We start from the raw sequence: 257,579 nt of genomic DNA on the forward strand, positions 1-257,579 counted from the left end.
ACAGGTGCTGTCTGTATGGAGGCTGTACGTTCTCCCCGTGACCGTGTGGGTTTTCCCTGGGAACTACTTCCCTGGGAGAGGGCAGGTACGGGGTACTGATTGTGGATGATCAGCCATGATCACATTGAATGGCAGTGCTGGTTCGTGGGGCCGAATGGCCTACTCCTGCACCTATTGTCTATTGTCTATTGCTTTTTCCTTCCACACTCCAAAAACATAGGTTAATTGGCTTGGTAAATGTAAAAAATGTCCCTAGTCCGTGTAAGATAGTGTCAATGTGCGGGGATCGCTGGTCGGCACGGACCCAGTGGGCCGAAGGGCCTGTTTCCATCTCTAAAACTGCAGGTCAGTGAACTTATTTGTGGTTGGAATATTGCTAGTGAGTATTCTGGGGAATAAGATATCCATTTGGACAGCCAAGGGCTGATTAGGAACAGTCAGCATGGTTTTGTACATGGGAGGTTGTGTCTGACAAATCTGATTGAGTTTTTTGAAGACGTGACCAAAAAGGTTGATGAGGGCAGAGCTGTAGATGTTGTGTACATGGACTTCAGTAAGGCATTCGACAATGTTCCACATGGTAGGCTGCTCTGGAAGGTTAGATCGCATGGGATCCGAGGAGAGATAGCCGAATGGATAGATAAAATTGGCTCCATGGACGGAAGCAGTGGGTGATGGTGGAAGGTTGCTTCTCAGACGGGAGGCCTGAGACTAGGGGTCGGTGCTGGGCCCGTTACTGTTTGTTATCTACGTCAATGATTTGGATGAGAACATACATGGCAAGCAAGATTAGCAAATTTGCAGATGTTACAAAATTGGTTGGATCGCAGATAGTGAAAATAGCAGCAGGATTTTGTGGTTTGTTAGGTGGGCTGAGCAATGGTTGATGGAATTTAATACTTTGTAACTTTGTCAGCACCCTTTACGTGGGTATGCAAGCAAAGAATTTCACTGTGACTTGTTCACTCAGAGTGTTGTAAATCTGTGGAATTCTCTGCCTCAGAAAGCAGTGGAGGCCAATTCTCTGGATGCTTTCAAGAGAGAGCTAGATAGAGCTCTTAATGATAGCGGAGTCAGGGGATATGGGGAGAGGGCAGGAACAGGGTACTTATTGAGAATGATCACTCATGATCACATTGAATGGCGGTGCTAGCTCAAAGGGCCGAATGGCCTACTCCTGCGCCTATTGTCTATCACACAGAGAAATGTGAGGTGTTGCATTTTTGGAAGTCTAACTAAATGGGCAGGACTTGCACTGTGAACAGTAGTGCTCTGGGGAATGTTGGAGAGCACAGGGATCTAGGAGCGCAGGAACATAGCTCTTTGAAAGTGGTGTCCCAGATAGATTGGGTGGTGAAAAAGGCTTTCGGCACATTGGCCTTCATCGGTCAGAGCACTGAGTACAGTGACGTACTCCAAAGACGTACAGGTATGTAGGTTAATTGGCTGGGTAAATGTAAAAATTGTCCCTAGTGGGTGTAGGATAGTGTTAATGTATGGGGATCGCTGGGCGGCACGGACTTGGAGGGCCGAAAAGGCCTGTTTCCGGCTGTATATATATGATATGATACAGGCGTTGGGAGGTCATGCTGCAGTTATGTGAGATGTTAGTGAGGTCACATTTAGAGTATTGTGCTCGGTTTTGGACACCATGTTATATAACAGGTATAACAGGTATAACAGAGCTTTATTTGTCGTTCGGTACCGAAGTACCGAACGAAACTACATAGCAGTCATAGAAAGAAAAAAAAAAAGAACACAAGACACATGACCCCAACACAAACGTCCATCACAGTGACTCCAAACACCCCCTCACTGTGATGGAGGCAACAAAACTTCCCCTCTCTTCCCCACGCCCACGGACAGACAGCTCGTCCCCGACCGACCCGCACAGTCCCCGCACCGGGCGCTGAAACGTCTCGCGGCCGAACCGGGCGATGAAAGGCCCGCGACCAAGCCTTGCGCAGCTAAGTCCCGCAGCCGAGCCGCACCAGCGGTGAAAAGTCCCGCAGCCGAGCCGCACCGGGCGGTGTTAAGTCCCGCAGCCAAGTTGCACCGGGCGGTGTTAAGCCCCGCAGCCGAGCTGCACCGGGCGATGTAAGTCCAGCGGCCAAGCCGCACCGGGATGTAAAGTCCAGCGGCCAAGCCGCACCGGGATGTAAAGTCCAGCGGCCAAGCCGCACCGGGATGTAAAGTCCAGCGGCCAAGCCGCACCGGGATGTAAAGTCCAGCGGCCGAGCCGCACCGGGGGATGTTAGGCCCCGCAGCCGAGCCGCACCCCGCGCCGTGAGGAAGAGAAAAGTTCCCCACACCCACCCACCCACACCCACCCCCCACACACCACCACCCCCTCCCACACATACACAACCAAAAAAATATATATAAAAATCATCCCAACACCGACACTCAACAAAAAAAAGACGGACAGACTGCTAGTCAGCCGCTGCCGTTAGGCGCCGCCATCGGAACGATGTTGTCAAGCTGGAAAGGGTTCAAAGTAGATTTACGTGGATGTTGCCAGGACTTGAGGCTCTGAGCTACAGGGAGAGGTTGAGCAGGCTAGGGCTCTATTCCTTGAAGTGCAGGAGGACGAGGGGTGATCTTGCACAGGTGTGCAAAAATCATGAGAGGAATAGATCGGGTAGACGCACAGAACTGCCCAGAGATGGGGAATCTGAACCAGAGAACATAGGTTCAAGATGAGGTAGGAAAGAATTAATCAGAACCTGAGGGACAACATTTAGACACAAAGAGTGGTGGATGTAAGGAATGAGTTGCCTGAGGAGGTGGATGAGGCACGTACTATAACAACATTTAAAAGACATTTACAGCGCTTGCAACGCAAGAGACCCAGGTTCGATCCTGACTACGGGTGCTGTCTGTACGGAGTTTGTACGTTCTCCCCGTGACCTGCGTGAACCTTTCCGGATGCTCCGGTTTCCTCCCACACGCCAAAGACGTTCAGGTTTGTAGGTTAATTGGCTTGGTGTAAATGTATTTTGTCACTAGTGTGTGAAGGATGGTGTTAATGTGCGGGGATCGCTGGTCGGTGTGGACTCGGTGGGCCGATGGGCCTGTTTCCGTGCTGTATCTCTGAACTAACCAAAAACTGAACTTTTAGGCAGGTACATGGATAGGGTGGGTTTACAGGAATTGGGCCAAATGCAGGCAGGTGTGACTGGTGTAGATGGGGCAACTTGGTCAGCATGGGTAAGTTGAGCTGAAGGGTCTGTTTTTGTGCAGTATAACTATGATTCTAACTTCAGGAGTTAAACATCAAGAAAGGATTTTTTTTTTAAAATTCCATATGTACCGAAACTGAACAATGAAATTCTTACTTGCAGCAGCACAACAGTTTATAGAGTCATAGAGTCACACAGCGTGGAAACAGGCCCTTCGGCCCAACTTGCCCACACCAGCCAACATGTCCCAGCTACACTAGTCCCACCTGCCCGCATTTGGCCCGTATCCCTCCAAACCTGTCCTATCCATGTACCTGCCTAATTGTTCCTTAAACATTGCAATAGTCCCTGCGTCAACTACCTCCTCCAGCAGCTCGTTCCACACCATAAACACAGTATATGGATTGGGTGGTTAAAAAGACTTTTGGCACCTTGGCCTTCATCAGCCAGAGTTTTGAGTATAGAAGTTGGGAGGTCATGTTACAGTTGTATAAGATGTTGGTGAGGCCCCAGTTAGAGTATGGCCCAGCGGGCTGCTGTGGTAGACGCCTCCCGGTGAGAGCAGCTGAGGCCGGAGGACCCGCGGGTCGGAGGTTGGAGGTTTGTAGGTTAAATTGGCTTTGTAAAATTGCAAATTGTCCTTAGTGTATGTAGGATAGTGTTAATGTGCGGGGATCGCTGGTCGGCGCGGACTCGGTGGGGCAAAGGGCCTGTTTCTGCGCTGTATGTCTAAACTAAACTAAACACTCGGCACAGGCTTCCTTCCACCACTGCCTCCTATCAACAAGCCAATTTTGGATCCAATTAACCTTGGCTCCCAAGTGACTTAATCTTCTGAACCAGCCTAACGTGTGGGACTTTAACAAAACCCTCTGATCCATCCTGCTACTTTCTCAATCTGTCTGTCTCCATCTAGCTGAATAATTGTTTTTCATACTTGAACTCTCCTGTGACTTTCAGGGCACTCCTTTTACGTTCACCTCTCAGAGTGCAAGATAGCTGCGGCTCAAAAAATATATAGAAAGACTTAGCAAGTCTTGGGGCCTCACGGGGCCTCGGCGGCCACGGTGAAGTCTTGCCGTTCGACCCGCGGTCAGCGGTAGATTAGATTTACGAGAATGATCCCAGGACTGAATGGGTGAAAATATGATGAGCGTTTGACGGCAAGTCAATGGATATTTGGAGGCCAAGTCAATGGACATTTGGAGGCCAAGTCAATGGATATTTGGAGGCCAAGTCAATGGATATTTGGAGGCCAAGGCAATGGATATTTGGAGGCCAAGTCAATGGACATTTGGAGGCCAAGTCAATGGCTATTTGGAGGCCAAGTCAATCGATATTTGGAGGCCAAGTCAATGGATATTTGGAGGCCAAATCAATGGATATTTGGAGGCCAAGTCAATGGATATTTTTGAGGCGGGGATTGACAGATTCTTGATTAGTACGGGCTCCGGCGGTTATGGGGAGAAGGCAGGAGAATGGGGTTAGGAGGGAGAGATAGATCAGCCATGATTGAATGGCGGAGTAGACTCGATGGGTCGAATGGCCTAATTCTACTCCTATCACTTATCACCTTATGACCTTTTTCTCCAGAGTTGCTGCCTGACTGAGGTGAGAAGGAGCTTTTTCACCCAGAGAGTTGTGAATTTGTGGAATTTTCTGCCACAGAGGGCAGTGGAGGCCAAATCACTGGATGAATTTAAGAGAGAGTTAGATAGCTCTAGGGGCTAGTGGAATCAAGGGATTATGGGGAGAGGGCAGGCACGGGTTACTGATATTGGATGATCAACCATGATCACAATGAATGGCGGTGCTGGCTTGAATGGCCTCCTCCTGCACCTATTTTCTATGTTATGAGGAGAAGGCAGGAGAATGGGGTTGAGTGGGAAAGATAGATCAGCCATGATTGGATGGTGGAGTAAACTTGATGGGCCGAATGGGCAAATTCTGTTCCTAGAACTTATGAATTTATGAACGTGTGGCCAATGTTGATAATTGAAGCAGATACGATAGTTGTGTTTGAGAGGCTTTTAGATAGGCATGTGGATATGTAGGAATGGAGGGATATGGAGTATACGCGGGCATTGGTCCATCTTAATTTAATTACAGTATGAACATTGAATTCTCCAATTTTAGGTAACTAATCTACAAACAACCTCCCCCCCCCCTCCCCCCTCCTCCCCCCAAATATCCCAAATCTGTTCTGAACATAATTTGCTCTTCAACTTATGAACTTGGGGGAAACCATAAGACCACCGACTTTTCCCTTTAAATGAAACCATGGACAGGTACATGGACAGTGCAGGTTTGGAGGGATATGGACCAAGTGCAGGCAGGTGGGCCTAGTGTAGATGGGGGCATGTTGCTCAGTGTGGGCAAGTTGGACAAGAAGGGTCTGTTTCCACTGGCTGTGTGACGCAATGTGTCTATGACACCAACACAAAGGACATCTTTGCAAAATATTAGGAATGCTGAAAGTAGAAAATGTGTGATGGGCCCAGAATCAATGAGCAGCTGTGGCCAGTGAAATATGGTTCCCATTCCAGGTTAATAACGTGTCGGCAATGAGTCATTTTGACAATGAGTCATGTGAAAGTGGCTGAGTGAACTATTGTTGCAATGCATGTACCAATTCGGCAACTTGTGGCTCAGCGATCACACATTCATCTACTCTCATGGTAGCGCAGCGGGTAGAGCAGCTGCCTCACAGCGCCTGGGACCCGGGTTCGATCCTGACCGCGGGTGCTGTCTGTGTGGAGTTTGCAAGTTCTCCCTGCGACCGCGTGCGTTTCGTCCAGGTGCAGACAAAAAGCTGGAGTAACTGGAGCGGGACAGGCAGCGTCTCTGGAGAGAAGGAATGGGTGAGGTTTTGGGTTGAGACCCTTCTTGCTCCGGTTTCCTCCCATATCCCGAAAGGCCAAATGGCCTACTCCTGCACCTGTTTTCTAATGTTTTCTAAAGGCGTGCTGGTTTGTACGTTAACTGGCCCTCTGTAAATTGCCCCTGGTGTGTACGGCGTGGATGCGAAAGTGGGATATCATAGAGCTAGTGGGAACGGGTGCCTGATGGTTGGTGCAGACTCACAAGATCATGTGATAGAAGCAGGATTAGGCCATTCGCTCATTCAAGTCTACTCTGCCAATCCATCAATCATGGCTGATCTATCTTTCCCTCCCAACCCCATTCTCCTGCCTTCTCCCCATCACCCCTGACACCCGTTCTAACCAAGAATCTGTCAAACTCAGCCTTAAAAATATCCATTGACGGCCTCCACAGCCGTCGGTGGCAACGAATTCCACAGATTCACCACCTTCTGACTAAAGAAATTCCCCCTCGTCTTCTTTCTAAAGGTACGTCCTTTAATTATGAGGATATGGCGTGAATGACAGATTAGACTCGATGGGCCGAATGGCCTAACTCTGCTCCTATGACTTGCGAGCTGATGAAACCGGCGGGAGAGTTAGTAGTCAGAGCATACAACTGCCGCACGGTGGCGCGGCAGCGGTAGAGTTGCTGCCCTACAGCGCTTGCAGTGCCAGACATCCGGGTTTGATCCCGACCACGGGCGCTGTCTGTACGGCGTTTGTACGTTCTCCCCGTGACCTGTGTGGGTTTTCCCCGAGAACTTTGGTTTCTTCCCGCACTCCAAAGACGTACAGGTTTGTAGGTTAATTGGCTTGGTTATAAATGTAAAACTTGTCCCGAGTGCAGGATGGTGTTAATGTGCGGGGATCGCTGGTCGGTGCGGATTCGGTGGGCCGAAGGGCCTGTTTCTGCGCTGTATCTCTAAACTAAACTAAACTAAGATAAATGGGAAATAAAAACAGGGGAATGGAGAGAATACCTAATGCAGCAAATTGTTATGATCTTGAATGTTTTGGACCTCAGGCAATGAAGTATTTACATGGACACTGGGAGTTGAACAACCTACTCCTTGTGCTGCAAGTTTCTATGATCCGTCTGGACCTTATAGAGGTCTAATGAGGAGCGACTCTTTGTCAGAGCGAGTTTGACAATGCTACTGCAAATGACCTTGAGACATTAAAGCAGTTGTCTAATACAAAGCGTCTCAGATCCGATCATTTCCAGCATTTTATCTTTTTATTTCAATTTACAGCAGCCGCAGTTGTTTTGATTTTCTGTTATGTTCACAAGTCCATTAGTGATGGGAGCAGAATCAGGCCATTCGGCCCATCACGCCTACTCCGTCATTCAATCATGGATGGTCTATCTCTCCCTCCTAACCCCATTCTCCTGCCTTCTCCCCATAACCTATGACACCCGTACAAATCAAGAATCTATCTATCTCTGCTTAAAAAAATACCCATTGACCAGGGGACTCCAGAACCAGGGGCCACAGTTTAAGAATAAGGGGTAGGCCATTTAGAACGGAGATGAGGAAAAACCTTTTCAGTCAGAGAGTTGTAAATCTGTGGAATTCACTGCCTCAGAAGGCAGTGGAGGCCAAGTCTCTAAATGCATTCAAGAGAGAGCTAGGTAGAGCTCTGAAGGATAGCGGAGTCAGGGGGTATGGGGAGAAGGCAGGAACTGGGTACTGATTGAGAATGATCAGCCATGATCACATTGAATGGTGGTTCTGGCACGAAACGCCGAATGGCCTCCTCCTACACCCATTGTCTATTGTCTATTGTCTATTGACTTGGCCACCTCCACGGCCTTCTATGGCAATGAATTCCACAGATTCACCACCCACATTATCAAACCAGTTTTAACACTGAGCAAAGTGAAGTGATATTAGGGGAGGCACAAAGAGATATGTTTTAAGCAGGGTTGATTTTTAACCGCATTAATTACACTAGGGACTTCAGGCTTTGTTTTTAATATGGTATATTTGAGAGATACAGCCTGGAAACAGGCCCTTTGGCCTACCGAGTCCACGCCGACCAGCGATCACCCCGTACACCAGCATTGCACTATACACCAGTGACAACGTACAATCTGCAGAAGCCATTGAACCTACAAACCTGTACGTCTTTGGGATGTACCGGAAACACCACCCAGAGAAAATCCACGCAGTCATAGAGTCATAGAGTGTGGAAACAGACCCATCGGCCCAACTTGCCCACACCGACCCACATGCCCCATCAACACTCGTCCCATCTGGCTGCGTTTGACCCATATCCCTCTAAACCTATCTTATTCATGCACCTGACTACATGTTTCTTAAACTTTGTATTGGTACCTTTATTGTATTGGTAAACTTTTGTATTGTATTGGGGCTGTAGAGAGCATTCTGTCCGGCAACATTACAGTCTGGTTTGGGAACAGCTCTGCCCAGGACAGGATGGTCCTGCAGAGAGTACTACACTCGTCCCCCTGCAGGACCTATACATCAGGAGGTGCAGATCCAGAGCAAGCAAGATCATGAGGGACCCCTGCCACCCCAGTAACGGACTGTTCCAGATGCTACGATCAAGCAAACGCCTCCGCTGTCACGCTGTGAAAACGGAGAGGATGAGACGGAGCTTCTTCCCACAGGCCATCAGGACTGTCAACTTTTATAACCCCAGAGACTAAATTTTTGTCGACACTAATAGTAACTTATTAACTTTATTTATATGCTGTAACTGTAATTCTTTTTGTGCACAATCCGCAGGCATTGCCATTTTCATTTCACTGCACATCGTGTATGTGTATGTGACAAATAAATTTGACTTGACTTGACTTTAGACTTTAGACTTTGGAGATACAACTTTTAGTGCCCACCGACCAGAAATCACCCCGTACACTAGCGCTATGCTACACACCAGGGACAATTTCAAAATTTACAGAAGCCAATTAACCTACAAACCTGTACGTCCTTGGAGTGTGGGAGGAAACCGGAGAACCCGGAGAAAACCCACGCGATCATGGGGAGAATGTGCAAATTCCATACAGACGGCACCCAAGGTCAGGATCAAGCCCGGGTCTCTGGTGCTGTAAAGTAGCAACTCTACCGCTGCACTACCATGCCACTCTTTTTGAAGAGGATTCTTTGGGGACATCAGCATTAAACTTCATCCAGAAGGCAGTGGAGGCCAATTCACTGGATGCTTTTTTTTTTGTGAGAGTTAGATTTAGCTCTAAAGGCTAATGAAATTAAGGGATGTGGGGAAAAAGCAGGAAAGGGGTACTGATTTTGGATGATCAGCCATGATTATATTGAAAGGCAGTGCTGGCTCGAAGGGCCGAATGGCCTACCCCTGCACCTATTTTCTATGTTTCTATGTTTACATCATAGGACACAGAATAGTTCAGCACAGGATCAGAGAAACATAGAAACATAAAAACATGGAAAAATAATTTACCAGGATGTTGCCAGGGCTAGAGGGTGTGAGCTATAGGGAGAGGTTGAATAGGATGGGTCTCTATTCCATGGGGAGCAGGTGGATGAGGGGTGACCTTATAGAGGTGTACAAAATCATGAGAGGAACAGATCGGTAGATGCACAGAGCCTCTTGCCCATGGTAGGGGAATCGAGGACCAGACGACCTAGATTCAAGGTGAAGAAAAAAAGTTTTAATAGGAATCGGAGGAGTAACTATTTCACATAAAGGGTTGTGGGTGTATGGAACAAGCTGCCAGAGGAGGTAGTTGAGGCTGGGACTATCCCAACGTTTAAGAAACAGTTCGACAGGTACATGGATAAGACAGGTTTGGAGGGATATGGACCAAGTGCAGGCAAGTGGGACTAGTGGAGCTGGGACACGTTGGCCGGTGCGGGCAGGTTGGGCCGAATGGCCTGTTTCCACACGGTATCACTCCATGACGCTATGACTCTAATATCTCGCAGTTAGCTACAGGAATCCTGGTGCATTTCTTCCTGAACTATTGTTTTCAAAAAGCAACAGATACTGAACCAATCAATCTCAAATAAAATCATTTCATATTTCGCTTGGGCAGCTTACAACCCATTGGTATTAATATTGATTTCTCTAACTTTAAGTAACACTTGCAATCCCTCTCTCCGTCCCTCCCCCACCCAAGTCGGTGTACTACCTTCAATGTCATCTGGCTGCATCTCGTTGTCTGTAACTAGGTTTCACCCAGGCCACAGCTAACAATGGCCTGTTTCCTCTATCATCGAACCTCATTGAAACGTACAGAATAGTGAAAGGCCTGGATAGAGAGGAGGTGGAGAGGATGTTTCCACCAGTGGGAGAGTCCAGGACCAGAGGTCATAGCTTCAGAATTAAAGGACGTTTATTTGGGAAGGAGATGAGGAGGAATTTCTTTATTCAGAGGGTGGTGAATAGACAATAGACGACAGACAATAGGTGCAGGAGTAGGCTATTCGAGCCAGCACCGTCATTTAATGTGATCATGGCTGATCATTCTCAACCAGTACCCCGTTCCTGTCTTCTCCCCATACCCCCTGACTCCGCTATCCTTAAGAGCTCTATCCAGCTCTCTCTTGAATCCATTCAGAGAATTGGCCTCCACTGCCTTCTGAGGCAGAGAATTCCACAGCTTCACAACTCTCTGACTGAAAAAGGTTTTTCCTCACCTCCGTTCTAAATGGCCTACCCCTTATTCTTAATCTGTGGAATTCTTTGCCACAGAAGGCTGTGGAGGCCAAGTCGGTGGATATTTTTAAGGCAGAGATAGATAGATTCTTGATGAGTTCGGGTATCAGAGGTGATGGGAAGAAGGCAGGAGAATGGAGTTAGGAGGGAGAGATAGATCAGCCAAGATTGAATGGAGTAAACTTGATGGGCCGAATGGCCTAATTCTGCTCTTATGATCATGGTTACTATTTTTGCATATCTTTCATTTGTTCCCCGGGCACTTTCCTCTGCAACTGCACGAGATGCAACACCTGTCCCTTTACCTCCCCCCTCAACTCCATCCAAGGACCCAAACAGTCTTTCCAGGTGACACAGCGGCTCACCTGCACCTCCTCCAACCTCATCTATTGTATCCGCTGCTCTAGATGTCAACTTATTTACATCGGCGAAACCAAGCGCAGGCTCGGCGATCGCTTCGCTCAACACCTTTGCTCAGTCCGCCTTAACCAATCTGATCTCCCGGTGGCTGAGCACTTCAACTCCCCCTCCCACTCCCAGTCTGACCTTTCTGTCATGGGCCTCATCCAATGCCACAGTGAGTCCCACCGGAAATTGGAGGAACAGCACCTCATATTTCGCCTGGGCAGCTTGCAGCCCAGTGGTATGAACATTGACTTCTCCAACTTTAGATAGTTCCTCTGTCCCTCTCTTCCCCTCCCCCTTCCCAGATCGCCCTCTATCTTCCTGTCTCCACCTATATCCTTTCTTTGTCCCGCCCCACTGACATCAGTCTGAAGAAAGGTCTCGACCCGAAACGTCACCCATTCCTTCTCTCCTGAGGTGCTGCCTGACCCGCTGAGTTACTCCAGCATTTTGTGAATAAATACCTTCGATTTGTACCACCATCTGCAGTTATTTTCTTACACTTTCACTTGTTTAATATATCTCCCTGTATCACCGCCCATATCTCTCGTGTCCCTCACCGCTGAATCAGTCTGAAGAGGGGTCTCGACCCGAAACAGGCCTCACCTACCCCTTTTCTCCAGAGATGCTGTCTGGCCCGCTGAGTTACTCCATCCTTTTATGTCTATCTACAAAATACTTCCTCCAGCAGCCCTGCCAAAATAAGTCTTTTTAAATAGAGTGCCTTTGTTGAGTGAAGCCTCCCCTGGGGCAGCTACACAATAGGAACAGAATCCCCCGCTTCCCAACGTGTTATATACATTATGTTAATGGCAGGCAGCTGAATACCGAATCATTTTCTCCCCCCTCGTGACTTGCCAACTTATTGTGATCACAGACGGCAAAATATCCAATAAGCAAATAATTTGCCTGTCACAAATTCATCATCTCTCCAAGGTTAAGTATTGATCAATCTCCTGCGGCTCAATTGGTGAAGTGATTCCTACTGAATGCAATGTTTTCCAACGGCACTTGTGTATTTATTTGCTGCTGTTGATGATGTCTTGGGTGTACTCATGCAGGGACGAGGGTGGTACATTGTACCATCTGTGTCAACTAAATTATCTGCCCATTGATTTTGTGGATGGTTCCCCTTGTGAAAACAAGTCGTTTTGTACCCTGCAGTACGTTAGTGACCACACTGAGAATGTACTTACATGCCAGGGGAATACTTGGTTTACTTTAGTTTAGAGATGCAGCATGCAAACAGGCCCTTCGGCCCACCGATTCCGCGCTGACCAGCGATCCTTGCACATTGAAAGTAGGCATGCAGGTGCAGCAGGCAGTGAAGAAAGCGAATGGTATGTTAGCATTCATAGCGAGGGAATTTGAGTACAGGAGCAGGGAGGTTCTGCTGCAGTTGTACAGGGCATTGGTGAGACCACACCTGGAGTATTGCGTACAGTTTTGGTCTCCTAATCTGAGGAAAGATATTCTTGCCATAGAGGGAGTACAGAGAAGGTTCACCTGATTGATTCCTGGGATGGCAGGACTTCCATATGAAGAAAGACTGGATAGACTCGGCTTGTACTCGCTGGAATTTAGAAGATTGAGGGGGGAATCTTATAGAAACTTACAAAATTCTTAAGGGGTTGGACAGGCTAGATGCAGGAAGATTGTTCCCGATGTTGAGGAAGTCCAGAACAAGGGGTCACAGTTTAGGAATAAGGGGGAAGTCTTTTAGGACCGAGAAGAGAAGGGGTTTTTTCACACAGAGAGTGGTGAATCTGTGGAATTCTCTGCCACAGAAGGTAGTTGAGGCCAGTTCATTGGCTATATTCAAGAGGGAGTTAGATGTGGTCCTTGTGGCTAAAGGGATCAGGGGGTATGGAGAGAAGGCAGGTACGGGATACTGAGTTGGATGATCAGCCATGATCATATTGAATGGCGGTGCAGGCTCGAAGGGACGAATGGCCTACTCCTGCATCTATTTTCTATGTTTCTATGTTTCTATTAGCACCACCCTAGTCTAGTCAAGTCAAGTCAAGCCAAGTCAATTTTATTTGTATAGCTCATTTAAAAATAACCCACGTTGACTAAAGTGCTGTACATCAGTTCAGGTACTAAGAACGAACTTACAATGGCACACAAACATAACAGCACATACATAAACAGTTCACAGCGCCTCCTCAGAGGGCCTCAAACGCTAGGGAGTAGAAATAGGTTTTGAGCCTGGACTTAAAGGAGTCGATGGAGGGGGCAGTTCTGATGGGGAGAGGGATGCTGTTCCACAGTCTAGGAGCTGCAACTGCAAAAGCGCGGTCACTCCTGAGCTTAAGCCTAGACCGCGGGATAGTCAGTAGCCCCAAGTCGGCCGACCTGAGGGACCTGAATATAGAGTGGTGGGTTAGACGATTTTTGATATGGGGGGGGGGGGCAAGCCCGTTTAGGGCTTTGTATGTGAATAGGAGGAGCTTGAAGTTGATTCTGTACCGTACTGGGAGCCAGTGGAGAGAGGCCAGAATCGGGGTGATGTGGTCCCTTTTACGGGTACCCGTCAGGAGTCTCGCTGCGGCGTTTTGGACCAATTGCAGGCGGGACAGGGATGATTGCCTGATCCCAGTGTATAGGGAGTTGCAGTAGTCTAGGCGGGAGGAAATGAATGCCTGGATGATTACCCCACACAACACACTAGGGACAATTTACATTTATACCAAATCAATGAACCTTCAAATCCGTACGTCTTTGGAGTGTGGGGGGGGAAACCGAAGATCTCTGAGAAAACCCACGCAGGTCACGGGGGGAACGCACAAACTCCGTGCGGACAGCGCCCGTAGTCGGGATCGAACCGGGGTCTCTGGTGCTGTAAGGCAGCAGTTCTGCCGCTGCGCCACCGTGCCTACCGTAATTATGTAAACGCTCGCATGTGTCACTGGTGAGACGAAGAATCCTTCGACTCGTTATTCACACGCAGGAGGTGGGCAGTGCTGGCAAGGGCAGCAATTAGCAGCCCTCCCTAATTACCCTTGAACGATGGTTGTGGATGTAATGGGCTCGGTTGGGGGTAAGAGGATAAGCAGACTGAGCATTGGAGGTGCGCATGAGTGGTTGCAGGAAGCATCAGAAATAACTGGTGTCAGGCAGGAAGGATAAACATAGCAGGACCAAGTTTTGCAACCGTTTCCGTTGACGTTTTAACATTGTTTCACGTCGCCCAAAGCCATCTCGCAAGCTTCCACGTTGATCAAAAACTTCTGTTTCATTGTTTCGTTTAGGTTTAGACTTTGGAGATGCATGGCGGCGCCAGGCCCTTCGGCCCACTGAGCCCGTGCCGACCAACGATCACCCCTTTCATCTCTTAAGGATAGCGGAGTCAGGGGGTATGGGGAGAAGGCAGGAATTGGGTACTGATTGGGAATGATCAGCCATGATCACATTGAATGGCGGTGCTGGCTTGAAGGGCCGAATGGCCTCCTCCTGCACCTATTGTCTATTGTCTATTGTCTATCACTAGCACTATCCCACGCACACTAGGGACAATTTTACAGCTTACCGAAGCCAATTAACCTACAAACCTATATGAGTATAGGAGCAAAGAGGTCCTTCTACAGTTGTACCGGGCCCTGGTGAGACCGCACCTGGAGTACTGTGTGCAGTTTTGGTCTCCAAATTTGAGGAAGGATATTCTTGCTATGGAGGGCGTGCAGCGAAGGTTCACTAGGTTAATTCCCAGAATGGCGGGACTGTCGTATGTTGAAAGGCTGGAGCGATTGGGCTTGTATACACTGGAATTTAGAAGGATGAGGGGGGATCTTATTGAAACATATAAGATAATTATGGGATTGGACACATTAGAGGCAGGAAACAAGTTCCCAATGTTGGGGGAGTCCAGAACAAGGGGCCACAGTTTAAGAATAAGGGGTAGGCCATTTAGAACGGAGATGAGGAAGAACTTTTTCAGTCAGAGAGTGGTGAAGGTGTGGAATTCTCTGCCTCAGAAGGCAGTGGAGGCCAGTTCGTTGGATGCTTTCAAGAGAGAGCTGGATAGAGCTCTTAAGGATAGCGGAGTGAGGGGGTATGGGGAGAAGGCAGGAACGGGGTACTGATTGAGAGTGATCAGCCATGAACGCATTGAATGACGGTGCTGGGTCGAAGGGCTGAATGGCCTACTCCTGCACCTATTGTCTATTGTCTATTGTCTTTGGAGTGCGGGAGGAAACATAGTTCGGCCCTTCGAGTCAGCACTGCCATTCAATGTGATCGTGGCTGATCATCCAAAGTCAGTACCCCGTTTCCGGCTTTTTCCCCATATCCCCGTATCCCTTGAAACCGGAGCACCCGGAGAAAACCTATGCAGCCGCAGGGAGAACGTACAAACAGACAGCACCCGTAGTCAGGATCGAACCCGGGTCTCTGGCGCTGTGAGGCAGCAGCTCTACCACTGCGCCACCACACCGATTAGATTTATTTCAATAGAGCTTATAATGTCATATGTGTGAAGGGCAAACGCACCGTGAAATTGTTTTCTTACTGACAGTCCAGTCGAGCCATCTGTGGCAGTAAATTCCACAGATTCACCACCCTCTGACTAAAGAAATTCTTCCTCCTCCTTTCTAAAGGTACGTCCTTTCATTCTGAGACTGTGACCTCTGGTCCTGGACTCTCCCACTGGTGGAAACATCCTCTCCACATCCACTCTCTCCAGGCCTTTCACTGTTCTGTACGTTTCAACGAGGTCCTTCTAAACTCCAGCGAGTCCAGGCCCAATGCCGGCAAACGCTCATCATGTGTCGCGCATCAAAGGTTCACTTATCCTTTCTCCAAGAGATGCTGGCTGACCCGCTGAGTTACTCCAGCACTTTCTTTGTGCCTTATTTTGTGCAGCGGGGTGGAGGGGAGGCTTTATACCACCACAAGATGGGCACAAGGTGGCGCAGCGGTAGAGTTGCAGCAAACACTGGACAAAGGGGCCAGTAAGAAGGAGGAGAGGGGGAGGGGGGGAGGAGGGGGGGTGTCTTACATCCTGCGCCCTCAAGGAGGCGCCCCACACCCCTGGGGAACGAGGGGTGAAGGGGGGCCGGGCGAGGAGAGTGACGACGGTTCGCGGGACGACCGGAATGGAGGCAATATGGGATCACGGTGGCGCAGGGGTAGAGTTGCTGCCTTACAGCGAATGCAGCGCCGGAGACTCAGGTTCGATCCTGACTACGGGCGCCGTCTGTATGGAGTTTGTACGTTCTCCCCGTGACCTGCGTGGGTTTTCTCCGAGATCTTCGGTTTCCTCCCACACGTCAAAGACGTACAGGTATGTGGGTTAATTGGCCGGGCAAATGTAAAAAATTGACCCTAGTGGGTGTAGGATAGTGTTAAAGTGCGGGGATCGCTGGGCGGCGCGGACCCGGTGGGCCGAAGGGCCTGTTTCCGCGCTGTATCTCTAGAAAAAAAAAAAGTAGGCATACATTTAGAATTAAGATGTTTTCAGAGGGAGTTAGATTTAGCTCCGAGGGATAACGGAATCAAGGGATATGGGGGGGGAAAAAGCAGGAACGGGGTACTGATTGTGGATGATCAGCCATGATCACATTGAATGGCAGTGCTGGCTCGAAGGGCCGAATAGCCTACTAGGTGCCGAATGGCACCTATTTTCTATGTTTCTATGTCAAATATCTTCACATTCCTGTAGAATGTTCGGTCACTAGTTTAATTTAGATGACTTTAATTTAGATTATTGTCATATGTACTGAGGTACAGTGAAAAGCTTTTTTGTTTCCTTTAGTTCAGTTCAGTTGAGAGATACAGTGGGGAAGCAGGCCCATCGGCCCACCGAGTGCGTGCCGTCCAGCGAACCCCGTACACTAACACTATCCTACACACACTGGGACAATTTACAATTAAATTTGAGTGGATATTTTTAAGGCGGAGATAGATAAATTCTTGATTAGTACAGGTGTCAGAGGTTATGGGGAGAAGGCAGGAGAACAGAGAGAGATCAATCAACCATGAGTGAATGGCGGAGTGGACTTGATGGGCCGAATGGCCTAATTCTACTCCTATTCCTTATGACCTTATGACCCTAATTACACCAAGCCAATTAACCTACATACCTGTACCTCTTTGGGATGTAGTTGGAAACTGAAGGTCTTGAAGAAAACCCACGCAGATCACGGGAAGAACGTATAAACTCTGTACAGTCCAATTAAGTGTAGTCCGAGGGTCTCCAACAAGGTAGATGATGGGTCAGGACCACAGTCTAGCCGGTGGGAGGATGGTTCAATTGCCCGATAACATCTGGGAAGAAACGGTCCCTGCATCTTGAGGAAGATTAAGAAGTGCATAGTTAGAGTGAGAAATGCAGCTGTTGGAGAAGAGGTTTAAAGGAGTGGAGGTTTAAGAAAATAACTGCAGATGCTGGTACAAATCGAAGGTATTTATTCACAAAATGCTGGAGTAACTCAGCAGGTCAGGCAGCATCTCAGGAGAGAAGGAATGGGTGACGTTTCGGGTCGAGACCCTTAGTCTGAAGGAGGGCCTCGACCCGAAACGCCACCCATTCCTTCTCTCCTGGGATGCTGCCTGACCTGCTGAGTTACTCCAGCATTTTGTGAATAAAGGAGTGGAGGGATCATCATGAATGATTGCAGATCCACTGCTGGGACCAGCCATTTCACCATTTAAGGTAAACTAGACCAAGTTGGGCCCAAACCTCTCCTGCATCGGTGCAGCACCCTCTCCTCCCCCCTCCCCTCCTTCCCCCTCCCTCTCTACCCCCCTCCTGAACTCCCCCCTCCTCCTTCTCCCCCCCCCCCTCCTCCCCCACCTCTCCCCCCTCACCTCCCCACCCCCCTCCCTCCCCACCCCCCCCCCCACCCCCTCCCCTCCCCCACTCCCCCCTCCCTGCCACCCTACCCCCTCCCCCTCCCTCTACCCCTTCCCCCCTCCCCCCTCCCCTCCCCCTTCTCCCTTCCCCCTCCCTCCACCCCACTCCATCCCCCCATCCTCCAACATTATATGTTTGAAACATATAAGATTATTAAGGGATTGGACACGTTAGAGGCAGGAAACATGTTCCCAATGTTGGGGGAGTCCAGAACCAGGGGCCACAGTTTAAGAATAAGGGGTCGGCCATTTAGAACGGAGATGAGCAAAAAACCTTTTCAGTCAGAGAGTTGTAAATCTGTGGAATTCCCTGCCTCAGAAGGCAGTGGAGGCCAATTCTCTGAATGCTTTCAAGAGAGAGCTAGATAGAGCTCTTAAGGATAGCGGAGTCAGGGGGTATGGGGAGAAGGCAGGAACGGGGTACTGATTATGAATGATCTGCCATGATCACATTGAATGGCGGTGCTGGCTCGAAGGGCCGAATGGCCTCCTCCTGCACCTATTGTCTATTGTCTATTGTCCTCCTCCCCTCCTCCCCCTTCCCCTCCCCCCTTCCCCTCTCCTTCCCCTCCCCCTACTCCATCCCACTCAACCCCCCTTATCCTCCCTCCTCCCTCCCTCCCCCCTCCCTCCCTCTCTCCCCCTCCCTCCCTAGGAGATAGTTTTAAACTTTAAAATGTGAATAACTTTAAACATATAACACCGATTTCAATGAAACTTCTTCCATTAGCACCAAAGGGACGACGGTGAGTAAGGTGGGCCTAAAATTGTCGCGCTATCGTGTACCATTTTGGCTGTAGTTCAGGAACAAACAAACAAGAGTTTTAGTATATAGCTAGCTCCATCAAAGAAGATTAGAACAAGGGAACATGCCATCATGATGCATCTAGCCAATAAAACTGATATCTATCTCAAGCCGAAATGAATATTCATGAAACCAAGGTGGAGAAAATGCAAAAGGTCATCACTAGAGTTGAGGAGAAATTTATTCTACTGGCTAACAGTGGGATGATACCCTTGAATAAATAGATAAGATAAAATGCAAACTAAGAGAATAAACTATGCATAAAATACATGTATAAAGGTTTAATTGTGTGAATGGAATAAGAAGGTTTCTCCTTGCTGGAGTCTGCAAAGAAACATTTGGATAGTTTGAGTTTGAGTTTAATTTGTTATCATGTGCACCGAGGTACAGTGAAAAGCTTTTGGTGCATGCTAAATGGTCAGCGGAAAGACAATACATGATTACAATCGAGCTGTCCACAGTGTACAGATATAGGATAAAGGGAATAAGATTTAGTGCAAGATAAAGTCTGATTAGAACTGAGATGAGGAAAAACTTTTTCAGTCAGAGAGTTGTGAATCTGTGGAATTCTCTGCCTCAGAAGGCAGTGGAGGCCGATTCTCTGAATGCATTCAAGAGAGAGCTAGATAGAGCTCTTAAGGATAGCGGAGTCAGGGGGTATGGGACGTGGCAAGTTCAACAGCCTGACCTCGGGAGAAGACGGCAGGGAAGAGAAAAGACATGTTGGCCTTCCATCACAGTGAGAAGGGACTGGAGGAGACTCACTGTGATGGATGTTTCTTTTGTTTGGTGTTAGTGTATGATTGTATGTGTTATTGCATTTTTATTGATTATTCTTATTGGTCTTAGTGTTTCAACTGCGGGTAATGTTTCATTTCACTACACATTTATGTGTATGTGACAAATAAACGACTATTGACTATTGAAGGCAGGAACGGGGTACTGATTGAGAATGATCTGCCATGATCACATTGAATGGCGGTGCTGGCTCAAAGGGCCGAATGGCCTCCTCCTGCACCTATTGTCTGTTGTCTATAAGATAGTCTGAGGGTCTCCAACGAGGTAGATCGTAGTAGAGCTTACAGATAGAGTTAGAGTTTGTGTTTAGTTTATTGTCACGTGTACCGAGGTACAGTGAAAAGCTTTTGTTGCGTGCTAACCAGTTAGCGGAAAGACAACACATGTTTAAAATCTTGCCATCCACAGTGTACAGAGGTACCGAGTCAAGGGAATAACGTGAATAACGTTTAGTACAAGATGAAGCCAGTAAAGTCCAATCAACGATAGTTCAAGGGTCTCCAAAGAGGTAGATAGTAGTTCAGGACTCGACTCTGTCCAGGGACCCCGACAGTCCTTTCAGGTTAGGCAGAGGTTCACTTGCACCTCCTCCAATCTCATCTACTGTGTCCGCTGTTCAAGATGTGAACTCATACATCGGTGTGACCAAACGTAAACTGGGCGATCGTTTCGCTAAACACCTTCCTTCAGTCCACCTGGACCTACCTGATCTCCCGGTTGCTAAACACTTTCCCATTCCCACACTGACTTTTCTGTCCTCGGTCTCCTCCATTGTCAGAGTGAGGCTAAACGCAAATTGGAGGAACAGCATCTCATATTTCGCTTGGGCAGCTCACAGCCCAGAGGTATGACTATTGATCTCTCTAACTTCAAGTAACCCCGGCATTCCCTCTCTCTCCATCCCTCCCCCACCCAAGTCGCACCAGCTTCTCGTTTTCACCAAACAGCTTACAATGGCCTGTTTCTTTTATCATCGTTACTTTTTTGCATATCTTTCATTCATTGTTCTTCATCTCTCCACATCATCGTCTATATCTCTTGTTTCCCTTATCCCTAACCAGTCTGGTCTCCACCCAAAACGTCACCCATTCCATCTCTCCAGGGATGCTGCCTGCCCCGCTCAGTTACTCCGGGTTTTTGTGTCTATCTTCGGTTTAAACCGGCATCTACAGTTCCTTCCTACACGATAGGTCAGCCATGTTTGATTGGCGGCGTAGACTTGATGGGCCGAATGGCCTAATTCTGCTCCTGCAACTGATGAACCCTTGGGCTAACTGGGCTGTTTGTGTGCAGTGAACTTTGTCACTCTGAGAATCCAAACTACAGGGGCCATTGCAAGTACTGGGCTCCACAGGAAGGTAAGGTTAGGAAAGCAAGCCCCCGACATTAAATCCATCACTCCATTTCGATTATAATACTCCCAGTGGGAGAGATACATACATATATACCTAGATACATAGATACATAGGCAATAGGTGCAGGAGTAAGCCATTCGGCCCTTCGAGCCAGCACCACCATTCAATGTGATCATGGCTGATCATCCACAGTACCCCGTTCCTGCCTTCTCCCGATATCCCTTGATTCCGCTAGCCCTAAAAGCTCTATCTAACTCTTTTTTGAATGCATCCAGTGAATTGGCCTCCACTGCCTCCTGAGGTAGAGAATTCCACAAATCCACAACTCTCTGTGAGAAAAGGGTTTTCCTAATCTCAGTTCTAAATGGCCTACCCCTTATTCTTAAACTGTGGCCCCTGGTTCAGGACACCCCCAACATCGGGAATATGTTTCCTGCATCTAGCGTGTCCAACCCCTTATTAATTTTATATGTTTCTATAAGATCCCCTCTCACCCTTCTAAATTCCAGTGTATACAAGCCCAGTCCCTCCATTCTTTCATCATATGACAGTCCCGCCATCCCGGGAATTAACCTAGTAAACCTGCGCTGCATTCCCTCAATAGAGCACGAATGTCCTTCCTCAAATTAGGAGACCAAAATTGCACACAGTACTCCAGGTGTGGTCTCACTAGGGCCCTGTACAACTGCAGAAGGACATCTTTGCTCCTATACTCAACTCCTCTCGTTACTGCCTCTTCACTGCCTGTTGTACCTGCATGCTTACTTTCAGTGACTGGTGTACAAGGACACACAGGTCTCGTTGTACTTCCCCTTTTCCTCACCTGATACCATTCAGATAATAATCTGCCTTCTCGTCCTTGCCACCAAATTGGATAACCTCACATTTATCCACATTATACTGCATCTGCTATGCATTTGCCCACTCACCCAACCTGTCCAAATCACCCTGCATCCTAGAAACATAGAAAATAGGTGCAGGAGTAGGCCATTCGAGCCTGCACCGCCATTCAATATGATCATGGCTGATCGTCCAACTCAGTATCCCGTACCTGCCTTCTCTCCATACCCCCTGATCCCTTTAGCCACAAGGGCCACATCTAACTCCCTCTTAAATATAGCCAATGAACTGGCCTTAACTACCTTCTGTGGCAGAGAATTCCACAGATTCACCACTCTGTGTGAAAAAAATAAATCTCATCTTGGTCCTAAAAGACTTCCCCCTTATCCTTAAACTGTACCCCCTTGTTCTGGACTTCCCCAACATCGGGAACAATCTTCCTGCATCTAGCCTGTCCAACCCCTTAAGAATTTTGTAAGTTTCTATAAGATCCCCCCTCAATCTTCCCCCCTCGATCCTCATAGCATCCTGCCATTCTGAAAGGGACCCATTAATCCCTACTCTTTGTTTCCTGTCTGCCAACCAATTTTCTATCCATTTCACCCCACCCCCAATACCATGTGCTCTAATTTTGCCCATTAACCTCCTATGTGGGACCTTATTAAAGGCTTTCTGAAAGTCCAGGTGCGTTACATCCACTGGCTCTCCCTTATCCATTTTACTTGTCACATCCTCAAAAAATTCCAGAAGATTAGTCAAGCATGATTTCCCCTTCGTAAATCCATGCTGACTCGGACCGATCCTGTCACTGCTGTCCAAGATGTGCCGCTATTACACCTTTGATAATTGACTCCAGCATCTCCCCCACCACCGATGTCAGACTAACTGGTCTTTAATTCCTGCTTTCTCTCTCCCTCCTTTCTTGAAAAGTGGGACAACATTAGCTACCCTCCAATCCACAGGAACTGATCCAGAATCTATAGAACATTGGAAAATGATCACCAATGCGTCCACGATTTCGAGAGCCACTTCCTTGAGTACCCTGGGATGCAGACCATCAGGCCCTGGGGATTTATCAGCCTTCAGTCCCATCAGTCTACCCCAACACCATTTCCTGACTCATGTGAACTTCTTTCAGTTCCTCCGTCATCCTAGGTCCTCTGTCCCCCTCCGTACATCTTGTAGATTGTTTGTGTCGTCCTTTATTGATGCTGCCTGTCCCGCTGAGTTACTGCAGCATTTTGTGTGAACCAAAGTACCGGTTCAACTCGTCTGCCATTTCCTTGTTGCCCGTAATAAATTCACCTGTTTCTGTCTTCAAGGGGACCCACAATTTGTCTTAACTATATTTTTCCTCTTGACACACCGAAAGAATCTTTTACTATCCTCCTTTTATATTATTGGCTAGCTTACGTTCGTACTTCATCTTTCCTCCCCGTATTGCCTTTTTAGTTATCTTCTGTTGCTCTTTTAAAAGGGTCCCAATCCTCTGGCTTCCTGCTCATCTTTGCTATGTTATACTTCTCTTTTATTTTTAATACTGTCCTTGACTTCCCTTGTCAGCCATGGTCGCCTCTTACTCCCCTTAGAATCTTTCTTCCTCTTCGGAATGAAAAGATCCTGCATCTTCTGGAATTATTCCCGGAAACACCTGCCATTGCTGTTCCACCGTCTTCCCTGCTAGGGTCTCTTTCCAGTCAACTTTGGCCAGCTCCTCCCTCATGCCTCCATAGTCCCCTTTGTTCAACTGGAATACTGACTCTTCCTCTCAAATTGCAGATTAAAACTTTATCATTATATGGTCATTACCCCCTAGTGGTTCCTTTACCTTGAGTTCCTTTATCAAATCCGGTTTCATTACACAACACTAAATCCAGAATTGCCTTCTTCCTGGTAGAAGGACACCCAGGTCTCGTTGTACTTCCCCTTTTCCTCACCTGACACCATTCAGATAATGTACTGGTAGGGCTCCAGTACAAGCTGCTCTAAGAATCCATCTCGGAGGCACTCTACAAACCTTTCTTCAGATATAACGTCACATAGAAACATAGAAAAATAGGTGCAGGAGTCGGCCATTCGGCCGTTCGAGCCAGCACCGTCATTCAATATGATCATAGCTGATCGGTCCAAAATCAGAGTACCCCGTTCCGGTATTTTTCCACATATCCCTCGATTCCCTTAGCCCTGAGCTAAATCTCTCTCTTGAAAACCACAGCAAATACGAAGAGGGCAATCTCTATCTGATCGAGCAACAACTTTATAAATAATGCATTAAGTATCAGAGGCGACAAGGAATTGTTTATCTTTCAGGTTAAGGCAGCATGGCTTTCGGTTTCTTTCAGACAGACGTCATTTAAAAAGTAAATAGAGATTAGAGAAACAGCAGCCGGGTAAACTCAACGGTTTCTACAGTCGTTTTTGGAAAGTGAAATGGAGATCACATTTCAGGCCTTTCAGAAGGATTGCACAATGTCATAAATTCATAAGTGATGGCAGCAGAATTAGGCCATTCGGCCCATCAAGTCCACTCCAACCACAGCTGATCTTGAGAAGTGGAGAGTGGGAGGGTGGAGAAGAGAAACTCAGTGATGGGGAAAGTTGAAGTTAAAGGGGATAAGAGTCAGGAAGTCACAACGCAGCTCGATAGGACTTTGGTTCGGCTGCATTTGGAGTATCGAGTGCAGTTCTAGTCGCCCCATTCCAGGAAGGATGTGGAGACTTTGGAGAAGGTGCAGAAGAGGTTTACCCGGATGCTGAAGACAGACACAAAATGCTGGAGTAACTCCACGGGTCAGGCAGGTATTTCTGGAGAAAAAGAATAGGTGAATTTTCGTGATCACGTGGGTTTCCTCCGGGGTGCTCCGGTTTTACCCAACATTCCAAAAACAAGTAGGTTAGATTGGCTTTGGTAACATTGTAAATTGTCCCCAGTGTGTGTAGGTAGTGTACGGGGATCACAGGCCGGGCGCGGACTCGGTGAGGGCCAAAAGGCCGATTTCCACTCTGCATCTCTAAAGTAAAGTCTAAAGTAGAGGATGCACGATTAACGTGGGGAACAGGAGCAGGTGATGTTTCAGTTTGAGACCCTTCAGGTCAGGTCGGAATATCACCTATTCCTTCTCTCCAGAGATGCTGCCTGTCCCGCTGAGTTACTCCAGCATTTTGTGTCTGCCTTCGATGTTAAACCAGCATCTGCAGTTCTTTCTACTCTTTATAACAACCCATTTTTTTGTATTTATAGCCCTCACAAATTAAATGGTAGCAATGCATTCGCCTTCCTTACTACCGATTGCAAATGAACTTTTTGAGAGTTAACGTCTTGTAAACAGATCTCGGCAGGTGCTTTCTGCCCTGAAGATTGTTTGTTGTTGCTGCAGGTTGTTGCTGCAAGAAATTTTACTGGAACTGGAAATGTCATTCTATTCCAGTAGCCATGCCTAAATACAGAGCAGTGTTACAGTCAGCTTACTATTTCTTACTATACTCTCTTCGGTTTAAACCAGCACCTGGAGTCCCTTCTTAAACATGCACCATTAAGGTGTTCTCTCTGCTATTTGGAAGGGGTAGTAATGAGGCTGCGGCTAATTGGAACGTTACAGTATCTGTCTTCAGAGGCTCGGCAACTTCTGAAGTGCACTGTAGGAACCAGAAGCATGAATAATGACTTCTATTTCTAGATGAGCGGGGCTACATCACGTAGACCATGTGGGGGAGGCCAGGCTCAGTGGGAGTGGTCCGACGTACTGATGGGGGGGGGGGGGGGGAGGGGGGGGGAAAGGAGGGTGTAGAATCGGCAGCATCAACGAACACGATAAATTAAAGGCTCCTTGGCTTCTGGCTGCACTTCACACCCACCGTCCTCATCTGTGTGCGTAGGGGAGAGGGCAGGGCCGAAGATGTCCTGGTCGGGTTGCTCCTGGGCCTGGCCAAGCTGGCCATCCGCCAGTCACGGCGCCAGGCGGAAGAGGGGCTCTGCCCGAGCCGGCTGCCTGCCCCTTTACCGGGGTTACGTCCGCCCGCGCCCGGGTGGTGTCGGAGAGGGACCGAGCGCTGCCCACGGGCACCCTGGGGGATATCCGGGACCGCTGGGGGTGGAATACATCCTCAATAAGAATGGGGAGATAATTGTTCAATAATATATTTGATATTGAAGAATATTTGTTTGACGTATTATGGTGGTGGGCTTTGTTTTGAATTATTTCGTATTGCACACATTATTGTAAATAATCAAATTATTTTTGGTTAGATTGATCAGTAGGACTAGATGTTACAATCCCTAAGGTTTGCACTACAATTGACAGGTGTTGTTCTTGGGGGTGACCACTAGGTGACCATTCAGACACATCTTCAGTTGTGTACCTCAACGTCACTGGGTGTTTCGGCCTTTTATCACAAGACACCCTCAGTCAAGGCAGTCCCACCACAGGGTGATCAGACATGGGTGTGTGACTTATGGTTAGCCTCTAGATGGTCACGAGGCAGCCCAGACAGTATCTCTTCTTTTCAGCCACAGCCAGTGACTGCTCCGTTCGGCGGCATTTACAAGTTCTTTGATTGCCCTCCTTTGGGCCTGCCCTCTGACTCCAACTTCCCTCAGGAGCCTTGCAGTGGAACTGGCTACAATGCCCCTGCACCCCACCTCCACTGGACGCACCCTTACACTCCAACCTTGCTCCTCTGCCTCTACTGCAAGGTTGGAATATCTCAGCCTGGTCGCTACAGGGACACATCCATTATGGATGCACTTTCTGGCCTTCACCAGCTCCACACTCTCTCACGTCTTCATCTGTCATTTTCATCCGTGGGGGGGATAATTTTGTGTAATTGGTGTATTGAATAGAACATATATTGAATGTATATATAGCCTTCGAGAACGTAGGATGGAGTTTTAGAAGGAACATGTTTTGTATATATTTATTTCTCAAATAAAGTATATTTTGAAATTTAAAAAAAAAATCAGTCTGAAGAAGGGTCCTGACTGACCCAAACGTTGTCTATCCATTCCTTCCACAGATGCTGCCTAACCTGCTCAGTTACTCCAGCACTTTATGTTTTTCTCAAGAAAATTTGTCCAATTGATGCTGAAACCTGCCCAAATGTTTTTTTAAATGTGACATTTAGAGGGGTGTCAGGTCTTGGGAAGAAGGTCATATGGTCATAAAGTGATAGGAGCAGAATTAGGGCATTTGGCCCATCAAGTCTACTCCGCCATTCAATCTTAAGCCCATCAAGTCTACTCCGCCATTCAATCTTAAGGATAGTGGAGTCAGGGGGTATGGGGAGAAGGAAGGAATGGGGTACTGATTGAGAATGATCAGCCATGATAACATTGAATGGCGGTGCTGGCTCGAAGGGCTAAATGGCCTACTCCTGCACCTATTGTCTATTGTCAATCATGACTGATCTATCTTTCCCACCTAACCCCATTCTCCTGCCTTCTCCCCATAACCCCGGACACCCGAACTAATCAAAACTCTATCTATCTCTGCCTTAAATATATCCACTGACTTTGCATCCACAGCCTTCTGTGGCAAAGGGTTCCACAGATTCACCACCCTCTGAAGAAAGAAATTCCTCCTCATCTCCTTCCTAAAAGAACTTCCTTTAATTCTGAGGCTATGACTCTCCCACCATCCTCTCCACATCCACTCTATCCAAGCCTTTCACTATTCGGTAAGTTTCAAAGAGGTCCCCCCTCATACTTCTAAACTCCAGCGAGTACAGGCCCAGTGCCGTCAAACGCTCATCATACATTAACCCACTCATTCCTGGGATCATTCTTGTAAACTTCTTCTCAGTCCCTCTCCAGAGCCAGCACATCCTTCCTCAGATATGGTGCCCAAAATTGTTCACAATACTCCAAATGCAGCCTCAACATTACATGGCGAGACAGTCGTATGTTGAATGACTGGAGCGACTGGGCTTGTATACACTGGAATTTAGAAGGATGTGAGGGGATCTTATTGAAACATATAAGATTATTAAGGGATTGGACACGTTAGAGGCAGGAAACATGTTCCCGATGTTGGGGGAGTCCAGAACCAGGGGCCACAGTTTAAGAATAAGGGGTAGGCCATTTAGAACGGAGATGAGGAGAAACTTTTTCACTCAGAGAGTTGTAAATCAGTGGAATTCTCTGCCTCAGAGGGCAGTGGAGGCCAATTCTCTGGATGCTTTCAAGAGAGAGCTCGATAGAGCTCTTAAGGATAGCGGAGTCAGGGGGTATGGGGAGAAGGCAGGAACGGGGTACTGATTGTAAATGATCAGCCATGATCACATTGAATGGCGGTGCTGGCTTGAAGGGCCGAATAGCCTACTCCTACACCTATTGTCTATTGTGTACATACCTGTTTTTCTATTCTAGCCCTCTTGAAATAAATACCATTTCAATATATTCAGAAGGCAGGAGAATGGGGTTGAGAGGGAAAGATAGAACAACCGTGATGGGATGGCGGAGTAGACTCGATGGGCCGAATTGCCTAATTCTGTTCCTAGAAATTATGAACTGATGGAACTAGTCTTAAAGTGGAAGCAGTACTACTGGTTGCCAGATGGTGGCGATGCTGAGAAGCCCACAGGGAACAATAGCAAAAGACAAACCACTGGAGGATTTGTGGCAGATTCCAGCATCTGCAGTCTTTTGTGTCTTCAGTTGTCTCACAGTTAGCTCATCAGCGACACTCTCAGGGCATTTGTTGAAAAGTACCTTGTGTCCATTGTGGAAAAGGGTGCAGAAAGGTTGTTGCCAGGACTCGAGGGCCTGAGCGATAGGGAGAGGTTGAGCAGGCTAGGACTTTATTCCTTGGAGCGCAGGAGGATGAGGGGTGATCTTATAGAGGTGTACAAAATCATGAGATGAATAGATCGTGTAAACTCAAAGACTCTTGCCCAGAGGAGGAGAATCGAGCGCCAAAGGACATAGGTTTAAGGTAGCGGGGGGAAAGAGTTAACAGGAACCCAAGGGGTAAACTTTTTTTCACAAAATAGGTTGGTAGGTGTATGGAACGAGCTGCCAGAGGTAGTTGAGGAAGGAATTGTCACAATGTTTAAGAAACATTTAGACTGGTACATGGATAGGACAGGTTTAGAGGGATATATGGGGCAGGTGGGAGTAGTGTTTGTCAGTGAAGGCAAGTTTTGGGCGGCTACGGTGGCGCAGCGGTAGAGTCGCTGCCTTACAGCGAATGCAGCGCCAGAGACCCGGGTTCGATCCCAACAACAGGCGCTGTCTGTACGGAGTTTGTACGTTCTCCCCCGTGACCTGCGTGGGTTTTCTCCGAGATCTTCGGTTTCCTCCCACACTCCAAAGACGTGCAGGTACGTAGGTAAATTGGCTTGGTAAATGTAAAAATTGTCCCTTGTGTGTGTAGGATAGCGTTAATGTGCGGGGATCGCTGGTCAGCGTAGGACTGTTTCCACGCTGTATCTCTAAACTAAACTAAGTTGGGCCAAAGGGCCTGTTTCCACATTGTATGACTGGAGGCCTTTTACTATATCATGCTACAGAGGTCATTAAGCTGAAAGGAGTGCAGAGAAGACTTAAGGATGTTGCCAGGACACGATGGCCTGAGCAGTAGGGAGAGAACATGGAATATAGAAAAGTACAGCACAAGAACAAACCCTTCGGCCCACAATGTCTGTGTCAAACATGTAGCCAAGACCATCTGTGTATCTGCACATAACCCATATCCCTCCATTCCCTGCATGTCCACATAGAAACAGAAGCAGAAAAAATAGGTGCAGGAGGCCAGTCGGCCCTTCGAGCCAGCACCCGCCATTCAATACGATCATGTCTGATCATTCAAAATCAGTACCCCGTTCCTGCTTTCCCCCCATATCCCTTGATTCCGTTAGCCCGAAGAGCTAAATCTAAGAGTCTCTTGAAAACATCCAGTGAATAGGCCTCCACTGCCTTCTGTGGCAGAGAATTCCACAGATTCACAACCCTCTGGGTGAAAAACGTTTTCCTCATCTCAATCCTAAATGGCCTACCCATTATTCTCAAACTGTGATGCCTGGTTCTGTATATAGTGACTTTTAAATGCCATTATTGTATCAACTACAACCAACACCCTTGGCAGCATGTTCCAGGCACTTACCACCCTCTATGTCAGGGGTGTCAAACTCATTTTCACCCCGGGCCACATCAGCATTATGGTTGCCCTCAAAGGGCCGGTTGTAACTGTAAGACTGTATAAATGTAACTAATCCTTAACATATTGTTAAATAACTGTCTCTGCATTTGATTATTATTTATTGAAATGTACAAATATTGTACATGCATTAACATAAATGTAAAAATATATGTAAGTACATTGACAAATTGGGCCCGTTCCTCGTAGGGTTTCCATTGCGACCTGGGGAAATCGCGTTTTTTCTTTAAAATAAATTGTCTCTTAAAAAAAAAAAAAATGAATCTCAATGGGGGGGGGGGGGGGGGGGGGGGGGGGGGGGGGGGAGAGGGGAGGGGGGGGGGGGGGGGGGGGAGGGGAGGGGTGGGTGAGGAGGGGAAATGGAAGGGAGCCTCTGACACCGTCCTGCCAGCGGCCATCTTCTTTCTCCTTCACTGTGGTGCCGTGCTCCTCCAGGGAGGGGGAGCGCAATTAAAGGCGGTACAGGGAAGGGGAGAGGGTGTGACCGAGGAGCCCTGGACCCAAAGCCTCTCCTGTATTGGTGTAGCATCCTCAACCCCCTACTCAATCCCCCTTATCCCTCCCTCCCTACCCCCCACTCTCCCATCTTCCCTGACCCCCACTGTCCCCCTTCTCCTCCACCCCCACTCTTCCCTCCTCCCCACCCCACCCTCCTCTCCAGTAGCACTCTCCTCCACCCTCCCATTCCCCACACCCTTTCCACCACTCTCTCCTCCTCCAGCCCCTCTCACTCTCCCCCATCCACTCTCTCATCCACCCCTCCTCACCCACCCCTGCCTTCCCCACTCTCTCCTCCCCTCACCCCCCTCCCACCCCTACCTTCCCTTCCACCCACTCGCCACACCTGCATTCTCACTGTCCCCCTCCCCCCACCCCCACTCCACTGACCCCCTTCCCCCCACTCCCTCTTTCCTCCCCCCACCCTCCCCTCCTTTCACTCTCTGTCAAACCTTCCCCCTCACCCACCTTTTCCTCCCTTCCCGCACTCTCCCCTCTTCCCTGACCCTCATGGTCCCCTTCCCTCCCACCCCCACTCTCTCTTCCCCCCCACCACCAGCCCCCCTCCCCACTGTCTCCCTCCCACCCCCACTCTCTGCTCCTCCCAATCCCCTTCTCCCCACTCTCCCCTGACCCCCTTCCCCCCTCCACCACTCTCTCCTCCCCCCACCCTCTCATTCTCTCCTCCCCAGCCCCACTCTCCCCCACCCCCCCTTTCCCCACCACCCTCCTTTCCACCTCTCTCCCCCACTCCTCTCCTCCCCCTCCTACCCCCACCTCTACACACTCGCCCCACCCCCATTCTCACTGCCCCCCCCCACCCCTGTCCCCCTTCCCGCCCACCCCCACTTTTCCCCCCACCACCAACCCCCTCCCCCCACCTCTCCTCCCTCACCCCCTCCCCTTTCACTCTCACTGTCCCCTTCCCCCACCCACCTTCTCCCCCTTTCCTTCCCCCCACTCTTCACTGACCCCCACTGTCCCCCTTCCCCCCACCCCCACTCTCTCTTCCCCCCCACCACCACCTCCCCCCTCCCCAGTCCCACTCTCTCCTCACCCACTCCCTCTCTCTCTCCCCCCCCCACCTTCACCCCCCACCCTTCCCTCCACCCACTCGCCCCCCACGTCCACTCCCCTCCCGTGGAGCCGATGGCGGCGAAAGGCACTTACCGATCGTGCAGGGAGCTCCGGACTACTCGAGTCGGGCGGCGGCGGCGGCGGATCTGGGAGTTGGGGAGGTGAGAGAGGAGAGAGGCGCTGCGGGAGGGCGCGCACAAGATGGCGGAGCGTGAGGAGGCCGCCATCTTTGTGAAGTGGCGACGGCCCGTCGGTGGCAGCGGCCCTCGTCGACGCCGCCATCGGTGGCAGCGGCCCTCGTCGACGCCGCCATCGTTGGAAGCGGCCCACGTCGACGCCGCCATCGTTGGAAGCGGCCCGCTGAGGGAGGAGGAGGAGGAGGAGGAGGAGAAGCTGCCCGCTGCGCTGCGGCCTGTGTGCGGTAACGGTGCTGGGCCCGGGCGGGAGGGGGGGGGGACTCGACGACGCCGTGGCGTGGGTTGAAGGGAAGGATGAGCGGACCATCAGTCCGACCATCTCCCTCCTGCTCAGGAGTGTCCCCCCGGGTGTGGGAGAGCAGGGAGAGTGAGGAGAGTGCAGGCGGTGATTGCGGGCGGGCGGCTCCACTAACGGCGTCCATCTTGTGTGTGCGAGTGAGGAGAGGCCGTGCGTGGTGACGTCAGACGCACAGCACGTGGGAAAAATGTGTTTAGAAATGAGAGTTTGAAAGTTAAAAATGTCTGTAACTTAAAAGATATTCGACCAATGACAATTAAGCTCTCGCGGGCCACATAAAATGACGTGGCGGGCCGCATTCGGCCCGCGGGCCTTGTGTTTGACACATGTGCTCTATGTGAACAGAAAACTTGCCCTGCACAACACATTAACTCCCCCTCCCATTCCCACGCAGACCCTTCTGTCCTGGGCCTCCTCCAATTGTCAGAGGAAGCCCCAACCCAAATTGGTAGATCAGCACCTCATATTTCGCCTGGGCAGCTTACAGCCCAGCGGTATGAATATTAATTTCCCTAACTTCAAGTCACCCTTGCTTTCCCTCTCTCTCCATCCCTTCCCAGTTCCCCGAGCAGTCTGACTGTCCCTGATTACATTTTATCTGTTTGCTTTCTTGTTATCTTCTCCTAACAATTATTTATTCCACATTTTTTGTGATCTCCACCCCCTTTGATGTCCCGTTCTCATTTCCTTATCTCCGTGCCTCTAGGCCTCCGTGCCTCCGAGTGACTAGGCTTGTATACACTGGAATTTAGAAGGATGAGAGGAGATCTTATCGAAACGTATAAGATTATTAAGGGGTTGGACACTATAGAGGCAGGAAACATGTTCCCAATGTTGGGGGAGTCCAGAACCAGGGGCTACAGTTTAAGAATAAGGGGTAAGCCATTTAGAACTGAGATGAGGAAAAAAAATTTCAGTCAGAGAGTTGTGAATCTGTGGAATTCTCTGTCTCAGAAGGCAGTGGAGGCCAATTCTCTGAATGCATTCAAGAGAGAGCTAGATAGAGTTCTTAAGGATAGCGGAGTCAGGGGGTATGGGGAGAAGGCAGGAACGGGGTACTGATTGAGAATGATCAGCCATGATCACATTGACAATAGACAATAGACAATAGACAATAGGTGCAGGAGTAGGCCATTCAGCCCTTCAAGCCAGCACCGCCATTCAATGCGATCATGGCTGATCACTCTCAATCAGTACCCCGTTCCTGCCTTCTCCCCATACCCCCTCACTCCGCTATCCTTAAGAGGTCTATCCAGCTCTCTCTTGAAAGCATCCAACGAACTGGCCTCCACTGCCTTCTGAGGCAGAGAATTCCACACCTTCACCACTCTCTGACTGAAAAAGTTCTTCCTCATCTCTTTTCTAAATGGCCTACCCCTTATTCTTAAACTGTGGCCCCTTGTTCTGGACTCCCCCAACATTGGGAACATGTTTCCTGCCTCTAATGTGTCCAATCCCCTAATTATCTTATATGTTTCAATAAGATCCCCCCTCATCCTTCTAAATTCCAGTGTATACAAGCCTAATTGCTCCAGCCTTTCAACATACGACAGTCCCGCCATTCCGGGAATTAACCTAGTGAACCTACGCTGCACGCCCACCATAGCAAGAATATCCTTCCTCAAATTTGGAGACCAAAACTGCACACAGTACTCCAGGTGCGGTCTCACCAGGGCCCGGTACAACTGTAGAAGGACCTCTTTGCTCCTATACTCAACTCCTCTTGTTATGAAGGACAACATTCCATTGGCTTTCTTCACTGCCTGCTGTACCTGCATGCTTCCTTTCAGTGACTGATGCACTAGGACACCCAGATCTCGTTGAACATCCCCTCTTCCTAACTTGACACCATTCAGATAATAATCTGCCTTTCTATTCTTACTTCCAAAGTGAATAACCTCACACTTATCTACATTAAACTGCATCTGCCATGTATCCACCCACTCACACAACCTGTCCAAGTCACCCTGCAGCCTTATTGCATCTTCCACACAATTCACACTACCCCCCAGCTTAGTATCATCTGCAAATTTGCTAATGGTACTTTTAATGGTGATGCTGGCTCTAAGGGCCGAATGGCCTTCTCCTGCACCTATTGTCTATTGCCTCGCCCTCCCCCTCCTCTCTGTCTGAAGAAGGGTCTCACCCATTCCTTCTCTCCAGAGATACTGCCTGTCCCGCTGAGGTACTCCAGCATTCTGTGTCTATCTTCGGTTTAAACCAGCATCTGTAGTTCCTTTCTACACATCTCTTTCAAACTTTGCCCCTCTCACCTTAAAGCCATGCTTTCTAGTACTTGATTTTTTCCATCCAAGTTGGAAGACTGGAAACGTTCTCATTAAATCTTTTCCCTCTCATTTTAAACTTATGTCCTCTGGTTCTTGATTTCCCCTTCCCTGGGGAAACGATGTAAACAAGGAACTGCAGATGCTGGCTTACCAAGGAAAGACACAAAATGCTGGCGTAACACAGTGGGTCAGGCAGCGTCCCTGGAGAACGTGGATAGGTGACCTTTTGGGTGGGGATACTTGTTCAGACCGATTGCAGGGGTCACAATCTATCTGAACAATTGTCCTGTTCGTGGGGGTTCCCCTCTTCCATCATAGACGAGGCCCTCACACGTGTCTCCTCGGTACCCCACAGCTCCGCCCTTGCTCCCCCTCCCCTAGACCTTACCTTTCACCCCATCAGCCGTCGCGTGCAGCACATAATCCTCCGACATTCTCGCCCACCTCCAATGGGTTCCCAACACTAGTCACATCTACCCAACTCCACCGATTTCCGCCTTCCGCAGAGACCGTTCCCTCTGCAACTCCCTGGTTAACACATCCCTTCCCACCCAACCCACCCCCCTCCCCAGATACCTTCCCCTGCAACCGCAGAAGATGCAACACCTGTCCCTATACCTCCTCCCTCGACTCTGTCCACGGATCCCGACAGTCCTTTCAGGTTAGGCAGAGGTTCACTTGCACCTCCTCCAACCTCATCTTCTGTGTCCGTTGTTCAAGATGTGGACTCTTGTGCATCGGTGAGACCAAGCATAGACTGGGCGATCGATTCGTGGAACACCTTCGCTCAGTCCGCCTGGACCTACCTGATCTCCTGGTTGCTAAACAATTTAATTCCCCTTCCCATTCCCACACAGACCTTTCTGTCCTCGGTCTCCTCCATTGTCAGAGTGAGGCTAAACACAAATTGGAGGAACAGCATCCCATATTTTGCTTGGGCAGCTTACAGCCCAGTGGTATGAATATTGATTTCTCTAACTTCAAGTAACCCTGGCATTCCCTCTCTCTTCATCCCTCCCCCACCCAAGTCACTTTCGTTCTCACCCAACAAACAGCTAACAATAGATAATAGACTATAGGTGCAGGAGGCCATTTGGCCCTTCGAGCCAGCACCGCCATTCAATGTGATCATGGCTGATCATTCTCAATCAGTACCCCGTTCCTGCCTTCTCCCCACACCCCCTGACTCCGCTATCCTTGAGAGCTCTACTAGCTCTCTCTTGAATGCATTCAGAGAATAAGAATGCATTCAAGACCTGAAAACAAGACCTGTTTTCTTTAGCATCGTTAATGTTTTGCATATGTTTCATCCATTTGTTCTATATCTCTCTACATCATCGTCTATTTCTCTCGTTTCCCTTTCCCGTGACTTTCAGTCTGAATATGGGTCTCGACCCGAAACGTCACCCATTCCTTCTCTCCAGAGATGCTGCCTGTCCCGCTGAGATACTCCAGGTTTTTGTATCTACCTATCCATATTCTCCAGGGACGCTACCTAATCCGCTGAATTACTCCAGCCTTTTGTATCTTTCCTGGGAAAAGACTCTGTGCATTCATCTATACAGTTCATAAATTCTAGGAGCAGAATTAGGCCATTCGGCCAATCAAGTCTACTCCGCCATTCAATCATGGCTGATTTATATTCCCCTCTTAACCCCATTCTCCTGCCTTCTCCCCGTAACCCCTGACACCCGTACTAATCAAGAATCTATCAATCTCCCAGCTTAAAAATATCCATTGACTTAGCCTCCACAGCCTTCTGTGGCAATGAATTCCACAGATTCACCACCCTCTGACTAAAGAAATTCCTTTCTAAAGGTACGTCCTTTTATTCTGAGGCTATGGCCTCTGGTCCCAGACTCTCCCACTACTGGAAACATCCTTTCCACATCTATCTTTTCCACTCACAATTTGGTAAGATCACCCCTCAGCCTCCTGCGCTCCAAGGAATAAAGTCCTAGGTCAACCTCTCCCTGGATCTCAGGCCCTCAGGTCCAAGCACATCCTCGTTAATCTTCCCTGCACTCCCATCTTAATGACAACCTTCCTACTGCAGGGTGACCAAAACTGAACACTGTACACCAAATAAACCCTTCAACACAAACTCACCTTGTGTTACCCCATTCCAATTTGTGGGGGGGGAGGGGGGGGGAAATAAAAAAAACAAGATGAATACTTTAGAAAACGCATCCAGAATTTTAATTTCTCCGTTTCACCAAAGCCAATATCAATCAGACATTAAACATGAAACCAATGATCAATATGATGTATTACAGTATCAAATTGGCTCTGGGTTCTGGCACTGTGGTAGAAATAAACTGTTGACATTTACAGACACAAGGAACTGCAGATGCTGGTTAATCCAAAGAAGACACAAAGTGCTGGAGACACAGAGTGCTGGAGTATCTCAGCGGGTCAGGCAGCGTCTCTGGAGAACATGGATAGGTGACGTTTCAGATGCTGTAAGGTCGCGATGTCTCATCTTCTCCAGAGTTGCTGCCTGACGTGCTGAGTTACTCCAGTACTTTGGTGCCTTTTTTCATTTACAACCTGCTTCCAACTTGATTGTAATGGAGGACGTGTGTACGGTATAAACGTGTTCGTGCGCGGGCAGTGGAGATGGGGGGGGGGGGGGGGGGGGGTCAGCATTTTTGTGGTCTGGTTTGCATCTTCCATCAGGAGCTGGGAGAGGAAGCTTCCTCCTTGAGCAGCAGGACAATGTCTACTTCCAGGATGGCTCCAGGTGTGCGCCCTCTCCCCCCCCCCCCACCCCCCCCCCCCCTTCAATTCCAGATGGGCGGCAATCCAGGCCAGTCACTTTCTTCATTCAATGCCCAAACACTTCAGGCTGGTCGTTCGACATAAGCAGCAAACATACAAAGACACTTCCTCCAGGCACACCCCATTACCCCAGGCCCCCGAGCTCAGAGACCCCGACCACGGCTGTCCTTTAATGGTCCGCGTCCATCGCGTCCAAATACTTGGCTCCGATGATCTTGGGAAGGAGGAGGCACCTGTGCAGAAGGAGAGGGCGGAAAGGTGAGGCTTCCACGCGCAGTTCCGCTTGGCCAATCTTCCATTGAGTGACCCCCCACGCGTACGGAGTATTGGGTGCCGCTCAAAATGGGGAGCGTGGATGAGGAGAGGAAGCTGGATAGTGTGGATGTGAAATGGCGGTGCTGGCTCGAAGGGCAGAATGGTCTACTCCTGCACCTATTGTCTATTGTCAAGGTGTGGCCTTTGGTCCTAGACTCTCCCACTAGTGGACAATAGACAATAGGTGCAGGAGTAGGCCATTTGGCCCTTCGAGCCAGCACCGCCTCAGAATGAAAGGCCGCACCTTTAGAAAGGTGATGAGGAGAAATTTCTTCAGTCAGAGGGTGGTGAATCTTTGGCATTCATCGCCACAGAAGGATGTGGAGGCCAAGTCATTTGATATTTTTAAGGTGGAGATTGCTAAATTCTCGATTCGTAAGGGTGTCTGGGGTTACGGGGAGAAGGCAGGAGAATGGGGTTGAAAGGGAAAGATAGATCAGATATGGTTGAATGGCGGAATAGACTTGATGGGCTGAATGGCCTAATTCTGCTCCAGTAACATGGTACCGGGACTCCTGGAGGAAACCCACAAGGTCACAAGAATACACCACACAGATAGAGCTAAAGATCAGGATTGAATTCGGGATCAGGAGAATGGAGTTAGGAGGGAGAGATAGATCAGCCATGATTGAATGGCGGAGTGGACCAAATGGCCTAATTCTGCTCCTACGACTTATGAATTTATGAAAATGTGGAAACGAAGAACTGCAGATGCTGGTTTATACCAAAGACAGACATGAAGTGCTGGGGTAACTCAGCAGGTCACACAGGTCAGGATAAAAATGACGTTTCAGGTCGGGACCCTTCGTCAGAATCAAAGTAGGGGGTGGGGGAGGTGAAGGGCTGGAGGCGGAAAAAGACCAGGACTAATCAGGGGCGGCCACAAATGACCTTAGGCAAGGCTGTACTTGGTAGGTCCTTTGTTGGCTCAGGAAGGTGTGGTCACAAGAGAAACAATGTGGGGAACTGTGGAACTAGTAAAACTATTCAAGAGGAGGAAGGGAGCAAGGACGGAGGGTGGAAGGGAGGAGAGTATGAGATGAAGTTACTTAAAATTAGAGAATCCTATCTTCATACCGCTAGGGTGTAAGCTGCCCAAGCGAAATATGAGGTGCTGTTCCACCAATTTGTGTGTGGCCTCACTCTGGCAATGGAGGCCCAGGATGGAAAGATCAGTGTGGGAATGGGAAGGGGAGTTGAAATGGTTGGCCCAGGCAGACCGAACATAGGCGTTCAGCGAAACGGTCGCCGAGTCTATGTTTGGTCTCACCGATGTACAGGAGCCCACATCGGAAACACAGATGCAGTAGATGACACCCCATTACAGGAAGGATAGAAACATAGAAAATAGGTGCAAGAGGAGGCCATTTGACCCTTCGAGCCAGCACCGCCATTCAATGTGATCATGGCTGATCATTCTCAATCAGTAATAGTCAATAGGCAATCATTCTCAATCAGTACCCCGTCCCTGCTTTCTCCCCATACCCCCTGACTCCACTCGCCACTGCCTGCCGTTCTGACAGGGACCCCTTTATTCACACTCTTTGTTTCCTGTCTGCCAACCAACTTAGTCATAGAGTGATACAGTGTGGAAACAGGCCCTTCGGACCAACTTGCCCACACCGGCCAACAATGTCCCAGCTACACTAGTCCCACCTGCCCGCGTTTAGCCCATATTCTTCCAAACCTGTCCTCTTATCCATGTACTTGTCTAAATGGTTCTTAAACGTTGGGATAGTCCCAGCCTCAACTACCTCCTCTAGCAGCTTGCTCCATACGCCCACAAACCTTTGTGTGAAAACGTTGCCCCTCAGGTTCCGATTAAATCTTTTCCCCTGCATCTTATGGAAACACTAACCTGATGGGGACCATTGCCAGCATGATGGGTGGGAAGACCATCTTCAAGTACGGAAGTGGGGCCATTCCAAAGCCGCAGAGGATGACGACCTCGATCACCTGGATTCCAGTGAAGTAATGGATCTTCCTCTGTGGGACCCTCCTGATGTAGTGCGTGGGGGGATAGGAGGTCTAGACCACAATGCAAACAAATGAAACAATCAGGTCGCCATCCAGAAATTGAAGACCAGTAATTATGCGGGATCTTTGGGCGGTATCAAACATAGAAACATAGAAAATAGGTGCAGGAGGAGGCCATTTGTCCCTTCGAGCCAGCACCGCCATTCATTGTGATCATGGCTTATCATTCAAGAGAGAGCTAGATAGAGCTCTTAAGGATAGCGGAGTCAGGGGGTATGGGGAGAAGGCAGGAACGGGGTACTGATTGAGAATGATCAGCTATGATCACATTGAATGGCGGTGCTGGCTCAAAGGGCCGAATGGCCTCCTCCTGCACCTATTGTCTATTATCTACAATCAGTAAACCCGTGCCTGCCTTCTCCCAATATCCCCTGATTCCACTAGCCCCCAGAGCTCTATCTAACTCTCTTTTAAATTCATCCAGTGAATTGGTCTCCACTGCCTTCTGTGGCAGAGAATTCCACAAATTCACAACTCTCTGGGTGAAAAAGTTTTTTCTCACCTCAGTTTTAAATGGCCTCCCCTTTATTCCTAGACTGTGGCCCCTGGTTCTGGACTCCCCCAACATTGGGAACATTTTCCTACATCTAGCATGCCTGCCTTCATCGGTCGTGGCATCGAGTATAAGAGTCAGGAAGCCACGTTGCAGTTTTAGAGCACTTTCGCTAGACGGCATTTGTAATATCACGTGTAGTTCTGGTTGCCCGTTAGCTTAGGAAGGAACTGCAGATGTTAGTTTAAATCGAAGATAGACACAAAATGCTGGAGTAACTCAGTGGGACAGGCAGCATCTCTGGAGAGAAGGAATGGGTGACGTTTTTTGTGTTGAGACCCTTCTTCGGACTGATGGTGACATATCGGCTGGAGACCTTTCTTCAGTCTGTAAACGTTACCCCTCAGATTCCCATTGAATCTTTTCCCCTTCACCTTAAACCTATGCCTCTGGTCCTCGATTCCCCTACTCTGGGCAAGAGACTCTGTGCATCGACCCAATCTACTCCTCTCATGATTTTACACACCTCTACAAGATCACCCCTGCTCTGCAAGAAATAGAGACCCAGCCTACTCAACCTGTCCCTACAGCTCAGACCCTCTAGTCCTGGCAAATCTTATCTGTACCCTTTCCAGCTCGAGTACTTTGTGGTTTTTGATGAGTGAACTGAATTGGTTTTAACAGCAATCTAATAGCTTCTTGACTGCTGAGTATTGATCCTAGCTTTTTATTCCAGATTCAATCAATTAACAGTTTAAAATGGCTCTGCTGAGAATTGAATACAGGATCATTTGTCAAGCTAGTTTGGTGTAGTTTAGTTTAGAGATACTGTGAGGAAATAGGCCCTGTGGCCCACTAGTGCCGATCAGCGATCCCCGTACACTAGCGCTATGCAACACAGTTACAATTTTTTAAAAACCGAAGCCAATTAACCTGCAAATCATTGGAGTGTGGGGGAAACCGGAGCACCTGGGGAAAAACACGCGGTCACGGGGAGAACGTACAAACTCCGTACAGCCAGCACCCACAGTCAGGATTAGTCATTAGTTAATTGTCATGTTTAGTTTAGTTTAGTTTAGGTCCGCGCCGACCAGCGATCCCCGCACATTAACACCATCCTACACCCACAAGGGCCAATTTTTACATTTGCCCAGCCAATTAACCTACAAGCATGTACGTCTTTGGAGTGTGGGAGGAGACCGAAGATCTTGGAGAAAACCCACGCAGGTCACGGGGAGAACGTACAAACTCCGTACAGACAGCGCCCGTAGTCGGGATCGAACCCGGGTCTCCGGCGCTGCATTCGCTGTAAGGCGGCAACTCTACCGCTGCGCCACCGTGACCGCCCTGAGGAGTGCCGAGGTACAGTGGAAACCTTTTGTTGCGTGCCAACAAGTCAGCGGAAAGACAACACACGATTACAATCAAGCCTTCCGCAGTGTGCAGGTACGTGATAAGGGGAATAACATGAGGATTTCGTGATGTCAGAGTAGAGATTTAAAAGAGTGGAGCGATTGTAATGCGTGATTGCAGATCCACCTCTGTGACCAGCACACAAAGAGTGGCCTGGGTTGGGTGCCATCTCGGATCCAATCATGTCTTGATGCTAGGTAACCACGATGTTGCCAGGCATATTAACTTGGAGAGCCACCTGCACCAGAACCTGCTTCAAAACATCAACAGGTTAACAACAGGTTAATTCCCGGAATGGCGGGACTGTCATATGTTGAAAGACTGGAGCGACTAGGTTTGTATACACTGGAATTTAGAAGGATGAGAGGAGATCTTATCGAAACGTATAAGATTATTAAGGGGTTGGACACGTCAGAGGCAGGAAACATGTTCCCAATGTTGGGGGAGTCCAGAGCCAGGGGCCACAGTTTAAGAATAAGGGGTAGGCCATTTAGAACTGAGATGAGGAAAAACTTTTTCAGTCAGAGTTGTGAATCTGTGGAATTCTCTGCCTCAGAAGGCAGTGGAGGCCAATTCTCTGAATGCATTCAAGAGAGAGCTGGATCGAGCTCTTACGGATAGCGGAGTCAGGGGGTATGGGGAGAAGGCAGGAACGGGGTACTGATTGAGAATGATCAGCCATGATCACATTGAATGGCGGTGCTGGCTCGAAGGGCCGAAGGGCCTACTCCTGCACCTATTGTCTATTGTCTATTATCACAGTGGGCAAGAAACTGCAGATGCTGATACTGCGACCATAAAATAAAAAGCTGCAGGAACTCTGCAGGTCAGGCAGCATCTGTGGCGCAGCGGCAGTTGCTGCCTTACGGCGCCAGAGGCCCGGGTTCGGCCCTGACAATGGGTGTTGTCTGTAATGGGTTTGTACGTTCTCCCCGTGACCGCGTGGGTTTCCTCCGGGTGCTCAGGCTTCGTCCCACACACGACGTGCGGGTTTGTAGGTTAATTGGCTTCTTCGGCAATTGTCCCTGGTGTGTGGGATAATGCCAGTGTGCAGGGATTGCTGCTCAGTGTGGAGGGGCCCGTTTCTGTGCTGTATCCCTATGCAAAACTAAACTGAGGAGAACTGGACAGGCAGGATTCCTCTTCAGACTGAGTGAAGAGTCTGAAGAAAAGTCCCAACCGGAAACATCGTCTGTCCATTTCCTCCACAGATGCTGCCTGACCTGCCGAGTTACTCCAGCAGTTTGTGTTTTGCATGTACACCAATCAGCAAAAACATTATGTCCTGATGAGCCAAAACATTATGACCACCTGCCTAATATGCTGTTGGTCCTCCGTGTGCAGCCCCATACGCAGCAGGGTGCGATGCACTGTGTATTGTGACACATTCCTCCCGTGACCACAATTAAAATTTTCTGTGACTTGTGCATGGGTGCATGGAACCATACAGTACAAATTTCAAACTTCTGTACCTCTTGCCAGATGGGAGAGGGGAGAAAAAGCCCGCCTTCTCCCCATAACCCCCGACCCTCGTACTAATCAAGAATCTATCAATCTCCGCATTAAAAATTGACTTGGCCTCCACAGCCGTCTGTGGCAATGGATTCCACAGATTCACCTCCCTCTGACCAAAGATATTCCTCCTTTTCTTGCCAAAGGTGCGTCCTTTAATTCTGAGGCTGTGGCCTCTGGTCCTAGACTCTCCCACGAGTGGAAATATTCTCTCCGCATCCACTCTATCCGTGCACCCATCCCAAGCTTCGGATCGGCAGGAAGGGGACCTCAATACAGGTACTCCTCAGCTCCGGCTGGGTTCTGTTCCGAGAAACCCATCGGAAACCGAAAGTCGAAACGCGTTGAAAACATAGAAACATAGAAAATAGGTGCAGGAGTAGGCCATTCGGCCCTTCGAGCCTGCACCGCCATTCAATATGATCATGGCTGATCATTCAGCTCAGTAGCCTGTACCTGCCTTCTCTCCATACCCCCTGATTCCTTTAGCCACAAGGGCCACATCTAACTCCCTCTTAAATATAGCCAATGAACTGGCCTCAACTACCTTCTGTGGCAGAGAATTCCACAGACTCACCACTCTCTGTGTGAAGAAATGTTTTCTCATCTCGGTCCTAAAAGACTTCCCCCTTATCCTTAAGCTGTGACCCCTGGTTCTGGACTCCCCCAACATCGGGAACAATCTTCCCGCATCTAGCCTCTCCAACCCCTTAAGAATTTTATATGTTTCTATAAGATCCCCCCTCAGTCTTCTAAATTCCAGCGAGTACAAGCCCAGTCTATCTAGTCTTTCCTCATATGTAAGTCCCGCCATCCCAGGGATCAATCTGGTGAACCTTCTCTGTACTCCCTCTAAGGCAAGAACGTCTTTCCTCAGGTTAGGAGACCAAAACTGCACACAATACTCCAGGTGCGGTCTCACCAAGGCCCTGTACAACTGCAGCAGAACCTCCCTGCTCCTAAACTCAAATCCTCTTGCTATGAATGCCAACATACCATTCGCTTTCTTCACTGCCTGCTGCACCTGCATGCTTGCCTTCAATGACTGGTGCACCATGACACCCAGGTCACGTTGCATCTCCCCTTCTCCCAATCGGTCACCATTCAGGTAATACTCTGCTTTCCTGTTCTTGCCGCCAAAGTGGATAACCTCACATTTATCCACATTATATTGCATCTGCCATGCATTTGCCCACTCGCCTAATCTATCCAAGTCACTCTGCAGCCTCCTAGCATCCTCCTCGCAGCTAACACTGCCACCCAGCTTCGTGTCATCCGCAAACTTAGAGATGTTGCATTCAATTCCCTCGTCCAAATCATTAATATACACTGTAAATAACTGGGGTCCCAGCACTGAGCCTTGCGGTACCCCACTTGTCACTGCCTGCCATTCCGAAAAGGACCCGTTTATTCCTACTCTTTGCTTCCTGTCCGCCAACCAATTTTCTATCCACCTCAACACTGAACCCTCAATACCGTGTGCTTTAAGTTTGTACCCCAATCACCTATGTGGGACCTTGTCGAAGGCCTTCTGAAAGTCCAGATATAACACATCGACTGGTTCTCCCTTATCCACTCTACTAGTTACATCCTCGAAAAATTCTATAAGATTCGTCTTTGGTAAATCCATGCTGACTTTGTCCGATGATTTCACCACTTTCCAAATGTAATGCTATCACATCTTTAATAACTGACTCTAGCATTTTCCCCACTACCGATGTTAGGCTAACTGGTCTATAATTCCCCGTTTTCTCTCTCCCTCCCTTTTTAAAAAGTGGGGTTACATTAGCTACCCTCCAGTCCTCAGGAACTACTCCAGAATCTAAAGAGTTTTGAAAAATTATCACTAATGCATCCACTATTTCTGAGGCTACTTCCTTAAGCACTCTGGGATGCAGCCTATCTGGCCCTGGGGATTTATCTGCCTTTAATCCATTTAATTTACCGAACACCACTTCCCGACTAACCTGGATTTCCCTCAGTTCCTCCATCTCTTTAGACCCCCGGTCCCCCGCTATTTCCGGCAGACGGTTTATGTCTTCCTTAGTGAAGACAGAACCAAAGTATTTGTTCAATTGGTCTGCCATCTCCTTGTTCCCTATGATCAATTCACCTGTTTCCGACTGCAAGGGACCTACATTTGCCTTAACTAATCTTTTTCTCTTCACATATCTATAAAAGCTTTTGCAGTCAGTTTTTATGTTCCTTGCCAGTTTTCCCTCATAATCTATTTTCCCTTTCTTAATTAAGCCCTTTGTCCTCCTCTGCTGGACTCTGAATTTCTCCCAGTCCTCTGGTATGCTACTTTTTCTGGCTAATCTGTATGCTTCATCTTTTGTTTTAATACTATCCTTCATTTCCCTTGTTAGCCACGGATGCACTACCTTTCCTGGTTTGTTCTTTTGCCAAACTGGGATGAACACTTGTTGTAGTTCATCCATGCGACCTTTAAATGCCTTCCATTGCATGTCCACCGTCAACCCTTTCAGCATCAATCGCCAGTCTATCTTGGACAATTCACGCCTCATACCCTCAAAGTTACCTTTCTTTAAGTTCAGAACACTTGTTTCTGTATCGACTTTGTCACTCTCCATCTTAATGAAGAACTCTACCATATTATGATCACTCTTGCCCAAGGGGCCTCGCACAACAAGACTGCTAACTAACCCTTCCTCATTACTCAATACCCAGTCTAGAATGGCCTGTTCTCTCGTTGGTTCCTCGACATGTTGGTTTAGAAAACCATCTCTCAAACATTCCAAGAAATCCTCTTCCTCAGCACCCCTGTCAGTTTGGTTCACCCAATCTATATGTAGATTGAAGTCACCCATTATAACTGCTGCGCCTTTAGTGCATGCATTTCTAATTTCCTGCTTGATGCCATCCCCAACCTCCCTACTGCTGTTAGGTGGCCTGTACACAACTCCCACTAGCGTTTTCTGCCCCTTAGTGTTTCGTAGCTCTACCCATATCGATTCCACTTCCTCCAAGCTAATGTCCTTCCTTTCCACTGCTTTAATCTCCTCTCTAACCAGTAACGCTACCCCACCTCCTTTTCCTTTCTGTCTATCCCGCCTGAATATAGAATATCCCTGGATGTTGAGCTCCCAGCCTTGGTCACCCTGGAGCCATGTCTCCGTAATCCCAACTATATCATAATCATTAATAACTATCTCCACATTTAATTCATCCACCTTATTACGTATACTCCTTGCATTGAGACACAAAGCCTTCAGGCTTGTTTTTATAACTCTCTTACCCCTTGTACGATTATGTTGAAAAGTGGCCCTTTTTGATTTTTGCCCCGGATTTGTCTGCCTGCCACTTTTACTTTTCACCTTGCTACCTGTTGCTTCTACCCTCATTTTACACCCCTCTGTCTCTCTGCTCCAGCTCCCATCCCCCTGCCACATTAGTTTAAATCCTCCCCGACAGCACTAGCAAACACTCCCCCTAGAAAACGCGCGATCACGTGTCCGGATGCGAGCGGCGGATCGCTACGGGTCCCTGCCGTTTGCACCGTCGCAGAGTCGAGCCATCGCTGGTCGAACCATCATAACCTGGGGGAGTACCGGTAACCAGAGACGAGGGAGCGGGTTGGGGCGAGTCTGGTCCTCGATCATGCCGATGGCCTTTACCTGCTCTGTGAAGAGAAGAGCCAGTCTTTCAAAGAACTGGCACCCGTCGATGGACGTGACGGAGACGTAGAGAAAGAGGCCGTACAAGACGGGCTTTGGAATCCACTGGAGGGGGACGGGTAGCATGAGAAGCGAGATGCCCACCAGTATGTGGGCCACAAGGGCAGACACCCGGGTCTCCCTCACGTGGACTATCCTGAGATGCACAAGGGGGAAAGTACACAAGAGGTTAACAAGCACGTTTCAATTCAGAAGATCATAAGTGATAGGAGCAGAATTAGGCCATTCGGCCCATCAATTCTACTCCGACCATTCAATCATGGCTGATCTCCTAACCCTAATCTCCCCCCCCCCCCCTACATAAGAGAGCATTCAAGAGAGAGCTAGATAGAGCTCTGAAGGATAGCGGAGTCAGGGGGTATGGGGAGAAGGCAGGAACGGGGTACTGATTGAGAATGATCAGCCATGATCACATTGAATGGCGGTGCTGGCTCGAAGGGCCGAATGGCCTCCTCCTGCACCTATTGTCTATTGTCTAACCCATTCAGGAAAAGTAAAATGATTTTGGATAGAGAAAATTGCTACCTTTGTTTATTTAGTTCATAGTTTAGTTTAGTGTAGTGTAGTTTAATTTAGAGACACAGTGCAGAAACAAGCCCTTTGGCCCATCGAGGCCTATCCTACACACACACGCACACACAAGGGACAACTTACAATTTTTACCAAAGCCAATTAACCTACAAACCTGTACGTCTTCGGAGTGTGGGAGGAAACCAGAGATCCTGGAGAAAACCCACGCAGGTATGTAGGTTAATTGACTGGGTAAAATGTAAAAATTGTCCCTAGTGTGTGTAGGATAGTGTTAATGTGCGGGGATCGCTGGACTCGGTGGGCCGAAGAGCCTGCTTCCGCGCAGTATCTCTAAATCTAAATCAATGTAGGACACAGTGTTGGAGTAACTCAGCAGGCCATGCAGTATCTCTGGAGAACATGGATAGGTGATGCTTCTGGTTGACCAAATTCCCTATCCTTTTCCTGGAATCCTACAAAGTTTCCTTCAAATGTATCAAGTTCCATTGTTCAACCTCTGCTGCCACCTCCTGTGCAGGAAGTGCAATCGCCCAGCCACAAAACTCTGCTGTAAATATTCACCAGGATGTTTCCTGGGCTTATTGGCTTGTGTTATAGTGCGGCATTGGATAGGATGGGATTTTTTTCTTTGTAACGTAGAAAGCGTAAAGGAGTGACTTATTGAGATGTATGTTCGGGGGGGTGGGATGAATAAACACTCACAGTCTTTCTCCCCAGGAATTAAATTATAGGGCGTGGACGCAAGGTGAGAGGGAAGTTTTAAGAGTGCCTCAATGACAACTTTTTCACTTGGAGGGCAGTCTGTATCTGTAATGAGCTGGGGGGCTGCAGAGGCAGATACAACTACGATTTTCAAAAGACATTTGGACAGACACGTGGAGAGGAGGTATTTAGAGGGCTATGGGCTAAATGCAGGCAGGTAGGACTATCCCAGAATGCCAACTGGGTATGGACAAGATGGGATGAAGGGCCTGTTTCCATACTGAACCGCTCTCTGACACGATCCTGTGGAATTCACTGCCTCAGAAGGCAGTGGAGGCCAATTCTCTGAATGCATTCAAGAGAGAGCTAGATAGAGCTCTTAAGGATAGTGGAGTCAGGGGGTACGGGGAGAAGGCAGGAACGGGGTACTGATTGAGAATGATCAGCCATGATCCCATTGAATGGCGGTGCTGGCTCGAATGGCCTACTCCTGCACCTATTGTCTATTGATCCGTGATCAGGATTTCTGCCTACATCAGCCTTTCAGGCCACGAGTTGAATTGAATAAATGAATTGAATTGAATACATTTTATTAGCCAAGTATGTATACATACAAGGAATTTGCCTTGGTGCTTTGCACCCCAACTAATAATTGGGTGCAAACAATTATCATCAACAAGTAACCGGTGGCCTAGCGGTAGAGTTGCTGTCTTACAGCGCCAGAGATACAGGTTTGATCCTGACTACGGGTGCTGTCTGTATGGAGTTTGTCCGTTCTCCCCGAGACCTGCATGGGTTTTCTCCAGGAACCCCAGTTACCTCCCGCACTCCAAAGACGTATAGGTTTCTAGGTTAATTAGCTTGAGACAACTGTAAAATTGTCCCTCGCGTGTGTAGGCTGGTGTTCGTGTGCGGGGATTGCTGGTTGGCGCGGACTCAGTGGGCCGAAGGGCCTGTCTCGGCACTGTATCACTAAACTAAACGAGTCCAAATAACATTTATTCATGCCCCCCCAGTTGTTGGGCAACAAAACAAAGCGCTGGAGCAACTCAGTGGGTCAGGCAGCACCTGCGGTTAGAATGCATAAGCGATATTTCGGGTCGGCACCCTTCTTCAAAGTTACACTAGCACTTTGCTCCCCGACGTGGCAACTCCAACAGCCTGACCGCGGGAGAAGACGGCAGGGGAAGAGAAAAAGACATTCTGGCCTTCCATCACAGTGAGGAGGGGACTGGAGGAGACTCACTGTGATGGATGTTTCTTTTGTTTGGTGTTGGTTTATAATTGTATGTGTTATTGCATTTTTATTGATTATTCTTATTGGTCTTATTGTTGAACTGCGGGTAATTTTTCATTTCACTGCACATTTATGTGTATGTGACAAATAAATTGACTATTGACTATTGTGTTTTGCTCAAGATTCCAGCATTTGCAGTTTGGAGGTTATAGAAACATAGAAAACAGGTGCAGGAGGAGGCCATTTGGCCCTTCGAGCCAGCACCACCATCGATTGTGACCATGGCTGATCATCCACAATCAGTAAGCCTACCTGCCTTCTCCCCATACCCCTTGATTCCGCTAGCCCCTAGAGCTCCATCTAACTCTCTTTTAAATTAATTCAGTGAATTGGTCTCCACTGTGGCAAGGAATTCCACAAATTCACAACTCTCTGGGAGGAAACATTTTTTCTCACATCAGTTTTAAATGGCCTCCCCTTTATTCTTAGACTGTGTCCCCTGGTTCTGGACTCCCCCAACATTGGGAACATATTTCCTGCATCCAGCTTGCCCAGTCCTTTTATAATTTTATATGTTTCTCTGAGATCCCCTCTCGTACTTCTAAATTCCAGTGAATACAAGCCCAGTCTTTCCAATCTTTCCTCACATGACAGTCCCGCCATCCCGGGGTTGAGAGTTGACTTGAAGTAACTACGTAAAAATATGAGAGGAATAGATTATGGGCCATAAGCAGGCAGGTGGGACTAGTCAGAGAGTCATAGACTAGTGTAGATGGGGCCCGGTGGCCGGCACGGCCAAGTTGGGCTGAAGGGCCTGTTTTCTTATAGAAACATATAAAATTCTTAAGGGGTTGGAGAGGCTAGATGTGGGAAGATTGTTCCCGATGTTGGGGGAGTCCAGAAACAGGGGTCACAGCTTAAGGATAAGGGGGAAGTCTTTTAGGACTGAGATGAGAAAACATTTCTTCACACAGAGAGTGGTGAGTCTGTGGAATTCTCTGCCACAGAAGGTAGTTGAGGCCAGTTCATTGGCTATATTTAAGAGGGAGTTAGATGTGGCCCTTGTGGCTAAAGGGATCAGGGGGTATGGGGAGAAGGCAGGTACAGGTTACTGAGCTGGATGATCAGCCATGATCATATTGAATGGCGGTGCAGGCTCGAAGGCCTCCTGCACCTATTTTCTATGTTTCTATGTTTGCGCTGGATGACTCTATGACTAAGCATAGATAGGGTAGACAGTCTGAGACTTTTTTCCAGGGTGGAAATGTCCAACTCTAGAGGGCATGTCTATTAGGTGAGAGGGGGAAAGTTTAGTGGAGATGTGTGGGGTAATGGAGATGGTGGGGGTCTGGAACAAATTGCCAGGTGTGGTGGTGGTGGTGGAGGCAGATACGGTTGAGGTGTTTTGGAGGATTTTGGATAGGCACGTGGAAGTGCAGGGATAGGACAAAATGGATCATGTGACGTGGTCACAGCCTCAGAATTAAAGGACGTTCCTTTAGGAAGGAGATGATGAGAAAATTCTTTAGTCAGAGGGTGGTGAATCTGTGGAATTCTTTGCCACAGAAGGCTCTGGAAGCCAAGGCAATGGATATATTTAAGGCAGAAATACATTACGTGATCACTACGGGTGTCAGGGGTTACGGGGAGAAGTCAGGAGAATGGGATTAGGAGGGAGAGATAGAGCAGCTTTGATTGAATGGCGGAGTAGACTTGATGGGCCGAATGTCGAAATTCTGCTCCTATCACTTATGAACGTGCAGGCAGATGAGATCAGCATAACTGGGCACAAACATTGTGGGCCGAAAGACCCGTTCCTGTGCTGTGCTGTTCCATGTTCTATGTTAAGGCAGCCTAGAAAGCTAAATAACGATAAAGAGAAGCAACTCATAGACGCAACACAAATGGAGAGGTTGTCAACTTACGTCTCATAGAGATGACCGTTCTCCACCCTCTGCTCCACGAAGGCCAGGGCTCGGACGTGCAAGGGGGAATGGGGGAACGCCGAGTGCACCCATGGCAGCCCAAAGATGGACAACGCGATGTTAATAATGCCCACAAGGAAGATGTCCCAGTGATAGCCTGTGCCTTTCTTTAGTCTGCAAGGAAATTGCGATTTAGAGATACAGCGCGGAAACAGGCCCTTCGGCCCACCGAGTCCGTGCCGCCCAGCGATCCCCGCACATTAACACTATCCTACACCCACTAGGGACAATTTTTACATTTTACCCAGCCAATTAACCTACATACCTGTACGTCTTTGGAGTGTGGGAGGAAACCGAAGATCTCGGTGAAAACCCACGCAGGTCACTGGGAGAACGTACAAACTCCGTACAGACGGCGCCCGTAGTCAGGATCGAACCCGAGTCTCCGGCGCTGCATTCGCTGTAAGGCAGCAACTCTACCGCTGCACCACCGTGCCGCACAATCATTGGAGGAAGTGGTTAGTGGATGGAGTGGTGAGTTGACCCTTCCATTTTCAAGATAGTAAAGAGGCCTAAACTCTTTAATTCATGTTCGTTAAGTTCTAGGAGCAGAATTAGGCCATTCGGCCCATCAAGTCTACTCCACCATTCAATCATGGCTGATCTATCTTTTCCTCTCAACCACATTAACTGTGTTCACTTTTGGTCACACTGTTATAGGAAGGGTGTTGTTAAGCTGGACAGAGTACAGATATTTACAAGGATGTTGCTCGGACCCAAAGACCTGAACTATAGGGAGAGGTTGGGCAGGCTGGGACCTCATTACCTAGAGTGCAGGAGATTGAGGGGTGATCTTATACAGGTATATAAAATCATGATGGGAATAGATGGGGTAAATGTTCAGAGACTTTTACCCAGGGTAGGGGGAATAATAACCTGAAGACATAGATTTAAGGAGGGAGGGGCAAGGTTTTTCAAAACCCAAGGGGCAAATTGTCCACTTAGAGGGTGTGGGCGTATGGAACGAATGCCAGAGGAGGTAGTTGAGGCAGGTACTACAACAACATTGTAGTCTTAGAATAAAGGGGAGGCCATTTAAAATTGAGGTGAGAAAAAACATTTTCACCCAGAGAGTTGTGAATTTGTGGAATTCTCTGCAACAGAGGGCAGCAGAGGCCAAATCACTGGATGGATTTAAGAGAGAGTTAGATAGAGCTCTAGGGGTTAGTGGAATCAAGGGATATGAGGAGAAGGCAGGCAAGGGTTATTGATTGGGGACAATCAGCCATGATCACAATGGCTCGAAGGGCCGAATGGCCTCCTCCTGCACCTATTTTCTATGTTTCTATGTAACATTTAAACAACATTTGGACAGGGATATGGATAGGAACAGTTTAGAGGGACATGGGCCAAGTATTTGACAGCACTGGGCCTGTACTCACTGGAGTTTAGAAGGATGAGGGGGGACTTCATTGAAACTTACCGAATAGTGAAAGGCCTGGATAGAGTGGATGTGGAGAGGATGTTTCCATTAGTGGGAGAGTCTAGGACCAGAGGTCATAGCCTCAGAATAAAAGGGCATACCTTTAGAAAGATGAGAAGGAATTTATTTACCCAGAGGTTGGTGAATCTGTGGAACTCATTGCCACAGATGGCTGTGGAGGCCAAGTCAGTGGATATTTTTAAGGCAGAGATTGACAGATTCTTGATTAGTACGGGTGTCAGGGATTATGGGTCAAAGGCAGGAGAATGGGGTTGAGAGGGAAAGATAGATCAGCCATGATTGAATGGCGGAGTAGACTTGATGGGCCGAATGGCCTAATTCAGCTCCCAGAACCTATGAACACAGGCAATAGGATTAGTGTAGATGGGGCATCTTGGTCGACATGGATGTGTTGGGCTGAAGGGCCCATTTCCATGCTGTGTGACTTTACGAGTCAAACCATTCATCCACTTGCCTGCACGAGGCCCTTAAGTAACGTTGTCCTTCAGGAACAACAGCACGGACATCACAGCAGATTTACGATGAAGTTTGGTCATTCTAACACCTCACCTGTGCTGAGGGGCATTTGTTAAGGACATGACGATGTTCTGTTCCAAGTAGAAGAGCATGGAGAGGAGGAAGCCCAGGCCCATGCCACCAAATATCGCCCCGACAGAGAGGACGTGAAACGGAGCCAGATTGAACATGGCCTTATTCGGATTATAACTAAACGGGGTAACTGAAAGAAAGAAATAACACCGACAGAAAGCGTCAGGAAAGGATCAGCACAGTTAAATAAGCAACTTTGCTATCTGCGAGCTGCACATTTCACGACTCTTTATCCTTTAAGAGTTCTGCAGAGCCGCCAAAGAATTGTGGTAGTGGGGGGGGGGGGTGTGGAAGCTAACTTTGTGGAAACCATTTTGTGGCCACTTTGGAGGACATTTTGTGCTGGGAAGTTCGAAACCTTAGCAGTTTGTGAGAAAGTTCTGTATAAAAGCTTGTCGACTTTCACAGAGGGGTGTGGAGTCAACAATGTGGAAGTGTTTGCGTGGAGTTAACGTGAAAAAGAGTGCAGGAAAGGTCCCGGAAGTCTCCAGAAATACATAGAAATATAGAAAATAGGTGCAGGAGGAGGCCATTTGGCCCTTCGAGCCAGCACCGCCATTCATTGTGATCATGGCTGATCATCCACAATCAGTAACCCGTGCCTGTCTTCCCCCCCCCCCCCCCCCCCCATATCCCTGGAACCACAAACTGGACAGTAAGTTTAAAAAGGGAGAGGAGAGTACGGTCGGATAAAATCGGGATGGCTGAGAGAGGAGGGGCGGTCAACACCGGATTGAGGGTGTTATATTTGAAAGCGCATAGCATAAGGAACAAGGTGGACGAACTTGCAGCACAGTTGGAAATTGGCAGGCATGATGTCGTAGGCATTACGGAGACGTGGCTGCAAGAGGAACTGAGCCAAGAGTGGAATATTCAGGATTATACCTCAAATCGGAAAGACCGAAAGGCGGTCAGAGGGGGTGGGGTAGCTCTTTTGTTTAGGATTGAAAATCAGTCCTTAGCGAAGGGGAGACAAAGGATCCGAAGATGTAGAGCCATTGTGGGTGGAGCTGAGAAATTATAAGGGTAAAAAGACACCAATGGTGGTTACTCACAAGCAAACAGTGGCCAGGATATAGGGTGCAAGTTACACCAGGAGATAAAATAGGCACGTAAAAAAGGCAATGCTACGGTGGTCATGGGAGATTTCAATTTGCGGAGTAGACTTGATGAGCCGAATGGCCTAATTCTGCCTCCCCATCAATGATGATGAACCCCACAGCAAAGTGAAAAAGGTTCTAAAAGTAAACCTAGCAATTATAGACCTATTAGTTTGTATGTCAGGTTGGAGGCCAGTGTCTAGTGGAGTGCCCCAAGGATCTGTGTTGGGTCCACTGTTGTTTGTCATTTACATTAATGATCTGGATGATGGTGTGGCAAATTGGATTAGTAAATATGCAGATGATACTAAGATAGGTGGAGTAGTTGATAGTGAGGTAGATTTTCAAAGTCTACAGAGAGACTTGGGCCTTTTGGAAGGGTGGGCTGAAAGATGGCAGATGGAGTTTAATGCTGATAAGTGTGAGGTGCTGCATTTTGGTAGGACAAATCAAAATAGGACGTACAGGGTAAATGGTAGGGAATTGAGGAATGCAGTGGAACAGAGGGATCTGGGAATAACTGTGCATTGTTCCCTGAAGGTGGAATCTCATGTGGATAGGGTGGTGAAGAAGGCGTTTGGTATGCTTGCCTTTATAAATCAGAGCATCGAGTATAGAAGTTGGGATGTAATGTTGAAATTGTACAGGGCATTGGTGAGGCCAAATCTGGAGTATGGTGTGCAGTTCTGGTCGCCAAATTATAGGAAGGATGTCGACAAAATGGAGAGGGTACAGAGGAGATTTACTAGAATGTTGCCTGGGTTTCAGCACTTAGGCTACAGAGAGAGGTTGAACAGGTTGGGTCTTTATTCTTTGGAGCGTAGAAGGTTGAAGGGGGACTTGATAGAGGTTTTTTAAATTTTGAGAGGGACGGACAGAGTTGACGTGGGTAGGCTTTTCCCTTTGAGAGTGGGGAAGATTCCAACAAGGGGACATAGCTTCAGAATTGAGGGACAAAGGTTTAGGGGTAACATGAGGGGGAACTTCTTTACTCAGAGGGTTGTGGCTGTATGGAATGGGCTTCCGGTGGAAGTGGTGGAGGCTGGCTCGATTTTATTATTTAAGAGTAAATTGGATAGGTATATGGATAGGAGGGGATTGGAAGGTTATGGTCTGAGTGCAGGTAGATGAGACTAGGTCAGGGAGAATGGTCGGCGTGGACTGGTAGGGCCGGACAGGCCTGTTTCCATGCTGTAGTTGTTATATGTTATATGTTAACACGGAACGTTTGAGAGAGTAAAAAGAACGAACGTACTTTTGATTTCTCTAAAGAGGTAGGATCCCACAAATGAAAACACCAACACCGATATTGGCAAGGCACAATCAGAGAGGGTTTCACGGACCCGGGCATGTAGAAAAGGGCTGTAAAGAAAGCAAAGCATTAAGAAAAGCATCTCTGAATGATCGCATTGAATGGCGGTGCTGGCTCGAAGGGCTGAATGGCCTACTCCTGCACCTAATGTCTATTGTCTAAAATAAACAAACCGATATTCCTATGTTGAAAGACTGGAGCGACTAGGCTTGTATACACTGGAATTTAGAAGGATGAGAGGGGATCTTATCGAAATGTATAAGATTATTAAGGGGTTGGACACGTTAGAGGCAGGAAACATGTTCCCAATGTTGGGGGAGTCCAGAACAAGGGGCCATAGTTTAAGAATAAGAGGTAGGCCATTTAGAACTGAGATGAGGAAAAACTTTTTCAGTCAGAGAGTGGTGAATCTGTGGAATTCTCTGCCTCAGAAGGTTGTGGAGGCCAATTCTCTGAATGCATTCAAGAGAGAACTAGATAGAGCTCTTAAGGATAGCGGAGTCAGGGGGTATGGGGAGAAGGCAGGAACGGGGTACTGATTGAGAATGATCAGCCATGATCACATTAAATGGCGGTGCTGGCTCGAAGGGCCAAATGGCCTCCTCCTGCACATATTGTCAATTGTCTATTGTCTACTTTCCTAAAAAAGGATTTAATGAAATCTTCGGCATGGTGACGCAGCGATAGAGTTGCTGCCTTACAGCGCCAGAGATCCGGGTTCGATCCTGACTACGGGCGCCGTCTGTACGGAGTTTGTACGTTCTCCCCGTGACCTGCGCGGATTTTCTCCGAGAACTTCGGTTTCCTCCCACACTCCAAAGACGTACAGGTTTGTCGATATATTGGCCTCGATAAAATTGTAAATTGTCCCCCAGCGTGTGTAGGATGGTGTTAGTGTAAGGGGTGATCGCCGGTCGGTGCGGACACGGTGGGCTGAAGGGCCTGTTTCCGCACTGTATCTCTAAACTAAACTAAAAAAGTATTCCTATTTTAGTTTAGTTTAGAGATACAGCGCGGAAACAGTCCCTTCGGCCCACCGAGTCTGCACCGACCAGTGATCCCCGAACACTGACACTATCCTACACACACTAGCGACATTTTACATTTATAAAAGCCAATTAACCTACAAACTTGTACATCTTTGGAGCGTAGGTGGAAACCGAAGATCTCGGAGAAAACCCACGCAGGTCACGGGGAGAACGTACAAACTGCGTACAGACGGCACCCGTAGTCAGGATTGAAGGCGGGTCTTTGGCGCTGTAAGGCAGCAACTCTACCGCTGCGCCACCGTAAGCTGCACTGTTCTATGGTCTATGGCTAATGTGGATGTGGCGAGGATGTTTCCATTGGTGGGAGAGACTAGGACCAGAGACCAGAGGGCTCAGAATAAAAGGATGATCCTTTAGGAAGGAGATGAGGAGGAATTTCTTTAGTCAGACTGTGGCGAATCTGTGGAAATTATTGCTGCAGAAGGCTGTGGAGGCTAAGACTTTGAGTATTTTAAGGCAGAGGCTGAAAGGTTCTTGAATAGTACGGGTGTGTCAGAGGTTTATGGGGAGAAGGCAGGAGAATGGGGTTGAGAGGGAAAAATAGATAGACAATAGACAATAGGTGCAGGAGTAGGCCATTCGGCCCTTCGAGCCAGCACCACCATTCAATGTGATCATGGCTGATCATACACAATCAGTACCCCGTTCCTGCCTTCTCTCCATACCCCCGACTACACTATCCTTAAGAGCTCTATCTAGCTCTCTTGAATGCATTCAGAGAATTGGCCTCCACTGCCTTCTGAGGCAGAGAATTCCATGATTGAATGGCGGAGTTTGGACCCACTGAGTTCCTCCCGCGGTTTGCGTTTCGTCCTGTTCCCAATAGTGTTTACCTTTTCTTGAACTGGAACAAGGTGTACCCCAGCCACAGAGTGCCAAGCATCAAGACAAGACTGAGGACTGCCGTGTCCCTGCCACAGGGGTGAGCACCGATCTCTGTCGCATTGAGTGAATGGCTGCCGTTAAACTCGCCACCCCCTTGGATTTTGGGGCAGAAGTAATAATCCTGAAAAACTGAGGGACACAAAGATAAAAACAATGCCATAAATTTCACTCTAAAGATTCCACATCTCCGCGCATACAGTGCGGCACGGTGGCGCAGCGGTAGAACTGCGCCTTACAGCGCTTGCAGCGCCGAGCACCCGGGTTCGATCCTGACTACGGGTGTCATCGGTACGGAGTTTGTACTTCCCACCCGTGACCTGTGTGGGTTTTCTCCGAGAGTTTTGGTTTCCTCCCACACTCCGAAGACATACAGGTTTGAAGGTTAATTGGCTTGATATTAATGTAAATTGTCCCTAGTGTGTGTAGGATAGTGTTAGTGTGCAGGGATTGCCGGTCGGCGTGGACTCGGTGGGCCGAAGGGCCTGTTTCCGTGCTGTATCTCTAAACTAAACTACAACGTCCTTTCAGCCCTGACCATCACACTAACCAACCTCCCTTCCATTGACTCCGTTTATACTTCACGCTGCCTCGGCAAGGCCAGCAGCAGAATCAAGGACGAGTCGCACCCTGGCCACTCCCTCTTCTCCCCTCTCCCATCGGGCAAAAGGTACAGAAGTGTGAAAACGTGCACTCCTCCAGATTCAGGGACAGTTTCTTCCCAGCTGTTATCAGGCAATGAAATCATCCTATCAACAACTAGAGAGCAATCCTGAGCTACTATCTACCTCATTAGAGACCCTCGGACTATCTTTTATCAGTCTTTACCTGACTTTATTTTGCACTAAACATTATTCACGTTATTTCCCTTTATCATGTGTCTGTACACTGTGGACGGCTCGATTGCAATCATCTATTGTCTTTCTGCTGACTGGTTAGCACGCAACAAGAGCTTTTCACGGTACCTCGGTACACGTGACAATAAATTAAACTCAAACTCAAATAAAATCCCTTCCCTACAAAAGAGATTTCATTGTGTGCCTGGATTAGAGGGTATCGGCCACAAGGAGAATAAGAAGATAACTGCAGATGCTGGTACAAATCGAAGGTATTTATTCACAAAATGCTGGAGTAACTCAGCAGGTCAGGCAGCATCTCGGGAGAGAAGGAATGGGTGACGTTTCGGGTCGAGACCCTTCTTCAAGGAGATGTTGGACAGACTTGGAGGTACAAGGAACTGCAGATGCTGGTTTAGAAACAGAAAGACACAAAGTGCTGCAGTAACTCAACAGGTCAGGCAGCATCCATGTTCTCCACAGATGCTGTCTGGCCCGCTGAGTTACTCCAGCACCTGTGTCTTCTTTTTGGACAGACTTAGATTGTTTTCTCAGGAGCATTGAAGATGGAGGAGAGATCAAGAATTTACATTAGACTTAGAAACATCGAAAAATTGGTGCAGGAGAAGGCCTTTCAACCCTTCGAGCCAGCACTGCCATTCAATATGATCATGGATGATCATCTAAAATCAGTACCCCGTTCCTGCTTTCTCCCCATATCCCTTGATTCCCTTACCTCTAAAAGCTAAATCTAACTCTCTCTTGAAAGAGATGCAGGCCCTTTGGCTCACCGAGTCCATGCCAACCAGAGGTTACTTCCGTACACACTATCCTACACACACGAGGGGCAACTTAAAACTTTACCAAAGCTAATTAACCTACAAACCTGTTCGCCTTTGGGAGTGTGGGAGGAAACCACGCGGTCACTGGGAGAACGTACAAACTCCTTACAGACAGCACCCGTAGTTAGGCTCGAACCCAGGTCTCTAGCGCTGTAAGGCAGCAACACTACTGCTGCACCACCGTGCCGCCCAAAAAGGTTATTCACTGCTAAGATAATGATGTACCTCTGCTTCTGAGAGGCAACAGCTATGCCATGGGCAGAGCCAAAAGAGAGAGTGACACTGATAACCAAATGAAGAGTAATTGGGAGCTAATATTAGAGAGTCGCCAGTCTGGTGGTTTAAGTTTTAAGTGAAACAGCGAGAACAAAAGGTTAGGGGGAGGTTGGGAGTAACAATCTTCTACAGATGTTGGCTGGCTGGCAATTCACTGCCTGGCAGTGGAAGAGGCATTAACATTACATCGGGCGGCACGGTGGCTCAGCGGTAGAGTTGCTGCCTCACAGCGCCAGAGACCCGGGTTCGATCCTGACTACGGGTCCTGACTGCACGGAGTTTGTACCTCCACCTGTGACCTGCGTGGGTTTCCTCCGGTTTCCTCCCAAACTCCAAAGACGTTTGTAGGTTTGTAGGTTAATTGGCTTCTGTAAAGTGCAGGTTAGTGTTAGTGTATCAGGTATTCGCTGGTCAGCACAGACTCAGTGGTTAAAGGGCATGTTACTGCATTGTATCTCTAAAGTCTAAGTTAACATTATATTGGATGGCACGGTGGCACAGCGGTAGAGTTGCGACCCTACAGCACCAGAGACCCGGGTTCAATCCTGACCACGGGTGCTGTCTGCACGGAGTTTGTACGTTCTCCCTATGACCCCGTGGGCTTTCTACGGTTTCCTCCCACACTCCAAAGATGTACAGGTTTGTAGGTTAATTGGCTTCGGTAAATTGAAAATTGGCCCTGTGTGTAGGATAGAGTTGTCCTTGATCGGACTTTACTGGCTTTACCAAACACTAAACGTTATTCCCTTATCATGTATCTATGCACTGTTAATTGGCTCAATTCTAATCGTGTACAGGCGATCCTCAATTTACGATGGGGTTACGTTCCGATAAACCCATCGTAAATCAAAAATATCGTAAGTCGAAAATACACCTAACTTACCCAACATCATAGCCCCCAACCTACCAAACATCATAGCCACCTAACGTACTGAACATCATAGCCACCTAACCTACCCAACATCATAGCTACCTAGTAGTATAAGAAAATAACTGCAGATGCTGGTACATAGCTACCTAACCTACCGAACATCATAGCCACCTAACCCACCGAACATCATCGCCACCTAACCCACCGAACATCATAGCCACCTAACCTACCCAACATCACAGCCACCTAACCTACCCAACATCATAGATAGCCATCTAACCTACCCAACATCATAGCCACCTAACCCACCGAACATCATCGCCACCTAACCCACCGAACATCATCGCCACCTAACCCACCGAACATCATAGCCACCTAACCTACCCAACATCATAGCCACCTAACCTACCGAACATCATAGCCCCCAACCTACCCAACATCATAGCCACCTAACCTACCCAACATCATAGCCACCTAACGTACTGAACATCATAGCCACCTAACCTACCCAACATCATAGCTACCTAGTAGTATAACAAAATAACTGCAGATGCTGGTACATAGCTACCTAACCTACCGAACATCATAGCCACCTAACCCACCGAACATCATCGCCACCTAACCTACCCAACATCATGGATAGCCACCTAACCTACCCAACATCACAGCCACCTAACCTACCCAACATCATAGCCACCTAACCCACCAAACATCATACCCACCTAACCTGCCCGAATATCACAGCCACCTAACCTACCCAACATCATAGCCACCTAACCTACCCAACATCATAGCCACCTAACGTACTGAACATCATAGCCACCTAACCTACCCAACATCATAGCTACCTAGTAGTATAAGAAAATAACTGCAGATGCTGGTACATAGCTACCTAACCTACCGAACATCATAGCCACCTAACCTACCGAACATCATCGCCACCTAACCCACCGAACATCATAGCCACCTAACCTACCCAACATCACAGCCACCTAACCTACTGAACATCATGCCCACCTAACCTACCCAACATCACAGCCACCTAACCCACCCAACATCATAGCCATCTAACCTACTGAACATCATAGCCACCTAACCCACCGAACATCATAGCCACCTAACCCACCGAACATCATCGCCACCTAACCCACCGAACATCATCGCCACCTAACCTACCGAACATCATAGCCCCCAACCTACCCAACATCATAGCCACCTAACCTACCCAACATCATAGCTACCTAGTAGTATAAGAAAATAACTGCAGATGCTGGTACATAGCTACCTAACCTACCGAACATCATAGCCACCTAACCCACCGAACATCATAGCCACCTAACCTACCGAACATCATAGCCACCTAACCCACCGAACATCATAGCCACCTAACCTACCGAACATCATAGCCACCTAACCTACCGAACATCATAGCCACCTAACCTACCGAACATCATAGCCATCTAACCTACTGAACATCATGCCCACCTAACCCACCCAACATCATAGCCACCTAACCTACCCAACATCATAGCCACCTAACGTACTGAACATCATAGCCACCTAACCTACCCAACATCATAGCCACCTAGTAGTATAAGAAAATAACTGCAGATGCTGGTACATAGCTACCTAACCTACCGAACATCATCGCCACCTAACCCACCGAACATCATAGCCACCTAACCCACCGAACATCATAGCCACCTAACCTACCCAACATCATAGATAGCCACCTAACCCACCCAACATCATAGCCATCTAACCTACCCAACATCACAGCCACCTAACCTACTGAACATCATCGCCACCTAACCCACCCAACATCATAGCCATGGCAGCCCCCCATCGTGGCTGACTGGGAGCTGCGGCTCGCTGCCATTGACCACCAGCACCAGAGTGTATCGTACCGCAGTAGACACGACCAGTCTGTGAGGCAGACAGGTCTGCAAGACCGGGAAAAGATCACAATTCAAAATTCGAAGTACGGTTTCGACCGAATGTGCACCATCGTAAAGTCGGAATATCGTAAGTCGAAGCGTCGTAAGTCGAGGAGCGCACGTATTGTCTTTCCGCTGACCGGATAGCACGCGACAAAAGCTGTTCGCTGCACCTCGGCACACGTGACAATAAACTAAATTGAAACTGGGAAGGAAGGAAAATAAATAAATAACACTTGCACCACCAGTCACACTCACTTTTGGCCAAACCTTTACAAGCGTCCACCACGAATGCAACGGATATGAAGACGGCGAGAATCTCGTCCGTCGATCTGCAGAGGGGATTGAGCAACAGATTAGTCATCGTTGAAAGTCTTGAAGCAGCCACACACACACACACACACACACTGAGCATTTTCAAAGAGAAAGATCGAATGATAATGATGATAAAAATTGTATTTGTACCCTCCATAAAATAGCAGCGAGGCAATGGTGTTTCAGTCGACAGATCAGGACATGGTCTGCCGATGATATTAAACAACAGTTTTGCTTGGTTTTGTTTAGCCTGGAGATAGGGCATGGAAACAGGCCCTTCGGCCCACCGAGTCGTTGCCAACCACTGATCACCCATGCACATTAAAGGCAAAAAAGTGCTGGAGTAACTCAGGCAGCATCTCTGGAGAACACGGATAGATGACGTCTCGAGTCGGGACCCTTCTTCAGTCTCTGAGTTTGCCTCCGAGTCTCTGAGACTCTGATTCTGAAGAAGGGTCCTGACCCGCATCGTGACCTACCCATGTTTTTCTGGGATGCTGCCTGACCCGCTGAGTTACTCCAGCACTCTGTGCCCTTTTTTGTAAGCCAGCATCTGCAGTTCCTGGTTTTGATACCCATTTACACTAGTTGTATATTGTCCCAGTTTTGCATCCACTCCCTACACATACGCAGCAATTTACAGAGGCCAATGAATCCACAAACCCGCTCGCCTTTGGGGAGTGGGAGGAAACGGGAGCACCCAAAGGTCTGGGTGCACCCACACATCACAGAGAGAACGTGCAAACTCCGCATAGACAGCCAACAAGGTGAGGATTGAGCGTGTTGGAAGAAACTGCAGATGCTGGTTTAGACCGAAGATAGACCCAAAATGCTGGAGTAACTCAGGCCATTTAGAACTGAGATGAGGAAATACTTTTTCAGTCAGAGAGTTGTGAATCTGTGGAATTCTCTGCCTCAGAAGGCAGTGGAGGCCAATTCTCTGAATGCATTCAAGAGAGAGCTGGATAGAGCTCTTAAGGATAGCGGAGTCAGGGGGTATGGGGAGAAGGCAGGAACGGGGTACTGATTGAGAATGATCAGCCATGATCACATTGAATAGCGGTGCTGGCTCGAAGGGCCGAATGGCTTCCTCCTGCACCTATTGTCTATTGTCTGTCCCGGAGAAAACCCCAAGCAAGTCACGGTGAGAAGGCACAAACTCCGTGCATGCTGCACCCATAGTCAGGATCGAACCCGGGTCTCTGGCGCTGTGAGGCAATCACTCGACCGCTGTGCCAATGTGCCACCCCTACCGATTTCTTACCAGATATCAACAAGGTGGTGGTGGGGGGGGGGGGGGGGGGGGGGGGAGGGGGGAATTAGGCGAATAATGAATGGACACGCGTATATTGCCACTTACCTTTTGAAAAACTTCTTCAATGAACTTACGTTGCCAACACCGTAGAGGACACAAAAGAAACTATTCCACAAACCAACGCAGCCATAAAAAGCAAAGAAATTCAGGTGGTAGTCATCACAGATGTCCTGGATCACTGGAAAGAGAAACAAAAAAAACAAAAACAAAATCACAGAATGTTGAAACTGAGAGAAACAATTGGAATGACAATTCTCAGTTCAGTTCCGTTTATTGTCACGTGTACCGAGGTACAGTGAAAAGCATTTGTTGCGTGCTAATCAGTTAGCGTGCTAACCAGTCGAGCCATCCACAGTATACAGATGATACATGATAAGGGAACAACGTTTAGGGCAAGGTTAAGACAGTAAAGTCCGATCACGGGTCACCAACGAGGCAGATCGTAGTTCAGGATTGCTCTCTGGTTGCAGTAGGATGATTCAGTTTACTTGATAATCTGGAGTTATCCCTGAATCTGGAGGTGTGTGTTTTCTCGCAGATACTTTTTCCTGATGGGAGAGGGGAGAGGAGGGAGTGGCCAGGGTGCGACTGGTCCTTGATTATGCTGCTGGCCTTGCCGAGGCAGCGTCAGGTGTAAATTGAGTCAATGGAAGGGAGGTAGGTTTGTGTGATGGTCTGGGCTGTGTCCGCAATTATCTTAAATTTCTTGCGGTCTTGGATAGACCTATTCCCGAACCGTGCTGTGACGCATCTGATAAAATGCTTTCTACGGCGCATCTGTAGAAGTTGGTGAGAGTTGCAGGGGACATGCCGAACTTCCTAAGCCTTCTAAGGAAGAGGAATCGTTGGTGAGCTTTCTTGGTCGTTCAAGTTTGGCAGGTGACCCAAGAAGATTGTTGAAGGCGTTATTTATATGGAGAAAAAACACACAAAGTGATGGAGTAACTCTGTCGTCAGACAGCCTCTGAGGAAGACTTGGATGGGTAACGTTTCGGGTCAGGACCCTTCGTCAATCTGTCCTCCAGAGATGCTGCCTGACCCATTGAGTGACTTCAGCACTCTGTGTTTTATTTTTGTAAACTTTAGCACCTGCAGTTCCTCTTTTCTCGATATGGACTTTAGTCCTGACCCAAAACATCACCTGGCCATTCCCTCCACAGATACTACCAACCTCGCTGAGTTCCTCAAGCATTTTCACTTGAGTAAGGCATGTGAGAAGGTCCTGTATAATGGACTGGTCCAGCAGGTTAAACAGCATGGCAGGTTGGCTAACTGGATCTAAAGCAAGATTGGTGATGAGAGCCAAAATGTAGAGGTGGACCGATGCCTTGGAAGCCTGAGACCTGTGTGTACTAGTTCTGGGCCTCTTCCACTGTCAGAGTGAGTGAGGCCCAACACAAATTGGAGGAACACCACCTCGTATTTCACTTGGGCAGCTTACACCCCAGCGGTATGAATTTTGATTTCTCCAACTTCAAGTAACAATAGACAACAGACAATAGGTGCAGGAGGAGGCCATTCGGCCCTTCGAGCCAGCACCGCCATTCAATGTGACCGCCATTCAATTTGGGTGATGTTTTGGGTCAGGACCCCTTGCTAAAGTCCATATCGAGAAAAGAGGAACTGCAGGTGCTAGTTTACAAAAATAAAACACAGAGTGCTGAAGTCACTCAATGGGTCAATCATTCTCAATCAGTACCCTGTTCCTGCCTTCTCCCCATACCCCCTGACTCCGCTATCCTTAAGAGCTCTATCTAGCTCTCGAATGCATTCAGAGAATTGGCCTCCACTGCCTTCTGAGGCAGAGAATTCCACAGATTCACAACTCTCTGACTGAAAAAGTTTTTTCCTCTTGCTTTCCCTTGCTTTCCCTCTCTCTCCATCCCAGTTCCCTGACCAGTTCCACTGTCCTCCTGATTAAATATTACTGATTGTATGCCTCCTTGTCACCTTCCCCTCAGCTAACAATGTGCCGTTCTACATCTCCTTGAGCATCGCCCCTTTGATCTGTGTTTTCACACCTTACCCTTCCATGTCTCTGTATCTCTCTCTCCATCTCTCCCTAGATTCTCAGTCTGAAGAAGGGTCTCGACCCGGAACGCCACCCACTCCTTCTCTCCAGAGATGCTGCCTGTCACGCTGAGTTACTCCTGCATTTTGTGTCCATCTTCGGCGTATTGCAGGGATTGGGCCTAATGCCAGAAAATGGGATTAGTGTAGACAGGCATTGCGGTTGGCATGGGTGAGTTGGGTCTGAACTGCCCACTGCTGAGCTGGATCTCTCTCTCTCTCTCTCTCTCTCTCTCTCTCTCTCTCTGTCTAGAGTCTTTCTTTTGCGACGCATCTTTACTCTACCTGAACGCTTCCACTGTGTGTCTCGACACTTCACCAGACCAGGGCGGCACGGTGGCGCAGCTGGTAGAGCTGCTGCCTCACGGCCCCAGATATACCCGGGTTCGATCCTGACCTCGGGTGTTATCGGCTGGGACAGCACGGTGGCGCAGCGGCAGAGTTGCTGCCTTACAGTGTCAGAGACCCGGGTTCGATCCTGACTATGGGGTGCTGTCTATACGGAGTTTGCACGTTCTCCCTGCGACCATGTGGGTTCTCTCTGGATGTTCCGGATGCCTCCCACACTCCAAAGACGTGCAGGCTTGTGGGCTAATTGTTAAATTGCCCCTCGTGTGTAGGGAGTGGATGCGAGTAGTGGGATAACACAGAACTAGTGTGAAGGGGCGATCAATGGCTGGCGTGGTCCCAGGGGGGACAAAGGGCCTATTTCCCCCAGTGGGGGCTTAGGACCTTCATTGGCCTGCTCGGCTCGGCCTGGGACTTTCCATCGCCCGGCGGGGGCTTCAAAAGTCGGGAGCCTCGATCGCCTCGAGGCAGCAGTTTGACTGCCTGACCACGGGAGAGGAATGAGGAGGAGATAAGACTTTTCTTTGCCTTCCATCACAGCGAGGGTGTGCCTGGAGCAATCACTGTGATGGTTGTTTGTGTTAAATTGTCATTGTGTGTCTTGTGTTCTTTATTGTCTACTGCCGGACCCTGACGTGAGAGGACGCTGGCGCTGTCTGTTCGCCGCTTCTCCGTCAGGACAAATCTTTTGTTTGTTTGTTTGTTTTTATGTCTTGTTTGTTTTGTAAAGCGTCTTTGAGTATCCTGAAAAGCGCTATATGAATTAAATGTATTATTATTATTATTATTATTAAAACTAAAACGTGTTCCCTTGGCAGTCTAGGAGGCAATAGTCCAGAACATGGCAGAGACACCAGCAAAGCCCGTCACTGTAGTCGAAGTCTGAGAGGTCTTCAGTGAGAGACATAATTAAACTTGTTCAGTTTCAGTTTAGTTCATTGTCACGTGTACCGAGGTACAGTGTAAGGCTTTTTTGTTGTGTGCTAACCAGTCAGCGGAAAAACTATACATGATTACAATCAAAACTGTCCACTGTGTACAGATACAGGATAAAGGGAATAACGTTTAGTGCAAGATAAAGTCCAGTAAAGTTTAGTTTAGGCGCTGACCAGCGATCCCCGCACACTAACACTATCCTACACCCACCAGGGACAATTTTTACATTTACCGAGCCAATTCACCTACAGACCTGTACGTCTTTGGAGTGTAGGGGGAAACCGAAGATCTCGGAGAAAACCCGCGCAGGTCACAGGGAGAACGTACAAACTACGTACAGACGGCACCCGTAGTCAGAATCGAACCCGGGCCTCCGGCGCTGCATTCGCTGCAAAGCAGCAACTCTACCGCTGCGCCACCGTGCCGCCCTAAAGTCCGATGAAGGATAGTCTGAGGGTCTCCAATGAGGTGGACGGTGGGTCAGGACCGCTCGTTCGTTGGTGAGAGGACGGTTCAGTTGCCTGATAACAGCCGGGAAGAAACTGCCCCTCAATTTGGAGGTGTGCTTTTTCACATTTCTGCACCTCTTGCCCGATGGGAGAGGGGAGAAGAGGGGGTTGACCGGGGTGAGACTGGTCCTTGATTCTGCTGCTGGCCTTGCCGAGGCAGCGCGAGGTGTAGATGGAGTCATTGGAAGGGAGGTTGGTTTGTGCGATGGTCTGGGCTGCAAACGCAACTATCTGCAAAACGTTGTGGTCTTGGACGGAGCTGTTTGCCAGCCATGCTGTGATGCATCCCGGTGAAAGTGAGAGGGTACAACGTACCATGTATGTACAATGCCAGAGGGGCCGTTGTTAAAACTATCCCCATCGGCTGACCGGCGAATACCGCGTAGGCCACTCCTCCAATGCACTGGGCAAGAATGGTTTTCTGCACATCTGCAAAACAAAGTCAGTTAGCTTAACATTTCTCTTCAACAGTTGGTTGTTATCTGACTAATACAAGAGGTAGAAACATGGAACTGCAGATGCTGGAACTCCTCCCCAACCGTCTCCACCCCACCCCCACTCTCCCACCCACATGTATCTCCCCTCCCCCTCCTCCTACATTTGTTCCTCTAGCTTCACAATTCGCAACTTTTAGTTTAGTTTAGAGATACGTGCAGCAGATACATAAACAATGTGCAGGAGTAGGCCATTTGGCCTTTCGAGCCATTCAATGTGATCATGGCTGATCATTCTCAATCAGTACCCCGTTCCTGCCTTCTCCCCATATCCCTTGATTCCGCTAGCCCTAGGAGCTCTATCATTAGACAATAGACAATAGGTGCAGGAGTAGGCCATTCGGCCCTTTGAGCCAGCACCACCATTCAATGTGATCATGGCTGATCATCCACAATCAGTACCCCGTTCCTGCCTTCTCCCCATATCCCTTGATTCCGCTAGCCCTAAGAGCTCTATCTAACTTTCTTTTGAATGCATCCAGTGAATCGACCTCCACTGCCTCCTGAGGCAGTGAAATTCCACAAATTCACAACTCTCTGGGAGAAAAAGTTTTTCCTCATCTCAGTTCTAAATGGCCTACCCCTTATTCTTAAACTGTGGCCCCTGGTTCTGGACTCCCCCAACATCGGGAACATGTTTCCTGCATCTGGCGTGTCCAATCACTTAATAATCCTATATGTTTCTATAAGATCCCCTCTCATCCTTCTAAATTCCAGTCAATACTAGCCCAGTCATTCCATTCCTTCATGTCAGTCCCACCATCCCGGGAATTAACCTCGTGAACCTACGTGGCACTCCCTCAATAGCAAGAATGTCCTTCCTCAAATTAGGATACCAAAACCGCACACAATACTCCAGGTGCGGTCTCACCAGTGCCCTGTACAACTGCCGAAGGACCTCTTTGCTCCTATACTCAACTCCTCTCGTTATGAAGGCCAACATGCCATTAGCTTTCTTCACTGCCTGCTGTACCTGCACGCTTACTTTCAGTGACTGATGTACAAGGACACCCAAGTCTCGTTGTACGTCCCCTTTTCCTCACCTGACACCATTCAGATAATAATCTACCTTCCCGTTCTTGCCACCAAAGTAGATACAGTGCGGAAACAGGCCCTTCGGCCCACCGAATCCGCGCCGACCAGCAATCCCCACACACTAACACTATCCGACACACACTCGGGACAATTTACAAATTTTACCAAAGCCAATTAACCTACAAACCTGCACTTCTTTGAAGTGTTGGAGGAAGCCGTAGCACTCGGGAAAAACCCACGTGGTCACGGGGTGAACGTGCAAACTCTGTACAGACAGCACCCATAATCAGGATGGAACTCGGGACTCTGGCACTGTGAGGCAGCAACTTTACCGCTATGCCAACTCTTCAATCCTTTTGTCTTACATCACCTGGAGGGCTAAGGAAGGGTCCCGACCTGAAACGTTTCCTATCCATGTTCTCCAGAGATGCTGCCTGACCCGCCGAGTTACTCCAGCACTTTGGGTCCTACCAGACCTTTCTTTGGAGCCCAAACTGTCTCCTGATTTTGTATCACATGCAAACCTGGCCATGCTACACAATGCAAATCACAGTCAGTCATAGTCATACAGTGACGTTTCAGCACAGAATCAGGCCCTTTGGCCCAACCTGTGCACACTGGCCACATGTCCCATCTACACTGGTCCTCCCTGCCCGCATTTGGCCCATATCTTTCTAGACCTATACTGGTAGCTGTCTAAATGTTTCTTAAACCTTGCAATAGTACCTTCCTCAACTGCCTCCTTGGGCAGCTCGTTCCATACACCCACCATTATTTGTGAGAAAAAAAAAAGTAACCCTCAGGTTCCTATTAAATCTTTCCCCCCTAACTTTAAACCTATGTCCTTGTCAATGAGGTCCGCCCTCACCCTGCTCCTCTCTCCCATCAGGCAAGAGATATAGAAGGGTGGAAAAGCACACCTCCAGATTCAGGGACAGTTTCTTCCCAGCTGTTATCAGGCAACTGAACCATCCTATCAACAGCCAGAGAGCAGTCCTGTGCTTCTATCTATCTCATTGGAGACCCTTGGACTATCTTTGATCGGACTTTATCCTGCACTAAACGTTATTCACGTTATTTCCTTTATCATGTATCTGTGTACTGTGGATGGTTCGATTGTAATCATGTAATGTCTTTCAGCTGACCAGTTAGCGTGCAACAAAAGCTTTTCACGGTACCTCAGTTCACGTGACTACAAACTAAACTCAACCATGTATAGTCAAGTCAAGTCAAGTTTATTTATCACATACACATACACGATGTGCAGTGAAATGAAAGTGGCAATGCCTGCGGAATGTGCAAAAAAAATTACAGTTGCAGCATATAAATTTAAATTAATACAGAAAAGAAAATGTAGTCCCTGGAGTTATAATAGTTAACAGTCCTGATGGCCTGTGGGAAGAAACTCCGTCTCATTCCCTCTGTTTTCACAGCGTGACAGCGGAGGCGCTTGCCTGACCGTAGCAGCTTGAACAGTCTGTTACTGGGGTGGCAGGGGTCCCTCATGATCTTGCTTGCTCTCGATCTGCACCTCCTGATGTATAGGTCCTGCAGGGGGGCGAGTGTAGTTCCCATGGTGCATTCTGCTGAACGCACTACTCTCTGCAGGGCCATCCTGTCCTGGGCAGAGCTGTTCCCAAACCAGACTGTGATGTTGCCGGACAGGATGCTCTCTACAGCCCCAGAGTAGAAGCAATGAAGGATCCTCAGAGACACTCTGAATTTCCTCAGCTGTCTAAGGTGGTAAAGGCGCTGCTTTGCCTTACCCACCAGTGCGGCAATGTGTGTTGTCCATGTCAGATCCTCTTTGATGTGGACTCCCAGGTATTTAAAGCTGCTCACCCTATCCACAGTAGACCCATTTATTTCCAGTGGCGTGTACGTCCTGGTTAGCACCTGACAAAAACCTTTCACTGTACCTCGGTACACGCGACAATAAAGTAAACTCAGACTCTAACTTTAACTCTAAGCTCCAATTAGCAGCGGTGGAACTAAGAACTTACCGATTGACCCTCTCGTGTGCTCATCATTCAACGAACCAAAAGCTATCGTCGGCAGTAGGCAGATGCAGTACAGGAACAAGATGGTGGTGATGTACTTTCTGATGGACTTGTTTTTTCCTAATATACCTGCAGTTAATCCAGAGGGCAAAGCTCAAGGCTGGTCATTTCCGCACAACAACAAAGTTTAAAAAAGACTCGGAACAAGATAGACGCAAAAAGATGGAGTAACTCAGGGGGACAGGGGGGTTGGACATGTTAGAGGCAGGAAACATGTTCCCAATGTTGGGGGAGTCCAGAACCAGGGGCCACAGTTTAAGAATAAGGGGTAGGCCATTTAGGACAGAGATGAGGAAAAACTTTTTTAGTCAGAGAGTTGTGAATCTGTGGAATTAGAAACATAGAAAATAGGTGCAGGAGTAGGCCATTCGGCCCTTCGAGCCTGCACCGCCATTCAATATGATCATGGCTGATCATTCAGCTCAGTAGCCTGTACCTGCCTTCTCTCCATACCCCCTGATCCCTTTAGCAAAAAGGGCCACATCTAACTCCCTCTTAAATATAGCCAATGAACTGGCCTCAACTACCTTCTGTGGCAGAGAATTCCACAGACTCGCCACTCTCTGTGTGAAGAAATGTTTTCTCATCTCGGTCCTCAGATGGCAGTGGAGGCCAATTCTCTGAATACATTCAAGAGAGAGCTAGATAGTGCTCTTAAGGATAGCGGAGTCAGGGGGTATGGGGAGAAAGCAGGAACGGGGTACTGATTGAGAATGATCAGCCATGATCACATTGAATGGCGGTGCTGGCTCGAAGGGCCGAATGGCCTCCTCCTGCACCTATTGTCTATTGTCTATTGACAGGCAGTATCTCTGGAGAGAAGGAATGGGTGACGTTTATTGAGACCGAAGAAGGGTCTCGACCCGAAACGTCACCCATTCCTTCTCTCCATAGGTGCTGCCAGTCCCGCTGAGTTACTCCAGCTTTTTGCGTCTATCTTCGGTTTAGACCGGCATCTGCAGTTCCCACAGAACAAGCCAGTTTAGATTTCCATCAAAACTCCAACTGAGCAGGTAGATGTCGAGAGCTGAAACCAGCAGCAGTGGAAGAAGAAATATTTCACACCGTTAGTAAATGCTCAGATTTCACCAATTCAATTATATTTCAAAGTCTGACGTGGGACAGTGAACGGTAGGGCTATGGGGAGTGTTGTAGAGCAGATGGATCTCCTCTGCCAGGATGTGGCCCATATCCCTCCATTTCCTGCATATCCCTGTGCCCATCCAAAAGCCTCTTAACTGCAAAACGGTAGAATTTACTAGCAGGGGAGGCATCTTTTTGATCCATTATGCTTAGGTCAGATTTTGAGTTCCTTAATTGGGTCTGCTTTTTTTCTTACGGTCCAATGTAATTATGCTGATTTTTACAAGGCCCGGCCTTCTCATCTTGTTGCTCGTCATCGTTGCTATTTGGGATATGGTAGAGATTTGTGTTTCCTGCCTTATTTCTTGTTAAAAACATGCGAGGAAACGCATTCGTTTTTCCGGCCTTTTTATACAGCAGGCGTAAAAGGCCTTATTAAAGTAGAACTATTTTCTTTTTTCTCAAGTACCTTCTTTGTGTGTAAGTGTGCCGAGCAACTCCCTGGCACGGCGGGTCAGACGTTGTACTGTGACCTGGCGTTTGCTGATGTTTGGGCAGAGAAATATGTGGCTTTGGAAAACAACTCGGTCGGTCCAGAATTGAATATAAAACTGAATTTTGCTTCTGGCAACGTTGTTCTTGCTGTTTGAGGCACTTGTTGGGCAGAAGCCCAGAATCTGGGGCTGAACCTTTCAATGGAGGGTTGAGGGGATGCTGCATTTATAAGTTCAAGGACCAGAATTAGGCCGTTCGGCCCATCAAGTCTACTCCGTCATCCAAATCGTGGCTGATCTATCTCTCCCTCCTAACTCCATCCTCCTGCCTTCTCCCCATAACCTCTGTCACCCCATACTCAACAAGAGTTCGTCAATCTCCGCCTTAAAAATATCCATCGACCTAGCCCCCACTGACTAAAGAAATTCCTCCTTCTAAAGATGTACTTGCCTAAATGTTTCTTAAACACTATGATGGTCCCTGCCTCAACTACCTCCTCCGGCAGCTCGTACCGTGCACCTACAACCCTTTGTGTAAAAATAACTAGTCATATAGTGAGTCAAAAGGCCAGCTCCTGTGCTGCCCTGCTCAGTGTTCTCCGTTCTAACCGTGGAAAAGGAGCCGTAAAATAACCACTGACATCACCAGCAAAGCAAGGATTCCATCACACTCTAAAGGCGTACAGGCTTGTCGGTTAATTGGCTTCGGTAAAACTGTAAATTGTCCCCAGTGCTTTGGATAGGGCTAGTGTACGGCAATCGTTGGTTGGCACGGACTCAGTGGGCTGAAGGCCTTTTTCTGCGATGTATCCCTAATCTAAACTGAACTAAACGAAACTAAACAACTACAATATCACCTGGATTAGAGGGAAAAGCTTTTAGGAGAGGTTGGACAAATTGGATCGTTTTCTCTGGCACGGTCAGAGGCTGAGGGGGGTCCTGAGAGATTATATAAGACTACTATCAGAGGCTTAGATAGAGTAGATAACCAGAACCTTTTTTCCCCTCACCAACCCCCACCCCTCACCAACCCCCACCCCTCACCTCCCCCTCACCCTCCAGCAGAAGTGAGAATTCCTTGTAACTTTTACAATAGACAATAGACAATAGACAATAGGTGCAGGAGGAGGCCATTCGGCCCTTCGAGCCAGCACCGCCATTCAATGTGATCATGGCTGATCATTCTCAATCAGTACCCCGTTCCTGCCTTCTCCCCATACCCCCTGACTCCGCTATCCTTAAGAGCTCTATCTAGCTCTCTCTTGAATGCATTCAGAGAATTGGCCACCACTGCCTTCCGAGGCAGAGAATTCCACTGATTCACAACTCTGACTGAAAACGTTTTTCCTCATCTCCGTTCTAAATGGCCTACCCCTTATTCTTAAACTGTGGCCCCTTGTTCTGGACTCCCCCAACATTGGGAACATGTTTCCTGCCTCTAACGTGTCCAACCCCTTAATAATCTTATACGTTTCGATAAGATCTCCTCTCATCCTTCTAAATTCCAATGTATACAAGCCTAGTCGCTCCAGTCTTTCAACATATGATAGTCCCGCCATTCCGGGAATTAACCTAGTAAACCTACGCTGCACGCCCTCAATAGCAAGAATATCCTTCCTCAAATTTGGAGACCAAAACTGCACACAGTAATGATCGTTTTCTCTGGCACGGTCAGAGGCTGAGGGGGGTCCTGAGAGATTATATAAAACTACTATCAGAGGCTTAGATAGAGTAGATAACCAGAACCTTTTTTTCCCCTCACCATCCCTCACCCCTCACCTCCCCCTCACCCTCCAGCAGAAGTGAGTGAGGATTCCTTGTAACTTTTCTATTTTTTCACAGGGAAGCAGCCATTACCACAATTACAATGCCCACCGGTCAATAATAAGAAGGCTCCATTTACTCACCATCAGTATAATCTGAGAGATAGAGGGGCAACCTGCGCCTTAGGTCCTTCATCATCCCCCTACCGAAACGTAGGACGTTACGAGCCTGCTCAGAAAAAAAGAAAACTTGTGTTTAGTTTAATTCAGTTTAGTTTAGAGATGCAGCGCAGAAACAAACCCTTCGGCCCAACGAGCTCGTGCTAACAGGCGATCCCCGTACACTAACACTGTCCTATACACACAAGCGACAATTTACAATTTTTTTCCCCAAAGCCAATTAACCTACGTCTTTGGGAGTGTGGGAGGACACCGGAGCTCCTGGGAGAAAACCCACGCAGGTCACGGGGAGAACGTTCAAAGTTACGTACAGACAGCACCCGTAGAAACATAGAAAATAGGTGCAGGAGTAGGCCATTCGGCCCTTCGAGCCTGCACCGCCATTCAATATGATCATGGCTGATCATCCAACTCAGCATCCCGTACCTGCCTTATCTCCATACCCCCTGATCCCTTTAGCCACAAGGGCCACATCTAATTCCCTCTTAAATATAGCTAATGAACTGGCCTCAACTACCTTCTGTGGCAGAGAATTCCACAGATTCACCACTCTCTGTGTGAAAAAAAGCTTTCTCATCTCGGTCCTAAAAGACTTCCCCCTTATCCTTAAGCTAGTCAGGATTGAACCCGGATCTCTGGAACTGCAAGCGCTGTAAGGCAGCAACTCTACCGCTGCGCCACCGTGCCGCCCCTTGTCATCGTGACAGCCAAGTAACAAATCCTTGAGCTGGCAGCCAACTCTTCCAGACTTCTGCACCTGCTTGTACTCCTCATCTCACACTGAAATCCCATTTAAGAAACAAGCAACTGCAGATGCTGGTTTGCAAAAACAAAAAAAACACATGGTACTGGAGGAACTCAGCAGGTCAGGCAGCATCTCTGGAGAACATGGATACAATATGTGACGTTTCAGGTCGGGGCCCTTCTTTAGACTGATTAGAGCCAAATGTGTCATATGGCTTGAAAACAGGCCCTTTGGCCCAACTTGCCCATTTCGACCAACATGCCCCTTCTACACTAGTCCTACCCGCCTGCATTTGGCCCTTATCCTTCTACACCTATGCTATCCATGTACCGGTCTAAATGTTTCTTAAACGTTGTGATAATACCTGCCTCAACTATCTCCGGCAGCTCATTTCATATTCCCACCACTTGATTAGTTTAGTTTAGTTTAGAGATACAACGCGGAAACAGGCCCTTCGACCCACCCAGTCCGCTCCGACCAGCAACATTAACACTACCCTACACACACTAGGGACAATTTACATTCACACCAAGCCAATTTACCTACTTACCTGTACGTCTTTGGAGTGTGGGAGGAAACGGAAGATCTCGGAGAAACGTACAAACTCCGTCCGACAGCACCCGTAGTCGGGATCGAACCCAGGTCTCCGGCATAAGGCAGCAACTCTACCGCTGAACCACCGTGCCGCCCTAAATGTTGTGTAAAAAAGTTGCCCCTCAGATTCCAATTAAATCTTTCCTCTCAAAGGAGATGACAAGGAATTTCTTTAGTCAGAGGGTGGTGAATCTGTGGAATTCTTTGCCACAGACGGCTGTGGAGGCCAAGTCAATGGATATTTTTAAGGCAGAGATTGAGAGGTTCTTGATTAGTACGGGTGTCAGGAGTTATGGGAAGAAGGCAGGAGAATGGGGTTGAGAGGGAAAGATAGACCAACCATGTTTGAGTGGCGGAGTAGACATAATTAGACATTAGAGCCTAATTCTGCTCCGATAACTGAAAATAGACTCAAAAATCTGAAATAACTCAGCAGTTCAGGCAGCATTTCTGGAGGAAAGGAACAGGTGGCTTTTCAGGTCGAGACCTTTCTTCAGAATGAGTCTGAGATAGGAAAATGAGAGACACAGACAGTGATATAGAGAGATATAGAACAAATGAATGAAAGATACATAAAAAAGTAACAATGATAAAGGAAACAGACCATTGTTTGCTGTGGGCCAGGTGAAAACAAGTTACAGACACTGAGACTCAACAAGACGACTTTGGAGGCAGTACGACTTGGGTGGGGGAAGGACGGAGAGAGAGAGGATGCAAGGGTTACTTGAAGTTGGAGAAGTGAATATTCATACTGCTGGGGTGTAAGCTGCCCAAGCGAAATATGAGATGCTGTTCCTTCAATTTGTGTGTGGCCTCACTCTGACAATGGTGGAGGCCCAGGACAGAAAGGTCAGTGTGGGAAAGGGAAGGGGAATTAGTGTTTGGTAACCGGGAGATTGGGTAGGTCCAGGCAGACTAAGCTGTCAGATCATAAGGAATAGTAGAATTAGGCCATTCAGCCCATCAAGTCTACTCCGCCATTCAATCCCCACTGATCTATCTCTCCCTCCTGACCCCATTCTCCCGCTTTCTCCCCACAACCTCTGATACCCGTACTAATCAAGAAACTATTTATCTCTGCTTTCAATATATCCACTGACTTGGCCTCCACAGCCTTCTGTGGCAAAGAATTCCACAGATTCACCATCCTCAGGCTAAAGAAATTTCTCTTCATCTCCTTCCTAAAAGAACGCCCTTTAATTCTGGTCTAAAATCATCATAAAATCCCGAGTGGTTTTTTAACAAAGTCATTCTTCAAGGTAGCCTGTGTCGGGTTCCTGTTCACCAACATTAATCCCAGACGAGAGGATTAAAATGGTGACACCTGCCAAGTTCTGGGGGGGGAGGAGGAGAGGGGGGAGGAGGAGAGGGGGGAGGAGGAGAGGGGGGAGGAGGAGAGGGAGGAGGAGGAGAGGGGGGAGGAGAGGGGGGAGGAGGAGAGGGGGGAGGAGGAGAGGGGGAGGAGGAGAGGGGGGAAGAGGAGAGGGGGAGGAGGAGAGGGGGGGAGGAGGAGAGGGAGGAGGTGGAGAGGGGGGAGGAGAGGGGGGAGGAGGAGAGGGAGGAGGAGGAGAGGGGGGAGGAGGAGAGGGGGAGGAGGAGAGGGGGAGGAGGAGAGGGAGGAGGTGGAGAGGGGGGAGGAGAGGGGGGAGGAGGAGAGGGAGGAGGAGGAGAGGGGGGAGGAGGAGAGGGGGAGGAGGAGAGGGGGAGGAGGAGAGGGGGGTGGAGGAGAGGGGGGAGGAGGAGAGGGGGTGCTCCACTGCAGGAGAGGTTTGGGCCCAACGGGTCCACTTGGTCCAGTTACCAATAAAAGTTTAGTTTAGTGTCGAGACACAGCGCGGAAACAGGCCCTTCGGCCCACTGAGCCTGCACCGACCAGTGATCCCTGCACATTAACACTATCCTACACACAGTAGGGACAATTTCTTTAACATTTACCAAGCCAATTGGCCTACAATCCTGTACGCCTTTAGAGTGTGGGAGGAAATCGAAGATCTCGGAGAAAACCCACGCAGGTCATGGGGAGAACATACAAACTCCATACAGATAAGCACCCATAGTCAGGATCGATCACGGGTCTCTGGCGCTGTAAGGCAGTAGCTCTACTGCTGCGCCACCGCGCCGCCCCAAATAAGTTCTCTGCCTTGATCCTATACTTTGTGAGTTACCTTTATATCTGATTCCCAGATGCACGTCAAGGTTTCTTCAACGGTGAGGAGACTGGTCTGTGTGATGGACTGCGATACATCCATAACTTTTTGCAATTTCTTGCAGTCTTGGGCAGGGCTGTTCCCAAACCAAGTAGTGATGCAACTCGACAGTACGCTTCCCACATTAGTTCAGTTTTTTGTCACGTGTACCGAGGTACAGTGAAAGGCCTTTGTTGCATGCTAACCAGTCAGCAGAAAGACTATACTTGATTACAATCGACCTGTCCACATTGTACAGATACAGGATAACGGGAATAACGTTTAATGCAAAATAAAGCCCAGTGAAGTCTGATTAAAGATAGTGCGAGGGTCTCCAATGAGGTAGATGGGAGGTCAGAAATGATCTCTAGTCAGTGGTAGGATGATTCAATTGCCTGATAACAGCGGAAGAAACTGTCCCTTAATCTGGAGGAGTGCGTTTTCACAAAATGGAAATGGTCGAGAGTTTCTGGCTCCTGGGCATAAATATCACCAATCGGTCCTGGACCAACCGCGGCCGCGGGACACCATTCTGCTTTAGTTAAACATTTTGTTCAAGATGGCCGCGCCGTTGTGTTTGGCTGCCTGCCACTGTATGTTGTTTCTTTTTTTTTTTCCTAATCAGATGTGCAGCACTTTGGTCAACGTGGGTTGTTTTTAAATGTGCTATACAAATAAAATTGACTTGACTTGACTTCTGTACCTCTTGCCTGATGGGGGATGAGGGAGTGACTGGGAATGACTCGTTCTTGATTATGTTGGTGGCTTTGCTTGGGTGGATCTGTACACGTTTAATATGTTCATGTCCATAAGTGATAGGAGCAAAATTAGGGCATTCGGCCTATCAAGTCTGGTCAACGTTTCAATCATGGCTGATCTATCTTTCCCTCTCAACCCCATCTTTTTCCTGCCTTCTCCCCATAACTTCTGACACCCGTACTAATCAGGAATCTATCCATCTCTGCCGTAGAAATATCCACTGACTTGGCCTCCACAGCCTTCTGTAGCAAAGACTTCCACAGATTCACCACCCTCTGAGTGAAGAAATTCCTGCTTATCTCCTTCCTAAAGGAATGTCCTTTCATTCTAAGACTATGACCTCTGGTCCTAGTTTGTAAGAAACATTGGAGTCATGTCAAGTTTCATTCTAGATTTCTTGATTAGTACGGCTGTCAGGGGTTATGGGGAGAAGGCAGGAGAATGGGGTTAGGAGGGAGAGATAGATCAGCCATGATTGAATGGTGGAGTAGGCATAGATTTTCGATTTTTTCGATTTTTCGATTTTAGAGATACAGCGCGGAAACAGGCCCTTCGGCCCACCGAGTCCGCGCCGCCCAGCGATCTCCGCACATTAACACTATCCTACACACACTAGGGACAATTTCTACATTTACCGAGTCAATTAACCTACAAACCTGTACGTCTTTGGAGTGTGGGAGGAAACCGAAGATCTCGGAGAAAACCCACGCAGGTCACGGGGAGAACGTACAAACTCCGTACAGACAGCGTCCGTAGTCAGGATCGAACCCGAGTCTCCGGCGCTGCATTCGCTGTAAGGCAGCAACTCTACCGCTGCGCCACCGTGCCCCCACCGTGTTGATGGGCCGAATGGTCTAATTCTACTCCTATTCCTCGTGAACTTGTTCTCCAAAGTAGAGTCAATGGCGTGCCTTCTTGGCTGTCACTTCAGGTAATTGGGCTCATTCCATCACCGATCTGTAACCATGTCTGGCCAGTTCCCTCTGATCAGGTTGTGGAAACTGGTATCTATTTGCCCCGTTCCTTGCCCACGTCATGGTTTGAGACCATGTATATAGTAGGAGCTATTTGATGCCACTGTTCCCTCAGACGCCAATGCCCTTCATAACCACCCTGCCACAACTAGAGAGCGGAAGAGAGACACAAAATGCCCTTCTTGCTATTGAGGGCGTGCAGCGTAGGTCTACTAGGTTAATTCCCGGAATGGCGGGACTATCATATGTTGAAAGACTGGAACGACTAGGCTTGTATACACTGGAATTTAGAAGGATGAGAGGAGATCTTATCGAAACGTATAAGATTATTAAGGGATTGGACACGTTAGAGGCAGGAAACATGTTCCCAATGTTGGGGGAGTCCAGAACAAGGGGCCACAGTTTAAGAAATTAGGGGTAGGCCATTTAGAACTGAGATGAGGAAAAACTTTTTCAGTCAGAGAGTTGTGAATCTGTGGAATTCTCTGCCTCAGAAGGCAGTGGAGGCCAATTCTCTGAATGCATTCAAGAGAGAGCTGGATAGAGCTCTTAAGGATAGCGGAGTCAGGGGGTATGGGGAGAAGGCAGGAACGGGGTACTGATTGAGAATGATCAGCCATGATCACATTGAATGGCGGTGTTGGCTCGAAGGGCCGAATGGCCTCCTCCTGCATCTATTGTCTATTGTCTAAAATGATGGAGTAACTCAGCGGGACAGGCAGCATCACTGGGGCGAAGGAACGGGTGACGCTTCGGGTCAAGACCCTTCACTCCAGAGATGCTGCCTGTCTCACTGAGTCACTCCAGCTTTGTGTATCTATCTTCGGTTTAAACCAGCATCTGCAGTTCTTTCCTACACAACCAGAGTGGTCCTGACCTCCCATCCACCTCATTGGAAGCCCTCGGACTATCTTGAATCGGACTTTATCTTGCACAAAACATTATTCCCTTTAGTTTGTTTCTGTACACTGTGGACGGCTTGATTTTAATCAAGTACTAGACCAAGTGGACCCGTTGGGCCCAAACCTCTCCTGCATTGGTGCAGCACCCTCTCCTCCCCCCCCCCCCTCAACCCCCCCCCCCCAACCCCTCTCCCTTCTCCCCCACTCCCCCCTCCCCCTCCCCTCCTTTTAAACTTAAAAATGTGAATAACTTAAAAAATATAACACCAATTTCAATAAAACTACTTGCATTATCACTAAAGTGACAATGGTGAGTAAGGTGGGCCTAAAATTGTCGTGCTACCGTGTACCGTTTTGGCTGAAGTTCAGTCACAAACAAGATAACAAATGAGAGTTTTAGTATATAGATAGTCTTTTTTCTGACTGGATAACACGCAACAACAAAAAGTTTTCACTGCACTTCGGCTCATATGACAATAATAAACTAAGTCTGTAAAAGGGTCTCGACCTGGAATCTCACCTATTCTTTTCTCTAGAGATCCATGGGGGGGGGGTGGGTGGGCTTGGAGGGGAGGTTGCTCCTCAAACTGCGGAGCATCCTGGACAATACAGCTCACCCCCTCCATGACACACTGGCCAACCTGAGGAGCACCTTCAGCAACAGACTGGCTCCACCAAGATGCAGCACAGAACGCCACAGGAGATCCTTCTTCCCTGTGGCTATCAAACCGTACAACTCCTCCCCCTTCTGTCGTGGGGTAGACTGAGACTGCCTCCCCCTCCCCCTCCCACACCACCCCCCCCCCAATCTTTGCACAGCCCCAATCATTTCCACGCGTCTCTTTAATTTCATGTTTCACGTGTCTTGTGTTTTATGACTATTGGCAGATCAATTTCCATCCTGGCGTAAATAAAGTTCTATTGTATCGTATCGTATGCTGCCTGCCCGCTGAGTTACTCCAGCTTTATGTATCTATCTTCTGTTTAAACCGGCATCTGCAGTTCCTTCGTACGTACATTAACTAGTTTTAAACACCCTCATCCTGGGAAAAACACTGCAACCATTCACTGTATGTACAGTAGTTTAGTTTAGAGATACAGCACGGAAACAGGCCCTTCGGCCCACCGGGTCCGCGCCGACCAGCGATCCCCGCACATTAACACTATCCTACACTCACTAGGGACAATTTTTACATTTATACCAAGCCAATTAACATACAAACCTGTACGTCTTTTGAGTGTGGGAGGAAACCGAAGATCTTGGAGAAAACCCAAGCAGGTCATGGGGAGAACGTACAAACTCCATACAGACAGCACCAGTAGTCAGGATGGAACCCGGGTCTCCGGCGCTGCATTTGCTGTAAGGCAGCAACTCTACCGCTGCGCCACCGTGCATCCCTCATGATTTTATAAACCTCTTTAAGGTCACTCGAGCCTTGTATGCTCCAGGGTAGACAGTCCTAGTCTTTCTCTGTACCTCGGTACACATGACAACCATAATAAAATAAAATAGCCTCGGGCCTTCCAAAACATTTTCCACCTCACAAAGTGGACTCTGAAATGCTGCTGCCTCAACGTTCAAAGCATGTCGGACAATTTGTGCCCGGCAAGTTCTTGCAACAATTACTTGGCTTTCTGGTAGATGTGAAATGTTGGCCAGTACATCGATTCAACACCCCACGCTCTTCCAACATCCAGCTCCATCCAAGACCGCAAGAAAGTGCAGAGAAAAGTGGACACGGCCCAGACCATCACACAAACCAACCTCCCTTCTCGACCCGAAACGTCACCCATTCCTTCTCTCCAGGGATGCTGCCTGACCCGCTGAGATACTCCAGCAGTTTGTCGATCTCCCTTCCATTGACAGTCTACACCTCGCGCTGCCTCGGCAAGGCCACCAGTACAATCAAGGACGAGTCTCACCCCAGTCACTCCCTCTTCTCCCCTCCCCCATCAGGCAAGAGGTACAGAAGTGTGAAAACGCACACCTCCAGATTCGGGGACAGTTTCCTCCCGGCTGTTACCAGGCAACTGAACCAACCTATCAACAACTAGAGAGCAGTCCTGAGCTACCATCTACCTCATTGTAGACCCTCGGAATATCTTTAATTATACTATGCTGGACTTTAACTTGCACTAAACGTTATTCCATTTACACTGTGAACGGCTCGATTGTAATCATGTGTAGTCTTTCTGCTGACTGGTTAGCACGCAATAAGATGCTTTTCACTGTACCTCGGTACACGTGACAATAAACTAAACCCAACACTGAACACTTCTATGGAAGGTTCGGACACAAAATGCTGGAGTAACTCAGCGGGACAGGCGGCATCTCTGGAGAGAAGGAATGGGTGACGTTTCAGGTTGAGGCCCTTCTTCAGACTGAGGATTCAAGGGTCTCGACCCAAAACATCACCCATTCCTTCTCTCCGGAGATGCTGCCTGTCCCGCTGAGGTGAGGATTGAACCCATCTCTCTGACGTCGTGGGTGACGTTTCGGGTCGAGACCCTTCCTCAGACTCGACCCAACTGGAAACGTCGCCCATTCCTTCTCTCCAGAGAAGGGGCCTGTCCCGCTTGGCGGCTCCAGCAATTTGTGTCCATCTTCGGTGTAAACCAGCATCTGCAGTTCTCTCCAACAAATATAGAGGGTTTAGACTCTGCTGGGCCCGTTTGACGACACAGCTACCCCTCAGTATGATCTTGGGGAGTGGGGATCTCACGAATGGGAGTGCAAAACCTACGCACACACCTCACGCCCAAATCTTAAAATGGACACAAACACACAAGGTCAAAAATGAATGCAACTTCTTGACGAGCACTGCTAAGTCTTCGGGCCAACAAAAGAAAGCAGTGCGGCTACTGACAAGGAGTGTGCAGCCATATCCTATACCACACCCCACCCGCGTACCAGCAAAGCTGGCATAGAACGAGGCACATGGCACCTGCTGCCAATTAACAGCGGCTTTTGGCCACGGGTTCTCCAAGCTGTTGGGGAACCCAATTTATTTTATGTGTGTGTGTGTGTGTGTGTGTGTGTGTGTGTGTGTGTGTGTGTGTGTGTGTCTGTGTGTGTCCTTTTGTCTGTCTCACACAGCGTACTCCAGTTAGAAAAGAGAAACTGTGGAGCGCTCTGTTCCACTGAACAAACATCTCTCTTTGTATTGCACTTGGCTCTCGTTGCAACATTTCTACGGCACCTTTCGCAAAAGCAATTACTTCAAGACCCACTCGCACAAGGTCTGGCCGCTTTGCCAGGGGATTTGTTTTCTTCTCCTCTTTAATGTCAATAAGGACGCAATCATCTTCAGAAACACATCTGCGGCCCGGCACAGGGAAGCGAGCGGATGGTGCAGAAAGCAGAGGGAGCATTTCGTTTTATAAGAAAATAACTGCAGATGCTGGTACAAATCGAAGGTATTTATTCACAAAATGCTGGAGTAACTCAGCAGGTCAGGCAGCATCTCAGGAGAGAAGGAATGGGTGACGTTTCGGGTCGAGACCCTTCTTAAATGCCAAAGATAGGCCGAAGGTCTCCAATCTGGTAGATAGTAGTTCGGGACTGCTGTCTAGTTGCGGTAGGATGGTTCAGCTGCCTGATAACAGCTGGGTAGAAACTGTACTAGAGGGTGTGAGCCACTAGAGGGTGTGATACCTTCCCCTCTATGTCAAAGGTATCACAAAATTCTGGAGTAACTCAGCGGGGTCAGGCAGCAAATCTGGGCAAGAGATTCTGTGCATCTATCCGATCTATTCCTCTCATGATTTTGTACACCTCTATAAGATCACCCCTCATCCTCTTGCGCTCCATGGAATAAAGACCCGGCCTACTCAACCTCTCCCTGTAGCTCACACCCTCTAGTCCTGGCAACATCCTCGTGGCAGGAGAATGTGGTTGAGATGGAAAGATAGATCAGCCATGATTAAATGGCGGAGTAGGTTTGATGGGCCGAATGGCCTAATTCTACTCCTATGACTCATATCAAGATGCTTCACAATGCATGCAGATTGAAGGTGGAGTCGTAGGTAGATAGGACGGTCAACAGCCTTTTGGCACATTGGCCTTCATCTGTCAGGAGTATTGGGTATAAATGCTGGGAGGTCATGTTGCAGTTATTTCTGTTGGTGAGGCCGCATTTAGAGCATTGTGTTCAGTTCTGAGCACCATGTTATAGGAAAGATGTTGTCAAGCTGGAAAGGGTAGAGAAGATTTACCAGGATGTTGCCAGACTGTGCCACTGTGCTGTCTAATGAGCCATATGTTGTTGGGGCGCATGGAAAGGAGGAGAGGGGGAATGGCTTTTGTAAGATTGCCCCCCTAGCTAGGAGCTGGCATCCCTCCAATGGGCCGAACAGCCACCTCCTCCTGTAGTTTTAAAGGCACTCGAGGGCCTGAGCTCAAGGGTTCAGGCTGGGACTCTATTCCTTGGAGCGCAGGAGGATGAGGGCTGATCTTAGAGAGGTGTACAAAATCATGGGAGGAATAGATCATGTAGACGCACAGAGTCTCTTGCTCAGAATGGGTGAATCGAGGAAGAGAGCACATGGGTCTGAAGAAGGGTCTCGGCCCGAAATGTCACCCATTCCTTCACTCCAGAGATACTGCCTGACCCGCTGAGTTACTCCAGCATTTTGTGATACCTTAGGTTTAAAGTGAAGTGGAAAAGATTTAATAGGAACCTGAGGGGTAACTTTTTCTACACAAAGCGTGGTGGGTGTACGGAACAAGCTGCCAGAGGAGGTAGTTGAGGCATAGACTATCACAACATTTTGGAAATAGTTAGACAGGTACATGGAAAGGACAGGTTTGGAGGGATATGGACCAAATGCAGGCATGTTGGACCAGTGTAGTTTAGTTTAGAGATACAGCGCGGAAACAGGTCCTTTCGGCCCACCGGGCCCGCGCCGACCAGCGATCACTGCATATTAACACAATCCTATACCCACTAGGGACAATTTTTACATTTACCAAGCCAATTAACCCAGGTCTCCGGCGCTGCATTCGCTGTAAGGCAGCAACTCTCACGCTGCGCCACCGTGCTGCCCAGTGTAGTTGGGACATGTTGGCCGGTGTGGGCATGTTGATCTGAAGGGCCTGTTTCTAAGCTGCATCACTCTAAATTCTGGTACCTGAGAGCATTTATCTTGCTCCTTTTCCTTCGACTCTTCTTCCTTGCTCGGCTCGCTGTGGATCACCATCAGAAGGTGCCGCTGAAGAAGTAGAGTCTCTTTGAACTCCTCCTTTGTCTTGGCTTCGGAGAGCTTCTGACGGAAGTTCATGTCGGTGAACATGGTGGCAAAGGTTCTGCCGACTTCGATGGCAGTCTTTGTGCTCTTCTGTCGTGGGGAACGGAGAGAGAACAATCAATCAATGAGAATAATCAAAGAGAATAATCGGAAGCCAGCGGAAGAAAAAAACGCCCAGCGTGGACTTCCAAGCAGTGGAATCATACACCTGCTCAATGGGATAATGGAAATTATGAGAGGCATAGACATGGCAGACAGTCTATCTTCTGGTCAAGCAAAGAATTTCACTGTGACTTGTCTCATGTGACAATAAAGTATTCATTCATTCAGAACCTTTTTCCCATCATAGAAACATAGAAAATAGGTGCAGGAGTAGGCCATTCGGCCCTTCGAGCCTGCACCGCCATTCAATATGATCATGGCTGATCATCCAACTCAGTAACATGTACCTGCCTTCTCTCCATACCCCCTGATCCCTTTAGCCACAAGGGCCACATCTAACTCCCTCTTAAATATAGCCAATGAACTGGCCTCAACTACCTTCTGTGGCAGAGAATTCCACAGATTCACCACTCTCTGTGTGAAGAAATGTTTTCTCATCTCGGTCCTAAAAGACTTCCCCCTTATCCTTAAGCTGTGACCCCTGGTTCTGGACTTCCCCAACATCGGGAACAATCTTCCCGCATCTAGCCTGTCCAACACCTTAAGAATTTTGTAAGTTTCTATAAGATCCCCCCTCAGTCTTCTAAATTCCAGCGAGTACAAGCCGAGTCTATCCAGTCTTTCTTCATATGAAAGTCCTGCCATCCCAGGGATCAATCTGGTGAACCTTCTCTGTACTCCCTCTAAGGCTAGAATGTCTTTCCTCAGATATGGAAATTAAAAAAATCAAACGTTATACGTTACGATACGATAGAACTTTATTTATCCCAGGAGGGGAAATTGGTCTGCCAACAGTCTTAAAACACAACAAGATACGTGAAACATGAAATCAAAGTGACAAGTGGCCAGGATTGGGGATGTGCAAAGATTGGGGAGAGGGGAGGGGGGGAGAAGGGGAGTCAGTCTACCCCACGACAGAAGGGGGGGGGAGTTGTACGGTTTGATAGCCACAGGGCAGAAGGATCGATCTCCTGTGGCGTTCTGTGCTGCATCTTGGTGGAACCAGTCTGTTGCTGAAGGTGCTCCACAGGATGACCAGTGTGTCATGGAGGGGGTGAGCTGTATTGTCCAGGATGCTCCACAGTTTGAGGAGCATCCTCCCCTCCAAGCCCACCTCCCATGCATCTCTTAGGAATCACGACAATAACGATCACCGTTAAAGTAAGAAATGTTGCCGTCGGAGTAGAGATTTAAAAGAGTGGAGCGATTGTAATGCGTGATTGCAGATCCACTTTCGTGACCAGCACACGCAGAGTGGCCTGGGTTGGGCGCCATCTTGAGGTAAAAAAATACTAGATGACAGAGCTTTGAGGTGAGGGTGGCAGAGGTAAAAAAAGAGATGTTTAGTTTAGTTCAATAATATTTAGATTTAGATTTAGAGATGCAGTGCAGAAACAGGCCCTTCGGCCCACCGAGTCCGCGCCGCCCAGCGATCCCCGCACATTAACACTATCCTACACACACTAGGAACAATTTTTACATTTACCCAGTCAATTAACCTACATACCTGTACGTCTTTGGAGTGTGGGAGGAAACCGAAGATCTCGGAGAAAACCCACGCAGGTCACGGGGAGAACGTGCAAACTCCGAACAGACGGCGCCCGTAGTCAGGATCGAACCCGAGTCTCCGGCGCTGCATTCGCTGTAAGGCAGCAACTCTACTGCTGCGCCACCGTGCCGCTTGTATAATATAGTGTGGAAACCGGCCCTTCGGTCCACCGAGTCCGCGCTAACCAGCGGTCACAAGTTCTATCCTACGCACTGAGAAACATTTACAATTTTTACCAAAGCCAATTAACCTACAAATCTGTACATCTTTGGAGCGTGTAAATGCAATCTACCCAGCCGTCTTGACCCACTACAGTCCGCCTAACCGCCACAACAGGTCCACGGACGATGCCATCGCCTAGCCCTTGCTATTGAGGGCTTGCAGCGTAGGTTTACTAGGAAAATTCCCGGAATGGCGGGACTGTCGTATGTTGAAAGACTGGAGCGACTAGGCTTGTACGTACTGGAGTTTAGAAGGATGAGAGGGGATCTTATCGAAACGTATAAGATTATTAAGGGGTTGGACACGTTAGAGGCAGGAAACATGTTCCCAATGTTGGTGGAGTCCAGAACAAGGGGCCACAGTTTAAGAATAAGGGGTAGGCCATTTAGAACGGAGATGAGGAAAAACGTTTTCATTCAGAGAGTTGTAAATCTGTGGAATTCTCTGCCTCAGAAGGCAGTGGATGCCAATGCTCTGAATGCATTCAAGAGAGAGCTAGATAGAGCTCTTAAGGATAGCGGAGTCAGGGGGTATGGGGAGAAGGCAGGAACGGGGTACTGATTGAGAATGATCAGCCATGATTACATTGAATGGTGGTGCTGACTCGAAGGGCCGAATGGCCTCCTCCTGCACCTATTGTCTATTGCCTCATCCCTAGCACACCTGGATAAGAGAGACACCTGCATCAGACTCCTATTCATAGACTACCTTCAATGCCATTCTACCATCCAAGCCCATCACCAAACACGCAGGACTCGGTGTCAGCACTCATCTGTGCAACTGGATCCTCGACTTCCTGACCAACAGACCGCAATCAGTGAGGATAGGGGACAAATCATCCTCCACGATAACCCTCGACACTGGTGCCCCGCAAGGATGCGTTCTCAGCCGCCTTTCTCTACTCCATGTTCACATACGACTGTGCTGCCGTGCACAAATCTAATTCATTTTACAAATTTGCAGACGACGCCACCGTTGTGGGCCGGATTTCAACATGCAGGTAGACTGGGAAAATCAGGTTGGAAATGGACCCCAGGAAAGAGAGTTTGTAGAGTGCCTTCAAGATGGATTCTTAGAACAGCTTGTACTGGAGCCCACCAGGGAGAAGGCAATTCTGGATTTAGTGTTGTGTAATGATCCTGATCTGATAAGGGGACTAGAGGTAAAAGAGCCATTAGGAGGCAGTGATCACAACATGATAAGTTTTACTCTGCAAATGGAAAGGCAGAAGGGAAAATCGGAAGTGTCGGTATTACAGTATAGCAAAGGGGATTACAGAGGCATGAGGCAGGAGCTGGCCAAAATTGACTGGAAGGAGGCCCTAGCAGGGAAGACGGTAGAACAGCAATGGCAGGTATTCCTGGGAATAATGCAGAGGTTGCAGGATCAATTTATTCCAAAGAGGTGGAAAGACTCTAAGGGGAGTAAGAGACACCTGTGGCTGACAAGGGAAGTCAGGGACAGCATAAAAATTAAGGAGAGGAAGTATAACATAGCAAAGAAGAGTGGGAAGACAGAGGATTGGGACTCTTTTAAAGAGCAACAAAAGTTAACTAAAAAGGCAATACGGGGAGAAAAGATGAGGTACGAGGGTAAACTAGCCAATAATATAAAGGAGGATAGCAAAAGTTTTTTTAGGTACGTGAAGAGGAAAAAATAGTCAAGGCAAATGTGGGTCCCTTGAAGACAGAAGCAGGGGAATTTATTATGGGGAACAAAGAAATGGCAGACGAGTTAAACCGTTACTTTGGATCTGTCTTCACTGAGGAAGATACACACAATCTCCCAAATGTTCTAGGGGCCGGAGAACCTAGGGAGATGGAGCAACTGAAGGAAATCCACATTAGGCAGGAAATGGTTTTGGGTAGACTGATGGGACTGAAGGCTGATAAATCCCCAGGGCCTGATGGTCTGCATCCCAGAGTATTTAAGGAGGTGGCTCTAGAAATAGTGGAAGCATTGGAGATCATTTTTCAATGTTCTATAGATTCAGGATCAGTTCCTGTGGATTGGAGGATAGCAAATGTTATCCCACTTTTTAAGAAAGGAGGGAGAGAGAAAACGGGTAATTATAGACCAGTTAGTCTGACATCAGTGGTGGGGAAGATGCTGGAGTCAATTATAAAAGACGAAATTGCTGAGCATTTGGATAGCAGTAACGGGATCATTCCGAGTCAGCATGGATTTACCAAGGGGAAATCATGCTTGACAAATCTACTGGAATTTTTTGAGGATGTAACTAGGAAAATTGACAAGGGAGAGTCAGTGGATGTGGTGTACCTCGACTTTCAGAAAGCCTTCGACAAGGTCCCACATAGGAGATTAGTGGGCAAAATTAGGGCACATGGTATTGGGGGTAGGGTACTGACATGGATAGAAAATTGGTTGACAGACAGAAAGCAAAGAGTGGGGATAAATGGGTCCCTTTCGGAATGGCAGGCAGTGACCAGTGGGGTACCGCAAGGTTCGGTGCTGGGACCCCAGCTATTTACGATATACATTAATGACTTAGACAAAGGGATTAAAAGTACCATTAGCAAATTTGCAGATGATACTAAGTTGGGGGGTAGTGTGAATTGTGAGGAAGATGCAATAAGGCTGCAGGGTGACTTGGACAGGTTGTGTGAGTGGGCGGATACATGGCAGATGCAATTTAATGTAGATAAGTGTGAGGTTATTCACTTTGGAAGTAAGAATAGAAAGGCAGATTATTATCTGAATGGTGTCAAGTTAGGAGGAGGGGGAGTTCAACGAGATCTGGGTGTCCTAGTGCATCAGTCAATGAAAGGTAGCATGCAGGTACAGCAGGCAGTGAAGAAAGCCAATGGAATGTTGGCCTTCGTAACAAGAGGTCCTTCTACAGTTGTACCGGGCCCTGGTGAGACCGCACCTGGAGTACTGTGTGCAGTTTTGGTCTCCAAATTTGAGGAAGGATATTCTTGCTATGGAGGGCGTGCAGCGTTGGTTCACTAGGTTAATTCCCGGAATGGCGGGACTGTCGTATGTTGAAAGGCTGGAGCGATTGGGCTTGTATACACTGGAATTTAGAAGGATGAGGGGGGATCTTATTGAAACATATAAGATAATTAGGGGATTGGATACATTAGAGGCAGATAACATGTTCCCAATGTTGGGGGAGTCCAGAACAAGGGGCCACAGTTTAAGAATAAGGGGTAGGCCATTTAGAACGGAGATGAGGAAGAACTTTTTCAGTCAGAGGGTGGTGAAGGTGTGGAATTCTCTGCCTCAGAAGGCAGTGGAGGCCAGTTCGTTGGATGCTTTCAAGAGAGAGCTGGATAGAGCTCTTAAGGATAGCGGAGTGAGGGGGTATGGGGAGAAGGCAGGAACGGGGTACTGATTGAGAGTGATCAGCCATGATCGCATTGAATGGCGGTGCTGGCTCGAAGGGCTGAATGGCCTACTGCACCTATTGTCTATTGTCTATTGTCTATTGTCTATTGATATCAAGTAACGATGAGACGGAGCACAGGAAGGAGATCGGGAACCTCGTGTCCTGGTGTCGAGACAACAACCTTTCTCTCAACGTCAGCGAGACAAAGGAGATGGTGATGGGCTTCAGGAAGGGAAGCGGTGCACGTACCCCAGTCTGTACTGACGGCCCCGAAGTAGAGATGTTTGAAAACTTCAAATTCCTCAGAGTCAATAGCACCAACAACTTCTCCTGGACCACCCATATTGAAGCAACGACCTAGAAAGCACACCAACGCCTCCACTTCCTTAGAAGGCCTAGGAAGTTCAGCATGTCCCCGACAACTCTCACCAACTTCTACAGATGCGCCAGAGACAGCATTTTATCGGGATGCATCGCAGCTTGGTTTGGGAACAGCCCCATCCAGGACCGCAAGATATTGCAGCGAATTGTGGACGCAGCCCAGGCCATCACACAAACCAACCTCCAGTCTATTGACTTCATTTACACCTCAAGCTGCCTCGGCAAGGCCAGCAGCATAATCAAGGACGAGTCGCACCCTGCCTTGCCTCTCCCCCTTCTCCCCTCTCCCATCAGGCAAAACGCACACCTCCAGATTTGGGGACAGTTTCTTCCCAGCTGTTATCAGGCAACTGAACCACAACCAGAGAGCAGTGCTGAACTACTATCTTCCCCATCGGTCTATCCTAACATAGAAACATAGAAACATAGAAAATAGGTGCAGGAGTAGGCCATTCGGCCCTTCGAGCCTGCACCGCCATTCAATATGATCATGGCTGATCATCCAACTCAGTATCCCGTACCTGCTTTCTCTCCATACCCCCTGATCCCTTTAGCCACAAGGGCCACATCTAACTCCCTCTTAAATATAGCCAATGAACTGGCCTCAACTACCTTCTGTGGCAGAGAATTCCACAGATTCACCACTCTCTGTGTGAAAAAAAACTTTCTCATCTCGGTCCTAAAAGACTTCCCCCTTATCCTTAAACTGTGACCCCTTGTTCTGGACTTCCCCAACATCGGGAACAATCTTCCTGCATCTAGCCTGTCCAACCCCTTAAGAATTTTGTACGTTTCTATAAGCTCCAAGCGAGAAGGAATGGGTGACGTTTTTGGTCGAGACCCTTCTCTTAGAGTCTCGACCCGAAACGTCACCCATTCCCTCTCTCCAGAGATGCTGCCTGACCCGCTGAGTTACTGTGGCATTTTGTGTCTCCTTCGATTTAAACCAGCATCTGCAGTTTTCTTTCCTAATTCTGCTCCTCTGTCTTGTGGCCTTACAAGGAAAGTAAATGGATGCTGTTCCACTGCTGATTCAAACTCTCTTCAATGCTTGCTTTTGATTTCTACCAATTCTGCCCATTGCTTCCAAACATTAAAAGGCACATTTTTAATCTTATTCATCGGGCAGCAAAACTATCAGTTCCAGCTCATTTGTCAGTCTTAATCCCTGCCAACATTACTCACCATTGGTTTTTGCTAACTAGCACAATGTGCCCGGGGCTTACTTTTAATAGCAGGAAGTTGCTCATTAAGTTTTTTTTATTTCAATCCATTTCATTCATTTGCTTCCAGGGTATCCACATTACTGGCATTTATTACCCATCCCCAACCACCCCCAGCCTCGACCCATTAAGAATCTGTCACAGTGGTGGAATTTGTGCTGCGTTTTGTCCAGATTGCTCAAGAATGGGAGGTTTTATTTCTATTGGAGACGGGAGAGAACCAGCAAGGATTTCGCAAAAGTCTTAGTTTTCTGGTTGAAATTACTGACAATAGACAATAGGTGCAGGAGGAGGTCATTCGGCCCTTCGAGCCAACACCGCCATTCAATGTGATCATGGCTGATCATTCACAATCAGTTCCTGCCTTCTCCCCATACCCCCTGACTCCGCTATCCTTAAGAGCTCTATCTAACTGTCTCTTGAAAGCATCCAGCTAATTGGCCTCCACTGCCTTCTGAGGCAGAGAATTCCACAGATTTACAACTCTGAATGAAAAAGGTTTTCCTCATCTCCGTTCTAAATGGCCTACCCCTTATTGTTAAACCGTGGCCCCTGGTTCTCGACTTCCCCAACATTGGGAACAATCTTCCCGCATCTAGCCTCTCCAATCCCTTAAGAATTTTAAATGTTTCTATAAGATCCCCCCTCAGTCTTCTAAATTCCAGCGAGTACAAGCCCAGTCTATCCAGTCTTTCCTCATATGAAAGTCCCGCCATCCCAGGGATCAATCTGGTGAACCTTCTCTGTACTCCCTCAAAGGCAAGAACGTCTTTCCTCAGGTTAGGAGACCAAAACTGCACACAATACTCCAGGTGCGGTCTCACCATGATTACAATCGATTCATTTACAGCGTAGAGTTACATGATAAGGGAATAATGTTTAGTGCAAGGTGACACCAGCAAAGTTCGATCAAGGTTTGGTCTCCTAATCTGAGGAAAGACATTCGTGCCATAGAGGGAGTACAGAGAAGGTTCACCAGATTGATTCCTGGGATGGCAGGACTTTCATATGAAGAAAGACTGGATAGACTCAGCTTGTACTCGCTGGAATTTAGAAGATTGAGGGGGGATCTTATAGAAACTTACAAAATTCTTAAGGGGTTGGAATGGGTAGTTTAAATCGAAGGAGACACAAAATGCTAGATTAACTCAGCGGGTCAGGCAGCATCTCTGGAGAGAGGGAATGGGTGACGTTTCGGGTCGAGACTCTGAGAAGGGTCTCGACCCAAAACGTCACCCATTCCTTCTCGCTTGGAGCAGAATTAGGCCATTCAGCCCATCGAGTCTACACCGCCATTCCACCGTGACTGATCTATCTTTCTCTCTTAACCCCATTCTCCTGCCTTCTCCCCATAACCTTGGGGGAACATACAATGAGAATTTATCGGCACTGGGCCTGGAAAGAGTAAATGTGGAGAGGATGGTTCCATTAGTGAGAGAGTCTAGGACCAGGGGCTGAAGCTTCAGAATAAAAGGACGTACCTTTAGAAAGGAGATGAGGCAGAACTTTTTTCGTCCGAGGGTGGTGAATCTGTGGAATTCATTGCCACAGAAGGCTGTGGAGGCCAATCCAATAGATTTTTTTTTTAATGGGGAGATTCTTGATTGCTACGTGCGTCAGGGATTATGGAGTTACTTTAGCGCTCTGTGTCTTTGTCTGTCGGCATTGAACGCGTGATGCATGAAACACAGATGTGTAAAGGCAAAAATGAGCAACGTGGGAGGGGGTGTTGATGTATTCGCTAAAGGGATTAGAAGGCATTAGCTAGAAGGAGAGGCTGGGTAAACTTGCATTGTATTCTGTGGAGCATCCGACGCTTAAGGGGAGGCCTGATAGAAATATTTTAAATTATAAGGCGTAGATTGGGTAGACAGTCAGAACCTTTTTTTTCAGGGTTTGTATTCACGGCAATTTAGAAGTTTGAGAGGGGATATTATAGAGACGTATAAAATTATGAAAGGACTGGACAAGCTAGATGCAGGAAAAATGTTCCCAAAGACAATAGACAATAGGTGCAGGAGTAGGCCATTCGGCCCTTCGAACCAATGTTGGGCGAGTCCAGAACCGGGGGCCACGGTCTAAGAATAAAGGGGCCATTTTGAAACTGAGGTGAGGAAAGATTGGAAAGACTGGGGATGTATTCACTGGAAATTAGAAGGATGAGAGGGGATCTTACAGAAACATATAAAATTATAAAAGGACTGGACAAGCTAGATGCAGGAAAAATGTTCCCAATGTTGGGGGAGTCCAGAACCAGGGGCCACCGTCTTAGAATAAATGGGAGGCCATTTAAAACTGAGGTGAGAAGAATTTTTTTCACCCGGAGAGTTGTGAATTTGTGGAATTCTCTGCCACAGAGGGCAGTGGAGGCCGATTCACTGGATGAATTTAAAAGAGAGTTAGATAGAGCTCTAGGGGCTAGTGGAGTCAAGGGATATGGGGAGAAGGCAGGCACGGGTTACTGATTCATCATCATCATCATCATCATATATATACAGCCGGAAACAGGCCTTTTCGGTCCTCCAAGTCCGTGCCGCCCAGCGATCCCCGCACATTAACACTATCCTACACCCACTAGGGACAATTTTTACATTTTACCCAGCCAATTAACCTACATACCTCTACGTCTTTAGAGTGACGAGGGCCTAAAACCCAATGCCAGTGGTCATTGAAGAAGCAGATGTGATAATGATGTTTAAGAGGCTTTTAGATAGGTTCATGAATGCTGAGGGCGGCACGGTGGCGCAGCGGTAGAGTTGCTGCTTCACAGCGCCAGAAACCCGGGTTTGATCCCGACTACGGGGACTGTCTGTACGGAATATATACGGTCTCCCCGTGACCTGTGTGGGTTTTCTCCGGTTTCCTCCCTCACTCCAAAGACGATCAAGTCTGTAGCTTAATTGTATAAGAAGATAACTGCAGATGCTGGTACAAATCGAAGGTATTTATTCACAAAATGCTGGAGTAACTCAGCAGGTCAGGCAGCATCTCGGGAGAGAAGGAATGGGTGACGTTTCGGGTCGAGACCCTTCTTCAGACTGATGTCAGGGGGGCGGGACAAAGGAAGGATATAGGTGGAGACAGGAAGATAGAGGGAGAATTGGGAAGGAGGAGGGGATGGGAGGGACAGAGGAACTATCTAAAGTTGGAGAAGTCGATGTTCATACCACTGGGCTGCAAACTGCCCAGGCGAAATATGAGGTGTTGTTCCTCCAATTTCCGGTGGGCCTCACTATGGCACTGGAGGAGGCCCATGACAGAACTGTAGCTTAATTGGCCTGGTAAAACTGTAAATGACCCTAGTGTGTGTTGGATTGTGCTAGTGTGCGGGGATCGCTGGTCGGCACGTACTCGGTGGGCCGAAGGGCCTGTTTCCGCGCTGTTACTCTAAACTACACTGAACTCTGTAACGTCGTCTTTGCTCTACCTGATCCATCTGTGTTTGACTTGATTGTATTTATGCATAATATTATGTGATCTGATTCGAGAGCGTGCAAGACAAAGCTTTTCACTGTACCTCAGCACAGGTGACAATAATAAATTTAAACACAAATCTAATCATGGATATCCAGGGACTGTTGAATCAATCTGAAGAAGGGTGCTGACCCGAAACATCGCTTGTCCATTTCCTCTACAGATGTGCAGGAAGGAACTGCAGATGTTGGTTAACACAGAAGATAGACATAAAATGCTGGAGTAACTCAGCGGGACAGGCAGCATCTCTGGAGAACAGGAATGGGTGACGTTTTGGGTCGAGACCCTTCGTCAGACTCAATAGACAATAGGTGCAGGAGTAGGCCATTCGGCCCTTCAAGCCAGCACCACCATTCAATGTGATCATGGCTGATCATTCTCAATCAGTACCCCGTTCCTGCCTTCTCCCCATACCCCCTGACTCCGCTATCCTTAAGAGCTCTATCTAGCTTCTCCACAGATGAATTCCTCCAGAACTTTTGTGTTTTGCACAGGATTCTAGCATCTGTAGTTCCTTGCTTCCCTTCCTCAGACGATATGCTGTCATCTTACTAGAAAGAATGGAAATATAGTGCTTTCAACCACAAGAGGGCGTAATAGCTGGAACATGGCATTACCTATAACCAGCCACATTATTGTTCACCTGCACCTTCTCCAACCTCATCTATTGCATCCGCTGCTCCAGATCGGCAAAACCAAGTGCAGGCTCGGCGATCGTTTCGCTCAACACCTGCGCTCAGTCCGCATTAAACAATCTGATCTCCCGGTGGCTAAGCACTTCAACTCCCCCTCCCATTCCCAGTCTGACCTTTCTGTCATGGGCCTCCTCCAGTGCCATAGTGAGTCCCACCGGAAATTGGAGGAACAGCACCTCATATTTCGCCTGGGCAGCTTGCAACCCAGTGGTATGAACGTTGACTTTTCCAACTTTAGATAGTTCCTCAGTCCCTCTCTTCCCCTCCCCCTTCCCAGATCAACCACTGTCTTCCTGTCTCCACCTATATCCTTCCTTTGTCCCGCCCCCCCTGACATCAGTCTGAAGAAGGGTCTCGACCCGAAACGTCGCCCATTCCTTCTCTCCTGAGATGCTGCCTGACCTGCTGAGTTACTCCAGCATTTTGTGAATAATTATTGCTAAACACCTTCGCTCAGTCCGCCTGGACCTACCTGATCTCCCGGTTGCCAAACACTTTAATTCCCCTTCCCATTCCCAAACTAACCTTTCTGTCCTAGGCCTCCTCCATTGTCAGAGTGAGGCTAAACACTAATTGGAGGAACAGTATCTCATATTTCACTTGGGCAGCTTACAACCCAGTGGTATGAATATTAATTTCTCTAACTTCATGTAACCCCTGCATTCCCTCTCTCGCCGTTCCTCCACCACCCAAGTCACACCAGCTTCCTGTTCTTACCTAGCTACAGCTAACAATGGCCTTTTTCCTTTATCATCTTCACTTTTTTGCATATCTTTCATTCATTTCATTATGGGTGGGTGGTTTTGCAGACAGAGAAGATGGCTGTGAAAGACTTCAACATTATCTGGATCGATTGGCCAGGTGGGCGGAGGAATGGTTGATGGTATTTAATACAGAGATGTGTACGGTGTTGCATTTTGGGACGTTGAACAAGGGCAGGACCTACACACTGAATGGTGGGCTTCTGGGTAGTGTTGTAGAGCAGAGGGGTCGAGGAGTACAGGTGCACGGTTCCTTGAAGGTCGAGTCGCATGCAGATAAGATAAGGTGGTCAAAAAGGCTTTTGGCACTTTGGCCTTCATCAGTCAGAGTACTGAGTATAGAAGTTGGTGAGACCGCATTTAGAGTATTGTGTTCAGTTCTGGGCGCCAGGAAAGATGTTGTCAAGCTTGAAAGAGTTCAGAGAAGATTTACGAGAATGTTGCCAGGACTAGAGGTGTGAGCTCTAGGGGGAGGTTGAGTAGGCTGGGTCTCTATTCCTTGGAGCGTAGGAGGATGAGGGGAGATCTCATAGAGGTGTGCAAAATCATGAGAAGAATAGATCGGGTAGATTCACAGATTCTCTTGCCCAGAGTAGGGGAATCGAGGACCAGAGGACATAGGATCAAGGTGAAGGGGAAAAGATTTAAGTGGAATCCGAGAGGTAGCTTTTTCACACAAAGGGTGGTGGGTGTACGGAACAAGCTGCCAGAGGAGGTAGTCGAGGCTGGGACTATCCCAACATTTAAGAAACAGTTAGACAGGTACATGGATAGGACAGGTTTGGAGGGATATGGACCAAGCGCAGGCAGGTGGGACTAATGTCGCTAGGACATGTTGGTCAGTGTGGGCAAGTTGGGCCGAAGGGCCTGTTTCCACACTGTATCACTCTATGACTCTATTTGTTCTATATCTCTCTACATCACCGTCTATTTCTCTTGTTTCCCTTTCATAGAAACATAGAATATAAATGCAGGAGTAGGCCATTCGGCCCTTCGAGCCAGCACCGCCATTCAATATGATCATGGCTGATCATCCAAAATCAGTACCCCGTTCCTGCTTTCTCCCAATATCTCTTGATTCCATTAGCCCTAAGTGCTATATCTAACTCTCTCTTGAATATATTGATTACAAGTTCCTAAAGCAAAATTACCTGCCATCTCCTGTGTCAAATTAGAGTATCATCAAAGATCATCTTTGGCACAAAAGGAAATGTTAATTAGTTCTAGGAGCAGAATTAGGCCATTCGGCCCATTATGTCTGCTCCACCATTCAATCATGGCTGATCTATCTCTCCCTCTTAAACACATTCTCCTGCTTTCTCCCCATAAACCCTGACACCCGTACTGATCAAGAATCTCTCTATCTCTGTCAAGAATCTATCTCTGACTTATCTCTGAATCTATCATCCTGTGACTTTCTGTCTGAAGAAGGGTCCCGACCCGAAACGTCACCCATTCCTTCTCTCCAGAGATGCTGCCTGTCCTGCTGAGTTACTCCAGCATTTTGGGTCTATCTTCACTGTATTGTTGAAAATAAGATTAGGGTTATTATTGTCACATGCACTGAGGTCCAGTGGAAAGCTTTGCTTTGCATGCTATCCAAACAAATCAGATACACTACACATAGATATAATCAGTTCAAAATCAAGTACAAAGGGGAAGATACAGAGTGCGGACTATAGTTCTCAGCATTGCAGTTCCATCGACAAAGTCCAATGTCTGAAATGAGGTTGAGACAGATGAAAAATTGGACTACACTAGGTTACGAAAGGACTGTTCAGAAGTCTGATATGGAAGGGAAGAAGCTGTTTCCAAGTCTGGTGATAAAACAAGCATAATCAAGACCAGTCTCACCCCGGTCACGCCCTCTTCTCCCCCCTCCCATTAGGGCAAGAGGTACAGGGGTTTGAAAACGCACACCTCCAGATTCAGGGAGTTATAAGGCAACTGAATCATCCTCTCACTAACTAGAGACTGGTGCTGACCTCCCATCTACCTCACTGGAGACCTTTGAACTATCTTTAATCGGACTTTACGTTGCACTAAACGTTATTCCATTTATCACGTCCTTGTGTGCTGTGAACAGCTTGATTTTAATCACGTAAAGTCTTTTCGCTGACTGGATGGCACGCAACACAAAAGCTCTTCACAGTACCTCAGTGAGCATTTGACGGCACTGGGCCTGTGCTCGCTGGAGTTTAGAAGGACGAGGAGGGACCTCATTAAAACTTTACTAAATAGTGAAAGGCCTGGGTAGAGCGGACGTGGAGATGATTTTTCCACTAGTGGGAGAGAGTCTAGGACGAGAGGCCATAGCCTCAGAATTAAAGGACGCACCTTTAGAAATGAGATGAGAAGGAACTTCTTTAGTCAGAGGGTGGTGAATCTGTGGAATGCATCGTCACAGAAGGCTGTGGAGGCCAAGTCAAAGATTATTGTTAAGGTGGAGAGTGACAGATTGGTGATTAAGTTGTTTGAAGTGATTACCATTTTGGCTGGCACCAGGATCAGGATGATGAAGCGCACTTCACAGCAATTCTCCCCCCAGTTCTGAGGCCTGTCGAGTCGACAAACACACACGTGCCGTTTCTGGAGCGCTGCAACGGTACACCTAGAGTGGGAGGAAACATAATAATTATTAATTGCAAGATTATTTCGATAAGCATTTTGCCAGAAACAGTTATTCATGGCAAAATGGTCCAAAGATACTTCATCTTATTAAATACTCCGAAGACGTATAGGTTTGTAGGTTAATTAGACAATAGACAACAGACAATAGGTGCAGGAGGAGGCCATTCGGCTCTTCGAGCCAGCACCGCCATTCAATGTGATCATGGCTGATCATTCTCAATCAGTACCCCGTTCCTGCCTTCTCCCCATACCCCCTGACTCCGCTATCCTTAAGAGCTCTATCTAGCTCTCTCTTGAATGTATTCAGAGAATTGGCCTCCACTGCCCTCTGAGGCAGAGAATTCCACAGATTCACAACTCTGTGACTAAAAAAGTTTTTCCTCATCTCTGTTCTAAATGGCCTACCCCTTATTCTTAAACTGTGGCCCCTGGTTCTGGACTCCCCCAATTGGCTTGGTATAAATGTAAACATTGTCCCTCGTGTGTGTAGGATAGTGTTAGTGTGTGGGGATCGCTGGTCAGCATGGACTCAGTGGGGCGAAGGGCCTGTTTCCGTGCTGTATCTCTACACTAAACTACACTAAACCCTCAACCTGAGTTATGCAGGGGTAAGCAAACTTCCCTAGCTGGACTCAATCACAAGGGATTAATAAGAGCTACCTTAGTTGAAGATTAATGGAATAGATAGGGTAAATGCACAATGTCTTTTACCCAGAGTTGAGGAATCAATTGGGTGGCACAGTGGCAGTTTAGTTTGGTTTGGTATAGTTTAGAGAAACTGGCCCTTCGGCCCACCGAGTCTGTGCCGACCAGCAATCCCCAGACACCAACACCATCCTACACACGCAAGGGACAATTTACACTTATACCAAGCCAATTAGCAAACAGACCTGTTCGTCTTTGGAGTGTGGGAGGAAACCAGAGATCCCGGAGAAAACTCACACAGGTCACGGGGAGAACGTACAAATTCCGTACAGACAACACCCGTAATCAGGATCGAACCTGGCTCTCTTGCGCTGTAAAGCAGCAACTCTACCGCTGCGTCTCCGGTTTCCCCCCCCCCCCCACACTCCAAAGACGTACAGGTTCGAGGGTTAATTGGCTTCTGTAGATTGTCAATTGTCTCCAGTGTGGAGGAGACTGCTTGTGTACAGGGTGATTGATCGCTGGTTGGCACAGACTCATTGGGCCTGTTTCCGCACTGTATCTCTAAAGTCTAATGTCTAAAGGCTAGGACTATTAAGATGTACTATTGGAAATTTCTAACAATATTTTTTGGTACCACAACATCATTTAAAAGACATTTAGACAGGTACACATGGATAGGAAGGTTATAGAGGGATAAGGACCAAATGTGGGCAGGTTTTACTTTTTTTTTGTTTTAGAGATACAGCGCGGAAACAAGCCCTTCAGCCCACCGGGTCCACGCCGACCAGCGATCCTCACACTATCCTACACACACTAGGGACAATTTTACATTCATACCAAGCCAATTTACCTACATACCTGTACGTCTTTGGAGAATGGGAGGAAATCGAAGATCTCGGAGAAAACCCAAGCGGTCACGGGGAGAACGTACAAACTCCGTACAGACGGCGCCCGTAGTCAGGATCGAACCTGAGTCTCCGACGCTGCAAGTGCTGTAAGGCAGCAACTCTACCGCTGCGCCACCGTGCCGCCCTTGCTTGGGACCCGTGTGAATTGGGCATTTTGGTGGATGTGGGCCTGTTTACGTGCTGTATGAATCAATGACTCGAACCTGAGGGGCAACTTTGTCCACACAGGGTGGTGGGTGTATGGACGAGCTGCCAGAGGAGGTAGTTGAGGCAGGCGAAATGACAACTCGTAAAAGACACTTGGACATCTGCATGGAAAGGTTTAGTGGGATATGGGAGAGGGAAATGGGACTAGCTTAGAGATGGGGCATCTTGGACAAGTTGGGCTGGAGGGCCCGGCCGTTTCTATGCTGTACAACTCGAAGCCAAAAAAAGCTAAAAACTTTCTGGTTTTATTTTGGGGAGTGGGGTTAGGAACTCTGGTTTCTAACCAAAGCAGACTTTGAGGTTTTGTTAAGAGAAGGGAGAATATGCCAAACAGATGGCTGTGCTTAATGCCAACATTGTTCCTGAAAAATAAAATCTAAATGTAAAAAATATTTACCTAATAAGTGTATCCATATGAGAACCAACAGCAAGAGAAACTGGAATAGCCACCGATTTAACAAAGCCTTGGGCAGACACAAGAAACTGCACCTTGGGATACACATCACCACTGGGCCAATAATCAGTGGTGGGCGAGCAGCACCAAGATAGGAATCTCGACTTGTCTCAAGATATTAAATGAAACAAGTCTATCTCAATCAGCCCGAGCAGATCATCAAATGTAACCATCAATCCACGCTACAACACGGGTGGCAGAGCTGGTAGAGCCACTGCCTCACGGCACCACAGGCCCCTGGTTCGATCCGGACCTCGGCTGCTGCCTGTGTGGAGTTTGCACGTTCTCCCCGTGACCCGCGCGGGTTTGCTCCCGCTTCCTCCCGCGTCTCAAAGACGCGCGGGTTTGCAGGTTAATTGGCCTCTGTAAATCGCCCCGCGTGGATCGGGGGTGGATGGGAAAGTGGGATGGCATATAACTATGGGTGGCACGGTGGCGCAGCGGTAGAGTTGCTGCCTTACAGCGCCGGAGACACGGGTTCGATCCTGACTACGGGTGCGGTCTGTACGGAGTTTGCACGTTCTCTCCATGAGAATGATCAGCCATGATCACATTGAATGGCAGTGCTGGCTCGAAGGGCCGAATGGCCTCCTCCTGCACCTATTGTCTATTGTCTGCGTGGGTTTTTCTCCGGGATCTCCGGTTTCTTTCCACACTGCAAAGACGTGCGGGTTTGTAGGTGAATAGGCTTCTGTAAATCATCTGCAGGGGGCAGGATAGAACTAGTGTACAGATTGTTGGTCAGCACGGACTCTGTGGGCCAAAGGGCCTGTTTCTGCGCTGTATCTCTAAACTAAACCAGTGTGAACGGGTGACCGATGGTCAGTGTGGACTCAATGGGTCCACTTCCAAATAGAGCATTCAAAAGAGAGTTAGATAGAGCTCTTAGTGCTGGCGAAATCAAGGGGTATGGGGAGAAAGTAGGAACGGGGTACTGATTGTGGATGATCTGCCATGATCACATTGAATGGCGGTGCTGGCTCGAAGGGCAAAATGGCCTCCTCCTGCACCTATTATCTCTGTATCTATGTAACTAATTTTATGCCTTGTTGTATAATTCCCTTTAGCTAGCAGTGAACCATTCTACATTTCCTTGATCATCGAAGAGAGGCACAAAAAGCTTGAGTAACTCAGCGGGACAGGCAGCATCTCTGGAGAGAGGGAACGGGTGACGTTTCGGGTCGAGACCCACATCCCCGCTTTCCATGATCAGCGTCTGCTTTGATCTGTCGTTTTCACACCTCAACCTTCCATATCTCTATGCCCCCTGACTCTCAGTCTGACGAAAGGTCTCGATCCGGAACGTCATCCATTCCTTCTCTCCACAGATGCTGCCTGACCCGCTGAGTTACTTCGGCATTTTGTGTCTCTCTCCCACTGACAGGCTTTAGAGATACAAAGGAAATGTTTCAAAGCCTGGATCAACTCTAATCCAGATGACAAATACCAGAGCCAAGCTTCAGCACATTAATCCAAAGCACCAGAATTCATGTCTATTATTCACGAGTGTAACAGCAGGCAAAATTGCTTTAAGCCAAACGAACCGACTGAGAGATGCCACCGAAAGAGAGCAATTTGAACATTTCACGATGGTGTTGAGTGGAAGATTATCATTCAGCAATACTGGATTAACAGGAATGAAAGAGCAGGCGGTGTGTAGAATGAATGTTCACCGGATTGAGTCAGGGGCTGCATGGCAGCACAGCGGTAGAGTTGCTGCCCCACAGCGCCAGAGTCCCGGGTTCGATCCCGACTACGGGTGCGATCTGTACGGAGTTTGTACCTTCTCCCTGTGACCTCGTGGGTTTTCTTCGGTTTCCTCCCACTCTCCGACGAGGTGCAGGTTTTTAGGCTAATTGGCTTCGGGAAAACTGTAGATTTTCAGAATCGCTGGGCCTGTTTAAACTAAACTAAGCTGTTAATTTTCTCCAGAGATGCTGCCTGTCCCGGCTGAGTTACTCCAGCATTTTGTCTTCGGTGTAAACCAGCATCTGCAGTTCCTTCCCACACACCAACGACAATTCAAAGAGGGCCAATAGTCACGTAGCAAGAAAAAGAATTCATTGTTTCGTTTTTAGTTTAGAGTTACAGCGCGGAAACAGGCCCTTCGGCCCACCAAGACCACCCCGACCAACAAAACTAGCGGGATTCACTGGTTCTATGTCCTACACATTGCGGACAATTTAATGCCTTTTACCATAGAAACATAGAAAATAGGTGCAGGAGGAGGCCATTTGGGCCTTGGAGCCAGCACCGCCATTCGTTGGGAACATGGCTGATCATCTGCAATCAGTAACCCGTGCCTGCTTTCTCCCCATATCCCTTGATTCCACTAGCCCCCAGAGCTCTATCTAACTCTCTCTTAAATTCATCCAGTGATTTGGCCTCCACTGCCCTCTGTGGCAGAGAATTCCACAAATTCACAACTCTCTGGGTGAAAAAGTTCCTCCTCACCTCAGTTTTAAATGGCCTCCCCTTTATTCTAAGACTGTGGCCCCTGGTTCTGGACTCTCCCAACATTGGGAACATTTTTCCTGCATCTAGCTTGTCCAGTCCTTTTATGATTTTGTACGCCTCTATGAGATCCCCTCTCATCCTTCTAAAGTCCAGCGAATTTGTTTGAACTGGTGTGATTTGACGTCCATCTCTCCAGGAACACTTACAGGAGGCAGAGCCAGGACTGCTGATACTGAACGCCGGTGCTCGTAGCAGAAACTCCTTGAATAGTATTTGACAGGAGGTGCACTGGAAGAAGCAAAAAAAAAAAAAAAAAAATTATTTTCATAGCACAACACATCATAAACCTCCACAGATCTGGCAGTACCCCCGACACATTCTGTTACATCATCGGGTAATGAAGCCCAACACGTCCATGCCGACCAAGGTGCCCCAGCTGCACTAGCCTGCAACCACAACAACCTGACCGTGGGAGAAGACGGCAGGGGAAGGGAAAAGACATTGTGGCCTTCCATCACAGTGAGGAGAGGACTGGAGGAGACTCACTGTGATGGATGTTTCTTTTTTTGTGTGGTTTTGGGGTTGTGTAATTTGCCTATTTTAATGCTTTATTGTGTAATCTGCCTAATTTAATGCTTTTATTGTTGGACTGTGGGTGACTGAATTTCGTCAAAATAAATCGTTTTTTTGGATGACAAATAAAGCTATCTTGAATCTTGAATCTCTTCCTGTGTTTAGCCCATCTATATACTAAAACTCCCATTTGTTTGTTCCTGAACTACAGACAAAACAGTACACAATAGCGCGACAATTTTAGGCCCACCTTACTCACCGTCATCCCTTTGGTTCTAATGGAAGAAGTTTCATTGATATTGGTGTTATATTTTTAAAGTTATTCACATTTTAAAGTTTAAATCTATCTCCTAGGGAGGGAGGGAGGGAGGGAGGGAGGGAGGGAGGGAGTTGAGGGTGGTCTCGGTGGGCCGAAGGGCCTGTTTCCGTGCTGTAACTCTAAACTAAAAACAAAACGATTAATTATTTTTCTTGCTACGTGACTATTGGCCTTCTTTGACTTGTAAACCTGCACGTCGTTGGTGTGTAGGAATGAACTGCAGATGCTGGTTTACACCGAAGATAGACGCAAAATCCTGGAATAACTATGTACCTATCAAAATGTTCTTTAAATGTCGCCATAGTTCCTGCCTCCTTTGGCAGCCCGTTCCATATACCCACTATCCTCTAAAAATGTTGCCCCTTAGGTTCCTATTAAATCTTTTTGATGGATGAAAAGCTTTTTGTTTTGGATTGTCAGTTGGATAAATCTTTCACACCTTTTCCTCAGGTTCTTCATTCCCCTAATCTGGGTAAAATACTGTGCATTCACCCAATCTGTTCCCCTCATGATCTTGTGTACCTATATGATCACCGCTCAGCCTCAAGTGCTCCAGATCAATGTCCCTCCTAGGATAAATAAAATTCTATCGTATCGTATCGAATAAAGTCCCAGCCTGCCCCACTTCTCCCTATAGCTCAGCCCCTCGAGTCCTGGCAACGTCCCAGTAAAACCTCTCTGCACTCTTTCCAGCTCGATGGCATCCTTCCATCTTCAGTGCAGCTGCTACTTCAGTGATCTTTCAGCCCTGGCCAGATCACACAGAGAAGAATTACCATCCCAAACCAGCCTGCCCTCCTGGCCCTTCACACCTAGTTAAAAATTGTCCTTTCATGTTTCGAGGAAACACTGGAACCAATCTGCAAGAGAACGAACTGACAATCCAAAACAAAAAAGCTTTTCATCCATCAAAAACGTAATGTCATTTGGAGATGAGTATTGATCATAGATACATAGAAAATAGGTGCAGGAGGCCATTTGGCCCTTCGAGCCAGCACCGCCATTCATTGTAATCATGCCTGATCATCCACAATCAGTAACCCATGCCTGCCTTCACCCCATATCCCTTGATTCCACTAGCCCCTCGAGCTCTATCTAACTCTCTTTTAAATTCATCCAGTGAATTGGCCTCCACTGCCTTCTGTGGCAAAGAATTCCACAAGTTCACAACTTTTTTTCTCACCCCAGTTTTAAATAGCCTCCCTTTTATTCTTAGACTGTGGCCCCTGGTTCTGGACTCCCCCAACATTGGGAACATTTTTCCTGCATCTTGCTTGTCCAGGCCTTTTATAATTTTATACGTTTCCATAAGATCCCCTCTCATCCTTCTAAATTCCAGTGAATACAAGCCCAGTCTTTCCAATCTTTCCTCATATGACAGGCAGTCCCACCTTCCCGGGGATTAACCTCGTGAACCTACGCTGCACTGCCTCAATAGCAAGAATGTCCTTTGTCAATATGTATAAGAAAATAACTGCAGATGCTGGTACAAATCGATTTATTCACAAAATGCTGGAGTAACTCAGCAGGTCAGGCAGCATCTCGGGAGAGAAGGAATGGGTGACGTTTCGGGTCGAGACCCTTCTTCAGTCTGAAGAAGGGTCTCGACCCGAAACGTCACCCATTCCTTCTCTCCCGAGATGCTGCCTGACCTGCTGAGTTACTCCAGCATTTTGTGAATAAATCGAAATGTCCTTCGTCAAATTAGGAGACCAAAGGAGATCAGAGCAACAGTGGGTAGGATGCTGGTTTAAACCAAAGATAGATGCAAATAGCTGGAGTAACTCAGCGGGTCAGGCAGCATCTCGGGAGAAAAGGAACAGGTGACGCTTTGGGTCGAGACCCTTTTTCAGACTGAGAGTCAGGGGAAAGGGAAACGAGAGGTATAGATGGTGATGTAGAGAGAATAGTGGGGGCTGCCTGTTTTGTTTCCAAGGAGTTAGCAATCACCAAATTGGCTTCCACATTTCGCAGATAGTCAAAAAAAGCTGGAGTAGCTCAGCGGGACAGGCAGCATCTCTGGAGAAAAGGAATGGGTGACGCTTCGGGTCGAGACCATCTGAAGAAGGATCCCATCCTGAAACATCACCTATCTTTTTTCTCCAGAGATGCTACCTGACCCGCTGAAAAGCAATGCACCTTCATTCTGTAAATGTGTTATAAAGACCTGAATCCACTCACCACTCTCCTGAAGGTAGCATCTGTTCACTATTTAACTCATCGGAGAGCCTCGGACTATCTCAAGACCGCACCTGGAGTACTGTGTGCAGTTTTGGTCTCCAAATTTGAGGAAGGATATTCTTGCTATTGAGGACGTGCAGCGTAGGTTTACTAGGTTAATTCCCGGAATGGCGGGACTGTCATATGTTGAAAGACTGGAGCGGCTTGGCTTTAGAAGGAATTTAGAAGGATGAGAGGGGATCTTATCGAAACATATAAGATTATTAAGGGGTTGGACACGTTAGAGGCAGGAAACATGTTCCCAATGTTGGGGGAGTCCAGAACCAGGGGCCACAGTTTAAGAATAAGGGGTAGGCCATTTAGAACGGAGATGAGGAAAAACTTTTTCAGTCAGAGAGTTGTAAATCTGTGGAATTCACTGGCTCAGAAGGCAGTGGAGGCCAATTCTCTGAATGCATTCAAGAGAGAGCTAGATAGAGCTCTTAAGGATAGCGGAGTCAGGGGGTATGGGGAGAAGGCAGGAACGGGGTACTGATTGAGAATGATCAGCCATGATCACATTGAATGGTGGTGCTGGCTCGAAGGGCCGAATGGCCTCCTCCTGCACCTATTGTCTATTATCTCTAATCCGACTTTACCTTGCACCAAACATTATTCCCTTTACCCTATATCTGTGCACTGTGGACAGCCCGATTGTAATCATGTATCGCCTTTTCACTAACTAGATAGCACGCAACAAAAAAGCTTTTCACTGTACCTCACTCAGTACATGTGACAATAATAAACTAAATTAAACGGAGCCGGCAAGAAAAGGAATTTTTAAATAAAACTAGACCAAGTGGACCCGTTGGGCCCAAACCTCGCCTGCATTGTTGCAGCACCCTCTCCTTCCCTTATTCTTAAACTGTGGCCCCTGGTTCTGGACTCCCCCAACGTTGGGAACATGTTTCCTGCCTCTAACGTGTCCAACCCCTTAATAATCTTGTACGTTTCGATAAGATCCCCTCTCATCCTTCTAAATTCCAGTGGATACAAGCCTAGTCGCTCCAGTCTTTCAACATGTGACAGTCCCGCCATTCTGGGAATTGTACACCTCCTAGTTCTAAATTCCACACGTGTCAAACCCCTTGGAATCTCATACAGTGATACAGTGTGGAAGCAGGCCCTTTGGCCCAACTTGCTCCATCTACAATACACCCACATGCCTGCATTTGGTCCATATCCCTCAAAACCTGTCCTATCCATGTACCCATTTCTTAAATGTTGCAAAAGTACCTGCCTCAACTACCTCCTCCGGCAGCTCGTTCCATACATCCACCACCCTTTGCGTGAAAAAGTTACCCCTCAGGTTCCTATTAAATCTTTCCCCCCCCCTCATCTTAAACTGAATCATCCTACCACAACCAGAGAGCAGTGCTGAACTCCTATCCACCTCTTTGGTGACCCTCGGACTATCCTTGAATGGACTTTGCTGGCTTTACCTTGCACTAAATGTTCCTTCCTTATCACGTATCTATACCCTGTAAATTGCTCGATGTAATCATGTAGTGTCTTTTTGCAGACTGGTTAGCTCGCAACAAAAGCTTTTCACTGTACCTCGGTATTCAATAGACAATAGGTGCAGGAGGAGGCCATTCGGCCCTTCGAGCCACTACCGCCATTCAATGTGATCATGGCTGATCATTCTCATGGAGAGAACGTGCAAACTCCGTACAGACCGCACCCGTAGTCAGGATCGAACCCGTGTCTCCGGCGCTGTAAGGCAGCAACTCTACCGCTGCGCCACCGTGCCACCCATAGTTATATGCCATCCCACTTTCCCATCCACCCCCGATCCACGCGGGGCGATTTACAGAGGCCAATTAACCTGCAAACCCGCGCGTCTTTGAGACGCGGGAGGAAGCGGGAGCAAACCCGCGCGGGTCACGGGGAGAACGTGCAAACTCCACACAGGCAGCAGCCGAGGTCCGGATCGAACCAGGGGCCTGTGGTGCCTTGAGGCAGTGGCTCTACCAGCTCTGCCACCCGTGTTGTAGCGTGGATTGATGGTTACATTTGATGATCTGCTCGGGCTGATTGAGATAGACTTGTTTCATTTAATATCTTGAGACAAGTCGAGATTCCTATCTTGGTGCTGCTCGCCCACCACTGATTATTGGCCCAGTGGTGATGTGTACCCCAAGGTGCAGTTTCTTGTATCTGCCCAAGGCTTTGTTAAATCGGTGGCTATTCCAGTTTCTCTTGCTGTTGGTTCACATATGGATACACTTATTAGGTAAATATTTTTTACATTTAGATTTTATTTTTCAGGAACAATGTTGGCATTAAGCACAGCCATCTGTTTGGCATATTCTCCCTTCTCTTAACAAAACCTCAAAGTCTGCTTTGGTTAGAAACCAGAGTTCCTAACCCCACTCCCCAAAATAAAACCAGAAAGTTTTTAGCTTTTTTTGGCTTCGAGTCGTACAGCATAGAAACGGCCGGGCCCTCCAGCCCAACTTGTCCAAGATGCCCCATCTCTAAGCTAGTCCCAATTCCCTCTCCCATATCCTCAGTACTCAATAGACAATAGGTGCAGGAGGAGGCCATTCGGCCCTTCGAGCCACTACCGCCATTCAATGTGATCATGGCTGATCATTCTCAATCAGTACCCCGTTCCTGCCTTCTCCCCATAACCCCTGACTCCGCTATCCTTAAGAGCTCTATCTAGCTCTCTCTTGAATGCATTCAGAGAATTGGCCTCCACTGCCTTTTGCTTAAACTAAACTGAAAACCTATGCCCTCTGGTTCTCGATTCCCCTGTTCTTGGCTGAAGTGGTTCAATATCATTTCTTGTTCTACTAAACTCCAAGGAGCACAGACCCAACCTGCTTAATCTTCCATCAAAAGTCACCACCGTCACCACAAGCATCGACCTTGCCAAAGTGCTCGCAACTCTGCCAACTCAGATATTTTGCTCCTTCAATAAGGAGACTAAAACTGCTGACAGTACTCCAGATGTGGTCTCAATGCCGTCCAGCCACATTGTCCTTACTTGTACTCTCTGTCCCATTTGTTCACAACTTCATAAGTGATAGGAGCAGAATTAGGCCATTCGGCCCATCAAGTCTACTCCGCCATTCAATCATGGCTGATCTATCTTTCCCTCTCAACCCCATTCGCCTGCCTTATCATCATATCATATCATATATATACAGCCGGAAACAGGCCTTTTCGGCCCTCCAAGTCCGTGCCGCCCAGTGATCCCCGTACATTAACACTATCCTACACCCACTAGGGACAATTTTTACATTTACCCAGTCAATTAACCTACATACCTGTACGTCTTTGGAGTGTGGGAGGAAACCGAAGATCTCGGAGAAAACCCACGCAGGTCACGGGGAGAACGTACAAACTCCTTACAGTGCAGCACCCGTAGTCAGGATCGAACCTGAGTCTCCGGCGCTGCATTCGCTGTAAAGCAGCAACTCTACCGCTGCGCTACCGGGCCTTCTCCTCATAACCCCTGACACCCGTACTAATCAAGAATCTATCTATCTATCTCTGCCTTAAAAATATTCATATTGACTTGGCCTCCACAGCCTTCTGTGGCAATGAATTCCACAGATTCACCAGCCTCTGACTGAAGAAATTCCTGCTCATCTCCTTCTTAAAGGAACAACTTTTATTTCTCAGACTATGACCGCAGGCCCTAGATTCTCTTGCCAGTGGAAGCATCCTCTCCAGATCCAAAGAAGGCTTCCGTTCCATTCTACTTCCTAATTGCTCACTGTCCTCCAGAGTCACCCATTTCATTTACAATAAGATAGACACAAAAAGCTCAGTAACTCAACAGGACAGGCAGCATCTCTGGAGAGAAGGAATGGGTACGTTTCAGGTCGAGACCCTTCTTCAGATTGACCGAAACCTCACCCATTCCTACTCTCCAGAGATGCTGCCTGTCCCAATGAGCTACTCCAGCATTGTGTGTCTATCTTCGGTTCACATAGAAACATAGAAAATAGGTGCAGGAGGAGGCCATTCGGCCCTTCGATCGTCCCCAATCAATACCCCGTGCCTGCCTTCTCCCCATATCCCCTGATTCCACTAGCCCCTAGAGCTCTATCTAACTCTCTCTTAAATCCATCCAGTGATTTGGCTTCCACTGCCCTCTGTGGCAGAGAATTCCACAAATCTCTGGGTGAAAGTTTTTTCTCACCTCAGTTTTAAATGGCCTCCCCTTTATTCTAAGACTGTGTCCCCTGGTTCTGGACTCGCCCAACATTGGCAACATTTTTCCTGCATCTAGCTTGTCCAGTCCTTTTATAATTTTATATGTCTCTATAAGATCCCCTCTCACCCTTCTAAACTCCAGTGAATACAAGTCCAGTCTTTCCAATCTTTCCTCATATGTCAGTCCTCATATGTCCCGCCATCCCAGGGATCAATCTCGTGAACCTACGCTGCACTGCCTCAATTACAAGGATATCCTTCCTTAAATTAGGAGACCAAGGGTTTAAACCAGCATCTGCAATTCCTTCCTAGACATTTAGAAACAGAAACATGGAAAATAGGTGCAGGAGGCCATTTGGCCCTTTGAGCCAGCACTGCCATTCATTGGGACCATTGGGATCATGGCTGATCATCCACAATCAATAACCCGTGCCTGCCTTCTCCCCATATCCCTCCATTCCACTAGCCCCCAGAGCTCTATCTAACTCTCTTTTAAATTCATCCAGTGAATTGGCCTCCACTGCCTTCTGTGGCAGAGAATTCCACAAATTCACAACTCTCTGGAAATAACACTCTGTCCATGAAGAAGAGGCACGACTCAAACCATTGCCTAGCCCTGCTCTCCAACTTTCAGTCCAGACTTCCCACCATTAAATCCATCACACTTCACGCTGCCTCCAAAAGGCAGCCAACAACATGGTGACAGACTCGAGGGCGGCACAGGGACGCAGCAGGTAGGACTGCTGCCTCACAGCACCAGAGATCAGAGTTTGATCCTGACCATGGGTGCTGTCTGTACGGAGTTTGTATGTTCTAGATACGTTCTTCTACGAGCTAGATAGAGCTCTTAAGGATAGCGGAGTCAGGGGGTATGGGGAGAAGGCAGGAACGGGGTACTGATTGAGAAGGATCAGCCATGATCACATTGAATGGCGGTGCTGGCTCGAAGGGCCGAATGGCCTCCTCCTGTCCTCCCTGTGACCGGGTGGGTTTTCTCTAGGTGTTCTAATAACCTCCCACATTCTAAAGACATGCAAGATTTGTAGGATGATTGGTTTCTGTAAATAGTCCCTCGTGTGCAGAAGGCAAAAGTGGGATGACCTTGGCGGTGCTGGCTCGAAGGGCCGAATGGCCTCCTCCTGCACCTATTTTCTATGTTTCTATGACCTTGAACCCCGTGTACAGGTGGTGAGATGGTGAGATCGCACTCGATGGGCCAAAGGGCCCATTTCCACTCTGCATCTCCAAGTGTTCCACGCTGCTCATCCCTCCTTCTCCCTGTCCTAACGTCGGGTAGAAGTTACAGAGGCTTGAAATCGCACACCGCCAGACTCAGGAACAGACTCTTCCCCTCCGCTATTAGGTTTCTGAACAGTCCTTCCATCAGCGAGAGCATTGTCCAATTCACCTCTAACCCTTTGCAAATATGGACCTTGTCTATGGAACTGTTTCACTACAATGCTGAGAATTCTTTTACCCTGAGAAAGGAGATGAGGAGGGATTTCTTTAGTCCGAAGGGTGAATCGCTGGAATTCATTGCCACAGAATGCTGTGGAGGCATTGATGTGGATATTTTTACGGTGGAGATAAGACAGATTTTTGATTACTACAGGGTGTCAGGGGTTATGGGGAGAAGGCAGGAGAATGGGGTTGAGAAAAAAAAATGGATCAGCCATGATTGAATGGTGGAGTAGACTTGATGGGCCGAATGTTGGGGGAGTCCAGAACAAGGGGCCACAGTTTAAGAATAAGGGGTAGGCCATTTAGAGCTGAGATGAGGAAACACTTTTCAGTCAGAGAGTTGTGAATCTGTGGAATTCTCTGCCTCAGAAGGCAGTGGAGGCCAATTCTCTGAATGCATTCAAGAGAGAGCTGGATAGAGCTCTTAAGGATAGCGGAGTCAGGGGGTATGGGGAGAAGGCAGGAACGGGGTACTGATTGAGAATGATCAGCCATGATCACATTGAATGGCGGTGCTGGCTCGAAAGGCCGAATGGCCTCCTCCTGCACCTATTGTCTATTGAATGGCCTAATTCCGCTCCTGGAACTCATGAGAAGATTGTTCCCTGCACCAGAGTAGTGCAGCAGTCGCGTAGTTAAAGGCTAATGTCCGCAGTGGAGCAGAGATACATGGGACATTACCCTGAAGAGTGGAAGAGCTGCCCAGAAGCATGATAAAAGAGGGGAAGATGATGTTGCTCAGTCTGGTGAGAAGGGGGAATGACCAATCCTTTTAATTATGTTTGCTGCTTTTGTGAGGCGGTGTGAAGTATAGATGGGAGTCAAAGGTCTCAGGTCCGGTCTTTCGTGAGGCAGTGGGAAATTTAGCTTAGCTTAGACATACAGCGCGGAAAAAGGCCCCTTGCCCACTGAGTCGACACCGACCAGCGATCCCCAAACACTAGCACTATCCTACACACACTAGGGACAATTCTTTCCGAGCCATTTAGCCTAGAAACCTGTACGTCTTTGGAGCGTGGGATGAAACCTACACACGAGGCGCAATTTACGTGACCAATTAACGTACAAACCCGCACGTCTTTTTTGGGATGCGGACGGAAACTGGAGCACCCGGAGAAAACCCACGCGGTCGCAGGGAGAAGGTGCAAACTCCACACAGGCAGCACCCGGGATCAGGATCAAACGCCGGGTCTCTGGCGCTGCGAGGCAGCAACTCTACTGGCTGCGTCACTGGGCCCCCCCTAGACAGAGTAAGAGCTGGCACAGGAGTCTTTGTTGAGAAGCAAAGCTTCACGCTGTGCAAGCAAGCTCAATTACCATTGCCACTGCCCTCCCGAGACGTCCTGCAATCAGTGAATAGGCCGCCCATGACTTCGTCCAAGTTGGAAATGGGCTCCGTGTTCTCGGACTCCTTCGTGATGTGCTTGACCATCTCCCGTAGAACGTCATCCAGGGACAGCGCCGACACGTCCAGCAGGATTCCCGCCCCCGCCAGGAACCTGTCCAGGTCCTTGTGCGCCCGCACCTCTTCCTCAAAGTTCTTCAACTTCAGGTACTGCAAGAATTAAAACAGAACACGGACATAGAAACATAGAAACTTCGAGCCTGCACTGCCATTCAATATGATCATGGCTGATCATCCAACTCAGTATCCCGTACCTGCCTTCTCTCCATACCCCCTGATCCCTTTAGCCACAAGGGCCACATCTAACTCCCTCTTAAATATAGCCAATGAACTGGCCTCAACTACCTTCTGTGGCAGAGAATTCCACAGATTTACCACTCTCTGTGTGAAAAAAAACTTTCTCATCTCGGTCCTAAAAGACTTCCCCCCTTATCCTTAAACTGTGACCCCTTGTTCTGGACTTCCCCAACATCGGGAACAATCTTCCCGCATCTAGCCTGTCCAACCCCTTAAGAATTTTGTACGTTTCTATAAGATCCCCCCTCAATCTTCTAAATTCCAGCGAGTACAAGCCGAGTCTATCCAGTCTTTCTTCATATGAAAGTCCTGCCATCCCAGGAATCAATCTGGTGAACCTTCTCTGCACTCCCTCTATGGCAAGAATGTATTTCCTCAGATTAAGTGACTAAAACTGTACGCAATACTCCAGGTGTGGTCTCACCAATGCCCTGTACAACTCCAACAGAACCTCCCTGCTCCTATACTCAAATCCCCTCACTATGAATGCCAACATACCATTCGCTTTCTTCACTGCCTGCTCAATAAAAAGCCGTCAAATCCACGTTAGAACACAGAATAGCACGGCAGCACAGCGGTAGAGCTGCTGCCTCACAGCGCCCGAGACCCAGGTTCGATCCCGACTAGGGGTGCTGTCTGTACGGAGTTTGTACCCTGCACACTAACCCGATTCTCCACACTGGGGACAATTTATAATCTTCACCGAAGCCAATTAACCTACAAACTTGTAGGTGATTGAAGTGTGGGGGGGAAACAGGAGCACCCGGAGAAAACCCACGCAGGTCACGGGGGAGAACGTACAAACTCCGTACAGACAGCACCCGTAGTGAGGATTGAACCCGGGTCTCTGGCGCTCTAAGGCAGCAACTCTACCGCTGCGCCACCCATTTTCTTTACATTTTTCTAATCCTTCAGTTTGCCAAATTTAGCTCCGGTTTAGTTTCTTAATAATCGTTATCGTAATCTCTAATCTCTGGTGACAACAGCAGATGGAACGGGACAACTAAATGCGACAACTAAATACATCGAAGGCCAACACAGGGCGGCACAGTGGCGAGGGCGGTAGAGTTGCCGCATTACAGCGCTTGCAGCGCCAGAGACCCGGGTTCCATCCTGACTACGGATGCTGTCTACACGCAGTTTGTACGTTCTCCCCGTGACCTGCGTGGGTTTTCTCCGAGATCTTCGGTTTCCTCCCACACTCCAAATACGTACAGGTTTGTCGGTTAACTGGCTTGGTATAAATGTAAATTGTCCCAATTGTGTGTAGGACAGCGTTAATGTGCGGGGCATCGCTGGTTGGCGTGGACTCGACGGGCCGAAGGGCCTGTTTCCGCGGTGTATCGCTTAAAAACAAACTCCAGCAGCTGTGTGCAAGATGCTGTCTTCCCCCTGCCCCAGAGCCACCAGCAATGGTTCCAGACATTTATCCCAGCATGGAGCACACGATCTGGGTTTCGAGTCCAAAAGAATGTCGCACGCCTGTCCAAACCTCAAACACTAACGGTGCCAACAGCCAGGGGGTCAGGAATCAGGGGAGGTGACATTGCTTGAGGAGAATTGGCAAAGAGAAGGGGATGGGGGGGGTGGGGGGAAGAAGAAAACAGGGTGATTGCTTCCATGCAGGGTGTAGGATTACTTTAGTTTACTATTGTCACTTGAACCGAGGTACAGTGAAAAGCTTTTTTGTTGCGCGCTATCCAGTCAGTGGAAAGACAATACATGGTTACAATATAGACATCCAGTGTACAGATACTGGATAAAGGGTGTAACACGATAAGGGAATAACGTTTGGTGCATGATGAAGTCCAATAAAGACTGATCAAAGATAGTCCGAGGATCTCCAATGAGGTAGATAGTTGTTCAGGATCGCTCCCTGTTTGCGGTAGGATGGTTCAGTTGCCTGATAACAGCTGGGAAGAAGCTGTCCCTGAATCTGGAGGTGTGTATTTTCACACTTCCATACCTTTTGCCCGATAGGAGAGGGGAGAAGAGGGAGTGGCCGGGGTGCGACTCGTCATTGATTGTGCTGGTGGTCTCGCTGAGGCAGCGTGAAGTATAAACGGAGTCAATGGACGGGAGATGGACACAACATGCTGGAGTAACTCAGCGGGACAGGCAGAATCTCTGGAGAGAAGGAAGGGTGATGTTTAGGGTCGAGACGCTACTTCCTAATGGAAGGGAGGTTGGATTGTGTGATGGTCTGGGCTGCGTCCACAATTCTCTGCAATTTCTTGCGGTCTTGGATGGAGCTTTCCCAAAACCATAGAGTGATACAGTGTGGAAACGGGCCCTTCGGCCCAACTTGCCCACACCGCCCAACATGTGCCATCTATACGTCCTACCTACCTGCATTTGACCCATATCCCTCCAAACCTGTCCTATCTATGTACCCGTCTAATTGCTTCTTAAATGTTGCGATAGTTCCTGCTTCACTACCTCCTCTGGCAGCTCGTTCCATTCACCCATCACCCTTTGTATGAAAAAGTTACCCCTCAGATTCCCCAAAAATCTTTCCCCCTTCACTTTTACCCTGTGCCCCCTTGTTCTCGATTCCCCCACTCTGGGGGCAAGAGACTCTGAACGTCTACCCGATCTATTCCTCTCTGATTGTATACACCTCATCCTCCTGCGCTCCAGGGAATAGAGTCTCAGCCTGCTCAACCTCTCCCTGTCGCTCAGACCCTCAAGTCCTGGCAACATCCTCGTAAATCTTTCGACACCCTTTTTATCTATTATTGTCACTTGTAACGAGGTACAGTGAAAAGCTTTTTTGTTGTGTGCAATCCAGTCAGCGGAAAGAATGCACATGATTCCAATCAAGCCATCCACAATGTACAGATACAGGATAAAGGGTACAATGTTCATAGCAAGGTGAGGTCCAGTAAATTCCGATTAAAGATAGCCTGAAGGCCTCCAATGAGGTTGATGTGGAGGTCAGGACCGCTGTCCAGTTTGTGGTGGGACGGTTCAGTTGCCTGATAACAGCTGGGAAGAGACTGCCCCTGAATCTGGAGGTGTGCGTTTCCACACTTTTGCACCTCTTGCCTGATACGAGAGGGGGGAAGCCTGGCACCCCTTCAAGCTGAAGAGAACAAGGCATGTATGTGAAACGGAAACAGACTGTGGATCCGTGGAGAAAGAACATGATGAATGAATCTGTTTCTACAAATGGCTGACAGGGGGACAAGGGGCCAAAATCAAAGTCTACTCCGGCATTCAATCATGGCTGATCTATCTCTCCCTCCTAACCCCATTCTCCTGCCTTCTCCCCATAACCTCTGACACCCGTACTAATCGATAATATATCTATCTCCGCCTTAAAAATATCTTTTAGTTTAGTTCAGGAGCGGCACAGTGGCGTAGTGGTAGAGGCAGCTCCAATGATCAGGATTGAATTCGGATCATTGGTGCATTGACTACAACTCCAATCAGGTCGGCACGGCGGCGCAGCGGTAGAGTTACTGCCTTACAGCCCCAGGGACCCAGGTTCGATCCTGACTACGGGTGCTGTCTGTACGGAGTTTGTACGTTCTCCCCCTGACCCCCTATTTCTACTCCCTAGCGTTTGAGGCTCATTGAGGAGGCGCTGTGAACTGTTTGCGTGCTACTGTATGTTTCATTTTTTTCCTTAGTACCTAATCAGATGTACAGCACTTTGGTCAATGTGGGTTGTTTTTAAATGTGCTATACAAATAAAATTGACTTGACTTGACTTGACCGCGTGGGTTTTCTCCGGGTGCTCCGGTTTCCTCCCACACTCCAAAGACGTGTAGGTTTATAGGTTAATTGGCTTGGTACAATTGTAAATTGTCCCAAGTGTGTGTTGGGTAAGGGTGCAGAGGTTGCTGTTTGGAGTGGACTCGGCGGACCAAACTGCCTGTTTCCGCACTGTATTTCTAAACTAAACTAAATTTCAGGTTTGTCGGTACAGGTTTGCAGTTTAATAGGTCTCTGCATATTGTCCCCAGTGTGTGGAATGGAATGGAACACACATAGGGTTCCCCAGTGACCTCTCTATCCACTTGACTCTCTGGCCTCACTTGAGGTCAACAGTGGTGGTCAAACTGCTGCCTCACAGTGCTGGAGACCCGGGTTCAGTCCTGATGGGGGACCTCATTGAAACATACAGAATAGTGAAAGGCCTGGATAGAGTGGATGTGGAGAGGATGTTTCCACCAGTGGGAGAGTCTAAAACTAGAGGTCATAGACTCAGAATTAAAGGGCATTCTAATGTTGGGGGAGTCCAGAACCAGGGGCCACAGTTTAAGAATAAGGGGTAGGCCATTTAGAACGGAGATGAGGAAAAACTTTTTCAGCCAGAGAGTTGTAAATCTGTGGAATTCTCTGCCTCAGAAGGCAGTGGAGGCCAATTCTCTGAATGCATTCAAAAGAGAAATAGATATAGCTCTTAAGGATAGCAGAGTCAGGGGGTATGGGGAGAAGGCAGGAACGGGGTACTGATTGAGAATGATCAGCCATGATCACATTGAATGGCGGTGCTGGCTCGAAGGCCCGAATGGCCTACTCCTGCACCTATTGTCTATTGTCTAAGAAGGAGAGGAGGAGAAATTTCTTTAGTCAGAGGGTGGTGAATCTGTGGAATTTGCCACAGAAGGCTGTGGGGACCAAGTCAGTGGATATTTTTAAGGCGGAGATAGATATATTATCGATTGGTACGGGTGTCAGAGGTTATGGGGAGAAGACAGGAGAATGGGGTTAGGAGGGAGAGATAGATCAGCCATGATTGAATGGCGGAGTGGACTTGATGGACCAAATGGCCTAATTCTACTCCTATCACTTATGACCTTATGACTTATGACCTCGGGTGTTGTCTGTGTGGAGTTTGCACGTTCTCACATGGATTTTGGTTTCTGGTTTCCTCCCACATTCTAAAATTGTGCCTCAGTAAAATTGTCACTAATGCACACAGAGAAATTGTAATCGCAATGAATTACATAGAACTAGTGTGAATGGTACGACTATTGTTGTTGGGCAGCGTGGACTCAGTGGCCAAAGGACCCATTTTAATTCAGAACTTTAGTTTAGTTTAGAGATATAGGCGGAAACAGGCCCATCAGACTACCAGGTCCAGTTTTCCAGTTTCACTTTAGTTTAGTTTAGTTTAGTGTCATGTGTACCGAGGTACAGTGAAAAGTTTGTGCCGACCAGACATCACCGCACACTAACACTATCCTACACACACCAAGGACAACTTACATTTTTAATAAAGCCAATTAATTTACAAACCTGTACATCTTTGGAGGAAACCGGAGCACCCAAAGAAAACCCACGTGGTCACGAAACATCACCTATTCCTATTCTCCAGAGATTTTTTTAGATTTAGACTTTTTAAGATTTAGATTTAGAGATACTGCGCAGAAACAGGCCCTTCGGCCCACCGGGTCCGCACCGCCCAGCAACCCCCGCACATTAACACTATCCTACACCCACTGGGGACAATCTTTACATTTGCCCAACCAATTAACCTACAAACCTGCACGTCTTTGGAGTGTGGGAGGAAACCGAAGATCTCGGAGAAAACCCACGCAAGTCGCGGGGAGAACGTACAAACTCCGTACAGTGCAGCACCTGTAGTCGGGATTGAACCCGGGTCTCCGGCGCTGCATTCACTGTAAGGCAGCAACTCTACCGCTGCGCCACCATGCCGCCCCTAATGCTGCCTAGATGCTGCCCGTGGAGTTACTCCAGCATTTTGTGTCTGTCTTCAGCATTCGGTTAAACCTCCTGCACCTTCTCCAAAGTCTCCACATCCTTCCTGGAATGGGGCGACTAGAACTGCCCTCGACACTCCAAATGCAACCGAACCAAAGTCCTATCGAGCTGTGTGGTGACTTCCCGACTCTTACGCTCTTTAACTTAAAAGTCGTTAACTTTCCCCATCACTGAGTTCTCTTCTCTACCCTCCCACTCTCTACTTAACATAGAAACGTGGAAGATAGGTGCAGGAGAAGGCCACTGGGCCCATCGAGCCAGCACCGCCATTCATTGTGATCATGGCTGATCATCCACAATCAGTAACCCGTGCCTGCCTTCTCCCCATATCCCTTGATTCCGCTAGCCCCGAGAGCTCTATCTAACTCTCTTTTAAATTCATCCAGTGAAACTCCATAAACTGTTCATCTGTGACATACTCTGGATTAGTACGAGTGTCAGGGATTATGGGGAGAAGGCAGGAGAATGGGGTTGCGAAGGAAAGATAGATCAGCCACGATTGAATGGCGGAGTAGACTCGATGGGCCGAATGGCCAAATTCTGCTCTTATCACTTTTGAACTTATGACATTGTCCAATCCTTCTGAAAGGCCTGAAACGTGATCTCCATTTCTCATTCCAAAACTACTGCTGAAACAGTCAAGTTTATCCAATTGTTGTATCTCTATCTCTATTTACTTTTAAATGACTTCTGTCTAAAAGAAACAAAAGCTATGCCTGAATCTTAAAGGAACACAATTCCTTACCGCCTCTGATCCTTAATGCATTATTTATAAAGTTGTTGCTCGATCAGATAGAGATTGCCTTCTTCACATTTGCCGTGACATTATATCCGTATCTCTCCCACAGGGAGTATTATGGTGAGCGATCACTATAATTGAAATGGAGCGATGGATTTATTGTGGGTGTCTTGTTATCCTAACCTTACCTTCCTGTGGAGCCCAGTACTTGCAACGGCTCCTGTGGTTTGGATTCACAGAGTGACAAAGTTCACTGCACACAAACTGGCCATTTGGCCCAAATCACGTGTGGCTGCGCCTAACGGCTGCGGCTCTCTGGCAGTCTGTCTGTATTTTTTCCTTTTTTTTTGTTTGTGTGTCGGTGTTGGGTTGGTTTTTGTTTCTGTTTTTGGCTGTGTATGTGTGGGGGGGGGGGGGTGGGGTGGGGCGGGGTGGGGCGGGGGGTGGAGGGGTGGGGGAAACCTTTCTTTTATTGGGTCTCTTCCCTGGGGCGCAGCTCGGCCTGCCTTCCATCGCCCGCGGGGCCTTCCATCGCCCGGCATGGCTCGGCCTGCCTTCCATCGCCCGCGGGGCCTTCCATCGCCCGGCGTGGCTCGGCCGCTGGACTTAGCATCGCCGGCGCGGCTCGGCCGCGGGACCTAACAGTGCCCGGCGCAGCTCAGCCGCGGGGCCTTCCATCGCCCGGTACGGCCGCAGGACGTCTCAGCGCTCGGTGCGGCTCGGCCGCGGGGCCTTCCATCGCCCGGCGCGGCCGCGGAACGGTTCAGCGCCCGGCGCGGCCGCGGGGCCTTCCATCGCCCGGCCCGGCTTGGCCGCTGGACTTAACATCGCCGGCGCGGCTCGGCCACGGGACTTGGCAGCGGCCGGTGCGGCTCGGCCGCGGGGCCTTCCATCGCCCGGCGCGGCTCGGCCGCTGGACTTAACATCGCCGGCGCGGCTTGGCCACGGGGCCTTCCATCGCCCGGCACGGCTCGGCCGCTGGACTTAACATCGCCGGTGCGGCTCGGCCGCGGGACGTTTCAGTGCTCGGTGCGGCTCGGCCGCGGGGCCTTCCATCGCCCGGCGCGGCTCGGCCGCTGGACTTAACATCGCCGGCGCGGCTCAGCCGCGGGACGTTTCAGTGCCCGGCGCGGCTCGGCCGCGGGGGCTGTGCGTGTCAGTCGCCTCGTTAGGGGTCGAGTTGCCTGTCCGTGGGCGTGGGGGGAAGAGAGTGGAAGTTTTGTTGCCTTCCATCACAGTGAGGGGGTGTTTGGACTCACTGTGATGGATGTTTGTCTTGGGGTCCTGTGTCCTGTGTACTTTGTTGTGTTTTGTTGTGTTTTGCGACTGCTGTAATTTTGTTCGGTACTTGTACCGAATGACAATAAAGTTCTGTATATAACAGTCCATCAGTTGCAGGAGCAGACAATAGACAATAGTCTAATGTCTGCTCCTGCAAGCAGAATTAGGCCATTCGGCCCATCAAGTCCAGGCTTGCCTTTTAGGTTCCTTTCAGAGCTTTGCAAAGCATTTCACAGCCCTTAAGTACATTCAAAGTGTAGTCATTTCTATACTGCAGGAAACAATGTGATTTAGAAGGCAGTGGAGGCCAATTCTCTGGAAGCTCTCAAGAGAGAGTTAGATTGAGCTCTTAAAGATAGCAGAGTCAAGGGATATGGGGAGAAGGCAGGAACGGGGTACTGATTGTGGATGATCAGCCATGATCACAGTGAATGGCGGTGCTGCCTCGAAGGGCCGAATGACCTACTCCTGCACCTATTTACTATTTATTGACTTGTTTTTACAGAGGAACCATCCACAAAATCAATGTGCAGATAATGTAGTTGTCACAATGGCAGTGTAGTCAATGCACCATTGATCCGAGTTCAATCCTGACCTTTGGAGCTGTCTCTACCGTTACACCACTGTGCCGCCCCTGAACTAAACTAAAAGAAATGTCTAACCAAGTCGAAGGAAGGATCCCAACGAGAAGCTTTGTCTATCCACGTTCTCCTGAGATGCTGCCCGACCCGCTGAGTTACTCCAACACTCTTGTTCTTCGAAAAGACAGGTCTAACCCTGATCCATTAATGGCAAATCCAAAATAAGAAAATCCCCTTCACATCAAGTGGAAGAGGTGAATCTGTGCAATTCATTGCCACAGAAGGCTGTGGAGGTCGTCAGTGGATATATTTAAGGCTGAGGTTGATAGATTCTTGATTAGTACGGGTGTCGGATGTTAAGGGGAGAAGGCAGGAGAATGGGGTTAGGAGGGAGAGATAGATCAGCCATGATTGAATGGCAGAGTAGACTTGGTGGGCCGAATGGGCTAATTCTACTCCTATCACTTATGATCTTATCATCTTACCTTTCTGGATGTATGCAGCAAGACACATCCAGCATTGTCATTTTCTGTGGAAAACAAAGAAGAAACAATGCTTTCAAGAATCACAAACATAAAGCACCAGCAAAATAGCTACACTGATGAGCCAAAACATTATGACCACTGACATGTGAAGTGAATAACATTGATTATCTTGTTACATTGAATGGCACCTGTCAAGGGGTGGGATATTTTAGGCAGCAAGTGAACAGTCAGTTCTTGAAGTTGATGTGTTGGATGCAGGAGAAATGGGCAGGAGTAAAGACCTGAGCGACTTTGACAAGGGCCAAATCGTTATGGCCAGACGACTGGGTCAGAGCATCTCTGAAACGGCAAGGCTTGTGGGGTGCTCCCGGTCAGCAGTGGTGAGTACCTACCGACAGTGGTCCGAGGAGGGACAAACCACAAACCGGCGACAGGGTGTTGGGCGCCCGAGGCTCATCAATGCGCGAGGACAATGAAGGCTATCCCGTCTGGTCCGAACCGACAGAAGGTCTACTGTGGCACAAGTCACAGAAAATTTTAATGGTGGTCACGGGCGGAATGTGTCACAATACACAGTGCATCGCACCCTGCTGCGTATGGGGCTGCACACGGAGGACCAACAGCATATTAGGCAGGTGGTCATAATGTTTTGGCTGATCGGTGTTTAGTGTCCAACAGGGTGGCATGGTGGTGCAGCGGTAGAGTAACTGCCTTACAGTGCCAGAGACCCGGATTGAAACTTGACTACTTTCTGCTTTCTCCCCATATCCCTTGCTTGAAAACATCCAGTGAAATGGCCTCCACTTCCTTCTGTGGCAGAGAATTCCACAGATTCACAACTCTCTGGCTGAAAAAGCATTTCCTCATCTCAGTCCTAAATGGCCGACCCCTTATTCTTAGACTGTGATCCCTGGTTCTGGACTCTCCCAACATGGGGAACATTTTCCCTGCATCTAGCCTGTCCAATCCCTTAAGAATTTGATATGTTTCTATAAGATCCCCTCTCACCCTTCTAAATTCCAGTGAATATAAGCCCAGTCGATCCATTCTTTCATCATATGTCAGTCCCGCCATCCCTGGAATTAGCCTGGTGAACCTACGCTGCACTCCCTCAATAGCACGAATGTTCTTGCTCATCCCCCTGCGCTCGAGAGTCCTAGCCTGCTCAATGCCTGTAGTTCAGACCCACGAGTCCTGGCAACATCCTCGTAAATCTTCTCTGTAACCCTTTCCAGCTTGACAACATCCACCAAACCTCCTCCATTCCAGGCCAAGAGACCACTAGAAGTTGAATGGTAGAATCTGGAGGGAAGTTGGCGGGAATGCAGAGACAACGAAATGGGATGAACACAACGTTAATGTGGAACAGAAAGTGCTGGAAGAACCGAGAGGGTCAGGCTGCATCTGTGGAGCAGATGATATTACATGTCAGAACCCTTCTTCAGACTGACCGCATGAGTGTAAATGTATATTAAGTGGTCGCCACTGACTCAGTGGGCCGAAGGGCCCGTTTCCACCAAAGATAAGACACGAAAATCTGGAGTAACTCAGCAGCTCAGGCAGCATCTCTGGAGAAAAGGAATAGGTGACATTTCGGGTCGAGACCCTTCTTCAGACCGAGGCCTGTTTCCATAATGCATGACTATGCCCAAGGTAGTGTATTTAACAATGGGGCCATGATTGTCTCCTTCTCATCATGCCTTGCATCATCAATTAGATACACACCAGATTTTAGGGGGGGGGGGGGGGTTAGTTTTAGAGATACAGCATGGAAACAGGCCCTTCAGCCCACTGAATGTCAAACTTCCGTTCACCTTAGTTCGATGCTATCCCACTTTCTCCTACTCCCTACACACTAGGGGCAATTTACAGAGGCCAACGAACCCCCAAACTCACATGTCTTAGGAACGTGGGAGGAAACTGGAGCACCTGGAGGAGATTTACACGGTCACGGGGAGAATGTGCAAACTCCACATAGACCGCACCAGAGGACCCGGGTCTCTGGCGCTGTGAAGCAATAGATAATAGACAACAGGTGCAGGAGTAGGCCATTCGGCCCTTTGAGCCAACAACTCTACCAGTTCCCCCGTTCCTTTAACTGTCCTTTGTCAGTCATAACACTGAGCGTCAAAATATGGCTTTAACAACAATCTGTGCATTTAAGTTGGACTTTCCTTCACCTTCAAACCAAAGTAACGATATAAAAACCCCCACAAAGTGCGAGAATAACTCAGCAGGTCAGGCAGCATCACTGGAGAACATGGATAGGTCATAATGTCATGAGTGATAGGAGTAGAATTAGGCCATTCGGCCCATAAAGTCTACTCCGCCATTCAATCATGGCTGATCTATCTCTCTCTCCTAACCGCATTCTCCTGCCTCTCCCCATAACCTCTGACACCTGTACGAATCAAGAATCTGTCTATCTCTGCCTTAAAAATATCCACTGATTTAGGTGATGTTTCGGGTCGGGACCTTACTTCATGCCGACCCGATACGTCACCTATCCCATCCATTCTCTGCCTCAGAAGGCAGTGGAGGCCAATTCTCTGAATGCATTCAAGAGAGAGCTAGATAGAGCTCTTACGGATAGCGGAGTCAGGGGGTATGGGGAGAAGGCAGGAACGGGGTACTGATTGAGAATGATCAGCCATGATCACATTGAATGGCGGTGCTGGCTCGAAGGGCCGAATGGCCTCCTCCTGCACCTATTGTCTATTCTCCAGAGAAGCTGCCTGACCCGTTCAGTTACTCCGGCACATTGTGTCTTTTTTTTTTTGGTAAGCCAGCATCTGCAGTTCCTCGTTCCTATATTTTTTTTAAAGCCAAAATTTTTCAAACGTCTTGCCACGGATTAGAACGTCCCTTGTAAAAACAAATCGCTCGACAAAGACAATCTTCCATGGGGGGGGGGAAAGTGTGTCTCGCTATGCAGTCCCCATTGACATCAGGAAGGTCTAAAATAAGCTATCTGATGTAGACTGCAGCCCAGCATTGTGTTCATGGACTTAAAGAGCCTTCAGAAGTCAATATCAGGAAACCGTAGCTCCATTGTGTACAGAATTACTCCCATTCAGACGAGGACTATTGTCAAAGCACAGCTCTCTCCGTGGGATACCGGGCGCCACAATTAGCAGTGATCAACCACATTCCCTTTCTCTTTTCAACAAACAAAAATCAGCCGAAGATAGACACAAAAAGCTGGAGTAACTCAGCGGGACTGGCAGCATCTCTGGAGAGAAGGGAATGGGTGATGTTTCGAGTTGTTCAGACTGGTTAGGGATCAGGGAAACGAGAGAAAAAGACAGTGATGTGGAGAGATAAAGAACAACGAATGAAAGATATGCTAATCGTTGTTCTTTATCTATCCATATCACCGTCTATATATCTTGCGTTTCCCAACTTGCTCATCTGTACGGAGTTTGTCCGTTCTCCCCGTGACCCTGTTCTCCCCGGTTTTCTCCGGGTGCTCCGGTTTCCTCCCACACTCCAAAGACGAGCAGTCAGGGGGTATGGGGAGAAGGCAGGAACGGGGTACTGATTGAGAATGATCAGCCATGATCACATTGAATGGCGGTGCTGGCTCGAAGGGCCGAATGGCCTCCTCCTGCACCTATTGTCTATGTTTCTATGTTTCTATGTTTCTAGGTGTGTAGGCTAATTGACTTGGTAAAATTGTAAATTGTCCCTAGTGTGTGTAGGATAGTGTTAGTGTGTGGGGATCGCTGGTCGGCGCGGACTCAGTGGGCCGAAGGGCCTGTTTCCACACTATCTCAAAACTAAACTAAATTAAATTTAAAAGAATTTCACTGTGTTAGCATTTCACACGCGACAATAAAAGAACCATTGAACACTAATCTTTGAAGAAGGGTCTCGACCCGAAACATCACCCATTCTTTCTCTCGAGGGATGCTGCCTGTCCCGCTGAGTTACTCCAGCTTTTTGTGTCTATCTTCGGTTTAAACCAGCATCTGCAGTTCCTTCTTAAACAAAATCAGCCGCTCTTGAATAATTCCCAGGATGGTGGGACTGATATATGATGAAAGAATGGGTTCACTGGGCTTATATTCACTGGAATTTAGAAGGATGATAGGGAATCTTATGGAGACAATTAAAATTCTTACGGAATTGGACAGGCTAGATGCAGGAAACATGTTCCCCATGTTGGGGGAGTCCAGAACCAGGGGTCACAGTTTATGAATAAGGGGTCGGCCAAGAGAGAGTTAGATAGAACTCTTAGGGCTAACGGAATCAAGGGATATGGGGAGAAAGCAGGAACGGGGTACTGATTCTGGATGATCAACCATGATCATATTGAATGGCGGTGCTGGCTCAAAAGGCCAAATGGTCTACTCCTCCACCTATTTTCTATGTTTCTAGGTAACAGTATTCACAATGCAGGGAGCGGGATCGCTCAGAAGATCAGGAGCAAACACAGCAACTGGCTGGGAGAACTCCCGAAAGAACCACCTCCTCGCCTCTCATCCCCATTTACAAACGTCTATGATATAATTTAATTTCATTCAGATATAGAGCACGGAGACAGGTCCTTCGGCCCACCAAGTCCACGCCGACCAACGATTCCCCACACACTAACTATCCTACACACACCAGGGACAATTTACAATTGTACGAAAGGCAATTAACCTACACACCTGTATGTCTTTGGAGTGTGGGTTGAAACCAGAGCACCCGGAGAAAGATTATTAAGGGGTTGGACACGTTAGAGGCAGGAAACATGTTCCCAATGTTGGGGGAGTCCAGAACAAGGGGCCACAGTTTAAGAATAAGGGGTAAGCCATTTAGAACTGAGATGAGGAAAAACGTTTTCAGTCAGAGAGTTGTGAATCTGTGGAATTCTCTGCCTCAGAAGGCAGTGGAGGCCAATTCCATGAATGCATTCAAGAGAGAGCTAGATGGAGCTCTTAAGGATAGCGGAGTCATGGGGTATGGGGAGAAGGCAGGAACGGGGTACTGATTGAGAATGATCAGCCATGAGCACATTGAATGGCGGTGCTGGCTCGAAGGGCCGAATGGCCTCCTCCTGCACCTATTGTCTATTGTCTATAAAACCCATGCAGGTCACGGGGAGAACATACAAACTCCGTACAGACAGCACCTGTAATCAGGATCGAACCCGGGTTTCTGGCGCTGCAAGGCATCAACCCTACCGCTGCGCCACCGTGCCGCCCACGATATAGTTTCCTTGCAGCGCTGTCACCAAAAGGCGGGCAGACGTTAGAGACACGCTGCAAGCCAAAAGCACGGTGGCGCAGCAGTAGAGCCACTGTCCTACAGCGCCGTAGACCCAGGTTCGATCCTGACTACAGGTCAACACAACATTGGTTGTGCAGAGCAGAAAGTGCTGGACGAACCTAGAGGGTCAGGCTGCATCTGTGGAAGGAACGGACACTTAGGGTGGCCACCGTGGCGCAGCAGTAGACCCGGGTTCGATCCCGACGACGGGCGCTGTCAGTACGGAGTTTGTACGTTCTTCCCCGTGACCTGCGTGCGTTTTCTTCGGTTTCCTCCCACACTCCAAAAACGTACAGGTTTGTAGGTTAATTTGCTTGGTGCAAATGTAAAATTGTCCCCAGTGCGCGTAGGATAGTGTTAATGCGCGGAGATGGCTGGTCGGTGCAGACTCGGTGGGCAAGAAGAGCCTGTTTCCACGCTGTATCTCTGAACTGAACATAAACATCAACTCACCATCTGCATTTGGCTCCAGCTCTACATTCATGTTGATGTAGAACCGGAGGCTGTCATCAGAGATAGTCGATGTATTTACAGTTTCGTAGGTTTCATCCGCACCATTTTTTTGCCCCTCATTGACATCTTCACACCCGGGAGTCATGTCGTCTGAAGGCGTAAAAAAAAAAAAATTGAGTTCAGTAACTAAGTACCTTGCAGTAAACGTTATTCACATCATTCCCTCCATCATGTATCACATACACTATGAATGGCTCGCTTGTAGTCATGCATTGTCTTTCCGCTGACTGGTTAGCACGCAACAAAGGCTTTTCACTGTACCTCGGTATACGTGTCAATAAACTAAACTGAAGCTCAATAGTTTTGGCCCTTCTAAATTGCAAAAAAAACTGCCCAATTCCTTCATTAAACAATTTACCAAATGATCCACGGGTGTCGGAAGGAACTGCAGATGCTGGTTTAAACCGAAGATAAGACACAAAATGCTGGAGTAACTCAGCGGGACAGGCAGCATCTTTGGAGAGAAGGAATGGGTGATGTTTCGGGTTGAGGCTGAAGGCTCTTGACACAAATCGTCATCCATTCCTTCTCTCCAGACATGCTGCCTGTCCCGCTGAGTTACTCCAGTATTTTGTGTCTACCAATGATACACAACACCTATTGTCAACTCCAACCCATGTGGAGCCTTGGTGACAAAAATGTCCGCTAACTTTAAAACGCACACTTTAATTAAGTCAATTTTCAGTGGCCTTTTCCACCAGTCTTTCAGGAGACAACCCAACATATGGAAAATTCTGTCCGATTAAAGTGGATTGATATTAATTTGGTTTATGGAGACAGAATGTAGACAGTGATTGAGAACAGAAAGTTGGCCATCCTCACTGGTCCCATCTCAGTTATTGCAAACAGAAGGAAAGATTTTTCCCAGCCAGAATAATTTCAGAAGCAGCCAAGAGATGAACAGTCAATTAAACTTTTTTTTTTCCGTTAAGTTCAAGGAGAGATGGTGGCCAGAGACATCAAGACCTTCTTAGTGTTGTGGGACTAAAAGAAAGCTCGATCATACACGACGTACTTCACAAGAAGCAACATTCATGTCTGTTGCAGAAGGTTTGGAGAAACAAAGAACTACAGATGCCGGTTCATACCAAAGATAAAGGGTGGTGGGCGTATGGAACGAGCTGCCAGAGGAGGTAGTTGAGGCTGGGACTATCCCAACACTTAGGAAGCAGTTAGACAGGTACATGGATAGGACAGGTTCGGAGGGATATGGTCCAAACGCTGGCAGGTGGGACTAGTGCAGCTGGGACATGTTGGTCGGTGTGGGGAAGTTGGGCCAAAGGGCCTGTTTCCACGCTGTATGACTCTTATAGGCACAAAATGCTGGAATAACTCAACGGGTCAGGCAGCATCTCTGGAGAAAAAGGATAGATGACGTTTCGGGTCGGGACACTTCTTCGGAACTGAAGCACTTTGTGTCCATCTAGCGGCAGAGTGTCCATATTGTGGCACAGCGGTAGAGTTGCCGCCATTACAGCACCAGTGACCCAAATGTACCCGTGCAGCATCCTGACTACGGGTGCTGTCTGTGCGGAGTTCATACATTTTCCCCGTGACCACGTGGGTTTTCACCGTTGCTCCGGTTTCATCCCACATTCCAAAGACGTCCAGGTTTGTAGGTTATTTGCCTTCTGTAAATGGTTCCTTCATAAATGGTGTAGGATAGAACTTGTGTACGGGTGATCGATAGTCAGTGTGGACTCAATGGGCCAAAAGGTCTATTTCCACACTGTATCTCTAAACTAAACTACAGAAAGTTTGGAGCCTTGCCACTAGATGTCACTAATGAGCTGCCATCTTTCTCAATTACCAACAAGTCCTCCAACTCTGTGGGCAGCTCAGGAGACTATGGAAGTGTAGTTATTAGATTCCACAGAATTACTTTCCCCAAGATGTCCCTGTGGCTTTCTGGCTTTACAGTTTAATTAGAGCTTTTCACATGGAAGCAGAGAAAAAAACAAAAAATCTAAATGATATTAGTTTAGTTTATTCACAAAATGCTGGAGTAACTCAGCAGGTCAGGCAGCATCTCAGGAGAGAAGGAATGGGTGACGTTTCGGGTCGAGACCCTTCTTCAGACGGAGGTTTAGTTTATTGTCACGTGTACCGATGTACTGTGAAAAGCTTTTTTGTTGCGTGCTACCCAGTCAGCGGATAGACAATACATGATTACAATCGAGCTGTCCACAGTGGACAGATACAGGATAAAGGGAATCACGTTTAGTGCAAGATAAAGTCCAGCAAAATCAGATTAAAGATAGACTGAGGGTCTCCAATGAGGTAGATGAGAGATCAGGACCACTCCCTAGTTGTTGGTAGGACCGTTCAGTTGCCTGATAACAGTTGGGAAGAAACTGTCCCTGAATCTGGAGGTGTGCATTTTCACACTTCTGTCCAATGAGAGAGGGGAGAAAAAGGGAGTAACCAGGATGCGACTGGTCCTTGATTATGCTGCTGGCCTTGCCGAGGCAGCGCGAGGTGTAGATGGAGTCAAGTCTCTTTCAAGGGAGAGCTAGATTTAGCTCCGAGGGCTAAAGGAATCAATGGATAAAGGGAAAAAAAGCAGGAACGGGATACTGATTTGAGACGATCAGCCATGACCATATTGAATCGAAGGGCCAAATGGCCTACTCCTGCACCTATTTTTCTGTTTCTTTGTCTCTATGAGTCAATGGAAGGGAGGATGGCTTACATGGAGCAAGGTGAACAGGCACAGGGATCACCCAATTGATGCCTCTCCAAGACATAACTTCAGTCTTACAGCTCGGAAACAGGTCCATAGTCCATGCCGACCAAGATGCCCATTTACCTGCAGTTGGCCCATGTCCTGCTCAACCTTCCCTATCCATCTACTGTCCAAAATGTCTTAATTGTTGTTAATCCAATTGTTGTTAAAGACGGGTAGACACAAAATGCTGGAGTAACTCAGCGGGACAGGCAGCATGTTGTTAAAGACAGTTGAGTTAACGTAGAGTTGCTGCCTTACAGCGCCAGAGACATGGGGTTAGGAGGGAAAGATAAATTAACCACGATTGAATGGCAGAGTAGATTTGATGGGCCGAATGGCCTAATTCTGCTCCTATCACTTATGATCTTATGAGACCCGGGTTCGACCCTGACGATGGGTGCCGTCTGTACTGAGTTTGTACGTTCTCCCCGTGGGTTTTCTCCGGTTGCCTTCCACAGTCCAAAGACGTAGAGGTTTGTAGTTTAATTGGCTCTGTAAACTCATAAATGTTCCCTGGTGTGTGTTGGACAGTGTTAATGTGTGGGGATCGCTGGTCGGCGCGGACTGGCTGGGCAGAAGGGCCTGTTTCCGCGCTCCATCTCCAAACTAAATACAGAATACAGAATACCTTTATTGTCATTCGATACCGAACAAAATTCATTTGCCAGCAGTCACAGAGCAAAAAAACAAAGAACACAAGACACACAACCCCAACACAAACATCCATCACAGTGACTCCAAACACCCCTCACTGTGATGGAAGGCAAAAAAAACTTCCTCTCTCTTCCCCCCGCGCCCACGGAGAGACAGCTCGACCCCTACCGAGGCGACCGACCCGCACAGCCCCCGCATGGAGATGGTAGGTCCCGCGGCCGAGCCGTACCGGGCGCTGGAAAGTCCCGCGGCCGTACCGGGCGATGGAAGGCCCCGTGGCCGAGCCGTACCGGGCGATGGAAGGCCCCGTGGCCGAGCCGTACCGGGCGATGGAAGGCCCCGTGGCCGAGCCGTACCGGGCGATGGAAGGCCCCGTGGCCGAGCCGTACCGGGCGATGGAAGGCCCCGCGGCCGAGCCATACCGGGCGATGGAAGGCCCCGCGGCCGAGCCGTACCGGGCGATGGAAGGCCCCGCGGCCGAGCCACACCGGGCGATGGTAAGTGAAAGAAACTAAAGACATCGGTCTCCGCTAAAGTCTTCGGAAGCTGCTACCTTACAAATAAATTAAAACAAATCTGTGTGCCTGCCGCATCAAAATTAAATTTTAATTGTGCAATTGAGGATTGAATCGATTTGAACCGCCATGATCTTGCATAATAAAACAGCATTGAAGCCAATTGGCAGCTGAGGTTTTCCCCAGCTATTGTGAGCATGGCTTGCTCTGGCCCCAGTGAAAGACGAGGACTCCAAAGTTTGGATCCAGATTTAACTTCAGAGGCTGCATAATGCCAAATATGCAAAAGGTAATTTCATTTTGTGCAGCGGTAGAGAGTGCAGTTGGCAATCTGCCCTCGGCGGCGCCTAACGGCTGCGGCTCGCTAGCAGTCTGTTCGTCTTTTTTCCTTTTTTTTTGTTGTGTGTCGGTGTTGGGATGGTTTTTTTTTTTTTTTGGTTGTGTATGTGTGGGGGGTGGTGGTGTGGGTGGGGGGGTGGTGGTGTGGGTGGGGGGATGGGGGAAACCTTTCTCTTTTAGGTCTCTTCCTCACGGCGCGGGGTGCGGATCGGCCGCAGGGCCTAACATCGCCCGGTGCGGCTCGGCCGCGGGACCTAACATCGCCCGGTGCGGCTCGGCCACGGGACCTAACATCGCCCGGCACGGCTCGGCCACGGGACCTAACATCGCCCGGTGCGGCTCGGCCGCGGGACCTAACATCGCCCGGCACGGCTCGGCCGCGGGACCTAACATCGCCCGGTGCGGCTCGGCCGCGGGACCTAACATTGCCCGGTGCGGCTCGGCCGCGGGACCTAACATCGCCCGGCAAGGCTCGGCCGCGGGACCTAACATTGGCCGGTGCGGCTCGGCCGCGGGACCTAACATCGCCGGTGCTGCTCGGCCGCGGGACCTAACATCGCCCGGTGCGGCTCGGCCGCTGGACTTAACAGTGCCCGGTGCGGCTCGGCCGCGGGACCTAACATCGCCCGGCGCGGCTTGGCCGCGGGACTTTTCATCGCTGGTGCGGCTTGGCCGCGGGACTTAACATCGCACGGCGCGGCTCGGCCGCGGGACTTAGCTGCGCACGGCTCGGCCGCGGGGCCTTCCATCGCCCGGCTCGGCCGCGAGACGTTTCAGCGCCCGGTGCGGCTCGGCCGCGGGCCATCCCGTTGCGTGGACTGTGCGGGTCGGTCGGGGACGAGCTGTCTGTCTGTGGGAGTGGGGAAGAGAGTGGAAGTTTTGTTGCCTCCATCATAGTGAGGGGGTGTTTGGAGTCACTGTGATGGATGTTTGTGTTGGGGTCGTGTGTCTTGTGTTCTTTTTCCTTTTTGTGTGACTGCTATGTAGTTTCGTTCGGTACCTTAGTTCCGAATGACAAATAAAGCTCTGTTAACTGTTGACTCAAGGTTTCAGGGAGTGATCTAGAGAACAAAAGATCTCGAGGTGAAAGTGATCCACCTCTGCTGGCTTAGTTTAGTTTAGAGATACAGCAATCCCCGCACATTAACACTATCCTACACACACAATTGTTCTTACATCTTACATTTTATAGACAATAGGTGCAGGAGAAGGCCATTCGGCCCCTCGAGCCAGCACCGCCATTCAATGTGATCATGGCTGATCATTCTCAATCAGTACCCCGTTCCTACCTTCTACCCATACCCCCTGACTCCGCTATCCTTAAGAGCTCTATCTAGCTCTCTCTTGAATGCATTCAGAGAATTGGCCTCCACTGCCTTCTGAGGCAGAGAATTCCACAAATTCACAACTCTCTGACTGAAAAGGTTTTTCCTCATCTCAGTTCTAATTGGCCTACCCCTTATTCTTAAACTGTGGCCCCTTGTTCTGGACTCCCCCAACATTGGGAACATGTTTCCTGCCTCTAACGTGTCCAACCCCTTAATAATCTTTTTACATTTACCAAGCCAAGTAACCGACATAGTTTTAGAGATACAGAGCGGAGACAGGCCCTTTCGGCACACTGGGTCCGCGCCAACCAGTGATCCCCACAGTTTTTCCTCATCTCCGTTCTAAATGTTCCCATTGAAATTGGTGTTATATTTCAAAAACTATCCACATTTTAAAGTTTAAATCTATCTCCTCGGGAGGGAGGGATGGGGTGGAGGGAGGGGGGGGGGGAGGAAGGAGGGAGGGGGGGAGGGAAGGTGGTGGGGGGGGAGGAGAGGGTTGGTGCACCAATGCAGGGGAGGTTTGGGCCCAACCGGTCCACTTGGTCTAGTTGGGAAATAAAAACTGGAATCTGCTCAACACTTTCCTGAAGGTGGTATCCGTTCACAGTTGGTGTTGGAGCATCTGGAATAAAGGCAAGAGAGAGTTGATCACCAGGTGGCTCCAGCAATGGCTGCCTCGCCAACAGTCTGTCTGCCCCTTTTTTCTTTGTTGTTTTTTAGTAATGTGCTAAATGTATGCTTTTAGTGTTCTTTAGTTTGTTTTAGGTGAGGGGGATGGGAGGTTGGGGGAAACTTTTTCTAATCTCGTACCTCGACGGAGACGCGATTTATTTCCGTATCGTATCTCCGTCCGCACTGCGGCCTGACATCGAGGAGATGGCGGCCTTTGCTGGGGACTGACCTTTGAGAGCTCCACCGCGGGAGCCTGTGGGACTTTAACATCGTGGAGCCTGCAGTCCCTTTGCCAGGGATCGACCTCTGAGTTCCAACCGTGGGTGCCTGCGGACTTTGACCAGAGACCGCGAGCTCCACGATGGTAGAGACCGACATCGGGAACTCCAAGCCGCAAGAGCTTCGACTGCCCCGACACGGGAGCTTCGATCGCCCCGATGCGGGAGTTTCAATCGCCCCGACGGATGTTTCGACTGCCCCGACCGCGGGAGAAAAATGAGGGAAGAAGTTCAGACTTTATTGCCTTCCATCACAGTGAGGAACGTGGGGAATCCGCTGTGGTGGATGCTTATATTAACTTTTATGTCGTTGTGTGTCTTGTTGCGTTTCCAGTATGGCAATTTGCACATCACTGTACCTTAATTGGTACATGTGACAATAAAAGACCTTTGAACCTTTGCGAATGAATGCAGCAGTGTCATATTGCTTCCAAGATGGCAGCCAACCCAGCCAACTATTTGCATGCTTGCCACAGAAGCATCCATAAGTGTTCCCGGTGTTGGGGGAGTCCAGAGCTAGGGGACACAGTTTAAGAATAAAGGGGAGGCCATTTAGAACCGAGATGAGGAAAAACCTCTTCACCCAGAGAGTTGTGAATCTGTGGAATTCTCTGCCACAGGAGGCCAATTCACTGGATGTTTTCAAGAGAGAGTTAGATTTAGCTCTAAGGGCTAAGGAAATCAAGGGATATGGAGAAAAAGCAGGAACGGAGTACTGATTTTGGACGATCAGCCATGATCGTATTGAATGGCGGTGCTGGCTTGAAGGGCCGAATGGCCTACTCCTGCACCTATTTTCTATGTTTCTCTGCAGATCTACAATCACATATTACAATTGCTATGAACTCTTAAACCTCTACTCTTACAGCAAAGTTTCTTACTTTAATTATGGTCACTACACATTATTCCCTTATCATGTATCTAAACGTTGTAATGGCTGGATTGTAATCATGTATTGTCTTTCCGCTGACTGGTTAGCACGCAACATAAGCTTTTCACTGTACCTCGGTACACTTGACAATAAACTAACTGAACTGAACTCTCATATCCACAAGCTCTAGATCGTGCTACCATTCCCAACAAATTTTACCCCATCCAATAGCCTCTTCTTCATCCTCGTCTGCACCACTACGCTCATTATTCCAACATTGAAAAAGAAACAAAGTGCTGGAGTAACTCAACAGATCAGAGCAGCATCTCTGGAGGGAATGGACAGGCAATAATTCGGGTCTATCGTAGAGTCACAGTGTGGAAACAGGCCCGTCGGTCCAACTCGCCCTCTCCGGCCAACAATGTCCCAGCTACATTAGTCCCACCTGCCTGCGTTTGGTCCATATCCCTCCAAACCTGTCCTAACCATGTACCTGTCTGCTTCTTAAACGTTAGGATAGTCCCCGCCTCAACTACCTCTTCCGGCAGCCCGTTCCATACACCCACCACCCTTTGTGTGAAAAAGTTACACCTCAGATTCCTATTAAATCTTTTCCCCTTCACCTTAAACCCATGTCTTCTGGTCCTCAATTCACCTACTCTGTGCATCTACTCAATCTATTCCTCGATCTATTCCTCTATCGACTGACAGTCACTCCAACACATTCTAGCCTTCAAGGGAGTACAGAGAAGGTTCACCAGATTGATCCCTGGGATGGCAGGACTTTCATATGAAGAAAGACTGGATAGACTGGGCTTGTACTCGCTGGAATTTAGAAGACTGAGGGGGGATCTTATAGAAACATATAAAATTCTTAAGGGGTTGGAAAGGCTAGATGCGGGAAGATTGTTCCCGATGTTGGGGAAGTCCAGAACCAGGGGTCACAGCTTAAGGATAAGGGTGAAGTCTTTTAGGACCGAGATGAGAAAACATTTCTTCACACAGAGAGTGGTGAGTCTGTGGAATTCTCTACCACAGAAGGTAGTTGAGGCCAGTTCATTGGCTATATTTAAGAGGGAGTTAGATGTGGCCCTTGTGGCTAAAGGGATCAGGGGGTATGGAGAGAAGGCAGGTACAGGTTACCGAGCTGGATGATCAGCCATGATCATATTGAATGGCGGTGCAGGCTTGAAGGGCTGAATGGCCTACTCCTGCACCTATTTTCTATGTTTCTATGAAACAAGGAACTGCAGATGCTAGTTTACACAAATGAACACCCAAAGTGCTGGAAGAATCCAGCGGGTCAGACAGCATCTCTGGAGAACATGGATAGATGACGTTTTGGATCTGAACCCTTTTTCAGTTATCTGAACGACACCTCACTGTGTAAGGTATGGCTTACATATCCGTTGTGATGCTGCACGTAAAATTTTCATTGTTCCGTTTCGGGGCATACAACAATAAAACACTCTCGACTCTTGTCGTCTACGGCCACACTTGGCTGAAATCGCCCAATCTTGTCTTATCTCGGAACCTAAGCAGGATCAGGGCTGGTTAGTACTTGGATGGGAGACCACCTGGTGCCCGAGACATTTCAGATTAGTACAGGTGTCCGAGGTTATGGGGAGAAGGCAGGAGAATGGGGTTAGGAAGGAGAGATAGATCAGCCATGATTGAATGGTGGAGTAGACTTGATGGACCGAATGGCTTAATTCCACTATTTCCTTAAGACCTTATGACCCTACCTTCTGAAAGGACACCATCCCCTATTCTCAAATTCACCAACTCCACCACATTTGCTCTCGAAATAATGTTTCTTTTTTATTTTAAAAAAGCCCCTCGAGTCTCCATTTGTACATTTGGTTTACCCTCAGAAAGATTTACAAAGTTCTCACTTGCTTTAGAAAACAAGGTTGCAAAGGAGGTTACTCAACACACCGCAGATAGACGTGCAACCTATGACCATGGTTGAGCTGTAGACCTAGGTATCTATCATCAAGTATCCCACCATCCAGACCATGCCCTCTTCTCATTGTTACCACTGGGCAGGCGGTACAGAAGCCTGGAGTCACACAATGCCAGGATTCGGTACTTTCCTACAATGATCAGGCTAGAGTCATGGAAAGAGGCCCCTCTGCCCAACTTGTTAATGCAGACGAAGATACCCCATCTACCCTAGTCCTACCTGCCCACTTTAGACGAGATACAGCCTGGAAACAGGCCCTTCAACGCATCGAGTCCACGCCGAACAGCGATCAGCCCACACACTAGCATTATTCTACACACAAGGGACAATTTACAGAAGCCAATTAACCTACAAACCTGTACGCCTCTGGAGTGAGGGAGAAAACCGAAGCACCCAGAGAAGGCCCATGCGGTCACAGGGAGAACGTACAGACTCAGTACAGACAGCACCCATAGTTAGGTTCGAGCCCAGACCTCTGAAGCTGTACCACTGTGGCACACTACCGCCATATGCCCCATATCCCCCTGAACCTTTCCTATCCATGTACCTGTCCAAATGTCTTTTAAATGTTGTTATACCTCCTCTGGCAGCTCGTTTCTGTGGAATTCTCTGCCTCAGAAGGCAGAGGAGGCCAGTTCTCTGAACGCATTCAAGAGAGAGCTGGATAGAGCTCTTAAGGATAGCGGAGTCAGGGGGTATGGGGAGAGGGCAGGAACGGGGTACTGATTGAGAATGATCAGCCATGATCACATTGAATGGCGGTGCTGGCTCGAAGGGCTGAATGGCCTCCTCCTGCACCTATTGTTTCATATACTCACCACGCTCCATGTGATAAAGTTGCCCCTCGGGTTCCGATTACATCTTTCCCCTCCAACATTAAACCCTTGTCCTCTGGTTCAGGATTGAACCCGGGTCTCAGGCACTATGAGGCAGCAGCTCTACCCACTGCGCAACCCTAGGTTTAAAGTGAGAGGGGAAAGATTTAATAGGAACCAGAGGGGCAACGTTTTCCACACAGAGGGTGATGTATATATGGAACGAGCTGCCAGAGGAGGTAGCCGAGGCGTGTACAACGACACATACATACCCCAGTTTGCACTGACAGCGCCGAAGTAGAGATGGTTGAAAACTTCAAATTCCTGGGAGTCAATATCCAACAACTTCTCCTAGACAATAGACAATAGGTGCAGGAGGAGGCCATTCGGCCCTTTGAACCAGCACCACCATTCAATGTGATCATGGCTGATCATTCTCTATCAGTACCCCGTTCCTGCCTTCTCCCCATACCCCCTGACTCCGCGATCCTTAAGAGCTCTATCTAGCTCTCACTTGAATGCATTCAGAGAATTGGCCTCCACTGCCTTCTGAGGCAGGGAATTCCACAGATTTACAACTCTCAGACTGAAAAGGTTTTTCCTCATCTCAGCTCTAAATGGCCTACCCCTTATTCTTAAACTGTGGCCCCTTGTTCTGGACTCCCCCAACATTGGGAACATGTTTCCTGCCTCTAACGTGTCCAACCCCTTAATAATCTTATACGTTTCGATGAGATCGCCTCTCATCCCTCTAAATTCCAGTGTATACAAGCCTAGTCGCTCCAGTCTTTCAACATACGACAGTCCCGCCATTCCAGGAATTAACCTAGTAAATCTACGCTGCACGCCCTCAATAGCAAGAATATCCTTCCTCGAATTTGGAGGCCAAAACTGCACACAGTACTCCAGGTGCGGTCTCACTAGGGCCCTGTACAACTGCAGAAAGACCTCTTTGCTCCTAGACTCAACTCCTCTTGTTATGAAGGCCAACCTTCCATTGGCTTTCTTCACTGCCTGCTGTACCTGCATGCTTCCTTTCAGTGACTGATGCACTAGGACACCCAGATCTCGTTGTACGTCCCCTTTTCCTAACTTAGCACCATTCAGATAATACTCTGCCTTCCTATTCTACCACCAAAGTGGATAACCTCACACTTATCCACATTAAACTGCATCTGCCCACTCACACAACCTGTCCAAGTCACCCTGCAACCTCATAGCATCTTCCTCACAGTTCATACTACCACCCAGCTTTGTATCATCTGCAAATTTGCTAATGGTACTTTTAATCCCTTCATTAATGCATATTGTAAATAGCTGAGGTCCCAGCACCGAGCCTTGCGGTACCCCACTAGTTACTGCCTGGCATTCTGAAAGGGACCCATTTATCCCCACTCTTTGCTTTCTGTCTGTCAACCAATTTTCTATCCATGTCAGTACCCTACCTCCAATGCCATGTGCTCTAATTTTGCCCACTAATCTCCTATGTGGAACCTTGTCGAAGGCTTTCTGAAAGTCAAAGTACACCACATCCACCGGCTCTCCCCTGTCAATTTTCCTAGTTATGTCCTCAAAGAATTCCAGAAGATTAGTCAATTAGTCAATTTCCCCTTCGTAAATCCATGCTGACTCGGAACGATCCTGTTACTACTATCCAAATGCTCCGCAATTTCGTCTTTTATATTTGTCTCCAGCATCTTCCCCACCACTGATATAAGACTAACTGGTCTTTAATTTCCCGTTTTCTCTCTCCCTCCTTTCTTAAAAAGTGGGACAACATTAGCTACCCTCCAATCCACAGGAACTGAGTCTGAATCTATAGAACATTGGAAAATGATCACCAATGCGTCCACAATTTCTAGCGCCACCTCCTTAAGTACTCTGGGATGCAGACCATCAGGCCCTGGGGATTTATCAGCCTTCAGTCCCATCAGTCTACCCAACACCATTTCCTCCCCAATGTCGATTTCCTGCAGTTCCTCCGTCACCCTAGGTTCTCTTGCCACTAAAACATCTGGGTGATTGCTTGTATCTTCCTTAGTGAAGACAGATCCAAAGTACCGGTTCAACTCATCTGCCATTTCCTTGTTCCCCATAATAAATTCCCCTGCTTCTGTCTTCAAGGGACCCACATTGGCCTTGACTATTTTTTTCCTCTTCACATACCTAAATAAGCTTTTACTATCCTCCTTTATATTATTGACTAGTTTACCCTCGTACCTCATCTTTTCTCCCCATATTGCCTTCTTAGTCATCTTCTGTTGCTCTTTAAGAGTCCCAATCCTCTGGCTTCCCACTCTTCTTTTCTTTGTTGTACTTCTGCTCTTTTATTTTTATGCTGTCCTTGACTTCCCTTGTCAGCCACGGGTGCCTCTTACTCCCCTCATGCCTCTGTAATCACCTTTGCTATACTGTAATACTGACACTTCTGATTTTCCCTTCTCCCTCTCAATTTGTAGAGTAAAACTTATCATATTGTGATCACTGCCTCCTAATGGCTCTTTTACCTCGAGTCCCCTTATCAGATCAGGTTCATTACACAACACTAAATCCAGAATTGCCTTCTCCCTAGTAGGCTCCAGTACAAGCTGTTCTAAGAATCCATCTCGGAGACACTCCACAAACTCTCTTTCCTGGGGTCCATTACCAACCTGATTTTCCCAGTCTACCTGCATGTTGAAATCTCCCATAACCACCGTAGCATTACATTTGCGACATGCCAATTTTAGCTCCTGATTCAACTTGCACCCTATGTCGAGGCTACTGTTTGGGGGCCTGTAGATAACTCCCATTAGGGTCTTTCTACCCTTACAATTCCTCATCTCTATCCATACTGATTCTACATCTCCTGATTCTATGTCACCCCTTGCAAGGGAGTGAATATCATTCCTCACCAACAGAGCAACCCCACCCCCTCTGGCCACCTATCTGTCTTTTCTATACGTTGTGTACCCCTGAATATTCAGCTCCCAGCCCTGGTCCTCTTGTAGCCATGTCTCAGTGATTCCCACAACATCATACTTGCCAATGTCTAACTGAGCCTCAAGCTCATCCACTTTATTTTTTATACTTCGTGCATTTAAATACAACACTTTAATTTCAGTATTCACCTCCCCACTCATACAGGTCACAATTGGCCCTGACCTTACTTTCATATCCCTTCTAGAACTTCCCTTCCCATTCATTCGAGAGTCCTTTGCAATTTCTCCTCTATTCGCTTCCCCTTTAACTCCACCTTCATATTCCCAGTTTGTCAACCCCTCCCCCCAACGACTTAGTTTAAAGCCACACTTGTAGCACTAGCAAACCCACCTGCCAGAATGTTGGTCCCCCTGCTGTTAAGGTGTAACCCGTCCCTTTTGTACAGGTCATCCCTACCCCAGAAGAGATCCCAGTGGTCCAGAAATCTAAATCCCTGCTCCCTGCACCAGTCCCTCAGCCATACATTCATATCCCCGATCTCTCTGTTCCTGCCCTCACCAGCACGAGGTACAGGCAGCAGTCCAGAGATAACCACCCTCGACGTCCTACTTCTCAGTCTTCTTCCTCTCTAAACTCACGCTGCAGTATCTCCTTCCTCTTCCTCCCGACATCGTTCGTTCCCACGTGCACAACTACTTCCGGTTGATCACCTTCCCTCGCTAGGATGTTCTGAAGCCGCTCCGTGATGTCTTGAACCCTGGCACCAGGGAGGCAACAAACCATCCTCGACTCCCGCCTGTCACCACAGAATCTACTGTCTGTAGCTCGGACAATGGAGTCACCCACTACTATGGCTCTTCCTGACTTCGGTCTCCCCGGTCGAGTTTCCTTGCCTGGGTTAGATCCGCCAACATGTCCACCGCTCGGACTGGAAGCGTGTTCTACCCCGACAGTTCCCAAGAGGGTGTACCTGTTTACAATAGGCACAGCCACCGGGGTCTCCTGTAGTCCACGTTCGCTCCCCCCTGAAACGGTCTCCCACCTTCGCTCAACCTGGACCATTGGCGTGACAGCCTGACAGTAGGTCCTGTCCAGGAAACTCTCGTATTCCCGGATGGCCCTGAGGTCATCCAGCTGCCTTTCCAACTCCACCACATGTCCATTCAGGAGCCGCACCTGGACACAGTTCTTGCAGGTGCAGCTCCCAGAAGCTCCAGCGGTGTCTCTATCTTCCCACATCCTGCAGGAAACACACTGCACCAGCTCGTCCGCCATTATTTTAGTTTCAAAAAACAATTCAGGCACAAAAACAAGCGTAACCTCCTCACCTCAGCCTCCTCGCCTCAGCCTCCTCGCCGAAGAATCGCACTTTACTCACAGGGCACTTCCCTCCAGAGGGCTGCACCCCTTGTGCAAGCCTTGCTTACATCAGTCACTAAATTACTTAATTGGCCAATTTACCAAACTTCTACTTTAATTGATCAACCAATGCAGGTATTCACTTCTATCCTGCCTTCCTGACAAACTTGGAGTTATGCACTTTTCTGACTGACTACTAACGGACTCTTGGCGTTCTTTTAAAACTGCCTTTTCACACTGCAATTACCACTTACTTTGTTCTCAGCCAACGGTCTTCCTTGCTCTGCTCCCGACCTTTTCTGACTGGATCACCCATATTGAACCAACGACCAAGAAAGCACACCAACTTCCTTAGAAGGCTGAGGAAGCTCGGCATGTCCCCGACAACTCTCACCAACTTCTACAGATGCACCACTTGAAAGCATTTTATCGGGATGGATCACAGCTTGGTTTGGGAACAGCTCCATCCAAGACCCTCAAGAAATTGCAGTGAATTGTGGGTGGACTGCAGACCATCACATAAACCACTCCCCCTCCATTTGGTACCATTCACACCTCACGCTGCCTCGGCAAGGCCAGCAGCATAATCAAGGACAAGTCGCACCCTGGCCACTCCCTCTTCTCCCCTCTCCCATCAGGCAAAAGGTATAGAAGTGTGAAAACGCACACCTCCAGATTCAGGGGCAGTTTCTTCCCAGCTGTTATAAAGGCAACTGATTCATACTACCACAACCAGAGAGCTGTGCTGAAGTGCTATCTACCTCTTTGGTGACCCTCGGACTATCTTTGATCGGACTTTGCTGACTTTACCTTGCACTAAACGTTATTCCCTTATCACGTATCTATACACTGTGAATGCTCGACTGTAATCATGTATTGTCTTCCTGCTGACTGGATAGCACGCAACAAAAGCTTCTCACTGTACCTCGGTACACGTGATAATAAACTAAACTGAACTGGAGTAACGCAGCGGGTCAGGCAGCATCTCGCGGGTCAGGACCCTTCATCAGATTCACTAACTAATATCTCACTAGAAATAATCTTACTCATCTTATTTAAAATAAATCTCTACTTTTAAAAGACAATTGGACACGTACATGGTCAAGAAAGATTTAGAGGGATATGGATCAAATGCGGGCTGAAGGTACTAGCTTTTAGATGGGGCATCTTGATCGCCATGGAGGAGATGGGCCAAATGGCCTGTTTCCGCACTGTATGACTCTATCACAATAACTCAATCCCTCTTCAATACTCTACGATTGCCATTGCATTAACAAACACCTAGATGTTGAGTGTCATTGTCTATACTAGTTTTCACCTTGCTAACAAAGGCCTGTTTCCTTTATCATCGTTATTTTTATTGCATGTCTTTCATTCATTTGTTCTATATCACTCTATATCACTGTCTATATCTTTCTGTTTCTCTTTCTTGGATGAAGGGATTAAAAGTACCATTTGCAAATTTGCAGATGATACAAAGCTGGGTGGTAGTATGAACTGTGAGGAAGATGCTATGAGGTTGCAGGGTGACTTGGACAGGTTGTGTGAGTGGGCGGATACATGGCAGATGCAGTTTAATGTGGATAAGTGTGAGGTTATCCACTTTGGTGGTAAGAATAGGAAGGCAGAGTATTATCTGAATGGTGTCAAGTTAGGAACAGGGGACGTACAACGAGATCTGGGTGTCCTAGTGCATCAGTCACTGAAAGGAAGCATGCAGGTACAGCAGGCAGTGAAGAAAGCCAATGGAATGTTGGCCTTCATAACAAGAGGAGTTGAGTATAGGAGCAAAGAGGTCCTTCTGCAGTTGTACAGGGCCCTAGTGACACCGCACCTGGAGTACTGTGTGCAGTTTTGGTCTCCAAATTTGAGGAAGGATATTCTTGCTAATGAGGGCGTGCAGCGTAGGTTTACTAGGTTAATTCCCGGAATGGCCGGACTATCATATGTTGAAAGACTGGAGCGACTAGGCTTGTATACACTGGAATTTAGAAGGATAAGAGGAGATCTTATCGAAACGTATCAGATTATTAAGGGGTTGGACACGTTAGAGGCAGGAAACATGTTCCCAATTTTGGGGGATTCCTGAACAAGGGGCCATAGTTTAAGAATAAGGGGTAGGCCATTTAGAACTGAGATGAGGAAAAACTTTTACAGTCAGAGAGTTGTGAATCTGTGGAATTCTCTGCCTCAGAAGGCAGTGGAGGCCAATTCTCTGAATGCATTCAAGAGAGAGCTGGATAGAGCTCTTAAGGATAGCGGAGTCAGGGGGTATGGGGAGAAGGCAGGAACGGGGTACTGATTGAGAATGATCAGCCATGATCACATTGAATGGCGGTGCTGGCTCAAAGGGCCGAATGGCCTCCTCCTGCACCCTATTGTCTATTGTCTTTCCCCTGGCTCTCAGTCTGATGAAGGGTCTCGACCCGATACGTCAACTATTCCTTACTTCCAGAGATGCATACCTTTTCTCCAAAGATTTCTCCAGAGTCTGATCCGTTGTGTTACTCCAGCTTTTTGTGCCTCTCTTCGGTTTAAACCAGCAGCTGCAGTTCCTTCCCACACCTGGATGAAAGCCTGGATAAGCCTGGTGTGGCTCAGCGTTAACTTTTAATCTGATTTATGGCTCTACAAAGAACATTCTGGGTGAGGAGAGGATTGCCAATGCTAAAATGAGCTACAAAGTTCTAGGTCATTTTATTGCTGAACTGTGGTCGATTCAACTTTAAAATCAACAATTCAACTTCACTCCAAAAAGTCTTAAAGCCCAAAAAGATTTTTTAGCCCATCTAGTCTGTTGAAAACACACTTTAGACATTGGAGATGCTACGTGGAAGGCAGGCCCTTCAGCCCACCAAGTCCGCGCCGACCAATGTAATACACTAGCACTATCCTACACACTAAGGACAATTTACAATTTGCAGAAGGCAATTATCCTGCAAACATGTACGTCTTCGGAGTGAACGAGCAAACCGGAACACCAGGAGAAAACACAAGCGGTCGCAAGGAGAAGGTAGGGACTCCGTATAGACAGCACCCGCAGTCAGGATTAAATCACAAGGGGTGTGGGTAAGATTAATAGCCACAGTTTTTTCCCCCTGGAAAGTGGAGGGCATAGATTAAAGGAGAAAAGGGACAGATTTAAAAGGGACCCTCGGGGCAATTGTTTTTTCACGCAGAGGGTGGTGGATATATTAAAGAGCTGCCAGAGGATATGGGCCTGAGTTATAGGTATTGTTGCCAACTGTCCCGTATTAGCCGGGACATCCCGTATTTTGGGCTAAATTGGTTTGTCCCATACAGGACCGCCCTTGTCCCGTATTAGGCCCGGATGTCGCTGTAGGCCCGGACACCGCATGCCCAGACACAGTAGGCCCAGGGACCGCAGCAGTCCCAGACAGCGTAGGCCCGGACACCGCCTAACGGAGGTTGCGTAGCAACCTGCCTCCCGGCCCGGGCGGCCGCCATTGGTGGAGCAGGAGCACGTGACCTCTGGCTGGGTGAGGTCACGTGGCGCGTGGGTGGGTGACCTAACCTTGTCCCTTATTTGGGAGTGAGGAGTTGGCAACCCTAGTTACAGGGGAGAGGTTGGGAAGGCTAGTACTTTGTTCGTTGAGGTGATCTTGTAGAGGTGTATAAGATCATGAGGGGAATAGATAGACCTTATCTCTGTAACGCCCACTCCCCTGACATCAGTCTGAAGAAGGCTCTCATCCATTCCTTCACTCCAGAGATGCTGCCTGTCCCGCTGAGTTACTCCAGCTGCTTGTGTCTATAGGGGATTAGATAGGGTAGATGTACAGAGTCTTTTACCTAGAGTAGGGGAATTAAGAACCATAGCTTAATGGTGAAAAGGGAAGGATTTAAAAGGGACCTAATGAACAATTGTTTACCCCACACAAAGGTAGTGGGTGTATGGAACAATCTGCCAGAGGAGGTGGTTGGGGCAGGTACAATAACAACATTTAAAAGACATTTGGACAGGTCGATGGACAGGAAATGTTTCGAGGGTTATGGGCCAAGAGAAGGCACCTCTCACAACCCTTTGCAACCAAAGAAACACCACTACAGTATAGTTTAGAGATACAGCGCAGAAACAGGCCCTTCGGCCCACCGAGCCTGCACTGACCAGCGATCCCCGCACATTAACACTATCCTACACACACCATTATTTAACCACGCCATTTAACCTACAAACTTGTACGTCTTTGGAGTGTGGGGAAAAAACAGAGATCCTGGAGAAAACCCACACAGGTCACGGGGAGAACAAAAAAAACTCCTTGCAGACAGCACCCATAGTCAGGATCGAACCCGGATCTCTGGCGCTGTAAGGCAGCAACTCTACCGCTGCGCCACCCTATGAAACAGGACAACCAACTTCCATGGAACAAAGTCCTGTTCACAACGAGATAACTTCTAAAGATAGACTTCGATTGTTATGTATGTATTCAAGAGAGAGTTCGATTTAGCTCTTAGGGCTACAGGAATCAAGGGATATGGGGAGAAGGTACGAACGGAGTACTGATTTTGGATGATCAGCCAAGATCATATTGAATGGCGGTCGGTGCTGGCTCAAAGAGTTGAATGGCCTACTCCTGCACCTATTTTCTACGTCTATGTCTATGACAAAGTGTAGACTCGGTGACCGTTTTGTTAAACAATTAAAATTTCTGTCTGCCCATGCTCACGTGATCTCCCGGTCGCTAACCTCGAACTCCTCTTCCCATTCCCACGCTGACCGGTCTGTCCAGGGCCTCGTCCACTGCCAGAGTGGGGTCACACACAACTTGGTGGAATAGTGCTTGATATTACAGAACCTGGGCAGCTTACAACCCAGCGGTATGAACTTTGAATTCTATAATTTCGGCATCTTCTACAAGCACAAGGCTTGTATACACTGGAATTTAGAAGGATGAGAGGAGATCTTATCGAAACGTATAAGATTATTAAGGGGTTGGACACGTTAGAGGCAGGAAACAAGTTCCCAATGTTGGGGGAGTCCAGAACCAGGGGCCACAGTTTAAGAATAAGGGGTAGGCCATTTAGAACGGAGATGAGGAAAAACTTTTTCAGTCAGAAAGTTGTGAATCTGTGGAATTCTCTGCCTCAGAAGGCAGTGGAGGCCAATTCTCTGAATGCATTCAAGAGAGAGCTAGATAGAGCTCTTAAGGATAGCGGGGTCAGGGGGTATGGGGTGAAGGCAGGAACGGGGTACTGATTGAGAATGATCAGCCATGATCACATTGAATGGCGGTGCTGGCTCGAAGGGCCGAATGGCCTCCTCCTGCATCCATTGTCTATTGTCTATTGTCTATTGTCACACCCCTCCCCTCCCCCCCACCTTCCTCCACTACATCAACCAGTTCCACAGTTAGCAATGTGCATCCCTCTTGGGCTCCCACCATCTCTTGCCAACGATCAGGCGATCAGGGATCCTCCTTGCTCGAGGTCATTTGTTGCCATCCCGGGATTTGTCCTGCTTTTCCCCACCGCCCCTCACTTCCAGTCCACAATCAGCCCGAAGAAGGGTCCCGAGCCGAAATGTCACCTGTCCATTTTCTCCAGAGATGCTGCCAGACCCGCTGAGTTACTCCAGCACTCTGTGTCGATCCATCTTTAGTATGGTTAGCCGAATGATATCCGTGGCCAAGGCCGCAGGGGAAGAAAAAGCCTCTTTGCTCTTTGTAAGTGTGCCATTAGCATCTCATCTTAACATCCCATTCGAATGATAAACAATGCTAGCACACATACACAGCTGGAAAAGAGCTTTAAAGGGTGTGTGATTTTACCAACTGAAAGACATAATTCACAGAGTAAAGACAAAGACTCAATGTCATTTATTGCAAGGATCTTCCACAATCCAATCTGATAGACAATAGACAATAGGTGCAGGAGGAGGCCATTCGGCCCTTCGAGCCAGCACCACCATTCAATGTGATCATGGCTGATCATTCTCAATCAGTACCCCGTTCCTGCCTTCTCCCCATACCCCCTGACTCCGCTATCCTTAAGAGCTCTATCTAGCTCTCTCTTGAATGCATTCAGAGAATTGGCCTCCACTGCCTTCTGAGGCAGTGAATTCCACAGATTTACAACTCTCTGACTGAAAAAGTTTTTCCTCATCTCAGTTCTAAATGGCCTACCCCTTATTCTTAATCTGTGGCCCCTTGTTCTGGACTCCCCCAACATTGAGAACATGTTTCCTGCCTCTAACGTGTCCAACCCCTTAATAATCTTAGGCGTTTCGATAAGATCTCCTCTCATCCTTCTAAATTCCAGTGTATACAAGCCTAGTCGCTCCAGTCTTTCAACATATGACAGTCCCGCCATTCCGGGAATTAACCTAGTAAACCTACGCTGCACGCCCTCAATAGCAAGAATATCCTTCCTCAAATTTGGAGACTAAAACTGCACACAGTACTCCAGGTGTGGTCTCACTAGGGACCTGTACAACTGCAGAAGGACCTCTTTGCTCCTATACTCAACTCCTCTTGTTATGAAGGCCAACATTCCATTGGCTTTCTTCACTGCCTGCTGTACCTGCATGCTTCCTTTCAGTGACTGATGCACTGTTAAAAGCTTTGTTTTAGCATGAGATCCAGACAGATCAAATATACTATACATCGATACAATCAGTTTAAACTCAAGGGCCTGCTCCAGTACCTTAACGTTTTCTGTGTTCTCATAAGTTCATAAGTCATAGAAGCAGTATTAAGCCATTCAGCCTATCATAGACGTTTATTATGGGGTTGGACACGCTAGGGGCAGCAAACATGTTCCTGATGTTGGGGGAGTCCAGAACCAGGGGGCACAGTTTAAGAATAAGGGGTCGGCCATTTAGAACAGAGATGAGAAAAACTTTTTCACCCAGAGAGTTATGAATCTGTGGAATTCTCTGCCAATTCTTTGGTGAAGGCCAATTCTCTGGATGCTTTCAAGAGAGAGTGAGATAGAGCTCTTAAAGATAGCGGTGTCAATGGATATGGTGAGAAGGCAGGAACGGGGTACTGATTGTGGATGATCAGCCATGATCACAGTGAATTGTGGTGTTGGCTCGAAGGGCCGAATGGCCTCCTCCTGCACCTATTGTCTACTCTACCATACCATCCTGGCTGATCTATCTGATGCAATAGGGGAATTTAAGAGACTTTTGATTAGGCAAATGGATATGCAGGAAATCGAGGGACATGGATTACGTGCAGGCAGATAAGAGATAGATTTTGCATCATGCTTGGCACAGACATTGTGGGCTGAAGGGCCTGTTCTCGTGCTGCATTGTTCTATGTTCATTGACAAAGATTATATCGCCACATCAAAATAAAATATTCAGACTCAATTACTGGATTCTCCATCCCATTAATGACTCGTGAGCGGTCCTGAGCTACTGTCTACCCCACTGGAGACCCCTGGGCTATCTGTAATCGGACTTCATCTTGCACTAAATGTTATTCCCATACCATGTGTCTGCACATTTTTGACGACTCAATTGAAATCATGTACGGTCTTGACAATAAACTAAACATCCCCCTAAATCACAATCAACAATTTGTGTTTGTTCCATCATGGGCCATCTTAAAAGTGATCATCAGACCAAAGATACTAGAGGAGCAAGATGTACCACTCCGTCAAAATCGCCTATACTGAAGTGTGGTACGCAAAGGAGTGTAATGTCCGCCATTTTAGTAAGCAAAACCCACCGTTCGCTATGCCTCTCGCAGTGTAATCAGTGTTTTGGGGGAACAGTGTGTGTGATGATACCATTAAAATGCAGAATATAGCTCATCTATCAATTCACAGATTTTTGTTATTTTTCTTTTAAAATGTTTCTGCAAGTTTCTGCCTACTAAAGTGGCGCCATGACATACTACGGTTTTTAGGGTCGAGTGGTCTATCTTGCTCTGCTCTATTATCTTTGCATTAGACCAACACAAATGTAGATTACCTTAATGTACCAACTAATACCTTTCTGAACACCTCTACCCTTTGTCACTTGTTCCACCCATCTGCCAATCAATCCCTGCCCTTTCACTTGTATCCACCTATCACTTGCCAGACTTTGTCCCACCCCCACCTCTGTTTTCTGTCTTTGACCCCCCCCCCATCCCAATCCATCTTAAGTAGGGTCCTGGCCCAAAACATCATGTTCATAAATGATAGGAGCAGAATTAGGCTATTCAGCCCATTAAGTGTACTCTGCTGTTCAATCATGGCTAATCTGTTTCTCCCTCTCAACCCCATTCTCCTGCCTTCTCCTCATAACCCCTGCCAACCGAACTAATCAAGAATCTATCAATCTTTGCATTACACATAACCATTTTTACAGAGGAACTGAAATAAATTTGCATTGGGCAAGAAATAGCTTTGGGTAGACTGATGGGACTGAAAGCTGATAAATCCCCAGGGCCTGACGGTCTGCATCCCAGGGTACTCAAGGAAGTGGCTCTAGAAATCGTGGAAGCATTGGTGATCATTTTCCAATGTTCTGTAGATTCAGGATCAGTTCCTGTGGATTGGAGGGTAGCTAATGTTATCCCACTTTTCAAGTAAGGAGCGAGAGAGTAAACGGGGAATTACATTCCAGTTAGCCTGACATCAGTGGTGGGGAAGATGCTGGAGTCAATTATCAAAGAAGTAATAATGATGCATTTGGTATAGCAGTAAAAGGAATGGTCCAACATGGCTTTATGAAAGGGAAATCCTGCTTGACTAATCTTCTGGAATTTTTTTGATGATGTGACTAGTAAAATGGATGAAGGAGAGCCAGTGGATGTAGTGTATCTGGACCTTCAAAAAGCCTTTGACAAGGTCCCACACAGGAGATTAGTGGGCAAAATTAGAGCACATGGTATTGGGGGTAGGGTGTTGACATGGATAGAGAATTAGTTGGCAGACAGGAATCAAAGAGTAGGAATAAACAGGTCCATTTCAGAATGGCAGGCAGTGGCGAGTGGAGTGCCGCAAGGCTCAGTGTTGGGGCCGCAACTATTTACAATATATATTAATGTTTTGGATGAAGGAATTAAAAGTAACACTAACAAGTTTGCAGATGACACAAAGCTGGGTGGCAGTGTGAACAGCAAAGAGGATGTTAGGAGGTTGCTGGGTAACCTGGACAGGTTGAGTGAGTGGGCAGATGCATGGCAGATGCAGTATAATGTGGATAAATGTGAGGTTATCCACTTTGGTGGCAAAAACAAAGAGGCAGATTATTATCTCAATGGTGTCCGATTAGATAAAAGGGAAGTGCAACGAGACCTGGGTGTCCTTGTACACCTGTCACTGAAAGTAAACATGTAGGTACAGCAGGCAGTAAAGAAAGCTAAAGGCATGTTGGCCTTCATAACAAGAGGATTTGAGTACAGGAGTGAAGAGGTCCTTCTGCAGCTGTATAGGGGCCTGGTGAGACCATATCTGGAGTATTGTGTACAGTTTTGGTCTCCTAATTTGAGGAAGGACATTCTTGCTATTCAGGCAGTGCAGCGTAGGTTCACAAGGTTAATCCCCGGGATGGCGGAACTGTCACATGAGGAAAGCTTGGAAAGACGGCATGTATTCACTGGAATTTAGATGGATGAGAGGGTTATCTTATAGAAACATATAAAATTATAGAAGGACTGGACAAGCTAGATGCAGGAAAAATGTTCCCAATGTGGGGGCGTCCAGAACCAGGGGCCACAGTCTAAGAATAAAGGGGAGCCCATTTAAAACTGAGGTGAGAAAAATCTTTTTCACTCAGAGAGTTGCGAATTTGTGGAATTCTTTGCCACAGAAGGCAGTGGAGGCCAATTCACTGGATGAGTTTAAAAGAGAGTTAGATAGAGCTCTGGGGGCTAGCGGAATCAAGGGATGTGGGGAGAAGTTGGGCACAGGTTACTGATTGTGGATGATCAGCCATGATCACAATGAATGGCGGTGCTGGCTCGAAGGGCCAAATGGCCTCCTCCTGCACCTATTTGCTATCTATGTAAAGCCATTACTTCTCTTCAGAAATGCAGCCTTTCCCACTGAGTCACTCCAGCATTTGGCCTTTATCCTTCAAAGCAAGTGGGATGTAGCAGGACATCGACTGAGCCAATGTGTTGTTTACAAATCTAATCTTATCTGGCATGACTCGGTAGCCTTCTATTTCAATTCTTTTCTTCACCCCATCCAGCCAAACACCTTGGGACATTCATGCACCTTGTTATCGTCAACAATGTTGTTTATGGCAACAGTTGACAACAGTTGTCTGTTGACAAGCTAATCATAAAGGAGGCAGACACGAAGTGTCAAACTACGTACAAAGATAAAACTGAGGCAAGTTGGAGGGGGCAGGTCGTGCATGGCGAATGAATGCCGTGACTCTGCAGAAGGACTTGGACAGGTTGGGAGAGTGGGCTGAGAAGTGGCAGATGGAATATTGTGTAGCAAAGTGTGGAGGCGTGTATTTTGGTAGTAGGAATAAAGGCATAGACTATTTTCTAAGTGGGAAGTGGATTCAGAAAAATCAGAGGTACGAAGGGACTTGGGAGTGCCAGTGCAGGATTCCCAAAAAGGTTGATTTGCAAGTTGCATTGGTAGTAAGGAAAGCAAATGCAATGTTAGCATTTATTTCAAGAGGGCTAAAATACAAAAGCAGGGATGTAATGCTGAGGCTCTATGAGAAACATAAAAAATAGGTGCAGGAGTAGGCCATTCGACCCTTCGAGCCAGCACCGCCATTCAATATGATCACGACTGATCAAATAAGGTGCTGGTCAGGCCGCATTTGGAGTATTGGGAGCAGTCTTTGGCCCCACGTCTGAGGAAGGACATGCTGGCTCTGGAGAGGGTCCAAAGGAGGTTTATGAGAATGATACCACGAACGATTGGGTTAACATATGATGAGCGTTTGACAGCACTGGGCCTGTACTCGCTGGCGTTTGGAAGGATGAGGGGGGAACCTCATTGAAACTTACCGAGGCTTGGATAGAGTGGATGTGGAGAGGATGTTTCCACTGCTGGGAGAGTCTAGGACCAGAGGGCACAGCCTTAGAATTAAAGGACGTACCTTTAGAAAGAAGATAAAGAGGAATTTATTTAGTCAGAGGATGGTGAAGCTGTGCAATCCATTGCCACAGACGGCTGAGGAGACCAAACTATTGGGTATCTTTAAGGCGCAGATTGACAGATTCTTGATTAGCACAGGTGTCATGGGTTATGGGGCCAAGGCAGGAGAATGGGGTTGAGGGAAAGATAGATCAGCCATGATTGAATGGCAGAGTAGACTTGATGGCCCGAATCGCCTAATGCCGCTCTTATATCTTAATTTATAAGTTCTCCGAAGGCGGAGCCATGTTGAGACAAGACAAAGTTCAACCACCTCTCCCGAGTTAAAAAGCCTCGGGTTCCAGTCACATTCCTTGGAAACTTCGTTTTGTTTAGTTTGTGTCATAGAGTCATACAGTATGGAAACAGGCCAATCGGCCCAACTTGCCCACACCTACCAACATACCCCATCCACACAAGTCCCACCTGCCTGCACTTGGCCCATATCCCTCTAAACCTATCCTATTCATGTACCAGTCCAAATATCTCTTAAACGTTGAGATAGTATCTGGCTCAACTACTCATTTCAGACACCCACCATCCTTTGTGTAAAAACATCTGTTTTGTTCCTGTTAAATCTTTCTCCTCCTCACCTTAAACCTATGTCCTCTAGTTCTTAATTCCCCTACTATCAGTAAATGACTCTGTGCATTTACTCGATCTATTCCTCTCATGATCTTGTACATCTCTCGAGTTTAGAGACAGAGCATGGAAACAGGCCCTTCAGCCCACCGAGTCCACGCCAACCATCGATCATCTGTTCACACTAGTTCTACGCAATCTCTCTTTGTCATCCACTGCCTACACACCAGGGGCAATTTTTAAACAGAGGCCAATTAACCGTGGGTGGCACAGTGGCGCAGCGGTAGAGTTGCTGCCTTACAGCGAATGCAGCGCCGGAGACTCAGGTTCGATCATGACTACGGGCGCCGTCTGTACGGAGTTTGTACGTTCTCCCCGTGACCTGTGTGGGTTTTCTCCGAGATCTTCGGTTTCCTCCCACACTCCAAAGACGTGCAGGTATGTAGGTTAATTTGCTGGGTTAATTAAAAATGTAAAAATTGTCCCTAGTGTGTGGATAGTGTTAATGTGCTGGGATCGCTGGGCGGCGCGAACCCGGTGGGCCGAAGGGCCTGTTTCCGCGCTGTATCTCTAAATCTAAATCTAAAATTTAAACCTACAAAGCTGCGCATCTTTGGGATTTGGGTGGAAACCATGGCAACTGGAGGGAACCCAAGTGGTCACAGGGGGAATTTGCAAACGCCACACCAACAGCACCAAGGTCAGGTTGGAACCTGGGTCTCTGGCGCTCTGAGGTAGCTACCAGCTGGGCTACTGCGTTAAAGACATCCCCACTATTAGCTAAGTGTCCTTGCAGTACCCCTTTTATATTTCTGAATAGCCTTTTTTATGAGCTATCGTATAGTCCAATCCTCCAACCTACCTCATTGCGGACTTTGTTCTTTTTCCCTGGAACTGTTACGCTACAATGCTGAGAAAAATATTCTGCATTCCAGTCCCTTTCCCTTGCCTCTACCTATTGCTCTTGTGTATGGCTTGATTATATTCATGTATTGTATTTTCTGATTTGAATGCTCGGCACTCCATCGGACATTGGAGCAGAATTCGGCCATTCAGCCCATCGAGTCATGGCCGATCTATTTTTCCCTCTCAACTCCATTTTCTTATCTTCTCCCCGTAACCTTTGACGCCCTTCGTAATATATAAAGAAACTATAATTCTCCACTGTAAAAATACTTCATGTCTTGGCCTCCACTGCTGTCTGTGGCAATCAATCCCCACAGATTCACCACCCTCGGGGCATGTGGGTCAGCACGGGCAAGTTGGGCTGAAGGGCCCGTTTCCATGCTGTAGGACTGCAAGTTTGTGAAAAAGGGGGTCTCGTATTCAACAAGAAAGGCAGCTAGTAAATTTTTTTTTTTAAATGCGACTCCTATGGGAAAGACACCATGGAGCATTTCAAACCTTAAAAACATCCAGGGGCAGTCACAGTGGCACAGCGGTAGTGTTGCTGCCTTACAGCGAACGTAGCGCCAGGAGACAAGTGTTCGATCGTATTGTATTGTAAGGTGAGACGGGAAGGTTTTACACTCAGAGGGTGGTGGGTGCATGGAACGAGCTGCCAGGGGAAGTAGTCAAGGCGTGGACTATAACAGCATTTAAAATAGACTTGGATCGGTACATAGACAGGAAAGGTTTAGATCAAGATCAAGATCAAGATCAAGATCAAGATCAAGATATCTTTATTTGTCATCCAAAAAACAAGTTTTTTGGACGAAATTTCATCACCCACAGTCCAACAATAAGAGCAATAAAATAAGCAAATTACACAACCCCAACCAACACAAAACCCCCCAAAAAGAAACATCCATCACAGTGAGTCTCCTCCAGTCCCCTCCTCACTGTGATGGAAGGCCAGAATGTCTTTTCTCTTCCCCTGCAAATTGACAAATTGTGGGCAAATGGGACTAGCTTGGGGCATTTTGGTCGGGCAAGAGACTCTGTGTATCTACTCGATCTATTCCTCTCGTAGATAATAGACTCCGAGCATTCACTCTGCCAACCCGCCCAGATTCAAGTTGCTTGGCTTCACCTTTTGAACGTTGTTTCCAGAGTCTTTCTTAAAAAAATGTTACTTCCTCAAACTGCAGAGGAATTTGCCACACTGCTGATGTGATTATAAAGTGACTGCCAAGAGATTAGCCATTCGTACTCTGCCCCTCCCCCACCCACTTCATCCTTGCCTCTCCTGTTAGAGTCATAGAGTCAGAGTGATACAGCATGGAAACAGGCCCTTCGGCCCAACTTACCCACACCGGCCAACAATGTCCCAGCTGCACTAGTCCCACCTCCCTGCGCTTGGCCCATATCCCTCCAAACCTGTCTAACTGTTTCTTAAACGTTGGGATAGTCCCAGCCTCAACTACCTCTTCTGGCAGCTTGTTCCATACACCCACCACCCTTTGTTTGAAAAGGCTACCCCTCAGATTCGTATTAAATCTTATCCCCCGTCACCTTGAACCTAACACCTCTGGTCCTCGATTCCCCCACTCTGGGCAAGAGATTCTGTGCATCTGTTGCCAAACTCCAGTGTCAAACTCCGCACACTGATGAAACTGAAGCAAATTAGAGGGGCAGGAGCATAGAGAATGCAGGAACTCTGTAGGAGGAGTTGGACAAGTTGGGAGAATGGGCAGAGAAGTGGCAGATGGAACACAGCGTAGCAAAGTGTACGGTCATGCATTTTGTAAGAAAATAACTGCAGATGCAGGTACAAATCGAAGGTATTTATTCACAAAATGCTGGAGTAACTCAGCAGCTCAGGAGAGAAGGAATGGGCGACGTTTCGGGTCGAGACCCTTCTTCAGGAATTCTCTGCCACAGAAGGTAGTTGAGGCCAGTTCATTGGCTATATTTAAGAGGGAGTTAGATGTGGCCCTTGTGGCTAAAGGGATCAGGGGGTATGGAGGAAGGCAGGTATGGGATACTGAGTTGGATGATCAGCCATGATCATATTGAATGGCAGTGCAGGCTCGTAGGGCCGAATGGCCTACTCCTGCACCTATTTTTTTCTATGTTTCAGACTGGTCGTAGGAATAAAGGCGTTGACTATTTTCTAAATGAGGAGAGGATTCTGAAATTGGAGGTGCAAAGGGACTTGGGAGAACTGGTGCAGGATTCCCATAAGGTTTAATTGGCAAGTTGATTCGGTTGCAAGGAAAGCTAATGCATTGTCAGCATTTATTTCGAGAGGACGAGAATATAAAAACAGGGCTGTAATGTCAAGACTTTTTGAGGAGCTGGTCGGACCACATCTGGAATATCGTGAGCAATTTTTGGCCCCACATCTGCATTCGGTGGTGGTAGCTACAAGGAGATATTGGACAAACTTGTGTAGGAAAGAAGGGTCAGAAGAAGGGTCTCGACCCGAAACGTCACCCATTCCCTCTCTCCTAGGTGCTGCCTGACCCGCTGAGTTACTCCAGCATTTTGTGATACCTGGGGCAAACATGGATTGATTTCTCTCCTCCTCACTGAACCTCAACGTGGCAACAAACTAAAACTCGTTATCATCTATCCATAAACCAACAAGGGACCATTGTGGGCTCCGCCTTCCTGATCATTGCTGCTTTTTTGGATACCTTTCATTCATTTGTTCTATATCTCTCTATATCGCCGTCTATGTCTCTCGTTTCCCTTTCCCCCGACTCTCAGTCTGAAGAAGGGTCTCGACCCGAAATGTCACCTATTCCTTTTGTCGAGAGATGCTGCCTGACCCGCTGAGTTACTCCAGCGTTTAGTGTCTACCTACGGTTTAAACTGACTTAAAAAACTAGTTTATCAATAGACAATAGACAATAGACAATAGGCGCAGGAGGAGGCCATTCGGCCCTTCGAGCCAGCACCGCCATTCAATGTGATCATGGCTGATTATTCTCAATCAGTACCCCGTTCCTGCCTTCTCCCCATACCCCCTGACTCCGCTATCCTTAAGAGCTCTATCCAGCTCTCTCTTGAATGCACTCAGAGAATTGGCCTCCACTGCCTTCTGAGGCAGAGAATTCCACAGATTCACAACTCTCTGACTGAAAAAGTTTTTCCTCATCTCAGTTCTAAATGGCCTACCCCTTATTCTTAAACTGTGGCCCCTTGTTCTGGACTCCCCCGACATTGGGAACATGTTTCCTGCCTCTAACGTGTCCAACCCCTTAATAATATTATACGTTTCGATAAGATCTCCTCTCATCCTTCTAAATTCCAGTGTATACAAGCCTAGTCGCTCCAGTCTTTCAACATATGATAGTCCTGCCATTCCGGGAATTAATCTAGTAAACCTACGCTGCACGCCCTCAATAGCAAGAATATCCTTCCTCAAATTTGGAGACCAAAACTGCACACAGTACTCCAGGTGCGGTCTCACTAGGAGCTTGATTTTACACTAGACCAAGTGGACCCATTGGGCCCAAACCTCTCCTGCATTGGTACAGCACCCTCTCCTCCCCCATCCCCTCTCCACCCGCCCCCTCCCCCTCCCTCCTTGCCCCCTCCCCCTCCCTCCTTCCCCCCTCCCCTTCCTCCCCTCCCTCTCCCCTTCCTCCCCTCCCCCCCACCCCACTCCCCTCACTCCCCCCCCCCCCCTCCTCTTCCCTCCCTAGGAGATAGATTTAAACTTAAAAATGTGACTAAATTAAAAAATATAACACCGATTTCAGTGAAACTTCTTCCATTAGCACCAAAGGGATGACGGTGAGTAAGGTGGGCCTAAAATTGTCGCTCTATTATGTAACGTTTTGGCTGTAGTTCAGGAACAAACAAACGAGAGTTTTAGTATATAGATTATAGGTTACCGATGTTTATTGGGTTTCCAGGCCTGTTATGCTGCTGTAAGTAGGAATGTCATTGTTCCATTATAGCTACATATTACAATTAGTCACTCTTGACTGAGGGAATTCTGTACACAAACAACAGGGAGTTTTCTTTAAAGTGCCCCATCTGTTCACTCGGATGTACGTCAATGAATCTCTGGCAGTGTTTTGAAGATGAACAAGAGAGTTCGCTCCCATTGGGATAGGAGGTGTGTGTGGTTGTGTCTTGACCAATATTTCATCAACATTGGTGAAACCAATAAAACATAGAACAGCACAGCAGCGGGCCCTTCGGCCCACAACGTTTATGCCGAACACGATGTTAAACTGATCTCATCCGCTTAGTTTAGCATAGAGCGACAGCGCTGAAACATGCCCTTCGGCCCACCGAGTCTGTGCCGACCAGCGATCCCCACACCACTATCCTACACTAGGGACACCTTTGCAATTATACCAAAGCCAATTAGACGACAAACCTGTACGTCTTTGGAGTGTGGGTGGAAACCGGAGCACTACCCAGTGGTATGAACGTTAATTTCTTTCATTTCAAGATTTTAGATTTAGAGATACAGCGCGGAAACAGGCCCTTCGGCCCACCGGGTCCGTGCCGCCCAGCGATCCCCGCACATTAACACTATCCTACACACACTAGGGACAATTATTATTTTTTTTTACATTTGCCCAGCCAATTAACCTACATACCTGTACGTCTTTGGAGTGTGGGAGGAAACCGAAGATCTCGGAGAAAACCCACGCAGGTCACGGGGAGAACTTACAAACTCCGTACAGACGGCACCCGTAGTCAGGATCGAACCTGAGTCTCCGGCGCTGCATTCGCTGTAAGGCAGCAACTCTACCGCTGCGCCACTGTGCCGCCCAAGTAACTTCTACGTTTTCTGTCTCTGCCCCCTTCCGCCATCCTCGTCTCCGTACTAGTTCCACTGTTCGCATCCTTGTTTCTCTTCATTATCACCTCATCCTCAGCTAACAATGGACCATTGTGGGCTCCACCCTTTCTTGATCATGTGTTGCCGGCCCTGCTTTGTTCGGGCCTTTTCTTACCTCCTGTTCCCTCCCTCCGACTTTCAATCTGAACAAGGGTCCCCGGCCCGAAACATCACCCATCCTTTTGCTCCAGAGAGCAGGGCGGTCACGGTGGCGCAGCGGTAGAGTTGCTGCCTTACAGCGAATGCAGCGCCGGAGACCCGGGTTCGATCCCGACTACGGGCGCCGTCTGTACGGAGTTTGCACGTTCTCCCCGTGACCTGCGTGGGTTTTCTCCGAGATCTTCGGTTTCCTTCCACACTCCAAAGACGTAGAGGTTTGTATGTTAATTTGGCTTGGTAAATGTAAAAAATTGTCCCCAGTGGGTATAGGATGGTGTTAATGTGCGGGGATCGCTGGTCGGTGCGGTACCGGTGGGCCGAAAGGGCCTGTTTCCACATTGTACCTCTAAACTAAAGATGCTGCCTGATCCGCTGAGTTACTCCAGCACTTTGTGTCTCCCTACTTAAACTAAATTATCTTTGGTTGAAGGACGGATGCGAGGAGTTCCAAGAAGCTGGAGACGATCCCGGCCCAGTTCCCTGAAAGGTTTAAGTTTATTATTGTCACATGTACCGAAGTACTGCAAAGGCAGGAGCTGGCCAAAATTGACTGGAAGGAGGCCCTAGCAGGGAAGACGGTAGAACAGCAATGGCAGGTATTCCTGGGAATAATGCAGAGGTTGCAGGATCAATTTATTCCAAAGAGGTGGAAAGACTCTAAGGGGAGTAAGAGACACCTGTGGCTGACGAGGGAAGTCAGGGACAGCATAAAAATTAAGGAGAGGAAGTATAACATAGCAAAGAAGGGTGGGAAGACAGAGGATTGGGACTCTTTTAAAGAGCAACAAAAGTTAACTAAAAAGGCAATACGGGGAGAAAAGATGAGGTACGAGGGTAAACTAGCCAATAATATAAAGGAGGATAGCAAAAGTTTTTTTAGGTACGTGAAGAGGAAAAAAATAGTCAAGGCAAATGTGGGTCCCTTGAAGACAGAAGTAGGGGAATTTATTATGGGGAACAAAGAAATGGCAGACGAGTTAAACCGTTACTTTGGATCTGTCTTCACTGAGGAAGATACACACAATCTCCCAAATGTTCTAGGGGCCGGAGAACCTAGGGTGATGGAGGAACTGAAGGAAATCCACATTAGGCAGGAAATGGTTTTTGGTAGACTGATGGGACTGAAGGCTGATAAATCCCCAGGGCCTGATGGTCTGCATCCTAGGGTACTTAAGGAGGTGGCTCTAGAAATAGTGGAAGCATTGGAGATCATTTTTCAATGTTCTATAGATTCAGGATCAGTTCCTGTGGATTGGAGGATAGCAAATGTTATCCCACTTTTTAAGAAAGGAGGGAGTGAGAAAACGGGTAATTATAGACCAGTTAGTCTGACATCAGTGGTGGGGAAGATGCTGGAGTCAATTATAAAAGACGAAATTGCTGAGCATTTGGATAGCAGTAACAGGATCATTCCGAGTCAGCATGGATTTACGAAGGGGAAATCATGCTTGACAAATCTACTGGAATTTTTTGAGGATGTAACTAGGAAAATTGACAGGGGAGTCAGTGGATGTGGTGTACCTCGACTTTCAGAAAGCCTTCAACAAGGTCCCACATAGGAGATTAGTGGGCCAAATTAGGGCACATGGTATTGGGGGTAGGGTACTGACATGGATAGAAAATTGGTTGACAGACAGAAAGCAAAGAGTGGGGATAAATGGGTCCCTTTCGGAATGGCAGGCAGTGACCAGTGGGGTACCGCAAGGTTCGGTGCTGGGACCCCAGCTATTTACGATATACATTAATGACTTAGACGAAGGGATTAAAAGTACCATTAGCAAATTTGCAGATGATACTAAACTGGGGGGTAGTGTGAATTGTGAGGAAGATGCAATAAGGCTGCAGGGTGACTTGGACAGGTTGTGTGAGTGGGCGGATACATGGCAGATGCAGTTTAATGTAGATAAGTGTAAGGTTATTCACTTTGGAAGTAAGAATAGAAAGGCAGATTATTATCTGAATGGTGTCAAGTTAGGAGGAGGGGGAGTTCAATGAGGTCTGGGTGGCCTAGTGCATCAGTCAATGAAAGGAAGCATGCAGGTACAGCAGGCAGTGAAGAAAGCCAATGGAATGTTGGCCTTCGTAACAAGATGAGTTGAGTATAGGAGCAAAGAGGTCCTTCTACAGTTGTACCGGGCCCTGGTGAGACCGCACCTGGAGTACTGTGTGCAGTTTTGGTCTCCAAATTTGAGGAAGGATATTCTTGCTATGGAGGGCGTGCAGCGTAGGTTCACTAGGTTAATTCCCGGAATGGCGGGACTGTCGTATGTTGAAAGGCTGGAGCGATTAGGCTTGTATACACTGGAATTTAGAAGGATATGGGGGGATCTTATTGAAACATATAAGATAATTAGGGGATTGGACACATTAGAGGCAGGAAACATGTTCCCAATGTTGGGGGAGTCCAGAACAAGGGGCCACAGTTTAAGAATAAGGGGTAGGCCATTTAGAACGGAGATGAGGAAGAACTTTTTCAGTCAGAGAGTGGTGAAGGTGTGGAATTCTCTGCCTCAGAAGGCAGTGGAGGCCAGTTCGTTGGATGCTTTCAAGAGAGAGCTGGATAGAGCTCTTAAGGATAGCGGAGTGAGGGGGTATGGGGAGAAGGCAGGAACGGGGTACTGATTGAGAGTGATCAGCCATGATCGCATTGAATGGCGGTGCTGGATCAAAGGGCTGAATGGCCTACTCCTGCACCTATTGTCTATTGTCTATTGTCTAAATGCTTTGCTTTGCATGCGATCCAAGCAGATCACATATATTATACATAAAGATAATCAAGCCAAACTCGGGTACAATAGATAGAGAGCAAAGGGGAAGTTGCAGAATATAGAATATAGTTCTCCTGGCTCAAAGGGCCAAAAGGCCTCCTCCTGCACCTATTTTCTATGTTTCCTTATTGCAGCACATCAGTTCCAGAGTCCAATGTCCACAATGGGGTTCATTGCAGAATCAAGACTATACCCTGGCTTCTGGAAGAAATGTTCAGAAGCCCGACAACAGAGGGGAAGAAACTGTTTAGTTTAGAGATATAGAGACTAGCGACCCCCACAATAGCACTAGCTAACATACACAAGGGACAATTTACTATTTTACCAAGACAATTAATCTAGAAACCTGTACATCATGGAGAGAATGTACAAGCTCCGTACAGACAGCACCCGTAGTCAGGATCGAACCTGGGTCTCTGGTGCTGGAAGGCAGTAACTCTACCGCCAGGCCACTGTTCCCGAGTCTGGTGGTGCACGCTTACAAGCCTCTATAACTTCAGCTCGATGGGAGAGGTTTATGGAGCAAAAAGAACTCACTCGTCTATAGCAAGATCATGAGACGTAAGAGCGGATTTAGGCCATTCGGCCCATCGAGTCTGCTCCACCATTCAATCATGGCTAATCTATTTTTCCCTCTCAACCCCCTTCTCCTGCCTGCTCCCTATATCCTTTGATGCCCTTACTAATCAAGAACCTATCAATCTCCATTTTTAAAATACTTGGTATTTCCATAAACTTGCCATAACTTTGTGGTTTACGACACCAAGGGCAGGATTGTGGAACCAGGTCCCCAGAGGTAGCCAAGTCCCAAGTTCAGAGGTACAGCATAGAAACAGGCCCTTTAGCCCATCGAGTCCGTGTTAACCATGGGGCGGCACGGTGGCGCAGCGGTAGAGTTGCTGCCTTACAGCGAATGCAGCGCCGGAGACTCAGGTTCGGTCTGTACGGAGTTTGTACGTTCTCCCTGTGACCTGCGTGGGTTTTCTCCGAGATCTTCGGTTTCCTCCCACACTCCAAAGACGTACAGGTTTGTAGGTTAATTGACTGGGTAAATGTAAAAATTGGCCTGTACGTCTTGGGAGTGTGGGAGGAAACCTAAGATCTCGGAGGAAACCCACACAGGTCACGGGGAGAACGTACAAACTCCATACAGACGGCGCCCGTAGTCAGGATCGAACCCGAGTCTCCGGCGCTGCATTCGCTGTAAGACAGCAACTCTACCCCTGCGCCACCGTGCCGCATACCAAAATGGAAAATAAAGGATATGTATTTAATGCTATTTGTAGTAGCGTGTGCTATCTCCAAATTGGTTGGTGTGTTGGCATTATAATAGTAACAACACATGTACGTTATTGGCCATGATAGTTTAGTTTATTTCATTTTAGAGATACCGCGTTGAAACAGGCCCTTCGGCCAACCGAGTCCACGCCGACCAGCGATCCCCACACGCTAACACGATCACACACACTAGAGACGATTTTACCAAGCCAATTACCTACAAACCTGTACGTTTTTGGAGTGTGCGATATAAGGCAAAGTGTTTATTTGATCAAAGTAATCAAATAGCTTTCAATGATACCAGTTTAATCACAAATCACAATGCGATCGTATCACGGGTACACACAAAATGCTGGAGTAACTCAGCGGGTCAGGCAGCATCTCGGGAGAGAAGGAATAGGTGACGTTTCGGGTCAAGACCCTTCTTCAGACCTACATTCCTTCTCTCCCGAGATGCTGCCTGACCCGCTGAGTTACTCCAGCATTTTGTGTCTATCTTCGATTCAAACCGTATCGTATCACGGCCTGGTTCAGCAACACGAACACGCACGAACAACTTGAACAATTTTCACCCAGAGAGTTGTAAATCTGTGGAATTCTGTGCCACAGAAGGCAGAGGAGGCCAATTCACTGGATGTTTTCAAGAGAGAGTTAGATTTAGCTCTTCGGGCCAACAGAATCAAGGGATATGGGGAAAAAGCAGGAACGGGGTACTGATTTTGGATGTTCAGCCATGATCATATTGAATGGCGGTGCTGGCTCAAAAGGCCTAATGGCCTGCTACTGAACCTATTTTCTATGTTTCTATGAACATAGAGTGGTAGACACTACCCGGCCATCACAGATTCTGACCTCCCCACCATCGAAGGGATTAAGAGGAGGCTCGGTCTCAAAAAGACAACTAATATCAAATTGGGCCCAAACCACTCCTGCATTGGTGCAGCAGCTTCTCCTCTCCCGCTCCCCCTCCCATCCCCCCCCCCCCCCCCCTCCACACTCCTCCCCTCCCCCTTCTTCCCATCCCCCTCCCTCCTCCCCTCCCCCTCAATCCCCCTTATCCTCCCTCCACACCCCTCCCTCCCTCCACCCCTCCTAGGAGATAGATTTAAACTTTAAAATGTAAATAACTTTAAAAGTATAACACCGATTTCAATGAAACTTCTTCCATTAGCACCAAAGGGACGACGGCTAACAAGGTGGGCCTAAAATTGTCGCGCTATCGTGTACCGTTTTGGCTGTAGTTCAGGAACAAACAAACAAACAAACGAGAGTTTTAGTATATAGGTATACAGCGTGGAAACAGGACCTGAGGGATAACTTTTTCACACAAAGGGCGGTGGGTGCATTGAACGAGCTGCCTAAGGAGGTAGTTGAGGCAGGGACTATCGCAAGGTTTAAGAAACAGTTAGACAGGTACACGGATAGGACAGTTTTTGAGGGATATGGGCCAAATGCAGGCAGGTGGGACTACTGTAGATGGGACATGTTGGTCGGTGTGGGCAAGTTGGGCAGAAGGGCCTGTTTCCATGCTGTATAAGATGTTCCTGAGTTTGGTGGTGCACACTTTCAAGCTTCTGTATCCTTTGCTGGACTAGTGACCCGGGTGCGACATGTTTTCAATTATGTTGGCCGCTTTTCCAAGGCAATGTGGTGCCACCCCCTCTCTTCGCCTTTCCTCCCCCTCTCCGTATCTGTTTGGTACCTATCACCCGCTGTGTCCCAACGCTTGGCACCACCATACACATCTCCTCCCCACTTGGTTCCGCCCATCACCAGCCAGTCCCCGGATTATTCCACTCCCCTACCACTTTACACCAGCCATCCATCTTCTCCACACTCAGACAGACACAAAATGCTGGAGCAACAATCAAGAAGTAACTCAGCGGGACAGGTAGCATCTCTGGAGAGGAGCAAAGGGGGGCGTTTCAGGTCGAGACCCTTCTTCGGACTAAACTCGTCCTCAGTCTTCAACAGCCTGAAGAAGGGTCTCGACCCGAAGCGTCACCCATTCCTTCTCTCCAGAGATGCTGCCTGACCCGCTGAGTTGCTCCAGCATTTTGTGTCCATCTTCGCAGATGGACAATCAGCATCCACAGTTCTTTCCTCCATATTTTGTTTTCTACGCTCAGTCCTGATGCAAGGTTTCAACCCAAGACCAGTACAGCACAGGAGCGGGCCCTTCGGCCCACAATGTCTGTGCCGAACATGATGCTGAGTTCAACTGATCTCATCTGCCTGCACATGATCCACATCCTTCTATTCCTTGCACTTCATGAGCCTATCCGACAGCATCTTAAACACCACCTTCATACCATCACCACCCCTGGCAATGCTTTCCAGCCCACACCACTGCACATCACCATTAAACCTTCCACCTCTCATCTTACAGCTGTCTACTGTGTAGTTTAGTTTAGTGAAACAGCGCGGAAACAGGCCCTTCGGCCCACCGGGACCGTGCCGCCCAGCGATCCCCGTGCATTATCCACTATCCTACACCCACTAGGGACAATTTTTACATTTACCAAGCCAATTAACCTACAAACCTGTACCCCTTTGGAGTGTGGGAGGAAACCGAAGATCTCGGAGAAAACCCAAGGGGAGAACGTACAAACTCCGTACAGACACCACCCGCGGTCGGGATCGAACCCGGGTCTCCGGCGCTGCATTCGCTGTAAGGCAGCAACTCTACCGCTGCGCCACCGTGACCGCCGTACTGTTGGACAGTTTCACCCTCGGCTTCTGGTCCCAGACTCTCCCACTAGTGGAAACATCCTCTCCACATCCACTCTATCCAAGCCTTTCACCATTCGGTAAGTTTCAATGAGTTTCCCCCCTCATCCTTCTAAACTCCAGCGAGTGCAGGCCCAGTGCCATCAGACACTCACCACATGCTAACCCATTCCTGGGATCATTCTCGGAAAACCTCCTCTGAACTCTCTTTCTTTGCGTCTGATAAAATTCTTGATTAGTGCGGGTGTCAGAGGTTATGGGGAGAAGGCAGGAGAATGGGGTTAGGAGGGAGAGATAGATCAGCCATGATTGAATGGCGGAGTAGACTTGATGGGCCGAATAGCCTAATGCTACTCCAATCAAAAACCTTATGACCTCCCCATGCCGAAATATTTTAATTTGTCTTAAATAAGTAGCAAGTGATGAGAACCATTACTCTAGCCTTTATAAATTGATCCACTGGGTTCCTCCAGCAGTTTGTTTTTTTGCAGCAGAAAAATGATTAACCCTCGAGCAATGTGGAGCCAGGGCCAAGGTTGGGCCGTCAAACACACTTTTTGCCTGTTTTTCACATGGGTTCTGCAACTTAGTTCACTTCTGCTTTCCCGAGTCATTCGCTAAAATCTTTCACTGCATTTTATTCCCCAAAGAGTTCAGTCGCCCCACCGCTGATCAGAATTAAATCAATTTTTTAAAAGCATGTGTAAAAAGCACTCAAGGGTAAAAACGTAGGAATGTTTTTATGCAACAGGTCTCTGTCGTTTGGAACGCACAGCTTGAAATGGAGGTCGGGTCAAGGGCAAGTAATTAGGTAACTTGCCAAAAAGTGGAAAATAACAGAGAAGAGGGCCCTGCAGACCGCAACATCGGGAGTTCGCAGGTCCCTGGCTGGCGACCGGCTTTTGGGAGCTCCAGCCGTAGCAGCTTTGACCGCCCCGAAGCGCGAGGTACGATCGACCCGCCCGCAGGCCCTTCATCACCCTGCGTGGCCTGGCCGCGGCACTTTCCATCGCCCGGTGAGGGCTCAGGACCTTCATCGGCCTGCTCGGCTCGGCCCTGGGACTTTCCATCGCCCAGTGGGGGCTTCAAAAAGTTGGGAGCCTCGATCACCTCGTGGCACCACGGGAGAAGAATGAGGAGGAGATAAGACTTTTCTTTGCCTTCCATCACAGTGAGGGTGTGCCTGGAGCAATCACTGTGATGGCTGTTTGTGTTATAAATTGTATCTGTGTGTCCTGTGCTTTGTGTTGTATACTGCCGGACCCTGACGTGAGAGGACGCTGGCGCTGTTTATTCGCCGCTTCTCCGTTAGGGTAGTTTGTCTGTTTGTTTCTATGTTATGATTGTTTTTGTAAAGCGCTTTGAGCTTCTGGTAAGGCGCTATATAAAATAAATGCTTATTATTATTATTATTATTATTATTACAAAGAGAGACGCCTTCTTTAGTCAGAGGGTGGTGAATCCGTGGAATTATTTGCCACAGAAGGACGTGGAGGCCGTCAGTGGATATATTTAAGGCAGAGATAGATAGATTCTTGATTGGTACGAGTGTCAGGGTCTATGGGGAGGAGAATGGGGTTAAGAGGGAGAGATAGATCAGCCATGATTGAATGGCGGAGTAGACTTGATGGGCCGAATGGCCTCCCTCATTCTGCTCCTATTCCTGATGAATTTATGAAAATGCTGGATTAACCTGGCAGAGGAGGTAGTTGAGGCAGGTACTTTCACAACATTTATAAAAACATTTAGGCAGGTGCATGGATAGGAAAGTTTAGGACAAATTTGGGACAAATTCAGACGGGTGGGCGTAGGCAAGGTGGGCTGAAGGGCCTATCTCCACGCTGTATGACTGCGACTGAGACCAGAGAGGAAGATACAGAGTGCAGAGTATAAATCTCAGCATTGTAGCGCATCAGTTCCAGAGACAAACTTGTGAGACAAACCTGACAGTGTGGGACCAAACCAGACAGCGTGGGATCGATTTCAAACCCTTTTCCAAGATGCGCCATGGACAAAAGTGGGCAGAACCGTGTCCTCCTTTAATGTAGTTTAGAGATACAGTGTGGAAACAGGCTCTCCGGCCCACCTGGTCCTTGCCGACAAGCGATTCCCATACACTAGATCTATCTTCCACGCTGCGGTCAATTTACGGAAGCCAATTAAAATACAAATCTGCAGGTCTTTGGAGTGTGGGAGGAAAGCGGAGATCCCAGAGAAACCCACGCGGGTCACGGGGAGAACGTACAAACTCCGCACGGACAGTACCCGTGGTCAGGATCGAACCCGGGTCTCTGGCGCTGAGAGGCAGCAACTCTACCGCTGTGCCAAACAATACAATCAATGTACAATAAACGATAAAACAATCAATTATCAGTCAAATCATTGTCTGCACTTGAGAGTGGGAACTTGCAGTGGACTTTGCATTGTTTTCCTCTGCAGTTTGGATCAGCAGCTTGTCTGCTTTCTTGCTATCTCCTCAGCTGATCGCTGATAAAATGCCGCTGCAGGTTCTCCTTATCAAAAACACCACATCCACTCACTCTCACCTCTGCCAAACCCCACTGCTGACTGACTGTGCCAATCTTATCAAGCCCTTACACGAGCCAGTCTTGCGGAAACGTCACTCAAGCAACACGCCTCGACTCCCAGAACAACTATTTTCTTCCCCAGAACGCAAAGTCAAGTCAAGTCAAGTCAAGTCAATTTTATTTGTATAGCACATTTAAAAACAACCCACGTTGACCAAAGTGCTGCACATCTGATTAGGAAAAAAAAAAAAGAAACAACATACAGTGGCAGGCAGCCAAACACAACGGCGCGGCCATCTTGAACAAAATGTTTAACTAAAGCAGAATGGTGTCCCGCGGCCGTGCCAGAGTAGCTGTGGTAGAGTTGCTGCCCTTGAGCGCTTACAATACTAGAGACCTGGGTTCGATCCTGACTACAGGAGCTTGTCTGGACGGGCTTTGTACGTTCTCCCCGTGACCCGCGTGGGTTTTCTCCGGGATCCTCAGTTTCCTCCCACACTCCAAAGACGTGCAGGTTTGTTCGTTAATTGGCTTGGTAAATGTAAAAATTGTCCTTAGTGTGTGTAGGGTTGTGTTAACGTGGGGGAAATAGCTGGTCGGTGCGGACTCGATGGGCCGAAGAGCCTGTTTCTGCGCTGTATCTCCAAACTAAACAAAATTCAGTGGGTCAGGCAGAATCTGCAGAGGGGCGGGCTGGTGACGATTTGGGTCGCGACCATTCTTCAGACTGCTTGTGGTGGGGGGTGAGGGGGTGGGAGAGAAAGCTGGTAAAGAGAGTGGGGGCAGGACAAAGTCCAGTAAGTGATTATGGGTGAATACTAGTGATTAGTAGATGGGGTGGAATAAGTGACAAAGGCTAGAGATGAAAGGAGACAAAGGGGTGTCAGATAAGGAAGAGGAGGAGTGAAATGTTGAGTTGGAGGGAGGGATGTGGGTGGAAGTGGATGGTAAGATGAGAAAGTAGAGCGGGATAGAGTCAGAGTGATGCAGCATGGAAACAGGTCCTTCAGCCCAACTTGCCCACACAGGCCAACCTGTCCCAGCTACATTCGTCCCACCTACCTATATTTGGCCTGTATCTCTCTAAACATCCTATCCACGTACCTGTCCAAATAATTTTTAAACGTTCTCAAGTATTAGGAACAGAATTAGGCCATTCGGCCCATCAAGTCTACTCTGCCAAGTCTATTGCATTGCGTTAATGCCTTGTGCATGAATTTCATTGTTCCCTATCTAGTGCATCTGAGAATAAAACACTCTTGACTCTTAGTTCAGAGATACTGGCCCTTCAGCCCACCGAGTCCGCGCCGACCAGCGATCACCCCGTACACCAACACAATCCTGCACAGCGGGGACAATTTACAATCAACCTACAAACTTGTACGTCTTTGGAGTGCGGGAGGAAACCGGAGCACCCGGAGAAAAGCCATATGTGGTCGTTGCATGGGTTAGTGGGAGAAATGGGTGTGTATCAGGGTGGGGAGGGTAGCACAAATAGTGAGAGGGAATGTTACTTAAAATTGGAGAATTCAACGTTCGTACGGTTGGGTTTCAAGCAACGCAAGCAGAATTGTTGACAAGAAGAATATTATCATTAGTAGAAAAAAAAGGTGATTCCCACAACCAAACAACTCATTCTAACCCTGCTATTTGTCAACACATTTAAGCCTATTCATCCCTTTGCAGTTCACCTCACCTTTCTTAGTTAAGCCACTTATTTAGTTAACTGGACCACTTGGTTAAGCGATGGTTTTAAATGAGCTGTGCTGTTTAATTACAAGCACCCATTTGGGATGTGAAGGAAGGAACTGCAGGTGCTGGTTTAAACCGAAGATAGATACAAAGTGCAAGAGTAACTCAGTGAGACAGGCGGCATCTCTGGAGAAAAGGAATAGGAGACGATTCGGGTTTTGTTCCATCTTAATAAGGGTCTCAATCCGAAATGTCACCTATTCCTTTTGTCCAGAGATGCTGCCTGACCTGGTGAGTTATGCCAGCATTTGGGAAGACTTTCAAGATACATCGTGGAAACAGGCCTTTCACTCCATGTAGACCAGCAATCAGCCCATACACTAGTTCAATCCACACACTAGGTACAAGTTACCATTTACAGAAGCCAATTAAACTACAATAGACAATAGGTGCAGGAGGAGGCCATTCGGCCCTTTGAGCCAGCACCGCCATTCAATGTGATCATGGCTGATCATTCTCAATCAGTACCCCGTTCCTGCCTTCTCCCCATACCCCCTGACTCCGCTATCCTTAAGAGCTCTAACTAGCTCTCTCTTGGATGCATTCAGAGAATTGGCCTCCACTGCCTTCTGAGGCAGAGAATTCCACAGATTCACAACTCTCTGACTGAAAAGGTTTTTCCTCATCTCCGTTCTAAATGGCCTACCCCTTATTCTTAAACTGTGGCCCCTGGTTCTGGACTCCCCCAACATTGGGAACATGTTTCCTGCCTCTAACGCGTCCAGCCCCTTAATAATCTTATACGTTTCGATAAGATCCCCTCTCATCCTTCTAAATTCCAGTGTATACAAGCCTAGCCGCTCCAGTCTTTCAACATATGACAGTCCCGCCATTCCGGGAATTAACCTAGTAAACCTACGCTGCAAACCCACACGTCTTTACAGTTTGGGAGGAAACCGCAACACCCGGAGAAAACACAGGAGGTCACGAGGAGAACGTACAAACTCCGTACAGACAGCACCCGTAGTCATGATCAAACCCTGGTCTCTGATGCTGTAAGGCAGCAACTCTACCGCTGCGCCACCATGCCACTTCTAATATTTTTTTTAAATTAGGAAATTTAGGAATATAAAACAACTGTTCAAAAGCAGCCTATTTAGTTTAGTTTAGAGATACAGCACGGAAACAGGCCCTTCAGCCCACCGAGTCCACGCCGACCAGCGATCCCTAAACACTAACACAATCTACAATAAGGGACAATTTACAATTACACGAAGCCAAGTAACCTGCAAACCTGCACGTCTTTGGAGTGTGGGAGTAAAACCGAAGGGCTCGGAGAAAACCCATGCAGGTCACAAACTCCGTACAGACAGCACCCGTAGTCAGGATCAAACCCGGGTCTCTGGCACTGTAACCAACAACTCTACCGCTGTGCCACTTCTAATGTCTTCTTTTAAATTAGGAAAATAAAACAACACTTCAAAAGCAGCCCATTAAAAAAAAATGAAAATAAAAAACAACAGATGCTATTAAAATCTATGTCCAAAAAAAATAATTTTGGTTTGGCACACAGCTTGCTATTTTATATAGGAGGCAAAGCAACAAGTCAACAGATTGGGGAGAAGGCAGGAGAACGGGGTTGGGAGAGAGAGATAGATCAGCCATGATTGAATGGCGGAGTAGACTTGATGGGCCAAATGGCCTAATTCTGCTCCAATCACATGAACTTATTTGCAACCTTTGTGCTACACAAAAGCCTCCTCTCTCTTTACCCCAACTGGCCCAATCAGAAAATCCTTTCACTCCTCCTCTCCTTATCTGACACCCTTTTGTTCTTTACACTTTTCAGATTTTGTCACTTATTCCACCCATCGGCTAATCATCATCCTCTCCTCCTCATCCGTATCCACCCATCACTTGCCAGACTTAACCAAAGTGCTGGCGAAACTCAGCGCGTCAGGCAGCATCTCTGGAGAACGCAGAGAGATGACATTTCGGCTCGGGACCCTCCTTCCGATTGTTTGAAAAAAGTGTCCCTAACCCGAAATGTCGACCCGAAATGTCGCCAAGCCTTTTCCTCCAGAGATGTTGCTGAGTTACTCCAGCACTTTGTTGTAACCCAGCATCTGCAGTTCCTTGTTTTGTCATTTTACCTCTGGTTCCCGGCTCTCTCCCCCTACTCCATCAGTCTGAAGAAGGGTCCCGATCCAAAACGTCATCTGTCCGTTTTTCCCTTCAGATGCTGCTGCCTGTCCCACCGAGAACCTCCGGCAATGTGTGTTGTGCTCAAGATTGCTGCACCTGCAATCTCTTGTGTCTCCCTTTCCTTCCTCATTGGTTTATCCAGCTCCCCCTGGGGGGTTCAACTACAATTCCCAGTTGAGGATTGAACAGCTCTCCAGGTAAAGGAGCTTAGTCACGGAGTCATACTGCACAAAAACAGGCCCTTCGACCCAACTTGCCCAGGCCTACCAACATGCCCCATCTACAATCGCCCCACCTTTAGTTTAATGTAATCTAAAGCCACGTGCACCATGGTACAATGCAAAGCTTTTTTGTTGCATGCTATCCAGTCAGCAGAAAGACGATAGTTTAGTGTTGAGCTACAGCACGGAAACAGGCCCTTTGGCCCACCGAGTCCATGCTGTCCACAGTGTACAGATACAGGGTAAAGGGAATAACGTTTAGTGCAAGATAAAGTCCGATTAAAGATGGTCTGAGGGTCTCCAATGAGGTGGATGGTAGGTCAGGGCCGCTCTCTAGTTGGTGACAGGTTGGTTCAGTTGCCTGATTACAGCTGGGGGAAAAATACTGTCCCTGAATCTGGAGGTGTGCGTTTCCACACTTCTGTACCTCTTGCCTGATGGGAGAGGGGACAAATGGGAATGACTGGGGTGACCTGGCCCCATCTTCTCCCAAATTCCTTGTTGGCGTCATAGATTGATACAGCGTGGAAACATAGATGCATAGACAGTAGGTGCAGGAGTAGGCCATTCGGCCCCTCGAGCCAGCACTGACATTCAATGTGGTCATGGCTGATCATCCACAATCAGTACCCCGTTCCTGCCTTCTCCCCATACCCCTTGATTCCGCTAGCCCTAAGAGCTCTATCTAGCTCTCTCTTGAAAGCACCCAGTGAATTGGCCTCTGCTGCTTTCTGAGGCAGAGAATTCCACAATTTCACAACTCTCTGAGTGAAAAAGTTTTTCCTCATCTCAGGTCTAAATGGCCTACCCCTTATTCTTCAAATGTGGCCCCTGGTTCTGGACTCCCCCAACATGGGGAACATGTTTCCTGCCTCTAGCTTGTCCAATCCCTTAATAATTTTATATGTTTCTATAAGATCCCCTCTCATCCTTCGGCCCAACTTGCCCACACTGACAAACATATCCCATCTACACCAGTCCTGCGCGTTTGGCCCATATCCCTCTAAACCTGTCCTACCTATGTAAACATAGAAACGTAGAAAATAGGTGCAGGAGGAGCCCATTCGGCCCTTTGAGCCAGCACCGCCACTCATTGTGATCATGGCTGATCCTAAAATCAGTAACCTGTGCCTGCCTTCTCCCCATATCCCTTGATTCCACCAGCCCCTAGAGCTCTATCTAACTCTCTCTTAAATTCATCCAGTGAATCGGCCTCCACTGCCCTCTCTGGCAGAGAATTACACAAATTCACAACTCTCTGGGTGAAAAAGTTTCTTCTCGCCTCAGTTTTAAATGGCCTCCCCTTTATTCTTAGACCGTGGCCCCTGGTTCTGGACTCCTCCAGCCTGTACTTGTCTAATTGTTTCTTAAATCCATAGTCCCTGCCTCAACTACCTCCTCCGGCAACTCAATTCCATTCCTTCTATCCAGAGATGCTGCCTGTCCCATTCCATTTATCCAGAGATGCTGACTGTTTGTCGTGTTGTTACTTGCGAGCAAGGCACCAAGGCAAATTCCTTGTCTGTAAACATACTTGGCTAATAAAATGTGTTCAAGTTCAAGTTGAGTTACTCCAGCATTTTGTGTCTATCTCAGCTGGTGCCATGCGCCCACCACCCACTGTCTGTGTGAGCCACCTCCTAATGGATTACACATTAAGAGCTACAAACACACTATCTCAGCTGGTCTTTAGAAGTGGGACTAGGACGATCTAGTCTGGACGCTTGGACTATCTTTAGGACTGAGATGAGGAAAACCTTTTTCACCCAGAGAGTTGTGAATCTGTGGAATTCTCTGCCATTGAAGGCAGTGGAGGTCAATTCACTGGATGTTTTCAAGAGAGAGTGAGATAGGGCTCTTAGGGCTAAAGGAATCAAGGGATATGGGGGGGGGGGGGGGGAAGCAGGAATGGGGTACTGATTTTTGGATGATCAGCCATGATTATATTGAATGGCAGTGGCAATGCTGGCTCGAAGGCCCGAATGGCCTACTCCCGCACCTATTTTTCAATGTTTCCATGTTTCTATCCCATCTGGGAGACGGTCCACAAGAGGGAAAACTCTCCTCTCTCGACCCATTGCCCATCCAATCAACCCAGCCCGCCGGCCCTCCCAACAGCAGTAATCAATCGCCTCTGCTGGAACCGCACCGCCACAGTCACCACAGCCCCTGCCCAGATCAAAGAGCTTCACCAAGACGGGAGCCAATTACAATATTGTTTCCCCGGGGGGGGGGGGGGGGGGGGGGGGGGGGGAAGACGCCCAGTTGGAGCATGCAGGAGAGTATTTGTTCTTAATAATCAAACATAAACACTATCTCTGTGAGCTGAGAATATGTTCTGCTCCCACTCGGGCTTGCATGTTTCATTCAAGTCTCATGAATTGTGTTACACTGGCATTGATAAACGCCAGTTAAACGCAGCATCTTACTTATTCTCTCGCAGTTCCGGTGTTGTGTGTGTCTCTGTCCCCGTCTGTCTGTCTGTGTCTGTCCGTGTCTGTCTGTGTCTGTCTGTCTGTGTGTGTCTGTCTGTCTGTGTGTGTCTGTCTGTCTGTGTGTGTGTGTCTGTCTGTGTGTGTGTGTCTGTCTGTGTGTGTCTGTCTGTGTCTGTCTGTCCGTGTCTGTCTGTGTGTGTGTGTCTGTGTGTCTGTGTGTCTGTCTGTCTGTGTGTGTGTCTGTCTGTGTGTGTCTGTCTGTCTGTGTGTGTGTGTCTGTCTGTGTGTGTGTGTGTCTGTCTGTGTGTGTCTGTCTGTCTGTGTGTGTGTGTCTGTCTGTGTGTGTCTGTCTATCTGTGTGTGTCTGTCTGTCTGTGTCTGTCTGACGGTGTGTGTGTCTGTCTGTGTCTGTCTGTCTGTGTCTGTCTGTGTCTGTCTGTCTGTGTGTGTCTGTCTGTGTGTGTGTCTGTGTGTGTCTGTGTGTGTGTCTGTGTGTGTGTGTGTGTGTGTGTGTGTGTGTGTGTCTGTCTGTGTGTGTGTGTCTGTCTGTGTGTGTGTGTGTGTGTGTGTGTGTGTGTGTGTGTGTGTGTGTGTCTGTCTGTGTGTGTGTGTCTGTCTGTGTGTGTGTGTCTGTCTGTGTGTGTGTGTGTGTGTGTGTGTCTGTCTGTGTCTGTCTGTGTGTGTGTCTGTCTGTCTGTGTGTGTGTGTCTGTCTGTGTGTGTCTGTCTGTGTGTGTGTGTCTGTCTGTGTGTGTCTGTCTGTGTGTGTCTGTCTGTGTGTGTGTGTCTGTCTGTGTCTGTCTGTGTGTGTGTCTGTCTGTCTGTGTGTGTGTGTCTGTCTGTGTGTGTCTGTCTGTGTGTGTCTGTCTGTGTGTGTCTGTCTGTGTGTGTGTGTGTCTCTGTCTGTCTGTCTATCTCCACACCTGTGTGTGTCTCTGTGGCTCTTTCTCTCTCTCTCTGTTCCTATGCGTGTACGTGCGTCTCTCCATTTGTGTGTGTCTCTGTCTGTGTTTTTGTATGTGTGTGTGTGTGTCTCTCCCTCCCCCTCTCTCCCCCTGTACCCATGCGTGTGCGTGCATCTCTCCATTTGTGTGTGTCTCTCTGTATGTGTCTGTTCTTCTGTATGCATCTGTGTGCCTTTGTCTTTGTGTGTGTATATGTGGCTGTCTCTCTCTCTCCCACCCCCTCTCCCTCCCTCCCTCCCTCCCCCTCCCTTTCTCCCTCCCTCCCTCCCCCTCCCTCCCTCCCTCCCTCCCCCTCCCTTTCTCCCCCTCCCTCCCTCTCTCCCCCCGTCCCTCCCTCCCCCATTCTCCCCCTCCCCTCCCTCTCCCCCCCCTCTCTCCCCCCCTCCATCTCTCCCCCCTCCCTCCCTCTCCCTCCCTCCCTCTCCCTCTCCCCCCTCTCCCTCTCCCCCCTCCCTCCCTCCCTCCCTCCCTCTCCCCTCCTCCCTCCCTCTCCCCTCCCTCCCTCTCCCTCCCCCCCTCCCCTCCCTCCCTCCCCCTCCCTCCCTCTCCCCCTCCCTCCCTCTCCCCTCCCTCCTCCCCCCTCCCTCTCCCCCCCCTCCCTCTCTCCCCCCCTCCCCTCTCCCCCTCTCCCTCCTCCTCTCCCTCCCTCCCCTCCCTCCCTCCCCCCCCTCCCCTCCCTCCCCCCTCTCCCCCCCTCCCTCTCCTCTCCCTCTCCCCTCCTCCTCTCTCCCTCCCTCCCCCCCTCTCCCACCCTCCCCTCCCTCCCCTCTCCCCTCCCTTCCCTCCCCTCTCCCCCTCCCCTCTCCCTCCCCCCCTCTCCTCTCCCCCTCTCCATCCCCCTCTCCCCCTCCTCTCTCCCCCCTCCCTCCCTCTCCCCCTCCCTCCCCTCTCCCCTCCCTCCCCCCTCTCTCCCCCCCTCCCTCTCCCCCCATCCCCCTTCCTCTCTCCCCCATCCCCCCTTCCTCTCTCCCCCCTCCCTCTCCCTCCTCCCTCCTCCCCTCCCTCTCCTCCCTCCCTCTCCCTACCTCCCCCTGTCTCGTGTCTCTCTGCATCTCTCTCTCTCTGTATGTCTCTCTCTCAATTTCAATTCAATTTCAATTTAAAATACTTTAATGGCATGATAAGATACCATTATATTGCCAAAGTATAGAACATAACGTATATATTTAAAATGCACGAATATAAGAACAAGTACCCAATGCATGGGTCGATATGCCCCTGTACATATATCTCTCTCTCTCTAGTCTCTTTCTCTCTCTGTATCTCTCTCTCTCTCTTTGTATGTATCTCTCTCTCTCTGTATGTCTCTTTCTCTTCTCTGTATGTCTGTATCTCTCTCTCTCTCTCTGTGTCTGTGTGTGTAAATTGTATTGCATGGTGTAGATTGTGGAATGATATATCCTACCACAAAGCTGCAGATGGAAAACCCTCGTGGAGTCCATGCCGGCCGGCTGTGTGTGCTGTGCCGCTGAGTTCCGCAAAGGCTCTGTGTGTGTGTGTGTGTGTCTCTCTCGCTGTTAATTCCTCCCTCTGCCTCCCCGCGCTCTTTAAAAAGCAGCGCCCAGTGCAAACGAGCCCCTGTCCGCAGCAGAGAGTCCAAGCAACGCCCAGGGATCTAACCCCCACCTCCAGACGCCTCTAACACTGCCGCCCTCTCCCTCAAAACCACAACAAAAAAAAACATGCAAAAACAAAAACATAACCATTTGCAAATTGAACATGTGAAACAGACCAAGAGGGGGAGGGGGGAATCGAACACACTGAACTGAAAGTAGGTGACATACGTGTCTGAAGAATACGTCCCTGGAGAATACAAGGTCGAGTCATTGGGGTTTTTTTTAAAGTGGAAATTGACAGGTACCTGATTAGTAAGGCTAGTGGGAGAAGGCAGGAGAATGGGGTTGAGAGGGAAAGATTGTCCAGCTGTGTCCAAATCTCAGAGCAGACTTGATGGGCCGAATGGTCTCGTTCATTCTGAAGAAGGGTCTCGACCCGAAACGTCACCCATTCCTTCCTCTCCTGAGATGCTGCCTGACCCACTGAGTTACTCCCAAAATGCTGGAGTAACTCAGCAGGACAGGCAGCATCTCAGGAGAGAAGGAATGGGTGACGTTTCGGGGTCGAGACCCTTCTTCAGAATGAGTTACTCCAGCATTTTGTGAAATAAACACCTTCGATTTGTACCAGCATCTGCAGTTATTTTCTGACACACGTGTCCTCTTCTTGTGTGAAATAAACGATCGAAAGACAAGGACAGGATGTTTAAAGTTTAAGATTTTAAAAAAAATTTAAATCCTTCACAAAAGGTCTGAGAAAAAAATAATTATAATTGGCATTGGGTTTTAAAACAAAAGTAATTGTCCACTATAAAGGGTTAGATTTTTTTTTAGATTTAGAGATACAGCGCGGAAACAGGCCCTTCGGCCCACCGAGTCCGCGCCGCCCAGCGATCCCCGCACACTAACACTATCCTACACACACTAGGGACAATTTTTAACATTTTACCCAGTCAAGTAACCTACATACCTGTACGTCTTTGGAGCGTGGGAGGTAACCGAAGATCTCGGAGAAAACCCATGCAGGTCACGGGGAGAACGTACAAACTCCGTACAGACCGCGCCCATAGTCAGGATCGAACCTGAGCCTCCGACGCTGCATTCGCTGTAAGGCGCCAAGCTATGACCCACCCCTTTTTATTAAAAAAAAAGCTTTCTTCACTGCATTCATACGATCATAAGATCATAAGTGATAGGAGCAGAATTAGGCCATTCGGCCCATCAAGTCTACTCCGCCATTCAATCATGGCTGATCTCCCTCTCCCTCCTAACCCCATTCTCCTGCCTTTTCCCCATAACCCCAGACACAATACAATACAATACAATACAATACAATACAATATATCTTTATTGTCATTGTACCCAGGGGTACAACGAGATTGGGAATGCGCCTCCCATACGATGCACTAATTTAGGTAATTTAGACAGCAGCAACCCAACGAAACGAACAGTTATAACAGTTTTGGACAGGGTAAAGTGCAAGTTGATCTATGCGTTGTGGCCATCCGGCTCAGCAGGACCGGTTCATAGCAGCTATGGCCCTGGGGATGAAGCTGTTCCTGAGTCTGGAGGTGCGGGCATAGAATGCCTTGTATCGTCTGCCCGATGGAAGGAGTTCGAACAGACTGTTGCAGGGGTGTGAAGAGTCTTTGTGGATGCTGGTGGCTTTTCTGAGGCATCGTGTGTTGTAGATGCCCTCCAAGTCTGGTAGCTGTGTTCCGATGGCCCTCTGAGCTCTATGGACTACCCGCTGTAGAGCTTTCCTTTCTGCCTCCGTGCAGCTGAGGTACCACACAGGGATTCCATGCGTTAGGATGCTCTCTATGGTGCAGCGGTAGAAGGTCGTCAGCAGCTGTTGGGGTAGACCAGACTTTTTCAGTGTTCTTAAGTAGAACAGTCTTTGTTGTGCCTTCTTGACCAGCGCAGCAGTGTTATTGGACCATGTTAGGTCCTCCGAAATGTGAGTGCCCAGAAACTTGAAGCTGGACACTCTCTCCACACTGACCCCATTGATAGAGATCGGGGCATATTCCCCGTTATGTGACCTACGGAAGTTGATGATCAGCTCCTTGGTCTTGGTGGTATTTAGGGACAGGTTGTTATCCGAGCACCAGTCCGCCAGGTTCTGCACCTCCGCTCTATAGTTTGTTTCATCCCCCTTGGTGATCAGCCCGATCACCGTTGTGTCATCTGCAAACTTGACAATGGTGTTGGTGTCGAATGCAGGAACACAGTCGTGTGTGAAGAGGGAGTAGAGCATGGGGCTCAGAACACAGCCCTGTGGTGTGCCGGTACTCAGGGTGATAGTGGAGGACAGGTGCGGGCCCATTCTCACTGCCTGCGGTCGTTCCAGCAGGAAGTCCAGGATCCAGTCACATAATGACGAGCTAAGGCCTAGCTGGTGGAGTTTGGTGATGAGCTTGGTGGGGATGACCGTGTTGAAGGCGGAGCTATAGTCTATGAATAGCATCCTCACGTACGTGCCCTGTCTCTCTAGGTGAGTCAGGACAGTGTGAAGAGCCAGAGAGATGGCGTCCTCTGTAGATCTATTTGCCCTGTATGCAAATTGATGTGGGTCCAGTGAGTCAGGGATGCTGGATTTGATGTGTGAGAGGACTAGCCTCTCAAAGCACTTCATGACAATCGGCGTTAGGGCAACCGGGCGGTAGTCGTTCAGGTTGGAGATCTTTGCTTTTTTCGGCACCGGAACTATGATAGCCGACTTCAGGCACTTGGGGACCGTAGCCAGAGATAATGACAGGTTAAAGATCCTGGTGAATACCTCAGCCAGCTGTTCAGCACAGTCCTTCAGTACCCTTCCTTGAACACCATCCGGTCCTGCAGCCTTGCGTGGGTTGACCCTTTGCAGAGCGCGTTGTACCTCCTGTGTGCTCAGTTGCAAGACCTGTCCCACCGCCTCGGCTGGGGTTCTTTCACTCAAGGTGGTTTTGCCAGTTTCAAAGCGGGCAAAGAAGGTGTTAAGCTCGTTGGTCAATGCCATATCGCTGTGGGGGCAGGCAGGGCTGCTCTTGTAGCCAGTGATGTCCCTGACACCCTGCCACATGCTTCTGGTGTCCGTGGTGTTGAAGTGGTCTTCCACCCGTTGCCTATGGGTTTGAAGTGGTCTTCCACCCGGACTAATCAAGATTCTATCTATCTCTGCCTTAAATATATCCACTGACTTGGCCTCCACAGCCTTCTGTGGCAAAGAATTCCACAGATTCACCATCCTCTAACTAAAGAAATTTCTCCTCATCTGATTTAGATTTAGATTTTAGATACGGTGGCGACACGGAAGGCGCAGCGGTAGAGTTGCTGCCTTACAGCGAATGCAGCGCCGGAGATTCAGGTTCGATCCCGACTACGGGCCCCGTCTGTACGGAGTTTGTACGTTCTCCCCGTGACCTGCGTGGGTTTTCTCCGAGACCTTCAGTTTCCTCCCACACTCCAAAGACGTACAGGTTTGTAGGTTAATTGGCTGGGCAAATGTAAAAATTGTCCCTAGTGGGTGTAGAATAGTGTTAATGTGCGGGGATCGCTGGGCGGCGCGGACCCGGTGGGCCGAAGAGCCTGTTTCCGTGCTGTATCTATAAATCTAAATCTGCTTCCAAAATGAACGTCCTTTAATTTTGAGGCTATGACCTCTAGTCCTAGACTCTCGCACTGGTGAAAACATCCTCTCCACATCCACTCTATCCAACCCTTTCACAGTCTGAGGAAAGGTCCGGACCCGAAATGTCGCCTGTCCATTCCCCTCCCTGGATGCTGCCTGACCTGCCGAGCTCCTCCAGCGTTTTGTGTTTGTGTGTGTTTGTGTGTGTGTGTTAAACGGAACCTGGATTCTGTAACTTTACAGTAGATAGACACAAAAAGCTGGAGTATCTCAGCGGGTCAGACAGCGCCTCCGGAGAAAAGGAATAGGTGACGTTTCAGGTCGGGACCCTTCTTCAGACTGAGAGTCCGGGGAGAGGGAAACGTGAGATGTAGACGATGTTATAGAGAGATATAGAACAAATGAATGAAAGGTATGCAAAAAAAGCAACGACGATTAAGGAGTTAGGTGGGCTAGGTGAGAACGAGTTACAGACAATGAGACTCAACAAGACGACTTTGAAGCTGGTACGACTTGGGTGGGAGGGATGGAGAGGGAGAGGGATGGAGAGAAGGGATGGAGAGAGAGGGGATGCAAGGGTTACTTATAGACAATAGACAATAGGTGCAGGAGGAGGCCATTTGGCCCTTCGAGCCAGCACCGCCATTCAATGTGATTATGGCTGATCATTCTCAATCAGTACCCCGTTTCTGCCTTCTCCCCGTACCCCCTGACTCCGCTGTCCTTAAGAGCTCTATCTAGCTCTCTCTTGAATGCATTCAGAGAATTGGCCTCCACTGCCTTCTGAGGCAGACAATTCCACAGATTTTTACTTGAAAATAGACAAATCAATATTCATACTGCTGGGATGTAAACTGCCCAAATTTTATTAGGAGGATTGAGGCCCGGTTCTTCCTGTGAATTGTGTACAAAATGACAGCATTTGAAGGTGAAATTCTCTGTAATAAACCTGCCATTGACAGAAATCTTCACCCTCGCACGTTGAGTTTTGTTGTTTATATACCCCACATTAATGTGGAATTCATTGCCACAGACAGCTGTGGAGGCCAAAAACATAGAAACATAGAAACATAGAAAATAGGTGCAGGAGGAGGCCATTTGGCCCTTCGAGCCAGCACCGCCATTCATTGTGATCATGGCTGATCATCCACATTCAGTAACCCGTGCCTGCCTTCTCCCCATATCCCTTGATTCCGCTAGCCCCTAGAGCTCTATCTAACTCTCTTTTAAATTCATCCACTGAATTGGCCTCCACTGCCTTCTGTGGCAGAGAATTCCACAAATTCAAACTCTCTGGGTGAAAAGGTTTTTTCCCATCTCAGTTTAAAATGGCCTCCCCTTTATTCTTAGACTGGTTCTGGTCTCCCCCAACATTGGGAACATTTTTCCTGCATCTAGCTTGTCCAGTCCTTTTATAATCTTATACATTTCTATAAGATCCCCTCTCATTCTTCTAAGCTCCAGTGAATACAAGCTCAGTCTTTACAAGGATCTGAGCTATAGGGAGAGGTTGAGTAGGCTGAGACTCCATTCCCTGGAGAATACAAGCTCAAGTCATTGGGTATTTTTTTTAAGTGGAAATTGACAGGTACCTGATTAGTAAGGGCGTGAAAGGCTACTGGGAGAAGGCAGGCGAATGGGGTTGAGAGGGAAAGATTGTCCAGCTGTGACCAAATCGCAGAGCAGACTTGATGGGCTGAATGGTCTCGTTCATTCTGAAGAAGGGTCTCGACCTGAAATGTCACCCATTTCTTCTCTCCTGAGATGCTGCCTGACCCACTGAGTTACTCCAGCATTTTGTGTCTACCTTCAATTTGAACCAGCATCTGCAGTTATTTTCCTACACGCCTAATTCTACTCCTGTGTCTTACAAATGAACAAACTGCACTCAACCTTTGAGAGCTTAAATAAAGAAAAATATATTCTCTGGACACGAGATTGCAGACTCAGGTTTATAGAGTCATAGAGTGATACAGCGTGGAAACAGACCCTTTGGCCCAACTTGCCCACACCAGCCAACATGTCCCAGCTACACTAGTCCCACCTGCCTGAGTTTGGTCCATATCCCTCCAAACCTGTCCTATCCATGTACCTGCTTAACTGCTTCTTAAACATTGGGATAGTCCCAGCCTCAACTACCTCCTCCGGCAGCTTGTTCCATTCGTGTGAAAAAGTTACCCGTCAGATTCCTATTAAATCTTTTCCCCTTCACCTTAAACCTATGTTCTCTGGTCCTCGATTCACTCATTCTGAACAAGAGACTCTGTGCATCTACCCGCATTCATTTCATGATTTTATACACCTCTATAAGTTCACCGCTCATCCTTCTGCACTCTAGGGAATGGAGTCTCAGCCTGCTCAAGATCTCCCTGTAACTCAGACACTGTAGTCATGGCAACATCCTCGTGAATCTTCACTGTACCCTTTTCAGCTTGACAATATCTTTCCGATAACATGGTGCCCAGAACTGAACACAATACTCTAAATGCGTTCTCACCAACGTCTTATACAACTGCAACATGACCTCCCAACTTATATACTCAATACTCTGACTGATGAAGGCCAATGCACCAAAATGCTTTTGTCACCACTTTATCTACCTGTAACTCTACCTTCAAGGAACCATGAGCCTGCACTCCTAGATCCCTCTGCTCAACAACACTCCCCAGAGGCCTACCAGTCACTGTGTAGGTCCTGCCCATGTTAGACTTCACAAATGCAACACCTCATATTTCTCTGTGTTACATTCCATCAACCATTCCTCAACCCACCTGGCCAATCAGTCAAGATCAAGGTTTATAGACAATAGACAATAGACGAAGTAGGCCATTCGGCCTTTCGAGCCAGCACCACCATTCAATGTGATCATGGCTGATCATTCTCAATCAGTACCCCGTTCCTGCCTTCTCCCCATACCTCCTGACTCCGCTATCCTTAGGAGCTCTATCTAGTTCATTTTTGAGTGCATTCAGAGAATTGGCCTCCACTGCCCTCTGAGGCAGTGAATTCCACAGATTCACAACTCTCTGACTGAAAAAGCTTTTCCTCATCTCCGTTCTAAATGGCCTACCCCTTATTCTTAAAATGCGGCCCCTGGTTCTGGACTCCCCCAATATTGGGAACATGTTTCCTGCCTCGAACGTGTCCAACCCCTTAATAATCTTATATGTTTCGATAAGATCCCCTCTCATCCTTCTAAATTCCAGTGTATAGAAGCCTAGCCGCTCCAATCTTTCAACATACGACAGTCCCGCCATTCCAGGAATTAACCTAGTAAACCTACGCTTGACCCGAAATGTCGCCCATTCCTTCTCTCCTGAGATGCTGCCTGACCTGCTGAGTTACTCCAGCATTTTGTGAATAAATACCTTCGATTTGTACCAGCATCTGCAGTTCATCATCATCATATCATATATATACAGCCGGAAACAGGCCTTTTCGGCCCTCCAAGTCCGTGCCGCCCAGCGATCCCCGTACATTAACACTATCCTACACCCACTAGGGACAATTTTTACATTTACCCAGCCAATTAACCTACATACCTGTACGTCTTTGGAGTGTGGGAGGAAACCGAAGATCTCGGAGAAAACCCACGCAGGCCACGGGGAGAACGTACAAACTCCTTACAGTGCAGCACCCGTAGTCAGGATCGAACCTGAGTCTCCGGCGCTGCATTCGCTGTAAAGCAGCAACTCTACCGCTGCGCTACCGTGATATTACACTCAATATCAAGAATATCCTTCCTCAAATTTGGAGACCAAAACTGCACACAGTTTGAAAATAGAGAAATCGATATTCATACAGCTTTAGTTAGCCTTCCGTGTTCAGTGAGCTCAGGTTTATGATGCCCCTTGGCTCAATGAGAAGAGTTGGAAATAATTGTTTGAATATCTCCCCCATTCCTCAGAACCCTTCCACAGACTCGTTTCGAGTCAGAACCCTTCTTCAGAGTTCATCCTGAGCGACTCACGGAAGCTCGGTGCAGTTTAGAGATACAGCGTGGAAACAGGCCCTTTGGCCCACCGAGTCCGTGCTGACCAGCGATCCCTGGAAAATTAACACTATCCTACACACACCAGGGACAATTTACATTCGTACCAAGCCAATGTCTTTGGAGTGTGGGAGGAAATCGGAGCAGCCCGGAGAAAACCCACGCAGGTCACGTGGAGAACGTACAAACTCCATACAGACAGCACCTGTAGTGAGGATCGAACCCAGGTCTCTGGAGCTGTAAGGCAGCAGTTCTACTGCTGCGCCCAATGTCTGAAGAAATTCTTTGGAGTTTTTGTATATATTTTCTATTCTGAATAAAGTTTATTTTTTGAAAAAGAAAGTGTACATTGATTAGTTAATTGAAGTAAATTGATTAAAGGGGAGAATTTTTTTAGACTTAGATTTAGAGATACAGCGCGGAAACAGGCCCTTCGGCCCACCGAGTCCGTGCCTCCCAGCGATCCCCGCACATTAACACTATCCTACACACACTAGGGACAATTTTTACATATTACCCAGTCAATTAACCTACATACCTGCACGTCTTTGGAGTGTGGGAGGAAACCGAAGATCTCGGAGAAAACCCACGCAGGTCACGGGGAGAACGTACAAACTCCGTACAGACGGCGCCCGTAGTCAGGATCGAATCTGAGTCTCCGGCGCTGCATTCGCTGTAAGGCAGCAACTCTACCACTGCGCCACCGTGCCGCACCAATATATTTGCACAAACACACCCTTAACATCTACTATGAAGATCGACACAAATGCTAGAGTAACTCAGCGGGTCAGGCGGCATCTTGGGAGAAAAGGAATAGGTGATATTTCAGGTCGAGACCCTTCTTCAGACCAAGAGTCAGGGAGGGGGACAATAGAGGTATAAGATCTACTGTTGTTCTGGTCTATCTAGATAAAACATACATAAAACAGTACAGCACAGAAACGGGCCCTTCAGCCCACAATGCCGAGCTGAACTGATCTCACCAGCCGCCAAGTGATCTATATCCCTCTAGTCCCTGAAAACACAGTACGATACGATAGAACTTTATTTATCCCAGGAGGGAAATTGGTCTGTCAACAGTCACAGAGTCATAAAGTGATACAGTGTGGAAACCATGATGACTGTCCCTAATCAGCCTTTGCCCAACCAAATGCCTGCATAACCTATCCCTCAGAAGAGGAGATCTTATCGAAACGTATAAGATTATTAAGGGGTTGGACACGTTAGAGGCAGGAAACATGTTCCCAATGTTGGGGGAGTCCAGAACAAGGGGCCACAGTTTAAGAATAAGGGGTAGGCCATTTAGAACAGAGATGAGGAAAAACTTTTTCAGTCAGAGAGTTGTGAATCTGTGGAATTCTCTGCCTCAGAAGGCCAATTCTCTGAATGCATTCAAGAGCGAGCTAGATAGAGCTCTTAAGGATAGCGGAGTCAGGGGGTATGGGGAGAAGGCAGGAACGGGGTACTGATTGAGAATGATCAGCCATGATCACATTGAATGGCGGTGCTGGCTCGAAGGGCCGAATGGCCTCCTCCTGCACCTATTGTCTATTGTCTACTCTCCAGTAACCTACCAACTACAAATGTAAAGCTCACCGGCCTCTAGTTCCCAGCATTTCCCCTGCAGGCGTTCTTGAAAAGAGGCACGACATTTGCCACCCTCCAGTCTTCCAGCACCTCTCCTGTATTTAACAACAACTCGTAAATTTAAACCAGGGCTCCCGCAATTTCCTCTCTAGTTTCCCGTAATATCCTCGGATATATCTGATCATAAAACACAACAAGATACATGAAACATGAAATTAAAGTGAAGAGTGGAAAGTCCAGGATTGGGGATGAATAAAGATTGGGATGGGGGGGAAGGGGGATGGGGGGGGGAGGGGAGTCACTCAGTCTACCCCACGACAGAAGGGGGAGGAGTTGTACAGTTTGATAGCCACCGGGAAGAAGGATCTCCTGTGGCGTTCTGTGCTGCATCTTGGTGGAACCAGTTTGTTGTTGAAGTTGTTCCTCAGGTTGACCAGTGTGTCATGGAGGGGGTGAGCTGTATTGTCCAAGATGCTCCGCAGTTTGAGGAGCATCCTCCCCTCCAAGACTATCTCCAGACCTTTGCTGGGATCATCCAGAAGTAGTTGGTGGACTTCTTCTGGGGCAACGGAAAGCACTGGGTCTGTGCAGCGGTCCTGAGTCTCCCGATTGAGGAGGGCGGGCAGTCGCTGGCGTGCATCTGCACCCAGTTGGCGGCTCTCCGCCTCAGGACTCTGCAGAGATACCTGTACTCGGAGCGTCCTCCCAGGTGGCACGTGCTGGCGACGCACTTTTTCCAACGGGGCCGCTGCCTTCAAGCAGGTACGCGGATCCTGATGGTGGGCGTCAGCCGTGCTGTCCTGCTGGGGATGCCCGGCTTCTACCGGGACTTGCTGAGAGTCTGGAACCTGGTTGCTGTCGACCGGGGCCCCCCCCCTCCGCTGACGGAGGGCGGCGGCCCAGGCGTGAGAGCAGCCGGCCCTTGTCCCGCCCCGCAGGGTGTCGGGGGGGCTCAAACGTGTGGAGTACTTGCGGCTGAGCAAACCCCCGCTCAGCCGGAAGTACTCGTCGGACCCAGGCGCCGTAATACTTCCCTGGAGCTGGTCCCACATAACATGAGCCGCATTTCCTCGACACCCTTCATCTCCCTCCGAGACGCAGGGAGGCGTGTCCTGTACGGGCTCCCCCTCCACACCCTGCACTTCCTCGCCCTGGTCCACCGTCCGGACACTAAGTGGCGGTCGGTGTTGCCTTCCGGTCACGAGGGGGCCCCGCGGTGGGGGTCCCTCTACGCAGGGATTCTGCCCCTCTCCATCGGGGACCTGGGGTGGAGGGTATTGCACCTGCAACCTGTTCCTCGCGCAGTTCACAGACTCGCCGGCCGCCTGCCACTTTTGCGGGTTGGTAGAGTCTGTGTACCACGTGTACATGGAGTGTGTGAGGTTGCACCCCTTGTTCCAATATCTAAAGGGGCTGCTCCTTGCTTTTTGGCTGCACTTTTCACCTACCATCCTCATCTTTGGACACCCTGTGCGTAGGGGAGAGGGTAGAGCCGAAGATGTCCTTGTTGGGTTGCTCCTGGGCCCTGGCCAAACTGGCCATCCATGACTCACGGCGCCAGGCGGAAGAGGGCTCTGCCCGAGCCGGCTGTCTACCCCTTTTCCGGGGTTACGTCCGCGCCCGGGTGGTGTTGGAGAGGGACTACGCGCTGTCCACGGGCACCCTGGGGGATTTCCGGGACCGCTGGGCACCGCGGGGGATTGGATGTATCCTGGATGGGGATTGTAATATAATTGTATAATAGTTTCAATTGGTATATTTGTTTGTATAGTATTCTGGTGGTGGGTTCGGTTTTGGTTTTATTGTAATGTATATATTATTTTAATATTTGAATAAATATTTTTGATTTAAAAAAAATAAAAAAAAGACTATCTCCAGTGAATCCAACGTCCTGATGAGCTTGTTAATTCTATTGGCCTTCTGTTGTAAATACACGCCCCTATCTAAAAGCCTCTTAAACGCCACTATCGTATCTGCCTCCACCATCACCCCTGGCAGTGCGTTCCAGGCCCCCACCACTCACTCTCTTATTCACTTAGAGTCACGGAGTCATAGAGTTACACAGTGTGGAAAAACAGGCCCTTCGGCCCAACTTGCCCACACCGGCCAACATGTCCCGGCTACACTGGTCCCACCTGCCTGCGCCTGGTCCATATCCCTCCAAACCTGTCCTATCCATGTACCTGTCTAACTCTTTCTTAAACGTCAGGATAGTCCCAGCCTCAACTACCTCCTCTGGCGGCTTGTTCCATACACCCGTCACCCTCTGGGTGAAAGGGTCACCCAAGGGGTATGGCAGGTGTGTGCGGAGGGGAGTGGGGCACCAAAAGGCAGAGGGGAAAACCAGAGGAAGAATGAGTGGAAATTGCAATGATTGTTGAGGGTCTGGAACATGCAGACGATTGGACCCAGGAGGCAGATAGAGAGATGGAGGTATTTAGAATTATGAGGGGAATAGATAGGGTAGACAGTCAGAACATTTTCCCCAGGGTGGAAGTGTCCAACACTGGACGGCACAGCTATAAGGTGAGAGATGAAAAGTTTAATGGAGACTAGACCAAGTGGACCCGTTGGGCCCAAACCTCTCCTGCATTGGCGCAGCACCCTCTCCTCCCCCGTCCCCCTACCCTCTCCCCCCTCCCCCTCCCTCCCTCCCTTCTACCCCTCCCTCCTACCCCTCCCTCCTCCCCCTCCCCTCCCCCAATCCCCCTCCCTCCCTCCTCCCCCTCGCTCCCCCCTCCCCCCTCCCCTCCCCCTATCCCCCTCCCTCCCTCCTCCCCCTCGCTCCCCCCTCCCCTCTCCCCTCACCTCTCCTCCCACCCACCCTCCCTCTCATTCTCCGTCCACCTCCTCCTCCCTCCTCCTTCCCTCCCTAGGAGATCAATTTAAACTTTAAAATGTGAATAACTTATGGCACCAATTTCAATGAAACTTCTTCCATTAGCACCAAAGGGACGACGGTGAGTAAAGTGGGCCTAAAATTGGCGCGCTGTCGTGTACTGTTTTGGCTGTAGTTCAGGAACAAACAAACAAACAAACGAGAGTTTTAGTATATAGATGTGCGCGGCAGGTTTTTGCACAGATTAGTTAGTGAGTTTAGTTTATTGTCACGTGTACTGAGATACAGTGAAAAGTACAGTGAGTGCTACCCAGTCAGCGATTGTAATCAATACATGATTACAATCGAGCCATTCACAGTGTACAGATACATGATAAAGGGGATCAACATTTAGTATAATATAAAGCCCAGTAAAGTCCGATTAAAGATAGTCCGAGGGTCTCCAATGAGGTAGATAGTAGCTCAGGACTGCTCTCTGGTTGTTGGTCAGTTGCCTGATAACAGCTGGGAAGATACCAAAGATACTAGAGGAGCAAGATGGACCACTCCGTTGAAATCGCCTGTACTGAAGTGCAGTACGCAAAGGAGCGTAATGTCCGCCATTTTAGTAAGAAAAACCCGCTGTTCGCTCTGCCTCTCGCAGTGTAATCAGTGTTTTGGGGGAACAGTATGTGTGATGATACCATTAAAATGCAGAATATATCTCATCTATCAACTCACAGATTTTTGTTATTTTTCTTTTTAAATGTTTCTACAAGTTTCTGCCTACTAAAATGGCGCCATGACGTACTACGGTTTTTGGGGTCGAGTGGTCTATTTTGTTCCTCTAGTATCTTTGGAAGAAACCGTCCCTGAATCTGGAGGTGTGCGTTTTCATACTTTTATACACCTTGCTTGATGGGCGAGGGGAGAAGAGGGAGTGAGCGGGGAGAGAGACTTGTCCTTGTTTATGCTGCTGCCCCTTTAAGAAGACAATAGTGGTATATATAAGAATGAAGAGTGAGCTAGAGCTCTAGGGGCTAGTGGAATCAAGGGATATGGGGAGAAGGCAGGCACGGGTTACTGATTGTGGATGATCAGCCACGATCACAATGAATGGCGGTGCTGGCTCGAAGGGCCAAATGGCCTACTCCTGCACCTATTGTCTATTGTCTATTGAGTAATTACTAGACCAATTAACCTACAAACCCATATGCCTTTGGGATGTGACAGGTGGTTTGGGTGGGAAGGGACGAGCTGACCAGGGAGTTGCGGAGGGAACGGTCTCTGCGGAAGGCAGAAAGGGGTGGAGATGGGAAGATGTGGCTAGTGGAGGGATCCTGTTGGAGGTGGCGAAAATGTTGGAGGATTATGCGTTGTATGCGACGGCTGATGGGGTGAAAGGTGATTTATGTGAACAGAGAAAGGGGCTGGTTTTGGATTTATAAAGCAATCGGTTGTGACCTCAGAACATCAGAGTATTTTGCAACCAGTGCCTGGAGCCCTGGTGAGATGAGCAGACAGGCACTGATTGAATCATCTCGCCTGTAATCTGATAACTGGGATACATCAAAGCCAGTAAACTCATTAACGCTGAGAGAAAGGACGCACATATGATATGTATTAGCACAAACCCAAACATCACAATGTATTTAACAGCCTATGAAGTACTTTTGACGTGTGCTGTTGAGCCCCAGCCAATTTGTGCTTAGAAAGCTGCACAAGAAATTGCAGATGCTGCCCAGACCATCGCACAAACCAACCTCCCTTCCATTGACTCCTTTACACCTCACGCTGCCCCGGCAAGGCCAGCAGCATAATCAAGGACAAGTCGCACCCTGGCCATTCCCTCTTCTCCCCTCTCCCATCGGGCAAAATGTATAGAAAGAAGTGTGAAAACGCACACCTCCAGATTCAGGGACAGTTTCTTCCCAGCTGTTATCAGGCAACTGAACCATCCCACCACAACCAGAGAGCAGTGCTGAACTACTATCTACCTCATTGGAGACCCTTGAACTATCCTTGACCGGACTTTGCTGGCTTTACTTTGCACTAAACGTTATTCCCTTATCATGTATCTGTACACTGTGAATGGCTCGATTGTAATATGTATTGGCTTTCTGCTAACCGGTTAGCACTGGAAGAGGTGCGATCCGTCCTTGATTATTCTGCTGACCTTGGTACATGTGACAAAAATATACTAAACTAAACTAAACTACCAGTAAACACAATGAGATAGCAGGGCAGATAATCTGATTTCCATGATATCAGCTGGGCAATAAATGTAGAAAAAAAGAACTGCATATGCTAGTTAATACACAAAATAATTCAAAGTGCTGGAGTAGCTCATATTTCACTTAGGCAGCTTACAGCCCAATGGTATGAACATTGACTTCTCTAACTTTAGATAGATCCTCTGTCCCTCTCTTCCCCTCCCCCTTCCCAGTTCTCCCACTGTCTTCCTGTCTCCACCTATATCCTTCCTTTGTCCCGCCCCTCCCCTGACATCAGTCTGAAGAAGGGTCTCGACCCGAAACGTCACCCATTCCTTCGCTCCAAGATGCTGCCTGACCTGTTGAGTTACTCCAGCATTTTGTGATACCTTCGATTTGTACCAGCATCTGCAGTTATTTTCCTACAGAGTAGCTCAGCTGGTCAGGCAACATCCTGGAGAGGTCTGTAGGAAGGAACTGCAGATGCTAGTTTAAACCGAAGACAGACAACAAATGCTGGAGTAACTCAGCAGGTCAGGCAGCATCTCTGGAGAGAAGGAATGGGTGACGTTTCGGGTCGAGACCCTTCTACAGACTCTGAACATCTGTACAGACTCTGAACATCTGTACAGACTCTGACCAGAAAAGAAGGGTCTGAACCCGAAACGCCACCCATTCCTTCTCTCCAGAGATGCTGCCTGTCCCACTGAGTTACTCCAGCATTTTGTGTCTAACATCCCTGGAGAACATGGAGAAATGAAGTTTTTGTCTCAAGACCCTTCTTCAGACTGCAACTGAAGAAGGGTGTCGACACGAAACTTCACCTATTCATGTCCTCCAGAGATGCTGCCTGACCTGATGAGTTACTCCAGCACTTTGTGTCCTTTTGGGCAATAAATGGTGTTGCTTTCTTTCAATTGTGCACCTTTTCTAAACATAGAAACATAGAAAATAGTTGCGGGAGGAGGCCATTCAGCCCTTTGAGCCAGCACCGCCATTCAATGTGATCATGGTTGATCATCCAAAATCAGTAGCCAGTTCCTGCCTTCTCCCCATACCCCTTGATTCCGTTAGCCCTAAGAACTATATCTAATCTTCTCTTGAATGCGTCTTGAATATATGTCATCTGTTTAATTGAACAGAAATTACCTGAACTCCTTCCAATTACAAATAGCAAATAGATTTTTATAAAGCAAAACACAAAATACTGGAGGAACCTAGCGAGTCACAGATGATGTTTCGGGTTGGGACCATCTTCAGACTGTTTAGATTTTTATTATGTCAGTAGCAATTGCAATATACACCGATCAGCCAAAACATTATGACCTGATGAGCCAAAACATTATGACCACCTGCCTAATATGCTGTTGGTCCTCCGTGTGCAGCCCCATACGCAGCAGGGTGCGATGCACTGTGTATTGTGACACATTCCTCCCGTGACCACCATTAAATTTTTCTGTGACTTGTGCCACAGTAGGCCTTCTGTCGGTTCGGACCAGACGGGATAGCCTTCGTTGCCCTCGCGCATCGATGAGCCTTGGGCGCCCAACACCCTGTCACCGGTTTGTGATTTGACCCTCCTCGGACCACTGTCGGTAGGTACTCACCACTGCTGACCGGGAGCACCCCACAAGCCTTGCCGTTTCAGAGATGCTCTGACCCAGTCGTCTGGCCATAACAATTTGGCCCTTGTCAAAGTCGCTCAGGTCTTTACTCCTGCCCATTTCTCCTGCATTCGACACATCAACTTTAAGAACTGACTGTTCACTTGCTGCCTAATATATCGCACCCCTTGACAGGTGCCATTGTAACAAGATAATCAATGTTATTCACTTTGCCTGTCAGTGGTCATAATGTTTTGGCTGATCGGTGCATACCAGTGCTCTAGTTTCCTCCCACATTCCAAACGTGTGCAGGTTTGTGGGTTAACTGGCTGATGTAAATTTTCCCGCTGGTGTAGTGTGCGAGGATCGCTGGTCGGTGCAGACTCAGTGGGCCGAAGAGCCTGTTTCGACCTGTATCTCTATCTAATCTGCATGTTGTTATAGTACCTCCCTTAACCACCTCCTCCGGCAGCTCGTTCCATGCTCCCATCACCCTTTGTGTGGAAAAAATTACTCCTCAGGTTCCCATTAAATCTTTCTTCCCGCTCACCTGAAACCTATGCCCCCTTGGTCTTGATTCCCCGACTCTGGGTAAATAACTGTGTGTTTAAGGGAACTCTGTGCAGTTCCTTGTGTCCAGAAAGTTTACATTGTCCAAAGATTGATGGTTCCTCTGGAAGACTGACAAGAATTCTTGTATTGGAGTGTTTCCAGGGATTGGGCACAGCTAGGATTGCCAACTTTCTAACTCCTAAATAAGGGACAAAAAGTGACGTCATCGCCCGCACCACAAGTGACCTCACCCAGCCAGCGGCCACATGCTCCCACTCCACCAATGGCGGCCACCCGGGCCGGGAGGCGGGTTGCCACACAACCTCCGTTAGGCGAACACACTTGGCCCCGCTCCCCGAACACACTCTGTTAGCCTACACTGTCCGGGCCTACAGTGTCCGGGCCTACAGCGCCCCCTGGGCCGAATAAGGGACAAGGGCGGTCCTCTACGGGACAAACCAATTTAGCCCAATATACGGGATGTCCCGGCTAATACGGGACAGTTGGCAACCCTAAGCATAGCCATCTGCCGCAATGAATTCCACAGCTTCACCACCCTCTGGCTGAGGAAATTCCTCCTAATCTCCTTTCTAAAGGTACTTCCTTTTATTCTGACGGTGTGCCCTCTGGTCCTGGACGCTCCCACCAGGCTTGAAGTATCATCAAGGATGCTTACCACCCAGTCCATTCCATTTTCACTTTTCTACATTCTGGGAGAAGATACAGGAGCTCAAAACACAGACATCCAGAGGTAACGTAGAGTAACTCAGCGGGACAAGCAGCATCTATCGGAACTATTGGAACTATCGGAACACAGCTACCGAGGACCATCGGAACACAGCTACCAGCCTTGGAAGGCATCTACAACACACGATGTCTCAGAAAAGCCACCAGCATCCGCAAAAACTCTTCACACCCCTGCAACAGTCTGTTCGAACTTCTACCATCGGGCAGACGTTACAAGGCCTTCTACGCCCGCACCTCCAGACTCAGGAACAACTTCATCCCCAGGGCCATAGCTGCTCTGAACCGGTCCTGCTGAACCGGATGGTCACATCACACAGTGAACCAGCACAGACCTACTTGCACTCTCTTCTGTTTTAAAACTGTGCCAATTTGTTTCATTGGGTTGTTTAAATTAATACTGACTAGCTAATTAATTGATTGCATCGTATGGGAGGTGCATTCCCAATCTCGTTGAACCCCTGTACAATGACAATAAAGATATATTGTATTGTATTGTATTGTATCTCTTGAGAATAGGAATGGGTGATGTTTCGGGTCAAGACCCTTTTTCAGACTGAAGATCTAAGAGGCAACCGTGGCTGACAAGGGAAGTTAGGGATGGAATAAAACTAAAAGAAAAGATGTATAACACAGCAAAGAGTAGCCGGAAGCCAGAGGATTGGGAAACTTTCAAAAAGGACAACAGTAGGTAACAAAACGGGCAATACGGGCTGAAAAGATGAAGTACGAGGGGAAGCTGGCCAAGAATATAAAGAAGGACAGTAAAAGCTTCTTTAGGTATGTTAAGAGAAAAGGATTAGCAAAGACACATGTGGATCCTTTGAAGGCAGAAACGGGTGAAATTATTATGGGTAACAAGGAAATGGCAGAAGAGTTGAACAGGTACTTCGGATCTGTCTTCACTAAGGAAGACACAAAAACTCTCCCAGATGTACTGGAGGACAGAGGATCTCGGGAGACAGAGGAACTGAAAGAAATTTGCATTAGGCGAGAGAGATTAGTATTGGGTAGACTGATGGGACTGAAGGTTGATAAATCCCCCAGGGCCTGATGGTCTCCATCCCAGGGTACTCAAGGAGGTGGCTCTAGAAATAGTGAACGCATTGGTGATCATTTTCCAATGTTCAATAGATTCAGGATCGGTTCCTGTGGATTGGAGGGTAGCTAATGTTATCCCACCTTTGAAAAAAGGAGCGAGAGAGAAAACGGGGAATTATAGACCAGTTAGCCTGACATCGGTGGTGGGGAAGATGCTGGAGTCAATTATTAAAGAGGTAATAACGATGCATTTGGATAGCAGTGAAAGGATTGGTCCAAGTCTGCATGGATTTATGAAGGGGAAATCCTGCTTGACTAATCTTCTGGAATGTTTTGATGATGTGACAAGTAAAATGGATGAAGGAGAGCCAGTGGATGTAGCGTATCTAGACTTTCAGAAAGCCTTTGATAAGGTACCAGACGGGAGTTTTGTCATCAAAATTAGAGCACATGGTATTGGGGATAGGGTGTTGACATGGATAGAGAATTGGTTGGCAGACAGGAAGCAAAGAGTAGGAGTAAACGGGTCTTTACAGAATGGCAGGCAGTGGCGAGTGGAGTCCAACAAGGCTCGATGCTGGGGCCGCAACTATTTACAATTAGAGATTTGGATGATGGAATTAGAAGTAACACTAGCAAGTTTGCAGATGACACAAAGCTGGGTGGCACTGTGAACTGCGAAGAGGATGTTAGGAGGTTGCAGGGTGACTTGGACAGGTTGCGTGAGTGGGCAGATGCAGTATAATGTAGATAAATGTGAGGTTATCCACTTTGGCGGCAAAAACAAGAAGGCAGATCATCTCAATAGTGTCAGATAAGGTAAAGGGGAAGTGTAACGAGACCTGGTATCCTTGTACACCAGTCACTGAAAGTAAGCGTGCAGGTACAGCAGGCAGTGAAGAAAGCTAATGGCATGTTGGCCTTCATAACGAGAGGATTTGAGTATAGGAGCAAAGAGGTTCTTCTGCAGTTGTATAGAGCCCTGGTAAGACCACATCTGGAGAATTGTGTGCAGCTTTGGTCTCCTAATTTGAGGAAGGACATCCTTGTAATTGAGGTAGTGCAGCGTAGGTTCACGAGATTAATCCCTGGGATTGCGGGACTGTCATATGAGGAAAGATTGGAAAGACTGGCTTGTATTCACTGGAAATTAGAAGGATGAGAGGGGATCTTACAGAAACATATAAAATTATAAAAGGACTGGACAAACTAGATGCAGGTAAAATGTTCCCAATGTTGGGGGAGTCCAGAACCAGAGGCCACAGTCTAAGAATAAAGGGGCCATTTAAAACTGAGGTGAGTAGAAACTTTTTCACCCAGAGAGTTGTGAATTTGTGGAATTCTCTGCCACAGAAGACAGTGGAGGCCAATTCACTGGATGAATGTAAAAATGAGTTAGATGCAGCTCTAGGGGCTAGCGGAATCAAGGGATATGGGGAGAAGGCAGGCACAGGTTACTGATTGTGGATGATCAGCCATGATCAGAATGAATGGCAGTGCTGCCTCGAAGTGCCAAATGGCCTCCTCCTGCACCTATAGAAACATAGAAACATAGAAAATAGGTGCAGGAGTAGGCCATTCGGCCCTTCGAGCCTGCACCGCCATTCAATATGATCATGGCTGATCATCCAGCTCAGTAGCCTGTACCTGCCTTCTCTCCATACCCCCTGATCCCTTTAGCAAAAAGGGCCACATCTAACTCCCTCTTAAATATAGCCAATGAACTGGCCTCAACTACCTTCTGTGGCAGAGAATTCCACAGACTCACCACTCTCTGTGTGAAGAAATGTTTACTCATCTCGGTCCTAAAAGATTTCCCCCTTACCCTTAAGCTGTGACCCCTGGTTCTGGACTAGAAAACTATTTTCTATGTTTCTATGTTTCTATCTAATATAGTTCAGTTTAGTTGAGAGATACTGCCTGGAAACAGGCCCTTCGGCCCACAGGGTCTGCACTGACCAGCAATACTCATACACTATCCTACACACCCGGGATAATTTAAATTTTCACCAAAAGCCAAATTAACCTACAAACATGTATGTATGTAGAACGTGGGAGGAAACCACAGCACCCGGAGATCATGGGAAGAACGTACAATCTCCGTATAGGCAGCACCCGTAGTCAGAATTGAAACCCGGGGTCTCTGGCGCTGTAAGGCAGCAACTCTACCGCTGCGCCACCGTGCCACCCCAATCTCAATCGACATCTGAATTGGTGCATTTGAAGTTACATGAATTCAAGTAAAATGAAAAGAACCCTGTCAACTCATTTACCCGGTTACTTTAACCACGAAGGAAACAAGAAAGCAATAGATACATCAGTGGGGCAGCGGTAGATTTGCTGCCATCCAGCGCCAGAGACCCGGGTTCAATCCTGACCACGGGCGCTGTCTGTACGGAGTTTGTACGTTCTCCCCGTGACCCGCGTGGGTTTTCCCCGGGTGCTCCGGTTTCCACCCACACTCCAAAGACGTACAGGTTTGTAGGTTAATTGGCTTCGGTAAAATTGTAAATTGTCCCTAGTGTGTGTAGGATAGTGTTAATCTACGGGGGTTGCTGGTCGGTGCGGACCCGGTGGGCCGAAGGGCCTGTTTCCCCGCTGTGTCTCTAAATCTAAAAAAACTGAAGCTAAAAACAATCAGCGAACTGTCAAAGTTGGAATCTCCTGATACCATCTAATTGGGCATGCAGTGGGTAGGAAATGAATGAATGACGGACTACGTTGTTTTTGAGTGTTCAGAGTTGGTCTGTTTCCAAATATAATATTGTGGTGTCTGAGTGCCTGCAAATGTCACAGCTTATCAATCTCAACACAAGTCCAAAACAAGCCCCAAACTATTCCTTGGGAACAGCTCCATCCAAGACCGCAATGAATTGCAGTGAATTGTGGACGCAGCCCAGACCGTCACACAAACCAACCTCCCTCCCATTGACTCCATTTATACCTCATGCTGCCTCGGCAAGGCCAGCAGCATAATTAAGGATGAGTCGCACCCTGACCACTCCCTCTTCTCCCCTCTCCCAACGGGCAAAAGGTATAGAAGTGTGAAAACGCACACCTCCAGATTCAGGGACAGTTCCTTCCCGGCTATTATCAGGCAACTGAATCATCCGATCACAACCAGAGAGAGGGTTCTGAATGACTAGCTACCTCTTTGGTGACCCTCGGACTATCCTTGATCGAACTTTGCTGGCTTTACCTTGCACTAAACGTTATTCCCTTATCATGTATCTGTACACTGTAAATGCATCGATTGTAATCATGTATTGTCTTTCTGCTGACTGGTTAACACGCAACAAAAGCTTTTCACTGTACCTCGGTATGCGTGATAATAAATTGAACTGAACTGGACTGCTCTACTTCGGAGAGTATATCCAATAACTCTGGCCTCCTGTGTAGTAAACTGCCTTATGGAGTCTAATGTAGTTCAGAGACTGGAACTTGCCACCCCAACCCATTCCAGACCAAAGTCCATTCCGCTGAGGTCAGGCAAGATGGATTGTTGCATAAACACATTCCAAGAATATATATATATTTATTTTTTTTTTTTTTTTTGTTATGCTAAAGGACGTGTCCGATGTTTTCAAACCAGCGAAACTGAGAATCCGTCAAAGTTGCTAATAAAATGCATTTAGTTTAATGTGAATATACCACTGAGGCACCCGTAGTCAGAATTGTAGTCGCTCTCTGGGTGATTGGTGAGAATGTACATCCTAGAATGTGGATCATAGAAAGTAGAACATTTAGCCAGAGGGTGAATCTGTGGTCTCATTGCCACAGACAGCAGTGGAGGCCAAGTCATTGGGTATTATTAAGGCGGAGATTGCCAGCTTCATGATTATAACTGGGGTCAAGGGTTATGAGAAGTTTAGTTGAATTTAGTTTATTGTCATGGGTACAGAGGTACAGTGAAAAGCTTTTGTTAAATAGGTAAAACTGTAAAATAGGTTAAAAAATGCTCATGATCTGGGTTTTAAAATCGCAATATCAATATGTCTTTCTTTCCAGGAACTTTTCCTGTAACACTAAGACTCATTTACACACTGAGATAGTTTAATCTCCTGGAGTCGTAGAATCATACGGCACAGAAACAGGCCCTTCAGCCCAACAAGTCCATGATGACCATCGACACGAGTCCCACTTACCCGCATTTGGCCCACAACCACTGGATTCACTGGAATTTAGAAGGATGAGAGATCTTATCGAAACGTATAAGATTATTAAGGGGTTGGACACGTTAGAGGCAGGAAACATGTTCCCAATGTTGGGGGAGTCCAGAACAAGGGGCCACAGTTTAAGAATAAGGGGTAGGCCATTTAGAACTGAGATGAGGAAAAACTTTTCAGTCAGAGAGTTGTGAATCTGTGGAATTCTCTGCCTCAGAAGGCAGTGGAGGCCAATTCTCTGCATGCATTCAAGAGAGAGCTAGATAGAGCTCTTAAGGATAGCGGAGTCAGGGGGTAAGGGGAGAAGGCAGGAACGGGGTACTGATTGAGAATGATCAGCCATGATCACATTGAATGGCGGTGCTGGCTCGCAGGGCCGAATGGCCTACTGCACTTATTGTCTATTGTCTAACTGTGAGGAGGATGCTATGAGGATGCAGGGTGACTTGGACAGGTTGAGTGAGTGGGCAGATGCATGGCAGATGCAGTATAATGTAGACAAATGTGAGGTTATCCACTTTGGCGGCAAGAACAAGAAGGCAGATTATTATCTCAATCATGTCAGATTAGGAAAAAGGGAAGTGCAGCGAGACCTGGGTGTCCTTGTACACCAGTCACTGAAAGTAAACATGCAGGCAGTGAAGAAAGCTAATGGAATGTTGGCCTTCATAACGAGAGGATTTGAGTATAGGAGTAAAGAGGTCCTTCTGCAGTTGTACAAGGCCATGGAGAGACCACATCTGGAGTATTGTGTGCAGTTTTGGTCTCCTAATTTGAGGAAGGACATCCTTGCTATTGAGGCAGTGCAGCATAGGTTCATGAGGTTAATCCCCATGATGGCGGGACTGTCATATGAGGAAAGATTGGAAAGACTGGGGTTGTATTCACTGGAAATTAGAAGGATGAGAGGGGACTGGACAGGATGCAGGAAAAATGTTCCCAATGTTGAGGGTGGCCAGGGGCCACAGTCTTAGAACTTGCGGGGACTGTGCGGGTCGGTCGGGGACGAGCTGTCTGTCTATGGGCATGGGGAAGAGAGTGGAAGTTTTGTTGCCTCCATCACAGTGAGGGGGTGTTTGGAGTCACTGTGATGGACGTTTGTGTTGGGGTCGTGTGTCTTGTGTTCTTTTTTTTTGTATGACTGCTATGTGGTTTCGTTCGGTACCTTGGTACCGAATGACAAATAAAGCTCTGTTGACTGTTGACTGTTGATAAAGGGGAGGCCATTTAAAACTGAGGTGAGAAGAATTTTTTTCACCCAGAGAGATGTGAATTTGTGGAATTCTCTGCCACAGAAGGCAGTGGAGGCCAATTCACTGGATGAATTTAAAAGAGAGTTAGATAGAGCTCCTGGGGCTAGCGGAATCAAGGGATATGGGGAGAAGGCAGGCACGAGTTACTGATTGTGGATGATCAACAAAGATCACAATGAATGGCGGTGCTGGCATGAAGGGCCAAATGGGCTAATGGCCAAATCCTGCACCTACTGTGTCTATGTTTCTACGTTTCTAAGATTGTCAAGAGTGCTTTATTGACATATGTCCTGAAACAGAACCAGGAAATTCTTATGAAAATTCTTCCTGCACAAAAGATATGTGAACATAGTAAACTGTAAATCCCATAATAAACAATAAAAACGTTTGGCATGTATTTAAAAAAACAGACCACTAAATAGACAATAACAGTGCAAAAACAATGCCCCCAAGTCTATACAGTTCGGAGCTTATTTGGAGGTTGCAGTGTTTAATAGCCTGGTGGTTGTCAGGGAAGAAGCTGTTCCTGAACCTGGACGTCACAGTTTTCTCCGCCCCAGAAGGCAGTGGAGGCCAATTCTCTGAATTAATTTAAAAAAAAGCTAGATAGAGCTCTTAAGGATAGCGGAGTCAGGGGGTATGGGGAGAAGGCAGGAACGGGGTACTGATTGAGAATGATCAGCAATGATCACATTGAATGGCGGTGCTGGCTCGAAGGGCCGAATGGCCTACTCCTGCACCTTTTGTCTATTGTCTATATTTTCTTCACAGTTTTCATGTCTTGCTGCCTATAATTTGCTGCCTTACAGCGCCAGAGACCCGGGTTCGATCCTGACTACGGGTGCTGCTTTACGGAGTTTGTACGTTCTCACTGTGACCACGTGGGTTTTCCTCGGGTGCCCCGGTTACCTCCCACACCCCAAAGATGTGCTGATTTGTAGGTTAATTGGCTTCTGTAACTTATCCCTCGGGTGTAGTGTACAGGGATCGCTGGTCGTAGCGGACTCGGTGAGCTAAAGGGCCTGTTTCCATGTTGTATCCCTAAATCTAATCGACACGTTCTTATAGTATCTGCCTCAATACTCCATCAGAACAAATGAGGACCTGGTGCGGGGTACTTTGTAACTTTGTCGGTACCCTTTATGTGGCAACTCTTTGCATACCTAGGGTATATAAAACAAAGAATATCACTGTGACTTAGGGTTGCCAACTGTCTCGTATTAGCCGGGACATCCCGTATTTTGGGCAAAATTGTTTTGTCCCATACGGGACGTTGCCCTTGTCCCGTATTAGGCGCGGACACTGTAGGCCCGGACACTGTAGCCCGGGGGCCGCTGTAGTCCCGGACAGTGTAGGCCCGGGCTCCACCTAATGGAGGTTGCATAGCAACCCGCCTCCCGGCCCGGGCGGCCACCATTGGTGGAGCAGGAGCACGTGGCCGCTGGCTGGGTGAGGTCACGTGGGGCGCGGGGCGGTGACATCTCCCTTTGTCCCTTATTTAGGAGTGAGACAGTTGCCAACCCTACTGTGTTGGATGAGAATGTGGGATAACATAGAATGAGTGTATGGATGATCTTTGGTAGGCACGGACTCACTGGGCTGAAGGGCCTGTTTTCCGTGCTGTTGCTCAAAACTAAACTCCCTGCAGACGTCTACTTGTCACAGGCCCCCAGCCAGAATAAATTCCTTCTATCACCACCCTCTGCCTTCTATGAGTAAACCGGTTCTGAATCCAAATAATCAGGTTGTTATGGATCCCATGCACCTTTATCTTCCTGATCGGCGTGCCATAATGGACTCTGTCAATTTTTTGTTTAGTTTAGAGATAAGCGTGGAAACTGGCCTTTCGGCCCACCGGGTCCACATTGACCAGCGATCCCCGCACATTAACACTATCCCATTCGCACTCGGGACAATTTTTGCATTTATACCAAGCCAATTAGCCCATAAACCTATACGAATTTGTAGTGTGGGAGGAAACCGAAGATCTTGGAGAAAACCCACGCAGGTCGCGGGGAGAACGTGCAAACCCCGTACAGACAGCACCCGTAGTCGGGTTGGAACCCGGGTGTCTGGCGCTGCAAGAGCTGTCAGGCAGCAACACAGCCTCTGCGCCACCGTGCTGGCCCAGATGCCATGGACAACACAGGTTGTCCATAGAGACAACATCCACTGTCCTACCTTCATCAATCAATTCAACGACTGATTGAGAATTTCATGACATTCTTTATTGATTCCAATAAAATTCCATGCACAGTACCAGAAGAGGAATCGTACGCACGCACGCACGCACGCACGCACGCACGCACGCTTGTGCTGTCTGCACCTCTCACATGCCAGACACCATTATCACTTGCTGTATTGCCAAGGTCATCATAAAAGAAACAGGGATTGTTTGCATTTTTTGCCTTCAGCATGGTTGTGGCTGAGGTTAATCGAGTGCACCAAAACGCAAACTAGTTACAATATTGTTCAATGGGTCAGATCAGGTGAGAGGGGAAAGATTCAACGGGAACCCGAGGGGACAACTTTTTTGCACAGAGGGTGGGTGGGTACATGGAACGAGCTGCCAGACAAGGTAGTTGAGGCAGATACTGTAACAACATTTAAAAGGCTTTTAATGTCAGAGAGTCATAGAGTGATAACAGTGTGGAAACAGGCCCTTCGGCCCAACTTGCCCACACTGGCCAAGAATGTCCCAGCTGCACGAGTCCCACTGGCCAGTGCTTGGTCCACATCCCTCCAAACCTGTCCTATCCATTTACCTGTCTAACTGTTTCTTAAATGTTGGGGGAGTTCCAGCCTCAACTACCCTCTCTGGCAGCTTGTTCCAAACACCCACCACTCTTTGTGTGAAAAAGTTACCCCCTCGGATTCCTATTAAATCTTTTCCCATTCACCTTAAACCTATGTCCTCCGGTGCACGATTCCCCTACTCTGGGCAAAAGATTCTGTGCATCTATAGTACATGTTGCATATGGTACATGGATTGGAAAGGTTTAGAGGGGTATGGGCCAAATGCAGGTTAGTGCAACTAGCTGAGGATGGGTCATTTTGGTTGACAGGGACAAGTTGTGCCGAAGGGCCTGTTTCTGTGCTGTATGATCCTATGAGATGAACCTGTCTCTGTGTGCACATGAGTCTTCCTGTTACAGGAAAGGTTCCTGGCAAGGAAGGCGTATATAGATTGTACTTTGTAAAGCCAAGTTATGAACATTTTTCATGTTTTACAGTTGGCAACTAGACAGCAGGCCTGAACTGCTATCGACCTCATTGGGGACCCTCGGACTGTCTTTGATCGGACTTTACTGGCTTTACCTTGCACTAAAACTTATTCCCTTATAGAAACATAGAAACATAGAAACATAAACTTATTTTGTATCTGCACAAAAAGGCTCGATTGTAATCACGTATTGTCTTTCCGCTGACTGGCTAGCACGCAACAAAAGCTTTTCACTGTACCTCAGTACACGTGACAAGAATCTAAACTGAATTGAACTGAACTGAGAACTGAACTGAGAACAAAGAGAGACCTGGTGGGGGGGGGGGGGGGGGGGGGGAGGCCCTGTTTCCACGCTGAATGACTCTACGACTCTAAGACTCTATCTTCGGAGAATGGCGATAGGTGACGTTTCGGGTCGGAACCTGAAGAAGGGTTCCGACCCGAAAAGTCCCCTTTCCATGTTCTCCAGAGATGCTGCCTGACCCGCTGAGTTACTCCAGCACTCTGTGTCCATGTTCTCCAGAGATGCTGCCTGACCCGCTGAGTTACTCCAGCACTCTGTGTCCATGTTCTCCAGAGATGCTGCCTGACCCGCTGAGTTACTCCAGCACTCTGTGTCCATGTTCTCCAGAGATGCTGCCTGACCCGCTGAGTTACTCCAGCACTCTGTGTCCATGTTCTCCAGAGATGCTGCCTGACCCGCTGAGTTACTCCAGCACTCTGTGTCCATGTTCTCCAGAGATGCTGCCTGACCCGCTGAGTTACTCCAGCACTCTGTGTCCATGTTCTCCAGAGATGCTGCCTGACCCGCTGAGTTACTCCAGCACTCTGTGTCCATGTTCTCCAGAGATGCTGCCTGACCCGCTGAGTTACTCCAGCACTCTGTGTCCATGTTCTCCAGAGATGCTGCCTGACCCGCTGAGTTACTCCAGCACTCTGTGTCCATGTTCTCCAGAGATGCTGCCTGACCCGCTGAGTTACTCCAGCACTCTGTGTCCATGTTCTCCAGAGATGCTGCCTGACCCGCTGAGTTACTCCAGCACTCTGTGTCCATGTTCTCCAGAGATGCTGCCTGACCCGCTGAGTTACTCCAGCGCTCTGTGCACCTTTGGTATTATTTGCTCTGTGACGTTGATCTACAGGACATCAACAGAGAGCCACTGTACATTGTTATCTTGCAGTATTGTAACACTGAGGTGGCATGCTCAGCAAACCTCCAGCATCCCATCGACTCGGGAAACAATCCTGCAGGTTTTGCACTCCAAACCTCTTTGGGATCAGCGCCGCTCCAGGAGGCTGAGTGCGTGGACTGGACTCGGCCCACAGCGGTGGAGCAGTGGCGGAGAACACCACGGCTAGGCCTGGCCAGGCCGGCCCTGCAACACTACCAGGACAACACACCTTCATGGTCAGATCAAGAACCCTGCACACACCACAACTGGGATTTGAAACATAGAAACATAGAAACATAGAAAATAGGTGCAGGAGTAGGCCATTCGGCCCTTCGAGCCAGCACCACCATTCAATATGATCATGGCTGATCATCCAACTCAGTATCCCGTACCTGCCTTCTCTCCATACCCCCTGATCCCTTTAGCCACAAGGGCCACATCTAACTCCCTCTTAAATATAGCCAATGAACTGGCCTCAACTACCTTCTGTGGCAGAGAATTCCACAGATTCACCACTCTCTGTGTGGAAAAAAACTTTCTCATCTCGGTCCTAAAAGACTTCCCCCCTTATCTTTAAACTGTGACCCCTTGTTCTGGACCTTAAACTGTGACCCCTTGTTCTGGACCTTAAACTGTGACCCCTTGTTCTGGACCTTAAACTGTGCCCCCTTGTTCTGGATGGCACCAAACTGGAGACTCTGCGTACTGTCTCAGTGTACCACTCCTACACACCTGTACCGTATCTGAGATGCTTATCTAACATGTATCTATGTGCTTATGTATAGTGACACTGAGCTGCATACAAAAATGAATTTCACTGTCGGAAGGAACTGCAGATGCTGGTTTAAACCAAAGATAGACACAAAATGCTGGAGTAACTCAGCGGGACGGGCAGCATCTCTGGAGAGAAGGAATGGGTGACGTTTCGGGTCGAGACCCTTCTCCAGTCTGAAGAAGGGTCTCGACCCGAAACGTCACCCGTTCCTTCTCCAGAGATGCTGCCCGTCCCGCTGAGTTACTCCAGCATTTTGTGTCTCTCTTTGGATTTCACTGTCCGTCGGTACATGTGACAAATAAATCCCCAGACCACGCCGTACCAATTCATCGTTTTAAGTGCAGGAGTGAGAGGTCGTTACATGACTAGATGCTTTATACCATGATTTAAAATAAAGACAGTCTCTCCTTATCAGCGGGATGTGGGGAAGTATTCCATGGTTTATTTAAAGAACAGGGAGTTCTCTGAATGTCCCGGTCATCAACCTTCGCTCGACTAAAGCTTTCAAAAATAGCCTCCTAATCACCTTGCGGTTGCTGTCTCCCTCTCCTTTACACTTGACTTCATGCTCCAATTACACTTTACCCACAAAAAATATTTGGAAATAAAGAACCAAATCATCAATCACAGGGAGATACGAGATACTCTGGAGATAGTAGTTAAAGTTGAAGCAAGCTCTTTATTGCCATTTGGTGTGATCAGCAAATGGAAACCTAGACCTCACATTGCTTTTGACCCCATTTTAACTAGTCTACTAGCACAAAAGTCTGAAGGAAGGGTCTCGACCCGAAACGGCACCCATTCCTTCTCTCCAGAGATGCTGCCTGTCCCGCTGAGTTACTCCAAAGTTTTGTGTCTGTCTACAGTGTAAACCAGCATCTGCAGTTCTTTGTCTCGGCCTGAAACAAGTTCACAAGTTATAGGAGTAGAATTAGGCCATTCGGCCCATCGAGTCAACTCCGCCATTCAAGCATGGCTGATCTCTACCTCCTAATCCCAATTTCCTGCCTTCTCCCCATAACCCTTGACACCCGTTCTAATCAAGAATTTCTCTATCTCTGCCTCCAGCATTTTGTGTCTTTCTTCGATTTCAACCAGCATCTGCAGTTCCTTCCTACCTAATACAGCAGCGGGTTCACTTAGAGTGCAGCAATGTCACAGTGCACGTGGTCATAGTGATAGGAGCAGAATTAGGTCATTTGGCCCATCAAGTCTACTCTGCCATTCAATTATGGCCGATCTATCTTTCCCTATCTTATCCCCATTCTCCTGCCTTCTCCCCATAACCCCTGACACCCGTACTAATCAAGAATCTATCTACCTATGCCTTAAAAACATCCAATGACTTGGCCTCCACAGCCTTCTGTGGCAATGAATTATAAACCAGCAACTTTTTCAGTCAGAGACTTGTGAATCTGTGGAATTCTCTGCCTCAGAAGGCAGTGGAGGCCAATTCTCTGAATGCATTCAAGAGAGAGCTAGATAGAGCTCTTAAGGATAGCGAAGTCAGGGGGTATGGGGAGAAGGCAGGAACATGGTACTGATTGAGAATGATCAGCCATGATCACATTGAATGGTGGTGCTGGCTCGAAGGGCAGAATGGCCTACTCCTGCACCTATTGTCTATTGTCTATTGTCTATCTGCAGTTCATAGTTTCTGCATACAACATTGTGTGTGCACTAAATTAGCAGTGGTAGCTATACTGAATCTACACTGTCAATGAGAGTTATGCTGTCAGTATTAAGGTCATAAGGAATAGGAGTAGATGCTGCCTGACCTGCTGAGTTACTCCAGCATTTTGTGAATATATATTTCTATATACATATACACACACACACATATACACACACACATATACATACTCACACACATATATATTATATATATTTCTATATATATACACACACACACATATATATATATATACACGCACACACTAACACACATATACACACACACACACGCACGCATATATGTATATATATATATATATATAGAGAGAGAGAGAGAGAGAGAGAGCGAGAGAGAGAGAGAGAGAGAGAGAGAGAGAGAGAGAGAGAGAGAGAGAGAGAGAGAGAGAGAGAGAGAGAGAGAGAGAGAGAGAGAGAGAGAGAGAGAGACGCACACAACATAAAAAACAAAGACAATAATAGTGCAATAATAATAATAATAGTCTATTTAGATCAGAGATTTGAGGTTGTAGTGTTTAATAGCCTGATGGCTGTAGGGAAGCTAGGTGGAAGATGGGTAGAAATCAATAATTTCTATGATATTTTGCAAAGACAAAACAGTATATCACATGGATGTTCACAATGCTGTTGAATTTACTGTGGGCAGAGCAGCAGTTTGTCCCTCCGGCCATTAGAGGACACTGTTACACATCACCGTCCTTAACAATGAGTGTCAAATAATTGTTGGTATATGTTTGCATACATTTGTATTGGTACCAAATTAAAGCATCATTGTCGATGCTATGTCCCAAGAAATCTATAGACCTCTAAAATCATGTATGTTTTGGCACTCCCTAACCAGTCTGAAGAAGGGTCTGGACCTGAAACGTCACCCATTCCTTCTTTCCATAGATGCTGCCTGTCCCGCTGAGTTACTCCAGCGTTTTGTGTCTACCTTCCTTTTCTAAACTGAATACTGGAGTATTCAGGAATAGATATGGTGAATACACAGAGACTTTTACCCAGAGTAGGGGAATCAAGAACTAGAGGGCATAGGTTTAAGGTGAGGAGGGGGGAAAGATTTAAAACGAACCAGCGAGAACATATTACAGTTTGAGAATAAGGGGTAGGCCATTTAGAACGGAGATGAGGAAGAACTTTTTCAGTCAGAGGGTGGTGAAGGTGTGGAATTCTCTGCCTCAGAAGGCAGTGGAGGCCAGTTCGTTGGATGCTTTCAAGAGAGAGCTGGATAGAGCTCTTAAGGATAGCGGAGTGAGGGGGTATGGGGAGAAGGCAGGAACGGGGTACTGATTGATAGTGATCAGCCATGATCGCATTGAATGGCGGTGCTGGCTCGAAGGGCTGAATGGCCTACTCCTGCACCTATTGTCTATTGTCTATTGTCTATTGTCTACATGCGAAAGTAAAATAAAGGACTAGAGAGAAAACGCACACCTCCAGATTCAGGGACTGTTTCTTCCCAGCTGTTATCTGCCAACTGAACCATCCTACCACAACCAGAGATCAGTGTTGAACTACTATCTACCTCATTGCTGACCCTCGGACTATCTTTAATCGAACTTTACTGGACTTTATCTTGCACGAAATGTTATTCCTTATCACGTGTCGATACACTGTAAATAGCTCGATTGTAATCATCTACTGTCTTTCCGCTGACTGGTTAGCACGCAACAAAAGCTTTTCACTGTACCTAAATATGACAATAAACAAAAATGAACAAAACTGATATCCATGTGCCTATCCAAAAATCTCTAAAACGCCACTATCGTATTTGCCTCCACCACCACCCCGCGCAGCGCGTTCCAGGCACCCAAAATTCTCCATGTAAAAAACCTGCCCTGCAGTCGGCGGCAAGTGACGCAGCGGTAGAGTTGCTGCCTTACAACGCTTGCAGCGCTGGAGGCCCAGGTTCGATCCCGACAACTTTTTTTTTTTTTTTTTTTTTGAGAGTCAAGAGCGTTTAATAGTCATGTGGACGAGATCACCACAGTGGAATTTTAACTTGCATTCACATGACTATACGGAAAATACAATACACACAGATAATTTATACTGCAATAACATAAAATTAAATGTAATCACAATACTAGTGTCAAACATCTGTAGTCCTTTGTGCAACTAAAGAGAGTCCATGAGAGACACAGATAGGATAGACAGTCAGATAGTTTACCCCAGTGGAAATGTCAAAGACTGGAGGTTATTGCTTTAAGTTGAGAAGAGCTAAATTTAAAGGAGACTAGACCAAGCCTCCTCCCCCACTTCCCCCTCCCCCCTCCTCCTCCTCCACTCCCCCTCCCCCTCCTCCTCCACTCCCCCTCCCCCCTCCCTCCCCCTCCTCCCCCTCCCCCTCCCCTCCTCCCCTTCCCCCTCCCCCCCTCGCACCTCCTCCACTCCCCCCTCCCCCTCCTCCCCGCCTTCCACCCCTCCCTCCCTCGCCCTCCTCCTCCCTCCCCCTCCCCCCTTCCTCCTCCCCTCCCTCTCCCCCCTCCCCCTCTCCCCTCCTCCCTCTCCCACCTTCCCCTCCCCCCACTCCATCCTTCTGCTGTCTGTACGGAGTTTGTACGTTCTCCCCGCGACCTGCGTGGGTTTTCTCCAAGATCTTCGGTTTCCTCCCACGCTCCAAAGACATACAGGTATGTAGGTTATTTGGCTTGGTGTATGTGTAAACTGTCTCCAGTGAGTGTAGGATGGTGTTAATGTGCGGGGATCGCTGGTCGGCGCGGATTCGGTGGGTCGAAGGGCCTGTTTCCACGCTGTGGGAGGAGTTGGCTGCGCCTAACGGCTGCGGCTCTCTGGCAGTCTGTTGTCTTTTTTTCTTTTTTTTTGTTTGTGTCGGTGTTGGGATGGTTTTTGTTTCTGTTTTTGGCTGTGTATGTGTGGTGGGGGTGTGTGGTGGGGGTGTGGGGTGGGTGTGGGGGGGGTGTGGGGTGGGGTGGGGTGGGGCGGGGGGAAACCTTTCTTTTATTAGGTCTCTTCCCCGGGGCGCGGCTCGGCTGCGGGCCTTAACATTGCCGGCGCAGCTCGGCCGCGGGACGTTTCAGTGCCCGGTGCGGCTCGGCCGCTGGACGTTTCAGTGCCCGGTGCGGCTCGGCCGCGGGACGTGTCAATGCCCGGTGAGGCTCGGCCGCGGGACGTTTCAGTGCCCGGTGCGGCTCGGCTGCGGGCCTTAACATTGCCGGCGCAGCTCGGCCGCGGGACGTTTCAGTGCCCAGTGAGGCTCGGCCGCGGGACGTTTCAGTGCCCGGTGCGGCTCGGCCGCGGGACGTTTCAGTGCCCGGTGCGGCTCGGCCGCTGGACTTAACATCGCCCGGTGCGGCCGCGGGACGTTTCGGTGCCCGGGGCGGCTCGGCCGCGGGGCCTTCCATCCCCTTGCGGGGGCTGTGCGTGTCGTTTGCCTCGGTAGGGGTCGAGCTGCCTGTCCGTGGGTGCGGGGGGAAGAGAGGGGAAGTTTTGTTGCCTCCATCACAGTGAGGGGGTGTTTGGAGTCACTGTGATGGATGTTTGTGTTGGGGTCGGGTGTCCTGTGTTCTTTTCTTTTTTGCTGTATTTTGTGTGACTGCTGAAATTTCGCTCGGTGTAAAAAGCCGAGTGACAATAAAGTGTTGTTATGTTATATGTTATGTTATGTATCTCGAAATTAAACATCTCCTTTAAACTTTGCCATTGTCTTTTTCTTTGCCTTCGTGCCTTTTAATTTGTTTGAACGCGTTTGATTTAACATCTATCTTACTGCCTTCTGCTTACTTAGGTTACAGTTGGAATTAATGAATGATTTTGCCACGACAACATTGTTGTTTAATGTTTGTCGGCCCTTCAGGACTCCTGGCTGCTCTTCAATCACCCATATATTTTTGTTTATCTTCCGGCCAAATGACGGCATTGTTTTCGGCCAAGGGAGTGCCGCGCGGCCTGCCACGTTATCGCAGCGATCAGCATCAGGCTTAAACAGTCAACTAACAAGAAATCTCCACCATCCCAACACCATAGGCACTTTCACTCCCCCTCCCATTCCCACACTGACCTTTCCATCCTGGGCCTCCTCCATTGTCAGAGTGAGGCCCAGCGCAAATTGGAGGAACAGCACCTCATATTTCGCTTGGGTAGCTTACACCCCAGCGGTATGAACATTGACAGGAACGGGGTACTGATTGAGAATGATCAGCCGTGATCACATTGAATGGCGGTGCTGGCTCGAAGGGCCGAATGGCCTCCTCCTGCACCTATTGTCTATTGGCTATTGTCTATTGACTTCTCTAACTTCAAATAGCCCTCGCTTTCCCTCTCTCTCCATCCCCTCCCCCTTCCCAGTTCTCCCACCAGTCTTACTGTCTCCGACTACATTCTATCCCTGTCCTGCCCACTCTCCTGACATCAGTCTGAAGAAGTGTAGGAAAATAACTGCAGATGCTGGTTCAAATCGAAGGCATTACAAAATGCTGGAGTAACTCAGCGGGTCAGGCAGCATCTCAGGAGAGAAGGAATGGGTGACGTTTCGGGTCAAGACCCTTCTTCAGACTGATGTCGGGGGAGGGGGTGGGACAAAGATAGTCTGAAGAAGGGTCTCGACACAAAACGTCACCCATTCCTTCTCTCCTGTATGAGTTACTTCGGCATTATGTGTCTACCATAAGCAGAAAGTGCACAGTTAATTGGAGGCACGGTGGCACAGAGGTCGAGCGCCTGAGACCCAGGTTCGATCCTGACTATGGGTGCTGTCTGTACAGAGTTTGCACGTTCTCCCCGTGACCTGCGCGGGTTTTCTCCAGGCGCTCCGGTTTACACCCACATTCCAAGGATGTACAGGTTTGTAGGTTAATTGGTTTTGGTTAAATCATAAATTGTCCCTGGTCTGCAGGGTAGTGTTAGCAGACGGGGTGATCGCTAGTCGGTGCGGACTCGGTGGGAAAACGGCCACTCTATCACTAAAATCAGGGACAGTTTCTTCCCAGCATTTATCAGGCAACTGAACCATCCTACCACAAACAGGGAGCAGTGCTGAACTACTATCTACCTCATTGGTGACCCTCAGACTATCTTTGATTGGACATTGCTGGCTTTACCTTGCACTAAACGTTATTCTCTTATCATGTATCAGTACACTGTAAATGGGTCTATTTAATCATGTATTGTCATTCCGCTGACTGGTTAGCACGCAACAAAAGCTTTTCACTGTACCTCGGTACACGTGACAATAAACTAAACTGTACTGTAAATGTAAGTACAAAGTCTAAAGTAAAGTCTAAATGGCATAACTCTTAAGAACATTGAGGAATGGCGGGACTGTCATATGTTGAAAGACTGAAGCGACTAGGCTTGTATACACTGGAATTTAGAAGGATAAGAGGGGATCTTATCGAAACGTATAAGATTATTAAGGGATTTATTCACAAAATGAAATTATTTTAAGGGGTTTAAGGGTTTAAACCACAAAATTATTAAGGGGTTGGACACGTTTGGAAGAAGGGAGGATTTTGGGAGATTACAGCAGTGGAAATAGACATAGAATGCTGGTGTAACTCAGCAGGACAGGCAGCATCTCTGGAGCTGGAGAGAAGGGATGGGCGACATTTCAGATCGAGACCAGTCTTCAGAAGGGTCTGATGAAGGGTCTCGACCCGGAACGTCCCCCATCCTTTCTCTCCAGAGATGCTGCCAGTTCCGCTGAATTACTCCAGCATTTTGAGTCTGTCCTCGGTTCCAACCAGCATCTACAGTTCCCCCCTACCTAATAGTGGAGCGGGTTCACTTAGAGTGCAGCAATGTCACGGTGGACGTGTCATAAGGTTATAAGTGATAGGAGTAGAATTAGGCCAAGCGGCCCATCAAGTCTACTCTACCATCTACCTCTCCCTCCTAACCCCATTCTCCCGCCTTCTCCCCACAACGCCTGACACCCTAATCAAGAATCTATCTATCTCTGCCTTAAAAATATCCACTGACTTGGCCTCCACAGCCTTCTGTGGCAAAGAATTCCACAGATTCACCACCCTCTGACTAAAGAAATTCCTCCTCATCTCCTTCCTAAAAGAACGTCCTTTAATTCTGAGGCTATGGCCTCTGGACTGAGACTCTCCCACCAGTGGAAACATCCTCTCCACATCGTGGGTGCATACATCACTGGCGGTCAGATGGTGCCTGTCCCGCTGAGCTACTCAAGCACTTTGTATCTATCTGCCAGTATACCTCACCTCCACCTGTATCCACCTATCGCTCACCAGGCTCTCTCCCCGCCCCCACACCTCTTCCAGCTTCAAGCGCTGCTCAAATGCCTTTCCTCCACGACTTTCAAAATCTGGGTTGCAGGGATTTGTGCAAAACAAAAAGACAAAGTGGAAACGGCACACGTTGGTGAATTGATCAAGAAAAAGACAGCGGCGACTGGCATTTGTCCACCATTGTCCCGAGGCCGGGCCATGAATCAGCCAGACCTCTGCACAATGAAAGCTCATATCCTTATCTGGCTGTTTCAGCACACTCAGACCGAGTGCCAGAGAGCTCAATAAAGAACCTTCACACGCAGACAAGATGACAACAACAGGCTCGAGGGCGGCACGAGGGCGCAGCGGTAGAGTTGCTGCCTCACAGCGCCAGATTCTGTTTTGTTTACAGGTGCCCCTCAACTCGTGATGGGGTCACGTTCCGAGAAACCCCACCGTAAACCGAAAATATCCTACGTCGAAATGCATTTACAGTGATGTTGTTGTTCGTCCTTCGGGTTGGAAGATGACCATGACTTCACTTTCAGTTGGAGGATTGGTGACTGTGGGTCCGGAAGTGACTGGTGAGGCCAATCCGGGCCCGGAAGGCACGCCCACACGTAGGACACAAGTGGATGGGTGCTGCAGTGGAAGTGGAGGTAGCCCGGGCCTTGCGCGCGGTGCGTTTCCTCTGGGCCTCTGCAGTGTGTCTGTTCTCTGCTGCACGGGCTACTGTGGTGAGCCTGCTATGCCAGGTTGGACAGTCCAGAACAACAGACTCCCAAGTGCTGAGGTTGATGTCCAAGTCTTTGAGGGAAACTTTGAGGCAGTCCTTAAACCGTTTCTTCTGTCCTCCCACTGAGCGCTTGCCCTGACACAGTTCTCCATACAGAAGCTGTTTTGGCAGTCGACTCTCGGGCATTATCATATCATATCATATCATATATATACAGCCGGAAACAGGCCTTTTCGGCCCACCAAGTCCGTGCCGCCCAGCGATCCCCGTACATTAACACTATCCTACACCCACTAGGGACAATTTTTACATTTACCCAGCCAATTAACCTACATAACCTACATAACCATATCTGACGACATGGCCTGCCCATCTGGCTTGGGCTTTCCGTAGGAGGGTGGGGACCCTGGGGATTCCGGCCCGTTCCAAGACCTCTGTGTCGGGAACTTTGTCCTGCCACCTGATGGGTTACGTTCCGAGAAACCCCACCGTAAACCGAAAATATCATACATCGAAATGCATTTACAGTGATACACCTGATCACGTGGCCGGAGGCGAGCTGGGGCTCGATACGGCTCGCTGCCGTTTGAACCATCGTAAAGTCGAAATATCGCAAGTAACTCAGCGGGTCAGGCAGCATCTCTGGAGAGAAGGAATGGCTGACGTTTCGGGTCAAGACCCTTCTTCAGACCACGTGCCTGCATACAATCTACATCCATGTGGTTGTCTCAAAGCCTCTTCAACACCACTGTCATGGCTGCCTCCACCACCACCCTCGGCTTCTGCTTCTGCGGTCTCTGTTTGTGGTCGTTCACCTGACTGGGGTCAGTTGACAGGGCTCACCACGGGGAGGTCGACAACGTGAGCACTTAAGTCACTGTCGCACCGAACACCGCAGCCCCACCCGGCTCGGACACGCCCCGCAAAGAGTGGGTCGCCCTGAACCGGCTCCGCACAGGGGTCGGCCGGTTCAACGCCAACGTGCATCGTTGGGGGTTGCGTTCATCAGCAGCCTGCGTGTGTGGAGCAGACCAGCAAACAGCGCAGCACGTCATGTCCGACTGCGCTGTCCTCCATCCCCCTGGTGGAGGGGTAGACCTCACGGCCCTCGACAACAGCACATTGCACTGGCTACAGCGCCTGGAGGGCCTCACATAACTCCTGCTGCCTCAAACGCAAGAAGAAGGCCGCCCCTAGCAGCTCGTTCCAGGCACCCAGCACTCACTGTGTTAAAAAACCTCCCCTGCAGATCTCCTTTAAACTTTGTCCATCTCACCTTAAAGCTATGCCCTCTCTTCTTTGATATTTCCACCATGGGGAGAGAGGTCTGACTGTCCACAGTACCTATGCTTCTCATAATTTCTCATCACATAATGGGGAATACGCCCCGATCTTTATCAACGGGGACAGTGTGGAGAGAGTGTCCCGCTTCAAGTTTCTGGGCACCCACATTTCGGAGGACCTAACATGGTCCAATAACACTGCTGCGCTGGTCAAGAAGGCACAGCAACGACTGTTCTACCTGAGAACACTGAAAAAGTCTGGTCTACCACAACAGCTGCTGACGACCTTCTACCGCTGCACCATAGAGAGCATCCTAACGCATGGCATCCCTGTGTGGTGCCTCAGCTGCACGGAGGCAGAGAGGAAAGCTCTTCAGCGGGAAGTCCATAGAGCTCTGAGGACCATCGGAACACAGCTACCAGACTTGGAGGGCATCTACAACACACGATGCCTCAGAAAAGCCACCAGCATCCACAAAGACTCTTCACACCCCTGCAACAGTCTGTTCGAACTTCTACCATCGGGCAGACGATACAAGGCCTTCTACGCCCGCACCTCCAGACTCAGGAACAGCTTCATCCCCAGGGCCATAGCTGCTATGAACCGGTCCTGCTGAGCCGGATGGTCACCTCGCACAGTGAACCGGCACAGATCTACTTGCACTTTATTCTGTCTTAAAACTGTTACAATTTGTTTCGTTGGGTTGTTGTTGTTTAAATTAATTAAATTATTGCATCGTATGGGAGGCGCATTCCCAATCTCGTTGTACCCCTGTACAATGACAATAAAGATATATTGTATTGTATTGTATTGTATGGTATTGTATTGTATTTTATATACTTTAGTTCATATACTCAATTATAAATAGATTTCTAGCAGTTTGCAGGTTTAAAGGACTTTGGTGTGGCCATGTGTGGAGTATTGCTTGCAGTTCTGGTCGCCCCATTTCAAGAAGGATGTGGAGGCTTTGGAAAGGGTGCTGAGAAGGTTTACCAGAATGATAATAATATATTCCTTTATTCGTCCCACTCCTGGGAAATTTACAGTGTTACAGCAGCAAAGTGCATAGCAAGAGAGCAAGAGATCATCCATTATAAATAAATAAAAGATACATAAATTGTCATCAGTTTTCTGTGTGTTCTTAGCTGTTATTGTTGACTCGTCTGCTGGGAGCAGTGCTGGTTGTGCAGTCTCACAGCAGCGGGAAGGAAGGACCTCCTATATCTCTCTTTCACGCACTTGGGGTGAAGGAGTCTGTCACTGAAGGAGCTACTCAGTGCAGTGACAGTGTCCTGCATGGGGTGGGAGTCGTTGTCCAGCAGCGATGTTAACTTTGCCATCATCCTCCTCTCTCCCACCGCCTGCACTGAGTCGAGGGGGCAACCCAGGACAGAGCTGGCCTTCCTGACCAGCTTGTCGAGTCTCTTCCCTTCCGCCGTTGAGATGCTGCTGCTCCAGCAGACCACTCCATAGAAGATGGCCGATGCAACCACCGTGTTGTAGAAGGTCCTTAGGAGTGCCCCCTGCACTCCAAAGGACCTGAGTCTCCTTAGCAGATAAAGTCTGCTCTGGCCCTTTCTGTATAGCGCATCGGTGTTTTCAGTCCAGTCCAGTTTATTGTTGAGGTTGACACCAAGGTACTTATAAGAATCCACCCTCTCGATGTCCATTCCCTGGACGTTCACCGGTGCCGGGGGGGACCTGGCTGCGCCTGCGGAAATCTACCACCATCTCCCTGGTTTCCCCCGCGTTGATCCGGAGGCAGTTCCGCTGGCACCAGTCCACAAACTCCTTGATCAGTTCTCTGTACGCCCTGTCCTCGTCGCCCGTGATGAGGCCGACGATGGCAGAGTCGTCAGAGAACTTCTGTAGATAGGAGTCTGCAGAGCTGTGCCTGAAGTCCGCAGTGTACAGGGTGAACATGAATGGCGCTAGCACTGTGAACAAGAATGGAGCTAGCACTGTGAACAAGAACGGAGCTAGCACTGTGAACAAGAATGGAGCTAACATTGATTTGTGGGAAAGAACTGTAGATGCTGGTTTACACCAAAGATAGACACAAAAGTCTGAAGAAGGGTCTCGACCCGAAACGTCACCCATTCCTTCTCTCCCGAGAAGCTGCCTGACCCGCTGAGTTACTCCATCATTTTGTGTCTACCTTCGATTTAAACCAGCATCGGCATTTTTTTTTTCCTACATAGACACAAAATGCTGGTGTTTCTCAGCAGGTCAGGCAGCATCCCTGGAGCAAAGGAATAGGTGACATTTCAGGTCAGTTTCAACCCAAAATCTATTCATTTTCTCCAAAGGTGCTGCCTGACCCGTTGAGTTACGCCAGTATTTTGTGTGTATTTACTCGAATGATGCCTGGATTCTGGGATGATAGTTACAGGGTGAGGTTGGACAAACTTTCTCTGGAGAGGCATAGATAAGGGGTTGGACACATTAGAGGCAGGAAACATGTTCCCAATGTTGGGGGAGTCCAGAACCAGGGGCCACAGTTTAAGAATAAGGGGTAGGCCATTTAGAACGGAGATGAGGAAAACCTTTTTCAGTCAGAGAGTTGTGAATCTGTGGAATTCTCTGCCTCAGAAGGCAGTGGAGGCCAATTCTCTGGATGCTTTCAAGAGAGAGCTAGATAGAGCTCTTAAAGATAGCGGAGTCAGGGGGTATGGGGAGAAGGCAGGAACGGGGTACTGATTGAGAATGATCAGCCATTATCACATTGAATGGTGGTGCTGGCTCAAAGGGCCGAATGGCCTCCTCCTGCACCTATTGTCTATTGTCTATTGCCTATAAGTTAGACAATCAGAATATTTTTCCCCAGGATGGAAAAATCAAAGATTAGAGGGCATACTTTTAAGGTGAGATCATCCACTGTTTTCGATAGTAGTGTTTAATAATCTTTTGAAAGGGACATGGATAAGCAGGGAATAGGGGGATATGGATCATGGGCAGGCAGATAAGATTTGGTCTTGGCATCATGTTCGGCACAGACATTGTGGGTCAATGGACCATGTTCCTGCGCTGCGCCACTGTTCTTAAGAAGCGTCTGAAGAAGGGTCTCGACCTGAAACATGTTCCCAATGTGGGTGGAGTCCAGAACCAGGGACCACAGTTTAAGAATAAGGGGTAGGCCATTTAGAATGGAGATGAGGAAAAAAATTTCAGTCAGAGAGTTGTGAATCTGTGGAATTCACTGCCTCAGAAGCCAGTGGAGGCCAAGTCTCTGAATGCATTCAAGAGAGAGCTAGATAGAGCTCTTAAGGATAGCGGAGTCAGGGGGTATGGGGAGAAGGCAGGAACGGGGTACTGATTGAGAATGATCAGCCATGATCACATTGAATGGTGGTGCTGGCTCGAAGGGCCGAATGGCCTACTCCTGCACCTATTGTCTATTGTCTATTGTCACCCATTCCTTCTCTCCAGAGGTGCTACCTGTCTCGCTAATTACCCAGCTTTTTGTGCCTATCCACTGTTCTTATGTTCTACATGGTACGTTCTGCTTCTATTTGGTCTTCCCACAACCCCAGGTTGTTCTATATGGAGCTGAGTTTAAACTACGAAATGTGACTCAATGTCTATCCCTTAGTGTAGAGATACTACGCGGAAACAGGCCCACCGAGTCCGCACCGACCAGCGATCCCCGCACGCTAACACTATCCTACACACACTAGGGATAATTTACATTTATACCGAGCCAATTAACCTACAAACCTGTACGTCTTTGGAGTGTGGGAGGAAACCAACGTGCTCGGAGAAAACCCACGCAGGTCACGGGGAGAACGTCCAGACTCCGTACAGACGGCGCCCGTAGTCAGGAACGAATCCCGGTGCCAGGCACTGTAAGCGCTGTAACACCGCAACCCTACCACTGCACAACAATGCTGTTCCAATTTTTTGAAATTCCCCTTTGGTATTAAAATTTAAACTTATATGTGGGAATCTGTGGTGAACCTGTGGAATTCTTTGCCACAGAAGGCTGTGGAGGCCAAGTCAGTGGCTGTTTTTAAGGCAGAGATAGATAGATTCTTGATTAGTACGGGTGTCAGAGGTCATGGGAAGAAGGCAGGAGAATGGGGCTAGGAGTGAGAGAAAGATCAGCCATGATTGAATGGCGGAGTGGACTTGATGGGTCGATTGGCCTAATTCTACTCCTATTCCTTATGACCTTGTGACCTAAAGTGAAAAATCGCACTTAGTCCAAGTAAATGTTTTGTTTAAAGAGGAATTGAAAAGTTTATTTACTTGTCTGGGGCAGTGCGGTCAAGTGTTGAGAAATGAATGCCATTGTAGACCGATACACTTCCAATGGGTTTGTTTGCTTCTTAAGATAACCAGGGCCCATATATTCCAAACAGGAAGCAGTTATCACCAGCTAACTCAGTACTTGTTGTGTTTCCCACCTCGGTGGAAGTAGGCAGTCTAAACAGGGCCAGCAAATTCATTTTTAGTTTAGTTCAGAGATACAGCGTGGAAGCAGGCCCTTCGGCCCACCAAGTTCGCACCGACCGGCGATCCCCGCACATTAACTCTATCCTACACACACTAGGGACAATTTTTACATTTTCATACCAAACCAATTAACCTACAAACCTGTACGTCTTTGGAGTGTGGGAGGAAACCGAAGATATCGGAGAAATCCCCACGCAGGTCACGGGGAGAACGTACAAACTCCACACAGACAGCACCCGTAGTCGGGATCGAACCCGGCTCTTTGGCGCTGTAGGGCAGCAACTCTACCGCTGCGCCACCGTGCCGCCCAAATGAAAGATGTTTGGCTACCTGCAAAAGGGCTGAGTTACAAAGATAAATATTCCAGCTTCCAGCAAGGTAAAGGCATTGTGCACAAGTTCAGTTTAATTCAGTTTATTGACACGTGTACCGAGGTACAGTGAAAAGCATTTGTTGCGTGCTATCCAGTCAGCGGAAAGACAATACATGATGACAATTGACCCATTGATACGTGATAAAGGGAATAACGTTTAGTGCAAGGTAAAGCCGGTAAAGTCCGATCAAACATAGTCCGGGGGTCACCAATGAGGTAGACAGTAGTTCAGCACTGCTCTCTAAGTTAAACTATAAGAAAGAAGTACAGCTTGGTGGGCTAATTGGCCTCTGTAAACCTTCCCTTGTGAATGGGTGAGTGGTAGAACCTGGGGAGTTGATGGGAATATGGAAAGAATTAAATTCTTGAAACAAATAAGGATGAATGTTCAAAGTCATTTTGCCACAGTAGATGAATCAAGAACCAGAGGGCATGGGTTTAAGGTGAAGGGGGAATGATTTAATAAGAATCTGACAATAGACAATAGACAATAGGTGCAGGAGGAGGCCATTCGGCCCTTCGGCCCTTCAAGCCAGCACCACCATTCAATGTGATCATGGCTGATCATTCTCAATCTGTACCCCGTTCCTGCCTTCTCCCCATACCCCCTGTCTCCACTATCCTTAAGAGCTCTATCTAGCTCTCTCTTGAATGCATTCAGAGAATTGGCCTCCACTGCCTTCTGAGGCAGTGAATTCCACAGATTTACAACTCTCTGACTGAAAACGTTTTTCCTCATCTCCGTTCTAAATGGCCTACCCCTTATTCTTAAACTGTGGCCCCTGGTTTTGGACTCCCCCAACATTGGGAACATGTTTCCTGCCTCTAATGTGTCCAACCCCTTAATAATCATATGTTTCGATAAGATCCCCTCTCATCCTTCTAAATTCCATTGTATACAAGCCTAGCCGCTCCAGTCTTTCAACAGGAAATTCTTGAAACAAATAAGGATGAATGTTCAAAGTCTTTTCCCCGCAGTAGATGAATCAAGAACATAGGTTTAAGGTGAAGGGGGAATGATTTAATAAGAATCTGAGGTGTAACTTTTTCACAAAATGGGTGGTGGGTATGTGGTACGAGCTGCCAGAGGAAGTAGTTGAGGCTGGAACTATCCCATCATTTAAGAAACAGTTAGACAGGTACATGTATAGGACAGGTTTGGAGGGAGATGGACCAAGCGCAAGCAGGTGGGACTAGTGTTGCAGGTGAGACAGGTGCTGGAACACCATTTCCAAGATCACAAGTTACAAGTTCACAAGTTATAGAAGCAGAATTAGGCCGTTCAGCCCATCGAGTCAACTGCGCCATTCAATCATGGCTGATCACTGCCTCCCAATCCCATTTTCCTGCCTTTTCCCCATGACCCTTGACACCCGTTCTAATCAAGAACTTGGCTATCTCTGCCTTAAAAATATCCACTGACTTGGCCTCCACAGCCCTCTGTGGCAATGAGTTCCACAGATTAGCTACCCTCTGACTAAAGAAGTTCCTCCTCACCTCCTTTCTAAAAGAGCACCCTTTAATTCCGAGGCTGTGACCTCTGGTCCTAGACTCTCCCACCAGTGGAAACATCCTCTCCACATCCACTCTATCCAGGCCTTTCACTATTCTGCAAGTTTCAATGAGGTCCCCCCTCAACCTTCTAAACTCCAGCGAGTACAGGCCCAGTGCTGTCAAACACCCATCAGATGTTAACCCACTCATTCCTGGGATCATTATTGTAAACCTCCTCTGGACCCTCTCCAGAGCCAGCACATCCTTCCTCAGATATGGGGCCCAACTTTGCTCACAGTACTCCAAATGCATTTAAAAGACATTTGGACATGTACATGGATAGGGATGGTTCAGTGGGACTAGTGCAGATGGGGGCACTTTGGTCATCCTGAGCATGTTAAGCTGAAGGGCCTGTTTTGTGCTGTATGACCCTTTGTGAAGAGTGCAGAAGAGAGAAGGAGAGAGAGAGAGAGAAAGGAAGAAAAGGGATGGACAAATGGAAGGCCAATGCATTTCAAGAGAGCTTTTCACCACCTTAGGTTTCTCAAACCAATGACAAGATTCAGCATTTTAGAGTCATGGAGTCATACAGTGTGGAAACAGGCCCTTCGGCCCAACTCCGGCAAACATGCCCCACCTGCACTAGTCCCACCTGCCCGCATTTGGCCCATCTCCCTCCAAACCTGTCCTATCCATGTACCTGTCTAACTGTTTCTTAAACGTTGGGATAGTCCCTGCCACAACTATCTCCTCCAACAGCTCGTTCCACGCACCCACCATCCTTTGCATGGAAGAGTTACCCCTCAGATTCCTGTCAAATCTTTTCCCCTTCACCTTAAACCTATGTCCTCTGGTCCTCGATTCCCCTACTCTGGGAAAGAGACTGTGCGCATCTATCCGGTCTGTTCCTCTCACGATTTTGTACTCTTCTATAAGATCTCCCCTCATCCTACTGCGCGCTAGGGAATAGAGACCCAGCCTACTCAACCCTCACACCCTCTACTCCCAGCAACATCCTCATAGGAAGACTCTCGGCAAGAGACTATTTTGTCTACCATGTTTAAGCAAAAATCAGATTGTGAGGGGGAATGGCGGCAGGTTATTGTAGTTAGGAAGGACATTCTTGCTATTGAGGGAGTGCAGCGTAGGTTCACCAGGTTAATACCCAGATTGGCGAGACTGACATATGATGAAAGAATGGATCGACTGGACTTGTACTCACTGGAATTTAGAAGGATGAGAGGGAATCTTATAGAAACAGACAAAATTCTTAAAGGATTGGACAGGCTAGATGCAGGAAAAATGTTCCCGATGTTGGGGGAGCCCAGAACCAGGGGTCACAGCTTAAGAGTAAAGGGTAGGCCATTTCGGACTGAGATGAGGAGAATCTTTTTCACCCAGAGAGTTGTGAATCTGTGGAATTCTCTGCCACAGAAGGCAGTGGAGGCCAATTCACTGGATGTTTTCAAAAGAGAGTTAGATAGGGCTCGTGGAATCAAGGGATATGGGAAAAAAGCAGGCACGCGGTACTGATTTTAGATAGTCAGCCGTGATCATATTGAATGGCGGAGCTGGCTCGAAGGGCCGAATGGCCTGTTTGTGCGCCTATTGTCCTATGTTTCTATGGTCCGTGAGACAGTTCCCTCCACATGGTTCTCACACCCATCAGACAGTGAAACCCAACCAGCCCCTATGCACCATGGCCCATCCCCATGGCCCATCCCCATGTTAGCATATTTTGGCCATTGATGCCTGACATTCCATCATGGCCAAGCACACCGAGGAAGCACAACATCATCCAGGACAAAGCAGTCACTAGACTGCACGCATTCCTCCCACCATCAGCAAACAGTGACCGTACTGTGTGGCTATACAATGCAGCCCAACCACTAACGATGATATGAAACCGAGCACCGGTGAAACAGATTAAGGATATCAGTCACTTACAATGAACATTTAGCATAATCCCCGATAATTACATTAACAATACGTGTTCAACATCGTTACCATTTACAAAACGGCACAGTGGCGCAGCGGTAGAGTTGCTGCCTTACAGCGAATGCAGCGCCAGAGACTCAGGTTCGATCCTGACTACGGGCGCCGTCTGTACGGAGTTTGTAAGTTTTCCCCGTGACCTGCGTGGGTTTTCTCCGAGATCTTCGGTTTCCTCCCACACACCAAAGACGTACAGGTATGTAGGTTAATTGGCTGGGCAAATGTAAAAATTGTCCCTAGTGGGTGTAGGATAGTGTTAATGTGCGGGGATCGCTGGGCGGCGCGGACCCGGTGGGCCGAAGGGCCTGTTTCCGCGCTGTATCTCTGAATCTAAAAAATCTCAATCTAAAAAAAGACCGATTTAACGAAGCAAGCATTGACATATTTGACAAATTGATATTTTTAAAGGCTGTGATGGATAGATTCTTGATTAGTACGGGTGTCAGAGGTTATGGGGAGAAGGCAGGAGAATGGGGTTAGGAGGGAGAGATAGATCAGCCATGATTGAATGGCGGAGTGGACTTGATGGGCCGAATGGCCTAATTCTACTCCTATTCCTTATGGCCTTAATACTGGCAGCATAACTCATTGACAGTGTAGATTCAGTATAACTAACACTGTTAATTTACTATAGCTGCGATTGACAATATCAGTAAATTCAGTATGACCAGCACTGCGAATTTAGTATAGCTGCCATTGACAATATACAGTGGATTCAGTATGACCAGCACTGCTAATTCAGTCTTAGCATAACTACCTTTGACAATGTAGATTCAATAGACAATAGACAATAGTTGCAGGAGGAGGCCATTCGGGCCTTCGAGCCAGCACCACCATTCAATGTGATCATGGCTGATCATTCTCAATCAGTACCCCGTTCCTGCCTTCTCCCCATACCACCTGACTCTGCTATCCTTAAGAGCTCTATCTAGTTCTCTCTTGAATGCATTCAGAGAATTGGCCTCCACCGCCTTCTGAGGCAGAGAATACCACAGATTTACAACTCTCAGACTGAAAAAGTTTTTCCTCATCTCCGTTCTAAATGGCCCACCCCTTATTCTTAAACTGTGGCCCTTATTCTTAAACTGTGAAATGGTAATTTAGTATTACTAACACAGCTACCATTAACAATACAGGTTCAGTGTAACTAACACTGCTAATACTGATTCAGCATAATTAACATTGGCAATACAGTGTCAATAACACCCATTCCTGAAAATTGATTCAGCAAAACTGCGATTGTTATGACACCTGGTTTTCAATAAGGTAACTTATCTTGACAAACCAAGGATCTGCACGACTTGCATTTGAAAGAAGAAGGGTCTCGACCCGCAACGTCACTCTTTCCTTCTCTCCAGAGATGCTGCCTGTCCCGCTGGAGTTACTCCAGCTTTTTGAGTCTATCTTTGCCTTTCAGACACTTGGTTTCCAATAACGTAACTAATCTTGATAAACCAAAGTTCCACAAGGCGTGCGCGTCTGACAATTTGCTCTCCGAACAACCTGGCCTCTCGCTATTCTGCCCTGGGTTGTCGTTGTGCAGGGAGAGAGTTGAACTGTGACCCCTCCACCATGATCCTTACCCTGTGTGTTGGTTCTCTCCACACCACTGCTCCCAGCTCCTTCCGTGGCTGTCTTCATTCCTGAGGAGGCAGGTTCCCAATCTATCAAAACGGCAAAGTTTAACGAAGAAAAGACGTAACCCCCTCGGAGGGTGCAGGCTTACCTCAGGTAGACGTCACCAGGTGTTCAGGTGTCGGCACAGGTGAAGTGACAACAGCATTTTTCGCCTTTCAGCTTAAATACAAGGGCGACCTTGCCAGCCAACCTCTAGAATATTATCAACCTGTTGGCTATCCAGAGACATAACCGTACAAAGTCTCGCTTAACCCTGTGCATGCTGACTTCACATATGAGGGAATCATAGCATCAGACAACAAGGAAACATACCCTTCGGCCTTGCATGTCTGTGGAGGCCTATGTACACTGATAATATTTTCCAACGTTTATTTCCTGACTGATGTTTCAACAGAAGACGTTCCCGATGTTGGGGGAGTCCCGAACCAGGGGCCACAGTTTAAGAATAAGGGGTAGGCCATTTAGAACGGAGATGAAGAAAAACTTTTTCACTCAGAGAGTTGTGAATCTGTGGAACTCTCTACCTTAGAAGGCAGTGGAGGACAATTCCCTGAATGCTTTCAAGAGAGAGTTAGATAGAGCTCTTAAAGATAACGGAGTCAAGGGATATGGGGAGAAGGTTGGAACGGGGTACTGAGTGTGGATGATCAGCCATGATCACGGTGAATGGCGGTGCTGGTTCAAAGGGCTGAATGGCCTCCTCCTGCATCTATTGTCTATTGTCTATTGTCTATAAGATAGGCACAAATTGCTGGTGTAACTCAGCAGGACAGGCAGCATCTCTGGATAGAAGGAATGGGTGACATTTTGGGTTGAGACCCTTCTTCAGACTGAGAGTCGGGGGAGAGGGAGGCATAGAGATATGGAAGGGTATGGTGTGAAAATGTGATATCAAAGGGGCCGAAAATCAAAGGAAAATGTAAAACGTATTAAAAAGTCGAGGAATGGAGGAATAGATCGGGTAGATGCACAATGTTTTTTGCGCAGAGCAGGGGAATCGAGAAGCAGAGGACATAGGTTTAAGGTGAGAGGGGGAAACATTTAATAAGAATCTGAGGGGGTAGCTTTATCACGCAAAGGGTGGTAGATGTATGGAACAAGCTGCAAGAGGAGATAGTTGAGGCAGGGACTATCGCAACATTAAAGAAACATTCAGACAGGTGAATGGATAGGACAGGTTTGGAGGGTTATGGGCCAAATGCAGGCAGGTAGGACTAGCGTAGATAGGACATGTTTGCCGAAGGGTCTGTTTCCACATTGTATGACTATATGACTGTGACTACATTGTATAATAACCTATTAACTCTTGTACACAGTGCCCTGGCAAATAAAGGCAAATATCCCATATACTTTCTTAACAACTTGCAGGGGACATAAAATGCTGGAGTAATTCAGCAGGTTAGGCAGCATCTCTGAAGAACATGGACAGGTGACTTTTACGGGCTGGACCTTCTTCAGACTGATTTTACATCAATTTTACCCACCTTTACCATATTCTAAGGCAGCTCAGTCCAGATATTAGTCCAGGATTTAAGAGAGAGTTAGATAGAGCTCTCGGGGCTAGTGGAATCAAGGTTATATGGGGTGAAGACAGGCACGGATTATGGATTGTGGAAGATCAGCCATGATCACAATGAATGGCGGTGCTGGCTCGAAGGGCCGAATGGCCTCCTCCTGCACCTATTTTCTATGTTTCTATGTATATGCATCACCCTCTGTGTGATCAAGAACCGTTAAATCTTTCCCGTTTCACCTTAAACCTATTTTTTAGACTCCTCTAACCTGGGAAAAAGATTGTGAGCATCCACGTTATCAATGCTCCTCATGATTTCATGTATCTCCCTCCATCAGGTCACCTCTCAGCCACTTATGTTCCAGAGAAAAATCCCAGTCTATGAGTTTGAGTTTATTTTATTGTCACGTGTACCGAGGTACAGTGAAAAGCTTTTGTTGCGTGCTATCCAGTCAGTGGAAAGACAATACATGATTACAATCAAGCCATTCACAGTGTACAGATACATGATAAAGGGAATAACGTAAATAAATAACATTTAGTGCAAGATAAAGTCCAGTGTGGTCCGGTCAGATAGTCCGAGAGTCTCCAATGAGGTAGATAGTAGCTCAGGGCTGCTCTCTAGTTGTTGGCCTGATAACAGCTGGGAAGAAACGGGTTCGATCCCGACTACGGGTGCCGACTGTACGGAGTTTGTACGTTCTCCCCGTGACCTGCGTGGGTTTTCTCCGAGATCTTCGGTTTCCTCCCACACTCCAAAGATGTACAGATTTGTAGGTTAATTGCCTTGGTAAATGTAAAAACTTGTCCCTCGTGTGAGTAGGATAGTGTTAATACGCGGGGATCGCTGATCAGCGCAGACCCGGTGGGCCGAAGGGCCTGTTTCCACGCTGTATTTCTAAACTAAACTAAACTATCCTCGCCTATCCAGTCGCTCCTAATGACTCAATCTTCCAGTGCCAGTAATATGTTGTGAATCTAAGTCAAACAGCTCCATTTCTTTCTATTGTTGCCAATAATCTGTTCTGTAGCATCTTTCACCCTCTGTTATACAAGACGTTGGTGAGGCCACACGTGCAGTATAGTTATGCAAGACGTTGTTGAGGCCACAATTGGAGTATAGTTATACAAGACCTTGGTGAGAGTGCACATGCATTATAGTTATACAAGACCTTGGTGAGGCCACACATGCAGTATAGTTATGCAAGACGTTGGTGTGGCCACAATGAAGTATAGTTGTACCATGTGGGAGGAGTCAAAGGAGAAGTTGTTAAGGGTAAGGACCAGCTCTGCTAGGTGGAGGAGTGTTCGTAGGCAAAAATTGGCTGGTTCTGCGGTGGAGGGTGAAACGGAGGGCTTTATCTGTACACTTCCTTTTCTATGTACCGCCCACTCCCCTGACATCAGTCTGAAGAAGGGTCTCGACCCAAAACGTCGCCCATTCCTTCTCTTCAGAGATGCTGCCTGACCCGCTGAGTTACTCCAGCATTTTGTGTCTGTCTTCTAAAGTTGGTGGTGAGGCCGCACTTGGAGTGTTGCGTTCAGTTCAGTTTCCCTTCTGCTGTAGGAAAGACACCATTAAGTTGGAAAGAGCATGGGAATGATTGACAAAGATATTTCCAGGACTCCAGGGCCTGAACACGAGGGAGAGGTTGGACAGGCTAGGACTTTACTCCTTGGAGGGCAGGGGGATGAGGAGTGATCTTAGTGGAGGTGTATAAAACCATGAGAGGAATAGATAGAGGAGATACACAGAGTCTTTTCCACAGGATAAGGGAATCGGAAACTTGAAGGTATAGGTTGAGAAGGGAAAGATGAAATAGGAACCTGAGAGGACAAACCTTTTCAGGGTGATGGGTGTATGGAACGAGCTGCCAGACTAAGTAACTGAGGCAGGTACAATAAGTTGGCGGCACGGTGACGCAGCGGTAGAGTTGCTGCCTTACAGCGAATGCAGTCGCCGGAGACTCAGGTTCGATCCTGACTACGGGCGCCGTCTGTACGCAGTTTGTACGTTCTCCCCGTGACCTGCGTGGGTTTTCTCCGATATTCTTCGGTTTCCTCCCACACTCCAAAGACGTACAGGTATGTAGGTTAATTGGCTGGGTAAATGTAAAAATTGTCCCTAGTGTGTGTAGGATAGTGTTAATGTGCGGGGATCGCTGGGCGGCGCGGATCCGGTGGGCCGAAGGGCCTGTTTCCGCGCTGTATCTCCAAATCTAAATCTAAACAACATTTGAAACAAAACACAAAGTAATAATGGAGTAATTCAACGGGTCAGGCAGCATCTCTGGGAAACATGGACCAGGGTACCTGTACATCCCACCTCCCTCTGACTGCGTGAGTTTTCTCCAGGTTCCCTGGTTCCCTAACCACACTCCCAAGGCTGCAGGTTTGTAGGCCAATTGGCCTCAGTGAATTGGAATCGGAATTGGAATACTTTATTGTCTTTACATGCGACTAGGCACAGTGGGATTGTTTGCTTGCGTAGCCAAGATATACAAGTAGTCGCATAGCACATAAACAGCGCTGATAAAGGTACAAAGTATCTGCGCCGGCTCCTCCTTTGTCCTCCCCCCCTCCCCCCATTTGCCCCTCCCCCACGCCGGGTCCTCCATTGTTCTGCCTCCCGGCCCCTCCTCACGGCGGTCCTCCCACGTCGGGTCCTCCATTGTTCTTGCCCCCCCCCGCCAACCCCCCTCACAATTGCGCCTAGTATACGTAGGATAGAACTTGTGTGTGGGGCGATCACTGGGTCGGCACAGTCTCGGTGGGCCGAAGGGCCTGTCTCCAAAACTAAAACTAAAACTAAAACTCGTAACGAGACTCTCGTTCTGACCTTTCCCCCCCTTGCCCTGCCTCCAGAACGCTTGATGGTTCTGTGGCAGAGACAGATGGTGAATTGGAAAAGTACAGAGCACATTTTCATAGAGAGAGCGGCAAGGCCAGTGAGTTCTCAGCAGGAGAATAAGAGGGTGAGGCCTTTGGAAAATGACCATTAACATATGACCCGACATCTCCTAAAACTGCCACTGCACAACTGGAGAGGAAATATCTTGCTTCTATTACATGTCCCTACGCCCATTAAAGTCTCATTGACATTTTAAACAAGTTAATCAGTGATGGAGCTGCTGAACACATCGAATAATCCGCAGTGTAGGTCAATTGTGTTTTACCATGAATGTTGAATGTGTGGAAGTGGTGAGGAGTGGGGTCTTAACTCTTGGGGTGCCAAACAGACTTACGTAAGCAGTTTGTAGAAGTCTAGTTTAGTTCAGTTTATTGTCACGTGTACAATGAAAAGCTTTTGTCACGTGCTAACCAGTCAGCAGAAAGACAATGCATGATTACAATTGAGCCATCCACAGATAAAGGGAATAATGTTTAGTGAATGAATGAATGAATGAATGAATGAATGAATGAATGAATGAATGAATAAGTTTATTGGCCAAGTATGTGCATATACAAGGAATGTGCCTTGGTGCTCCGCTCACAAATGACAACACAAACATACAGTCAACAATTAAGAATAAACCATAAACACATCAAACCAATAAGGATACAACATTACGGTCTAAACATGTGGGTGAAAATAAACCAGAGCAAAAAAGAAACTACAGATTTTGGTTATTGAGTAGAACTACCACTCGTGGGGAAAAAAGCTATTTTTATGTCTGGCTGTGGCTGCTTTGACAGTCCGGAGTCACCTAGTGGAAGATAAAGCCAGTAAAGTCCGATCAAAGATAGTCCGAGGGTCCCCAATGAGGTCGACTGTAGCTCAGGACTGCTCTCCATTTGCGGTAGGACGGTTCAGTTGCCTGATAGCATCAGCTGTGAAGAAAATGTCCCTGAATCTGGAGGTGTGCACTTTCACACTTCTATAATTTTTGCCCGATGGGAGAGGGGAGATGAGGGAGTGTCCAGGGTGCGACTCATCCTTGATTGTGCTGCTGGCCTTGCCGAGGCAGCGTGAGGTATAAATAGAGTCAATAGAAGGGAGGTTGGTTTGTGTGATGGTCTGGGCTGCGTCCACAATTTGCTGCAATTTCTTGCAGTCTTGGAGCTGTTCCCAAACCGCATAAATTAGAGGATTAGAATTAGACATGCAGGTTTGTACGTTAATTGGCTTCTGTAAATTATCCCTAAGATGCAGGATGCAGAAGTGGATTACTGCCTGGGTGATCAATGGGCAGCGTGGACTAGGTGGGCTGAATGGCCTGTTTCCAGCCTGTATCTCTAAGCTAAATCTCTAAACCAAGTCCTCTGGTTCTTGATTCTCCTACTCTGGGTAAAACACTCTGTGTATCTTGACGTGGTGTGGTTGGCGTGGTGGCACGGTGGTGCAGCGCTAGAGTTGCCGCCTTACAGCACTAGACTAAGGCTGCTTATCTGTACGGAGTTTGTACGTTCTCCCCGTGACCTGCGTGGGTTTTCTCCGAGATCTTCCTTCACTCCAAAGACGTGCAGGTTTGGAGGTTAATTGGCTTGGTAAATGTAAAAACTGTGCCTGGTGTGTCTAGGACAGTGTTAATATGCGGATATCGCTGGTCAGCGCGGACCCGGTGGGCCGAAGGGCCTGCATCCGCACTGGATCTCTAAACTAATCTAAACTATCAAAGTTCATAAGTTACAGGAGCAGAATGAGGCCATTTGGCCCATCAGGTCTATTCTGCCATTCACTCATGGCTGATCTACCTTTCGCTCTTAACCCCATTCTCCTGCCTTCTCCCCATAACCCCTGACACCCGTACTAATCAAGAATCTATCACTGCCTTAAAAATATCCATTGACTTGGCCTCTACGGCCTTCTATGGCAATGAATTGCACAGATTCACCACCCTCTGACAAAATAAATTCCTCATCATCTCCTTCCTAAAGGTACGTCCTTTAATTCTGAGGCTGTGGTCCTAGACTCCCCCACTAGTGGAAACATCCTCTCCACATCCACTCTATCCAGGACTTTCACCATCCGGTAAGTTTCAATGAGGTCTCCCCTCATCTTTCTAAACTCCAGCGAGTACAGGCCCAGTGCTGTCAAACGCTCATCACATGTTAACCCACTCATTCCTGGGATCATTCTTGTAAAGCTCCTCTGGACCCTCTCCTGAGCCAGCAAATCCTCCCTCAGATATGGGGCCCGGAATTGCTCACAATATTCCAAATGGGGTCAGACTAGCGCCCTGATAAAGCCTCCACATTGTACCCCCCTGCTCCTTCCTTTGAGCTTAAATGGTTACACGTTCACTTGATGTATTTCTCAAGGATACATTGTAAATGGAAAAGACTTGTGCAGATTGGATTAATCAGTGCAGGTCACGTCCGCTGAGAATAAAAGCACACTGCCTCTTCATCTCGAGATGAGAAAACATTTCTTCACACAGAGAGTTAGACGCTAGAGTTGCCGCCTTACAGCACTAGACTAAGGCTGCTTATCTGTACGGAGTTTGTACGTTCTCCCCGTGATCTGCGTGGGTTTTCTCCAAGATCTTCCTTCACTCCAAAGACGTGCAGGTTTGGAGGTTAATTGGCTTGGTAAATGTAAAAACTGTGCCTGGTGTGTCTAGGATAGTGTTAATATGCGGATATCGCTGGTCGGCGCGGACCCGGTGGGCCGAAGGGCCTGCATCCGCACTGGATCTCTAAACTAATCTAAACTATCAAAGTTCATAAGTTACAGGAGCAGAATGAGGCCATTTGGCCCATCAGGTCTATTCTGCCATTCACTCATGGCTGATCTACCTTTCGCTCTTAACCCCATTCTCCTGCCTTCTCCCCATAACCCCTGACACCCGTACTAATGAAGAATCTATCACTGCCTTCACACAGAGAGTGGTGAGTCTGTGGAATTCTCTGCCACAGAGGGTAGTTGAGGCCAGTTCATTGGCTATATTTAAGAGGGAGTTAGATGTGGCCCTTTTTGCTAAAGGGATCAGGGGGTATGGAGAGAAGGCAGGTACAGGCTACTGAGTTGGATGATCAGCCATGATCATATTGAATGGCGGTGCAGGCTCGAAGGGCCGAATGGCCTACTCCTGCACCTATTTTCTATGTTTCTATGTTTCTATGTTTCCTGCACACCAGCAACACTGAAGAGGCAGTGTGCTTTTATTCTCAGCGGACGTGACCTGCACTGATTAATCCAATCTGCACAAGTCTTTTCCATTTACAATGTATCCTTGAGAAATACATCAAGTGAACGTGTAACCATTTAAGCTCAAAGCAAAGACAGAGCAGAAAGGTGATAATGCCCGCTTTTTGCAAGGGATTTGGTGGTGTCGTGGATAAAAGATTTCACTGGGTCCAAGTTAATAAACCTTGAGCAAGACTGGGAATTATTACACCTCTCTGTCAAGTAACACCTACATACAGAGAGATCCTTGACAACGTGTCAATTGGCTCAGTCTGGAAGAAAATTCTACAGAGAAGTAAAATTGAATCTTCTAAGGATAGTGGAAGCAGATACAATTACTAAACAAGGTATGACGTTTAGTTTTAGTTTAGTTTAGAGATACAGCGTGGAAACAGGCCTTTTGGCCCACCGGGTCTGCACCGACCAGCGATCCCCGCACATTAACGCTATCCTACACACACTAGGGACAACTTTACGTTTTATGCCAAGTCAATTAACCTACAAGCAGAGAAACATAGAAACATAGAAAATAGGTGCAGGAGTAGGCCATTCGGCCCTTTGAGCCAGCACTGCCAGTCAATAGACAATAGGTGCAGGAGTAGGCCATTCGGCCCTTCGAGCCAGCACCGCCATTCAATATGATCTTGGCTGATCATCCAAAATCAATATTCAGTTCTGGCTTTTCCCCCATATCCCTTGATTCCCTTAGCCCGAAGAGCTAAATCTAACTCTCTCTTGAAAACTGTAAGTCTTTGGAGTGTGGGAGGAAACCGAAGATCTCGGAGAAACCCCACGCAGGTCAAAGGGGGAGAACATTCAAAGTCCGAACAGACAGCGCCCGTAGTCAGGATTGAACCCGGGTCTCTGGTACTGTAAGGCAGCAACTCTACCGCTGCGCCACCATGCCACCCCTGTTACCTCTTCAGGTACATTCCCAGGTAACCGCAGGAGATGTAACGCCTGTCCCTATATCTCCTCCCTCACCTCCATCCAGGGACCCCAGTAGTCCTTCCAGGTTCTTTCCCAACACAAGATCCAATATGTTCCCTCTGTGTGCAGTTTTGGTCTCCTAATTTGAGGAAGGACATTAATGCTATTGAGGGACCTGTGCCTACCTTCTCCCCATATCCCTTGATCCCACTAGCCCCTAGAGCTCTATCTAACTCTCTTTTAAATTCATCCAGTGAATTGGCCTCCACTGCCCTCTGTGGCAGAGAATTCCACAAATTCACAACTCTCTGGGTGAAAAAGTTCCTTCTCACCTCCGTTTTAAATGGCCTCCCCTTTATTCTTAGGCTGTGGCCCCTGGTTCTGGACTCCCCCAACATTGGGAACATTTTTCCTGCATCCGGCTTGTCCAGTCCTTTTATAATTTTATAAGTTTCTGTAAGATCCCCTCTCATTCTTCTAAACTCCAGTGAATACAAGCCTAGTCTTTCCAATCTTTCCTCACATGACAGACAGTCCCAACAGACCTGGATCCCACCACAGCCACGGTGGCGCAGCGGTAGAGTTGCTGCCTTACAGCGCTTACAGCGCCGGAGACATGGGTTCGATCCCGACTACGGGTGCTGTCTGTACGGAGTTTGTACGTTCTCCCCGTGATCTGTGTGGGTTTTCTCCGAGATCTTCGGTTTTCTCCCACACTCCAAAGATGGACAGGTTTGTAGGTTAATTGGGTTGTGTTTGTATACTTGGTATAAGTGTAAATTGTCCCTAGTGTATGTTGGCTGGTGTTAATGTGCGGGGATCGCTGGCCGGTGGAGACTCGGTGCGCTGAAGGTCCTGTTTCCTCGCTGTATCTCTAAAGTAAACTAAACCAGAGAACAGTTATGAACTACAATCTACCTTTTTGGTGACCCTCGGACTATCCTCGATCGGATTTTCCTTGCACTAAACGTCTTATCCCTTATACTGTATCTATATACTGTAATTCCGCTGACTGTAATCCTCTTATCCTGTATCTATATACTGTCTTTCCGCTGACTGGATAGCACGCAACAAAAGCTTTTCACTGTACCTCGGTACACGTGACAATAAACTAAACTGAACTGACATTGGGGATTTGAGGCTCTGTGGCTTTGTTTATGGCCAGCAGAGGCAGAGTGGGCTGAGTGGCCTTCTCTGTTGTAAATTTCCTCAAGTTGTGTGGTAAACAGAGAAAAGAAAGGCAGGATTAGTATAAACTAGACCAAGTGGACCCGTTGGGCCCAAACCTCTCCTGCATTGGTGCAGCAGAGAATTCCACAAATTCACAACTCTCTGGGTGAAAAAGTTCCTTCTCACCTCCGTTTTAAATGGCCTCCCCTTTATTCTTAGGCTGTGGCCCCTGGTTCTGGACTCCCCCAACATTGGGAACATTTTTCCTGCATCTAGCTTGACTAGTCCTTTTATAATTTTATACGTCTCTATAAGATCCCCTCTCATCCTTCTAAACTCCAGTGAATACAAGCCTAGTCTTTCCAATCTTTCCTCATATGATAGTCCCAGTTTGCAGTTTCTTGGTGTCTACATGAACATTGAGAACATTGGAGTAGGGTCCCGACCGGAAACATCATTTATCCATGTTCTCCGGAGATGCTGCCTGACCTGCTGAGTTACTCCAGCCCTTTGTGTTTTTCCTTGGTTAACCAGCATCTGCAGTTCCTTGTTTCTACCTCTACAAAGTTGTTAAGTGCTGTGTAGCAATTTTTTTTAAAAAGTGGTGTTGGCACAGTGGTGTTGCCTGCAGCCTCATTAAACAGCACTTAATTGACTTGTTGCATAGTGGCCGAAAGACCTTTCTCACCATTGAGGTCAACATAACAACCTCTGCAACTTCCAGGGCCTGCTACCTGCCTTAGTCAAAAGCTGCAGCAGCAGCATTAGTTATTTTCCAGTCATCTCATTCCGCCCTTGTGCTTAATGAACTGCAAAATACCTCAAGCAGAGTGCAGTACTTCGAGCCCTCATTTCCTAAAGTATTCTTGGATGAATTCCATGTGGATCTGACAGATTGTAACTATTCAAGGGCTGTTGACTGTTTTACCGCTGATTTCCAATTTCCCTGATCGTCCTCTGTACTCACTGGGCTATTTCCTTGGTTTAGTTCAGTTTAGTTTAGAGATACAGCGTGGAACCAGGTCCTTCGGCCCACCGAGTCCACGCCGACCAGCGATCCCCGCACACTAGCACTATCCCATGACAATTTTACATTTTACACCAAGCCAATTAACCTACAAACCTGCACGTCTTTGGAGTGTGGGAGGAAACCGAAGATCTCAGAGAAACCCAAACTGGTCACGGGGAGAACGTACAAACTCCGTACAAACAGCACCCGTGGCCAGGATCGAACCCAGGCCTCTGGCGCTGTGAGGCAGCAACTCTACCGCTGCGCCACCGTGCCAGCCGTAAATTGGCTGAGAGGATTGTAGAAATATGTGGCTAAAGAAAACAAAAAATCAAGAACAGATTCTTCCCTGCTGTTATCACAATTCCCATGAACTACGGATGTAGTCCTGATCACCCAACCTACCTGGGTGGGTCCTTTGCGCATTTTAAAATCTGCACCATGAATGTGGGTGCAGCGGTAGAGTTGCTGTCTTACAGCTCCAGACACCCGGGATCAATCCTGACTACGGGTGCTGCCTGTACGGAGTTTGTACGTTCACCCCGTGACCTGTGTGGGTTTTCTCCGGGTGCTGCAGTTTCCTCCCACACTCCAAAGACGTACAGGTTTGTAGGTTAATCGGCTTTGGTAAAATTGTAAATTGTCCCTAGTACGTAGGATAGTACGGGGTGAACGCTGGTCGGTGCAGACTCGGTGGGCCGAAAGGCCTGTTTCCGCGCCGCATTTCTAAAGTACTCTAAAGTGTGTAACACTATAATGCTGTACCACTATATTCTGCACCTCCACTATTTTTCTCTTTGTACTGCCTCTTGTACATGGGTGTAGCACACAAAGCACTTCAACGCAAGAATAAAGCCTCGAGCCCACAATGTCTGTGCCAAACATGATGCTAAGACCACCACGTCTACCTGCACATAACCCATATGTTTCCATTCCCCGCATATTCATGTGCCTCCAAAGGACTCTAATGCCAATAACGTATCTGTTTCAACTACCAACCCTAGCAGTGCGTTCCAGGCATTCACCATCCTCTGCGTTAAAAAAAACTTGCCCAGCACATTTTCTTTAAACTTTGCCCATCTCACCAGGTCACGGGGAAAACGTACAGTAATGGCTGCCTCGCCAACATTCTGTCTGTCCCTTCCTTCTTTGTTGTTTGTTTGTACGTGTTAAATAAATGTTTTTAGTCTTCTTTAGCTTGTTTTATGTGGGGCGGGGGAGTTGGGGGAAACGTTTACTATTCTCTCACCTCGACGGAGATGCTATTTTCTTTCCGTATCGTATCACCGTCCGCACTGCGGCCTAACATCGAGGAGTTGGTGGCATTTGCTGGAGACCGATTTGGACAGCTCCAGCCACGGGAGCCTGCGGACTTACCATCGTGGAGCCTGCGATCCCTGTCGGGGATCGACTTTGTGGCTCCAACCTGCGGACTTTAACATCACGGAGGCCGCGGTCCCTGGTGAGAGACCGACTTCCGGGAGCTCCAAGCCACAGGAGCTTCGACCATCCCAGCGCAGGAGCTACGATCGCCCCAAGGCGGGGGCTTCAACCACCCCAACAAGGGGGCTTCGTTTACCCCGACTGCAGATGGTTCGACTACCCCGACCGCAGGAGACTAAAAGAGGAAGAAGTTTGGACTTTATTGCCTTCCATCACAGTGAGGAACGTGGGGAATCTGCTGTGGTGGATGTTTATGTTGACTTTTATGTAGTTGGGTGTCTTGTTACTTTTTTTTCAGTATGGCTGTAAGGTAATTCAAGTTTCATTGTACCTTAATTGGTACATGTGACAATAAACTGACCTTGAGACCTTGAAACCTCAAAGCTTTGCCCTCTGGTATTTGATTTTTCTATCTTGGGAAAATGATTCTGATTGTCTACCCTATCTATGCCCCTCATAACATTAATGTAGGAAAATAACTGCAGATGCTGGTACAAATCGCAGGTATCACAAAATGCTGGAGTAACTCAGCAGATCAGGCAGCATCTCAGGAGAGAGGGAATGGGTGACGTTTCGGGTCGAGACCCTTCTTCAGGCTGAAGAAGGGTCTTGACCCGAAACATCACCCATTCCCTCTCTCCAGCATTTTGTGATACTTTCGATTTGTACCAGCATCTGCAGTTATTTTCCTACTCCCACATAACTTTATATAGTTTAGTTTAGTTTAGAGATACAACGCGGAAACAGGCCCTTCGGCCCACCGGGTCCGCGCCGACCAGCAATCCCCGCGCATTAACACCATCCAACACACATGAGGGACAATTGTCACATTTACCAAGCCAATTCACCGACATACCTGTACGACTTTGGAGTGTGGGAGGAAACCGACGATCTCTGAGAAAATCCACGCAGGTCACGGGGAAAACGTACAAACTCCGTACAGACAGCACCCGTAGTCGGGATCGAACCCGGGTCTCTGGCGCTGCACGCGCTGTAAGGCAGCAACTCTACCACTGCACCACCTTCTGTCAGATTTCCTCACAAAGAATTACTGATGCTGGTTTACAAAATAATTCTTCACCCGAAGAAGGGTCTCGACCCCAAAACATCACCCACTCAGCTGAAGAAGGGTCTCGACCCGAAGCGTCACCCATTCCTTCTCTCCCGAGATGCTGCCTGACCCATTGAGTTACTCCAGCACTTTGTGCCTACCTTCGATTTAAACCAGCATCTGAGGGGGTTTTTCTCCCATACATAAGAATTAGAGCTATCTGAAAAAATGGACCAAATTAGAATGTTTCCTTTAGAATTTTTCATGACATAGGGCAGTGTGGTAATTAGCCCTTCGGCCCACTAAATCCAAGCCATCGTTTGATCATCCATTCACACCAGTTCTATGTTATCCCACTTTCTCACCCACTCCTCACACACTAGGGGCAATTTACCGAGACCAATTAACCGACCAACCTGCCTGTCTTTGGGATAGACAATAGACAATAGGTGCAGGAGGAGGCCATTCGGCCCTTCGAGCCAGCACCGCCATTCAATGTGATCATGGCTGATCATTCTCAATCAGTACCCCGTTCCTGCCTTCTCCCCATACCCCCTGACTCCACTATCCTTAAGAGCTCTATCCAGCTCTCTCTTGAATGCATTCAGAGAATTGGCCTCCACTGCCTTCTGAGGATGTGGGAGGAAACCGGAGCACCCGGAGTGTAAAGCCACACGGTAACAGGGAGAACGTGCACACTCTGCACAGACAGCATCCGAGGTCAGGATCGAACCCAGCTCTCTCACGCTGTGAGGCAGCAACTCTACCTCCACGTTGGTGTGCCGCCCATATTGGAGTTTAGAAGAACGAAGGTGATCTTGGTGAAATATGTGCAATCCTTGTCAATGGTTCATCCATTGTTCTTTATCTCTCTACATCGTCGTCTATATCTCTCATTTCCCTTTTCTCTAACCAGTCTGAGGAAGGGTCTCGACCCGAGACGTCACCCATTCCTTCTCTCCAGAGATGCTGCCTGTCCCGCTGAGTTACTCCAGCATGTTGTGCCTTTCTTCGGTTTAAACCGGCATCTGCAGTTCCTTCCTACACGATGGCGATATTGAGTTGTTTTCACTGGTGGGTGAATCTCAACCAAAGAGACATGGTTACCTAGAACCTAGCAGGTAGAACATAGAAAGGCACAGTACATGAACAGATCCTTTGGCCCATAATGCCAAAGTCATCTAATCTCACCCTGCCGACACATGATCCACACCTCTCTATTCCCTGCGTATCCGTGCCTATCTAAACGCCTCTTAGACGCCACTATTGCATCAGCCCCCACTACCGCCATGCTTGCACAAGAAACTGCGGACCCGTGTTGCTAAACATGATACTAAGATAAACTAATCTGCCTGCATTAGATTGGAAAGTTGAACACAACCTTCACAGTTTAAGAATAAGGGGTAGGCCATTTAGAACGGAGATGTGGAAAAACTTTTTCTGTCAGAGAGTTGTAAATCTGTGGAATTCTCTGACTCAGAAGGCAGTGGAGGCCAATTCTCTGGGTGCTTTCAAGAGAGAGCTAGATAGAGCTCTTAAGGATAACGGAGTCAATAGACAATAGACAATAGACAATAGGTGCAGGAGTAGGCCATTTGGCCCTTCGAGCCAGCACCGCCATTCAATGTGATCATGGCTGATCATTCTCAATCAGTACCCTGTTCCTGCTTTATCCCCATACCCCCTGACTCCGCTATCCTTAAGAGCTCTATCTAGCTCTCTCTTGAATGTATTCAGAGAATTGGCCTCCACTGCCCTCTGAGGCAGAGAATTCCACAGATTCACAACTCTCTGACTAAAAACGTTTTTCCTCATCTCTGTTCTAAATGGCCTACCCCTTATTCTTAAACTGTGGCCCCTGGTTCGGGACTCCCCCAACATTGGGAACATGTTTCCTGCCTCTAATGTGTCCAACCCCTTAATAATCAGGGGGTACGGGGAGAAGGCAGGAACGGCGTACTGATTGTGAATGATCAGCCATGATCACATTGAATGGCGGTGCTGGCTCGAAGGGCCGAATGGCCTCCTTCTGCACCTGTTGTCTATTGTCTATTGTCTATTCATGAATCGGACAAATGTGCCAAATTACTAAAAAAAACACGCACAAAGTTTAGAGATAGAGAAACAGCGTAAAAACAGGCCCTTCGGCCCACCGTGTCCGTACCGACCAGCGATCCCCGTGCATTAACACTATCCTACACCCACTAGGGACAATTTTTACATTTGCCCAGCCAATTAACCTACAAACCTGAATGTTTTTGGAGTGTGGGAGGAAACCGAAGATCCCGGAGAAAACCCACGCAGGTCACGGGGAGAATGTACAAACTCCGTACAGACAGCGCCCGTAGTCGGTATCGAACCCGTGTCTCTGGCGCTGTAAGGCAGCAACTCTACCGCTGAGCCACCGTGACCGCCTGATTCGCTGAGTGCTGGAGAACTCAGAGAATCAGGCAGCATCCATGGAGGGAAATAGACAGTTGATAATGTTTTGGGTCAGGACCCTCACTGAGTTCCTCCAGCACTTTGTTTCTTGATCAACATTCCAGCATGTCCAGTTCCTCTGTGTTAAACTACCCTGGTGTCAATTGGACACAGAGGGTTGGAGTAATTCAGAGGGTTAGACAACATCTCTGGAGAAACAGGATGGGTGACATTGTGGGTCAGAACCCTACTTCAGATGGTCCAAAACGTGAAAACCCTCAACAGATCAGGCAACGTCTTGGGAAGAGAAACAGATAACAACTTTTTTACACAGGGGGTGGTGGGTGTACGGAACGAGCTGCCGGAATAGATCATTGAGGCAGGTACTATCGCAACATTTAATAAATATTTTGACAGGTACATGTATAGGACAGGTTTAGAGGGATATGGGCCAAATGCAGGCAGGTGGGTCTAGTGTAGATGGGGTATGTTGGTCGGTGTGGGCATGCTGAACCGAAGGGCCCATTTCCACGCTGTATGACTATTACCCTCTATGACTCTATGAGTCTGAAGAAGGGTCCTGACCCGAAATGTCACCTATCATCCAAAGAAGAGTCCCGACCTGAAGCGTCACCTATCCTTATTCTCCAGAGATGCTGCCTGACCCGTTGAGTTTAGTTTAATTTAGTTTAGAGATACAGCATGGAAGCAGACTTGGTTGGCCGAAGGGCCACCCTTACACTAGTTCTGTCCTACACACCAGGGACAATTTACAGGTCAATTAACCTACAAACCTGCACGTCTTTGGAATGTGGGAGGAAGCCGGAGCACCCGGAGAAAACCCACGTGGTCACAGGGAGAACGTACAAACTCCATACAGACAGCAGCCGTAGTCAGGATCGAACCCGGGTCTCTGGCACTATGGTGCTGTAAGGCAGCGATTCTTGGTGTCTATCAGCATGTGTAGTTCTTTGTTTCTGCCCTTGTAAGCGTTTGTCTCCTGCAACTAATAATTCTGATCAAACCCAATATATTTCAAACACTTTAATTGAAACATAAACACAATTTTATCCAAGTCGACTCCAGATATAAATTACTCTCAGGGAAATAAATTTCTGGTTTTGTTTCAAGCTTGTTAATTTTATATACTTGCACCTGCTCGCTCGATAATTAAGGTCAAAGTTGGAACAGCTTTGTTCACATCTGGGTTAACTATGCCTCTCAGTAATTCCCCATTTTAATGGAAATCAAAAACGCTACAGATGTGGTACTTCTGATGCAAATCCAGGAAATGTGGAAACGCTTAGCAGGGCAGACAACATTGTGGAAAGAGGAACAGTTAACGTTTCAAAGACCTTTCATCAGGGCGGCATGGTGGCGCCACGGCCTCACAGCGCCATGGTCCCGGGTTCGATCCTGGCTATGGGCGCTGTCTGCATGGAGTTTATACATTCTCCCTGTAACCGGGTGGGTTTTCCCCAGGTGCTCTGGTTTCCTCCCACACTGCAGGTTTATAGCTTCATTGGCCTCTGCAAACTGTGCCTTGTGTGTGGGTGAACCGTAGAATCTACCCAAGGGGGAATTGCCCCATTCAAGCTCCATCCAAGAAATTGCAGCCAATTGTGGACGCAGCCCAGACCATCGCACAAACCAACCTCCCTTCCGTTGACTCCATCTACACTTCACGCTGCCTCGGCAAGGCCAGCAGCATAATCAAGGACCAGTCGCACCCTGACCACTCCCTCTTCTCCCCTCTCCCACCAGGCAAAAGATATAGAAATGTGAAAACGCATACCTCCAGATTCAGTGACAGTTTCGCCCCAGCTGTTATCAGGCAACTGAATCATCCCACCACAACCAGAGAACAGTGCTCCACCACCCTTTGTGTAAAAACGTCGGCCCTCAGGTTCCTATTAAATCTTTCCCCCCTCAGCTTAAACCTATGTCCTCGGATTTTCGATTCCCCTACTGTGGGTAAAAGACTATGAGCATTTACCCTATCTATTCCTCTCATGATCTTGTCTAAAAGATCACCCCTCAGCCTCCTGCGCTTCAAGGAATAAAGTCATAAGGTCATGAAATCATAAGTGAGAGGAGTAGAACTGGGCCATTCGGCCCATCAGGTCTACTCCACCATTCAATCATTGGTGATCTATCTCTCCCTCCTAACCCCATTCTCCTGCCTTCTCCCCATAACCCCCGACACCTGGACTAATCGTCACGGTGGCATGGTGGTGTAAGTTGTTGCCTTACAGCGAATGCAGCGCCGGAGACTCAGGTTCGATCCTGACTACGGGTGCTGTACTGTACGGAGTTTGTACGTTCTCCCCGTGACCTGCTTGGGTTTTCTCCGAGATCTTCGGTTTCCTCCCACACTCCAAAAACGTACAGGTTTGTAGGTTAATTGGCTGGCAAATGTAAAAATTGCCCCTAGTGGGTGTAGGATAGTGTTAGTGTGCGGGGATCTCTGGGCGGCGCGGACCCGGTGGGCCGAAGGGCCAGTATCTGCGCTGTATCACTAAAATCTAAATCAAGCATCTATCTATCTCTGCCTTACAAAATATCAATTGAAGGCCTCCACAGCCTTCTGTGGCAAAGAATTCCACAGATTCGCCAGCCTCTGACAAAAGAAATTCCTCATCTCCTTCCTAAAGGAATGTCTTTCAATTCTGGGGTCCTTTAAGTGCTAGCCTGCCCAACCTCTCCCAGTAGCTCTGGCCCTCTCTCCAGAGTTCAGGCCCACCTCACTGTAGCTCAGGGGGTTGTTAGGGTTCAATAGACAATAGACAATAGGTGCAGGAGGAGGCCATTCGGCCCTTCGAGCCAGCACCGCCATTCAATGTGATCGTGGCTGATCATTCTCAATCAGTACCCCGTTGCTGCCTTCTCCCCATACCCCCTGACTCCAAGGTTCAAACACAACCTTGTGGTTTTCAAGTCACACTTTGTCCAGACAGGTTGAGGAGAGCAGATTTCCATCATTGAAGTTGGCGGCAGGGTGGGGCATGGCAGCAAAGTTGCTGCCTCACAGCGCCAGAGACCCGTGTTCAATCCTGACTACGGGTGCTGTCTGTATGGAGTTCGTACGTTCTCCCCGTGACCTGCGTGGGTTTTCTCCGGGTGCTCCGGTTTCCTCCCACACTCCAAAGACGTGCAAGTTTGTCAGTTAATTGGCTTCACTAAAATTGCAAATTGTCCCTAGTGTGTGCAGGATAGTGCTAGTGTGCGGGGATCGTTGGTCGGCGCGGACTCAGTGGGCCGAAGGGCCTGCTTCCTCGTTGTATCTCTAAACTAAACTAAACCCGGTGGAAACTCACGCGGCCACAGGGAAAAAGGTGCTAACTCCACACAGACAGCACCCGAGGCCAGGATCAAACCAGGGTCTTTGGCACTGTGAGCCAGCGGCTCTACCACTTGTGCCAACGTGCTGACCACTGCTGGTAAGAAGACTTTGATTCCATGTCTTTTAGTTCAGTTTAGTTTAGAGATACAGCACAGAAACAGGCCCTTCGGCCCACCGAGTCCACGCCGACCAGCGATCATCCCCTACACTAGCACTATCTTACACACCAGGGATAATTTACAATTTTAACCAAAGCCAATTAACCTACAAACCTGAACGTCTTTGGAGCCTGGGAGGAAACCGGAGATCCCAAAGAAAATCCATGCAGGTCGTGGAGAGAACGTACAAACCCAGGACAGACAGCGTCCATAGTAAGAATTGAACCGGGGTCTCTGGCTCTGTCAGGCAGCAACTCTACCGCTGCGCCACCGTGCCGCCCCAATGTCTGTTTTACAAACAAATACGAAACAGCCAAATACCAGAGGGCTCCTGTAGTCATTTGAAGATTTATTTATTGTACTAATAAGAATACTGTTGTGGTCATTGTTTAGGTGATAATAACTCTGAGATCCTCCAGCAGAAACACATAGATCGTGCTTTTCTGACCACTGCGAACATTCAGGCCCAGCCCCACCACTGCACTGAAATACCTACCATCCACCTCATTGGAGACCCTCGGACTATCTTTGATCGGACATTACTGGACTTTATCTTGCACTGAACGTTATTCACGCTAGTCCCTTCATCGTGTATCTATGTACTGTGGATGGCTCGATTGTAATCATGTATTGTCTTTCTGCTGTAGGAAAGAACTGCAGATGCTGGTTTAAAGGTAGACACAAAATGCTGGAGTAACTCAGTGGGTCAGGCAGCATCTCAGGAGAGAAGGGATGGGTGACGCTTCGGGTCGAGACCCTTCTTCAGACTGAAGGGCCAAAGACGGGTAGGTGGGACCAGTGGAGATGGAATGGAATGGAATGGAACACATTATTGTCACATGTGACAAGGCACAGTGGAATTCATTGCTTGCACACCCAAATGTTCTTCCCCCCCTCCCACACACCAGATCCTCCATTGTTCTTCCTTCCCCCCCCCCCTCACGACGATCCCCCCACCCGCTCATCCACTGCTGGCCACGGGTCGGCCAGCGAGGAACAAGATGGGACATGGTTTTTTTAAATCAAAAATACTTATTCAAATATTAAAATGATATATACAGTACAATAAAACCAAAACAGAACCCACCACCAGAATACAAGACAAACAATAAACTATTATACAACCATCTTACAATCCTTGTCCAGGATGCATTCAAGAACCCCCCACCCTCCGCAATGCCCAGCGGTCCCGGAAATCCCCCAGGATGTCTGTGGACAGCGCGCAGTCCCTCTCTAACCCCACCCGGGGCTGGGACGTAACCCCGGAAAAGAGGCAGGCAGCCGGCTTGGGCTGTGCCCTCTTCCACCTGGCACCGTGAAGGTGGGACATGTCGGCGGGCGTGGGCAAGTTGGGCCGATGGTCCTGTCTCCACGCTGTTAGACTCCATGTTGGACTGGAGTCATGTGTAGGGGAGTGTGGTTCATTGAATCCAAGCGCTTTTTACCTGGGAAGCACAAAATGAGTCAAAGACCCCCCGCAAAGTATCTTATCGGAACGATCGCCTCCTGGCCTGCATTTGGGTTGTTATTCATAAAACCGGAGTGAGTACAAGGTTTAGCCCCTCGAGCGAACTTCACGAAGGAATGCTAAACCAACTTAATCTTAAACTCCATCAAGGTCACTGCTCCCTTGTGGTGTAACCTGTAAATATTTCCACTTTTTCTCCAACCAGTTTAAAGCACTAGAGGGCACAGCGTTAAGGTGAGAGGGGCAGACTTTAAAGCAGATGTGCGGAGGGCAACCTTTAACACAGAGGGTGGCGGGTGCAGGGATCGTGCTGGCAGGTGGTGTTTAAGAGGCTTTGAGAAAAGGACATGCATCACCAGGTCATAAGGTCATAAGTAATAGGAGCAGAATTAGGCTATTCGGCCCATCAAGTCTACTCAGCCATTCAATCTTGGCTGATTTATCTCTCCCTCCTAACCCCATTCTCCTGCCTTCTCCCCATAATTCCTGACATTCATACTAATCAAGAATCTATCCATCTCTGCTTTAAAAATATCCATTGACTTGGCCTCCACAGCCTTCTGTGGCAACGAATTCCACAGATTCACCACCCTCTGACTAAAGAAATTCCTCCTCATCTCAATAGACATTAGACAATAGACAATAGGTGCAGGAGTAGGCCATTTGGCCCTTTGAGCCAGCACCGCCATTCAATGTGATCATGGCTGATTATCCACAATCAGTACCCCATTCCTGCCCTCTCCTCATACCCCCTGATTCCGCTATCATTAAGAGCTCTATCCTTCTTTAGGAATCTCCTTCCTAAAGGAACGTCCTTTAATTCTGAGGCTGTGACCTCTGGTCCTAGACTCTCCCACTAGTGGAAACATCCTCTCCACATCCACTCCATCCAAGCCTTTCAAAATTCAGCACATCCTTCCTCAGATATGATGCCCAGAAATGCTCACAATACTCCAAATGAGAACTGACCAGTGCCTTATAGAGCCTCAGCATTACATCTCTGTTTTTGTATTCTAGCCCTCTTGAAATAATTCTGCAGAGAATGGAGAGATATGGATCACATGCAGGCAGAGGAGATGAATTTAACTTGGCATCTTGTTCGGCACAGACCCTGTGGGCCAAAGGTTCTGTTTTAGTGATGTACTGTTCTCAGTCTGAAGAAGGGTCTTGACTCGAAACGGCACCCATTCCTTCTCTCCTGAGATGCTGCCTGACCCGCTGAGTTACTCCAGCATTTTGTGAATAAATACCTTCGATTTGTACCGGCATCTGCAGTTATTTTCTCATACTGTTCTCGGTTCTATGTTCACTTTTCACAAACCTTCTGGTTAATTCTTCCGGCAGCAATTTGGTCAATGAAATGGAAGTACCAGATGACTGGTGGAAAGCAAATATCTTTATTCAAATAGACCAGCAGGGATAAGAGAGGTAATTGTGTGCCTTTTCCAAACTAACGTCACAGGTAGGGGATGTTAGCATGGACTTGGTGGGCCGAAGGGCCTGTTTACCTGCTTTATCTCTAAGTCCTTGCTGTACTGGTCTAAGGGTACCTGAAGGTGGCAGCACATTTGGAGAGGGTGGTTAAAAAGCTTGTGGGATATGTATGTAGATGCAAAGATCTGCGTGCTCTTTAATAATGCGTAGCATGGTGGCACAACGGTAGGGTTGCTGCCTTACAGCGCTTTCAGCACCGGAGACCCCAATTCGATTCTGATTACGGGTGCTGTCTGCACGGAGTTTGCACGTTCTCCCAGTGACAGCGTGAGTTTTCTCCGAGATCTTCGGTTTCCTCCCACACTTCAAAGACGTACAGGGTTGAAGATAAATTGGCGTGGTATAATTGTAAATTGTCCCCAGTGTGTGTAGGATAGTGTTAAGAAACATAGAAACATAGAAAATAGGTGCAGGAGCAGGCCATTCGGCCCTTCGAGCCTGCACCGCCATTCAATATGATCATGGCTGATCATCCAACTCAGTATCCCGTACCTGCCTTCTCTCCATACCCCCTGATCCCTTTAGCCACAAGGGCCACATCTAACTCCCTCTTAAATATAGCCAATAAACTGGCCTCAACTACCCTCTGTGGCAGAGAATTCCACAGATTCACCACTCTCTGTGTGAAAAAAAACTTTCTCATCTCGGTCCTAAAAGACTACCCCCTTATCCTTAAACTGTGACCCCTTGTTCTGGACTTTCCCAACATCGGGAGCAATCTTCCTAAATCTAGCCTGTCCAACCCCTTAAGAATTTTGTAAGTTTCTATAAGATCCCCCCTCAATCTTCTAAATTCCAGCGAGTACAAGCCGAGTCTATCCAGTCTTTCTTCATATGAAAGTCCTGCCATCCCAGGGATCAATCTGGTGAACCTTCTCTGTACTCCCTCTATGGCAAGAATGTCTTTCCTCAGATTAGGAGACCAAAACTGTACGCAATACTCCAGGTGTGGTCTCACCAATGCCCTGTACAACTGTGCGGGGTCGGTGCGGACTCAGTGGACCGAAGGGGCTGTTTTCACGCTGAACCTCTAAACCAAACTAAACTAAACAAACTATACTAAACTAAACCAAACCAAAGGCAGATATAATATGCTGGAGTATCTCAGCTTGTCAGGCAGCATCTCTGGAGAAAAGGGATAGGTGACGTTTCAGGTCGGGATCCTTGGTCAGATCGTGGGATACTTACCATCATTAACCAGGACATAGAATGAAAAACAGTGAGGTGTGACTATGTCTAAATCACTGTGTGCAGTTCTGACCACTGGACTGGAGGAATTATGTGTATGAAGGAACTGCAGATGCTGGTTTACACTGTAGACACAAAATTCTGGAGTAACTCAGCGGGTCAGGCATCGCTTCTGGATTGAAGGAATGGGTGACATTTCGTGTCGAGACCATTCTTCTGAAGGTCTCGACCCGAAACGTCACCCATTCGTTCTCTCCAGAGATGTTCCCTGTTCCGCTGAGTTATTCCCGCATTTTGAGTCTATCTTTGGATAAATTATGTGATTGCACATGGAGTCTTGTAGGCTGACAGTATGGAAACAGGCCGAGAGAGAGCTGAGGGATCTGCTTCCATGCTTGATTGAAAGACACAGCATGGAAACAGGGTGTCCAGCCCTCTGAATCCACGCTGATCATCAACCACCTGTTACACTCGTTCTATGTTATCCCACTTTCTCATCCACTCCCGACATATTAGGGGCAATTTTACAGAAGCCAATTAACTTACAAACTCGCAAGTCTTTGGGAGGAATATCAAGCAGAGAATTCTACAGATTCACAATACTCTGAGTGAAAAGGTTTTTCCTCATCTCCGTTCTAAATGGCCTACCCCCTATTCTTAAACCGTGGTCCCTGGTTCTGGACTCTCCCAACATCGGGAACATGTTTCCTGCCTCGAGCATGTCCAATCCTTTAATAATCTTATATGTTTCAATAAGATCCCCCCTCATCCTTCTAAATTCCAGTGTATACAAGCCTAATCGCTCCAGCCTTTCAACATATGACAGTCCCGCCATTCCGGGAATTAACCTAGTAAACCTACGCTGCACGCCCTCAATAGCACGAATGTCCTTCCTCAAATTTGGAGACCAAAACTGCACACAGTACTCCAGGTGTGGTCTCACTCGGGCCCTGTACAACTGCAGAAGGACCTCTTTGCTCCTAAACTCAACTCATCTTGTTATGAAGGCCAACATGCCATGAGCTTTCTTCACTGTCTGCTGTACCTGCATGCTTACTTTCAGTGACTGATGAATAAGGATACCCAGATCTCTTTGTACTTCCCCTTTTCCTAACTTGACACCATTCAGATAATAATCTGCCTTCCTGTTCTTGCCACCAAAGTGGATAACCTCACATTTATCCACATTAAACTGCATCTGCCCACTCACACAACCTGTCCAAGTCGCCCTGCATCCTCATAGCATCTTCCTCACATTTCACACTGCCACCCAGCTTTGTGTCATCTGCAAATTTGCTAATGTTACTTTTAATCCCTTCATCTAAGTCATTAATGTATATTGTAAATAGCTGCGGTCCCAGCACCGAGCCTTACGGTACCCCACTAGTCACTGCCTGCCATTCTGAAAGGGACCTGTTGATCCCTACTCTTTGTTTCCTGTATGCCAACAAATTTCTATCCATGTCAGTACCATAGCCCCAATACCATGTGCTCTAATTTTGCCCACTAATCTCCTATGTGGGACTTTGTCGAAGGCTTTCTGAAATTCCAGGTACACTACATCCACTGGCTCTCCCTTGTCCATTTTCCTAGTTACATCCTCAAAAAATTCCAGAAGATTAGTCAAGCATGATTTCCCCTTCATAAATCCATGCTGACTCGGAACGATCCTGTTACTGCGATCCAAATGTGCCACTATATCTTCTTTTATAATTGACTCCAGCACCTTCCCCACCACTGATGTCAGACTAACTGGTCTATAATTTCCTGCTTTCTCTCTCCCTACTTTCTTAAAAAGTGGGATAACATTAGCTACCCTCCAATCCACAGGAACTGATCCAGAATCTATAGAACATTGGAAAATGGTCACCAAAGCAGCCACGATTTCTAGAGCCAGTTCCTTGACCATCAGGCCCTGGGGATTGATCGGCCTTCAGTCCCATCAGTCTACCCAACATAATTTCCTGCCTAATGTGAATTTCCTTCAGTTCCTCCGTCACCCCAGGACCTCTGGCCAATAGTACATCTGGGAGATTGTTGGTGTCTTCCTTAGTGAAGACAGATCCAAAGTACCTGTTCAACTCGTCTGCCATTTCTTTATTCCCCATAATAAATTCACCTGCTTCTGTCTTCAAGGGACCCACATTTGACTCAGCTATTTTTTTGCCTCTTCACATACCTGAAGAAGCCTTTACTATCCTCCTTCATCCGCCTTCACAGCCGTTGAGTTCAAGATAACTTTGTCCGCCTGGTCCGCCGTTGAGGTCTTGTAGGTTCGATCGTTCTTAGTCTGGACCCTCATCCTCGACCTTTTTAGATTTTCTTTAGATTTAGAGACTCAGTGCGGAAACAGGCCCTTCGGCCCACCGGGTCCGCTCCGCCCAGCGATCCCCGCACATTAACACTACCCTACACACACGAAGGACATTTTTTTAAACATTTATCCAGTCAATTAACGTACATACCTGTACGTCTTTGGAGTGTGGGAGGAAACCGAAGATCTCGGAGAAAACTCACGCAGGTTACAGGGAGAACGTACAAACTCCGTACAGACGGCGCCCGTAGTCAGGATCGAACATGAGTCTCCGGCGCTGCATTCGCTGTAAGGCAGCAACTCTACCGCTGCGCCACCGTGCCGCCCTGCATGGTCCTACCAGAAGCTCGTGCTTCCGACGGCATCGCTCTCGGAATCATGGCGGCACACAAGCCTCTTCACCACAACAAGGTGAACGATCCGTAGAGGATAGCAGTGGTACACTGAGATAGTACACAGAGTCACGAGGTCTGGCACCATTTTCAAGTCCCATTTGCAGGGCCTCCAATGAGGTAGATAGTAGCTCAGGACTACTCTCTCGGTGTCGATCGACAGCAATACATTTTGCCTGATGGAGAGGGGAGAAGAGGGAGTGACCGGGGTGAGACTGGTCCCTGATTATGCTGCTGGCCTTGCCAAAGCAACGTGAGGTGTAAATGGAGTCAGTACAAGGGAGGTTGGTTTGTGTGATGGTTTGGGCTGCATCTACAATTCTCTGCAATTTCTTGTGATCTTGGATGGAGCTGTTCCCAAACCAAGTTGTGATGCATCCTGATAAAATATGGCGCATCAGTAGAGGTTGGTGAGAGTTGTTGGGAACAAGTTTCCAGACTTCCTAAGCCTTCCTTAGGGAAGTAGAGGCATTAGTTTAGTTTAGTTTAGTTTAGAGATACAGCGCAGGAACAGGCCCTTCGGCCCACCGGGTCCGCGCCGACCACCGATCCCCGCATATTAACCCGATCCTACACCCATAAGGGACAATTTTTTATATTCACCAAGCCAATTAACCTATAAATCTGTACGTCTTTGGAGTGTGGGAGAAAACCGAAGATCTCATGCAGGTCACGGAGAGAACGTACAGACAGCACCCGTAGTCAGGATCGAACCCGAGTCTTCAGCGCTGCATTCGCTGTAAGGCAGCAACTCTACCGCTGCGCCACCGTGACCGCATTGGTGTGCTTTCTTGGTCATTGCTTTAATATGTGTGATCCAGGACAAGTTGCTGGTGAATAAGAGATGTATCAAGCCAAACAACGGCAACAGTCATTACCAAAAGCTGCTGTAAAAAGAGGCTATCATGGATTTGCTTAATATTTATATTTGAGATGGGAAATTACTTGTGAACAGGTTCTGATCTTGAACTTCAAAGACCATCTGGAAACCCTGACATCCAACATGGTGATTCACTGCACTGTGCTAAACCACATGATTGCAACTGTTTGAAGTTGATGGCTGGACAATACAGGCTCACCCTTGCCGACAACCTTAACCATCTTCCAACTGTTCTGACAGCTTACTTTAATAATCTTTCAGCTTCGATGTAATCTTAAACTTAAAACTCCACTGAGTTCCTATTGTGTTTTTCAGGATAAGAATGTAGTTATGTATTCTAACCAAATAAAGGATTCGCACAGTAGCCAACATTACAGATGATGTTTTATTAAATCTGGCTGTAAGTTAACACATCAATGTTTGGAACAATAAGATCGTCTTGGTGTAAAGCCACCTTAGATCTTTTGACTTATGTTCAAGGCATCAGTTCAAAGACTTAACTTGTTGTTCAAGGCAATCCCCAATTCACTTTTTCTTTCAGTTCTATTTTTGGAGGACGAACATTGCTGGCAAAGCCAACATTTTTGTTGCCTGCTCTCAATTTCACACAAAGAGTGGTGGGTGTATGGAACGAGCTGTCAGAGGAGGTAGTTGAGGCAGGTACTATTGCAACGTTTAAGAAACAGTTAGACAGGTACCTGGATAGGACAAGTTTGGAGGGATATGAACCAAATGCAAGCAGGTGGGACTAGTGTAGCATGGGACATGTTGGCCAGTGTGGGCAGGTTGGGCTGAAGGGCCTGTTTCCATGCTGCCTGACTATGACTCTATGAATCTAATTGACCTTGAGAGAATAATGTCAAGAAACCTCTGAAACGCTATAGATTTTCTGATGAAGGTGTCATAAAGTCATATACAGCGTGAAAACAGGCCCAACAGCCCAACTTGCTCATGCTGACCAATATGTCTCATCTACCCTGGTCCCACCTGCCTCGGCTTGACCCATATCCCTCGAAACCTACCCTCTCCAAAGTTGTGTAGGAAGGAACTGCAGATGCTGGTTTAAAACGAAGATAGACACAAAATGCTGGAGTAAATCAGTGGGTCAGGCGGCATCTCTGGAGAAAAGGAATAGGTGACGAATAGAGACCATTCATCGGACTAAGAGTCAGGGAGGGAGACACTGGAGGTATTGGTGTATCTCCAAAGGTGTCATGTGTGTAGTGCCAGTATTGGATGAGGCAACAATGAAGGCAACGAGTTAACAATGCTTCCAAGTTTAGTTTAGTTTAGTTTAGAGATACAGCGTGGAAACAGGCCCTTCGGCCCATGAGTCCGCACCGACCAACGATTATCGCACATTAACATTATCCAATACACAG

General features: G+C 48.1%; 1 protein-coding gene across 6 annotated transcripts; it reads right to left on the reverse strand.

The window, feature by feature from the left end:
- Window positions 1-36,472: 36,472 nt before the first annotated feature.
- slc4a11 (solute carrier family 4 member 11) lies at window positions 36,473-180,619 on the reverse strand. 6 transcript variants are annotated; one of them, XM_078408815.1, is made up of 20 exons: window positions 180,527-180,619; window positions 140,463-140,599; window positions 130,333-130,380; window positions 124,522-124,565; window positions 115,315-115,552; window positions 105,458-105,539; window positions 100,434-100,557; window positions 86,011-86,217; window positions 74,685-74,769; window positions 71,144-71,269; window positions 67,927-68,040; window positions 63,794-63,926; window positions 62,377-62,450; window positions 57,308-57,488; window positions 55,369-55,475; window positions 52,975-53,143; window positions 50,922-51,095; window positions 46,467-46,662; window positions 39,232-39,401; window positions 36,473-37,291 (listed from the first exon to the last, which is right to left on the reverse strand). In XM_078408815.1, the coding sequence occupies exons 2-20, from the start codon at window positions 140,470-140,472 to the stop codon at window positions 37,228-37,230; spliced, it is 2,346 nt and encodes a 781-aa protein (XP_078264941.1). In that variant the 5' UTR covers window positions 140,473-140,599; window positions 180,527-180,619; the 3' UTR covers window positions 36,473-37,227. The 6 variants fall into 6 exon arrangements, with proteins under 6 accessions (XP_078264941.1, XP_078264916.1, XP_078264924.1 ...); XM_078408790.1 differs by having other exon boundaries at window positions 130,231-130,380; XM_078408798.1 differs by lacking the exon at window positions 140,463-140,599 and adding an exon at window positions 155,678-155,769 and having other exon boundaries at window positions 130,231-130,380; window positions 180,527-180,618.
- Between the last annotated feature and the right edge of the window lie 76,960 nt (window positions 180,620-257,579).

This window comes from Rhinoraja longicauda, chromosome 1 (assembly GCF_053455715.1).
Source record: "Rhinoraja longicauda isolate Sanriku21f chromosome 1, sRhiLon1.1, whole genome shotgun sequence".
NCBI lineage: Eukaryota > Metazoa > Chordata > Chondrichthyes > Rajiformes > Arhynchobatidae > Rhinoraja > Rhinoraja longicauda.

What these genes read in the sequence shown, in the direction of transcription:
- slc4a11 (XM_078408781.1), bottom strand. Translation starts at nt 180,563, where the DNA reads ATGGACTCCACGAGGGTTTTCCATCTGCAGCTTTGTG. An exon ending in GCTGGAGCCAAATGCAGATG is followed by an intron (nt 124,566 to 130,230) that starts GTGAGTTGATGT and finishes TGTTTTCCACAG; the next exon opens with AAAATGACAATGCTGGATGT. An exon ending in TTGTAAAGGTTTGGCCAAAA is followed by an intron (nt 57,489 to 62,376) that starts GTGAGTGTGACT and finishes TGTGTCCCTCAG; the next exon opens with TTTTTCAGGATTATTACTTC.